This window comes from Carcharodon carcharias, chromosome 8 (genome assembly GCF_017639515.1).
Source record: "Carcharodon carcharias isolate sCarCar2 chromosome 8, sCarCar2.pri, whole genome shotgun sequence".
NCBI lineage: Eukaryota > Metazoa > Chordata > Chondrichthyes > Lamniformes > Lamnidae > Carcharodon > Carcharodon carcharias.
In genome coordinates this window covers 64,393,480-64,681,837 of record NC_054474.1, presented here as the reverse complement: position 1 = coordinate 64,681,837, position 288,358 = coordinate 64,393,480, and the positions used below count along the sequence as shown (strand labels likewise).

General features: G+C 43.7%; 1 protein-coding gene across 1 annotated transcript; it reads right to left on the bottom strand.

Moving 5' to 3' along the window:
* Positions 1-64,662: 64,662 nt before the first annotated feature.
* Positions 64,663-281,185, bottom strand: htr4 (5-hydroxytryptamine receptor 4). The gene is made up of 8 exons (XM_041193770.1): positions 281,030-281,185; positions 246,381-246,486; positions 243,727-243,808; positions 224,513-224,659; positions 210,688-210,888; positions 205,213-205,366; positions 191,904-192,463; positions 64,663-65,674 (listed from the first exon to the last, which is right to left on the bottom strand). The coding sequence occupies exons 3-8, from the start codon at positions 243,750-243,752 to the stop codon at positions 65,602-65,604; spliced, it is 1,161 nt and encodes a 386-aa protein (XP_041049704.1). The 5' UTR covers positions 243,753-243,808; positions 246,381-246,486; positions 281,030-281,185; the 3' UTR covers positions 64,663-65,601.
* Between the last annotated feature and the right edge of the window lie 7,173 nt (positions 281,186-288,358).

Here is a 288,358-nt window from a genome sequence, read left to right as displayed (position 1 = left end):
ACCAATAATATTGTTAAATTGTTGTCCCATTCTACTGATGACCATGTCCTCCAAGACAAAGAAGGAACCCCACATGTCCCTAAGACATCTTCCCTAAGGGCTGAGAATACTATAAGAGACTGAATCCCTCAGGACTGTGATTTGGGAAGTGGGAAGAGCAGGAGTTGGAGTTGGGTAGAATCTGTAGCTGTAAAAAGGGAGTTACAGAAATGCAATGTAAATAGTTAAAGACAGGGGGCTGAACTTTTTGCGGAGAGGGCGGGCATGCGCCTAGCCCACTTGAGCGTAAAATGATGCATGATGATGTCGGGCAAGTGTCTCAATGTCATCGCGCACTTGTGTGATATTTTGGTCGGTGGGCGTGCGTGGGAGTTGGCAGCATGCTGCTGACAATTAACAGGCTGTTAAGGCCATTAAAGTATGAATTGAATCCAATTTTTCACTGCCTGTCCAACCTTACAGTTGGCGGGCAGGCAAATCAGCCAGGTGGCCTTTGGATTTTTTATGAAACCTCATCCACGGGCGGGATGAGGTTTCCAACAGGAACTAAAAATAAAAAAAATGTTGAAATGTCATTTATAACAAGTCCCTGCTCATGTGACAGAGTCATGAGGGAATGTGTTTTCAATATTTGTACATTCTTTATTTTTGATTTTAAAAATCCGAGCTGCCTCAGGGAGCTTTCATTGCGTGCACTAGCGCACATGTGCAAACTTCTGTACTTGCCCTTCTCCCGCCTCCACCCCGGCAGCGCTCAGTGTTGTAGCGTGCATTTCGTTCTGGCCAGCCAGTGTGAAATCGATGTTGGGACCCGACTGCTGGCGGCAGTCAGCTTCACAACCGCTCCCGGGCCCGCCTGCCATGCCCACCCGATAAGGTAAAAATCCTGCCCACAGCTTCATATTGTTTTTAAAAGTAGATAGTATACTTAGGGGAAGTGTAGTATAAAAGGGTTAACAGAAGTGATATGCTAATGTATCACCGACATCAGTTAGTCACTTGCCTCGAGAGAGATGTTGGAACACCATGCTCAGGAGCAATATGCCTACTCTGTAACCTGTTTAGATGTAGTACCAATAAAAAAGTGTTAAGCAAGTGCCAGAGTATGACTACAGTCTGTCCAGTGACTAAGTACCATGTCTAGAACCCACAGATAAGAAGGGCCATCTCAGAACAATGTCTTCTACTTTCATTCAACTGTTTCGAATTTGTTTCCTCTCCTTTTACCTTTTATATTGCTTAGTATTTGATATTGTTTCCTCAGCTTTGCATGCTTTACATCATTCTTTTCGTACTTTACTTTTTAGTGTTGCTTCCTTCTCACTGAGGTGCCCTCTCATCATTTCCCTCTGATAACTGCAGTGTCCTTGCAATTGGTAATCCCTGAGAAGCCTGCATAAAATTGGATTCATTGCTCCCATTAAGAAAGCTGAAAACTTACATTAAGACTGTGATTGTAATATATTCTTTAAGATTTACTCAAGATCCCAGAGTTCCCTGCATTCCATGCATTACTGCCAAAAGTATAGCATGGAGTAAATCTGGTGGCACTGCTATCTTTTGGAGGTTTATTTTTGTTTGTCATCTCTGAAAGTTGTAACCTCTGGATGTGCCTATTAACCGTAAAATCAATTTGCAGAATGCTGGAAGCAAACCAGCCAAATTAGAATTGAATATAGACTCAGTCTATATTCTCAGTAAACAATTGCAGCATAAAACAAGTCAATTATAACTCTGATGGCTTTGAAGATCCTGCAACTTATTACAGATGTTATGAAAATGGTAGGGATCATCATTGGAGGATAAACTGGGTTCTGTGAATTTGACAATAATTGAATATATTTCGTGAGGCTGGGGAAGCAGTACAATGTCAAGGTAAACAATCCTTTCAATGGCTTCAGGTAATGCAGTGTGAATGGTTGTACTGCCACCAGGAATGGGTCTCTCAGGGCAGATGTTCAGGATATGGGCAATGGTCTGACTGGATCGTGACAGTCACAGTTTGAGCAACTCCTCATGTTCCACTTGTGGAGCAAGTGGCCACATCTTCCCCAGCCCGCCCTCAAGCGGTTCAGGGTTGTCCAGATTTTCTGTGAAAGGTTGAAACTTGTGGGGATTCACCACTTGGGTCAGTTGCCAGGCTGTGGTTGGTGATGGCTAGAGGTGCACCATCGAGAAGTGGGGCAGTCATCAGTTTGTAAGGTGTAGAGTGTGTTCCAATCAGGGCCACAAGATTTCAGACAAGTCTGTGGTTTTTCAGTTAAGTCCCTGTGTCAATGGGAGTGTTTCGTTAGCTGTTAGCCGATGGTGTTCTTTGAGGAGGATGTTTTCCCTGTGGTCATCAGGAGGTTCAACATGTCCCCATACGAGCTGTAAAGGGAGACAGCGGCCTTCACGTGATCCTTCTGTTAAAGCAAGTTTTCTAACTTGGAACTAAAGCTGTCACAAGGCAACTAAACGCTGGTCACTGGGCTCCTGGTCCAAGCAGTACAAACCCAATGGAAAATTGACTAAATGAATATTAATGTGACAATTTCTGCTTCACAGTGCAAATACATCCAAGTTCTGCTGGGAATTGGATGTGCTGTTATGCGAGCCTCTTTTTAATAATGGTGGTCTCAGAGCTGAATCCTTTGATTATAAATGCACCAGGACTTTTGAGTTTTGTCCAAAGGAAACTGACCAACTTGTTTACTTTCTTTCTATATTTTTATATGTGAATTCTATCATTCGCCTGCAGAGCCACCAACTATTACCTTCAAATAATGGTATCTGATGAGAAGCTCTGAGAAAACAGAGCCTGTTTAAGTGAATCAAATCTTTCAGGATGTTTTATGTTTAGCTTCCTCCATTGAACAAACGTTGCTAACTCAAGACCTGCTGACAGTTTCAGGTTAGGACAATAAGTGTTGAATCCAGTGTAAGTATTCAGCCTTATGAATTAAAAACATTAATGCTATAATTTAGAAACAGAAGTGTTGTAAGTATCTTGAATTAAAGATTATAAATGATAAGACCTGTCTGTGGTTATAGAACTCTACATGAGTGATGAGCAAAACCTGTCGTAAATTGTTACACAGAGAACAGTGTAGAATAATATGTCATATATTTCAGCTTTATTATTTCTCTATTTGAACAGAAATGCAAGCCGTAAGAAGGAGTTTAGAAAAATGAGTTGGGATCTCATCGAAACATATAAAATTCTGACAGGGTTGGACAGACTAGATGCAGGAATGATGTTTCCCCTGGCTCGGGGGTCTAGAATAAATGGCCACAATCTCAGGATACAGGCTAGCCCATTTAGGACTGAGATGAGGAGAAACTTCTTCATTCAAAGAATGGTGAACCTGTGGAATTCTCTACCACGGAAGGCTATGGAGGCCAAGTCACTGAATATATTTGAAAAGGAAATAGGTTTCCAGACTCTAAAGGCATCAAAGGGTGTGGGGAGAGAATGGATCAGCCATGATCATATTGAATGGTGGAGCAGCCTCGAAGGGCCAAATGACCTACTCCTGCTCCAATTTTCAATGAGATAATTGCTGAACTGAATTCAAAACCTTAAGTGACTCAATAGACATTTCACTTAACTTTAGCAAATCTTTTTCTTAAAGTAGGTTTCTTTAGTAACTCTTTTGAGTACAAACACGTTTCCATCTGTTCCTATTCAGATGAAGTTCCATTGTTTCATAGTTTGCTATTGTGAGGTTTGAACTCTTGATCTTGGGGCTACAAGCCCAGTACCATAACCACTTGGCTATTTAGGCCAAGCAGGTTGCTCTTGTACATGCACGATCCTAATATTGTTGGGTTTTTTTTAAGTAATCATCTATAATTATTAACATTTAGCAAATGGAATTCAATTATTGATATATCCCTTCTCCCTACACTTGCTAATTTATTTTTAAATTGCCTGGACTAGTTACTGGCTTTAACAGATAGATACAAATGTTCACAGATTCTAAAGGTAATCTAGTGATGCAGCCTGCAGATTTTCTAGTTCGCCTGGATTTCATGCACAATGCACATGTTTAGTCTTGTTGAGTTAAACTCACTTTCTATTAAGGCAATCACTGCGATATTCATGCATGGCTTTCATTATGTTAGCACCATCATCTATGACAATCATATGAACTATCAAATCACTGAAATAAATTATATCCATGCACGAATCCTCCAAAAACTCTGGAGAATTTATATCCTGATGGATCTGATCTGAGCCCACCAGGTAATGACATCCAAAAGTGCCAATTTATGATAATTTACCATTATTTCAAACTGGTCTGGTTAACCTGCAGAACAGATGCTAGGACTTAAAAACTGTTTGTAAGATGGTTAAGAAAAAAAACACATAGAATGAGACACAAATAAAGGAAAAAGCCACCATCCAAACTAATGGCAAAAAATGACTGATGTCCCAGACATCAATGAATGCTCCTCATTGGATGAGGAAGGGCAAGGAAGCAACAGAGAAGGTGGCAAGCTCGAAGGTGAGAAAGGAGATGAAGATAACTCCAGCTCTAAAACACTGAAAGTAGCAAAGTGCCCATTGCAACCTAACACCCAAACATCAGGAGCAGCGAGCTGCACAATGCAATCAAGCCTTACACTGTTGGGAACAGCAAAACAACCAGTGCTCTCGAATCCGGGGATGCCAGGAAAGTGAAGTGACAAACGCTCCCCAGCTTCAGGAGGTTGGAAGCAGTGAAGTGCCCAGTTCACCCAAGCTCCAGGTCTGGAGCAGTGAAGTGACCAATGCCTCCCAGTTCCAGGAGGCTGGGAGCAGCAGAGGACCTAGTGCACACCAACACTGGGTGGCTGGAGACAGCAAAATATCCTGTGCACACCAAGGTTGGGAGGTTGGGAGACTGGGAGCACAAAAGTCCTTAATGAGGATTAGAGGGGAAAGGCAGCACAATTTGGGATAGGCCAAACCTTCCCGGTTACACAACCTGCTTTCAATCTCAGCCAGGTGAAGAAATACACCCATGGGAGACCAGGACTGGTATCCTAGCCCTGCGACAGTGCAGCCGTTTGGGAACATTTCAGGTATACAGGAAGAGACCCTAAAGCTGGGACTAGCATAGACAACTGGACTGGTAAATTATGCATCATAATGGGTTTAAATATTGTGTCTATTAAACTGCATAGCATTAAAGCTATGTGTTTCAACTTTGGGGTACCATGCCCCTGCAGTCTCAGCTTTCATGTCTGGTTCACAGAGATGACCACTGTGCTGGCTTCACTAGTCTCCCAGCCTTGTTCTCAGCTCTCTTGGAGGATATATAAGATTTTAGTTCTCCATGTTCTCCCTCGAAATCGATAGATTAGTATGCAAATCATCAGAAACTATCAGCTTGCTGCTCAGGTTGGCTTCCTGATCTTTTGGGTAACTGGCCCATTCCATTGGAGGTCTTCTTCTTGTAAGTATCAGTGTGCTTCTGTTTCTTCTTACTATTCCATTTTCAGTCTTCACAAGGTAAGATTGCGTATATAGTGTGTTTTCCAAAACCTGGTCTATGCGGTTTTAATCACAAATCCATACTGACTCCCCTGTCTGGTAAGCTATGCACTCTATGGCATTGATTATAGTTTCTGGTTTGATCTGCTTGATATTCATCCTCCTTCCTTACTCTGTCTATATCTGTTGCTTTGATGCATGGCATAAGTATGTGTGGAAGAGCGAGAAATTGATTCTGCCGTAATCTTCCCATTAGAAGTTCAGATGGAGCCAGATGATTCTAGAGCAGTGTGGAATGATAGCTCAACAGTGCTAAGTTGATGTCCTTCAACAAAGCCTTCACTGTCCTTACTCTTCATTCGGTCATGCCATTAGCTTGCGGGTATCTGGGTGAGCTAGTATGTGGACAAACCCATATGCGTCTGTGAACTGCTTAAAATATTTATTGGCAATCTGTGGACCATTGTCTGACATGATTAGATCTGGAATGCCGTGTGTGGCAAAAATTTCTTTTAGTAACATAATGACATCTTCTGAGATGGTATCATGAAGACGTTTAACCTCAATCCATCCGCAGTACCATTCAACAAATGTGAGGAATTTCTTCCCTCTGAGTTCAAAATGATCCATTCCGTGACATTCCCATGGTCTGGAGGGAAATGAGGATACCTTCAGTGGTTCTCTTTGTTCCTGGTGCTGGATTGCACAGAATTTTTTTTTTTTATTCATTCATGGGATGTGGGCTTCACTGGTTGGGCCTGCATTTATTGCACATCCCTAGTTGACCTTGAGAAAGTGGCAGTGAGCTCCCTTTTTGAACCGTTGCTGTCCATGTGGTGTAGGTACACCCATAACGCTGTTAGGGAGGGAGTTCCAGGGTTTTGACCCAGCGACAATGAAAGAACAGCAATTTAATTCCAAGTCAGGGTGGTGAGTGGCTTGGAGAGGAACTTCCAGGTGGTGGTGTTCCCTTGTGTCTGCTATCCTTGTCCTTCTAGATGGTAGTGGTCGTGGGTTTGGAAGATGCTGTCTAAAGATGCTTGGTAAGTTCCTGCAGTCCACCTTGTAGATGACACACACTGCTGCTACTGTTCATCAGTGTTGGAGGGATTGAATGTTTGTGGAAGGGATGTCAGTCAAGCAGGCTGCATTGTTCTGGATGGTGTTAAGCTACTTGAGTGTTGTTGGAGCTGCACTCATCCAGGCAAGTGAAGGGTATTCCATCACACTCCTGACTTGTGCCTTGTAGATGGTGGACAGGTTTTGGGGAGGCAAGAGGTGAGTTACTTGTCGCAGAATTCCTAGTCTCTGACCTGCTCTTGCAGCCAGTCCAGTTCAACTTCTGGTCAATGGTAAGCTCCAGGATGTTGATAGTGGGGGATTCAGTGATGGTAATGCCATTGAACATCAAGGATGGATGATTAGGTTCTGTCCTGTTGGTGATGGTCATTGCCTGGCACTTGTGTGGCATGAATGTTACTTGCCACTTGTCAGCCCAAGCCTGCATATTGTCCAGATCTTGTTGCATTTGGATATGGACTGCTTCAATACCTGAGGAGTCATGAATGGTGCTGAACATTGTGCAATCATCTGTGAACATCCCCACTTCTGACTTTATGATGCAAGGAAGGTCATTGATGTAGCAACTGAAGATGGTTGGTCCTGGGACACTACCCTCAGGAACTCCTGCAGTGATGTCCAGGAGCAGGATGACTGGCCTCCAATAACCACAACCAAAATCCTTTGTGCTAGATATGACTCCAAGAAAATGCTGAATACGGAGCCCTGAAAGATGAATTAGTTTGGGATTGCATTGTTGTAGGAGTCTTAAAGGAGACTTTATCAGATTTGCTGCAGACCATAACACTAGCAAAGACTGTACAGTTAACAAGGCAGGCAGAAGTGGGGCTTCAAAATTGTGTATTCATTCGAGGCAACAGAGACATTTCATGGAGAAAGACAACTGACACAGTGTAGTTTTTAGGACACAGAAGTAACAGTGCACCTACTCAAGAACAGAGAAGAGCAAAGAGGACTGCCATTACTCAGCCTTCATTCTGTGGCAGGACAAGGCTGCATTGGAACAAAGAGCATCCCACCAAAAATGCAGAGTGCCACTCCTGCAAGAGGAGAGGACACTTTAACAGTTTATGCCACAGCAAAAGTCTCCTAACTCAGAAATGTAAAGAGAAAACAAATTAAAGCATGAAGCATTCAAAAATTTGAAGTTATAAAAGTCAATGAAGTGCCTTTCTTGGGCAATAAATTACAGAATCAAATGGGAACTATTGGGGCTCAGATATTATGGTCAATGGATATAAAAGTGGCAAGTAATATTTGTGCCACACAAGTGCCAATCAATGGCCATCTCCAAACAAGAGAGTATCCACCCATCTGCCCTTGACATTCAATGGCATTATCATCGCTGAATTCCCCACTAACAACATTCTGGGGGCGACCATTGACAAGAAACTGAGCTGGACTAGCCATATAAATACTGTGGCTACAAGAGTAGGTCAGAGGCTGGGAATCCTGCAATGAGTAACTCACCTCCTGACTCCCCAAAGCCAGTCCAACATCTACAAGGCACAAGTCGAGTCTAATGGAACATTCTCCACTTATCTGAATGAGTACAACTCCAATAACACTCAAGAAGTTTAACACAACCCAGAACAAGACAGCCCACTTGATTGGCATCCCATGCACCACCTTCAACATCCATTACCTCCACCACTGACACACAGTGGCAGCAGTGTATACCATCTACAAGATGCACTGAAGCAATTCATCAAGGTTCATTTGACAGCATTTTCCAAACCCACGACCTCTACCACCGAGAAGGATAAGGGCAGCAGATACATGGGAACACCACCACCTGCAAGCTCCCTCCAAGCCACTCACCATCCTGACTTGGAAATAAATTGCAGTTCCTCCTCTGTCACTGGGTCAAAATCCTCGAACACTTTCCCTAATAGCACTATGGGTGTATCTACACCACATGGACTGCAGCAGTTCAAGAAGGCAGCTCACCACCACCTTCTCAAGGGCAATTAGGGATGAGCAATAAATGCTGGCCTAGCCAGAAAAATGCACGTCCCATGAAGGAATTAAAAAAAAATCTCAGCTAATTGATATAAATCGTTAATGAAGGAAACTACACTCTGCCCCATTCTTTGGGCACATCGATTGAACTTTGCTCTTTCTATGATTGTGTTCCTTCTAAGGTTTAAACATGTATCAAAAGCCCTTATAACATCTTGGTATGTTGCTGTTTCTTCATTTATTTCCAGTTTGACCATTAGGAACGTGATGTATGGTGCAGAAAAGGCTACTGACCTGTTCCTTGTTGGGCTTCTCTGCTAGCCCTGAAGCAGTTCTCTACCTGGTAAACCTACAATGCCAGTTCTGCCTCTTCTCATCTTGATCAGGCCCTTCCATGTGACCATAGCCCTCTGGTAAAGGTAAGATTTTTTTTTCCATGGTTTTTCTTCACTCTAGCCTTCCTTTGAGTTCTGTTGGTGTTTGTGGCCACATGCAGCCATTTTGCTTGCTGCTATTTCAGTCACTGGGCTGTTTAATCAATGCTTCTTCCATTAATTGTTACCATCTGTTATCATCATTGTGGGTTTTAGCTTAGGTTGTCTAAGGTTAGGATCAATAGCAACTGCTGGAGGTAAGGCTGTTGGTAAACATTAACCTTTATTAAACTTTTTTAAAACCATGTACAGGATAAGGCTTAGCATGAGGTTTCATATAGAACTATCTCTCAGTGTACTCTGTTGTCATGTGATCTTACATCACTGATGGTGTAGACTGTCTATTTACATTGACCCTTTACACTGCACTGGCAATACCCACTACTGAGCTCTGACACTGCTGGGACTGCTGGAATTGCCAGACAATTCAATGTGGGACAAAGGTCCCACACTCAACCAATTTAGCCTGATCCAGTGTGTTATGGCTGCAAGGTGGGCTTGTTCTGGCTGTGTCAGCTTCCAACAAATTTTCCTTCTGGGTTGGGGTGTGGGGATCAGCCCCCTGCAAAATGCAGCCCCAAGTGTCACTACCTTCTATAGTTCTACCTGTCTCCAGAGTTGTGAAGGATGGGTCTGTCCACATTGCTATGGAATGTTCTATTCAGTTGGGCTCCGCTGTATCATCTCATGGAAAAATTTGTCCAGAAAATAACTTTTGATCACAAGTTCATCAGGTGGTTCTTCGGATGCAACCTCCTCAAGGCCCTGAGATGGTGCACTGTGTCAGCTGCATTCCTGAGCAGACTGTTGAAGTAACTTGTTGAAATTCCTCATCACCAGAATTTCCAAACAAGCACCAAGACATAGTTTGACTGGAGGTGAGAAGGGGTTTTACTGTCAGACTTTTCATACACACTTGGAGACTGCATTCATGCAAAGAGTGTCCCACCAAAAATGCAGAGTGCCACTCCAGCAAGAGAAGAGAACATTTTAAAGCTCTATGCCACAGCAAAAGGCTCCTAACTCAGAAATGTAGAGAGAAACCAATTAAAGCATGTAGCATTCAAGAATTTGAAGTTGTAAAAGTCAATGAATTGCCTTTTTTGGGAGAAAAATTGCAGAATCTAACGGGAACTATTGGGGCGCAGACATTATGGTCAATGGATATAAAAGTGGCAAGTAACATTTGTGCCACACTTGGAGACTCTCTGCCTCTGCGCACTGCCCCTGATGTGGCTGAGGAAGGGAAGAGATGATTGCTCATCTCCTTATGGAGTGTTTATTTGCTAAGAAGGTCTGGAAAGACATGCAATAGTTTTTGTCAAGGTTCATTCTGAACAGCTCCATTACACTGGCACAAAAATAAAAATAAAAATACCTGTAAAAACTCAGCAGGTCTGGCAGCATCTGCGAAGAGGAACACAGTTAACGTTTCGAGTCTGTATGGCTCTTCAGCAGAATTAAGTAAAAATAGGAGAGAGGTGAAATATAAGCTGGTTTAAGGCAGGGGGTGGGGGCTGGTGGGGGGCGCTGGCAGGATCATCAGAGTGGAGCCTGATGTTATCCTGCCCTGACGTCCACATATGTGCATTTCCAGCAGGGGCTGCTGGACAATGATCAAGAGCAAGCATTCGGATTAATTGTTCTTGTCCTACTACAGTGGGACTGATGTCAATTGTAGTATTTCTACCACCACCTTAGCTGAGATCAACTAACTCATCAGAGATTAGGAATCAGGTGTAGGTTCTTCTTTTGTTGTACAATCACTTGCTAACTAGATAAAAACATTGAGCTATTAGGGTAAACATCCTTTCTGTTTTTATGAAAAAATATTTTTCAATAAAACCACTCTAACTTGCCACTACATTTTACATTTTCAGAGTCAGCACTATTTAGGCAAATTAGCTGAATACATCAGGTGGCACACTGCAGCTTCAGAGCTTGTTGCATGAAACAGTTGGATGTGGATTTGTACCAGTAATTTGCTACATGGTGAGCTCCTTATGTCAGTTGTGCCATGGGGAGATGCTGACCAGGAGCCAGGAGCATCTCCACAAGAAGAGAGGAATTTTTAGAGGGCTAGTTATGTGAAGTGTTTTGGTGCACCTGAGAGGAGTTGGTTACCGAGCAGGATGGGAATAAGCTACCTGTCTTCCACGTAAAATCTGAAAAGTGTGGAAAAAATGGAAAAAAAATTAGGTGCCCCTTAATTCATGAATAAAGGAGCATAATGAATTCCAATATTTAATTTCAAGTTTTTATATAATGTGGAGCTTTCTTTAGTTCAATTATATGAAGATTTTGAGCTTCAGTGAAATGATTGTTGAGAGAATTATGTTGTTACCTGAGCAATAGTAATGAAGTAAAAACATGTCTTTTTCAATTTAACTTCAGAAATGACTTCTTCTCCAACACCGAATAAATTATGCAAAACATTTGGTGCATATCATCCTTATGTTCAAATATGCACTGGTAACTTTGTTGTTCAATAATGTTGAGTACCCTCAGGCTGGCATTTTCATGATTTCTTTTTATCCTTTCAAATGTAGAAAATTTGAAAAGCATGTTTTATATGTGCACAAGCACTAATTGTCACTTTGGAAACTCATTATTATCTTCCATTAAGCTATGAGCTGTGGCTATAAATCTAAAAACAAATAGGGACTTTTTTCAAAGGGCACCAGCACTTGAAATTTGAAGGTATTTATTTAAAATTCCTATATTGTACTATAACATTAATACTTTCTGACAGAGATAGAATTCAGCTCAGGCTTAGAAAGAACCTTTGACATTCTCCCTATAAATCAGAAAATGTGAAAAACAACCAGGGCCTAGCACTAACTGAATTAGTGCAATTTGTTTGGTCACATTCTCGCAAAAATTTTCATCTGTATTATTTTTAGTTCAAATTTCGAACAAAAAAATAATATATACCAGTAGATCTCCTATAGCTTTGCACGTGATTAATCCAATATACTAACTGGAATTTGGAACAACAGGGAGGTGGCTCATTGGATGCTGCTAGTGCAGAATGTCAGCCATATCTGCTTAAGTGAAAAGATCACTCTAAGGGAATATAGCTGTTGTGAAGGGAGCAAAATGCCAGGTCAGGAGTGAAGTGCTTTGACAAAGAACAAGTGAAATAAGGCACAAGACTTGAGTTGAAATAGATATGAAATGAGTTTGATTTCACCAGAAAGTGGGAATTAGAAGCTGTGAAATTTGGGGCGAGAAGTGTTTGGAAGTATTTCTGGGAATTGAGCTGAGAAAGGAAGCATTCTAGAGCTGATAGGCAGATTAAAGAACTTCCTATGGCTGAGGCTAGAAGCAAAAAATATTCTATGTGAAACATAGAAACATAGAAAATAGGAGCAGGAATTGGCCATTTGGCCCTTCGAGCCTGCTCCGCCATTCATTATGATCATGGCTGATCATCCAACTCAATAGCCTGCTCCCGCTTTCTCCCTATACAGTTTGATCCCTTTCAGGAAGAAACTAGGGGTAGAGATGTTCTCTGGGGCTGGATAAAAAAAGGAGTAACAGTATTCCTAGGGCTGAGGCTGATGACAAGAAGAAAGGTACTGCTGGGGTTAAGGCTGTAAGGTAAACATACTCTTGGGATGGGTGCAGAGCTGTTCTTAGAGCTGAACATGGGATGGAGGTTGGTGACCGTGGAAGAAATGATGATTCTGCATAAAATATAGATATTCAGGAATCCAGCCATGATACAGACCTGAATCGCTAGATATGGCCTACATCCGCTGATTGACAGTCATCTATCACTTAGTATATTGGTTGACACAATTGACTGAACAGGCCAGAAATATGGAAATACCTCATTCCTCAACTTCAAATTCTGGTGTCTTTCTTTTGGTGGATGTCGGTGTTTTGAGCCTTTACTTTTAGTGCCATGATCTTGGATTGCTGATGAATTAAGATGGTAGCAGAAAGAATGGTCAAAAATATTTTGAGTCATTTCATTGGTTTCTTTTCACCTCTTTGGAATATGTAACTGCCAGCTGTGCTACTTTGACACTTCTTGTAGTTTCTGTGCTGTCTTGTTCATTAGCAGGTTACTTACTTGTGATTTGTTGCTGTTGAATGAATAAAACATTTGAGGTGTTTGTGGGACATACACTTTACCTATGTGACACAGTGTGGTGCTTTCCAGTGTGACATTTTGAAATATGACAGAAATCAGATGCTCCAGGATATTCAAATAAATACTAGTGATTCTGTTGAGGTGCTGCTCACAATAAGCTGATTGATGCAGCATTTTAAAAGGATAGGAACATCGTACAATATAATGCACAAGAATGTTCTTTCACCAAAGAACATGTATGTGTACCTTTAACCCCTGAAAATCTAATTGCTGTTACTGAACCATTGTTTCATTAAGAGGTCACTTAAAGAGCTACTATGTTAAAGGCTGAGATAATTAAAAGAAAGATATCATTTAGAGTTAAAATTGCAGTGTCAAGCTGGTCTTTTTCATAGTGATAAACTGACCTGGGAGCACCCAACATCTCGCTGGGAGAATCTGTGCATGCACAACTGTTCCTGACATCTTTCTATTCCATATAATTTTCTTTGAATTGTGAAGTGGATAAAAATGCTCTGCGTATGAGCATTATTAGGGTATTATAGACCAACCCAGGCAGGTGGCAGATTTCTTTCCTGAAGGGGAGTAGGTAACCAGTTGGAATTTTAAAATAATCCGCATCTTTCATGCTCATTTTTTCTGGTGCGAACCCACAAACAATCAAATTCAATCACATAACTTGCCATTCTAAGCTTTGAACTCGTGACTTCTCCATTGTTAATTTAGATTCATAACCACTAAGTACTGACACTACATTTTCAAGTCAGGATGATGTTTGATATGGAGGTGATGGTGCTCCCACAGCATCTGTGCTCTTGTCTTTCTTAGTGGTAGATGTTGCAGGGTACTGTCAAAGTAACCATGGCTACTGCAGTGATCCTTTCAATAAGAAACCCTGCAGATACAGCACATCAGTGATGGAGGGGGTGGATTTTGAGGCCATTGGCAGGGGCAACAATTAAAATGAACTGCATCCTAGATGGTGTTGAGCTTTTTATGTGTTAGAACTGAAGTCAGTGAACTCTAGCAGCACAGTCCTGGGGATGTAATAATGGGCCTCTAACAACCAGAACCATCTTCAGTTGTGTCAGGTACGATATAAATCAAATTTCCCCACTGATCCCCACTGACCTCATTTTTTGCTAAGGTTCCTTGGTACTCAGTCAATGTCAAGGACTGTTAGTTTCATCTTGCTTTTCCCTCTGTGACAGAGAAGTATGACAGATGGGAAACTTCTATTTTTATAATATCCCAGTTGATCGCCCATGATGTTGCAGGCTGGCAGTCAAGGCCAAGTGCAGTTTTTAAATCAAGAAATCACAAAAAAATGATTTGTGGGGTGGTGTTGGGGGTTACACAGTGGTGGGGTGGGTTTATCAAGGTCTGCTTTGCTGCACTTTGGAGTGGAGGATCAGTGAGTCAGGATTGGGAACAATTCCTTGCAACTTGAGGAGAAGATGTTTATGCGGATCTGCATTGATGTACCACCCTGCTCAAAGGGGGCGCAGCAGTAAAGATGTTGCTCAGTAAGTTAGAGTGGTGGAAGTGGCCAAAAAGCTGATCAGTGAGCGTTTGAACCACAGCTCAAGAGTCACTCAGTTGAGCGGTGGAAAGGTGGATGATTTGTGGGACTCAAAATGATTCAGTGGAAGTATTTCGGGGAAGAAAGCTGCTATCAAAGCCAGGGGTTGGAATGCTCTGTCCTGAGGGGAGGGAATTGGGTAAGTGTTGCTCAGCTAGGGGAAGCTGAACTACTGCTTAAAATGGGGAGTGAATGCAAGGCTCCTCAGTGTCAGGTGTGGGTGACTGGAGTTTCTCCAAATGCTGCTCATAGTTCCCACGAGCTCCTAGGATTAGCTGATTGAGCAAGTCACATCCTTAACAGGTCCATCTGATAGAGGACTATTCGACAAGTGGTGGGTGAGTTGGGGAGGGCTCCTGGTGTAAAATTGAAGTTCAGGAGAGTTGAAAGCACTTAAATTAATTGTGTATGATTTTACATTTAATTCAAAACTCCCTTATTTTACTTATACCATATGGCTGCTGCCTCAAAAATTTAATGTTCATTGGCCTCACCTTTAATTGCTTGCAGGCTCAACCAATTACTTGGTGTAAACTCTCACCAGTAAAATACAGAGGTAGCCTTTGACAGTCATATTACATTAGGTGGCACCTCACTGTTTTCAATCAGCCATATTTATAGAACTGTGCAATGCTGGTGTACCTTTAGTAATTATAACAGTGAAATTATTAGTTTATTGCATTACATTCCCAGACTTTTTCCTGCTAAAGCATTTGCTACAGTATTAATTATACAAGTTGAAGAAACATCTTGTGTATAATAAAACATGGAGTGAAGTTTTTAGCCATACATTAAGAAAAGCTACTCCTTTGTTACACTATAGTTTTCATGCAAGATTTGTACCAATAGCAATGTAAGGTCATAACAAACATGTTTATCAGCAAATTTGGAATAGAGATGTGTCAACTCCCATAAGGGAAAATTTTCTCCCCTTTGGGGCTGGGGGGATGGTGGTGGCGGTAGTTGGGCGGAAGTGGGCGCCGGCAGCCATTTTACATGTGCACCTTACAGAGCTGCCTCAGGGAGATTAGTTTAAGAGCAAAAAAATTTAATAAAGGAAAAAAAAAATTTAAGACATGTCCCCTCATGTGAAACTCTCACATGATCTGGGACATGTCTATGAATTTTATTAACAATTTTTACAAGACTTTAAAAACCTTCATGAAACCTCATCCTGCCCGTGTATGAGATTTCATGATAGATGCAAAGGCTGCCTGGGCTTTTTGCCTGCCCAGGCAAACCTTAAGGTTGGATGGGCAGCTCAGTTTATTGATTTAATTGATAATTAACTGGCCTTAATAGGCCTCTGACAGTTCGGCGGGCACAGCCGACACTGGTGCGCACCCGACAAACTGAAAATCTGAATGACGGGCGGTGACGTCAATACGCATGCCCAATATCACCCTGCGTCATTTTATGCCTCAGCGAGCTGGCCCCTCCCCTGTTCACCGAGCCGAAGATTCTGCCCATAATCTGACAGCTTCAGATATTCGGCCAAGCCTAACCCTTGTACCAATAGACGTGTCTCTGGAAAGTACATTTAGTTTGTGGGTGACATGTGTGTCATTGTGCATATTTATGTAAATTCATGATTCATGAATTAGGTGTCTGTCTAAGTAACAATGGATTGAATCTTCTAAGGAATGGCAATTACCTTCCCTCCTAGTTTTTTGCACAGCGCTGCAACTCTACATTTCTGGACTGGACTCCCACACCGGGCCTCTTCAGAAACACAGAACATACCTGTTCTTGGAGTCCTTTCTTGCTGGGCAGGATTGTCAGGGGAAGCTAAGCCCCACCCACTTTTTACAGCACTATCTGCCATGTTTTATTAAGTCTTCATTCACTAACACAGTGAAAAATTTTGGGACATTTAAATAGCTTTTCACTGTGTTAGTAAATGAGTGTGAGTGAAGTAAGTGGGTAGGGTGGCAGGGTGGGTAGTGTGGTAAGGTGGCAGGGCGGTTGGTGGCAGAGTGGTATGGTGGCAGGGAGGGTAGGGTGGCAGGGCAGTGGATGGCAGGGTGGTAGGTGACAGGTTGGGTATGTTGGCAGGGTGATAGGGTGGGTGGGGTATCTACTGGGTAGGGTGATAAGGTGGGTAGGATTGTGTGGTTGAGTTGGAGGGGCAGTCAGAGTGCTGGGGAAGGGAGTCATAGGGTTGGGAGGAGTCAGAGGATCGAGGGGAGTCGGAGAGTTGGGGTGGGGAGTCAGAGGGTCAGGGGCGCTGGAAGCTTGGGGGGAAGTTGGGTGGTCAGGGGGATTGGAGGCTGGAGGGGATTTGAGAGTCAGTGGGTGGGCTCGGTGGGAGAGGTGGGAGGTGGTCAGTGGGGAGTTAGGGGTTGTATTGTTACCCAGGAGTTAGATATATTTTTTTCCAGCCTAACATTTCCTGGGTAGCTAGTCAAAGCCCTCCAAAGTCTCCGACTCTAACTCAGAGTTGGAGACATCTCGGCGGTTTTGGGATGAAGCAAAATTGCCCATCAGAAGTTGAAACTTCCCGGGCAATACCCGGGGTGTCCTTGCATTGGGACTTCCAAAGCGTCCCCCAGTGCATCTTCTGAGGTACATTTGGGGTATGATCATCTGGAGACCAGAAGATCTAGGCCAAATTTGCATTACAGAAAGATCTTGATCTAATTCCAGGGGATCCGCCTCCATATTGATGTTAAACAAAGTTTTGTAATAACCAAGGATGCTCAGTTGTCACATCAATGCTTCTCTATGTAACCTGATATGGCTACAAACTCTGTTAAAACCAACAGATACAAATGTCAAATGAAAACACAGTAAAGCAGTAAATGTTTGCAAAAGGTCTTTATTCAATATGTTCATAGCCTACAATGATCTGACCTTGCAAAAGGCTGGGACTTTGCATTAAAAAAGGCCTGGAGTTTGCTCCAAAAAAGTTCTGCAATCTTTTTCTGCTTAGTGTGTTATTTTCAGACGTGCGCAAGACAGTCCACCATGTCGTCAATGCAGTCAAATATGTTTTCAGTGTTTTCAATGATGTTGAGCCTTATCTTGAATTGGTCCTGCCATCCATCGCTGCAGGTGAATTCCAGGTGGCCCAGCTTCTTTACCAGGATGACTCCCCTTTGCTGCAGGATTGGACCAGAGATTGGAGGTTCTCTGCTCGGGCTGCCTTGATCCATGTTAGCAGAGCTTCTCCAGTGCCTGGTTAGGCAGACATTCTCATCCTCTTCCTTTGCTGGAGAAAATGTCTGTTTGTCAAACCATTCCAAGATGTTTGCCTTGCGTTTCATAATGGTGGACAAACTTGATGGTGGAATCTCCCACTCTTTTGAGATGTCTGCTTCATGCCACAGCTTTCCACATTGCTGCCATCAACTTCACCTTCTTTCTGATCAATAACACTTTTAACCTTCTCACAGGTTTAGCCGTACTTTTGCACAGGGAGATCCTGATGTGAGTGCCCAGCACTCCATGATTTTGTGCTCTTGTGTGGTCTAATTGCACCCTGATTGGTCAGCATGGTCATATGACAAGTTCAGCAAATTTCCAGAATTTCGGCTTTCCACGGGCATCATTCTATGGGATTTGTTATTTTGCCAGCAAGAAAGGTTGACAACTTTGACATAACTGGAATTTCATGTCATCCGGAATTTGACTCATCACGATTTCACTGCAGTTTGCATGCTGGTGTAACTTTTTTTATTTTACTAAGTAATGTGGAATTTAAACACATGACTATATGAAGGTTAAAAATAACAAGTGGCAGAATTTTGCCCTCATATGGCGGGCATGGTGGGCGGTCCCGGGAGCGCTCGTGAAGCTGATCGCACCCATGATCAGCGCTGCCGGGGTGGGAGCGGGAAGAGTGCAGGCACTGAAGACGCGAGCGCTGACGTTTGCGCACGTGCATGGGTGCGTGCAATGACAGCTCCCTGAGGCAGCTCTGAGGATTTTGCATTGTAAAAATAAAGATATTAAAAATAATGAAAACATGTTCCCTCATGTGACTTTGCCACATGAGCAGGGACATGTTAAATATGAATTCTAAATTTTTTTTTTAGTTACTGGTTAAAACCTCATCCTGCCCGTGGATGAGGTTTTGCCAAAAATGCAAAGGCTGCTTGGCCACCAACCAAACAGTTGGACAGGTGGCGAAAAATTTGAATCAATTAATTGATTAAGGGCTTAATTGTCGGCGGGCATGCTGCTGCCTCTCGCACGTGCCTGCTGAGTGAAATACCACGAGAGTGCGCCATGATGTTGGGACTCTCATTCAGGCCAGGCGCGCGCCCACCCAGCGAGAGAAAAATTCAGCCCAAGGTTTCATTATTCCACTGGCATCAAAACTGTATAAACTCTCAAAGGAAAGAGTAACTTCAAGAAACAAATTATATAGAGGTGGTATTCACTGCTGATGATCCAGATCTCTGTCCTATTTGGGGCCTCAGCTTCTCAATGCAGTGACTCATCAGGCTTGTTCTGCCGCTCTGGCTCCTGGCTGCAGACCTGCTCTCTCTCTCTCTCTCCCCGAGACTTCTGGTGCCTCCTTCTCCTCCAGCCCATGCTCCCAGCTCAGGACCCGCCTCCAGCTTTCTTCAGCTCGTGCTTTGGGCTTAGACTCTGCCTCCAGCTATCTTCACAACTTTGGCTTTTGTTCTGAGGGAATCCTCTAGGCCAACTGAATCCCCCTGCCTACCGTCATTCCAGGCCAATGATCCCTCTACTGGCAACCTAGTGCCCGGCAATGAATGCCCCTCAGGGGGAAATCAGGAGCTGGAAGTTGGGACATCGAGGACCTGCTCGCCTCTCCCGCTAAATTAAGTTATATTTACAGGTGTTTATATTGATGCAGTGAATCTGTTGGTATGCTTGAATATAAGTTTGATAGTGCAACATGCTTCCAAAACAAACATTCTGAAAATCTTTGAGTGCTGTTCTGAAGTTAATTCTGAGAGAGTAGATAGAGCATAGTCCACTCTGAATTCTGTAATACGTGACCTAGGAGTACTTCATGTTGACATTAGTGACTAGAAAAATTACCTGTTCATCTGAACTAATATCCAATACCTTGAAAAGCACATAATTTCCAATAAGGTTTTTTCAAAAATTTTGAATAAAATTTATCATCAATGGATCTAATGCACACTTTGGTTTGCTTGCTCCATTCAATAAAAATGATTTTCCCACTTTAGCATAAGCTTGAGGAACAGCACCTTATCTTTCGACTAGGCACTTAATAGCCTTCCAGAATCAACACTGAGCACAATAATTTCATATTATGACCCCTTCCTTCATATTTTTTTCTTTTTTTGGACGGCAATAGTTGGTGGTGATTCTGCCATCCTCTTTACACCTGCTCTAGATGCACCTTGGCCCAAATCTTCCAGTCTCTAGATTGTTGGAGATAGGACGTACAGAAAGAGATGCACGTCAGAACCCTGCAGAAATCCTGATGTGCAGGCACACATAGGCATTACCCGGGAAGTTTAAACTTCCGATGGGCTGATACCCTGTGGCCCAGGACCCTCCGTGAATATCTCTGACCCAGAGCTCAGTGGGCAGACTTGGACTAGATACATCAGACTTACCTGTATACTTACCCTGGAAATGTTAGACAGTTTAAATCCTGATCTAACAGTTGGGTAACTTGACACTTGACTCCCCACCCAATTACTCCTCATGACCACTTGACTACCCCCCAGCCACCTGACTGCCTACCCGACCAGATGCAATTACCCCCTCTGCCAACCACCCAGCTAACTGTCCCGACTACCCGACTATCCCCACGGCCACCTGACTACCCACTGACCCACTGACCCAACTACCATCCCGGCCACCTGACTACCCGACTGACTCAACTATCTCCACCCCATCAGCTGACTACCCCCAACCATCCTACTACACCCCATCCACACCTGACTACCCCCTGACCATCTGACTAGCCTCCCAACTACCCCTGACCCACCTACCCAACTATCCACATCACTGACCTACCCGCCCTTCCACCTCATTCACCTATCCACTCAGCAATTTCACCCATATACCGACCTACCCATCTCACCTAACTAGTCATTCACTCACTCAATCATTCACCCCATTTATCCACGATCCCATTCACTCACCCATTCACTAACCCACATTCATTCATTAAAAGACTGGACCTTTAAAAACTTACCCAAATATGGCAGCTAGTGCTCCAGCTAGTTCCACTGACTCTCCTCCCGTTGCTGGACTTAGAGGAGAGGCATTGTTGTGCCCATTTCTGTTTCAGCCAGGATCAGAAGATCCCAGGAGAAATGGGCAGTAGCCTTGGGTTTGTAAAATCTTTGCAGGTAACGGCAATGTCCCCAGCATTGCCACAGACCAGAATATCTAGGCCCTTTTGTTTCTTTACTTTCCCAATTAATAGCTGTTGCTCAGTTGGTAGCACTCTTGGCCCTGAGTCACAACATTCCGATTTCAAGTCCATTTTTAAGGGCTTGAGTGCAAAATCAAAGTTGCCACTCCAGTGCTGTACTGAGGGACTGCTGCACTGTCAGAGGAGTAGCTTTCAGATGAGACATTAAGCCAAATGGCCCCACCGTTTACTTGGGTGAATGTAAAAGATCCCATGGGACTATTTCAACAAAGAGCAGGGGAGTTATGCCTGGTGTTCTGGCCAATATTTAATCCATTCATGAATATCACAAAAACAGATTATCTGGTCATTATCAGGTTGCTGTTTGTGGAAGTTTGCTGCACACACATTAACTGCCTTGTTTCCTATATTACAACAGTCACCACACTTCAAAAGGTACTTTATTGGCTGTAAAGTGTATTGAGACACCTGATGGTCATGAAAGGCACTATGTAAATAATAGTTTTTTTTTCCCTTTTACTATCATCTCTTGTGTCATTAATCTCTCCTGTTTTCCAAAACAAAAACAGAATTACCTGGAAAAACTCAGCAGGTCTGGCAGCTGACAGAACTGTCGAAGGGTCATGAGGACTCGAAACGTCAACTCTTTTCTTCTCTGCCGATGCTGCCAGACCTGCTGAGTTTTTCCAGGTAATTCTGTTTTTGTTTTGGATTTACAGCATCCGCAGTTTTTTGTTTTTATCTCCTGTTTTCCAATCTATCACAGATCTTCCCTTTTGTTACTTCCCCCTCTCCCTGCCTGGCTTAAAATTTTTCACAGCTCTAAGCACACCCAGTACTGATAAAATGTTAACCTGAAACATTGGCCCATACTTTCCAATCACCAGCGAGGCCAAGACACTCTCCAGTGCCCGTGATTTAAACCTTACTTTTTTTTACGCTGAAACTTTAGGGTCCTCCTATCCCAACTGCAAGATTCAGTCAGCATCACAGGCAACAATGAGAGGTAGTAGTAGCCAAGGCCATGTCAACTTTGAGGTTCATCAGTAGAAGGATCCCATTGAGGTCAAACAATTTTTCAGCCTTCTGGTGAATGTTTTTTTCAAGTACTTAATCACATTTTTAAACAATCTTTATTCTTTTAACGAGTTTTAATTGCTTTTATGAGTTTGAACCACCTTCAAATTAATGTAAGTAAATGTGGAGAAGTTTTGAATTGAATCAAAAAAATACTTACAATTAAATAAATGGTAAAGTGCATGTTACAATATTTTATACGTAGCCAAGTGAAAAGGAAGCATTTAATTAGTTGCTGAAGATGGCAGCACCGAATGATAATGAGAAGTAAAGGTGTCAGAATTTCACAGGATGAAGACCTTAACATTTTAATTGCTGAGGTAGAATCAAGATGTCACTGCATTATCAGTAATGCAAATCCAAAGCACCCAGGAATGTCAGCACCTTATCCCGGGAGGAAGTGGTACAGGCAATGTCTGCAAATTGCAGCATGCTACATATGGATCAACAACTTTGGGTGTTCTGCCAGGGTATGTATATGAATCCATGGTGTTTTTTAGAAAATTTTAATTTTAGTTTAAGAGTTGGGATTTTATAAGGCTATGAGATGTGGGTGGTTCCTCATTTAATAAGGTGTAAAATTCAGTTGCCTTGAACTTTGTCATTAACTGGTATCACTAATTCTCACCCTGACAGAGCAGACCTTTCAGTTTGCAATTGGTATCATTTAAAGCTGCCTCCAGAGGTCGTAAAAAATTGTGTCACAAGACAAGGCAGCAAGGAACCAACATCCGGATTTTTACTTTGCATTTGTCTCTTTAGGGAAAGCTGACCCATATACCCAGGAATGTTCTTTGACCAGAGATGGTGTCACATTCCAAAAGAAGCTCACTAAATGGGAAGAGTTGGCCAGTTAGCTGTTGGGGATCACTAGCCCCGCAGTATTCAGTCATCATTTTGATGGTTGGATGCACAAAGGTGATGTTTTTAGCTGAACCTTTAAACCATTTAGTCGGACATTTTATTTAATGTGACAAATACTTGCAAATATTTTCCTCTGACAGGTATCCTTTGTCACATCAGCTAGTGATGGCAGTGTGTTGGATGCAGCAGCTGAGAATCTCAAGAGAAAAACTGCTGAGGGAACAGAGCTGTGGATTTCAGAGGAAAGTGAAATGTAAACACTGCCGGAGGCGGAAGGGGAGTGCCATCTAATGGGAAAGAGGGTGTTCAATCTGATTGTGAGGGCAGGAGTAGTGGTGCTGTGACTCCTGTCTTCACCTTAAACCTTCAGGCTGCTGAAGAATGGGGAAGTCTGTGATGATCAGATCATGACATCTCCATCTCTGGGTCCCTTTGCTCTGAGTGAGGCTGACGTGAAGCTAATACCATGGGTTCAGTGGGATAAAGTGTGTCACAACAGTCCAAAATGCTGGATGGTGAGGGACCTGTGATTTTGCAAGTACAAGGTCTTCACTCTGTTATGAATGCGAGACTTTACAAGGCTATTATGTTTTCAAATGTCTCCTTTAACTTAAGCTGAAACAATATTTTGGATAGAGAGGATAGTATTTATACTAAACTTCTGCCTGGAGACAGGCTCATGTGATCTGCTTGTCATGGAAGAAATAAACCCAAACTGAAACCTATTGAAAATCAAGTGACAGTTTTTATACCTTGACACAGTAAAGGAACAGCTGCTTTTGTGAGACATAGACAGAAAGAGAATAGGCAGATACTGCAGTGTGGAAGCAAGATGTTGATAAGAAGCCATTTTTTTGTTTGAAGAAAAGGAACAGAATGTGCAGGACTTTTGGAGATTTAAGGAACAAGGATTCAGTGAGGTGAGCCTTGCTGGTGGAAGTCAGATCTTGGAGGCTCAAGCTGAGTGGACCAACTTTCGAAGGACATTAGGAGTTGTAACCTGGTGTGGCAAGGAGAAGTGAGCGCCCTGAAAAGTTGGGAATAGTCTGGAACTCATTTTCATAATGCTATATACCTGCCAGAGGTACAGAGCACAGCAAAACCAGTTGTAATACATATGATTGTGTTAGTTAGTTATGGTGAAATACTTTTTCTTTAATGTATTAGTTGCCTTTAAGTAATGTTTGATTTCTATTGATTTTAGTTCCTTACAGTAAATGTTTTAAAACATGAAATCTTGTCCTTTGGTTACTTCCGTTGGTTTGGTTGTTTGGGAAATTCATCTCTAATTCAACCCTTTTTAAAAAGTTATTGGTCTCTATGGGAATCATAACAACTAACACATGGGCCACATATGGAGAATTTAGAGGAACTTTTAACTTACTTATGTTTATCTAATTAACATCTCAAAACAGCTATACATCAAAGCACCCAGACTAGCTGGTTTTAATCCAATTAAGCCACACACGGACACACACAGGGATTTTTTGACCCTGTCGTGGGCGAGGCAGTGCCCCAGTCAAAAGTCCATTGCCTTCGTGGCAGCGGGCTGGTGCGGAAAATCCCGCCCATAGACACAGATCCTACTGCAAGTCCAATTTAAAAATAATTTTCAAAAACATTATAGACATTAGTATCTCTTCATGACACAGACATTCTTCAAACAAATGAATGATTCCTTGCACGTGGGACAGGCATTTTTAATTTGAACCAACAGGAGTTATATATTTTGAAGCAGAACATGAGGGATCGTATCTTGGATCTTTGTCAACAGCTGGCCCTATTGACTCAAATCCTTCATGAGGATTTCACTGCTATAATGCAAATCCTCTTGAATCAGAATGTTGCAAATCACCCTAAATAGACACCAGTGCCCGTGCCTGATGTGGCATTAATGGATACAAGAGAAGAAACATTGCAGGTCCATTCTTGAAATCTTGGGCAGAATCATCTGCCTGTCTGCTGGGCTGTTTGGGAGTGGGAGCGGATGGGCACAGAGCGGTTCGCCGCCCGTGGTCAGATGCGTGCCACCATTTTACGTAGGTGAGCCAATTAAGGCCCGCCCAGTGTGACGCACGGCTGGTAGCGCTCAGTGCTCCCTGTGCGGGCAGGGGGAGGAAGGAGAGTTGGGGCCTGCCTCAGGGAGATGATGTTCAGTTTCAAAGTTCAAAATAAAGGAAGTGAAAAATCATTTACATATGTGACAGCATCACATGAGCTGGGATATGTTTATCAAATCTTTTATTAATATTTATTAATTTAATAAACCCTTCATGAAGCTTCATCCTGCCCGTGGATGAGGTTTCATGAAAAATGCGAAGGCAACTTTGCCTGCCCACCAACATTAAGGTTGGACGGGCAGCATTCAGAATTAGTTTAATTCATTTATTAATGGCCTTAAGAGGCCTTTGACAGTTCGGCAGGCGTGCAGCTGCCTCTGATGCGTGGTGATGTTGGATGCACCGGAGGCGGCTGCGCGCCTGCCGAACTGTCAAAGGCACGTTAAGGTCATTAAGAAACCAATTACAGTAATCATTAATGCTGCCCATCCAAGCTCAAGCGGCCTTCGTGAAACCTCATCCACGGGCAGGATGAAGCTTCGTGAAGGGTTTATTAAATTAATAAATATTAATAAAAGATTTGATAAACATGTCCCAGCTCATTTGATGCTGTCGCATATGTAAATGATTTTTCACATTCTTTATTTTGAACTTTGAAACTGAAAGTCACCTCCCTGAGGCAGGCCCCAACTCTCCTTCCTCCCCCTGCCCGCACAGGGAGCACTGAGCGCTACCGGCCGTGAGTCACACTGGGCGGGCCTTAATTGGCCCACCCACGTAAAATGGCGGCATGCATCTGACCAGGGGCAGGATGAGGTTTCCTGGAGGTTTTATTAAATCAATAAATATTTTTTCCACAATTCATAAACATGTCCCAGCTCATGTGACACTGTCACATGAGGGGACATGTCTAAATAATTTCAATCTTTCTTTATTTGAAACCTTCAATTTGAATTTAACCTTCCTGAGTCCTCAGGGAGATTTCTGCGCTCTTATGTGTGTATGCGCAAAAGAGCGCAGGCCCTGGCTCTCCCTCCGCCCCCTGCCTGTTCAGGTAGTGCTAAGCACTACCAGCCATGCGTCATGCTGGGTGGGCCTTAATTGGCCCGCCCACATGGAATGGCAGCACGCAGCCGATCGCGGGCAGCGATTGACACCATGCCCGTCCACGCCCGCTCCCGACCAGCCCTCCCAACAGGCAGAAAATTCTGCCCCTTTATCTGAAGCACAGATATATGTTGTTAGAAATTAGAAATATGCTGAGAATAGACAGAAATTAGTCGTCAGCCTGAAATAGATAAAGGAATAGGTTAGAATAGTTCCCTAGAAACAAGCTAGTGGAATTAATCCTTGGTGATGACAGCTGTAGTAAGCCCAGAAATGAGTCACATTCTGATGAGGCCTCCGCAATCGTGGAAGAGCAACTGGGTAGATACTTCAAAAACACAACCGTACATAGGACGGAATTTTCTGTGTCCGCTGGCATCGGGCATGTTCACCGGCTTGAGTGAATAATATGGCGAGAAGGCCAAAAATCAGTTTCATGAAGTTGTGAAGCCAGTTTGCAATCATCCACTCTGCCTGTCAATGGCAAGTCACCTTTCCCATCATTCGACATCGGGAATTTTGTTGTAATACATCTGCATGACATTATAAGGCCAGCCCACCAGAATCATTCCCCCATGCTGGATAATCCACCCATGTCAATGGGAAAACACGCCAGTGCAGAACACATCTTTGCAAGTGTGATGTGCAGAATTTGGGACTTACCGCCAGGGCCTTGCTCACATCGCAGACATCCGAGGAACAGAAGATGCTGGAGCCTGACAGCAACAGGATCCTGAAGGAATATCCATGGCTTGCTGGGTGGATTCTCATGAATATGGATCCACCGCGAAGCAGCTCATGGAAGGTGGAAAGTCACTGTTTAGGATCTGCTCAAAATGGATGATGGTCGAGGAGGTGGAGGGGAAGGTCAAGCTATGTTTTGGAGAGGAAGATGTACCAGAAGTTGGGAGAGGAAGGGGTGAGGTAGGGAGGGGAGACAAAGTTGTCGGGTGGGAGGTTGGAGGGGGGGAGACTACAGTGGGAGGAGAGGTTAACGGGGGAGAAAATGACAACTAGGGATGTAGGTATAAGGGGGATGTGGAAGGTGTAAGGGAAGGAGTTCAGAGGTGGGGGAGAGGAGTCCAGAGAAGGGAAGGAATCTGGGAGAAGGAATGGACCCAGAGGGGGTAAGGAGTCCAGGGGGAGGAAGAGGTCTGGGGGGAGGAAGGACAAATGAGCGGAGGAAGATGTAAAGGTGGAGGAAGAAGCAAGGGTGTCTGGAGGAGTCAGGAAGGGGGAAGGACTACAGGGTGTATTCCGGGGGTGGGGGGTGCATGGTTGGGGGAAGGACTAAAAGGGAAGGAATCCGGAAGAGGGAAGGAGTTCGAAGTGGGGAAGGAGCCCAGAGGGCGGGATGTCCAGGTGAACGTGTGAGGGTGGCTCTGATGAGTCCATGACTGCCTCCTGGAGAGTGAACTGAGGGTGGGCGTGGTGTGAGGGAATGATGAGAATGGCTGAGGGTGTAGTTAGGGGGTATGGTGGGAGGGCAAGGGTTCGAGAGTATCGGTAGAAGATGATGGCGAAGGTAGTTGATGGGGACTTAGAGGCAGACATGGACCCAGGGGGCAGGAAGGAGGAGGTCAGGGGAGTTAATGTGGATGAGGGTGGGATTTTTGGGAAGGAAGGGAACATGCATGTTCACCTGGACATCCCCGAAAGAAAAGGGTTGTGACTGGTAGGTCACAAAGGGGAGGTGGAAAGTGATGACAGGGGCGTTGGTAGTGCTGGAGGGAAGGAAATGGGTGACTGGGGGAGGGTAAAGAATGGGAGAGCACAAGACAATCTGTAGCAAGCATGATACCCCAGCAGGCAGCATTGAAAATGCTCAGAATATTGAGATGGATGTGAAGCGGGAAGGCTCCATGTGTGTGAGAGAGTGCTTCCACGAGGCTCCAAAAGGCCCTGGCACACACACACTCTCTCTCCAGACCCACTCATGGGCCGTCTGTGTACAGCTTGACTACAAGTGGGGGGTATGCAGTGGGAGGACTCACGAAGCCTGTAAATGAAGCCGAAAGACAACATTAGACGTTATTCAGTGAAAGTGAATATATTTCCAGATTGTAAAATGACAAAGGACTAAGGGGGAAGGAATCCAGAGGGGGGAAGGAGTTCGAAGTGGGGAAGGAGCCCAGAGGGTGGGATGTCCAGGTGAAGTGTGATGGTGGCTCTGATGAGTCCATGACTGCCTCCTGGAGAGCGAACTGAGGGTGGGCGTGGTGTGAGGGAATGATGAGAATGGCTGACGGTGTAGTAGAGCCCAGGCAACCAACTGTGATCAGGATTTCATAACTTTTGAACGCCTTCGACTTCTAGTTGCTGCCCTGACATCCACAGGAGGGGTGGAGACAGCCTGTGCAACGGTTGGCCCTGTTGCCTCTGATGCATTCGACATGTGTCTTTTGGACAGCCAAGGCCTTGGGGGCTCTGGCTTGTTTTGGCTGTCCTTCTGTGGGCCAGCTGCTCCTCTGCAGTGACAGAGGATGAGGTTGAGGGAGTCACAGGCAAAAGGCGATTCAAAGAGGAGAGGATAGCCTCTGAGATTCCCGAGTGGATGACCCAAGAGTAACCAGCTGCTGCTCCTCCGCCCTTCGGGTGCCCGAGGGCTTCAGCCTGACTCTTTGAGGGAAGAAGTACCTGGGGGAACGTTGAGGTGCCCCATTTCCCTCTTGTGTTGCCAGTGCAGGAACTCACCCATAGTTACCACGATGCAGTGCAGGTCTGCATGCATTTCTGCATTCTGCTGGACCAGGGTCTCCATGAAGTCCACCATCCTCCCCATGGAGACCTCCATGCATGCACATGTGGACACCACTTCATCAGAGAGCAGGTGGACACACTCCTCCAACTCATGTACCACTCTCTTGAGGGCTTCCAACAGCTCTGCATGATGTTCCCCCGCCTTTTGCTGACTCCCCACAATCAGTTGGAAGACTGAATCCAGAGGCTTGTCAGCTGACTCGGATCTCACAAATGCCTCTCTGCCCGTAGTCCTCTGAGTGCTGAGGGGCTCAGCTGAATCTGTTCCTCCTGCTGTGGATACGTGTCCATGCAGTGACCACCAGACTGTGAACCCAAGCCTGCTCTAGATCTAGGTCCCACTGAGGTGTGTGTTTCTGCGCTGGTGGAGGGTGTGGGTAAGCGCTGTGACAGGTCTTCTAGACTGCTTATTTCCAGCTGTTCACTGGAGGAGGTGTCCCCTTGGCTGGACGTGAGGATGTGGATGAAGCTGAGGAACTGGCTGGCTGAGGGTGTCGGTCGCTTGGCAGAGATCCCTGTGAACCAAAGTAGAGATAATTAGTGCATGGCAGCAGAGTCAAAAGCAGGAGAGAGAGCACTCACAGTTACATTGAGAGAGGGTTGATGTAGTGCAGGATCCTCAGGTAGGTGTTCGCCGCTGATCTCATCGTTGTCACAGGCAGGGTCCACTTTCTCACCAGTCAGCAAGATGGCACACTCCTCAAACTGAGTGAGGGGCTAAATGTGGGCCACTTCACCCGGTCTGGAACCTCTCCCTGCTGTTGTGAGCCAGCTTCTCCTGCATGAAAATGGATGGAGAGAGTATGAGCAGGATGCATGGCACTGCGTGGAAAGCCTGTGTGGTAAGCTAAGACAGAGACAGGATGAGGATGCGAGCTCGAGAGGCTATGAGTCTGATGGAGATGTAAGGGTGTGTGTGAGAGTTAGTGGTGTTGTCCCTTAGGTGTGAGATCCCTGTGGGTGCGTGATGGGTTTGTGAGTGTGTGAGTTGAGAGTGATGAGAAGAGTGAGTTACCCTGGTGGAAAGGATGACACCATTCACCCTGTAGCGGCACTGGGTGGCTGTCCTCTTTTGCAGGGCATTGGCGCTGACCACCGCTGCCACTGCCTCCCATGCTGGACTGGTGATGTTGCTGCCCCTCATGCGGCCAGAGCACGGGTAGAGGACATCATGGTGGGCCTCCACTGCATCCGAAAGGTGCTCAAGGGATACGTCATTAAACTGGGGGTGGAGGAGGGTGGGGGGCTGCAATCTTCTTGCCTTTGGGTGCCATGTCTTCTGTGCAGCAGCCTTGAGCTGGAAGCACTGAGAGGGATGCGTAAGGCTGCACTTTAAGTATGACACCCGGCGGTGATGAAGCAGTGAGGTGATGGTGTGGTGGGTGAATGAGAGCCCGCCCACCATCGAAACGGCGGGTTTCCTGGGAATGCATGATTAATGAGGTGAGATTGGGATGATACAGTGTGAAAAGCAGCCATTGCGGCCAATGGGTAAAACGTCCTTTTTCCCACCCAGTACTACACTTAGTGAAAAACTGGGATGATTCCACCCATAGGAGCAGGAGTAGGCCATTTAGCCCCTTGAGCCAGTGCTCCACCATTCAACTAAATCATGGCTGATTATCTACCTCAACACCATTTTCCCGTGCTATCCCCATATCCCTTGTTTTTGTTGGTACCTAGAAATCTATCGATCCCTGTCTTCAACATACTCACTGACTGAGCATTCAAAGCCCTCTGGGGTAGAGAATTCCAAAGATTCATCACGCTCTGAGTGAAGAAATTCTTCCACATCTCTGTCCTAAATGGCTTGTCCCTTATCCTGAGACTGTGTCCCCTGGTTCTAGACCCCCAGGCCAGGGAAAACACCCTTTCTGCATCTACCCTGTCTAAACCCTTAAGAATTTTGTAAGTTTCAGTGAGATCACCTCTCATTCTCTGAAACTCTAGAGAATACAGGCCCAGTCTCCTCAGTCTCTCCTCACAGGACCATCCCACTATCCCAGGAATTAGTCTGGTGAACTTTTGCGTCATTCCCCCTATGGCAAGTATATCATTCCTCAGGTTATGGACTAAAACTGTACACAATATTCCAGGTGTGGTCTCACTAAGGTTATATACAATTGAAGCAAGGCACCTTCACTCATATACTCAAATCCTCTTGTGATGAGGGCCAAAATACCATTTGCCTTCCTAATTGCTTATTGCATCTGCATGATAGTTTTCAGTGACTAATGAATAAGGGCACCCTTTGGACATCAACACTTCCCAATATCTCACTATTTAAGAAATACTCTGCACCTCCATACCTACTACCAAAGTGGATAACCTTACACTTATCTACATTATATTCCATCTGCAATGTTCTTTCCCACTCACTAAGCCTGTCCAAAACCCTTGAAGCCTCTTAGTATTATCCTCACAACACACATTCCCACCTAGTTTTGTGTCATCGTAAACTTGGAAATATTACATTTGGTCCCCACATCCAAATCATTGATATAGATTGTGAATAGCTGGGGCCCACGCACTGATCCTTGCTGTATCCCACTAGTCACAACTTGCCAACATGAGAATGACCCATTTAATCCCACCCTCTGTTTTCTGTCTTTTAACCAATCCTCAATCCACACCAGCATACTATCCTCTATCCCATGCTTTAATTTTGCTAACCAACCTCCTGTGTGGGACCTCATCAAGAGCCTTCTGAAAATCCAAAAGCATCATATCCACTGGATCCCCCCCTATCTATTCTGCTAGTAACATCCTCAAAAACTCCAACAGCTTTGTCAAGCATGATTTCCCCTTCATAAATCCAAGCTGACTCTGCCCACTCAGATCATTATTTTACAAATGTCTAGGTATCGCATCCTTTAGGATAGATTCTGGTATTTTCCCTATTACTGATGTCAGGCTAACAGGTCTGTAGTTCCCTGTTTTCTCTCTCCCTCCTTTCTTAAATGGTGATGTTACATTTGCAATCTTCCAATCTGCAAGCACCGTTCCAGAATCTATAGCATTTTGCAGGATGACCACCAACGCATCCACTATCTCTATAGCCAACTGCTTCAACACCCTGAAATGTAGATCATCAGGCACTGGGAGCATAACAACTTTCATTCCCATTAATTTCTGCAGTACTACTTTTCTTACTACTTGCTATGAACCTGCTAATGGTGTTTCCTTTAAATGACCTGTGAGCTAAGGCTTTGTAATCCACTTGGAATCTTCTGGAAGCTTGACAATATTGTAGTCAAAAGAAAGTTCAGGTGACTTTTGGCAGCCATCTCTAAGGCTCCTTGTGTCTATTTAAAAAGAAAGATTGGCTTTTTTTTTACAAAATCTATAATATCACAACTACATGTGCATGACACATAATAATTTCTTTCAGTTCCTCGTTTCACTAGCCTTTTGGTTCTCTAGTAGTTCTGGGAGGTTTTTTGTATTTTCCTCCATGAAGACAAACACAAAGCAATTGTTCTTCTCTGCCATTTCCTTATTCCCCATTATAAATTCTCCTGTCTCTATGTGTAATGGACCCACATTTGTCTTGGCTAACCTTTTCCTTTTTACATACCTATAGAAGCTTTTACAGTTCATTTTTTGTTTTTTGGTAGTTTACATTCATATTTTACTCTCCCTTTCTTTATCAGTTCCTTGGCCCTCCTTTGCTGAGTTCTAAATGCTCAGGCTTACTGCTTTTTTTTTGGCAACTTTATAGGCCTCTTCCTTTGATCTAATACAATCTTTAACTTTCTTTGTTAGCCACAGTTGACTTACTTTGCCTGTTGAGTTTTTGTGACTTAAAGGAATGTTGTAAATCATGAATTGATTCCTTAAATACAAGCCATTGCCTGTCAACCATCATACCTTTAAATGTATTTTCCCAATCGACCACAGCCAACTTGCCCCTCATATCTTCATAGTTTCCTTCGTTTAGATTCAAGATCCTAGTTTCGGATTGAACTATATCATTTTCAAACTTGCTGGAAAATTAATTATCATATTATGGTTACCCTTCATTAAAACTCCTTTTACAACAAGATTATTAATTAGTCCTTTCTCATTGCATAAAACTAGATCTAAAATAACCTGTTCCACAGTTCCTTCTTCCACATGCTCTAGAAAACCATCTTGTACATATTCCAGGAATTTGTCCTCTACAACATTAGCACTCATTAGATTTCTATATGTAGATTGAAGTCACTTGTGGTTACTGTATTACTTTGTTACATGTGCCTTTAATTTCCTGATTTGTACCATTCCTTACATCACCACTACTGTTTGGTGGTTTGTAAACAACTCCTATTAAGCTGCCCCTTGCAGTTTCTTAGCTCCACCTAAGCAGATTCTACATCTTGTTCTTATAATTTTGGGAGGAAGTGGTGGCAAAGCAGCATTGTTACTTGCCTAGTATTCCAGAGACCCAGAGTAGTGCTCTGGGTACCCAGGATAAAATCCTGTCATGGCAGATGGTGAAATTTAAACTCAGTACAAATCTGTAATTAAAAGCCTGGTGGCAGCCATTGCCAATTGTTGTAAAAACCCATCTGGTTTACTAATGTCATTTAGAGAAGGAAATCTGCTGTCCTTATGTGGTCTGACCTACATGTGACTCCAGACCCATAGCAATGTGATTGACTCTTAAGTGCCCTCTGAACAAGGGCAATTAGTGATGGGCAATAAATGCTGGCCTAGCCAGTGATGCCCACATCCCATGAGCAAAAGTTTTTTAAAAATCCTCTCTCACTAATATATTGATCTCATCCCTTATTATCAGCCCTACCCCACCTCTTTTTCCTTTTTGCCTGTCCTTACTAAATGTCAAATATCCTTGAATATTCAGTTCCCAGTCTTGGTCAGCCTGCAGCCACCTTTCCTTAATAGCAATTAGATTATATCCGTTTACTTTTATTCTTGCTATCAATTCACCAAGCTTGTTGTGAATGCTGCATGCATTCAGATAGAGTGCCTTTAATTTGCTTTTTTAACATTATTCTGTATTAGTCTATTTAATGCTGCCATTTGTTTCTACTTCCTTCCACTTTCATTTACTACTTTTCTACTTCCCATTACCAGCTTTGTTTTTCTCCTATTTGAATTGCCTCTCAGGTCTCCATCTCCCTGACAACCTAGTTTAAACCCTCCCCAACAGCACTAGCAAATCTCCCCAAGAGGATATTTGCCCTGGTCCTGCTTAGGTGTGCCCATCCTCCCTCTATAGGTCCCACCTCCCTCAGAACCCATCCCAATGACCCAGAAATCTAAAGCCCTCCCTCCTGCACCATTTCCCTAGCCACATGTTCATTCATTTCAATTCTTCTATTTCTATACTCACTAGTGTGTGGTACAGGGAGTAATCCTGTGATCACTGCCTTAGAGGGTCTACTTTTCAATCTGTTTCCTAGCTCCCTAAAATCTGCTTTCAAGAATTCACTCCTATTTTTACCTCTGCCATTGGTACCAATATGGACCACAACCCCTGGCCATTCATCCTCCCCCAGAGAATGTCCTGCAGTCGCTCAGTGACGTCCTTGACCCTGGAATCAGGGAGGCAACATACCCATCCCGGTGTCACATCTATGACCACCAAAATGCCTGTCTGTTCCCCTAACTAATGAATTCCCTACCGCTTTTACCCTTCCACTCTTTCCTCCCCACCTGTACAGCTGAACCACCTGTGATGCCATTGACTTGGCTCTGGATGCACTCCTCTGAGGAACAATCACCCTCACCAGTTTCTAAAATGGAAAACCAGCTAGTGAGTGAAACAGACTCAGGGGACTCCTGCACTACCTGTCTGGTACTCCTAGACTGTCTGGAGGTCACCCATTCTGTCTCTGCCTGCATTGTCCTAACCTGTGCTGTGACCACCTCCTTAAACCTGCTATCCATGTAGTTCTCAACTTCACAGATGCACTACAGCGACTCCACCTGTTGTTCAAGTTCCAGAGCTCAAGTTTCTGCAGCTGGTGAAATTTCCAGTACATGCGCTTGTCGAGGCCACGTGAAGTGCCACAGGATGTGCATTCCACAGGATGCACATTCCACGCAGCTGAGCTGCCCTGTCATAGCTTAAGCTTATTCTTAGACTATTTACTATAAACTCGAGACTAGAAAGTATAAAGTAGAATTATTCACCCTTAGTCACCAATCAGTTCCTTCTCCTGTGCCTATAAGGTAGGTATTTAAAACTTTTACAGTTTTCTGTAATCCAGCTACTTATATAGCTTTCCTAAAAATAGTGAATTAATCTAGCTATTTGCACACAGACCTTTACTCAGTAGATACTCACTGACCAATCAACTTACGACTTTCCTGTGGTGTTACTTTGTTTTTTTTTACTTTTCTTTCTAACTCAGCACTGCTGATCCAAGCAGCTGACTGGTGTGTCTCTCCGACTCCCAGGCAAGCGTAGGCCTCACGCCTCAGCCCTGAGTTATATCTTCCTTCTCCAGACTGGTTCCATGTATATCCACCGCCTCTCTGACTTCTAGGTAAATCCCTGCTTTCATCCATATAGGCTGCAAGAATCTCAAACCATTCAACAACCTGTTTTCCTGTGATGTCACTCTAGGTTTTTCTCAGAATGTGGTTGGTCTGTTCTGAAGCCAAAGACTAGAATGAACTGACTGCAATGTCCTGAGGTTTCCTTCCTGCTTGCTCCTCCTGTATGGTAGTAGAATAGAGACTAGGAATCCTCCAAAGAGTAACTCATGTCCTGATTCCCTAAAGCCTGTCCACCATCAACAAGGCACAAGTCAGGAGTGTGATGGAATACTCTACTTTTCTGGATGAGTGCAGCTCCCACAAGAATGGTACCGTCCAGGACAAAGCTGCCTGCATTATTGGCACCACATCCACAAACATTCACTCCCTTCACCACCGACACACAGTAGCAGTAGTGTGTACCATCTACAAGATGCACTACAGGAACTCACCAAGGCCCCTTAGACAGCACATTTCAAACCCATGACCACTACCATCTAGAAGGACAAGGGCAGCAGAGACATGGGAACACCACCAACTGAAAGTTGGGAATGTGATATTAGTTGAGAGTAGTTTGGTGGTGGGGGTTCGTGAGTTAAGGGGAGATGGGTAGTCAGTGGGTAGACGAGGAGGTGGAACAGTGGGATGGGTGAGGGTTTGGGGGTGCTTGAGAGGATGGGGGTCAGGTGGTCAGGGACTGGGGTAGTGGCGATGGTTGTGGGATAGCAGGTTTAGGTGTTAAGGGGTGGGTAGTCAGGGTGTAGTCAGTGGTTTGGATGGTCAGGGGTAATGGGGGTGTTGGGTGTCAGTCAAGGGGGCAAGGGGGACATCAGGGGAGTCATGAAGGAAGTTCAGGGATCGGGAGTAAGTCAGGAGGGGTGGTGGGTTTGGGAGGTGTCAGGCGATTGCGGGTAGAGTGTGGTTGGAGGAGGTGGGGTGGTGGTGGGTGGGTGGAAGTTGGGGTGTCCAGTGGGGGTTGGTGGGGAGGGGGTAGTCAGTGCCATCGTTACCTAGAGTTAGAAGTGGTTTTAATCATTCTAATTTTTCCAGAGTACCTATTCTGCTAAGAGGGTCAGAACAATTCAAAGCCTCTGATTTAAATCAGAGTATCGGATGGTTCCCAGCACGTGGTAATTGCCGATCAGAAATTTAAGCTTCCCAGGCAATTCCCAGGGGGTTCTCGAGTGCATCTTCTGCTACCTTCTGCAGGGCTATCTGGGTACGACCCACAGAGAATGGACACTCTGGGCCAGTTTCTTCTTCAGATGTGGTTGCAGGTGATGCTAACAAAATGATGACTCACATTTCACACAGGGTTTAATGGCAGCTAATGCATTTGCTGCACAGTAATCAGAGTATTTGGGGTGAGTTGCTTGTTATTTTACAAGCCTTGAGCTGCTCCACTATCCTCCTGAGCTTGGAATTGTTCTGCAACAATGATTTCTCTCTGTTCCCAGTGAAACATTCAATACAGGTACATGAGCCTTTATCCATTTTGCATTCCCATTTCTCTGGATGCAATATGTACATTGTCAACGCATGGCAGTGTGGTTGGTTGGTCAAAGAACAATAGAGCAATGGAGCCATTATAATCTTCCACAAACACTTTTCTTGTTTGAGCTAAAGCCCTTCAGTATATTTTTTTTTTGCCCGCATGTTTCAGCAGTTGTAGAAGAACAACAAAGCAAATAGCAAGTCACAGTGTTCTCGAACTAGAAATACTGGAAAGATCAGTATCCTTTTGTAAATAGGTTTTACCTCTTACCTGATAGTGTCAGTTGTGTGTCCATTTATCTCAGATTCCTGGCATACAATTTAATTTAGCCAGAAAGAGCGATGAACTTCTAACCATTTTTTTTAGTGTGAAGGATCTCCCTCCTCACTTTTTTCCTTTTAATTATTCCCTACAATTCTCAAAGAACATTTCTTCTGCTGCTTCTTCATGCCCATTCAGAAAAATATACTCCTCTTCTCACTTTCTCCCCGTCACTGCACCCCATAATCACAAACACACTTTCCCCTCCAACTTTCCGACAGTTCACAGAAGCACTCCTTTTCCTATGCACACTTGTGTTGCATGCATGGGATCCCTTGTATTATACTAAACATATTTAGCCCACCAGCGCAATTTTGCAATTATCTAAGAGCACTGATGATCATAGTGGTACTAAATCAGCCAACTCAACCTCTGCATTGATTTTAATAGGGGTGGATCAGTGTTAATTAGCTGTTCAACTATTTTAATGATGGAAACTGCAGAGAGGTGCAAATATCTCATGAAATTATAACATGGCTAAGTAATGGCTGAAGTTTGGGATTTTTGTGACTAAATGTGGATGCAATTATGTTGAATGGTGCAAACTTGTAAGAGATTTGGGGGTTATAGGCTGAGGGATTGTCTTAACTTCATAGTTCTTACACCATCCCCTGAGCCATAGCATAAAATGTGATTAAATTGCTCTGTTACCTAAAGAATGTTGGATCCCAATAGCTTTACTATTAATTTTCTTCTATATTGTTTCTTCAGCTTCATGAATAGTGAATGTAAAGGTTCTCAATCATGTCCTCATGAACACAATGACCTAGATTTTACAGTTAGCAGTGAAGGAAATACATCAGGTATTCATGACGCTTACAGCTGTCCACAAACTTTCATGGTTTTTTGAGAAAAATAGCAACTTATATTTAAATAGCCCTTTTAACATAAGAAAACAGCACAAGGTGCTTCACAAGAACATTATAAGAGCATTATAAAATAATATCACACCAAGCCACACAGGAGATTGTTATGATCCATATAGAGATCAGTGACTTTAAAAAATAGAATTCCCAGTGACCAACTTTAAGGAATTGCATGACTAGATTTCAATTTTTAAGACTTTTACTGTAACAAAAAAACTAAGATCAATGTCAACTACATAAAGCTATAGAACCATAGAAAAGTTAGGACACAGAAAGAGGCTATTCACCCCATTGTGTCTGCACAAGCCAAAGAGAGAAAAAAAGAAACTGGCCGCTCATTATTAATCCCACTTTGCAGCACATGGTCTGTAGCCTTGCAGGTTACAATACTTCAGATGAAGATCCAGGTGCCTTTTAAATGAGTTGAGCATTTCAGCCTCAACCACCAATTCAGGCAGTGAATTCCAAGTGCCCACCACCCTCTGGGTGAAAAGGTTTTTCCTCATTTTCCCTTGAACCATTCTACCAATAACCTTAAATCTATGCCCCCTGGTAACTGACCCCTCAGTAAAGAAAACAGATCTTTCCTTTATAACCTATCTAGGCCCCTCATAATTTTGTATACCTCAATTAGGTCACCCCTCATCTTCCTCTGTGCTAAGGAAAACAACCCAAACCTATCCAATATTTCCTCACAGCTGCAATTTTCAAGCCCTGGCACATTCTTGCAAATCTCCTTTGTATTCTCTCCAGGTCAATTATATCCTTCCTGTAACGTGGTGACCAGTACACAAAATTCCAGCTGTGGACTAACCAGCATTTTATACAGTTCTAGCATCACGTCCCTCCTTTTGTATTCAATACCTTGTCAAATAAAGGAAAGCATTCCATATGCATTCTTTACCTCCTTATCCACCTGTCCTGCCACCTTCAGGGAACTGTGGGCATGCACTTCAAGGTTTCTCACTTCCCCAACCGCTCTCAATTTCCTCCCATTTATTGAGTATTCCCTTGCTTATTTGTCTCTCCAAATGCATTACCTCACACTTTTCCGGATTTCTTTCCATTTGCCACTTTTCCACTCACTTAGCTAAACCATTGATATCTTTCTGGAGAGAGCAGCTATGATCTTCACTGTCTACTACACGGCCAATTTTTGTGCCATCTGCAAACTTCCCAATCATGCCTCCTGCATTTAAGTCTAAATCATTAATATATACAACAAACAGCAAAGGCCCCAACACTGAGTCCTGTGGAACACCATTGGAAACTGCTTTCCATTCCCAAAAACATCCATCAACAATTACCCTTTGTTTCCTGTTGTTGAGCCAATTTTGCATCCGACTCACCACCTTCCCCTGTGTCCCAAGGGATCTCTTTTTTCTGACCAGTCTGCCATGCAGAACCATGTCAAATGCCTTACTAAAATCCATGTAGACAACACTCACTGCATTGCCTTCATCAATCCTCCTTATTACTTCCTCAAAAAATTCTAGTAAGTTAATAAGATACAATCTTCCTCTAACAAAACCATGCTGACTATCCCTGATCAGTCCATACCTTCCTAAGTGACAGTTTATCCTGTCTCTCAGAATTGATTCCAATAATTTACCCACGACTGTGGTCAGACTGACCGGTCTATAATTTTCTGGCCTATCCCTCGTACCCTTTTTGAGTATTGGTATAACATTCACAGACATCCAATCCTCTGGTGCCTTGCTTGTACCTAGTGAGGATTGGAAAATGATTCTCAGATCATTCATTATTTCCTTCCTGGTTTCCTTTACAATCCATCTGGCCTTGGTGATTTATTCATCTTCAAGGATGCCAATCCCTCCAGTACTTCCTCTTTCATTACAGTTACTGAATCTAATATTTCACAATCATCCTCCTTAACTAGAATGTCTGCATTATCCCTCTCTTTAATGAAGACAGAGACAAAGTACTCATTGAGAACCCTGCCCATATCTTCAGCGTCAACGCACAAGTTACCATATACATCTCTGATAGGCCCTACCCCTTCCTTAGTTATTCTCCTGCTCTTAATGTACTGGTAAAATATCTTTGGGCTTTCTTTGATTTTACCAGCCAATATTTTATCATATCCTCTCTGTGCTTTCCTAATTTCCTTTTTTACTTCACTCCTGTACTTTCTATACTCCTCTAGGCTTTCTATAGTATTAATCTTTTTGTGACTGTCATAAGCTTTCTTTTCATGCTTTATCTTATCTTGCATGCTTCTGGATAACTAAGAGTCTCTAAATTTGGCAGAACCACCCTTTTTCTTACTGGGGACATGTCTACACTGTGCCTGTAGAATTTCACTTTTGAATACCTCTCACTGATTTGACACTGTTTCTCCTTCTAGTAGCTGTATCCAGTCCACTTTTGCTGGCTCACCTCTCAGCTTTGTAAAATTTGTCTTCCCTCAATTTAGAACTTTCACTCCTGTTCTATCTTAGAGCAGAGAAGGCTGAGGGGGGACCTGATAGAGGTATACAAAATTATGAGGGGCATAGGTAGGGTAGATAGGAAGAAACTTTTCCCCTTAGCGGAGTTGTCAATAACTAGATTTAAGGTAACGGGCAGGAGGTTTGGACAGGATTTGAGGAAAACTTTTTTTCACCCAGAGGGTGGTTGGAATCTGGAACACACTGCCTGAAGGGATGGTAGAGGCAGGAACCCTCACAACATTTAAGAAGTATTTAGATGAGCACTTGAAACACCATAGCATACAGGGCTACGGGCCAAATGCTGGAAAATGGGATTAGAATAAATAGGTGCTTGATGGCCAGCACAGACATGATGGGCCGAAGGGCTTGTTTCTGTGCTGTATAACTCTAAGACTCAATCTTTGTCCTTTTCCATAATGATGCTAAATCTAACTGTATTATGGTCACTACTTCCAAAATGTTCACCCATTGCTACTTCATCCACTTGCCCAGGTTCATTTCCTAAAAGTATGTCTAGAATTGCATGCCCCTCATTGGGCTTGTTACATGTTGGCTGAAAAGTTCTCTTGAATGCAGTTCAAGAATTTTGTGCCCTCTGTGCTCTTCACAAGGTCCGCACCCCAAATGATATTAGGATAGTTGAAGTCTCCAACGATTACTGCCCTATTGATTTTGCACTTCAAAATTTGCCTACATATTTGCTCTTCTAACTCCCTTCCACTGTTTGGGGGTCTATAGTACACTCCTAGAAATGTGGTTGCCCTTTTTTTTATTTCTGAGCTTAACCTATATGTCGTCATTTGATTCTTCATTTAGCATGTCATCCCTCCTCACAGCTGTAATTGTTTCTTTAACCAATAATGCTCCACCCCCACCATTTTTATCCCTCTCTCTATCCTGCCTGAAAACTCTACATCCAGGGATGTTGAACTACCATTTTTGCCCCTCTTTAAGCCGTTTCCATTATAGCAATGATGTCATGCTGCTATGTATATATCTGTGCCCTCAGCTCATTGGCTTTATTTGCTATACTCCTTGCATTTACATATACACCTTTTAACACCGTCAAATTTTTGTGCTATACATTTTTTTAACCTGTGCTTCTTCTGTCTTTAGAGCTACTCATTAATTCTCCATCTCCCGTTCCCTGCTCTGAATTTGCACTCAATTTCCAAGCCCCTGTGCAAATTTAATTTAAATCCCCCCCAACAGCACTAGCAAATCCTCCTGCGAGGATAGTTGTCCCAATCCCGTTTGGGTGTAGACCATCGGTTTTTACAGGTTCTACCTTCCACAGAACCAGTCTCAGTGCCTTAGAAATCTGATGCCCTCCCTCCTACACCAGCTTCCCAGCCACGTGTTCAATCGGTCATTCTCCTATTTCGATACTAATAGCACGTGAGACTGGGAGTAACCCTGAGATTACTGCTTTAGAGGTCCGGTTTTTCAGTCTCCTCCTTAACTCCCTGAAATCTGCTTTCAGGACCTCCATCCCCTTCCAACCTAAGTCATTGCTGCCAACGTGGACCATGACCTCTGACTGATCACCCCTCCAGAAGAATGTCCTGTTCTGTGAAATTCTTGACCCCAGCACCAGGGATGCAACGTACTATCCTGGAGTCACGTCTTCAGCCACAGAAATGCTTGTCTGTTCCACTAACTAATGAATCCCCTATCACTATTGCTCTTCACCCCTTCTTCCTCCCCTCCTGCACAGCAGAGCTGGCTGTGGTGCCACAAACCTGGCTCTAACTGCACTCCTCCAAGGAACCAACCAGTATCCAAAACGGAAAACCAATTGGTGAGCGGGACCCCAGGGACTCTTACACTACCTGCCTACTTCTCTTGGACTACCTGGTAGTCACCCATTCTCTTTCTGCCTCCAGGTTCCTAAACTGTGGTGTGACCATCTCTCTGAATGTGCTATCTACTTAGCTCTCTGCCTCGCGGATGCGCCACAGTGGTTTCAGCTGCCATTCAAGCTCTGAAACCCAGAGCCCAAGATTCTGAAGCTGGTGGCACTTCCTGAACATGTGGTCATCTAGGACATAGGTAGCATCCAGGACTTCCCACATATTACAGGACATGCATTTCACATGACCGAGCTATCCTGCCATAGCTTTAATTTATTTCCTTTATGTTAAGTTTATTTTACTTTGGTTTACTTATACTACTTTACTTTACCTGATCTTGACTTAACATTACTTCCCTATTGCTTGTGTTTCTTTACTGAAATCTAAGCAGCTCCTTCTTTTAAAAAGAATGTCTTTCTCTAATTTTCAGCTACTTGAAGACCCTCCCTAAATAACAGTTTCTCACCAATCGATGAACTTATGTTTCTCCTGTGGTGTAACTCTTGGAAGTTTACAAAAACTCAGCTCTCTCATTCTGCTTCTTAACTCCTGGTTTCCTGCAGGCTGAAAAAGATAAAGAAAAAGAAAAAAGCACCTCCCTTTCCTCCTCCCAAACTCCCTTCTCACCAAACTCACAGTAATTCCACTCTGTACCTGTGCACTCCATGCACATTAAATACACAAAGGAAGCATTTCTTAGTAAGCAACTAATACTCTAAACTACAGAAAATACATCCCTTGTTAGCCTTTTAATATGCTCAAAAACCCCATGGGGAGAATTTTCTCCCTGTCGGTTGGGGTTGTGTGGGTGTGGGTAGGTGCGGAGCCGATCGGCGCCCCTGATCGGCTGGGTGCCGCCATTTTATGTGGGCAAGCCAATTAAGACCCGCTCAGCATGATGTGCGCCCGGAAGCACTGTGCACTCCCTGTGTGGACGGGGGAGGGAAAGTTTGCCTGAGTTGCGAGTGTGCTCTTTCACGCATGCGCGCAAAAGAACGCAGAAATCTCCCTGAGGCACCTCAGTGCCTCAGGGAGATTAGTTTTAAGTTTAAACAGTCCAATAAAGTGTTGTAAGAAATTTTATGACATTTCCCTCATGTGAAGCTGTCACATGAGCTGGGACATGTGCGTTAATTTTAATTAAAATTTTCCTGAAAATTTTGAATCATTCATGAAATCTCATCCCAACCGTGGATGAGGCTCCATGAAAAATGTGAAGGCCACCTGGGCTGTTCACCTGCCCGCCAACCTTAAGGTTGGGCAGGCGGCTTTCTCAATAGGCTTAATTAGTTCATTAATGACCTTAACACGCCTTTGACAGTTTGGTGAGCGCGCAACCGACTCGGCTGCATGCCTGCCGAACTAAAAATCTAAATGACGTGACATTGGACGCACGCCTGACATCACCCAGCGTCATTTTACGCCTCGGCGAGTGGGCCCCGTCCCTGCTTGCCAAGTCGAAGATCCAGTCCCATGTTGCATTTATGCTTTACAGCATGCTCTCTGCAGAATTGCAGTCTCTACAGAAAACAACCCAAAGTTACTCCCAATGGGCTCACTTCTCCCTGTTTTGCAGAGTCGTAATATCCTGTGACTATCAAAGATTCCTTCTCTCAGACTTCTTAGAATTCATAAACTGACTTCCAGCAGCACGGTTCACTCCAGCAGTTCCTTCCTTTGGCCACACCAAGATGAGTCTTTCAGTGTCCTTAAATTTCCCCGGATTCTATCTCTTTGATGAGAGGACATCTTCCCACCCGCAATCAGTCTAGAAGCTAACATACAAAACAGCTTTGTTCCCTCTGCTGACTGTAGCATCTGCTGTTCTTATCTATCTCCCTCTGGGACTTTCTCTCTCTCTCTCTCTCTCTCTTTCTTTCCTCCTCTCTCTCACTCTCTCTCTGTGTTTCCAGAGTTCTTTAAATCAGACTGCCTGGGAGTCTATAAGTCTGCACAAAGCAATATCTGCTGCCTCTCTCTTTGTGTTCAGGTGTGAAATATGGCACTTGGGTTTCAGTAAGTCTCGACCTAGGCCCCCTATCCCGATGGTAACCATCACCTGGCCTGTTGCCTGGTAGGGTCTAATACAACTTCACACAATTCCTCCTTTTCCATGACATCCTGTTTGACCTTAAAATAAAAGAAACAGTTCAAAACATACCATTCATGGGATGTGGGCATTGCTAGCCAGCATTTAGTGCCCATAATTCATTGCCATTGAGAAGCTGGAGGTGAGCTGCCTTCTTGAACTGCTGCAGTCCAAAAGCTTGGTCAAGGAAATAGATTTTAAGGAGTGTCTCAAAGGAAAGTGAGGTGGAGAGATGAAATGATGTTGAGCGGGAATTCCAGAGCTTAGGGTCTAGTAAACTGAAGGCATGATGGAGGGATTAAAATTGGGAATGCTCAAAAGCCAGCATTAGATGAGCACAGGTATCTCAGAGGGTTGTGGGGTTGAGGGAGATGACAGAGGTAATGAGGCATGAGGTCATGGAGGGATTTGAAATCAAGGATAAGAATTTTAAAATCAAAACATAATGAAAAAGTCAATGTAGCAGAAAATCCAAGCAAATGTCATGTGGAAGCACATTGATGATGTATTTCAATATGCCATGAAGCTGTACTAACACCAAAGAATAAGGCATGAAGCTTTTTCCAGATTGGCACATGAAAATGCATTTTGCTTTGATACGGAAACAAATAATATTTTCTCAATATTATGCAATAAGCACATTCCCATTGATCTGAATGATAGTGGCTAAGTTGTTGCCTTTCTACCCTTCTCTACCTTTTTGTTGCATAACAGAATGTTCTTGGCAATTACACAAGGGAAGAATAACGAATAATATTATATCAAGTAAATTACCCTTCTTAATCTAATTTGTATACAAGCTCCACACTAATAGTTCCATCAAATGCTGTAGGACACATTTCTGCTTCAATGTGACAGACAAGAAACTGTAGTTTTCATACAGGAATGGTTAATTCTATTTTAATATTCAACATGAGGATGGCTTAGTCACAACGCTGCATACAGTTGCTCTCAGTGTGCAAACTATAGAATTGAGAGCAGGAATGGAAATATCTTTGAGTGGAGCTGTAATTGCCTTTTTGAGTCACAAACTAATCCACACCTCATTTATAATTGCAGCTTGTGGCAAAAGGAAAACTAGGAATTTAGTTTCCAAAGCACGACAATATTGCTGAAACAATATTAACATTGAAAGGCACCATAATTATGAAAAATATATTTTTTACCTATTTGGTATGGGGGGACAGCTAATTCATGTCTATTGCCTGTTTGAAAATAAATGAACAATTTTATTTCCTTGAACAGTTTGCTCATGAAGAGGTCAATTCTTTAAATTACTTCTAATGTCATCTTTATTATTTCATGAGAAGGGATGTGGCAGATGTCATAGGCTAGAAAGCAGAAAATATATTGTTTTAATTTAGACACGTGTTGACAGTAACTTTCCACTACATATTGAGCTAGGTATTTGTTATTATAGTGTTAAATTCTGATGTAGCATTTTTCACTAAAATAAAAGTCAACATTTATCATAACATATTAAATTATAATCTGCAGTCATCTTTTAGGTATTCCTGCTCACACCACAGTGAAGAAAGAGTGTCAATAGACAAAAATGTAGATGAGGTAGCAGGCAATAATTTTAGCAAATGCACAGTAATGACATAAAATGAATCAGTTATCATCAGCAGATACTTTTAACCTAAAGCATTGTAAAGCTGCATTTCAATGATGTGTTGTTTTTTGGTGAGAAACAATTTGATTTAAAACCTTTTTTTCTGCCTGCAGAATTCCCCCAATCTTTGCCTGCTGGGGACTGAAAGGTGGTTTGATAAATTTACCAGAATATAACAACATTATAAATATTAGAACATTTTTCTTGTATTAATTGAATCTTTGTATTCAGTGATTTTAGTTGTCTAATGAATGGCACCTTCTTGGATGAGATTATGTAAACAGAACAATAGCAGGTCTCCACAATCAACAGCTCACTAATGAAGTTATAGGGCTATGCAGCTTTTAAGTGCATGGCTCTGAGAATGCAAATTCATTAAGCAGATCATTAATTACAAAGAAAAATAGCCACCTGGTAAGTGTTAAAGAGTGGAATCATTCGTGCCAACTGGCACGGGCATGATCAGTGGCGTGAGTGGACAATATGGCAAGAAGGCCAAAAATTGGATCCATGGCATTGCAAAACCAGTTTGCAATTTGCTCAGCTCATCGAAGGTGGGCCACATTCCCTACCATCAGACATCGGGAACCTCATTGTAATACATCAGCATATCATTGTAAGGCCAGCCCAATGGACTCATCCCCCCCGCCCACTGGATCATCTGCCCAGGTCAGCAGGAAAACACACCGGTGCAGAACATGTTTTGACAACTATGAGGCGCAGAAGTTGGGACTTACTGCCAGGACCTTACTCATATCGTGGACATTCGAGGAGCTGAAGATGCTGGAGCCCGACAGCAACGGGATCCTGGAAGAACATCCATGGCATGTGGGGTGGATTCTCATGGACATGGCTCTGCTGCGAAGCAGCTCATGGAAGTTGGAAAGTCACCATTGATGCTCACAACAGATGATGGCCGAAGAGGTGGGAGAAGAAGGTCGAGGATCGACTGGAAGAGGTGTTGGGGGGTGAGGATGAGGTGGAATGAAGGTGTTAGGGGCATGAGGTTGGGGGGGTGGGAATGAAGGCATCGGGGGGATGAGATTGGGAGGGTGGGAAGGAAGGTGTCCGGGGGTTGAGGGTGGGAATAAAGATGTCAGGGGAGTGAGGTTGTGGTGGGGGGAGGAATGAAGTTGTCGGGGGGTGAGATTGGGAGGGGGGGCTGAAGGTGTCAGGGGGAGGGAATACGGAGAAGCAGGGGGTAACGGAGAGGATAGCAACTGGGAGGATAGCAACTGGGAGGGTAGGTGTAAGGAGGGGTTGGAAGGTGTAAGGGAAAGAGTTTGGAGGGTGGAAGGACAGGGGAGGGTGTCCAGGGGGAGGAAGGAGTGTGGAGAGGGGAGGGTGTCCGAGGGGAGGAAGGAGTGCAGAGAGGGGAGGGAGTAGGTGTGGAGGAAGAAGTGACGCTGGAGGAAGAGATAGGCTGGAGGAAGGATTCGGGAAGGGGGGAGGACTAAGGGTGGTGGAAGAAATAAGAGTGTCGGAAGGGTCAGTAAGGGGGAGGGACTAAGCAGGGGGGACGTCTGGGGGTGGGTGGGAGGACTGGGGGGTGGCGATAGGGGTTCCGGGTAGGAAGGGGTTCCATGGGGGAAAGGGGTCCAGAGGGGGGAAGGGACCCCAGGGGTGAAGGGGTCTGGAGGGATGTAGAGGTTCCAGATGAGAAAGGGGTCTGGCCTGGGTGGGATGTCCAGATGAATGTGCAAGGGAGGGGTCTGATGGGTCCATGGCTGCCTCATGGGGAGCAAACTGAGGATGGGTGTGGTATGAGAGACTGGTGAGAATAACAGAGGGCAGAGCACGGTGATAGGGTAACAGGGCAAAGGTCCGATGGTAGTGGTAGAAGGGACAGTGAGGGTGGTTGGTGGGGAGACAGACAGGGATCCTGAGGATGGGAAAGAGGAGGTCAGGGAGGTGAATGCAGATGGGGGTGGGATTTTCAGGAAGGAAGGGAACATGCACATTCACCCAGACATCCCTGAAGGATAAGTGTGGTGGCTGGTAGGTCACAGAGGGGAGGTGGAAAGTGATGCCAGGGGGTCAACTGTGATGGGGGAAAGGAAATGTGTGACTGGGGGAGGGGAAAAGATGGGGGAGTTGACAAAAAAATGAATCAAGACCATGCTATCCAAATCAACAGCGAAATGACAGTCGTGGTGGGTGAGATCAGGTGCTGCATGGGAGTGTGATCATTGGGTGGGTGAAGGTGCAGGTCAGCTCAGATGGACAACTGAAAGTTCATCCTAGCAGGCAGCATTCAAAATGCGCAGGCCATTGAGGTGGGTATGATATGTGAAGGATCCGCGCGCGTGGGAGAGTGTTTGCACGAGGCTCCAAAAGGCTCTGCCACACACACACTTCCCCATCCAGAATCACTCATAGGCTGGCTGCTTCTTCTGCGGTGACAGAGGATGAGGTTGATGGGGGTCACAGGCAAAGGGGGTTCGGAGGGAGCGGACAACATCTGAGATTCCTGAGTGGATGACCCAGGGGTGTCAAGCTGCTGCTCCTCATCCCTTCAGGTGCCCAGGGGTCCCAGTCTGACTCCTAGAGGAGAAGGAGCACCTATAGAGATGTCGAGGTGCCCCATTTCCCTCTTAATTTGCCACTCAGGAACTCGCCCTTGGCTCCCATGATGGAGTGCAGGTCTGCGCACATCTCGGCGTTCTGCGGGATCAGGGTTTCCATGGCAACCACAATCTTCACCATGGAGACCTTCAAACAGACATGTGGGCACCAGTTCATCAGAGAGCAGGTAGGCGCGCTCCTCCGACTCACATAGCTCTCTGCTAAAGCCTTCCAACAGCTCTGCGTGATGCTCCCCCACCTTCTGCTGACTCTCCAGGGTGAGCTGGAAGGCCAAATACAGAGATTCATCATCTGACTTGGACCTCACAGATGCCTGATCTCCAGGACCTCACAGATGCCTGATCCCCAGGAGCCTTCCGAGTGCCGGGGGGCTCACCTGCCTCCTGCTGTTGCGGACAAGTGTCCACGCGATGACCACCAGATTGTGAACCTGAGCCTGTTCTAGATCTAGGTCCCACCAAGGTGTGTGTCTCTGTGCTGGTTGAGGGTGTGGGTAAGTGCTGTGATGGTCTTTCAGGCTGCTTATTTCCAGCTCTTCAATAGAGGAGGTGTGCTCTTGGCTGGAGGTGAGGACATGGATGGAGCTGAGGAACTGGCTGGCTGAGGCTGTCGGTCGCTTGGCAGATCTCCCTGTGAACCAAAGTAGAGATGATTAGTGCATGGCAGCAGAGTCAAAAGCAGGAGAGAGAGAATACTCACATTTGCGATGAAAGAGAAATGATGTGGTGCAGGATCCTCACGAGGGTGTTCATCGCCGACCTCACCATCACCACAGGCATGGTCCATATCCTCCCCAGTCAGTGCAATGGCATGCTCTTCAAAGTGAGTGAGGGTCTAAATGTGGGTCACCCCAACCCCGGTCTGGGACCTCTCCCTACTGATGTGAGCAGGCTTCTCCTGCATGAAAAGAGATGGAGAGAGTCTGAGTAGGACACATGGCACTGCATAGAATGTTTGTGTGGTGAGCTTAAACATGGACAGTATGAGGACTCGAGCTCAAGAGGATAATGAGCCTGATAGAGATGTGAAGGTGTGTGTGAGAGTTAGTGGTGTTGTTCCTTGAGGTGTGAGATTCTTGTGAGTGTGTGATGGGTTTGTGAGTGTGTAAATTGAGAGTGATGAGAAGAGTGACTGATCCTGGCAGAATGGATGAGACCATTCACCCTATAGTGGCACTGGGTGGCTGTCATCTTTTGCAGGGCATTGGCACTGACCACCCCTGCCACCATCTCCCATGCTGAATTGCTGCCCCTCCTGCGGCCAGAGCGAGGATAAAGGACATCATTCTGGGCCTCCTTGGTGTCCAAAGGTGCTTGAGGAACATGTCACTAAACCAGGGGGCTGCAGTCGTTTTGCCTTTTTTCTGTGTAGCAGTTGTGGGCTGGAAACACTGAGAGGTGTGCGTACGGCTGGACTTTAAATATGGTGCCTGGTGTGATGAAGCAACGAGGTGGTGGCGTGGCAGGTGAACGAGAACCCGCTCACCATGGAGCCAATGCATATCACAGGATTGCATAATTTATGTAGCGTGTTTGGGACGATATGGCGTGAAAATGTCGCCATTGTGGCCAACAGGCCAAACACCATTTGACTCACCCCGCTTCCCCCACCCCCACCACACCCCCCCTCCCACCCCCGACCTGCCCCACTACTGCAGTTAGTGCAATTCTGGGACAATTCCACCCAAAGACTACACCAGCCAATTGGGCCAACACACATAAAAGTTTGCTAATGCTGGGACCTAAAGGTTAAACTCATGCAGAAAGGCCTAAACTGGTATATTAGACCTTTATGTGTTTCTGGCACTTTAAAAAAAAAGTTGTCATCTCTAACCAAAAATGAGCTAGGAAAAACCAAGTTCTTCTCGTTAGGCACATGCAGTGTACCAGCCTCCAGGAACAAGCTCCAATTTCACAGAGCCAAAGAACCATAGAATGGCCACAGCAGAGAAGAAGGTCATTTGGCCTGTTATGCCCATGCCAGCTCTCACAAGAGCAACTCACTTACCCGCCTTTTCCTCATAGCCCCATATTTTCTCACTTCAGGTAATTATCCAATTCCCATTTGAAAGCCACGATTGAATCTACCTCACTCTCAAGCAGTGCATTCCAGATCTTAACCACTTGCTTAATAAAATTTTTTTTTCTTCATATTACCTTTGTTTCTTTTGCCATTCGCCTTAAATCAGCATCCTCTAGTTCTTGACCTTTTAATGAATGCGAACAGTTTTTCCCTATCCACTCTGTCCAGATCCCCCCTAATTTTGAAAACCTCTTTCAAATCTTCTCTCAATCTTCTCTACTTTGCAAAGACAGCTCCAGCTTCTCCAATCTACGCATGTAACGGAACAAGTTTCATAAATATTTTCTCCACTTTCTCCAATACCTTCACATTCGTCATAAATTCTGGTGCCAAGAATTGTGTACAATACTCCTGTTGAAGCCAAAGCAGTTTTATAAAGGTTCGCCATAACTTCCTTGCTTTTGTACTCAATGCCTATTATTGTAGCCTTATTAACTGCTTTCTCAACCTGTCCTGCCATCTTCAATGAATTGTGCACATATACCCCCAGATCCCTCTGCTCCTGCATCCCATTTAGAATTGTATCCTTTATTTTATATTGTCTCACACCGTACTCCCTACCACTTCACACTTCTCAGCATTAAATTTCACCTGCTGCTTCTCAGCCCATTCCATCAGCCTGTCTATGTGCTCTTGGGGCAGAAGTTTTGCTGAGCACGTGGGGTGCACGCCCAACCCACTTGAGCGTGAAATGGCGCGAGATGACGGCGGGCGACACCACCATACACTCGCGCAATATTTTGGTTGGCAGGCCCGTGCTAAACTCGGAAGCTCGCTCGCCAACAATTTAGACGGCAATTAAGCATATTGATGGAGCAATTACCAAAGGTTTTTTGTTGCCTGTCCAATGTTACAGTTGGTGGGCGGGTGAATCAGCCAGGCAGCCTTTGCATTTTTCAGGAAACCTCATCCACGGGAGGGATGAGATTCCTGTGATAAATTAAAATAAAAATGATTTTTTGTGCACAGCATTTTCATTACCTACATTACCAGGTTACTGATTCTGAAGCTTGGACACTTTTTTCCAGTTTCTGTGACCTTTATTTTAGGTTGTTCAGGTCTTCAGCTCCCTGAGGCAGCTCTCTGCCTTCCGGGAGCTTTCTGTGTGCGCTCGCCCCCGCCCGCACTGATTTCAGTGCTCGCCCTCCTCCTGGCTGATCCCAGACCCAACCGATCACGCCCGCCCACTGAACTGAAAACACAATGCTTCCAGGTTTTGTGTCATCTTCCAATTTTGAAATTGTGCCTTACACATCCAAGTCTGGGTCATTAATATAGATCAAGGAAAGCAGTGGACACCTGGAGAAAAATCATTTTATACCAACTGCAGGAGAATCCCAATGTACTCCTTCCTTCAGTCCAAAAAACAATCGTTTGCCACTCTGTTTCTTGTCATTCAAGTCAGCTTTGTATCCCTGCGGCCACAGGCTCCATGGGCTTTTTGCAAGTTCATTTACACCTCGTCAACTGCATTATCCTCTCTGCAACCTCATCAACAACTGAATTAGAGTAGTTTAACACAGTTTGCCTTTAACAAATCCTTGCTGGCTTTCCTTAATTACTCCACATGTGCCTTAAGTGACTGTTAATTTTGCCTCAGATTATTATTTCTAAAAGCTTTCCCACCATTGAGGTTAAATTGACTGGCTTGTAGTTACTGGGCTTACCCTTACATCATTTTTGAACAAGGGTGTAACATTCAAATTCTTCAGTCCTGTGGTGCATCCCTTGTATCTGAGGAAGTTTGTAAGATTATGGTTATTGCCTCCAGAATTTCCATCCTTATATCCTTCAGTATCCTTGGGTGTACTGATGTGATTATGGTGACTGGTTCACAAGAATGATCCCAGGAATGAAAGGCTTAACATTTGAGGAACGTTTGAGGACTCTGGGTCTCTACTTGCTGGAGTTTAGAAGGATGAGTCGGGATCTGATTGAAACTTACATAATACCGAAAGGCCTGGATAGAGTGGACGTGGGGAAGATGTAGGAGAGACTAGGACCCGAGGGCACAGCCTCAGAGTAAAGGGAAGGCCTTTTAGAACAGAGATGAGGAGAAACTTCTTTAGCCAGAGAGTGGTGAATCTATGGAATTCATTGCCACAGAAGGCTGTGGAGGCCAGGTTATTGAGTGTATTTAAGACCGATATAGATAGGTTCTTGATTGGTAAGGGGAGAAGGCGGGAGAATGGGGTTGAGAAACTTATCAGCCATGATTGAATGGTGGAGCAGATTCGATGGGCCGAATGGCCTAATTTCTGCTCCTATGTCTTATGGACTTATCAACTTTTAAGTACAGCCAACCTATCTAATAACCCCTCTTTATCAATTGCTAGCTGATCTAGTGTCTCAACTTACTCCTCTATCACTATGATACAGGTAACATCTTCCTCTGCGGTAAAGGCAGATGCAAAGCACTCACTTAGTCACTTCAGTCACACCCTCTGCCTTTTTATGACCAGGTTAGGAGGAGTGAGATGACACCTCTCTTTGTCCAACTCCTGGGTTGATTGATCATAATGGAGATTAAATTTTTAAAAATATGTAATATTGCCAATTCAATATGTACTAAATTGTGTATAGCTTGGTGTAAGAATTAGACCAGCCAGATTCCCTGTCCATCACCCACTATATACCCTAGGTAGTTTATTTGGGCTTTTGCAAACTCGCTTTTTACAAGATTTACCATTAAATCAGGTAACTGTAACCTACCAGAAAGGGCTTCCAGCTGTTCCAAGTGGTCCTTCCAGGTGTCACTGTATACTAGCAGGTCATCAAGGTACATGAAGGAGCCCAGTCACTACCAAAACAAAAACAAAAATACCTAGAAAAACTCAGCAGGTCTGGCAGCATCAATGGAGAGGAACATAGTTAACATTTCGAGTCCGAATGACCCTTCAACATGTTCATTAACCTCTAGAAGGTAGCCGGAGCATTTCTTATAATCCGAATGGCATAACTCGGCATCGGAAAAGGTCGCCTGAGATGACAAAGGCCGAAATTCTTTTATTCTGGGTTGTTAAGGGGACCTGTCAGTGTCCCTTTTAGCAGATCTATTTTTGTTATAAACGGGGCAGTTCCTACCCTGTCAATGCAGTCCTCCAGGCAGGGAGTTAGGTAGGAGAGTGCCCTGGTCACTGCATTAACCTTTCTGTAGTCAATGCAGAGCTTGATTGAGCCACTGGACTTAGGCATTACCACGACTGGGGAGCTCCAATTATTTTGACTGGGTTCAGTCAGATTGTTTTCCAACATGTACTGGATTTCTGCTTTCACGAAGGCTATTTTCTTGGGACCTAGGCAATAAGGATGCTGTTTTATGGGAAGGGTCTCTCCTATTTCTATATCGTATATGAGGAGGGTTGTGCATACTGGCTTTCCCCAACAGACTGCTTTAAAAGCTGTAAGCAGCCATGTCAGCTGTCTGCCTGTGTTTAGATAGGACAGCACGGTGCCTAATCTTCTAATTGTTTGATGGTAGCTAACCGGACTGTAGGGGGTTCAATTTGGAAGTTGTACAGGCCTCCCCCTGCCTCATTCTCACTATCCCTTTTGTTCTCCACTGTCCTGAATGCCTGACAGAGCTGTGTTTGTTTATCCTCCTCCCAGCTGTGGTACTGTTTCAGCATGTTGATGTGACACAGCCTGCTCCTTTTTCTGTGGCGTGGGATATCAATTAAATAATTCACCTCATCAGTCCTCTTTACTACATTATATGGGCTGCTGAAGTGGACTTTAAGCTCTCTGAACCTTCTATATTCAACTTGGTTTTCACTTGTATTACCAGTCCGGTACTTTCCAAATGCGCCTTTTTAGTACACAATCTTTTTTTTTTGTCATCTAGGGAGTGCTGGCTTTGTTTGTCTTACCTTTTCCCCTTTTGAGAATGGACCTCGACTGTACCCGAACCATTAAACTCTTTAATCACACACCCTTTATTCTATAACAGTTTTTGCTTGCCAAGCTTTGATACCAATTTACATGGACTGGATCTGTTCTCACCCCATTGAAATTGTCCCACCCTCAATTCATTATTTTTACTCTAGGTTGCTCCAGTTTAAGTGAGATCCAATTTATACTCAACTTTCTTTATATTCCTCACCTCTGCAGCCATATGTTTAGTGAAGGTGTTTCAGTACAGCTACACACTGGCATCGACCTCACAAGGTGGACAATTGCCCAGTTATATCTTGTCCACAAAAAGCAGGGCCAATCAAATCCAGTCAATTTTTTTTATTCATTTGTGGGATGTGGGATGTGGGCTGTTGCTGGCTAAGCCAGCATTTATTGCCCATCGCTAATTGCCCTCGAGAAGGTGGTGGTGACCTGTATTCTTGAAACGCTGCTGTCCATGTGGTGTACGTACACCCTCAGTGCTGTTCAGGAGGGAGTTCCAGGATTTTGATCCAGCGACAGTGAATGAACGGTAATATATTTCCAAGTCAGGATGGTGAGTGGCTTGGAGGGGGACTTCCAGGTGGGGGTGTTGCCATGCATCTGCTGCCCTTGTCCTTCTGGATGGTAGTGGTCGTGGGTTTGGTAGGTGCTGTCTAAGAAGCCTTGGTGAGTTCCTGCTGTGCATCTTGTAGATGGTACACACTGCTGCTCCTGTGCAACGGTGGTGGAGAGAGTGAATATTTGGGGATGGGGTCCCAATCAAGTAGGCTGCTTTGTCCTGGACAGTGTCAAGCTTCTTGAGTATTGTTGGAGCTGCACTCATCCAGGCAAGTGGAGAGTATTCCATCACACTCCTGACTTGTGCCTTGTAGATGGTGGACAGATTTTGGGGAGTCAGAAGCTGAGTTACTCACCACAGGATTCCTAGACTCTGACCTGTTCTTGCAGCCACAGTTTTTATATGGCTAGTCTAGTTCTGTTCCTGGTCAATGGTGCCCCCAGGATGTTGATAGTGGGGGATTCAGTGATGGTAATGCTATTGAATGTCAAGGGGTGACGGTTAGATTCTCTCTTGTTGGAGATGGTCATTGCCTGGCACTTGTGTGGCGTGAATGTTACTTGCCACTTGGCAGCCTAAGCCTGGATATTGCCCAAGTCTTGCTGCATTTGGACATGCATTGCTTCACTATCTGAGGAGTTGCGAATGGTGCTGAACATTGTGCAATCATCAGCGAACATCCCCACTCCTGACCTTATGATGGAAGGAAGGTCATTGATGTAGCAGCTGAAGGTGGTTGGGCCTAGGACACTACCCTGAGGAACTCATGCAATGATGTCCTGGAACTGAGATGATTGACGTCCAACAACCACAACCATCGTCCTTTGAGCTAGGTATGACTCCAACCAGCGGAGAGTTTTCCCCTGATTCCCATTGACTCCAATTTTGCTAGGGCTCCTTGATACCACACTCTGTCAAATGCTGCCTTGATGTCAAGGGCAGTCACTCTCACCTCACCTATGGAGTTCAGCTCTTTTATCCATGTTTGAACCAAGGCTGTAATGAGGTCAGGAACTGAGTGGCCCTGGTGGAGCCCAAACTGAGCATCAGTGAGCAGGTTATTGCTTAGCAATTGCCACTTGATAGCACTGTTGATGACCCGTTCCATTACTTTACTGATGAAGGAGAGTAGACTGATGGGGCAGTAACTGGCCGTGTTGGATTTGTCCTGCTTTTTGTGTACAGGACATACCTGCACAATTTTCTACATAGCCGGTTAGATGCCAGTATTGTAGCTGTACTGGAACAGCTTGGCTAGGGACATGGCAGGTTCTGGAGCACAAGCTTTTAGTACTATTTTCGGAATATTGTCAGAGTCCATAGTCTTTGCAGTATCCAGCATCCTCAGTCATTTCTTGATATCATGTGGAGTGAATCAAAATGGTTGAAGATTGGCACATGTGATGCTGGAGACCCCTGGAGGAGGCAGGGTTGGATCATCCACTCAGCACTTCTGGCTGAAGATTGTTGGAAATGCTTCAGCCTTATCTTTTGCACTGATGTGCTGGGCTCCCCATCATTGAGGCTGGGGATATTTGTGGAGCATCCTCCCCCAGCGAGTTGGTTAATTGTCCACCACCATTTATGACTGGATGTGGCAGGACTGCAGAGCTTAAATCAGATCCATTGGTTGTGGAAATGCTTAGCCCTGTCTTTCACTTGATGCTTTTGATCTTTCACATGCAAGTAGTCCTGTGTTGTAGCTTTGCCAGGTTGGAACCTCATTTTTAGGTGTGCCTGGTGTCTCTCCTGGCATGCCCTCTTATACTCTTCATTGAACCAGGGCTGATCCCTTAGCTTGGTGGTAATGGCAGAGTGGGGGATTGCTGGACCTTGATGTTACAGATTGTGGCTGAGTACAATTCTGCTGCTGCTGATGGCCCACAGCGCCTCATGTTATCCAGTCTTGAGTTGCTAGATTTATTTAAGATCTATCAAAATTAGCACGATGGTACCGTCACACATGATGGAGGGTATCCTCAATGTGAAGGCGGGACTTTGTCTCCACAAGGACTCTCTGTGGATCTTATTGATACTGTCATGGACAGATGCATCTGTCGCAGGCAGGTTGGTGAGGATGAGGTCAAGTATGTTTTTCCCTCTTTTTGTTTCCCTCACCATGTGCCACAGACCCAGTCTAGCAGCTATGTCCTTTAGGACTCGACTAGCTCAGTGTGTATTGGTGCTACTGAGCCACTCTAGGTGATGGACATTGAAGGCCCCCCACCCAGGGTACATTCTGCACCCTTGCCACTCTCAGTGCTTCCTTCAATTGGTGTTCAGCTGATGGGGGTGGGAGGTAGTAATAAGCAGCAGGTTTCCTTGCCCATGTTTGACCTGATGCCATGAGACTTAATGGGGTCCAGGTCGATGTTGAGGACTCCCAGGGCAACTCCCTCCTGACTGTATACCACTGTGCCGCCACCTCTGCTGGGTCTGTCCTGCCGGTGGGACAGGATATACCCAGGGATGGTGATGGTGGTGTCTGGGACATTATCTGTAAGGTATGATTCCATGAGTATGACTATGTCAGGCTGTTGCTTGACTAGCCTGTGGGACAGCTTTCTCAGTTTTGGCACTAACCCCCAGATGTTAGTAAGGAGGACTTTGCAGGATCGACAGCATTGAGTTTGCCCTTGTTTCCAGTGCCTAGGTTAATGCCAGGTGGTCCGTTCAGTTTCAGTCCATTTAGACTTTTTAGTGCTTTGATACAACTGAGTCCCTTGCTAGGCCATTTCAAAGGGCATTTAAAAGTCAACCACATTGCTGTGGTTCTGGAGTCACATGTAGGCTGGACCAGCTAAGGATGGCAGATTTCCTTCCCTTAGGGATATTAATGAACCATATAGATTTTTAAGACAATCAACAATAGTTTCATGGTCATCATTAAACTTTTAATTCCAGATTTTAACTGAATTTAAATTTCACCATCTGCTATGGTAGGATTCAAACCCAGGTCCCCAGAGCATTATGCTGGGCCTCTGGATTACTAGTCCAGTACCCCATTAGCCTACTTTTAATCATCAGCAAAGAAATGGAAAGCAATGGCAACTGTGCAATTAAGCAGTACTTACTCAGCAGTAACCTGCTCACTGAATCTCAGTGTAGGTTCTACCAGGACCATTCAGCTCCAGATCTCATTACAGCCTTGGTCCAAAGATACATAAAAGAGCTAAATTTCAGAGGTGAGGTGAAATTGACTATCCTTGACATCAAGGCAGCTTTTGACTGAGTGAGGCATCAATGAGCCCTGATAAAATTGAAGTCAATAGGAATCAGGGGAAAACCCTCCCTTTGCACAAAGGAACATAGTTGTGGTGATTTGAAGTCAACTATCACAGCCCCAGGACATCACTGCAGGAATTTCTTAGGGTAAGTTATTTAGGCTAAACCATCTTTCAGTTGTTTCATCAATGACTTTCCATCTGTCATAAGGTCAAAAGTGGAAATGTTAGCTGATGCCAGTCTTCATTTCCATTCACACTACAAGTCCAATAACAGAGTTTAACCATCTCCCTTTGACAATCAATAGGATTACCATTGTTGAATCTCCCACCATCAAAATCTGAGGGTCACCATTGGCCAGAAAATTAATTGCACCAGCCATGTAAATACTATGGCTATAAAAGCAGCTCAGAGGCTGGGAATTCTAGGGTGGTGAGTAACTTATCTCCTTAATCCATGAAGACTTTCCACCATCTACAAGTCAGGCTTCAGATGCAAATCTCTGCAGCAACACTCAAGAAGCTCGATACCATCCAGAACAAAACAGCTGCTTGATTGGCACTCCATTCGCCACCTTAAACATTCATTCTTTCCATTACTGGCACACCATAGATGCAGTTTGTACCACCTGCAAGGTGTTCTGTAGCAACTTGCCCAATCTTCAAAGCCTGCAAATTTTCCCACTTAGAAGGAGAAGGGCACGACCACCAGTAAGTTCCCCTCCAAGTCACACATCATCTTGACTTGGAAATATATCACCATTCCTTCATCATTACTGTGTTAAAATCCTGGAACTCCCTCCAACAGCTTTGTGAGTATAGCTTCATCACACAGACTGCAGCAGTTCAAGAAGGCAGCTCTCCACCACCTGCTCAAGCATAATTAGGAATGGACAATAAATGCTGCCTTTGCCAGTGATGGTCACATCCTATTAAAGAATAAATGAAGAATAAATGCATTGTACATATAGCTTGTATTACATGAAGAATTTGGACATTACTAGACATGTATCATAAATTACTGGATGCCATGTTAAAAACTGAGAATGTTATTTTGTAAGCCAATCAAATATATTTTCCACTATGTATGCTAATCACATTCAGGCAGTTATGAATATCAAGCTAACTAATTACAGAACATCACTAGATATTACTTTAATTAAGGATGTCGAAAATAATTTGATATTTTCAAGTTATTCACTTATTCTCTCAATTATTATAGTTAAAGGTTTGAATTATTAAAATACCTAGTCTCTTGACCTTTTTTTGTATTATTGAAATTCTTCATTGCAAGTTGAGGAATATCATACACATGGAAATGAAACTTGGCTTGGTCATGGGCAATGCCTTGACAAATCAGAGTCAACCTGCTTGGTTTGAATTTCAACAAAGCTTGGCAGTTAACTGTCAGTTGTCAGTTACTGGTGCATTCTCCATGGCAACACCTCTACCAATCAGAGCACAATTGCCAACCAATCAGCACTCTCTTCTCAACCAATATACATTCCCTCTACAATTTGGATTCTTGTGAATTGTCCTGATGAGTGCAAGACAAAAAGCTTCTACAACCTGTCTTTTTTTTCAGCACTACTCAAAATTGACTACAGTGATTGCAAAGGCAATGTTTGTATAGTACCACTGAAAATGATTTAAATCTTTGAATATTTGATATAATAGTTTCATGATGTCAAAGGAAACATTGATATATTACCAAATTATTTTGTTCTAGACTTGTAGATTAATGTTTCTTGAAAATGCATTAATACTGCTATGATAACTTCTTTGTAATTAACCAGAGTGCCATCCGTCAATGTGATTAACGCAGCCTGAAACTGAAGATTAAAATCAATTAAACTAATATCTGAAAAGCTTTTCAACAAATGGCTACAAATGCATAATTACACTAGTTTTATTAGACCGCATGAGAAAACCATGGCTGGACCTTTACTTCTTCTCACAATTGACACAAATTTGTTATATTCCAATATGATAAATCTGCTGCTTGTTGCTTTTCAGAATGTATTCTGCCTTGCAAATAAGGATCTCAACATTTATAAACTCAGCATTGATACCCAGTGATAGACTGCATCTCAACAGAACTTGCATGCAGATTCCTTTCCCCTTACTGAGGTCACCAGTGTCAACTGTAATTTCACCACGGCTCCTACTGAAGAATGTAGAATTGTCAGGTACCATCGTATCCTCTTTTCTTATACTTTGGCGCTTACCCCTCCTTTAAGAACTCCACTCTCCAACATCCCTCCCATCTCTGCTTCAGAGATCTTCAATTGCTCAGGTTTTGCATTTGTAAAGAGAGTGGAATGGCTAGCATTCACAGTCATTACTCTGTGAAACTAACAGCACCTGCAGGGATTGGGACATTTTATTTTTATTCATTCACGGGATGTGGGAGTCGCTGGCTAGGCTAGAATTTATTGTCCATCCCTAATTGCCCTTGAGAGGTGGTGGTAAGCTGCCTTCTTGAACAGCTGCAGGCAATGTGATGTAGGTATACCCACAGTGCTGTTAGGGAGGGAGTTCCAGGATTTTGACCCAGTGACTGTGAAGAATGGCAATATATTCCCAAGTCAGGATGGTGTGTGACTTAAAGGGGAACTTGCAGGTGATGGAGAGTTCCCATGCATCTACTATCCTTGTCCTTCTAGATGGTAGAAGTCATGGGTTTGGAAGGTACTGTCAAAGGAACCTTGGTGAGTCGCTCCAGTGCATCTTGCAGATGGTACACACTGCTGCCACTTTGCATCGGTGGTGGAGGGAATGGATGTTGAAGATAAGGGATGGGGTGCCAATCAAGTTGGTTGCTTTGTCCTGTGGAGTTGGCGAATGGGGCCAAGCATTGTGTAATCATCAGCGAACATCCCCACTTCTGACCTTATGGTGGAGGGAGGGTCATTGATGGATCAGCTGAAGATTGTCAAGGATACTACCCTGAGGAACTCCTACAATAATGCCCAGGACTGAGAATATTGACTTCCAACAACCACAACCATCTTCCTTTGTGCTAGATATGACTCCAAACAATAGAGACTTTTCCCCCTGATTGTCATTGACTCCAGTTTTGCTCGGGCTGCTTAATGCCACACTCTGTCAAATGCTGCCTTGAAGTCAAGGGCAGTCACTCTCACTTCACCTTTTGAGTTCAGTTGTTTTGTCCATTTTCTGGGCCAAGGCTGTAATGAGATCAGGAACTGAGTGGCCCTGGCGGAACCCAAACTGAGCATCAGTAAGCAGATTATTTCTGAGCAAGTGCTGCCTGATAGCACTGTCAACAATCCCTTCCATGGCTTTGCTGATGACCAGTAGTAGACTGATGGGGCGGTAATTGGCCAGGTTGGTTTTGTCCTACCTTTTTTGTGCATGACATACCTGGGCAATTTTCCACAATGCCAGGTAGATGCCAGTGTTGTAGTTGTACTGGAACAGCTTGGCTCGGGGCGCAGCAAGTTCTGGAGCACAAGCCTTCAGTACTATTGCTGGAATATTGTCAGGGCCCATAGCCTTTGCAGTATCCAGTGCCCTCAGCTATTTTTTGATATCAAGTAGGGTGAACCAAATTGACTGAAGACTGTGACGCTTGGGTCCTCAGTAGGAGATGTCAGGGGTCAAGGCGACAAGGGGTATGGGGAGAATGTGGAAGTACAATGTTAAGATAGAGGATGAGCCATGATCATATTGAATGGCGGAGCAGGCTCGAAGAGCTGAATGACCTACTCCTGCTCTTATTTTCTATGTTGCTATGTTTCTGAGATGGATCATACACTTGACACTTCCAGTTGAATGCTTCAGCTCGTCTTTTGCACTAAATTGCTGGGCTCCCCCATGAAGGATGAGGATATTTGTGGAGTGTCCTCCTCCAGTTAGTTGTTTAATTGTCTTCCAGCATTCATGACTGGATGTGGCAAGGCTGCAGAGCTTAGATCTGGTCCATTGGTTGAGGGATTGCTTAGCTCTATCTACCGCATGCTACTTCTGCTGTTTGGCACGCAAGTAATGCTGTATTGTAGCTATACCAGGATAACACCTCATTTTTAGGTATGCCTGGTTCTGCTTCTGGCCTGCCCTCCTGAATTCCTCATTTTACCAGAGTTGATCCCCTGGTTTGGTGGTACTGGTAGAATGGGGGATATGCCAGGCCATGAGGTTACAGATTGCGTTTGTGTACAATTCTGCTGTTGCTGATGGCCCATAGAACATCATGGATACCCAGTCTTGAGTTGCTAGATCTGTTTGAAATCTATCCCATTTAACATGGTGTTAATGCCACACAACATGATGGAAAGTATCCTCAATGTGAAGACGGGACTTCATCTCCACAAGGACTGTGTGGTGATCACTCCTACCAATATTGACATGGACAGATGCATCTACGACAGGTAGATTGGTAAGAACAAGGTCAAGTATGTTTTTCCCTCTCTTTGGTTCCCTCACTACCTGCTACAGACCCAGTCTAGCAGCTATGCCCTTTAGGACTCAGCCAACTTGGTCAGTAGTAGTGCTATGAGCCACTCTTGGTGATAGACATTGAAGTCCTCCACCCAGAGAACATTCTGTGCCCCAGCCACCCTCAACATGGTTCATCAGCCGACTGTGAGTGGTACGTGGTAATCAGCAGGAAGTTTCATTGCCTGTTTTTGACCTGATGCCATGAGACTTAATGGGGTCCAGAGTTATTGTTGGGAACACCCAGCACAACTCCCTCCTGACTGTATGCTCCCCTACCAGTGGACTTGAAGGCCTAGGGAGGGGACTCTAAAATCCAGAGGGTGGCCTGCCCACCACCCACCTGCCTGCCCCAACTTGTATGAAATTTTACAGGGCAAGGGAAGGTGGCTTGCCTGCTCTTGGGCCAATTGAGGCCCTTAAGGGCCAATTAATGTCACTTACCGGCCTCATCCCCCCTGCCGTTTGTATTTTACTCCTGGCAGAAAGAGGCCCACGCCATGCAGAAAGCCTGCAGTTTTAGCTGTGTGGGCTGGTGTCAGGCAAGATGTGGGGCACCTCCTTTGTGGGCTCCCTGGGCCCATCAGAAGCACACCCCCTTAGGTCATTCCTACGTTTTAACCCTCCTCTAGCCACTTGAACCCAGCCATGCTCACCACCCCCCTCACCCCCTCTTACCCCCTTACTGAGGCCCCTGACCCTGGACTGACCTGGCCCCTTCAACGTGTTGGGACTGCTGGGGATTGGCAGACTGTTCTCTAAGGTAGGACTTGCTCCTGAGATAGGGGTGGAAGGCTTGTTTTAAACACTGCTCCCAGAGGGCCACTCCCCCTCTGACATTTTAGCTGGGTTGGGGGGTGCAGGCGGGGGTCATAGCCTCATGTACTTACACCATGGCAACAATGATGATCTCTACTCTGGCCTGGCCCTGTGCATTACTACTAAAATTCTTCCCTGCCTTTATTACCTCCAGACTTGATTGCTTTATAATGCTCTCGCTGTCAGCCTCATGAGGCGCCTCATGAAAAAGTACTTTTAATCATAATTTCCAAACACTTGTTAAATGCCAATATAATTAGTTAAGATTTGAAGTGTAGTGAAATGCTGGGTGGTGTACAAACTTGGTTATTTAGTTCAGTATTTTAACAATAAGTGAATCAAGACTAAAGTTGGACAAAAAGGTCAGGATTTTTCCACCCTTTGGAGTTGGCCTGGCAATGGGAGGGTTAGTGAAATATTGGAAAAAAGCAACGAGAAGAAAGCCGGTTTCTTCCCACTGTCATGGGATAATTCAAAAGGCAAGGAACAGCAGCTCCACAGCACCATCGGTGGTGAGTGGCCACTGCTCAGACTGCAAGAAGAAGCAACAGGCGCCTTCAGATTGATGCACTTTAGAGAGCCAGGGAGAAATTTTATTAATCTGCCGGGGTCAGGCAGGCAGACCCTGGAAATTGGAGAGTAGAACCCTCCAACAGCAGCATCTGAGCTGTGGAGCCGGACATTGCCACCGGAGGCGGGGCGGGGCGTGGGGGAGTGGGGGGTGAGGGCATGTGGGCCATTCAGCATCCAGAAACGAAAGATCACCTCTCCTGGGATCCACTGGTTTATTGTCGTCATGGTCTCCCCACATGGGGAGGGCGGAGGGCTGTTGTGACTCAGGTAAACTGGAGGCGGTGCCCACTTAATCCTATTAATTAGTCTATTAACAGCCATTTTATACTGATATTTTGTGTAATTCTGGAAAATTCTGGCTAAAATCTTGTATCCAAAGTTCAAAATACTATAAGGTGTTGTCAAAGCAATAAGAGTTTGAATACTTAAAAAAATTACATGGAAAAGTGTATTTTATCATTTTAAATATTTATTTTCCTCTCAAAACATCTGACAGCAGCATTTGAAAAGATAGCATAAGTTGTTAAAGCTGTTTCAAATGGTAACAATAAACAATTCAATACCTTGTGACGGAATAAAATCTAACATAAGCATTTGTTTTGTTTCTCTCAAACTATTCCTGCTTCATTACAACATTTGATCATTAACCAACTGATCCTGTTGAACACAATTCTACAAAACTATGAATCTATTCACACAGTCTTGCTTTAGATAATATCCAGTAATAAATGACAACTTAGGTATATATTAAACACTGCTCCATTTTCCAATATCTGACAAGGTATGAGAATTATAGTAAAAGCTTATGACTCAGTTGCTGGAGTCAGTAAACTCTCATCTCCCACTTTCAATAGAAGCAATATGGGTTACAATTTTCTAGGAGGCTATCTCCAAAGTTCCTTTCACAACGTAAAATAGTTTCAATGCAGTGGACAGCCTTCATGTTTTGAAGAGACAGATTTACACAACTTGACTTTAAAGCTTACAAATAGTACTTCTCATTTATCAAGCAGAAACTCAACAGCAAAAGATTGCGTGCATTTGATCTATATGTAAAAAGCAGTTTTATTTTGTTTTATTTAAAATTACATTCTGCACATTTGGTTTAAAACAGCTGTCATATAGTAACAGGAAAGTACAACATAAGCTCGTAATTTTAGATGCCATTCATAAAAATTCCCATTAGGAGTATATTTTATTTACCATAATAAATATTTACAAAACTCCTGCTCCAACCATGCAAAGTAATATTTTATTTTGGGTTTAATGGTACCGTAAACATGTATTCAGAATTTAGTAATAGGACCAAGGTTTCAAACCAAGAGAGAAAAAATAATTCCAGTGATGGGATAAGGCCATATGTTCTGTGTCTCAGTCCTGTTCAGACACTCTATTTTTATGACTGAGTATCAGTTTGGAGAGACAGGTTCTCATGCTCCTGAAGATGACCATTGTGTAAAACTGTGTACCTATAAAACAGAAAAATAAAGAGGGTTCAGCGGATAATAAGATACAATAACCTGGATATGGATTTGCTTATGCTATATAATCCAAAACCTTCTTCAATTTGTGAAATATTTATTCAAATTATTTCTCTAGTTTCTCTCCCATCTTCCCTCTGTTGTAATATGCCTTTAAAGGAACTAGAAAGGAAATATGTCACTTGACCCAGTTTCAGTTTCACTTTTGCTTTGAGCAGAGCAGACATGCACAGCTCTGACATCTTCATGCTTTATACCTATGTATAAATGTTCTCGTGTGCCTAGTCTTATTAAATGAACCCACAACGTGTTTACCAAATCCCTTATGAGCGATTGGTGCCTTGTGTCTTGTCTTGGCACTGTAGATAAGCCCAAAGTATTATATCATTATAGTAACACGACAATCTCATGCCCTCTCCAAGTGCATCTTATACATGAGATCCACTTTTTCTCTTGATGCTTTTTCTAAACTGCTGACCACACAATTTCACTTCCTGGCTGCCATGTTAGCTGATATTCTTAATAGGTTTCTCTCCTCAGGTTATGTCCCTCTCTCCTTCAAATCTGCTGCAATCACTACTTCCTCAAAAGGGGTAATCTCATCAAAGCCCTATAGAAGTGCAGTGAGATTTCTTCATTCTATTTTCCAAACGATTGATGTCAGTCTAACTGGTCAGTAGTCCCCTGTTTTCTCTCTCCATCCTTTCTTGGCAAGCACCATTGCATTTGCTATCTTCCAATCAATGGGGACATTTCTAGAATCCAGGGAATGCCCATCACTCCTGTGCTCACTCACCTGGAATCAGCTCCTGGATAAGTAATGCTTCAATTTAAAATTCTCATCCTTAATTTCAAATTTCTCCATGGCCTTTTCCTATCTATGTAACCTCGTCCAGCCCTACAACCCTTTGAGATACCTGCACTTGTCCAATTCTGACCTCTTGTATTCCCATTTTTAATTACTGCATGGTCATGCCTTCAGTTACTATGGCCCTAAACTCTGGAATTCCCTCCCAAAAGCGCTCCACCTCTCTACCTCTCAGATGCCCTTAAAACATAGCTCTTTGACCAAATTTTTGGTCATCCGCTCCAATATCTCCTGCTGTGTCTCAGGGCAGGATTTTTCAACTTGAGCCAAGATCACAAAATCAGGGTCAAATTTGGTTGCAAGACCACAAGGGCAGGTGGCGAGACATCTTTGGAGATTTTCCTATCTGCAACCAATTAATGTCCAGCAGGCGAGGGACGAGGCCAATAATGGGTGGCGAGTGGGAGGAAGTTCCAGTAGGTCAGAGGAAGGGACCATAGTTAAAGGGCTATCAGCAGCCTTCATACAGGCTGCATACCTAGAGGGTATTGGAAGGAGTGCTGAATAAGGGAGTGTGCGGGAAAGATTGGAGTCAGAGGAAGGTGGCTCCACAGTTCAGTGATGCCTCCCTGGAGGCGACAAGGGAATGGAGAGAGGTGTTCTGACCAATGCACAGGAAGAAGAGACTAGTAAGCCTCATGAAGAAGGCATGGCTGGAGCTGGTTGAGGCAGACAGTCATCGCAGTGTGATTGCACAAACATGCGTGCAGGGCTGGAAGCGTTGCAATGATAACAAAAACACAGGAAATAGGAATAGGAGGAGACCACATGGCCCGTCGAGCCTGCACCACCATTCAATATGATCATGGCTGATCTCAGGCTTCAATTCCACTTTCCTGCTTGCTCCTTAGATCCCTTGATTCCCTGAGAGACCAAAAATCAGCCTATCCCAGCCTTAAATGTATTCAACGATGGAGCATCCACAACCCTCTGGGGTAGAGAATTCCAAAGATTCACAACCTTTTGAGTGAAGAAATTTCTCCTCATCTCAGTCCTAAATAATCAGCCTCTTATCCTCAGACTTTCCCCTTGTGTTTTAGAATCCCCAGCCAGTGGAAATAACCTCTCGGCGTCCACCCTATCAAGCCCCTTCAGTATCTTGTATGTTTCAATGAGATTGCCTCTTATTCTTCTAAACTTGAGAGAGTAAAGGCCCAATTTATTCAGCCTTTCATCATAGGACAAACCTCTCATCCCAGTGAACCTTTCATTGTACTGCTTCCAATACAATTATATATTTTGTTAAATGCAGAGACTAGAGTAACAAGACTTTTTTTATTCGTCCATTCCAATCCCCTTGCAATAGAGGCCAACATGCCATTTGCCTTTCTAATTCCTTGCTGTACTTGCATGCTAACTTTCTGTGTTCCTTGTATGAGCACATCCAAGTCTCTTTGAACATCAATACTTACAAATTTCTCATCTTTTAAAAAACATTCTGTTTTTCTATTCTTACAACCAAGCTGATTCACTTCATACTATCCTACATTATTCTCCATCTGCTATCTTGCTGCCCACTCACTTAACCTGCCTATATCACTTTGCAGTTTTTTTGTGACCTGCCCACAGCTTACCTTTCCACCTAGCTTTGTATCATCAGCAAAGTAAGGACACTACTCTCTGTCTCTTCATCTAAGTCATTAACATAGATTATAAATAGCTGAGTCCCGTGCACTGATCCTTGCAACGCTACACTATTCACTGCCTGCCCACTTGAAAATGTTCTGTTTATAACCACTTTCTGCTTCTTGTCTGTTAACCAATCTTCTATCCATGGAGGAGGCATGCTTAATGTGGCCATCATTTTCCAATGCTCCTCCCCTCTGGAGCATCAGGTTGTGACAAACATACCACCATGCTACTTGAGACCCTTGATAGGGTTTATAACAAGGTTTCCCCAGCTCTATCCAGGCATCTGAATCTTATGCCTGGAACCTTATTTTCCAGAACGCCTGTGGCCTTTTCAATATTAGCCCTTGTAGCTGTTGTGGCTGTCCGCTGACTCTGTATTGCATTTCTGCATAGGTGTGAGCAGCCATGTCTTCAGTGGATATCCCTTGTCACTCAATTTTCATTCACAAAGGTGTTCAGGTGGCCTGAAGAGCCGAGGTACCTGGGACTGTCTAAAGATGTACGAGTCGTGGCAACTTCCTGGGAACCATCCACATCTGCAGGATCCTTTTGCAGTGGTTGCAGACTAATGAACATTCAGCCAGAGGAACTCCTTCCTACTCACGAAGGCTGTTGGCTGCTCTGTTGAAACCTTGATGGCCACAAGCGCGCAGAAAATTACCCCCGAACCTAAGGAAATCCAGTGATGCCCCAAATCCTATGGCTCTCTCAGCTTGACTGGCATAATCGGTGTGATACCTGATGTATTACCCTGCCCTTTGATACATGGAATTTGTCACCTACTTGATGCTGACTGGGAGGTCCCACATCAGCCTTCAGATGATCCATGGAATGACCCTTGAACTGTAGAACTTGAGACCCATGGTAGCCTCATTGCCACAGGCAATGGGTGGCCACCATATCACATCAGCACCAACTCCTCCTCCAGTATTCCGCACAGATCCACTATCACCTACCTGGATAGATGCAGGGGCACCGACATCTCCATGAAGCTAAGGCTCTGTCTGTAAGCCCTTTCAGCTGGGTGGTGCCTTCTGTGAACATTATCTTGCATTACTGGCCCAATACCGCACCCCCCCACCACCCACCAACCCATGTCTCCTTGCATCCTCATGGGGCTGATGGTCCTCTCACTGTTGCAGCTCAAAACTTTTTGGTTGAATCTGTCTCTCTGCCATACTCCTCTGGAGGAGTCAAATTCAGAATGCATTCCATCCAATGAGAGTTACAGCTCCCAAGATTCAGATCCTCTCAATTCCCCAGTGCTGTCTGATACAACTCAAGTGAACCTGGGAAACACCCTTCCAATGAATGCCCTCCAATATAGGCTCACATTGTACAATACCTCCAACTTTTCAATCCTTCGTTTAACTGAAGGTCAGCCTGTCTATTTGACAACCCAACTGTACTCAATGGCTGACATTCCAACTGTCACTCACCTGCCGCTGAGCTCTTGCCTCCTGGGGTAGATCTTCAATCTGCTGGCCAGGTGTAAAACCAGGGTTGCAGATTGATTGCCTGTTAACCGAACCAACCTTTTCTTTGCATTGATATGAATCCCAGTTTAAAAACAAGCTAACAAGTTTAAAATTTACATCCAAGAATGCTCCACTTAGTAAGTAGTGTTTAAAAGAGTTGACATTTCGAGTCCTCATGACCCTTCAACAGAACTGGGTGAATCCAAGGAGAGGGGTGAAATATAAGCTGGTTTAAGGTGGGGGGGCTTGGGTGGGGGGAGAGAGGTGGAGGGGGGGTGGTGTGGTAGAATGCAGTAGACTAAGTTGGGGGAAATGCAACCGTGGTCTCCTCTACATTGGAGACACCAAACGTAAACTGGACGACCACTTTGCAGAACACCTGCGGTCTGTCCGCAAGAATGACCCAAACCTCCCTGTCGCTTGCCATTTTAACACTCCACCCTGCTCTCTTGCCCACATGTCTGTCCTTGGCTTGCTGCATTGTTCCAGTGAAGCCCAACGCAAACTGGAGGAACAGCACCTCATCTTCTGACTAGGCACTTTACAGCCTTCCGGACTGAATATTGAACTCAACAACTTTAGATCTTGAACTCCCTCCTCCATCCCCACCCCCTTTCTGTTTCTTCCCCCTTCCTTTTGTTTTTTCCAATAATTTATATAGATTTTTCTTTTCCCACCTATTTCCATTATTTTTAAATCTTTTATGCCCCCCATCCCCATTAGAGCTGTACCTTGAGTGCCGTACAATCCACTCTTAATTAGCACATTCGTTTAGATAATATCACCAACTTCAACACCTGTGTTCTTTTGTTCTTTTGTCTGTGACATCTTTTGATTATCTGCTCCTATCACTGCTTGCTTGTCCCTACAACCACACCCCCCCCTCCACTTCTCTCCCCCAACCCAACCCAACACCCCCCCGCTACCTTAAACCAGCTTATATTTCACCCCTCTCCTTGGATTCACCCAGTTCTGTTGAAGGGTCATGAGGACTCGAAACGTCAACTCTTTTCTTCTCCGCCGATGCTGCCAGACCTGCTGAGTTTTTCCAGGTAATTCTGTTTTTGTTTTGGATTTCCAGCATCCACAGTTTTTTGTTTTTATCTAAGTAGTGTTTAATTTTGGTTGAGTAGCTTTCGACCTTTTAAACTGTGTGCATTTCAAACAGTCATAAGCTACAAATATAATGAAAAGAAATGATACACAGTGTGACTAGAATATTGTTTCTACGCTATGCTCCAATGGAGTGCACAGTACACTCCTCTTAATTTGAACTCTCTTCATTCAAATTCTTTGCTAATTTGAATTGAAACTGCAAAAAATGCCTCTAGTTCCATTTAATTAAAATTGGTTAATTCAAGCTAATTTGATTTTTTCAAGAGAAAAAGTACCTTTGAAGTAATGAATACTAGACTGTACACATTCAAACCAGGTTAAGTTTATATGCATTGAGAAAATATTTTCTGTTATGTAACAAAAAATAATTGCACAAATGGAACATCAATTCATTATCAATATTGCACAAAACAACCAATCACTTAGTTCTTTCTTGAAGTGCACTGCTTTCTAATCTAGTAGAATGCAATAGGTTTTATCATGTTATTGGGGTGGGACAGAAACTTCTGCTACGGGCAGTTGAATTGAAAATTCCAGAGTTTCTCTTCATATTTCATTGGCAAAAATCAGAGTGAAAAAACTTCAGTGTCAAAATTCTTTGAGAAGAACAGTTCAGCACACATAAGTGGCTCTAATAGGCTGCATTGATTATACGCAGACAAGTGTTAACTGTCTTTCATACTAAAAGTGGCAAAATCGATGGAAAGCCAATGGCCCTGATATTTACATGGCTACATGTTCGGAGGGGCTGTGGGTAGTTTTGGGCAATATGATTACCCACAATTCTTCAGCCTATCCAGAAGCAAATGTGCCGAAGCAAAGTGTGTAAACAAAAACAGTGGTTTAAGTTAACTAACAAATAAAAAAGAAAGATTTGCAATTATATTGCCAAGATGTCCTTAAAGTGCTTTACAACCAATAGTATACTTTTTAAAGCGTAGTCATTATTGTAACGTAGCAATACATTTTGAGTTTTTGTGATTCAGTTTAATTCTTCAAACTAGAGGTTTCAGTCCCATCACAATAAAAATGAAGTCAAAGCTAATTTCAGTTTGCTAGAATAAAAGACAGCGTATGTTAAGAATTAACTTAAATTTTGATTGTATTATGCAATCTGTTATGTATCTCAGGTATACATAGCAATGAATTATGGGTTAATGTGATCTGACTTTAATGTATTATATTTTGAAAGGGCTGTACATAAGTGAGATAAGAATAGTATTGAATGCTTAACCTTTAAGTATTTTGCTTATCATATATGATGGCAAAAGATATATTATACATAATCAAAATATTTTCCTATCTTCTCAGCTGCATCATAAAAAGTGTATATGATGCTTTAGTGTCCTCTAGTCAGGGAAGTCACTTTTACCTCTAGTCTGGTGAGTTTTGATTATTAATGTTCTCTAGACAAGCAAATAGGTTAAGCAAGTTAGGCTGCAGGATCTCTGTGATATTAAATTGGTCATCATAGAACTCCTGTAAATAGCTGTTTGATGGAAAACAACTTTAGAAATAAAAAATATTCATATAATGGGTATGGTAAGTACTGTATATTAATAATACAACCAATTTAGATGTTTATCTCATTCATGAAATATGTTTACTATAAATATTGATGTACACCAATCAATACTTAAATCACATTCAAAGAATATTTCTACATTTAAATCATATTCAAAGAGTTGTTATGCATCTTTAAGTATTGCTCAGTTAAGGAGTTAAATGTTCTCAGAAACTTTATACCTAGTTATAAACTAATATCTGTACCTCAAAAAATAAACTATTTATTTTAAATTTCCATTTAAGGAGCTTTCAATATGGTGGCTCAAGATCTGTTCAGTGTGAGGCGCTATTTGATCCAGTAAAGATGCTAATCTGTTATCTATTGAAACAGGAAATTGTCAACAATGAAAATGCTTCCTCCTACAAAGATGGAAATGTAAAAATATTTAGATGTCATTGTTACTTCTTCACATAAGTTTCCAATCAATCATTCAAACAATCCTAATCAAGCACGATGAGAAATCTTGAATAATTTCAATAATTTATTTGGACCTCATATAAATCACAGTCAAGTTACAGTCAAATCACAATCATTTTAGGTTTTATAGTTGTGTTCTACTTGCCTCACCAATCATCCCATATACAGACATCGGCATCACCAACTACTCCAATATGCAGACTTCATATGTCTTAAGATCTAAACTGTGCCTTCTCTGCTCAAAATTTAGCAAAACTCAATAACTGTACTGAACCCTTGGTACGTTATGTTGACTGACTGCAAAGGATCATATCTCATTTCTTATCTTTAACAAAAACATCTTGCATTTATATTGTGCCTTTGATGTTGTAAAACATCTCAAGGCATTTCACAGGGGAAAAGCAAGGATTTTTCTGCAATAAAACGGGTGAGGCTATCAGCGTGCATTGTTTTTATGAAATAAATTGGACAGAAGTTCTGATGTCCGTACAGGCTCAGTGTAATGCAGAAATCCAGATGTTGCTGTCAGAGATACCTTGCTCTTCCATAGGGCGCATTGTTGCAGTCCTCACAAATAGACTTTGCATTAAAAAACTGCAATGGTGTAAACTTGTTGTCCTTGCCCATGAAAGATTAAAGAAAATTAACAAACTTAGATGCAAGCAAAATACTGCAGATGCTGGAAATCTGAAATACAAACAGAAAATGCTTGAAAAACTTAGCAGGACTTACAGCATCTGTGGAGAGAGAAACAGAGTTAATGTTTCAACTGCCTGAAGAAGAGTCATACGGACTTGAAATGTTAACTATGTTTCTCTCTCCACAGATGCTGTCCAACCTGCTGAGTTTTTCCAGCATTTTCTGTTTTATTTTATATTATATATTGTTTTGACAAATTTAGGGCTGGCGCATTCAAATGTAGGTGAGTTTTTAGTAGCATGATAAGGGATAATTACTGCCTGGTCCTGGTCCAAAAATAATAATTTTATAAACGTGGAGTCTCATTCCCTCAAAAAAAATTAGTGTTGGATTTTTAAAAACTTTTTCTCTTTTATCTCTCTTCCTTAATATCATAAGCATATCCCAATTTTGATTTCACTTTCAGTACAACATTTAAGTTTGATTATTTTTCCTGCTTTATATTTCTTGACTTGGACTCTGTGTAGCTTAGTGAGGATTCTTCAGTCTGATTGTTTGAAGGATCCTGCCATTTCTTGCCCAACTCACACTCGCCATGATTTCCTGTGGAGGGTGTCGCACTGAAACAGATGTCCGAAGACAGGTAGTGTCTGCTCAAAACGCTGCCAGTGAGATGAACAACGAATACCATTCACAACACAAAAACAAAAACAGAATTACCTGGAAAAACTCAGCAGGTCTGGCAGCATCGGCGGAGAAGAAAAGAGTTGACGTTTCGAGTCCTCATGACCCTTCGACAGAACTTGAGTTCGAGTCCAAGAAAGAGTTGAAATATAAGCTGGTTTAAGGTGTGTGTGTGGGGGGCGGAGAGAGAGAGAGAGAGAGGTGGGGTGGGGGTGTGGTTGTAGGGACAAACAAGCAGTGATAGAAGCAGATCATCAAAAGACGTCAACAACAATAATACAAAAGAACACATAGGTGTTAAAGTTAAAGTTGGTGATATTATCTAAACAAATGCGCTAATTAAGAATGGATGGTAGGGCACTCAAGGTATAGCTCTAGTGGGGGTGGGGAGAGCATAAAAGATGTAAAAAAATAAATAAATAAAGAAATGAATAATTATATTTATTTTTCTTTTTTTTTCCTTTTTCTCTTTTTATAATGGAAATCGGTGGGAAAAGGAAAATCTATATAATTTATTGGAAAAAAAAAAGAAAAGGAAGGGGGAAACAGAAAGGGGGTGGGGATGGGGGAGGGAGCTCACGACCTAAAGTTGTTGAATTCAATATTCAGTCTGGATGGCTGTAAATTGCCTAGTCGGAAGATGAGGTGTTGTTCCTCCAGTTTGCGTTGGGCTTCACTGGAACAATGCAGCAAGCCAAGGACAGACATGTGGGCAAGAGAGCAGGATGGAGTGTTAAAATGGCAAGCGACAGGGAGGTTCGGGTCATTCTTGCGGACAGACCGCAGGTGTTCTGCAAAGCGGTCGCCCAGTTTACGTTTGGTCTCTCCAATGTAGAGGAGACCACATTGGGAGCAACGAATGCAGTAGACTAAATTGGGGGAAATGCAAGTGAAATGCTGCTTCACTTGAAAGGAGTGTTTGGGTCCTTGGACGGTGAGGAGAGAGGAAGTGAAGGGGCAGGTATTGCATCTTTTGCATGGGCATGGGGTGGTGCCATAGGAGGGGGTTGAGGAATAGGGGGTGATGGAGGAGTGGACCAGGGTGTCCCGGAGGGAGCGATCCCTACGGAATGCCGATAGGGGGGTGAAGGGAAGATGTGTTTGGTGGTGGCATTGTGCTGGAGTTGGCGGAAATGGCGGAGGATGATCCTTTGAATGTGGAGGCTGGTGGGGTGATAAGTGAGGACAAGGGGGACCCTATCATGTTTCTGGGAGGGAGGAGAAGGCGTGAGGGCGGATGCGCGGGAGATGGGCTGGACACGGTTGAGGGCCCTGTCAATGACCGTGGGTGGAAAACCTCGGTTAAGGAAGAAGGAGGACATGTCAGAGGAACTGTTTTTGAAGGTAGCATCATCGGAACAGATGCGACGGAGGCGAAGGAACTGAGAGAATGGGATGGAGTCCTTACAGGAAGCGGGGTGTGAGGAGCTGTAGTCGAGATAGCTATGGGAGTTGGTGGGTTTGTAATGGATATTGGTGGACAGTCTATCACCAGAGATTGAGACAGAGAGGTCAAGGAAGGGTAGGGAAGTGTCAGAGATGGACCACGTGAAAATGATGGAGGGGTGGAGATTGGAAGCTAAATTAATAAATTTTTCCAAGTCCCGATGAGAGCATGAAGCGGCACCAAAGTAATGATCGATGTACTGGAGAAAGAGTTGTGGAAGTGGGCCAGAGTAGGACTGGAACAAGGAATGTTCCACATACCCCATAAAGAGACAGGCATAGCTGGGGCCCATGCGGGTACCCATAGCCACACCTTTTATTTGGAGGAAGTGAGAGGAGTTGAAGGAGAAATTGTTCAGCGTGAGAACAAGTTCAGCCAGACGGAGGAGAGTAGTGGTGGATGGGGATTGTTCGGGCCTCTGTTCGAGGAAGAAGCTAAGGGCCCTCAGACCATCCTGGTGGGGGATGGAGGTGTAGAGGGATTGGACGTCCATGGTGAAGAGGAAGCGGTTGGGGCCAGGGAACTGGAAATTGTTGATGTGACGTAAGATTGTTGATGTGATGTTTTTATCTTTGTTTTTATCTCTGTTTTTAACGAATACCATTCCTTTGTTGCTGCTAGGGACAGGCATAATATAAATGAATTTTAACAGCTTCTTGGAGAGAATTAGTCCAATTAGTTGGCCTGTTGACAGCCATTTTGCCATTTACCAGCCTTTACCTGCTGAGCCATCCGGTGGCAATCTCCACCCCTTCAATCACTGGGACCTAATTGCCTGGCCCCAGTGCATCCATTGTCCGCCACCGGTAAAATTTCCCCCACTGTCCTGCCAGCCATCTACACCTACACAGATGTTAAAATCACTTCTTCCATGAAGATAATATGACTCATTCATTTCAAAGTCATTTGAAGATATATTGGAACAAAGAATATGAACAGATTGCAGCACTTTTAAACTTGCAGACTGGCTACCATTTTTCATGAACACAAACAATAAACAATGCCTCTGAATCAGCCAGGAATCCCTGTCATTCAAAAGCTTCTCAATGAAAAGCACGATGAGTATTTAAACCAACAATATATTAATCTCAACCATTTACCAGGAATTAAAACTTGGCTGGATATTAATTGCTTCTGACCTGCTAAAGAATACGTAGCTTGCAGAAACAGTAAAGAAAAAGAAAAATCACCCTGTGTGGCTTATCCCCAGGAATAATGACAAAAATATTTGGAATCCTGTGTGCAATCTTGGATATCATACAACCAAATTGATGTCAATGTGTTGGGGAAAGGCCAAAGAAAATAAGTAATGATTTTGAGACTGGAGCTCTAAATTGTGAGGAGAAACTTGTTGCTTCGATAAAAAAGAAGATTAAGGGGCAACATGACTCAGGTCTTCAAAATGTTGGCACATGTGAATAATACCTGTAACTTCTTATGAGCCTTTGCACTATATTCAGAATCTATTTCATCTCCAGAAATTGTTTTCATTATCCATTCATATGGTTCACTTTAATAACCTTCTGTGGCATTTTATTGAACATCTTGGGTGAAAATTGCACATCACGTCCAGTCTTCTTTCTTAATCTTGTCAACTTCAATTTATTCATTTTGAAGGATCCTCTTTTGCAAAGAAAATGTAATTGTTGATAGCTGAAATCCTGCTTGTTCACTCTGTGACTCCTCAAGGACAATAATATTTTTCATGTGTTAAGCGACTAGAAGTGCAGAATATTCCAGATGGGGAAAACACAATAAAGCAACAAAACAACCTCTACATTTACACTCATTTGCTCTCACAATACAAATTTGTATTTTCTTTCGTTTTTGCATCACCTCTTTATGTGTATTGTATGTACGTTGTGTCATTGTTCTATTTCATGCATGCTCTTGCTTTTTCTTCTTTGCTTCCCATTCTGTTCTACGATTTTTATGAACCTCTATCCTAAATTAGTTAGTTTCAATGGTCAGAAATTTCTCGTTGGCATGTGGGGGCGGACCCCACACGACAACGCATAAAATGACGCACGGTGACGTCGGGCGAGTGTCCCGATGTCACTGTGCGCCATCGCGATACTTGGGAAGACAGGCGCACTATAAGTTCAGATATGCGCCTGCCATCAATTAACAGGCCAGTTGAGGCCCTTGAGGCATCAATTGATCTCAATTTTTCACAGCCCGTGTGATCTTCAGGATGTTGAATTGGCGCAATGGCAGGCGGGTATAAACCTTATCCACTGGCGGGATAAGAGGGGTGAGTGGGGTTGCAATTGTGATGTTTGAGGGATTTAAGTGTGAAAGTTACTTTTACTTGCCTGAGTAAGCAGAAAGAATTCAAAACTCATACCAGCTGCTAGGACAGGAGTGAAAGCCTTAGTCAGCACTCTGCAGTGAAGAATTGTATTTGGGCCTGCAGCTTTCATGAAGCCTTCCCTTAGCCTAGGAATGGGAGTTGTGTTCTCCACGGGAGGCAACTCCTCTGAGGAGGAAGAGAGGTCTAGAAGGGGGAGGAGGCCAGGAGTGCACATTCAGCCTCCAGGAGAGCTACTTTTGGGAGGACAGGCGCAGGCACTAGGGGAACAGGGCCAAGAGGCAGTCCAAGGCAGAAGGGGCTGCAAAAGTCGCCAATATCCTGCTGCCAGGGTTTACAGGTGGTGAAGCAGCTAACTCAATATGTCTGAGGTCCAGTGCCAAAGGAGGTTATGTCTTTCAAGGGAGACAGTCAACTATAACTGTCAGATGATTGGGCCTGAGATCTCCACTACCTGTGTGTGTGGACACCCCATGCCAGTGGCTCTAAAGGTCATAGCTGCCCTCAACCTCTATGCCTCTGGCTCCTTCCAGGGGTTGGGGGGTGATCTCTGTGGAGTCTCCCAGTCGGCTGTCCACGCTTGTGTCAAGCAGGTGACAGACGCTCCGTTTCATCCACTACCGCTGGGACGATGCCAGTCAGACACAGTGAGCCAGAGGCTTTGCAGTGATAGCTGGCTTCCCTCATGTCCAGAGTGCAATAGACTGTACACACATGGCCATCAAAGCGCCAGCAGGAATGTGCAGATAGTGTGTGATCAAAAGCTGCTGATTCTACGAGTCTGTGCGAGGTACCCAGGCAACTCCGACAACACCTTCATCCTCAGACACTCGCAGATGCCGGGGCTCTTCAGTGCTTCAGCCCAGCTGGATGGGTGGCTGCTGGGTGACAAGGGCTATCCCCTCAGAAGGCGGCTTATGACGTTTCTCCGCCATTCAAGAACAGAAGTTGAGCAGCGGTACAATAGGAGCCACGCCTCCACAAGGGCTGTGGTGGAGAGAGCCATCGGTCTTCTCAAGATGTGCTTCCGATACCTGGACCATTCAGGGGGTGCACTCCAATACCCCCAGATCATGTGTCGGTGACAGTGGTTGCATGCTGCACTCTCCACAATCTGGTGCTGGAAAGGGGGGACGCAGTGGATGAGGAAGACATGAACGCAGCTGCTCCGGATGCACACAATGAGTCCAGCAGTGAGTCCGAGGATGAGCACACACAGGAGAAAGCTGATGGGGCAGAGGCTGACCCAGGCATAATCCAGGAAGACAGGGACATCCAGAAGGCTTTAATCCAAAGAACCTTCAGCTATCACACCACAGATGGACCTTCAACATATGCCGGGGCTGCAGGCTCTACACTCAATACCTGAGTTCTAGATCAGCCCTCGTCAATAAAGCTCAATGCCAAACAACTCACTCATTACATCATGGCTTCCCGTCCACTTGCAGAAGTAAGGAATCACCCTGAGGCTTGGCAACATGTCAAAATTTATTGAGATTACAAAAGTAAATTCATAAAGCAAAACAAAAACGGTATTGGACATCACACCAAGTCTTCGACTAAGTACTATGGGCCAACTGTGAGAAACCCGTGGTGTACTTAAGGTGCCTTAAATTTACACTTACAGGTGCTATGTTTAGGTGTTGTCCCCTCGCTGGCACTGGCGTCTGAGATAGCCTGCTCACTGTGCTGTCCTGCTGGCCTGTGGAGTCTTTGATGGCCCCACCTGGGAGGGAGCGGCCAGTTCCACAGCTGGCATCTCCCCAGTCACCGCAGCCTAATCAGATCCCATGGTCACTGGGAGAGGGGCGGGGGAGCTGCTGCCCTCATCCAGAGCGCCATGAGAGCAGCCCGCAGAGATGACAGGCAGCTGCTGCTCCAACAAGATGTTGCTTTGGACCTCCCTGCTCACCATAGATGGATGGGCACTGAGCTGGGATACTTGATGCCCAGACCATCTCCCACACTGGAACTGACCAACTATGGCCACTGCTGCTGTGAAGGCTTGCAGGTCCCAGCACAACCCCAGGAGGACCTGATTGTTCTCCTGGAGGTGTCTATCCACGACAGTCGCCACTCTCTCCATGGAGGAAGCATGGCACTTAGCCATGAGGCTCATTGCATCGGTGATGCTCTGCATGGACTCCTCCAGCATGGGCACCCTGCCACGCATAGCCTCATGTATCTCCGCTAGATCATCCCACATACCCTGCAGCACTTCCAGAGCGTGCTGCCTCACGGACGACTTCAGAGGCACATAACTGGCCACCGATCAAGCAAGTACCTGGATCCCAGCAGTCCTCCGACTGCCAGCACCCTGGGCACTCTCTGTCTCTGCCCGCACCTCAAGTGCCCTCGCTGCCATACCCCAGGACACTAGCAAAAGATCTAATTCCCACTACCGCTGTAATATGGCTACAACTTTTACTGATCAGGTAAGTTAAGTTCTTCCACCCCTACCCCCCCATCCCCTCATCCCCCCACTCATTGCTCCCTCAGCCCAATCCCTAAGCAAGCTCCCTTTTACATCTGACTGTCACCATGTGGTGGCTTAAGGAAACTATGTCAGATGATTAACATCTAATATCCTCGTAGCAGGTACCTTCACCTCCCTCATAGAAAGTGTATTTTGTTCCACACATTCCCTGGTTATTTTCTGCAGACTCTTTAACACCATTTCATAGATACCAAGAGGGCCGTGAACACCTGGTTGAGAATCCCTGTCCTAGACCACGCTCATGGGTGAGTCACAAGTCCCTTATCCTTGCTCTATCATTACCTTGAGAGCTCGCTAAGCTTTTAGTGCTGCAACAGGGAAATAAACAACAAATTTGACCTAATTGCTTTTAGCTACTGAACCTACACCTGTATAAGCTTTCACTCTGGTGTTAAATAGTTACATAACATCATGCCAGATGTCACTTTAAGTTTAAAATAGTAAGCTAATTTATTTTACAAAAGATGAACAAGCAGGTAAGAAACAGTCCTATAATCAAGTTATATATTTATAGCAAACAGTCATCCACCTAACTCTTTCAGAAAACAAAATAAGAAGATTGCAAAGCTAGGAACTAAGCTGAGCCAATGAAAATAACTTAAACACAGCTTCTCTTCTTTTTTCTGGGAACTTCAAGCGACCTGTCTTTTTTACCTGGGATCACAAACAATGTGGTTGCTTCTCTGAGATTTCAATCTGATTCTGTTGTGGGGTTTTCTTGATTCAACAGAATGGAGACAATTTTAACTTTGAACTGGGATATGTTGAATGATACACTCCATTTGATTTGCACTTCCATTCTTTTCAATGGAGTGGAAATCAAATGTGGTGTATAGCGGGCTGCTAATTCTAAATTACCCACTTTACACCAACGTCCAATTTTAAAATTCCCTCAATCTGTTTTATATCCTGCAAACGCATGAATGGGACTTCTTGGATTTTGAATATATCACCATTCAGAAGTAAAAAGTGTCAACCATATGTCGGTCAATTCAGTAATTTCTCTCTCAAGGCTGTGACCATACCAGAATAGGCTTAGGAGATAATTTTCTCCCAATCAGGCGGATGGTTTGGGAGCGGGTGCGGGCGTGGAGCACCCCCCACGATTGGCTGTGCGTCACCATTTTGTGTGGGCGAGCCCAGTGTGATGCACACCCGGAAGCGCTCAGTGCTCCCCGTGCAGGCGGGGGGAGGAGGGAGAGTCGGGGCCTGCGCTCTTTCGCGCATGCACTCAAAAGAGTGCAGAAATCTCCCTGAGGCACAGAGCCACCTTGGGGAGATTAGTTTAAGTATCAAACATTTCAAAAAAGAAAAAAAAATTACTCAGACATGTCCCCTCATGTGACAGTGTCACATGAGCTGGGACATGTTTATGTATATAAATAAAAATTTTCATTTAATTTATAAATCCTTCACAAAACCTCATCCCCCCCGTGGATGAGGTTTCATGAGAAATGCGAAGGCCACCTGGGCTCTTCACCTGCCCACCAACCGTAAGGTTGGATGGCCAGCCCAGACAATCAGTTTAATTACAGAATTACCTGGAAAAACTCAGCAGGTCTGGCAGCATCGGCGGAGAAGAAAAGAGTTGACGTTTCGAGTCCTCATGACCCTTCGACAGAACTTGAGTTCGAGTCCAACAAAGAGTTGAAATATAAGCTGGTTTAAGGTGTGTGTGTGGGGGGCGGAGAGATAGAGAGAGAGAGAGAGGTGGGGGGGGCGGGTGTGGTTGTAGGGACAAACAAGCAGTGATAGAAGCAGATCATCAAAAGATGTCAACGACAATAGTACAATAGAACACATAGGTGTTAAAGTTAAAGTTGGTGATATTATCTGAACGAATGTGCTAATTAAGAATGGATGGTAGGGCACTCAAGGTATAGCTCTAGTGGGATTTTTTTTTAATAATGGAAATAGGTGGGAAAAGGAAAATCTTTATAATTTATTGGAAAAAAAAGGAAGGGGGAAACAGAAAGGGGGTGGGGATGGGGGAGGGAGATCACGACCTAAAGTTGTTGAATTCAATATTCAGTCCGGAAGGCTGTGAAGTCCCTAGTCGGAAGATGAGGTGTTGTTCCTTCTTCTCCGCCGATGCTGCCAGACCTGCTGAGTTTTTCCAGGTAATTCTGTTTTTGTTTTGGATTTCCAGCATCCGCAGTTTTTTTGTTTTTAAATCAGTTTAATTAGATTATTAATGACCTCAACAGGCCTTTGACAGTTTGGTGGGCGCACAGGCCACTCCGGTGCGTGCCTGCAGAACTGAAGATCGGAGTGACACGTGGTGACACGCACACCTGATGTCACCGCACATGATTTTACACTTCGGCGTGTGGGGTCCAGCCCTGCACACCGAACGGAAGATTCTGGCCTTAGTTTAGGAGAGTGTGGTTGTGCTTGTGGTTTTGGCTGACCTTAACTTCCTAGGCACAGTGACTGGGCAACACTTGTTACAAATCCAAGGTTTTATAAGAGTGTTATATTTTGGGACTGTGTCTTTAATTTAGGGGAAGATGAAGGAATGAAGGGGGTCATGTGACTTGTTCTGCATTCTGCTGACAAGAAGCCTGGGTAGCCTAGTTGTAAAAGGGGGGCCCAGGGTGCTTACATTTGAGAAGGTGCAAGATATTCACAATGACCCAATAGCTGTGCTGATGGCAGATAGACTTAGTCTCATAGTCCCAGTTAAGTGGTAGGAATGTCAGGTTTTGTAAATGGATGTACTTTAAGATATCACTTGCCCAATCCACGACCCGCAGGCCGCAGGCCGGATTGTGCCCTGTGAAGCCATTCTATGTGGCTGCCGGAGCCACTGTTCAAAATACCAGGAGGACAGGTAAATGAAGTCGAAGATTCTGCAAGGGGCTGCTCCTCCAATCACAGCCTGCGTTGCCTGCTGATAGACTGACTAATGAGCCCATCAGCAGCAAATGTGGCAGAGAAACAGGCTGTGATTGGAGGTGCAGCAAACATCAGCAGCGGTGAGTATGCTGGGGAAAAAAATAGAGGTTTTCAGTGGGGGGCCTGGGGGGAAAGAGAAACTGCCGGGGACCCAGGGGGAGGCAAGACTGCTGGGGCCACTGTTACGACCGGGATGGGAGGAGTGCACTGTTGATCTAGCCCCATTCACACAGATTCCACAGATCATTTAATTTACTCACCAAGGTGGCCAATTGTTTACCTTCACTACTGATACCCAGAATAAAAAAGACTTTAACCAGGCTCCTTTCAATAAACAATACTTTTATTAGTTTATGAGAAACCAGTCTTGTCAAATAGAAAGGCAAGCTTATCAACATTCAGTATGAGCAGAATTTTTTGCTCGGCATGCGGGCACGTGCCCGACACGCTTGAGCGCATAATGACGTTGGGCGAGCATCCCAATGTCATTGCACACTCGGGCAAATCGGCCAGGCGGCCTTTGCAATTTTTAGGAAACCTCATCAAAGGGTGCGATAAGGTTTCCATCATTAAATTAAAAATCTATAAAAATGTTTGGACAGAATTTTCACGGTTGTATATGTTCAGGTGACTTTTTCCGATGCGTGGGCATTTTTCCCCGGTTTTTAAAATCTTTATTTTGCGTATTTAAATTCTTCAGCTACCTGAGGCAGCTCACTGGCTTCAGTGCATGCTCTCCTCCCACCCCCGACCCAGGCAGCGCCGATCATATCAGCGCACGCTTCATGCTGGCTGGTCGTTAATTGGCCAGCCAGTGTGAAAGTGTGGTTGGGGGCTGATTGTGGTCAGCGGTCCATTTCCCGACAGCTCCGGGGCCCATTGATTGCACCCACCCACGAAGCTGACAATTCAGGTCTATGGAATATGAAGTTATACTAATTACTCTTTTGAGATACCCTAAGAAATGGAGGAATTCAGCCAAAGGTTAAGTGTCAATGGTTCAAAGACAAAGGATAGACTTAGGAGTTCTTGAAAAAGCATCCGGGTTATATGGTCTCTCAGCACTGATCTGGGAAACACTCAATGACTCTGGCACTGCTTTCTAGATGGACTCAAGGAATACACGAGGGTACTCTATTGCAACTTGTACAGTATCTCAGGGGCAGCTTATATTCACTTCTGACTCTGGATTGGCTCTGGACTGCAAGAGTCTGCTGTCTTCCTTCTCAAGCTGTTGGTCTTTCTCTTCTCAAAGCAAAACTGAAACCCACTTTTTAAACATAGTCTTCGGGGCATGGTTTCTTTTTCAGAGCTGTAAAACCCATGTGACCCTCTTTGTACACAGTTCACCCGGATCAAGATGTTGACAGTTTTTTTTTACAACTGCTTAATTACCCTTTCTTGTAAAAGGATGCTTTTTCCAGGAATAACAATCAGAGACCTGCATTAACCCTTGTGTCTTTTAAAACACAAATTCTTCCAGAATGTCCTAAGTCCTTGAAGATGAACAATTTTCTGTCATTAAAGCACTCATGACACCATGGAGAAAGGAGAGACCGCAGGAGCCATGGGGAGGAGAGACTGTGGGAGCCTGATTGTGAGACACTTCAGAGCCCAGGGTAGGGGAGTGGGAGGATGCTGTCTGGTGTGTGAGAGATAGAGTCAGTGTGCATGAGACAGAGTGAGTGAGGGCGGGATTTTCTGGCCCAGACACTGGTGGGCATCTTCGTGGGGATGGATCTTCAAATTTTCCTGCCCCACCCACGATGATGTCTGCTGGTGTTGGAGCCGGAAAATCTTGCCCACAGCATGAGAGAGATAGAGTGAATGTGTATGTGGGAGAGAGAGAGAGTGAGTGAGTGTGTGTGTGTGTGTGTGTGAGAGAGAGAGATAAAGAGAGAGTGAGAGTGTGAGAGAATGAATGCATGTGAGAGAGAAAGTAACTGTGTGTGAGTGAGGTGAGACCACACCTGGCGTACTGTATATAGTATTGGCCTCCTTATTTAAGGGAGGATATAAATGCATTTAAAGCAGTTCAGAGAAGGTTTACTGGACTAATACCTGGAATAGGTGTGTTGTCTTATGAGGTTTGGCTTGTTTCTGCTGAATTTTAGAAGAGTAATTGGAGACTTGCTTGAAATATATATGATCCTGGGGGGTCTTGAAAGGGTGGATGTGGAAAGGATGGTGAATCTAGAACCAGGGGTCACTGTTTAAAAATAAGGGGTCGCTCATTTAAGACAGAGATGGGGACAATTTTTTTCTCTCAGAGGGTAGTAGAACTCTCTTCCTCAAAAGGCAGTGTAAGTAGACTCTTTGGATATTTTTAAGGCAGAGATAGGCAGATTCTTGATAAGCAAGGGGGTGAAAGATTATTGGGGGTAAGTGGGAATGTGGACTTGAGGTTACAGTTAGATCAGCCACGATCTTATAGAGTAGTGGAGCAGGCTTGAGGGGTTGATTGTCCTAACTGGCTGACCAACTCCTAATCAACATATTTGTATGTTCATATGAGAGAAAGAGTGTGTGAGATTGTGTGTCTGGTTCAGTTCCAGTCTCAGAATTCTCACTCACCCTCATCCCCACACACCGACAGGTATTCACATCAACTCACACAGTGGGTGAGGATGATTGAGTGAGCAGCCTGGAACTGGGAATAAGCTGGACACACACACTCTGACCCTCTCACACTCTGATGGTCACCTTTATTAATTGCTCTTCTTAAATTACAAATTTATTGCTTTCACATTGTTTACTTTTGCTCAGCTAATTGTTTCTTTTCTTCACACTCAGCTTTTTTTTGAAATTCGTGTATATTTCCAAAATTTTCTCATTCCCCTTTTGAGTTTGAAAAAAAAAATGTTAATGTGGGCCCGCACGTAAAAAGATTGGACAAGCCTGTCTATTTAATTACAGCACTGAATGATGTTCAGGATCTAAAGGATAGCTGATTCGCATTTCTACCTAGATAAAAGACCCATGCATTGCCATAGGAAGCTATTGTAGGATCAGGCTGCAAGTTTTCCTGAAAAATACCACTGAACCTCAGTCCACAAGAATCTGAGAGTAAGTGAGCGGAGAGATAGAGGTACCAAGTCCCTGTTGTTTATCACACAGAATGCAGGAAGGAGCTCATGCTCAGATTGAAGAGGCCAATGTCATGAGTCCTTAAATGAAGCTGGAAGATTTGCCTAGCTTTGAGGTGGGAAGGATCTCCAGGATGACACACACTGTAAAAGTCAGTTTGGAGATTAAAAGTTACCCAGCTGGAAAAGGTAAAAGGAGTTAAGAATCACATTGGACTGATTCCTGGGGAATTAAGTGTCCACTTAAAGGACAGGATAAAGTATAAACATGGAAGAAGATTTTCCATCATTTTAAATGTTAAATGGGGCATCTTTTCTGCAGTTCAGAGTACAAGTTGACAACTGAAATAGTGTTTAGTCAATGTTGCTTTTAGATGGTTACAGTAAAAGTCTTAAAACTTAAATCTAGTCACTTGATCCATTCAGTCATTCGCTGGAAGTTCGAATTTCTTTTTAAACGTTATCAGTCTTTACAGGTTAGTAACATACCAAACAAAAGAAACAATGGTTTTTTTACCCCAGGAAACAGTGGATTTGGATTAGATGGGAAGTTAAAATGTTAAAAATTTCAATCCCAGCCTGTCTCACTTTTGACTTTAGTGGAGGCAAAATTGGGAGTGACCAATCTGCTCTCAGGAACTGGGATAGACATTTGAACCATTTAAGGAGTCTGTATGCCTCCATTTTAAAATGGTTTCTATTTTCAGCTGCTGTTTGTTTGGTGTCCTGTGCCTTGAGAAGCCTGGCAGGTAAAAAGAGACTAGAAGGGCTGGATCCAATAGTTAAATGCCTTTACAACATTGCTTGTGGGCCAGGAGAAGCAGGAATGATTGTTCCAAACCCAACAAGCTGCTTTGTAAACCAACCAATAGCAACACCTCCCCCTAACCTGGGATCGGGGTGACAACGCACCACTTGGACCTTCCCCCAATCTCTCCCAGCCTGAAAAGTAATTTTTGAACGTGTCTTGGGGCAGAATTTTCAGCTCATTGAGCCGGTGTGTGCCCGACCCGAACAGTGGTAAAATGACCTGTGATGACGTTGGACGAGCATCTCAACGCCATCGCGCGATATTTTGATTGTCGGGTGCACGTGGGAGTTGGCAGCATGCCTGCCAATAATTAAAAGGCTTATTAAGGCCATTAATAATCTAATTGAATTAAATTTTTTGCTGTGCGTCCAATCTTACGGTTGGTGGGTAGGCGGAAAGGCCAGTGCTGAATGCTGCAGCACGTGTTTCATGCTGGGTGGACCTTAATTGGCCCACCAGTGTGAAATTGTAGTCCAGCCCTGATTATGGGCAGTGGTCAGCTTCCCACCCACCCCCACCTGCCCCCACCGAGCCTGCCCGACAATGGCAAAATTCTGGCCACTGTGTGCGAAATTGTCATTCAATGTAATTTTCCCAATCAATGGCCAGAGGGTTCTCTGTCCAATGAAGGACAGTGGATAGGCACTCAAAGCTGGAGGGCCAAAAGAGACCTTCCAGCTTGAAAGGAGCAGCAAGCTACAACAGAGGGTAGGTAAGGAAGAAGTTGCTTCAACAGGGAGATTCCTGCTCGACAACTCTTTTAAGATTGAAATAAAAAAAGTCTTTTGCAGCTGGGTCACCTCCATAAGAACATAAAAAATAGGAGCAGGAATAGGCCGTTCGGCCCCTCAAGCCTGCCCTGCCATTCGATAAGATGATGGCTGATCTGCCCCAGGCCTCAACTCCTCTTTTGTGCCAGTACCTCATAGCCCCCAGCTCCCTGATATTTTATAAATCTATCTACTTCCTCTTTAAATACTTTCAGTGATCTAGCCTCCACAACTCTCTGGGGCAGAGAATTTCAGACATTCACTACTGTCTGAGAGAAGAAATTCCTTTGCATCTCAGTTTTAAATGAGTGTTCCCTAATTCTGTAATTATGTCCATTAGTTCGAGATACCCCACTAGTGGAAATATCTTCTCAACATCTACCCTATCAAGCCCCCTCAGAAACTTGTACATTTCAGTAAGATCACCCCTCATTCTCTTAAACTCTAATTAATAAAGGCTTAACCTGTTTAGCCGTTCTTGATAAGTCAACCCCTACATCTCAGTAATCAGCCTACTAAATCTCTTTTGAACTGCCTCCAATGGCAGTATATCCTTTCTTAAATACAAACCCAAACTGCACACAGTACTCCAGGTGCGGCCTCATCAACAACCTATACGGTTTTAATAAAACTTCCCTATTTTTAAACTCCAACGCCCTAGCAATATAGGCCAAAATTCCATTTGCCTTCTTAATTACTAGCTGCACCGGCATGCTAACATTTTGTGTTTTATGCACAAGAACACCTGGATCCCTCTGTGCTGCACTTTTTTGGAGTCTCTCTCCATTTAAATAATAGTCTGCCTTTTGATTCTTCCTACCAAAGTGCATGACCTCACACTTTCCTACATTAAACTCCATTCGCTAAGTGTTTGCTGACTCACTCAACCTGTCTATATCTCCTTGTAGGTTCCTTATGTCCTCATCACAACATGCCTTCCCACCTATTTTTGTATCATTAGCAAATTTGGGTACATTACACTCTGCCCCCTCCTCCAAGTCATTAACATAGATAGTAAGTAATTGAGGCCCTAGGGCTGATCCTTGTGGCACTCCACTAGTTACATCTTTCCAACCTGAGAAAGACCTATTAATCCAGAATCTCTGGTTTCTGTGTGTTAATTAATCCTCAATCCATTCTAATACATTACCCCCAATATTGTGAGCTCCTATCTTGTGCAATAACCTTTTATGTGGAACCTTATCGAATGCCTTCTGGAAAACCAAATACATTACATTTACCGGTTCCTCTTTATCAACTCTGCTTGTTATATCCTCAAAGAAATCTAACAAATTTGTCAAACATGACTTCGCTTTCACAAAACCATGTTGACTCTGTTTGATTGCGTTAAGCTTTTCTAAATGCCCTACTATTTCTTCCTTAATAATGGACTCTAGCATTTTCCCAATGACAGATGCTAGGCTGACTGGCCTATAGTTCCCTACTTTTTGTCTCCCTCCATTCTTGAACAGGGGCATTACAGTGGTGATTTTCCAATCCACTGGGACCCTCCCCTAATCCAGTGAGTTCTGGAATATTTTGACCAATGTCTCCACTATCTCTGCAGCCACTTCCTTTAAAACCATGGTGGAGGTGGGTGGGTCAAATGACTCTACAGTGCTGCCTGCAGCCATTGTTGCACCCAGGTGGGTAGGGAGGATCTCTAAGCCTGCCTGGATTGCTTCCAGCCTCTCTGTCTGCCACCTGCAGGAAGCTAAACTGATCTCTGCTGCCACTGAGAACCTGGAGGTCAATTGGAAAATTCAAGTTGGTCTCCTTCAATTGGCCTTAAGTGACCCTTAATGAGATCGATTGGCTAGCTGCTGCTTCTTGCCTCTGCGAAAATGGCCAGGGGGTGGGATGGAGCTAGAGAACTGGCACACAGGCCAGCGGGCAATTTTTAGTGCCTGCCCACCTCTGACCCCAGCTCCGGTGGGGTATGAAAATTCAGCCTCTTAACTCTGCTCTTAATCATGATATGGAACCTTGTTACAAGCTTGTTTTGTATCAACTTCACTGTATGCTTCTGTTTCTGCTTTAGTTATGTCAGCATCACAGACTAATATCCATATTCCACCAACGTGTATATAAGTAGCACCAGCTAAACCAGGAATGACCTGCTGTAATGGTATTCCTGATAATGAAAACTTATAAATGAAACAATCTAAAGTGGGTCTTAAAGATTTCCATCTACCATGTCAGCAATGTCCTCCAAATATCCTTAAAACCAGGTATGGTACTAATCTCGAAATTTTAAACTCAAGAGCTAATAATTCCACATGATATTTCATGATTCATCATCTATGATGGATGAAGTCACAAGTCTGATACTCTTCAAAAGTGAAATAAAACTGTTCTACATAATTACCACTTGTTGGTTCAGATTTTCCTGGCAACACAACAGTGGACAAATGGGATGTACCATTATTTATGAGCAAATGGTACATCAACCTTGGAAGAAGGGCAGATACACAGTTAAGCTTAAATATTCAAAGGTTGCTGTCCAAGGTGTAGCACTCCGCTGTTAGCTTTGCGAAAACTGCAACTCGCTGTCTACCTCACCATTGAAATGCATTGAATGGTGTGAACATCCTTTACTTGTGCAGTAAATACAAATTAAGCTCACCACAGAAAGTCTTGTCTAAGTCTACTGGGATCATGGTAGAACATGTCTAGCCTCTCAGCCAAGTGTACATAATGAGGCTTGGCTGAGAGCCCAGACATCCACTAGAATAACAGAAGACCTGCTCCCCAGAGGAAGCATTGTTTGATTGGCAGATCAAGCTCTCTGATCTCTGTGGTCAATTTCACTATGCATTTTTACATAAGTCAAGTGCTTTCAAGTGTTTGTGGTTTGTGGTTTTTGAAACTTCAAAGGGCCTGGATGGTAAACACTTTTATTAGTTTGCCCAGATTTTCTTTGCAAGCACAGGGGAAAGTCATTAAAGGATACAATTTTTGCAAAGCTTTTGTTTTATACACCCCACCTTACACTGTGGTATTCATTGGTTCTAGAAAGTGTCAATGGGCATGGAAGTGCCAGAGCTAGGCAAAGGAACATGAGGGGCCTGACAGGGTGGATGGAAGAGCAAAGCCTGGCAATGGGGGCATGACAGGCCTGAGGGGGTGGGTGAAAGGGCAGAACTTGGCATGGGGGAATAAGGAGACATCGGGGTGGGCGGAAGGGCAGAGCCTGGCGCAGGGGGCGTGAGGGGGTCATTTTGAACTTACCTTTTAAAAAGCCCCCTCATGCGCACTAGGGTTCATGACTCCTCTAAGGGCCAACGAATCACGACTCTTTAAAACCTTGGCCCAGCTCGATGAACATTGTAGGACAGTAGGACAGGAAGCAGTCCACACCCTTTGAAGGTACTCCCAAAAAATGCACAGCCTGGGAATGAGCTTGGGAATCCCAGAATCTGGGCCTGCCTGCCAATTTTAAAGGGCTCCTGAGTCAACCCAATTCGGTGAGAATCCAAGCCATGGTCTCCTAACTCAGCCTGATCTGGTAACAGTGAAACTTTGCTGAGATCTGAAATTGTCAATTATATGCAGAGGGGGCAACTATCTGCATATTTGTCATGAGTGATTTTCATTTTCTCTTGCCTTTCTAGCAATTTGTCTTGGACTGACGATGATCATTTCAGATGATAACTCGGAAGAGTCCTGGCTTGCCTTCGAACATGGTCTCTGCTGGGGATGGCAATCCTGTATCTAGTGGTCTTCTCATAGGTGCATTATTGCTATTTGAATGCCTTGATTGATCTCTTTACATTTCAAAATCAGTGACTTTACCATCCATGCCATCCTTTCTGCTATTCCATTTGACCTTGTGGGGGTGACGTAATGTGATTCATAGACCCACTTTGTGCCAATGTCTTGGAATGACTTATTGGTGTACTGTGGACCATTATCCAACACTATCGCCTCCAGGGAGCCAAAAAGAGTGAAAATTGCACTCAACATGTTCGCTACCAATGTGCTTGATGTATCCCTAAGTTGGCAAATAATAGTAAATTTGGAGTAGTTGGTAATAAGTAAAAAGTCATCTCCTCTAACAGTAAATAAGTCATTGCTATTTTTGACAATGGATGTAATGGAACATCATGAGGCTGGAATGGCTCCTTGTGTTGACTTGGCTGATGCTCCTGACATGCACTGCACATCCTCACTGTTCAATCTATGTTGTTATTGATCCCTGGCCAGTAAACTGTCTCATTTGCAAGCCGTCTTGATCTTTCAATGCCCAACTAACCGAAATGGAATTGGGTAAGGATATCTTGATGAAACGTTTTAGGTATAAATACCTGTCTGCCCTTGAAACTGACTCTGCTTGAAATGCCTAACTCGTCACAGTATGACCAAATGATTCTGAGATCTATGGCTCCCTCTTGTATTGTATTGTATCTGGCCATCCACTTATGCTGAGCTGTCATAATGCCTTGATGATAGGATCTCTTGAAGTCTTTCTCTGGAGCTCTTTGCATTTTTTCTGTCCAAATCATATTAGGTCAATGTTGTACACATTTCCTAGTTCTACATCAACTTTGTCCACTTGGACATCCAATAGTATGCTTTTGTCTTCTTGGCTTTGGGTAACCTGCTCAATGTGTCAGAAGTTAACATAAGGTTCCCAAGTTTGTACCTAAATTCGCAATTATACCCCTGCACTTTGATTAACAATCTTTGGAGTCAAGGTGGTATGCGGGGAGTGCCTGTTGCCAAATCATTTCTAGTGGCATGCAATCAGTCTTGACAACAAAGTGTTCACCAAATAGGTACATATGGAATCTGGTGATACCGAACACTAATGCCAATATTTCTTCTTTGATGTTTGAATAGTTTGCCTGACCAGGTGTCAAATTTCTAGAATCAAACCCAACTGGTCTGCCTTCTTGCAACAGGCATGCTCTGAGATCTTTTTGTGAAGCATGTAAAACAGGTGTAGTGTAGTTTATTTCCTTGGATCATTGCATCATAGGTATTCTTCAGCAGAAAGTGACTACTTCAGTAAATCAAATGCATACTGATAGTCATCATGCCACAAGAATGGCATATCTTTCTTGAAAGGTTCACACAGTGATGATGCTTTCTCAGACAAATTCAAGATATATGGTGTTAAGAAATTAAACAGGCCAAAACACCTCTGTAAATCTTTGTATTGAGGAGTAGGCTTTGATTGCACATCCTCAATTTTACAGTGATTGGTCGTAGTTCAGTGCCAGAGTAGGTTGAACTGAAGAAATTGATATGGCTCACACTGATATCACATTTTTTGCAATTGAATACGAGACATTGTCTTCTAGCTGTCTTCATTAGAATGTGAGGATTCTTGTTATGCTCTTCCGTGGTACTTCCCATGACCGCTAAATCATCTGCAATGCAAACACCACCAAAGACACTCTCAGTAATGCAGCCCATATGTTGTTGGATCAGGTCCTGACTCACTAACAAACCAATTGGCAACTCTAGAAAACAATACCTGCCAAATGGCATTGTGAATGGTATTAATTCCTGTGAATTTTCGGAAAGGTACACTGACCAATACGTATCGAACTTTGAAAAGAATTTAGCTTTAACAAACCTTACGTTGAGATCCTTTAGAGTAGGCATCTTGCAAGGACATCTTTTGAATGCTCAATTTAATCTTCTGGAATCTAAGCATACCCTAATGTTACCACATTTCTTAATTATAGTGGTTATAGAGCTGCATTAATCTCTGTTGCTGAACATAGTGAATAATCCTCTGTCTTCCATCATGTTTAGTTTGACCTTTAACTTGTCCTTTATAAGGACACTGCACTTCCATGGTGGACCTATGGAAGGAACTGCTGCATCTTTCATGTGAAGAATAGGGTCTCCTATAAATTTTGATAATCTCATGAACTGCCACTATCCGAATTCGCTGCATTGTGGTAGTCCTGCTACTGCTGGTCGACTGGTGTCAACAGCATAGAAGACTTGTGGTGACCATGCAGAACTTCCATATCTCCACTTCAAAGTCAGTACACCCATGCAATAGATTTGTGAACTATTATATGAGGTGAGTTTAGCTCTTATGGGCTGTAATGAAGACTCTCACTTCACCAGGTACATGTCTTTAAGTATTTGCACTAGTACGTGCCTTCAATCCTAGCTTTGCTTGCCACTTTTGTTAGGACATATGATTTTGACTGTGATGTACATCCATATGCAGTGTGGAAAGCTTGTTTATTTTCTAGCTTGAGTTTGCCTCTTTCAGAGCTTCCTTTGCTGCCCAGCTCTCTGCCTACCTGTGCTTGAAATAGTACTTGGTGAACTCTTGCCACTACATGGTGTCTGTTTTTTATTGAGTTGTGGCTTCTGACTGACTTTCGACACAATTTTGCCCACTGTCCCCTTACAGCACAGTTTTGCAGGTGTCTCTGAATGCAGGGCAGTTACTTGACTGATGCATGAGACCATACTTGCTGCAAGTCTTGCCCTCTCTGGGTATCCTGGCTACCTCAACTATGGTTGTTGCTTTTCCAAGTGCTTGTACATATTGCCTGTCCGCAGCTATGGCCTTGTATTCCTTGCTATCTTTGAGTAGACCGTTGATTGTTTTTCTTATTGAGCAGATCCTTTTGGAATGTCTTTGGAGTCGAGCGATTACCAACTCCGTTATTTTCTCAGAGATTTCTGTGTCTGAGAAATTGTAATCTTTGCCTTTCTCTTGAAATCTACTGACAAATTGGTCAATAGTTTCTTTAGGCTGTTGTCTAAAGGCCATTCGAGTCAACAGGCTCTAAAGTTGACCTTGACTCTTAGCTGATCTCCCAGCGTTGTCCAGAGTTCAGGTGGGTCTTTCTGGTCTGTTTAGGACAGTTCCGAAATGTTGATGCGATGGAGACCTTCATCGCCAATTTATTTTTATTGCTTGCTTGTAGGGGTCTGCAACTGCATGGTCTAAAAAACATGACTCCATATGCTGTTGAAATAGTTGGGATTTATTAAGGGCGTCCTTAACCTTCCAGTTTGTAGCTAGATATTTTGTTTTCATGGTGTCAATATTTCTTGCTTTCAAAATTTTGCTTTCCCAGGCTTTTCCCCTTTCAACTATTTTTACTTTAACAACTTTTCTTTGAGGAAAAGTAATGCAGGTCTGCTGCATCTGCAGTCCTGGACTTATGTGACACCCCGAGCTCTGTGGCTGAAGCATGGGCTTCCAGCCTCCACACTGGGAGACTCCACCTACAGAGCTCTTTTCGGCAGGAAAACTCACGACCCTTAATAGTGTTGCAATCTTGCAGCTCTGATTCTGGTTGATGTTTTAGAGCCTGATTCTGCCAGAACACTGCTTTTCTGTCAACAACCATTCTGAGAGAATTCTCCTTTAGATTACTCATTCTCTCGGAGTTCTTTTTTATTCATTCACGGGATGTGGGCTTCACCAGCTAGGCCAGCATTTATTGCCCACCCTAGTTGCCCTTAAGAAGGTGATGGTGAGCTGCCTTCTTGAACCACTGCAGTCCATGTGGTGTGGGTACATCCGCAGTGCTGTTAGGGAGGGAGTTCCAGGATTTTGACCCAGCGACAGTGAAGGAACAGTGATATATTTCCAAGTCAGGATGGTGAGTGACTTGGAGGGGAACCTCCAGATGGTGGTGTTCCCATCTATCTGCTGTCCTTGTCCTCTTAGATGGTAGTGGATGTGGGTTTGGAAGGTGCTGTGGAAGGAGTCTTGGTGAATTCCTTCGGTGCATCTTGTAGATGGTACACACTGCTGCTACTGTGCATCAGTGATGGAGGGAGTGAATGTTTATGAATGTAGTGCCAATCAAGTGGGCTGCTTTGTCCTGGATAGTATCAAACTTCTTGAGTGTTTTGGGAGCTCTGTGGCTGCAGCATGGGCTTTCTACAAGTTGTGAGGATGGTTTTCGAATCTGGTCTTAAATCTCACTGCTGCTGCTTCTTCAGCTGTTTACAATGTTGTCCAAGCTGCTTTGGCTACTCACGTTGTCCATGATGTTGCACTTGCTGTCAATGTATTGAACACCGCTACTAACATGTTGTGTATATCTGCATTGCTGCCACCATGTAATCCACTGCTGCCATCATGTTGTTTTATTGGCTCTTACACAAACATACCAAATGGTATTGATGATTGATAAACTAAATTAAGGGTTCTTTATTGGAGAATAACAAGACTCAGGAGAGCTCCTGTAAGTATGTACTGCTCCGACTGTTGAGCTCCATGTTAGCTTACATCACCTCCTAAGATGATGTATACTAAACTATTTACATATTCAGTAGTATGTTAATCAGTATTAATGCAATATCACAACACTTAGCTCCAGAATCCACCAAGTCCTCACCTCAATGACGGTGCCAGGTTTCTGAAGTCCGGCAGCTGTTAAAGTCAAAAAGAGAATGTCAATGAGGTTGCAGTCTCATTATCATATTTGGAATTCCAATCTGCCTCTTTGGGCCAGGTTGGCTGCCAGCCAACTTCTAGCCTCAGTTAAAGCTGGAAATGGGCAGATTGGGGTGGGTTTGGATGGAAAACAGAAGTTATTCCCACACCCGATCAAAACCTGCCCACTGTTTTAGGTTAAAATTCCTGTTTCTGCACCTGATTTAACTTCATATTCACCCACTGTAGTTATCACTTTATTCATTTGACAGCATAACAATTAAGTTGTTACATAATAAATAAACCTCAATTGTACCACTTTGCTGGCACCTCAGTTAGCTGCACATTACAGTTTGCATATGGCTTGGCCTAAATAGCCAAGTGGTTATGGTACTGGGTTTGTAACCCTAAGATCAAGAGTTCAAATCTCACAATGGCAAACTATGAAACAATGTAACTTCAGCTGAAACAGATGGAACCAGGTTTGTACTCAAAAGAGTTACAGTCTGCACACACAGGCAGCAGAGAAGAGCCATCACTGATTGTACTTGTGAAGGTGGCTGTGAGCCAGCAAAGTGAAGGCTCAAGGCAATGGACTCTGCAGAGGTTTTAACAACTGATTTTGAACTCTTTCTGCAAGGCCTGTTTGCAGGGGATCTTACAAATGGGTGATAGCGGTGGTAAGCTTCAGAACAATTTTCTCTTACCTGTAGGTCCCTTATTGCCAGCACTTTAAAATGAACAGGATGATTCAGGCACAGCATTGGCGGCCTTCCCTCCCACCGGAATCAGCCCACTTGCTTCCTATTTGCATGGGAGAACCATCTCTCCCGCAATTAAGGCCCTAACTAGCTCAAAATCCAATACTGCTCCTGATTTTGGCAGCTTATAAATCCGGAATCGGGCCTGCCCCCTGTTTCCAATCTCTGGTAGGAAAATCCGGCCCTTTGTGCACATTTATAAAACTTTGGGTGTGGGATTCTGTGAAATTGGGCATAAGTGCAAAAAAAAATTCAGAACATTACAAGCCAACTTTTAAAAAAGTACCTCCAGTTACACAAATGCTGATTTTGTAAGGCTTGCACTGACAGGACTAAAGAAATGTTGTCAGTGTGAGATATGAATGATTGGCAGGCCAAAATCCAATCTGCAACAAATCTTTCAGAATGATTTAACTCAAGCTGACAAAGAAAGTTTACTACATATTTCTGGTAAGACTAGTAACTTTGCAATATGGACAGGCAAGGTGTGAACTGTAACACAGGGTGTTCAATATCACAGCTTGAATCCACCTATAAAACAGTCAGAAGAACCACATGCAGCTTCCAGTGTACATTGCAATAAAAAAAAACATTAAAATCACATTAAAAACGTAGGTGGTAGAGAAATTGATAGGATAAAAATAGATAACGAGCAGGTACCAAAAAGGCTGGCAGCACTCAAAGTGGAAAAGTCACCCAGTCTGGAAAAGATGCATCCTAAATTGTTAAGGAAGAATGGGGGAAAATTGTAGAGACTCTGTCCACAATCTTCCAATCCTTCTTATGTGTGGGAGTGGTGCCAGAGGGCTGGAGGATTTCAAATGTTCCTTCCCTGTTCAAAAAAGTGGAGAGATAAAGCAGGCAACCACACACTAGTCATCAGTGGTAGAGATATTAGTTTAGAAATATTAATCCAGGATAACATTAATTGACACTTGGAGAAATATGGGTTAATAAATGATAGCTAACACTGATTTGTTAAAGGCAAATTGTATTGATTTAGCTGTTTGATGTAATTATGGTGAGGACTGATGAGGGACACGTAGTTGATGTTATATACATGGAATTTCAAAAGATGTTTGATAAAATACTAGATAAAAGGTTTGTTAACCACGAGGCTGAAAGGGCAGTGGCTGCATGGAAATGAAAGTGGCTAAGGGACAGAAAGCAGAAAGAAGTGGTACTGGAGAGAAGTATGCAGTGGTGTCTCTCAGGGGTTGGTGTTGGGATACTAGTCTTTTTAATACATATCAAATATCTGAAATTGGGTATGCGATGACACAAAGCTCAGAAATGTGGTAAACAGTGAGGAAGAAAGCAACAGTCTTCAGCAGACATAAGACAGAATGTCGAAATGGGCAGACACATGGCAGATGAAATTTAACACACAGATATGTAAAATGATTCATTTTGGTTGTAAGAATGAAAAGACATAATATGATCTAATTGATATAATTTTTAAGGGAGTGCAGGAACACAGAACCAGGAGGTATAAGTAGGTATATAAGACAAGTTGCAAAGGGTAATAAAAAGGCAGATGTAATCCTTGGCTTTGCAGATGGAGGCTTAAGAGTATAAAGATAACAAGTCATTATAAATTTCACAGAGCGCTGGTTAGGCTCCAGCTGGAGCAATGTGTCTTGTTGTAGGGTGGCTGAATTGTACTATTAAGTGATAGAGTTGATCTGCAGACACTTCTTGGGTGGAAACATTAAATTTATTTACAAATTTACAATACACTCAGCAGCAACAACACATGCGCTTTCAACTCCAACTCTATCTCTAAACCGACTGCAGAGGTAGCCCACGCTACGCTCCTATTGGTTACTACAGATCACGCGATCTTCCCTGACAAATATTACTCTTAAAGGTACATTACACACTAAATAAAACTATAATTGCTACATTCCTCTCCCTTTAACTCGGCTATACATATATTTACAAGTATATATTTTTCAAGCCAACATAATATTTACACTGGGTAAGGAATTTACAAGTTCAGTCTTTCAGGTGTTGTCCTGGTACGTGTGAAATGTCGCAGCTCCACCTCAGATTCTTTCTCAGGTACCTCTTTTTCTGGAGTTGCCTAAACATTAGGTGCACTGGCAGTTCTGTATCCTCAACTCTTCGAGGAACATCAGACATGTCAGTCCTGGCTTGAGCATCCTCAACAGGAAATGCGGACCCAGGCATGGTCACTAGTGGAACCATATTTTGGTAATTTGTCTCTCTTCCTTGAATGGTACACATGTTTATGGATGATCCAGCCTTCCACCTCCACGTGATAATATAGAGGCCCAGACACTGCACTTATTTCACCCGGTAACCACAATGGTCCTTCCCCGAAGATTATCATGTAGACCGGCTCTCCCATGGTAAATTTCCTCTCTTGATTATGCCAGTTGTGTCTATATTTTCGGCTTCTCTGACTCCTTTCCACCTTTGCTCTAAATTCGGCATTATTAAGCTCAATCTTCTCTTGAGACGTCATTTCAACAATAGCTTCGCAGGTGTGGCACGTGTTGTGTGATGGGTAGTCCAATAATGAAAAAGAAAGCGTGCTAGCTTGGTTGCCAAGGAATCACCAGTTAGATTTTTCTTGCCTGACTTGAACGTTTGAACTGCCCTTTCGGCCAGTCCATTTGAGGAAGCGTGGGATAAGTGATACCATTGAGGCTGATAAACCAATGAAACTCAGGACTTGTAAATGCTGTGCCATTATTGGAAATGACTACTTCTGGTGGTCCATGAATGGCAAAACTCTGACATAGTTTCTCAATTGTAGCGGCCGACATTAATGACTTCACCTCATGTACGTCCAGCCATTTTGAATGGGCATTGACAATGAGCAGAAACATTGTTCTCAGTAAAGGTCCAACATAGTCAATGTGTAACGGCACCCAGGGTCTACCTGGCCACTCCCATGGGTATAATGGAGCTGTTGCTGGCAACTTTTGCAATTGCTGACATTGCACATAGTGTTTTACTAAACTCTCTATTTCGCCATCCATCCCTGGTCATGATAGATAGCTGCGTGCTATGGTCTTCATTCGGGAAGTTCCTGGATATGTGCTGTGTAGTTCAATTAAAAGTGGCTCCCTTCCCTTTGGAGGAACAATCACTCTTGCTCCCCACAATAAGATGCCATCCTAGTTGGTTATTTCATATCTTCTGTTGAAGTACAGCTTCACTTAATCAGATACAGGCTCCTGTATCTGCAACCATGTAGCACTTGTTCTCGTACTTGAGATAGGACTGGCTCCCGACTTGTCCAGTCTCTGATCTGTCAAGCACATATTGGCAAGGCATATAAGAAATTTAACAGTAAAACAAGTTCCTGTGGAACTGGGATGTGCTCATCATTTTCTTGTAAAGGCAAACGACCAAGGGCGTCGGCGTTTGCAATTTGATTGCCAGGCCTATGTACGAAAGTGTATTCGTATGCTGCCAGAGTTAAGGCCCTATTAGTGTTTCTGTATCTTCTTCCTGCAGGCCTTCTTCCTTCTAGCAGAAACTTCTTTTTGACTTCACTATTGGCCAGACTTCTGTCAGATTCAAGCTCAACTTGTCTGAGCTCAGTGGCTGAGTCTCCCAAAATGTCATTATCTGTCTGCTTCTTAGAAATTTCAATGACTTTTGCTTCCAAAGCCTCGTTGGCTTTATTTAGCTGATTCTTCAGCTCTTCTGTCTCTTTTTTGTATTTGTTTGCTACCCCCTGGAAAATTGAGCATTGTTGTGTCTTCTCTGCCAACTCATTCTTCAGTTTGTTCAGAGAGGTGCTGAATTCTTTCTGTTTCTCTCCATACTTTTTCAGAGGTACAAACTTTGACTTAAGGGAATCTTGTAGTGTGTGAAGGTCTTTCCAAAAGTTTTATTTTTCCCTGTTAAGGTTGCTCACCTTGTCTCGACCTCTGACATCAAGTAGGGTATCTTTGAGTTCCTTCTGCTGTTCTTCAAGGTTTTAGCTTAAGACAGCCTGCATTTCTTCAGGTTGTTGAGTCCTTTCACACTCCCTTTTCAGAACAGGAATGCTTCCAGCTTCCTTTTGGAGTCTCAGTGGCCACTCAAGGTCAATTTCTCTTGGCCAATTTTTGCCCTAGAAGGCTTGCTCCTCTACCTCTCAATACTAATACTGGTAGCTTTGCCGATTGGCTTCCATAATGGACAGTTACTCTGCTTAAACCTTTTATTTGAATGTCTTCACCTGTGTAAGTTTTTAACTTGGCTGCAGTTCATTCCAAGCTTAATTGATATTCACCATTTTTCAAGTATCTGAAAGTGTGTTCCCCAGTTACTGCAGTGGAAGATCTCGGGTCTACTTCCATTTTAACATTGCCATTTACTTTCACTGTGACAAATATTGGTTCTGTCTTTCCAACTTTCATATTAAACAATGAGTAAATGTCAGAATTTGTTGTTTCAGGCTCTTTTACATTGTAGATTTCATTGGGCTTCTTCTTTTGTTTATAAGCCTGCCTGAATCTTTCCTTGCACTGCCTCATCATATGTCCATTTCTGTGACAATAGTAGAATTGTATTTTTATAAACTGCCAATTGTTAAAAGACTGATTGTTTGCACCTCTATTAAAATTATCCTTCGATTTCACTGCTAAGTTATTTTTCTTTATTCTTCGGCTAGCTGTTTCCCACTTCTCAGCAGAGTCTCGCCTTTTGGCTTCACTTTCAGCTGAGGTTTCCCACCTAATGTGGAGGACGGCGCCATTTTGCATACCCTTTATTGCTTGTGAATCTCTTACAGTGCTTTCCATGGCCAGCACTATTTCTCAGCGCCTTCTTGAAATCCAGATTCACTTCAGACAATAATCTTTTCTGAATAGCTCCCTCTTTCACACCACACATTAAATAATCTCTGAGCATGTCATTCAGAGTTGTATCAAACTCACAATGTTCCATTAGCTGCTTCACCTTTGCCATGCAGCATGCAATTGTCTCACCCGGGGCTCTATTTCATGAATTAAACTTGAACCTCTTGGGTTGAAAATGATCCTTTATGTTTACCACCAATTCATTGAAATTCTTTGAATCTGGGGCACTGGGTGCCAGCAAACTTCAAGTCAGACTGTAGGTTTTGCTCCCACAAGTACGCAAGAGGATTGCTCGCCTCTTCTCTTCCCCTATAAACTCATTCACTTGAAAAAAGAATGTGAAGCATTCTATGTATTGAGATTAATTTTCTGTGGCTGGTTCAAAAGGATCAATTCAGCCAAATTGTGACCTTTTGTGAGAGGATAACTCCTTCAATCTAACGGAGTTGTTACTTACAATCTCTGGGTGGGGTACAGTGCCGATTTCTTTCTAACTTGATTTCTTCTGTTCAATTTGGTTTTATCCTCATCGCTAGTTTGTTGTAGGGTGGAAGAGTTGTACTATTAGTGATAGAGTTGATCTGCAGGCACTTCTTGGGTAGAAAAATTAAGTTTATTTACAATATACTCAGCAGTAACTACACCATGTGCTTTCAACCCTATGTCTACACTGACTGCAGAGGTAGCCCATGCTACTCTCCTATTGGTTATTATGGATCATGTGATCTCCCCCAACAAGTATTATGCTTAAAGGTACATTACACACTAAATAAAACCATAATTACTACATGTCCAATTCTGTGCACAACACTAAGTAGGTTTCAAGGCCTTGGCGGAGCCACACAGGAGATTTATTAGAATGATATGCAGGATGAAAGACTACAGTGGAGAGACTGAAAAAACTGGGGTTGTTCTTCTTAGAGCAGAGAGATTAAAGTGAAATTTAATAGAGGATGATCAAAATCTTGAAGGGTGTTGGTAGAGTGCATTAGAAGAAAGTGTTTCAAAAGACCCTACAACCCGATTACATAGATTTAAGTGTAATTGGCAAAAGAGCCAGAGGTAACATGAGGAAAAAGAAAATTGTGCAGCAAAATTTTATGACCTGGAATGAACTGCCTGAAATGGTGGTGGAAGCAGATTCAATACTAACTTTCAAAAGGGAATTGGATAAATACTTGAAGTGAAATCTTTGCAGGATTATGAGGAAAGAGCAGGAGGGTAGATCTAATTAGATAGCTCTTTCAAAGAGCCAGCACAAGCACAATAGACTGAATAGCCTCCTTCTGTTGTGAATCATTCTATAATTCTATCTATTGGTCATATTTATAGTGTGGAACTGATGGTTATTTTTCCTGTTATGTTTTTCCTAACAACTACTAAGGGTTAATTCAAGCCCAGTGAAAGAATGACAGGTGATAACATTTATTCCAAGTGACTTGATTTGTTTAATTAATGATTGATTGTGATGCTTAAGTTCATGTGACTTTCAATTACGTGCAGTACTGCAGTATATGTGGTATGACAGTTCACTGGTTTTCTGAGATATTTTAAACGTTGATTGAGATTAATGAGCTTTAATGTATTGTTTCCTCATGTACCCTGCCCCCCCGCCTAACCAAGAGAGTAAAAATAGGTGTTGAATGGTCAGGGTTTCAGAGGGACCATTATTTTAATATGAAGCTTACTGGGATTCAGATGAACTGTTATTTGAACGTGAGGTTTACTGTGATGTATCTGCCACAGTCTGTGCGTGCTTATCCATTTGGCTTTTATTTATTTTTTTCTGCAAACGACCTATGAAACACTAGTACACCAGCAAATTATATGAGAGGGTAATGTAACATCTGGTACACAGCTTAGAACACATGCTTAATATGACACATACCATGTGGGTCATTTTCTCTGATAATTTAGGGTTTCTGAAGTGACCAATATAAGGCCTTGAGCTGTAATGCCAGTTTAGCCCTTCCACAGCACAAAACACCATTTTGGTGAAGGAATTGAAGCACATGCTCGGAACGGCTGCCGCAAAATCATTAAGGCTCTGATTGTTAATTAAATTGTCTGGTAGTGCTTATTAAAGAAGCTGCAAGCCAGTTAACCCCCTCTCCTACAAATTATCACTGATTAGAAGTAAAGAAGTCATTACTGAGGATTGGAACGCTACTTAAAGGCATGCTCAGGTTTCACTGTTCACGTGCTGCTGGCAATTGACTGCATTTGAAGAAGGCTTTTGAGACACATTGTCAAGACTTCACCAACACCCTAATGATATTTGGCTTGAAAATTCTCTGATGACTTCACCTAAAGAGAATGGGTGCTGTTCTACTGTACCTTATTGGAGATCTTATTGGAGTTATCAGAAGAAAGAGAGTAGATTTCATGGGGATCTTGCAATTGGTCAGCCTTGGCCAGGAGGTGGAATGTGAGGAGAAGACAGGCAGAGCAGCATCAGCTGCTAAAGGCGCGAGGAATGAGAAGTAAGTTATTTCTCCTCCCCTTCCTATGCACACCACCCTCAACATATACAGGACATCCCTTGTCTCTGGATCTGGTCCACCATAAAGGGCATCTGAGTACCTATGGGCCCTCTCCCTCGTTCCCTGAGCTATCTTGAAATATTTTGCTGTCGGTCTGCCAATGCATGCCACAATGTCAGTGGAAATGGGTGCCTGGAGATTACTCCAGGAAAATTGCTTCTAACCAGCACTTAAATGCTAAACCTGCAGGTGATTTTAGCACCTGCAGGTATGTTTAAATCATGTTAATGATCATTTAGCTCCAAAATTGTAGGTTAAAAGCAGACTTTCAAACTTGTCTTATTAGCACGGGGAGCCACCCAGAACCTTTTACCCTTTCACCAAGTGTTTTATTAGCATCCACAGATTTCTGAGGACCAGAAATGGTCATATGAAATGCACCTTTCTATGTTTACGTACAGTCAACATCTTCTGTGATACAGCCCTTCACTTATTATTTCCTTGCCCTGTTTATGTGCATGTCTTAGACCTAAAACGTAAGAGCTGTGCCAGTTAATAAGACAGACAGATTTTCCACAAAGCACACCTATTATTCGTTTGCATGCATTAGTATTTAATACAAACTAAAAGCATTTTAAAAATATGTCCTATGTGCCTTTAGTGGCAGTGTCTCCTCAGTCAGTTTCACATTGATGTATTTGACACTTGCTATGTTTTCTGTAATTGAGTAAATTATATAATCTCCAATTTAACTATTCTTTTCCTGAGTTGTGTGCATTGCAACCAGATGAATTAATAGTTTGCCATTTATGTAATGGAATAGCAATTTTAAGTACCATATAAGTACTGAACAAATCTTTACTACAGGTACATTCCGTTTAGCTGGATCACTTCCTCTCAAGTTATTTTAAAATTGTTCCATTAAATTTTGTAAGGTATGAGCTATTAGCTTGCAATCTGCTAAAAGAGGAAAATAAAACCTCTTTATGGCACTGATGTCTATATGGTTAAAAGTGTTAATCAAAAGCAAACGATTGTATAAAGTGCCAGGTAGTATTAAATTAACATTATGTAACATTCATGAAACTCTAATTACATTGTATGCTGCTTTGTCTTTCCATAATTAGCAACTTTAACAATATAGCAGAAATGGAAATTTAAACATTTAGACATTCTACAAAAATCATTATTATTTATGCATCATAGGAAAGGTAAGACAATTTTAATAATGATATGTGTATTATAAATTTTAATTGTAAATCTTAGAGGGGTCTAATCTAAATAATTTATTATTTATTACCACTTAAAGGCTAAATGTTACATACTCTTGGGAAAATAAATACTAGCCCAGCTGCATTATGGTAGTAACAGTATGAAATCATTAAGAATAATTATGTTAACAAGCTTTCTAATAGAAATTCCGCAGATGAAATTGTGCTTATAGTGTAGTTTACTCTATGACGTTATAGTGGTAAATAAATTGTTTTAAAATTTTATGCTGCGTAACCCATCTAAATTGTTTCCTTATTGCCGACTTTGAAAAAAGAGACCAGCCACTCAGTATTTCTTACAAAGTTTGGGCTTTGTACCTTAAAACTTTCAATGGACCAAAATTAAGCTAGGCTAGATTGTGTTGGATCTATGTATTGAATTTAACAAAATGATCAAATTTTCATTTCTATTGAATCCTGAAGAACCAGTCACCAATCCTCTGAAGTGGAAAAATTTGAAAACATTCTTCGCTTGCCAGGAGGAGAACAGCAACACTCAATAACTTGACCCCATCCAGAGCAAAGTGGCCTATTTGTCGGCACCCCCATCCACCACTTTAAACATTCACTCTCTCCACCACCGGCACACAGTGGCAGCAAGGTGTACCATATCCGAGGTGCACTGCAGTAACCTGTCAAAGAGAAGGGAAAGTCCTGATTTTAAAGGCAGAAAGTTTCATTGCAGCATCTGAAGGAGAACTCCTGCTCCTCCTCCCTCACAAGGAATCCTCAAAAAACAGATAATTAAAAACTTACCTTCAGGGCACACTGCTGCTTCCCGATGGGTTTTGCTCATGGTTTTGGTGCTGGGCCAGATTCCCAATTTCCTAGTTAAAATTATGTCTTACTACAGATTACTGTTAATGTTAAATAGGCTTTTATATATTTTAAAAATTAACTTGAAATCAAAATTTAAAAAAAAACAATCATTTTTAACAACTGATTTTCCTTCCACTATCTCTGCAAAGACTCCCATTCCTCAATTACCTCTGCTGCCTATTGGTCGTACATCTACCTGTTTCTCCTACATCTGCTCTTTCATGAGACATCTTTGATATCAATTTCATCCTAGTTTTACTTCTTCCAAACCTCTCATCTGTCCCTTCCAGATCTCCTTCTAGTCAGCTTCTGCTCCTGTCCAACACTATACTTCCTGCATATCATTAGATGGCCAGATGTGGCTCATTTGGTAGCATTCTCTTGTCTGAGCCAGAAGTTTGTATTCAAGTTCCACCCTAGTGCAGCCCTGAGGGAGTGCCACACTGAAGGTACTGTATTTTGAATGAGATGTTCTCCCTCAGGTGGATGTGAAAGACTCCATGACACTATTTCAAGGAAGAGCAGGGGAGTTATCCTCGGTGTCCTGGCTAATATTTATTCCTCAATTAACACTGCACAAGGAGATTATCTGTTCATTATGGAGTTGCTGTTTGTGGGAATTTGCTGTGCGCAAATTTGCTGCAGTGTTCCCAACATTACAACAGTAACTACAGGCAGTTTCATTCCAGCTGACCCACATGCAGCGCAGAGATCCCTAGTGGGTCAGGAACCTGTCTATCAAAGAACCAGCTTTGCCATGGTTTGTTAATTGAGCCATGGTATTTACATTCCATTTCCAAATTTCCTGACCAATCAGAGGAGGCAGGTGGGATGTTGTGCCGATTCTGTCAAAGGAAAGGTTTGTAATTAATGGGACCATGTCATGGGTCAGAATGGCTGAACTGGACTAGGATTGCTGAGGCTTCAGCAATCATAGGAATTGTGAAGAGACCTGGGAAGGCTGTCCATAGATCTCAGCCTCCTACCTGGAGATCCTGCTGCGAGTTGTGAAGGACTGCAGTTAGGTAAGAGGAAGAGACCAGCCTCTCTAAACAAGCAGTCGTGCATAGAAGTGGCTGAGGAAGGCAGCAGTTCCTTCAATCTGGGTGGGGGGGAGGGTGGTGGGCAGTGGGGGGATGCCCAAAGAGGATCCATGACCTCACAAGGGTAGGGAAGATTAGAAAAACATTTTCAGGTGCCAAGCCTCACACTCTGACTTTCCCAGCGCTGTCCTCAGATCCTCAGATCAACACAACTTGCAGCTCCAGTCATTGCTCGCTCTCTCTTTCTTGGCACCTCTGCACATCCCCATTTGAACAGCCAATATTCACTTCAGCCAATACTCATCCTCATCTTTGTGCCTTCTCACACCATTTCCTCACAGCCACCCTCCACAAATGTTGTCTTTCCCTCCTCTCCACACAATTCATTTCCAACACACATAACTTTCTGCTTTCTCTCCTTGCAGAAGAGAGACGCAGTTAAATGCGGAGGGTAAGGGCGGGGTTAATGGAGTGATTGACCTCCAGAGTCAGGAACCTTGACAGCCATTGGCAATGTGTGCCCACCTGGCCCACTGGGGAGGTGGTCTTGTTCCAGGAAGCTGCAGATGTCAGGAATGATCAACTGTGAAAGCCTGAGCTTCCTTAGGTGCTGGTGCTCAGATATGTCAACAGACCTGATCCATTGCTTGCAGATGCTGTGCTGGGGCTCTCACCTCCTTGAAGCTGGACCCATGTAGCTGAGGAGAAGTTAGTTGGTGCTGCCACTCGTGTTATTTTTGGTGCTGTTGGTGAAGTGTGGCTGCTCCTCTTGTTCTTTGTCAGAGCTCCAAGGTAGACTGCATAAGCTGCTTCCATGCTGAAGTGAAAGCTGACAGCTGGGAAGTGCAACTGCAATTGAGTGAAGCCCAAAGCAAGTAAACTCATTTTGGGGGTGTTAGAAATCACCTGTCAAGCGGTGAGAGCACACTCTCAGACAGAATGCTGTGAGAGTAACCTCTGACTTGGGCATTGCCAGAGCTCTACAATTTCACTGTAAAAATGTTTCCCAGCCTGTCAGTTTCACTGAAGAAACTGTCCCCAGAGTTCACCCAATTGGCTGACCCTGGCATGTTGTGTCAGAAAATGGGTGTGCTGGCTGTCAAAGCCAGAATGCTTGGTTAAAACAGGAGTTAACTACCTATTTGCATAATATAATTACTTACCTAACATCTCCGAGGGGGTTCTGCGCTCACCTGCAGAACCACTGAGAAAAAGCCCTGGAGGGGGTTGGGATGATTTTTGGACCCTGTGCCAATGTCACTTTTAAGGGATTTAACACCACACACAAACTCAAACACACCACCCATTGGCAGTTAAAATTTGGGCCAAGTCTTCAAAATACTTCATTCTAATTCCCCTCTTTAGTGAAGTTTCTGTTGTGATCTCCAGAGGAATGTTCTTCTACCTATTAGACATGCAGTGAATCATGCAAAATTGAGCTGGAAAATGTCAAAGATAACAAAAGAAAGACTTACGTATACATAGCACCTGTCATGACATCAGAGCATTCCAAAGTGTTTCACAGCCATTGTTCTCCTACTTACTGCTACATTTTACTCCCAAGCTTATGAACAATTGGGGCTGCAATAAACTTTAGTGTAACTATTTCAATCCACATTTGAAATGTAACACCTGAGACATAGAGATAAAAACAAAAAACCGCGGATGCTGGAAATCCAAAACAAAAACAGAATTACCTGGAAAAACTCAGCAGGTCTGGCAGCATCGGCGGAGAAGAAAAGAGTTGACGTTTCGAGTCCTCATGACCCTTAAATATAAGCTGGTTTAAGGTGGGCCAGCTTATATTTCACCCCTTTCCTAAGATTCACTCAGTTCTGTTGAAGGGTCATGAGTACTTGAAACGTCAACTCTTGTCTTCTCTGCCAATGCTGCCAGACCTGCTGAGTTTTTCCAGGTAATTCTGTTTTTGTACCTGAGACATAGATTATTCAACACCACACCTGGAAGTTCCCCTCCAAGCCACTCATTATATCACCATTCCTTCACTGTCACTGCATCAAAATCCTGGAACTCCCTCCTTGACAGCACTGTGGATGTACCTACACCACATGGACTGCAGCAGTTCAAGAAGGCAGCTCACCACCACTTCCTCAAGGGCAATTAGGGATGGGCAATAAACATTGGCGTAGCCAGCAGTGCCCACATCCCATGGATGAATGAATAGAAGAAAATCTAAGTTTTATTTATTTTTGAAAGTGTATAATGTATTTGTAAATGTATTCATTCGTGGTTCAAATCCAAGAAGATAAATTGCTGTTCATTATAATTTCCATTATATGAAAAAAGTCCATATAATCCATTTTTAAACAGCCTCTCTCCTTCTTGCCCTCTGCGTTATCCCTCCCAACAGTTCCAGCCCAGAGTCTATTTCTTATTATTTCCTATAGTTGCAAACTACAGTAAAAAGTCTTTTTCAGGTTGTCCTTCTTCTCCGACACCCGTGGTCCACTAACACTGCTCTTACTTCTCACCAGCTTTCTCTACTTATCTCACCAGCTTCCACAACTCTTTCCAAACTAAAATACAGTGTCTCAAATCTGGCTGTCCAAAAACCAGAGCTGTCCGAAAACCAGACATTTTTAAAATGTGCCATGCAAATATTTTAATTGAGTAAAATGAAAAAAAAATTACCTAGGCACTGCATTGGCATGGTGTGGCACCTGGCTAGTTATCCTCTTCGCCACTTGTGTTCCAGTCTATTCCTACATGCCAAGCGACTCTTGACCCCACCCAACCCGGCTTGACCCAAACTGCCCATGGCTCGAACTGCCTGACCCGAAACTTGACAAGCTCTGAAATCCAGTACAGCCTCAGTCTCCAGAATGCCAGTTTTGAGACACTGTACATGTATTAACCATTCACAACTGCTCACTTATCCTAAGCTGCTTTTACCCTATGTCCTCAACCGTTATATACCTCCTAAACATCCTTATTAATTCCAGGAGTACCTTCTGCCTGTTTTTGACCTCCCCTGCACTCACTCCACCTCCCATCAAATAAATCTTTGGTGGAAGATTTGGCAGGTTTGTAGACCCAATAACAGTCTGACCCAAACCCTTTCAATTTTTCTCCTATTAGAAGTCAACATAATAGCTTTAATTCCCCAAGCTCCTGACACATCTCCATGCTTGATCAGTGAATTTTGCCTTTCTTGTATTGTACTCCCAGCCGCCATTTGAGAATAGGCTGGCTGAGAAAACACCCGGTCTGCTTTCCACTACATGATAAAAAAGAAAGCTTTAAATGCCTGATTAAGTCGATAACTTGCTGCTCTGCATGGTAATGTTCCTCAGTGCTACATCGGGTAACCTGCTGTGTGTGTGTGAAATTGTTCCATTTATACTTACAACTAAAAGCCATGGGGCTAAATCTTCCAGTCGGCGAGCTGTGGGACAGGGCCCACTTGCTGACATGTGAAATGACATGGGGTGATGTTGGGCCTGCGTCCATATAACCACGCGTTATTTAGGTTTTCAGTTTGGTGGGTGCACAGCCCTGCCAAACTGTCAACGGCCACTTAAGGCCCTTAGAAAAGTAATTATGCCAATTTATGGACCTGCCCATCCAACCTTAAGGTTGGTGGGCAGGCAAAGAGCCCAGGCGACCTTCAGAAAAAACATGAAAACTCGACCACGGACAGGATGAGGTTTGATGAGGGATTTAAAATGTTTATAAAATGTTGAAGTAAAAGAAATTGACATGTCCCAGCTCATGTGACAGCGTCACATGAGAGGACATGTCAGAAATTTTTTTCACACTTCCAAAAATTTTTACAACTTCCACCGATCTCCCTGAGGCAGCACTTTGCCTCAGGGAGATCTGTGCGCTCTTTCATGCGCATGTGTGAAAGAGCACACTCCCGGCTCAGGGTATTCCCCTCCCCCATCGCCCGCACAGGGAGCGCATAGCACTTCCTGGTGCACATCACACTGGGCAGGCCTTAATTGGCCCGCCCATGTAAAATGGCGGCGTGCCCCCAACTGGGGTCACCGATCGGGAACCTGCCTGTCCGCGCCTGCTCTCGCACATCCCCCCCCCCCCACAATGGGGAGGAAAAAATGTTTCCCATGGTATCTGGGGTTAACGTGTAAGTGGGAATTCACTTAAAAATCCAAGTTAACGCCCAAATTAACAGCAATTTCTATTCTCATAGAAAATGCTGGAAAAATAAGTTGTTATTTACAGCCGGGAAGCATCTGATTTATATGTTCTGTTGCTACAGCTGCGATCCAAAGCTCACAATATGGGTATCTGTGGATTTAAGCTAGCTATAACACAGTGCGGTATGCTCCAATACACTGTGTAACTCTCCTACCCTGTAGCTCAATTGTCATATTTCAACGTAATCACTTTCGTGTGAAATTTTATCACTTCCAATCTGCAGTGACAAGAGATTTAAGGCATTTTCAAATGAAAAATTGGTTTTCTTTTTATTCATACTTGGGGAAGGATTACAATCTACTCCAAAATATTATGGAAAATTTTCTTGGCAACTCAACTTTATTCCACATTCAATGTCTCTTCTGCATTGGTCTTTATCTAATTTAGTGCAGACCTCTTTTTTGATTGAAATACAGTAAATTATCTGAATCCTAAACTCATAAGTGTTGTTACTTCTAGAACAGCTGCTAATCCTTCTGCATTTACATTAGATGAAACCATTTAATACTGTCCTGTAGTTTCATATCTATTCAACCACGCAGCATGAACGCTAGAGGCAGCTTTTCAATGTTTCACTGCCAAATAACATCTTTATTTTCTTATCAATAGCTCTTCACAAAAAAGTAATGATTACTTTGTACAAGGAGTACAATGTGATTAATTATTTATTCATTTGTTAAGATGAAGCTAATGTAAGTATTCTGCTACCTCTCTGCCTTGTGACATTGCACCACTTTCTGGCTGATTTTGTAAACAAGTTAGTTAGTATTTTTGCCAGTAATGTCTATGACTCAGAGTTCACAATGACCTTCTTCCCCCATCCTCATTATTCGCTGTCACTCTCTCTCCCTTAGTTAATACTGGAGCTCCCACCACATCCTAAAGCAAAACTTCTTCAATTTCCTATCTTCCTCCCCAAATGCCACTCATAGCTTCTCCCTCTTGGTGCCCGAAAAGTGTCACTCTCAGTTTCAGTCCTCTTCCCTCCCTCTCTCCTTCAGTGCCAAAAATGTGATTTTCCCCTGTCATCAATAGTCCCTTTCGCTACCATACTCTCTGTCTCCCTTCACCATCATCCGCTCTGTCTCCCTTCACCACCATCCTCTCTGTCTCCCTTCACCACCATCCTCTCTGTCTCCCTTTCACCACCATCCTCTCTGTCTCCCTTTCACCACCATCCTCTCTGTCTCCCTTTCACCACCATCCTCTCTGTCTCCCTTTCACCACCATCCTCTCTGTCTCCCTTTCACCACCATCCTCTCTGTCTCCCTTTCACCACCATCCGCTCTGTCTCCCTTTCACCACCATCCGCTCTGTCTCCCTTTCACCCACCATCCGCTCTGTCTCCCTTCACCCACCATCCGCTCTGTCTCCCTTCACCACCATCCGCTCTGTCTCCCTTCACCACTATCCGCTCTGTCTCCCTTCACCACCATCCATTCTGATGTCTGTTGGGCATAATGGTGTGTCTACTGTGTGGGTGAAGAAAGTTAGCATGCTCTCTGCTTTTGTGTGCTAGTTTGCTTCTCATTTTTAGCCCACGTGGCTGGCTAGCAGCAATGCGAGAAAGAAAGCTAAATGTGTAAGTCTCTCCCTGGTAGTACACAGCCTCTTCCTTGGCAAGTCTTCAGCTGGGTCCCCTCATGGCGACACACAGGAACTGGGTCCTTCACAGTGCCAGACTAAAGCTTCAGAGGAACTCACAAGAACACAAGGATTAGGAGCAGGAGAAGGTCATTCAGCCCCTTGAGCACGCTCTGCCATTTGATAAAATCATGGATGATCTGACTGTGGCCTCAACTCTACTTTCCAGTTTACCACCTATACCCTTTGACTCCCTTGTCTATCTGAATCTTAAGAATTTTCAATAGCCCTGCCTCAATTGCTCTCTTGGCCTCCAGACACACAGTGTGCAGGCCAACTGGCATGTGGACACACCCTGGCACTAATGAACCAAGTTTCGAGCTATGGGTGAATAACTCCACTGTCTTGTGGATGCTTCGGGTGAGTTGAAGGCTAAGGGAGTCAACACTGACAAAAAAATCTGGGATGAAGCCAAAGGAGGCTTGATGTCTAAAAATGTCATCTTTCCTGAAACCAAAATGGTGCCAAATGTAGTGCTTTACATTCTTTTGGACTCAACCAAAAAAGAGGACCTTGATGTTGGCCGGCCCAGGGTCCATAAATTTTGGTCAAGCTTGTGCCCTGGAGAGGACACTCCAGTGTCACCTCAGAGTGTTAGCACAACATGAAAGACAGCAGTTACAAGTGATAAGTCCAACTTGATTGGAGTAGAAAACGGGTGTTATGGGCTGCTCCCAATGGCGGGAGGAACCATCATGTCCCACTCGTCAGTCATTGCCCGCCTTAAGTTGGCAGCCCCTGACTAGTAAGGTGCTGACCCGCCTCGGTCCATCTGTTTCAATGGGTGCTTGGAGCTTAAAGTTTCTGCTCAGCAGGTGGACAGGATCCATGGCACGAGGCACACAAACGAAAAGAAAGATGATGCCACTAGCAAGCTGGAAAATCAGGACCATGTCCATGAGAGCGACAGATGACTTGCAGTTGGTCTATAACACATGCAGGATTGCTGTGATCAACATGAAACTTGATAGGCTGAACATGGATATAGCATGAGACTAGGATCGCTGAGAGTGGATCACTTACAGAAAAGCATTAAAGTTCATCTGACAGGGGAAGAATTCAGAGGAAACATGTGAGCAAGATGTTGGCTTCACTGTAAGAAACTCACTGTTCTAGATGATAGAGCCCCACCCAACCTCAATCACCACAAATAGTGCAGACTGTGTTCTCTCTATCCACCTCTCAGCTCAAACAGTGCCAGTTAACCTCGAGCATCTATGCTCCAATGCTGTGCTCTACTACAGAGGTGAAAGACCAATTCTATGAAGAGCTTGGCACTGCTATCAGCAGAATCCCTAAGTCAAACCTCTTTGCCAATGGGGGCTTTCAATATAAGATTGAACGTGGACCACGAGACATGGCCTGCCACCTCTGATATCATGGCCTGGGAAAGATAAATGAGGACAGACAGAGATGACCGGAGCTTTTCTGCTACCACAAGATTAATGTAATTAATATATTCTCTCAGAACAACAATGCCACAAGTTGTCTTGGACACATCTAAGATCACCAGCAGAATCTGGTCAACAAATGCGACTCTCTAAACAGCATTCTCAACACATATAGCTACCACATCACTGACTGTGATACAGACCACTCCCTAGTGTGCTTAGGGTGAGGACGCAACCCTTGAAGCTTTGTCATTCAAAGTAAAATTCCACCTGCATATCAATGTCAGCCATACTGTCTACGTAGGTAAAAACCGACAGTTCCATGACTCGATTGAACAGGCTATCTCTAGCAATACCATATACATTCCAGAAGTGAAATGGAACAAACTTCAGGACACCATCTATAATATTGCACATCAACATATGGGAAGAAAGAATGGAAAAACCCTAACTGGTTTGAGGCTAACATCACTGTGATGGAACCTGCCATTGAAGCCACATGGCCCTCTTTCATTAATTACAAGAGAGATCCAAATGAGAAAACTCTGAATGCACCAAGAATCACATGAAGTGAAGTCTGACAGATGGCTACACAGAGCACAATTGACGACTGTCAGAATATCCAGAAGTCCTTCATCACAGGGGACATCAGAGGCATGTATGAAAGGATCAAAAAGGCAACAGGTCCATCAGAAAAGAAAATGGCTCCAATGAAAACAAAGGCAGGGGAGGTCATCACTGACTGCAATAAAAAGTTGGAGAGGAACAGTTGGGTGGAACACTCCCATGAGTTGTATTCCAAGGAGAATACTGTCACTGAGGGAGCTCTAGACACCATAGAAAACCTGTTTTTCATGGCAGAGCTGGACATTGAACCCACAGTGGAGAAGCTTAGCAAAGGTATTGAGTTGCTTGCCATGATGCTGATGCTTTACCGCCTGAACTCAACAAGTGAGGGAAGATGGTACTCCTGCAGCATGTGCACAAACTTCTCTATCTCTTGCTGGAGGGAGGGGCCAACACCCCAAGATACGCGTGATCAAAGATAAGGGTGGCCACAGTGATTGCAACAACTATCAAGGCATCTTCCTGCTGAGCATCATGGGAAAGTGCTTGCCCGTGTTGTTAGGTTACAGTTCCTGGCTGAATACATCCACTCCGAATCCCAATGTGCTTACAGAACTGGAAGATCTACAATTGATATGATCTTCTCAGATCAGCAGCTGCAAGAGAGATGCTGTGAACAAGGGAGACTATATATTGTCTTTACCAATCTCACCACATTTGTCTATGTGAGCAGAGGTGATCTATTTAAGCTGCTAGAAAAAGTTGGTTGCTTGCCGAAGCTGCTCAATGTGATCTCCTCTTTCCATGACAATATGATGGGTAAGGTCAGCTATGACAGGGAAACATTGAAACCCCTTGAAAGCTGCTCTGGGGTCAAACAGGGTTGTGTTTTGACACCAATACTCTTTGGAATATTCTTCTCTTTGCTGCTATCATATGCCTTCAGGTCATCTACACCTGAAGGGTGCTACTTAAATACCCGAACTGATGGGAAGATGTTTAGCCTTGCTTACCTAAAATCCAAGACAAGGGTGTGCCAAACCTTTATCAGAGAGTTGTTCTACACTAACGATGCCACACTAGCATTGCAGGCTGAGGAACACCTGCAGCAGCAAATGGATAGACTCACTCACACCTGTAAAAAGTTTGGTTTCACCATCAGCATCAGGAAGACAAATATCATGGTCCAGGATGTTGCCGTACCACCATCGGTATTGACAATGTGATGCTCAATATTGTCGATAGCTTCAAATATCTAGCCTCCACAATCAACAGCTATCTATCACTTGATGCTGAATTCGACACACACATTACATAAGCTGTAGCTGTTATGTCCAAGCTGTACAACATCATGGAAGATAAATTATCTTATTAAAGATCATGAACTATGCTCCTCTGTCCCTTTTGGTCACACAAAAGCAGATTTTACCCCTATCTTTGAAAGCATCCACTTTTTGTCCAACACCTTCTACTGAACAGAGTGCTACTATTTTGTCCAGTATGTCATTAAACTAGCTTCAGGGTCCTAACTACATAAAATAAAACATTGATTTAAGTGCATTCATAAGGTTTCTGCCTGAGTAAGATAGATGCCTCAGCTGCCCATTAACCCAGCGCTAAGAGATCACAATGGGCAGAAAACCAACAGCGCGTCTACTTCTTTGATTTGATCTCCTGTATTGCATGGCTTTTTTGCCAGGTTGAGGGAGTTAAAACTCCCCCTTTTCATTTCATGTAAGATGGCTCAGTACTGGTTATTAAAGGTTCTATACTATTATGTTTCATTGACATAAGCACCTAAATATACTGCATATTAAAGCAATGAATAAGAAGCAAATTGCCACAATTTATCTGAAATGAATTTTTAAAACAACCATTTTTCATGCACTGCTTTCTTGGCAAAGGCTTCCCAATGGTCTTAGGGTAGTTTTAAAGGGTGTTTACATTACTGGTTAACTCTGCAACTAAAGAAATCATTTGGTCTTTAATCTTACCGCACTGTATGAGATTATTTTCCTGCTGATATCCAGGTGCAGTTCTGGCATACCAAACCAAATAAGTGATTGGAAAATAACATTGTAAATTATTGTTCTAAAATGTTCAATTCTGTACACTGAAAAAATTGACCTAGAACTTGCCTGCTTTCTTTTTAACTAAGATTAAATCCTGCGCTTAGAGCATTTCAATTGGTATTTGAATATTGTATAGTCAGTGATAAAGCACACAGAGGAATAAAGCCCACAGAGGAATAAATCAGTTGCCATCACAAAAGGGAATACAAGAATTTGTAAAAAAAAAGGGTAGGAGTTGGTGAGAGCCATTTGGAAATTAGATCACCGCTAAAGAGCATTTTAGGAGATAACTGAACGTTGAACATTGTGAAAGAGAACAACTTATTTAATGAAAATTAACTAAAAATCAAGACAAGAAACATAGGGAAAATTAGATTAATCTCTATAAAAAAGGCATAAAAATAACATAAGTAAATGAAATTAAGATTGCAAACTAAGCCTGATTCTGACAGTAAATCCAACTACATGTGAAGTTACTGACAATATGTATCAACAAAGAAAAAATATAAGATGCTGCATGGCTAGCAGTCATTCATTTTTCCAAGTCATCTATCAGACACATTGAATAATAAGTGTCAAACTGATTGTCGCATAGTATTCTGACGGTTTTTATTTTGTTGATGGTTCTTATGCATATTTAATTACTTAGTTGAAAATGAGTGAAAAATGCTTTTTAATTTTTTTTTACAACATTTTACATGGAAGAAGATTTTTGTTTTCACTGGGTGGTTGCAGAACTTAAATCATTAAGTGATTACACAGAGAAAATGATAGGTCCAGTACTTAAAACCAGCAGCCTTGGGACTGAGTACATGCCGGATTTTGGATCTTGCTGGTTTTCAGAAAAAAAAGATCGGAACCTTAAATCGATTAATAGGAGACACATGAAGTCAAGTGACTAAGTTTCTTTTTATTAAAGTTCGAAGAAAAGAAGACGTAGTAGTGAGGAAATAACTTCTTAAAAATTAAATACTAAGGTAAGGGCAGATCGGGCCAAGCCATGTTGGGTGAAGTCAAGGGTTGCTTGGATCGGCCGGAGCATGGGAAAAGACTGCTGCATGGAGCAATAACTAGTCCGACGCACCACTGCGCCAATTCAGCACTAACTGAATTGTCCTGATAAGTTATTTTACTCATTAACAACAATTAAAATTGATGCATGGCAGCTTATAAAAATGTCCAGTTTTTGGACAACTCCTGTTTTCGGATAGCTGGATTTGAGACACTGTACCTGGATTTTGCTATGGAAATCATGGAAAGAAAATGAGAATTGTATGCACATACAATTGATTCCTAATCATTATTATATATATATATATATATATAAAACAAGCTTCACACATAAGGTTTTAAAAAAAGCAGCAAATGTATTTTTGTCTTCTCTACATCAGATGTGAAGTCCTTATTATTCGAAAAGAAAGCATAAGGAGGAAGATGGTTCACATGAATATGTGACAAGCAGGATCCAAGCCATTTCATCGAACTGATTGGTGCTCACAGGGATACATCTGCTGTGAAAGATATGTTAAAGTCACATCAGCTTTCGAAGCATTGACCAGAACTGTCTGCCAATGAATTAAATTATGTTAAATAGTTAGGCTATTACTCCTAATGAAAGCATTGAGATTCATGGAAATCAGTTATGATTATTCTTTTTTAGCTAAGAATTTGTTTACTTCTGAAAATGGGTGTGCTGGGATTGTGATGTGCAATTTCCCCATGCCCGATGGAAGTTACACATGAAACATGTAAACTTTGTGCTACCTGCTAATCTCCATGATTGTGGTGTGCAGCCCAGTTGCTGACTGGCTGCTTGCTCAGCATGGGGCCAAGTTTATCTAAGGCTAGCACCAGTTCTTAAAGTCAGCTTGTACCTCTTACAGGAGAGATGCACAGTCTGGCTGCAGCAAAAAGTGGATATGTACATGCAAATTAGAAGCAGGAGTAGGCCATGCGGTCCCTCGAGCCTATTTGACAAGATCTTGGCTCATCTGATTGTGGCTTGAACTCTACTTTCCTGTCTACCCCCTATACCCTTTAACTTGCTTGGCAATCAAGAATCTGTCTAACTCAGCCTTAAAAATATTCAATAACCCTGTCTCCACTGCTCTCTGGGTAAGAGAATTCTGCAGTAAGGGTCTTGCTGGCCTCCCTGATGCAGCGATGCATGGTGAACTGAGAAATACTGCTTGCTCCATCATTGAAGAATCTACTGGTGTAGTAATTGAGGGCCATTGTGACTCTGACAGCCACTGACAGCACCATCCTTGCCCTGCTATGAGGCTGCATATCTGGTTTGAGGAGATGGCACAGTTCTGTGACAACCTCCTCAGTGAAGCAGACACTGCTCCTGGCTGAGATGGAGGCAGAAGAAGTGGTCTCTGAAAACCCACAATGAACATGGCTCCTTCTGAGAGCCCTACTCCTCCTTTTCCTTCTGTTATAGCTTCTTCTCTCTGCTGCCTCCACAAGCTTGTCAAGCTGCAGCCCAAGAGAAACTGCAACTATAGTAATTGGGTGCAAAGTGCTGCACTCAGAGGTCTTTCAGGACTACACCATCCCTTGCAATGATCCAGCACCACTTCCTTCTGATTGAAGGAACTTCAGTCAACGCCTCCAAAAACTAAGTATACTGTACTTCCACTAAGTCTGCAGCAGCAAAAGGAAGTCAAAAGCACCTCACCTTTAAGTTGAATGGTGATACCTAGAAATAGCGCTAGTCCCTTGTGCTTATGGACACATGATCAGTTGTGCATGTTTAAGCAAGGACAGTAACAGAACCAGTGAGGTCTAAAATGGCAAGATGAGCATCAGGTCAAATCAGTGTTACATGCTGACTGTCATCACGTTCTGATTAGTCTGTATATACACTAACAGGATGCCTGGGCTATTGCCCTTCCAAACATGGCAATTGGCACAAGCTGCACCATAAGCTGTTGACAGCTGATCCCCATTCCTGCCCCCTGCCACTTCATGTAGTGCCAACATCAGTCGTGCCAGATTTAGCTGTCCTCATGTTTAATGATGACACTATAGGGTGTTGGTGAATGACTCTTATGGAATCTTATGGAAAACCTGCAATCCATTTCTTCTTGCTGCACTGGTTCAAACTGCTTAAAGCAATTTTAGGGAGACGTGCAGATATGTAACCTTTCACAGCCTGATTCTGATGGCTATGTTAGAAAGCTTTCCAGTGACCTCAAATGCACTTCCTTATTATTCAAGGTGACCTATTTTCATAGAAGCAGATGTTTGATTTATTACCAGCTGAAACACTTAACTGATCATTTTATAAGAATCTATCAGATGTCTGGGTGTGGGGTGTGCTTGGTGATTAGATGAGGTGGTTATTGGAGGCAAAATATATTGAGAACTTTTGCAACTTTTGAACAACTGCTTTACTAAACACATAAAGAAATGATATTTGTATAAAGCTGGAGCAATATTCTAGTAGTTTTTATAAAGCTATGTTTAGCAAGTGACAAGTGGGAGTATGACGCAATATTCCACAGCGATTTTACAAATAACAGAGTGCAAATAATTGATCCTGTTTGAAAAGGACAATTTCCAAAAGCTTACTATGACTGCGTCAATTGAATATTTTGCCTCAGAGGGGGATCAAGAGAAAGTTAAAGACAGGAATGTCCCTGAAATTGAACAGATGACTGCAGTTATATACTGAACTGAATTTTTTTAAAAATCCTACTAATCTTAATGGCATGGTACAAATTTAAACACTTGTAGACATACGGATGATCTGATGCAGCTGAGTATACATGGGTGATTACTCACTGACTAAAATGTGGCTGTTTATAGTGGCGTTTCCTGGGGAAGAAACAGAGGGAAATGACAGGGTTCTTTAAAACATACCCACTCACCAGTTACATGTGGTGCATGGTCAAAGTCATTGGTGTGTTTATGGGAGCAAAATACTGAGGGGAAGCTTTTGGAGTGCTATTGGAGCAGCACAGCTTATGGCCTGATTTCCTTTAATTCACCACTTCTGAATGACCTACACAGTATTGAGCTCACCAAGGAAAATAATAGGCCATCATATTTTTTACTCTAAATATTTTTGCTTGGTTTTAATATTTTGATCCATTCTCGTAGGCAAACTGTCACTCTCTATAACCAGGAGCGTGACATTACCAAACCAATTTAAGCAGTAAGGGGGATGGTCAACAGGTTTTTTTTGTGATTTGAATGCTGTTCTTCGCAGGGTTACGCAGGGCTTAGTATTGACCCCTTGCTTTTAATGGTATATCTCAACAGTATAGACTTAAATGTTGGAGCATAATTAAGAAATTTACAGATTATACAAAATTTGGTCATTTAGTTGATAGTGAGGAAGAAAGCTGTAAAATGCAGAAATATATCAATGGGCTGGCCAGATGGGGAAAAAGTGGCAATTGGAATTCAATCCAGAGAAGTGTGAGGTAATGTATTTGGGGAGGGCAATAAGGCAAAGGAATACATGATAAATGGTAGGATTCTGAGAAGTCTAGAGGAACAGAGCAAACTCCAAGGGCATGTCCACAGACCCCTGAAGGTAGTAGGATAGATAGATAAGGTGATTAAGAAGGCATACAGTATATTTCCTTTATTAGCCAAAGCATAGAATATCAGAGCAGGGACTTATGGTAGAACCATAAAAAACACTCGTTAGGCCACAGCCACAGTATTGCAATTAGTTCTGGTCACCGTATTTCCCTTAACAGAGAGGTCAATGACCAGGCACATGGGTTTAAAGTAATTGGGAGAAGGTACAGATTGAAGTTGGGGTGAATTTCTTTTCAGCCAGAGGATGGTAGGGCTCTGGAACTCACTGCCCAAAAGAATGGGTAGAGACAGAAATCCTCATTGTATTTAAAAAACACTTGGATATGCGATTGAAGTACTGTAATGTACAAGGCTACAGAACAAGAACTGGGAAGTAGAATTTGACTGTCTTTTTCAGCTGGTACATGATGGAACAAATGGCCTCCTGTGCCATAAATTTCTATGTTTCTAAGTTTTTTAAAACCATTTTTGATGTGTGTCATTTATTGCTTGAATCAAATGCATTCTCTGAATTCAAAAAGCAAAAATGCTTCACTTTTTGTCTTCCATATCTATCTCCACTGATATGCCTCAATGGGACTGTCCAGGCCTGTAATTATAGGTCCTGCAGGAAAGATGAGAAGAGTCTTAGTCGAACTTAGTCGATAGCACTCATGACTCTAAGTCAGAAAGTTGTAAGCTCAAGGGACTTGAGCACAAAAATGTAGGCTGACATTCCAATGCAGTACTGAGCAAATGCAGCTTATCTTTCAGATAAGCTATTAAACTCTGCCTTCTCAGGTGGATGTAAAAAATCTCATGGCACTATTTTGAGGAAGAGCGAGGAAGCTATTCCAGTGTCGATAGAAAGGACAATCTAGGACAAAATTAGCAATCACTTGGATAACTGCAGTTTAATTAAAAAAAATGGATTTGTTAAAGGCAAGTCAGATTTAACTAACTTGACTGAGTTTTTGATGAGGTAACAGAGGGTATTGATGGGGGTAATGTGGTTGATGTAGTATATATGGACTTCCAAAAAGCATTTGAGAAAGCGCCATATAATAGGCTCTTCAACAAAATTGAAGGACAGTGGCAGCATGGAAATGAAATTCACTAAATGATAGGAAACAAGAGTGGCAAACAGTTGTTTTTCAGAGTGGAAGAAGGTATACAGTGGGGTTCCCCAGGTGTCAGTACCAGGACCGCTGCTTTTCTTGATTTATATGAATGACCTTACCTTGGGTGTACAGGGGACAATTTCAAAATTTGCAGATCATACAAAACTTGGAAGTATATGGAATTGTGAGGAAGATGGTGAAAAACTTCAACAGGACATGGACAGGTTGGTGGGATGGGCAGACATGTGACAGAGTAAATTTAATGCAGAGAAGTGTGAAGTGGTGCATTTTGGCAGGAAGCATGAGGACAGGCAATACAAACTGCTGCTGCTTGTAGCTACTTCTACCAGGAGATATGCTGTCATGATATGTCATGCTCGTCTGTCTTGTGCCATCCTCATGCATCCACTCTGTGACCTCCATCATCCAACTATGCCAAGATCGACCCAAGGTCTTTCTGCTGCCTTCTCAAAGAGATCTCTGCATTTTTTCAGCTCTGATCAATGGCTGAAATACTGATATTTTATTTTCTTTACTATTCTTTTTGTTTGTACAATTTCAAGCACCTCTTCTTTGGCCTTACGTTCTGCATATGGAATTTTTAGCATACGCCTTAGCATCCACGTTTCAAAGGCCTCTATTTTATTCCACAGATTTTTATTTATTTTCCAGGTTTCTGAGGCACACAGCAAAGTGGGTAGAATGTAGCATCTTGAGTTTTTTCCTTGTTACAATCTTGAGTTTTCTTATTGTTAATCCCACAATTACTTCTGGCTATCTCTATTATTCTTATAATTTCAGCACTGCATCTACCATCTTCTGTTATCATTTGTCCTCAACAGAGAAACTTATGAACTTCTTGTAGTGTGACACCATCCACTTCAATCTTCACTCTAGTTTGTTCTCATGTATTCCTTCTGACTTCCATTGTTTTTGTCTTTTTGGAGTTCATGCTCAATTCACATCCTAAACTTCTAGATCTACGATATTTTATAGGACCTCTTCTGATTCTGCAAGCGGCACTGTGTCATCAGTGTATCACAAGTTTGTTATGTTCTTGCCTCCCATTTTATGTCTGGATGCACATCTAATTCTCTGAATATTTGTCCTGTGCATAGATTGAATAATTTTGGTGACAGTACTCAGCCTTGTGCTTGTTTCTTCACTTGAAACATATCTGATTGTCCATTTTCTAGCCTGATGCTCACTATTTGGTCCTAATATAAACTCGGGATAAATCTCATATCGTCACTGTCAATGTCACATTTCAAAAACACATCTATTAGCTTTTGGTGATAAATGCAATCAAAGGCTTATTCAAAGTCTATGACGCACATATATATACTCCAGGCCTAAATCCACTATGTGTTTCACCAATTTCTACTTCAAATGTGTTATGATTTCTTTCTATTACGATTTTCAAGATCTGTTTCATGAGATGACCTGTTAAGTTTATAGTTCTAAATTGATTGCACTCCATTGCTTTGGTTTTCTTAGGTAATTTAACAAATAATGAATGTCTCAAGCCACTTGGAATGCATCACTTGGTATATATTTGTTCACAAATTCCTGTTATCATTTCTAATTCTGTTTCTCCAAGGGCTTTTAGATGTTTTGTTGTTACTGCATCTATGCCTGGAGCTTTTCTTGTACCCATCAATTTCAAAGTATTGTTTACCTGTGACATCATAGGGCAGAATCTTGCCCTTGTCAGGCAGGCTTGGCAGGGGCGGGCGGGGCGGTCAGGAAGATGACTGCTGCCCGCAATCGAGGCCTGAAGGCGATTTCATGCTGGCAGGGCAATTAAGGTCCAGCCAGCATGAAATGCGAGTGGCAGCGTTAAGTGCTGCCTTTGCGGGCCAAGGGGAAGGGAGAGTGCGAGCGGGACGAGTGCAAACTTCACACTTGTGTGCTTCATAATCTCCCTGAGGCTCAGAGTTGCCTCAGGGAGATGAAGCATTTTCAAAGAAAAAAATAAAAATATAAAACATGTCTCATTATGTGACTCTGAGCCCGAGTAGGACTATGTTATTAATTAAACTTTAAATTTTTTATTTTATTTTTATTTGCTTTAGGAAACCTCATCCCACCCTTAGATGATGTTTCCTAAAAAATGCAAAGGCCACTTGGCCTTTTCTCCCACCCGCCAACTGTAAGGTTGGACAGACAGCGAAAAATTTAACTTTATTGATAATTTAATGGCCTTGACAGGCTTCTTAATTGTTGGCAGGTGTGCTGCTGACTCTGGCGCACACCCGCTAAATGAAATATCACGTGACTGCATGTTGATGTTGCTGCGCTTGCCCGATGTCAACGTGCGTCATTTTACACTTGAGCAGGTCGGGTATGCGCCCACCCACCGAGCTAAAAATTTTGCCCATAATGTTTGGTCCATCATTTGCCTGTAGATCTTGAAGACTTTCTTGATTGGACCATTGTACAATTCACTTATGTATTCTGTACATCTTTTTGCTACTGCATCCCTTTCAAACAATATTTTACCATTGTCTTTTATGCATTCACTATCTGGTGTTATCCTCTTCTTCCTATCTATCAAAGATTTCACTTTCTGGTGCATATTTCTCATTTTGTGATTTCTTTCCATCTCTAATATTTCATTACACTTCTCATTATGCCATTTCTCTTTAGCCTAGCTACATGCATTCTTTAGCTTCTTTTCAATTTCATCGTACATGGGTGTGTTTCTTATACTTCCCCTTTGCTAGTATTTCATCTGTCTTCTACTCCTTGCCTCGTTTTCTTTTCTGTTTTGGTGATATTTCCTTTGCAGCATGTTGTGTACTCACATGTTTTTCCATTTGATTTCTATTTCTGCTTCTGAGGCCTCAGTCCTGAGGAACTTGTTTTTTTTAAATTTAAGAGCAAATGCCTCTCTGATGTTTTCATCCTTCAACATTACAAGGTCTAAATAATCACACAATTTTTTTCTTTTTTGATATTTTCAGTTTCATCTTAATTTTTGCCACAAGGAGACAATGATTTGAATTTATATCCACAATGGGATACTGAATGCTGTTTTCAATCTCTGGTGATAGACTGTCCACCAATATCCATTACAAACCCACCGACTCCCACAGCTATCTCGACTACAGCTCCTCACACCTCGCTTCCTGTAAGGACTGCATCCCATTCACTCAGTTCCTTCACCTCCGTCGCAGCTGTTCTGATGACGCTACTTTCAAAAACAGTTCCTCTGACATGTCCTACTTCTTCCTTAACCGAGGTTTCCCACCCACGGTAGTTGACAAGGCCCACAACCGTGTCTGGCCCATCTCCCGCGCATCCGCCCTCACACCTTCTCCTCCCTCCCAGAAACATGATAGGGTCCCCCTTGTCCTCACTTATCACCCCACCAGCCTCCGCATTCAAAGGATCATCCTCCGCCATTTCCGCCAACTCCAGCATGATGCCACCACCAAACACATCTTTCCTTCACCCCCCGGCGGCATTCCGTAGGGATTATTCTCTCCGTGACACCCTGGTCCACTCCTCCATCACCCTCTACTCCTCCTCCCATGGCACCTCCCCATGCAAACGCAGAAGATACAACACCTGCCCCTTCACTTCCTCTCTCCTCACCGTCCAAGGGCCTAAACACTCCTTTCAAGTGAAGCAGCATTTCACTTGCATTTCCCTCAACTTAGTCTACTGCATTCGTTGCTCCCAATGTGGTTTCCTCTACATTGGAGAGACCAAATGCAGATTGGGTGACCGCTTTGCAAAACACCTTCGGTCTGTCTACAAGCATGACCCAGACCTCCCTGTCGCTTGCCATTTCAACACTCCACCCTGGTCTCTTGCCCACATGTCTGTCCTTGGCCTGCTGCATTGTTCCAGTGAAGCTCAACACACACTGGAGGAACAGCACCTCATCTTCCTACTAGGCACTTTACAGCCTTCCAGACTGAATATTGAGTTCAACAATTTTCGATCTGGAACTCTCTCCTCCATCCCCAACCCCTTCCCTTTTCCTCCCCCTCCTTTTTGTTTTTTCCAATAATTTATATAGATTTTTTCTTTTCCCACCTATTTCCGTTATTTTTAAATGTATTTCCACCATTGTTTACTTCTACCTTTTACTATTCCCCCACCCCCACTAGAGCTTTCTGTACCTTATTTGTCCTGTCTTATACTATTAATTAGCACATTCTTTTAAATAATATCACCATCTTCAACATCTCTTTGTTCTTTTGTCTGTGACAGCTTTTGGTTATCTCCACCTATCACTGGCTGCTTGTCCCAACAAAACCCCTCCCCCCACCCCCCTTAAACCAGCTTATATTTCACCCCTTTCCTAATTTTATTTAGTTCTGTTGAAGGGTCATGAAGACTCGAAACGTCAACTGTACTCTTCTCCGCCGATGTTGCCAGACCTGCTGAGTTTTTCCAGGTATTTCTGTTTCTGTTTTTGTTTTGGATTTCCAGCATCCGCAGTTTTTTGTTTTTATAAGGATGACTTCCCACCTGTACAGCTATCACAGCATTCACCTGCACCCTCCACAAGCCCAGAGACACAACTTGGTGGGTCATATATTTAGTTTAGGCTCAGGCTCACACTCTGCAGGTTACCTCACAGACACGTGTCCACAGCAGGAGGAGGCAGTGACTACCAAGTTCTCTGGCGCTCAGAGGATTGTTGGAGAAGAGGCCTCAGCTAAGAGAGAGCCAGATGACGAGCCTCTGGAAGCGGCCATAGAAAAGATGCTGCAGTATCAAAGGGATGCAGGGGAACATCAGGCGGAGGGCCAGAGGCCCTCAACAGAGTAGAACGGGAGACAGAGTGCATCTGCGTCATCTCTGATGTCGTGGCTCTGGCATGTGAGCATATGGAATCCCCCATGGGAGGATAGCAGAAGCCATGGAGATGCTGGTCCAGCAGAATGCACAGTTTCTGCGGATATGCACTCGGACCTGCACTCCATCGCTCTTGCCGTGGCTGAGCTTCTGCAGTGGCTATGCATGGGGGGAGAGGCACCTTGACCTCCCTCCAGGCACCCCTCCTCCTCAAAGAGCCAGGAAGGGGACTGCCAGCACCCAAAGTGATGAAGAGCATCAGGCAGACACTCAGAGCGCATCCACTCCAAGGGCATCCAGGTATTCCCAATCTCCTCTGCCTGTGACCCAATCAGCTCCAGCTCCTGAGGTTTTGGAGGGTGGACCTGCCACTGAACAGGATATTCAAAGAAGGCTGGAGTCCTCCAGGTCTTGGCCCGCTAGAGTCCGCCTGCAATGTCATCACAGACAAGAGGGCATAGCAGTCAGCAGGCTGCCTCCACTTCTGCTGCGGATGTCGGGAACATACTCAGACGAAGTGGTAGAGTGAGGAAAATTACTAAGTTTTTCATTAGCATGGATGTACAATCGTTGTTTATAGTTTTGGCACTTATAAATGTATGTTAGCTAGCACTGTTTAGAAGTTTCTTGGATTCATTCTTGCTGCTAGTTGTTTTAATGGTCGCACGCACTCCACCCCTTCCAAGAGGGACCAAGGATGGGTTTCCCCCCCAATACATGGCTGCGCCTGGAGACATCTCTCTTTGACAAGGGTGCCGACTGCCATGAGTGAGAGGCCTCCCACTCACAGTATGCTGCTTGCCCCCACTGCCCTTGAGACTCTATAGTGTGACCTTGTCATAAAAGAAAGACTAACCACATGAACCCTTGTCAGGTAGATCCATTCCTCCGGGAGGATGGACGCTCACAGTTGCAATTTGGCTGCCATTCACCTATTTGCCCCTTGTAGGCATCCTCCTCCCTCCCTTCCTTCTTTCCTAACTCTGACTGGAGCCAATGGCAAATGGATCAGAGTGAATAGCAGCTCTACACCTTGCTGTGATCTCATTGTTGTGTGAACCCTCTGGGCCAAACCTGCAGCCTTGTGGCCTTTACCAGGTAGTGAGAATTTGCAAAGCAAAAAGCTCTCATACAGTCTCCACATGAAAATTAGGGTTTGTCTTTAGTTGTCCAGTTGTGCTGACCTTCAGCTCCACCCACCTGAGAAGACCCTCCCCCCACCTCGATGTTTTGCAGTTGGACTTTGAGGGCATTGCCTTGCTATTGGGCTGCCTCTGTCTCACAATGGTGCGTGCCACGTATCAGACTGTCTCCACAATGTTCTACCCTCCTCTAGTCACCCACCAACTTCTCCCCCTCACCATCAAGGGCCCTAATGTCAGCTTCACTCTCCCTTCAATAATTCTGAAGTCCATCACCCTGGACCCTATCACTGTCAACTTGAACATGTCTTCCCTCCCCGCTGAAGCCCACAGGTCAGTCACCGTGTCTATGCCCACGCTGACCCTCCTCGCCCCTTCATGTCTTCCGCACACACCCCACTTCTCCTCCAGACCCCCCACCCCTTCATGTCTTCCACACACATTCCACTTTGTCACCCTGGACCCCCCTCCTACTTGGTGTCAGCCATGCACACAGTTCCTGCGGTCATCTCCAGAGATGCAGGCAGCATCGACTGTAAGTTAAGTGCTCTAAAATTCCCCTTGCTGGGTGCACACCACGTCTGTGAATTCAGGTAACTGAATGGCATCAATTCTCACTGGCGGGGCGGAAGATTTGACAGGAATGCACAATTCCAGTTTGTTGGGGTTTTAATGAGCATACATGAGATGCAAACTGTGTTCCCGTTGAGCTTCCGTGGGAAGGCCATCAACTGCCCATAAAGCCAGGAAAGGAAGATTCCAACCTAATTTCCTGATGTTGGGAGACCGATTTTTTACATTCCACTATATCTTCCGCCCCTGCCCGCCACGATTCCCACTGATGACAGGAAGGGAAAATCCTGCCCACAATAACCAACAAATGTATGACCAAGTTGACCTAAATTCACAAGAGTGACCAGCTTCTGAGCCCATTATACTCAATGGATGAGGTAGCATCTTGAGAATAGGAACAGAGAATATAAGGACTTTATATCAGGCTTGATAATTACTTACAGGTAATGGGAAGACACTGTATTGACTTCCTAAGACTTGCCGAAGTAAGATGGTCAGATGGAAAGGAAGAATCATGTGCTTTACTTCTCAGGAAGTAAATAGAAGCTTAGGAATGGAGTAGGAATCTTAGTAAACAAAAGATACAAGAGATCAGCTCAAAGTTACTGGCCAATCTCAAACAGTGATCATGATAAAGAATGAAGGAAAGCCTTTTGATATGGTTGCCATACAAGTTTATGCCCTGACACAAGCAGGAAATAGAGCATTTTATGGTGACATCCTGAAGTGCCATGATCAAGTTAAATCAACTGATGTGATAATTGTAATGTAAACATAAACTAGAGGGTGCAACTCTAAAGGGGGTGCAGGAACAGGGAGACCTGGAGATATATGTGCAAACATCATTTAAGGTGGCAGGGCATATTGAGAAAGCACTTAAAAGGGCATGCAGGATCCTGAGCTTTCTAAAAAGAGGAATAGAGCACAAAAGCAATTATGATGAATATTTATAAAACTCTGATTTGGCCTCAACTGGAGTTTTGTGCCCATTTCTGGACACTGCACTTTAGGAAGGTTGTGAAGGCTTTAGAGAAGGTGCAGAAAAGATTTATGAGAATAGTTCCAGCGATGAGGGACTATAGTTACGTGGATAGACTGGAGAAGCTGGGAGTGTTCTTTTCAGAAAAGAGATTGTTCAGTGGAGCTTTGATAGAAATGTTCAAAATCATCAGCATTCTCGACAAAGTAGATAGAGAGAAACTTTCCTATTGGTGGAAAATTTGATAGCCAGAGGACACCAGTTTAAGGTGATTGGCAAAAAACCACCAGCAACATGAGGAAAACTTTTTTATGCAGCGAGTCATTAAAACCTGGAATACCTGACCCTGTGGTGGAGGCAGATTCAATCTTTCAAAAGGGAATTAGATAAGCACCTGAAGAGAAAAGAATTGCGGGGAAGGGTCAGGGGATTTGAACTAGCTGAGTTAGCCTTGCAGAGAGCCTGCATAGACATGGACACAATAAACCTCCCTCTGTGGTGTAACCTTTCTATAATTCTATGTGTCCTGACTAACATTTATCCCTTGATCAACATCAATAGATTATCAGGTCATTATCACAAATTGCCTGCTGCGTTTCCTACATTATAATAGTGAAAAGGCGTCAAAAGTACTTAACTGACTGGAAAGCAATTTGGGATATGCTGAGATTATATAAGGCATTATTAAAGTGCAAGTCTTTGGGCAGAATTTTCGGGTTGGCGAGCGGAGGTGGGGCCAGCTCGCCGACACGTAAAATGACACAGGATGACATTGGGCGGGCGTCCCAACATCACTCCGCATCATTTAGATTTTCAGTTTGGCGGGTGCGCAGCCAGCTCGGCTGCACACCCGCCAAACTGTCAAAGGCCTATTGAAGGCCATTTAAAAATAAATTAAAGCAATAAATTGAGCTGCCCGTCCAACCTTAAGGTTGGCGGACAGGCGAAGAGCCCAGGTGGCCCTCGCATTTTTCATGGAGCCTCATCCACGGGTGAGATGAGGTTTCATGAAGTGTTTTAAAATTCAATAAAAATTATTTTAAAAATTCATTGACATGTCCCAGCTTATGTGATACTGTCACATGAGGGGACATGTTTTAAAGTGTTTTTTTTCCATTATTTAAATTTTAAAACCTTAAACTGATCTTCCTGAGGCACAGAGGCCCTGATTGGGGGTGACAATCGGGTTCGCGCCCGCCCTCCGCCTGTCCCTGTAAAACATCCCCAAATGGGGGAATATTTTTTCCCTTTCTTTCTATATGCACATTATAGTTCCAGTGTAGTCTTGGTTACTATTCATATCCATCAATAAACTCATCTTCATCTTCAAAATCAGGAAGTGTAAATAAAAATCATTCAGCAATATTGTTAACATTTCATAGATATTGCAATATGCTGTAACAAATACAATTGTAAAAAGCTATTGCATATATTGCAAGAAAAAAGGTAGCCTATCCCTGCTTAAAAACACCTCTCACATACAGATTCCCTTGTGTCCTTTCTAAATGAGTTTTGAAAACAAAAGCACAATCACAGAACAAAAAGTTGGGAAATTGTATCCAGTATTTATTTAAATAAATTTTCATCCTGAATGAGCTCCTGGTATGAAATCTGCACACCAGATTCAGCTGAACAGAACAGAAAAAGAACTCAAAGCATATCTAAGCCCCTTTTGGTCTCTTCTGCAGCCATTCTGGTCTTGTGCAATTGGCACAGCTAGGTGCAGAATCAGCCCCATCATTTGTTGATGATAACAGTCGCCTGCTGCATTAGAGATACTTGCGAACAATAGGTCAAAAAATCCTGCTTCCCATCAACACCATATATGTGAAATGGCCACCCAGTGAGATAGCAAAGCATAACTCAACCTGGAAAGAATCATTTGCCTGATTTGAATTTGTTTTATGATTTCTCTCCATTTTCCTACAATTGCACACAATTCCCTGACCAAGCAAGTGAAGAGCCTATTTTTCTTTCTGGGAAATTACTTCAGCGCTTTGTTTTCCTCATGGAACTAGCTCGGGTCAAAGTAATCAGATTTGCATGTGCAGACCTGGCTATGCAGATGCAAAATATAATACTTCATCCATAGCCACTCTATGCATCACGCATTTTTGGTGGGGTGACGAGTGAAAGCTGATGTTGCAAGCACTCATCTCAATTTTTTCTCAACACCTGGGTGTAAATTGCACTCATTATAGACATCGAGGCCAGAATTTTCCCATCAGCGATTTGGGGGCAGGTCCCGCTCACCAATGGGAAAATTACGCGGGATGATGTTGGGAGGAACCCCTAACGTCATCCCGCTCCATTTAAATATTCAGGAAGGCGGGCGGACAACGAAATCAGCTGTCCGCCTGACGACCTGTCAATGGCCAATTGAGGCGATTGACAGAATAATTAAGTTAATTAAAGACCCTGCCCATCTGACCTTAAGGCTGGCGGGCAGGCCAGGAGCCCCAGTGGGAAGGAGAAAAAACATGAAACCTCAGGCAGAATTTAGCCCTCGATGGATGGGCAGGCCCTACTGGCTCGGCGATGGGCAGACAGCCGAACTCCGTTGCCAAATCGGGCTCTGCCGCCATTTTGAGTGGGTGGGCAATTAAGGCCCACCCAACGGGCTGCCCGATGGGAAGCGCTATGCACTTCCTGTGCTGGGGTGGGGGAGGGATTCCCCAACTGTCAAAGTGCACTCCCTGAGACTAAATGCTGTCTCAGGGAGATGGGTGAAAGTTTAAAAAACATCAAAAATAGCAAAATAAAAAAATTATTAACATATCCCCCTCATCTCACACGAGATGGGACATGTTAATAAATATTACATAAACTTTATTAAAGATTTTTTAAACAGACATGAAACCTCATCCCGCCAGTGGATGAGGTTTCACGTTTTTTCAGAAGCCCGCTGGGGCTCCTGGCCTGCCTGCCAACGTTAAGGTTCGATGGGCAGGGCCTTTAATTACCTTAATTATCGAGTCAATGGCCTCAATTGGCCATTGACAGGTCGGCGGGCAGACAGCTGATTTCGCTGTCCACCCACCTTTCTGATTATAACAGTCGCCTGCTGCATTAGAGATACTTGCTAACAATAGGTCAAAAAATCCTGCTTCCCATCAATACCATATATGTGATATGGCCACCCAGTGAGATAGCAAAGCATAACTCAACCTGGAAAGAATCATTTGCCTGATTTGAATTTGTTTTATGATTGACGCCGGAGGTTCCTCCCAACGTCATCCCGTGTCATTTTCCTGTCGGCGAGCGGGCCCCGCCCCCAAATCGCCGACAGAAAAATTCTGGCCCTCATCCACTGGTGGGATGAGGTTTCATGTCTGTTTAAAATATCTTTAATAAAGTTTATGTAATATTTATTAACATGTCCCATCTCGTGATATTGTCACATGAGGAGGACATGTTAATTATTTTTTTATTTTGCAATTGAGGGCTAAATGCTGCCCTTGGTCTCAGTTCATAATATGAGAAATGTCACCAATTTCTGTGCTAAGCTTGGTAGATTGTTTCTTTTGGGTTGCAAAATCAGCCTTGTACGTTCCAAGTGTTTTTGCCTTTTGGCATTATACTGTCAGTTCTGCAAGTTTAGCAATAGTTTGGCAGTCCTGGAAATCAAATACAGACATTGCTAACATATTTCAACATTACTATTTCTCTGAAATATAAAATGTTAACATTTATCAGCTAGTTGCAGGATTTTTTGAACAGATTTATGGTGACAATATTACGGTAAGCATGTTAATGGTAACAAATGGTAACCATGTTTAGTCCCGCTTGTGCATAGAACAGCCTTTTCTTTTAATTCCACATGGCCAAGTTATGTGCAAGGTGTTAGAAAATCATATCATTAAAAATCAGGAACTTTGTGATCTTTACATTTGATCTCTGACTGGCTACAGGTATTGCTTGGCAGGGACCAATTAGATTTAAACACAGATGGTAACCATTAAAGTTCTACACAAAAGCTGAAAATTTAAGTTGGAAACTTAAAAAAAAAACACTTGCCTCTTCAAGCCCTGGTTTTTGTTCCTAACAGATTGGCCTGGGAAGGGTGGAGAGAGGAGATGGGGGTAGTGAGGGGTGGTGGTGCAAAACCACCACTACTTGCTCAGGCTAATCATTATCAGAGCACAAACTGCACATTCAAAGCATCCCTTCCCCAATCTCCAGCTCAATTTAAAACTGCAGTCGGCCAGAATAGGGCGGGAAGGGAGGGAGTTAGCACATGGCTTCAGTCGAACTGATCCAGCTTGGAAAATACAGAAGCAGTAGTGAGTTCTTCTTCAACTGACTGACAGAGGAAAAAAAATACGCAAATAACAGGTGACTATTTTCAGAAAATAATGTGCAGCAGGTAAATCTGCACGAGATTGCTTCCTCAAAAAAATAAGCCCAAAGGTAGCCTAGCCACACTTGCTAATCATTAGAGTATTGCTAATGTTCATTTATAACTGAGTATGCATTTAGAACTTTATTTACTTTACCTGTAAAATGCAATCAGAGATAATCATATGAAAGTTTAACATAACTATGTGACATAGGCTGGGATTAAATGCAGAGAAGGTGGCACAGTCCCTGCTTAGCTGGATCACTCTGCAGCGACTCATCAAATGGCCAGCAGCTGTGTGATCACAGCAGTGCCACCAGGAGCAATGACCATAGCTAGGACTACACGCAGTTCCACTGAAGAGCAGTCTTGTTACCAGACATGCAGGTAAATATGGAGTTTTACTGGGGCCAGGCTGACAGGCACGGGTGAAGGGTGCGGGGCCAACTTCGGCAATGCAGGAGTGGGAACATGCAGTGGGCACTACCTCCAATGGGCAAAGGGTACCCAAACAGAGAGGACCCCCCCCCACCCCCCCCAACCCCGATCAGCCCCACAAAAAGGCCACTGGGTTTCACTATGTGGCGTGGTATATTACCAGTGGCAAAGGGAAGAGGCACTTCAGTGGCCAATAACTAGCCACCTAAGGGCCTGAATTGGTCCAAGTGCAGGCAGGCCATCTGATAGTCTCCAACCACTGGGTAGATGAGGGGCATGGTGCTGCTATCATGCCACCCAATTTTATGCTCCCCCTACCTGCAAGCCCACTCCCAGGGTGGGTGGGGAGGATAGGTCCATAAAATTCCATCCATAATCTCCAGTGTTACAGCAAGATGTATAGCATTACTAATATAACCATAGAATAATAATGGCCTATTAGGCCATTGTCTCACCTCATAGTCCTATTTCTTCCTCTGTACAAAGCATTATATCCACTAGAAATTCTCTACATGAAGAAATTTCTCATGACTGCTCTCCACACTTGCTGAACAATCCTGAATGTGCTAATAACTACACTAACAACCAACTTAAGATAATCAGTCGAACTAGTAATGTGGCTTATTTACACTTTCTAGAAATTACATACATTGTTATGCAGAGACTCATTCTCTGCAAACAAAAGGAATGTGATCAAGCCTTGTACCTTTTTTGAATTACCCAGGACATTGGGAGCCTGTAGTTCCCCATTGCTTTCTCTATGGCAATCCCGCGACCAATCAGAGTCAACTTGCCAACCAATCTGCACCCTTTTCTCCTGAAGTATAAATTATGATTGTTTGAACTTTGGCATTCTTGTGTTTGCCCTAATGAGTGTAAGACAAAAAGCCTCAGCAACATGTCTCTCTTTTCAGCAATATTCAAGAGCTGCATTACCCAAATACTTGTCCTTTGTTTGTCTTTCAAAGGAGCTGGTATATGCAAATTTGCATCAATGAGTAGATGGGGTAGACTTTTTGGGTCTGCTTGTCTTTCCTTACCCTTGTTTATATATACACCATACAATATTTACAGTGCAGAAACAGGCCATTTGGTGCAACAGGTCCATGCCAGTGTTTATAGTCCACATGAGCCTCCTCCCTTCTTCATAAAATCCTATCAGCCTATCTTCTAATTCTTCTACCCCCAAGTGTTTATCTTGTTTCTCTTTAAGTGCACCTATGCTAGCTTATAAGTTTCCTTTAAATTTTGTCTTTGGTTTTGCAGTTCCCTAATTTAGAGTCTGTGTTTATTTTGTCCCTCATTTTGTTAATTTAGTTTAATTGGTTAACTCCAAAAGAGTTATGCTAGTTGCCTCAATACTTCTTGTAGTCATGGGTTCCACATTCTAACCATTCCCTGGGTTACCCACCTCTTGCTGCCTTCACACATCCCCAGATATTCAGCCATGGCAGGCATGTCCCACAAAGGCAGTGCTACACAATCACATTTTGCCCTCTTTTTTGCAGGGCAAGGTAGTACACAATAGAAGTGACCAGAGCAGATCTGTTGGGGGACAAGGTCACCTGGATCTTCTAAGCTCTATATGGAGGAGATGGCTCTCAGCACCATAGGGCCAGCTGTAACAGAATCCATGGCATTCAATGTCTCTGAGAACATTAAGAACGATGGCACATTCCTGTCGAGAGCCCTTCTTAACTCACATCTTGTCCTAACCCTGCTATTTGTCATGATGAGCATCATGCTGATGGTGTGACCATGGACCTCGAGCTCCCCATCTCATTCTAACCTTCCCTTTATGATTTCCTGCTTTTAGACACCCAAGAATTTCTGCCTGCCCAGCTACGGCAGCCCCAGGAGGAATAGAGAAAGCAACAGCATAGCACTAATGAAAAGGCCTTGATACTTGATCAGACACTTGTAGCCACCAGCTCAGATACTGGCACTGCACATAGTTTGGAGGCTGCTATAGAACTGGGATCAGCATGTAGTGAGGCATCTATGCGTGAGTGCATTGTAACCCAATCACGTTAAAGGGTGGTTTGTTTGCCAGCTCACCCAGAGGGCAAGGTTGCAGACTGGTTCTGTTGCAGAGGATTCAGATTAGTATTTCATGGCATACAGGAGGGAACTGTTGTGCATGCACACTGTGTCGCATTGGCTGGCCTGTGTCATTGGAAGTGTCTGGTGGCACAGCAGCAACAGCAAAAGGGTGCTAGGCTTCAACAGTGCTGGAGAGGTGAAATCTGTGCCCATTCTGATAGCTTATTAGCACAAACATTCCATACACAATTTATTTTTGATCAAATGGCTTAAAAGATGAAAACAAATAGATAATGTTCCTTTCAGCTGTTATATTTTTGCTCCAATGCTAAAATAAACTTCAATGCAAGAAAGAACACACTTTTAACAATTTCAAGGGAATGTTGTTCTTCAAAGTTTCTAAACTGGATGAAACTGTAGACAAGAGATATAAAAGTCAGCATCACTTACGTTCTTTTTTTTAGAGCTACACAGGTTCAGGGTTATTACAGAACTGCAGCAGAAGCTTGGAGACAGCAGAGCAGCCACTTTAAAGTTCAAGCAGAAAAGGTTGTAGAAGGTTGAACATAGGCAAAGAGAGAAAGAGGGAAAAGATAAGCAGAGAATAATATCAAGTTTAAAACAAGTAACTGCAATGAATGAAATTAAGCAATACAGTACAGAAACAGTATTCTTATTGGTTTGATTTAGCACTAAGTTTTAAATGCAAAGTACACAAACTAATAAGTTTACCTCTATAAAACTGAGCTTTAGCTTTGGTTTCAGAATTGCAAGATTCAATTTTATCTTTTCTCCTGTATATTACTGAAGGCTGCTTCCAGGACACTGATAATTCTAAGTACACAGGGTGGTCTCCTGGTACCTCATTCATGTGAACCTTGACAATGAGTGCCAGCAAGCTATTCTATTGCTGTGTGCATCATGACCCAGCCGAGCCCTGTCCTCACATTATGCCCACTTTCCAATGGAGATCAGCTAACTCAGAGCAGACTGTGACTGACCTAGGATTTTCTCTGATGGTATGGTTTGCTGAATGAACTCTCTGAGTCACGGTGGAGTACAAACTGTTGTTTTGCACACAAAAGAAGAACCGCGAGATTTCAGTAAGAATTTTGCTGGCTGTTGTTCTTCCCTCTATTGGACAGTTTCAGCAAGAAAGTACAGCAGTTAAAAGTGTTGTGCTGCAGAGAGTGTGAATGAACTAATGCAAAATAGACCTACAATTATTTAACATAATGAATGAACTGTTTCACTTGTAGATATCCACTACTTGTTCAATGCTGTTACCTCCATTTATATCCAAGCTTTTCCTTTAAACATAATAGCAGTGTGGATATAAACAGGATAATTTAGCCCATAAAATTATTCAATGAAATACATTTTCTCTCTCATTGCCACTGGGGTAATGTAATTTGCATAACCTTGCAATTACAATTTAATTTTTATTTTCATTCCCTGCTAATATTATTCTGCATCAGGACAGCATTTTTACCATGTCCTTAACAACTACTTTCCTTCATATCCATATATACACCAGAGGGCCATTTCACAGTAATTGTGTCTCAAATGCAGGACATACAAAGGAACTGGAGAAAGTCAGTCATAACCTGGAGCCTGTTCTATTCAATGAGATAATGGCTGATCCGTGTCCAAACTCCATTTATCAGCCTTGGCTCTATCATCTCTTAATACCCTTGGCTAGCACAAAGATGTCAACCTGATATTTGAAATTATTAACTCAGCTAGCATCTACTGTTTTTTCTGAGAGTGCTACACTTTTACAGTCTTCATATGAAAGTTGTTTCCTAATTTCTCTCCTGGGTGGACTGCCCAAGGTTAGTCGCCACCAGCAGCAAAAAAGTTTTTCTCTTTTTACCTACTCGTTCCTAATGTTCTAAACCCTAAATAAAATTAACCTTTAACCTTTTATATCCTGGGCATACAAACCTGGTTTATGCAATCTCTCCTCATAATTCAACCCTTGGAGCCCCGGTAACATTCTGGCGAATCTGCACTGCATTCTTTCCAAGGTCAGTCTATTCTTTCCGTGCCCGCTGGTGTTGGGTATGTTCAGTGACGTGCTCAGATAATATGGTGAGAAGGCCAAAAATTGGTTTCACAACGTTGTGAAGTCAGTTTTCGATCGTCCGCTCAGCAGATCGATGGCAGGTTGCATTGGACGTTGGGAACCTCATTGTAATACATCATCATATCATTATAAGGCCAGCCTGCCAGACTCATCCACACACACACACACACACACACCCCCACCCCCACCGCAGCTGGATTGTCCACCCACGTTGGCGGGAACACACACCGATGTGTTTCACAACAGCATATATATGGTGTGCTCCTGGAAAGCTGCACTTTGCTCGACACTTCAAGGTTTGTTTGCCTAAATTGCTTTGATCAGCACTCGTAGTCATCAGTGTCAGGCTTCACAGACAGCATCACATCACTTATAAGGGGGCTCACAGGTAGGTCTCTGCCTTTCAGATCAGCCATATGTGGCTTTTCAATGGCTGCAAGGCAAGGTCTTGCTTAGGGAAGTGGGAGAAGTGGCCTTAGGGAAGGGAATAGGCAGCAGGGCAAGGGCTGTACTGGGGAAGTGGGGGTAACTCAGGGTGTGTGTGGCGGCATATGTTGATCTGTGCAAGTGGCCTCAAGATGCTGAGGGATGAGGAGGCAGTCTCCATATGAGATGAAGCATGGACATTTGAGGGTATGTGTGTAAGAATGAGTGGTGAGTCTCTTGAGCTGGCAGTGAGTTAGATGACAGTGAATGTGTGGTGGGCTTGAGTGTGTGAATTTAGAGTGATGAGATGGTTACCATGGTTGCAGGGATGAGATCATCCATCCTCTATCTGCATTGGATGGCGAGCACTTCTGTGCAACATTGGCACTGATCAACAATGACATAGCCTACCAAGCCGGAGTGGTAATGTTGCTGCCCCTCCTGCAGCCAGAGCAGGGGTAGAGGACCTCACAGCAGCCTCCACAGCATCCAAAAGGCACTCAAGGTTCTGCAGTCTTCTTGCCTTTCGGGGCCATGTCTTCTTTGCTGCAGCCCTGAGCTGGAAGCGCTGAGCATGGCTGTACTTTAAATGTGGTGCCTGGCGTGATGAAGCAGTGAGGTGATGGTGTCACAGGCCAATGGGAGCCCACTCACCATCACAAAATCACAATTATTATGGTGTAGAAGGAGGCCATTCAGCTCATCATGTCTGCCCCAGCTCTCTGAGCATTTTAACTTAGTGCCAATCTTCTGCCTTTTCCCTGTAACCCTGCAAATTGTTTCTATTTAAATAACCATCTAATGCCCTCTTGAATGCCTCAGTTGAACTTGCCTCCACCACACTTCCAGGCAGTGCATTGCAAACCCTAACTACTCGCTGTGTGAAAAAGTTTTTTCTCGCCTCGCATTTGCTCCTTTTGTAAGCACTTTAAAACTGGGCCCTCTGGTTCTCAACTGTTTACGAGCAGGAACAGTTTCTCCCTAGATACTCTGTCCAGGCCCCTCATGATTTTGCAAACTTCTATCAAGTCTCCTCTTAGCCTTCTCCTCTCCAAGGAAAACAGTCCCAACTTCTCCAATCTTTCCTCATAACTGCATTGTCTCATCCTTGGAACCATTCTTGTAAACTTCCTCTGCACTTTCTCCAATGTTTTCACATCCTTCCTATAGTGTGGCACCCAGAACTGTACTCAATGCTTCAGTTGAGGTCTAACCAGTGTCTTATATAAGTTCATCATAACCTCCCTGCTCTTACATTCTATGCCCCTATTAATAAAGTCTAGAATACTGTACGCTTTAGAAACAGCTCGCTCTACCTGTCCTGTCACCTTTAATGACTTATGTGCATATACACCCAGGTCTCTCTGCTCCTGCACATCTTTTAGAATAGTACCATTTTTTTAATACTGTCTTTCCATGTTTTTTGTACCAAAGTGCATCACCTCACACTTCTCCGCATTGAACTTCATCTGCCACCTATCTGCCCAATCCACCACTATACTGATGTCCTTTTGAAGTTCTGCACTGTCCACCTCACAGTTTACAATTCTCCCAAGTTTTGTGTCTCTGCAAACTTTGAAATTGTACCCTGCACACCAAGATCTGGATCGTTTATATATACCGGGGAAAGCAAGGGTCCCAATACCGACCCCTGGGCCAGAAATTTCCCTCCATTGGTGGGGGGGTGGGCGGGTGTTGAGCGGGGGTAGGTGCAAACCCGATCGGTGCCCTCAATTGGCTCCGCGCTGCCATTTTACGTGGGTGGGCCAGTTAAGGCACGCCCATCGTGATGCTCGCCCAGAAGCGCTGAGCACTCCCTATGCGGGTGAGGGGGAATTCCCTGAGTGGTTCCCTATGCTCTTTCACGCATACATGCAAAAGAGTGCAGAGATCTCCCTGAGGTACAGAGGTGCTTCAGGAAGATTTACTTTAAGTTATAGAAATTTGAATAAAAGTGGGAAAGAAATTTAAGGACACGTCCCCTCATGTGAAACTGGGATATGAGCTGGTACATATCCATTATTTATTCCAAACATTTTCATTTAAATAATGAACTCTTGATGAAACCTCATCCAGTCCCTGGATGAGGTTTAATGAAAAATACGAAGGCCGCCCAAGCTCTTCGCCTGCCCACCAACCTTAAGGTTGGACGGACAGCTCAGTTAATTACTTTTTTAACAGGCCTTAATAGGCCTTTGACAGTTCGGCGGGCGTGTAGCCAACTTGGCTGTGCGCCTGCCAAACTGAATGTCTGAATGACGTGCAGTGACGTCGGGACACCTGCCCGACATCACAGCACGTCATTTTATGTGTTGGCGAATGGGCCCCACCCCCCACTTGCCGACGGGAAAATTCTGCCCCAGAGTAGCAACACTACAAACCTGAAAAATACCCATTAACCATTACTCTAAGTTTCCTATCCCTCAGCCAATTTTGTATGCAAGTTGCTCCTGCCTCTTTTATTCCATGACCTATAACTTTCTTCAAAAGTCTGTTGTGTGGCACCATATTGAATGCCTTCTGGAAGTCCATATATGCCACATAATTGCCCTCATCAACCATCTCTGTTACCTCTTCAAAAAACTCCAGCAAGTTAATTAGACATGATTTTCCTTTAACAAATTCATGCTGACTCTTCCAAATCAATCCACATTTTTCCATGTGACTATTAATTCTATCCCAAATAATTGTTTCTAGAAGTTTCCCCACCACTGAAGTTAAAATGACTGGTCTGTAATTGCAGGCCAGATATTTACAACCTTTTTTGAACAAGGGCGTAATGTTTGCAATTCTCCAGTCCTCTGGCACCTCCCTCGAATCCAGGGAAAATTGAAAGATTATTGCCAATGCCTTTGCAATTTCCACTCTCGTTTCCTTCGATATTTTTGGATGCATCTCATCTGGTCCTGGTGTCTTATCAACTTTAAGTACCAACAGCTTATCCAATACCTCCTCCTTATCAATTTTAAACCCTTCTGGTAACTGAGTTTCCTCCTCTGTCACCATGACCTGGGCAGCATCTGTCTCATAGGTAAAGACAGATGCAAAGTATTCATTTAACACCTCAGCCATGCCTCTTGCCTCGATGTGCAAATCTCCTTTTTGGTCCCAAATCGGCCCTCCTCCTCCTTTTACCACCCTTTTACTATTGATGTGTTTATAGAATACTTTGGCTTTTCCATTTATGTTAGCTGCTAATCTTTTTTCAGAATCCCTCTTTGCTTCTCGTATTTGCTTTTTCACATCCCTTCTGAACTTTCCGCATTCAGCTTGGTTCTCAGTTGTATTTGCTACCTGACACCTGTTGTAAGCGTACTTTTTCTTCTTTAACTTAATTGCTATCTCCATTGTCATCCAGGGAGCTCTGGATTTGTTTGCCCTACCACTCCCTTTTGAGAGAACAAAACTTGACTGTGCCCAAACCATCTACTCTTTGAAGGTAGCCTATTGTTCAGCTACTGTTTTTCCTGCCAACCTTTGGTTCCAGTCTACCCAGCCCAACTCCGTTCTTACCCCATTGAAGTCCGCTTTCCGCCAGTTGATTATTCTTACTCTGGATTGAACAATGTCATTTTCCACTGTCATCCTAAACCTTATGATACAGTGGCCACTGTTTCCTAAATGTTCCCCCATGGTCACTTGATCTACTTGACCCACCTCATTCCCAAGAACCAGGTCTAGCAGTGCCTCCTTTCTTGTTGGGCTAAACACATACTGCTGTAGGAAATTCTCCTGAACACAATCTAGGAACACTTGTCCCTCACTGTGCCTTACACTAACACTAACCCAGTCTATATATGGGTAATTAAAATCCCCCATTATAACTAGTCTATGATGTTTACACCTCTCTGTAATTTCCTTGCAGATTTGTTCCTCTATATCCTTCCCGCTAGCTTGTGGTCTATATATTACACCGAGCAATGTAATTGCACCCTTCTTATTCCTTAGCTCTAGCCAAATCGATTCTGTCCTTGAATCTTCTAACACATCCTCTTTCTCTAGTACTGCAACACTCTCCTTAACCAAAAACGCCACCCGCCTCCTTTTTTCCCTTTCCTATCTTTTCTGAACACTATGTAACCAGGAATATTTAATACCCGGATCCGCCCTTCCTTAGGCCAGGTCTCCATTATCGCCACAACATCATAATCCCGCAAGGCAATCTGTGCCTCTAACTCCCCAATTTTATTAACTATACTCTGTGCATTCACATACATGCAATGTAACCCTGATTTAGAATTCATGACTTGTTGCCTTACTCCATCCATTAATTCACTATTCTCTATTTTAGTGTTATCTTCCTCTCCCAGCATTCCGTGCACCCTGGTATTACTTTCCAATATTCTCTCCTGATTCCCATATCCCTGCTGTATCACAGGAATGGGCGAATCCCAAGACGTATCCCAAGCCATGTATCCCTGGAATGCATAATTAATGTGGCGGGTTTGGGATGATACAGCGTGAAAAGCCGCTATTGCAGCTAGCGAGAAAACCGTCATTTTACCCACCCGCTACCACACTTCGTGCAAATCTGGGATGATTCTGCCCTTTGTCATCGGAAAACTTGGATATATGGTTTTCTAATGTGTTGTTTAAGCCATTAGTTAATATAACGAATAGTTGAGGTCCCAAACATAGATCCAGCAGTCACTTCCTTCAATTTAGACATACCCATTGTCCCTATGCCCTCTTCTCCTGCCTAACTGATCTCCTAACCAAGCCAATAACTTTCCTCCAATTCTATGAGCTTTAACTTAGTTAACAGTGTTTTATGAATATGTCAAAACAGTTTTATTATATAGAATTGCATAGAATTTATGCCGCAGAAATAGACCTGTGTTGATGCTTATACTCCACTCGAGTCTACTCCCATATCCCATTGACCTCATTTCAATTTTTCAGTATATCTTCCTATTCCATTTTTTCTCCTGTTCTAGCCTAGTTTATTTTCGAATACATATATGTTATTTGTCTCAACCACTTTCTGTGGTAGAGTTCTACTTTTTAACCACATCTTGAATAAAGAAATTTCTCATTATTTTTCTTTTGGGTTTATTACTAACTATCTGTTATTTATGGTTCCTAATTTTGGATTTTCCCACAGGTGGAAAGATTCTCTCCTGGTCTATCCTGCCCAACCCATTCATAATTTTAAAGACTTTATCAGGTCTTTGCTAAGCCTTCACTTTTCTGAAGTAAAAAGACCCAACCTCTTCAGTCTTTGTCAATTACAGTAATTTCTCAGTTTGAAAAATGATGCAGCACCCTTTGAAAGCAAGCATGGATCAGAGGCAGAGAGAAAATGCAAGAAGAGGAAACCCCGAGTCAGCCATTCATTCAAAACTCAGTTGCCTACTAGGGTATCCTGTTCCATTTGCAGTAGAACCTTCCGGACTCAGGTCAGCCTTCCCAGAAGGAAAAAACAATTCAGACCAGTACTCTTCTTTCCCAGTTTTTCTGGTGCTCTATTTTAAGGTATAGAAGGCCAGTCGGACCAGTATTCTCATTTCCCAGTTTTTAATATTTTTTTCCTTCTGGGTTAGCAGACGCCTATGTACCCACTGGAACCCTACCAAAAATCCCAGGTGATGAACATGGTCATCTTCTCCTCAAAGGCAAACAAAACAAGAATTCTTCAGTTCTAGATAATGCAAGAGGTAAACGATATATCCAAGTTTTCTGATGACATCAAGATGTAGTATAGATGGGAGCATAAAGTTAGAGAGAGATTGATAGATTATGTAAGTGGGCAAACTATGGCAAATAGATTTCAGTGCACATAGGTGTGGTGTCTAGTTTTGATGCAAGTGTGCATTTCACTTCTGGGTAGTGAAGGGCTTCTGGGCCACAGCCTGGGTATATTGAGAGATAGTGTTGTGGGGTATAGGAGAATTGGGGGTGCAAAAGTGTGGAAGAACCATGAGGGATGTGGAATGTGGGACTGTCAGTTGTAGTTCAGATAGCATTGGAAAGGGGTTACTATTCTCTGGGAGGTGTTGGAGAGGATGGCATCTATGGCATCATTGGGAAGTGGTAGGCTGTGGGAGAAATAGGAGTTGGGTCTAGGGACATGAGGGCATTGGGAGGAGAGTGCTAGATATTTCAGGGCTGGATGTGTAGGCTTGAGGTGGTACATCACTGGGATAGTGGTTGCAAGGTGTGAGAAAATAAATGAAGGACTACTGGGCTGAAGGAGTACAGTGGATGGAAACGGTGCTGGAGTGGGTGCAGTAGCCTCAGGTGTGTTATGCCTGACAAAGTGTGAAAAGTGGTTTCCTTGGGGATGGCTTGGCAGTGGGAGAACAAGGGATGGGTGCTTGGTATGTTTGGGGGGGGGGGGTAAAAGGCGCTGTAGAATGGCAAAAGGTGCTCAGGTAGAGTTACATGCCAGGGAGAGAGATGAAGGAATTCCTTCCACTTCCCAAACTTCTGGCAAAGCACTTCTCCAACAGTGACCTGGGAAAATCTATATTATTTAAAATTGTTACTTTGCTTCTAATTAAATTTTAGAGAGAATGAAAAAAGTTGCAAACTTTTCTAAGGTTTTTACAGCTAGACTAATTGCATAAAAGGGACATCAGTTCAGTGATTTCTATCTGATTTCTGTCTGGGGTATCTTCAACAATGTCTCTGTGGAGAACTGCAGAATCATGTACAGCAGCTTCTGTATTTCTGTGTTTCACAGCAAATATGTGGACTCCAGAAGTTTCTGTCAGTTTTGAAGGAGTAATAGTGGCGAATGCTAGCAGTTTTGCTGCTGTTATTGTAACAAAATCCTTAGCAATGGCACCATCTCTGGATGAAGTAAGACAGCAGTTGCTCCTATGACCATAAAACCCACTAAATTCAAAGTGCCAGTGCTGTGGTTGTAAAGATTTTAATATATTATAGATTGGAAAATATTTAGGTTTGATGTCATTATAGCTGGAGTTTTTCACAAGAGAAATGAGAGAATTGCATATTAAAAAAAACTAGGGCAGTTTCTTGCCATGTGCTTGTTAATAATAATGGATGTTTGGTCAGTTAATATTTTTATTATTCTCAATAAGAGAAGACAAGGATGGCAAAAAGAAGTCTTAAATAACCACAACATGGACATAAAGTTGGAGAAATAAATCTATGATTTGCTTTGATGTTACAAAGCAAATGTTCCATTTCAACTTCAAGAAAATAATTCCCTTGGAATGATGATAATGCTTTTACTATTATTTTAGAAAGCAGTAAATCAGGGTCTGCTCCAAATCCTGACTTTTCTCCTTGTTGGCCGAATAGTAGATGACAACTATGTAAGCTCCTGAAATAAATTTATGTATCCTCTTAAAGTTTTCTTCAATCGCCGCTGGGTGAAAGCATTGGCAAAGCACCAGGGGATAGCACGTATTGCTTCTTACTTTTTTAATGTTAAACGGTTTCAAAAAGAAAGCTCAAGGTCACGACCCATTGCAGATATGCTGTACAATTTTCTGTCCAATCATTATTATGGTTGGAAGACTGGATATTGGCGAGCACAGTAGAAAATAATGGCCACCATGTGCAGTATGCAGTTCTTCTTCATAGCTGAAAAGATGTTCCACCTCTTGTCCTGAGATGCATTCCACCTATGAAAACTGATAAATAAAAATTGTTCCTCTCAGCCAGTCACCATAACTGGCAATGGTCTTGGAAAGATTGATCAGGAGCAGTGAAAACTGAACATTTTACACTGAAGAGTACTGTCAGCAACATTATCATATAAACCAATACATCCATATCACATTCCACTCTCCACTATTTAAACAATTTAACACTGCCAGGCTAGTGAAGTTAGTGGAAGATGGAGGAGTGCCAAGGGTTTCCTATGCATATAAAAATCTTTGTATCTCTGTGGGATCTGCAGCAGGTGGTAATGCTGATTCAGTTGCCCCACCACCGTTAACCCCCACTCCCTGCCCAATTGCAAAAAAATATATAAATACCTGTCTAACCTCTTCAGCTTTATGTTTAGATTTGGAACAAACTACAAATCTTTGGGGATTTACGCTTTCCATTATTTGCACCATGTATAGGGTAGTATAGTCAGGATCTGCATGTGGTGAGTCAATAGGAACATGTGGGCAACAACCAGACTAAGGGGTAGGTCATGTACTGCCCACCAAAGGACAAGGTTGCAGCCAAGTTCTGTTGCAGAGGACTCAAATGTGGTGTTCGATGAGGCAGCATCGAGGAGAATATCAGTGGACATGCACACAGAAATGCTTGGTACATTGGCAGAACTGCCGCAGAGCCTCTTGTAAAGGAGCATGGAGGAGTATTGCTGCAATTTGGCACAAGGCTCTGCATAGGTGTGGTGTGGCCATCTCTCTGGCAACAGTTGTGGATCCAACCATGATGTCTCAGTGTTCAATGCAGCACAGGCAGAAGCCACCAAACATCTGAGTGCTCCAGTGGAAGCTAAATCTGAGGTAATGAGATCCATGTGTGTTGCCATGCCAGCCCAGCATGGTTTCATGCAGGTTCAGGCTGTTGATACCAGTTTTCAAAAAGCCATGCAGGTTACTACGATTGCTGAGGTGCCACCCTGATGGACAGCAAACTGTGAAATGTTGCTAATGTCATGTGCTCCCACCTGGAAGGATCCAGTGGCATAGAAGTTTAGAGCAACAGTGATTTTCACAGCCACTGGCAGCAACACCCTTGCTCTGCTGTGCAGTTGCAGGCTGGGTTGCAGGAGGTGGCACAGTTCAGTCAACACATTCTTGGTGATATTTAGATGCCTTAGACACTGCTCCTGGCTAAGGTGAGGGCTGGAAGAGTTGTTAGGGTCTTCTATTGAGAGCCCTCCTCCTCCTCCCTCTGCACAAAACTTCCCCCTCCCTGCTGCCTCCTGCTCTATTTCCATGTCATGCTGCAGTCCATGAAGAACTGCAACAATAAGTACCATTATGGAAAACAGGCTTTCTCCTAACAGGCCATCCAACTCCTCTGACACCCTCCCTAAAGTCTATCACAACTTACTTGGCACTACAGAGCAAAATCTTGCAGTCAATATGTTCTCCAAGCTTTGCATAATATCTAAAAGAATTTTACAATGAAGTCAATTTTCTACCACTGATAGTATCCTCATCCAAAAAAATAAGCTTTTTATCTTTTATTTTTATTTTTATCGCTTTGTTCCTGAATATCATCTCCAGAATAAACACAGCTTGCATTTACGGGGAGTTTTAAGCAGGGTGTAGAAGAAGGTATTAGAACACATGAGGTGGATTTTAAGAAGCATCCCAAAGAAAGAGAGAGAAGTGGAGAGGCAGCAATGTGTGTGGAGAGAATTCCAGAGTTCAGAGCCTAGACAGTGGAAGATATAGCCACCAAAAGTGGAGCAATATAAATTGAGGATGAGCAAGAGGCCAAAATTAGTGGAGTGCAGAGATCTGTGAGGGTTAAAGGGATGGAGAATATTACAGAGGGAACAGTGAGGACACTGAGGGACTTTAAAACAATGATAAGAATCTTAAAATGTAGTGACCCGGGGACAATGGCTGTTAAACTTGAGTTCTTCTGGGAACAAAATTTTGATTTTTTTCCAAGTTCCTTAGTCTCTGTATATCTCACAGTTCCATCAAATAAGGAATTAGGACTGTTATTTTAGACTTAATGAAGCTATAGGCCTTGGCCCTAAATTTTTCTCATGCTTTCTTCTAAAATTAGATGATTAATGCAATAGATGACAAACTTATTAATCTTACATTTTACTTAGAATGTCATTAACTGAAAATCATTAAAATATTCGTTATCTTTATATTTTACTTTCCAAAATCATGGGTTTCAAGTTGGTTCTGCATGGCATCCAGTTTCAGGACACAGAGTCGACATTAGGGGATCCAATCTCATACAGCAGTGTTGTGTAACCAATGCCACTTTGCTGCCCCATCCCAACTGGGAAGTACCCAGAATGCTGCCTAAAACAGTTGTTAGGCCTCTTGCCTCTGCTAACTGCTATTTTAGGATTCCAGTGAGTATGTTCCATTCATGTTCAACTCAATTTTTTTAGGTCTACGGCAGTTTAATAAGTGGTACTTTGTGACCCACTGGAGATCATTGAAGAATGCCTTCTGGTTCCACAGTTCTATACAGACTGCTGTCTTCCCACTCTTCCCCTCTCACTACATAGTGCCCCCCCACCTCCAACCCCTTCAGTTCCCACTCAACCCCCCGCCCCCCCATACCAGCCCTTCCAGGACATAATTGGGGTGCTGTTGGTGTGACCTCCAAACAGGTGAGCTGCATTGGGATGTCTGATCCGTGTCTGCAGAGCTGGTTAAATACAGTCAAGGCCCAGGGTCAAATCTCTCAATGCCTTGCACTGACACACACTGGCATGCAGAGTGACCCCTTTGCTAATGGTTGCTTGTATCAGGTATAAGTCTAACTTTGGCTGCAGAACTTTACATTATTTGTCAGCATTAGTGGTATAAAGTCAATTATTTTGGACAGTAGTCAAGAACAAGGTATATTTAAGGCCCTGAAGCTCAGTTGATGTTTGTGATAACAAAATACCATGACCTGCATAAAAATTGACACTCACCAATGAACTGGCTATTTCTTGAATGGAAATCAATTTCTATCACGTCCCTAGCCATATGATTTATAATGGCATTAAAATACAAATGGCCTTGCAGACATCCATACCTTACCCCGGTATTGTTCTGAATTGCCTGACAAATTGCATTTCTGTTAATCTCAGCATTATTGTTCCATTCCAGAAGGACTTTTTAAATAGTTCCACTACATATCTAAACTTATTTATGATAGATAACTCATTGTTTCAATTTTTAACTTTGTATTATATATCCTAGCTCGAACTTGGTAGTTTAGATATACGTAACTGTGGGGTGATCTGATAAAAGGGTTTAGAATAATGAAAGAACTAGACTGTGTTCATACTGAAAGATTGACCTTGGGTAGGACTTTCTGCACCTGCCCACCGCTGGGATCTTCCAGTCCCACCGCAAGTCAGTGGACTTCTGGCTGGGGCACTGCCTCGACCACAATGGGTCCCGCCCACAATGGGGCTGGAAAATCCCATTGAGCTCCATCCTTCCCCCGAATCCTAGTGTAAACCATGTAGGGGGGCAGCCGAGCGATAGCAGAAAGATTAAAATAACACAAGACAGTCACTCCGTCCAATCTCCTTTTCCTTTTTTGTGCTCCAATATTAATCTGATATCATCATATCCAAACCTGCAATTTCAGGTTGAGGCCTGAGCGGGAGATGGAGAGCTACTGTCTCATAAAATGTGCCAGCAGCGAGGTCCTGGGTCAGAAAAGGCCCAGGTGGTAAATGTTAAGTTTATATTCAGGTTTCCTTGTGGACCCAACCTCTGGGCCTCACAATTTAGAAGCCTAGAACCTCCTTTGCACCTCTTTCGCCCCAAACACAGTCAGACCCACCCTCCCCACAATCTCACCAAGACCCAAGCTCCCCCTGATTGCTGCATGAATTGCTGGTCATGTCAAGAATGCCTGATCACAGCCAGTGCCCCCACTAACTTCAAGGGACCGCTCCTACAGGGCACCAGCTGAGGCCTCCTGCCAAAAATCTGGACTCCCTCCTGTCAGTGAGGCTGTCAATTTGGCTGTCTTGCAATATGGCTGGCTGTTGAACAGGAGAGTGCAGCAGGCTACTTAAGGTCAGCTGGGCCTCAGCCCCCTCAGCCTTGCCATATTCTTCCCTCACTATTTCAGTCAGATAGATTAGGGAGCACCAGTGGTTATACATATAAATTATGCAAGGGCAGTACGAGATTAGATGTTAGGTGGTTCATCTTTTCCTAGAGGATGGTTGACCTTTGGAAAAAGTTGCCAGCTTGAGCGATGAAATGCTAATTCACTGCAAAGGTTCAAAAGGGAGCTGCTGCAGAGATCAGACTATACTAAATGTTAGTGGAACACTAAATAGATTAAAAAAAAAACTCAAAGTGGTCTTCCAAACTAAATTTTATCACCCAGAGGGTTCAGGGAGGAATTTTTCATATTATTTTCCCCCGAAAATTGACCTTCAGATTTTTAAAATGCAATTCTTCATCTCTCCCTGGAAATAACCTCGCTGCTGGTGGCTGTAGGGTGCTGTGAATCATTATCCTTAAAGCATCACCTCTTTGTGGGTCAGGTTCAATGATCCAATGGGTCTTTTTCTATCCATCATTTTAATTTGTTCAGTATGGAATAATTTAAATAAAATTTCTCCTTTGGAAATGATAATGTCCTTTAGGGATATCATCATATCCAAATCTGCAATTTCAGGCTGAGGCCTGAGCGGGAGATGGGGAGCTACTGTCTCATAAAATGTGCCAGCAGCCAGGTCCTGGGTCAGAAAAGGCCCAGGTGGCAAATGTTAAGTTTATATTCAGGTTTCCTTGTGGATCTGGTCTGGCCTACATGTGACGCCAGACCCACGGTAATGTAGTTGACTCTTAAAATGCCCTCTGAAATGGCCTAGCACACCACTCAGTTGTAACAAACCGCTACAAAGTCACAAAAAAGGAATGAAACCAGACAGACTACCCAGCATCGACCTAGGCACCGGAAACAACAATGGCAATCTCAGCCCTGTCAACCCAGCAAAGTCCACCTTACTAATATCTGGGGGCTAGTGCTGAAATTGGGAGAGCTGTCCCACAGGCCAATCAAGCAACAGCCTGGCATAGTCATCCTCACGGAATCATACCTTACAGATAGTGTCCCCGACTCCACCATCACCATCCCTGGGTATGTCCTAATCCACCAGCAGGACAGACACAGCAGGGGTGGTGGCACAGTGGTATACAGTCGGGAGGGAGTTGCCCTGCGAGTCCTCAAAATCGACTCTGGACCCCAGGAAGTCTCATGGCATCAGGTCAAACATGGGCAAGGAAACCTCCTGCTGATTACCCTCACCTCCTTTAGCTGCCAAATCAGTGCTCCTCCATGTTGAATACCACTTGCAGAAAGCACTTAGGATGGCAAGGGCGCAGAATGTACTCTGGGTGAGGGACTTCAATGTCGGCTCGGTGGTACCACTACTGACCAAGCTGGCTGAGTCCTAAATGACATAGCTGCTAGACTGGATCCATGGCAGGTGGTGAGGGAAGCAACAAGAGGGAAAAACATACTTGACCTCAAGCTCACCAACCTGCCAGCCACAGATGCATCTGTCCATACCAGTATCAGTAGGAGTGACCACTGCACAGCAGTTGTGGAGGCGAAGTCCTGCCTTCACATTGAGGATACTCTCCATCATATTGTGTGGCACCACCACCATGTTAAATGGGATAGATTTCAAACAGATCTAGCAATGCAAGACTGGGCATCCATGAGGCGCTGTGAGCCATCAGCAGCAGCAGAATTGTACTCAAACACAATCTGCAACCTCACAATCTGTAACCTCATGGCCCGGCATATCCCCCACTCTACCATTACCATCAAGCCAGGGGGTCAACACTGGTTCAATGAAGAGTGCAGGAGGACGTGCCAGGAGCAGCACCTTGCATACCTAAAAATGAGTTATCAACCTGCTTAAGCAATAACACAGGACTACTTGCGTGCCAAACAGCATAAGCAGCAAGAGACAGAGATAGACAGAGCTAAGTGACCCCACAACCAAAGGATCAGATCTAAGCTCTGCGGTCCCGCCACATCCAGTCGTGAATGGTGGTGGGCAATTAAACAACTCACTGGAGGAGGAGGCTCCACAAATATCCTCACCCTTAATGATGGAGGAGCCCAGCACAGCAGTGCAAAAGATAAGGCTGAAGCATTTGCTACAATCTTCAGCAGAAGTGCCGAGTGAATGGTCCATCTTGGCCTCCTCAGGAGGTCCCCAGCATCATAGATGCCAGTTTTCAGCCAATTCGATTCACTCCACATGATATCAAGAAATGGCTGAAGGCACTGGACTGCAAAGGCTATGGGTCCTGACAATATTCCGACAATAGTACTGAAGCCTTGCGCTCCAGGACTTGTTGCACCCCTAGTCAAGCTGTTCCAGTGCAGCTACAACACTAGCATCTACCCAGCTGGGTGGAAAATTGCCCAGGTATGTCCTGTACACAAAAAACAGCACACCACTTTACAGGAAGAATGTAATAGCTCTGGAGAGAGTGCAGAGGAGGTTTACAAGAATGTTGCCAGGGTTAGAAAAGTGTAGCTACAAGGAGAGGTTGGATAGGTTGGGGTTATTTTCCTTAGAACAAAGAAGGCTGAGAGATGACTTGATTGTGGTGTACAAAATTATGAGGGAAATAGATAAAGTGGACAGGATAAAATTGTTTCCCTTGGTGGAGAATTCTAGAACTAGGGGACATAGATTTAAGATAAGTGACAGAAGGTGCAGGGGGGACATGAGGAAGAACTTTTTTACACAGTGTGTAGTGGGTGTCTGGAATTCGCTGCCCAAGTTGGTGGTAGAGGCAGAAACTCTAAATTCTTTTAAAAGGTACCTGGATCTGCACCTTAAGTGCCGTAAGCTTCAGGGCTATGGGCCGGGTGCAGGAAGGTGGGATTAGAAAGGGCACCTGGGTGTCCTCGGGCTGGCATGGACAAGATGGGCCGAATGGCCTCCTTCTGTGCTGTTACGTTTGTATGGTTCTATGGTTCTAAATCCAAACTGGCCAATTACCGCCCCATCAGTCTACTCTCCATCATCAGTAAAGCAATGGAAGGGGTCATCAACAGTGCTATCAAGCAGCACTTGCTTAGCAATAATCTGCTCACTGACACCCAGTTTGGGTTCTGCCAGGGCCACTCAGCTCCTGACCTCATTACAACCTTGGTTCAAACATAGACAAAAGAGCTAAACTCCCGAAGTGAGGTGAGAGTGACTGCCCTTGACACCAAGGCAGCATTTGACAGAGTGCGGCATCAAGGAGCCCAAGCAAAACTGGAGTCAGTGGGAATCAGGGGGGAAACTCCCTGCTGGTTGGAGTCACGCCTAGCACAAAGGGAAATGACTACGGTTGTCGGATGTCAGTCATCTTAGCTCCAGGACATCACGGCAGGAGTTCCACAGGGGACTGTACTCGGCCCAACCATCTTCAGCTGCTTCATCAACGACCTTCCATCATAAGGTCAGAGATGGGAATGTTTGCTGATGATTGCACGATGTTCAGCACCATTCGTGACTCCTCAGATACTGAAGCAGTCCGTGTCCAAGTGCAGCAAGGCCTGGACAATATCTAAGTTTGAGCTGACAAGTGGCAAGTGACATTTGTGCCACACAAGTGCCAGGCAATGACTATTTCCAACAAGAGAGAATCCAACCATCACCCCTTGATGTTCAATGGCATTACCATCACTGATCTAACCTCTATCAACATCCTGGGGGTTACCATTGACCAGAAACTGAACTGGACTAGCCATATAAAAACTGTGGCTACAAGAGCACGTCAGAGGCTAGGAATCGTGCAATGAGTAACTCACCACCAATGCCTGTCCACCATCTACAAGGCACAAGTCAGGAGTGTGATGGAATACTCCCCACTTACCTAGATGAGCAGCTTCCACAACACTCAAGAAGCTTGACACCATCCAGGACAAAACAACCCACTTGATTGGCACCACATCCACACACATTCACTCCTTCCACTACCGACACACTGTTGCAGCAGTGTGTACCATCTACAAGATGCACCGCAAGAATTCACCAAGGATCCTTAGACAACACCTACCAAACCTATGACCACTACCACCTAGAAGGACAAGGGCAGCAGGTAGATGGGAACACCACCACCTGGAAGTACCCCTCTAAGTTACTCACCATCCTGACTTGGAACTATATCACTGTTCGTTCACCTGGAACCTGAAAATCCTGGAACTCCCTGCCTAACAGCACTGTGGGTGCACCTACACCACATGGACTGCAGCAGTTCAAGAAGGCAGCTCAACCAGCACCTTCTCAAGGCAATTAGGGATGGGCAACAAATGCTGGGCAAGCCAGAAAAGTCCACATCCTGTGAATGAATTTAAAAAAATTAATAGAATTGATAAAACGTGGAGGAAAATTATAATCTTAAAATCTCTGCCCTCTGAAAAAAAAATGGGAAATAGATAGTTGTAAGTAAAACATTTCCAATATATGTATAGTTTTATAGATATATTTCCTGTAAGTGAAGAAATAGCAGTCAGGTGAAGCAGTTTCAGAATAATAGTACTAGAAAAATGCAGCCAATGGGAATAAAAACTAGTTTTATGGAAGTGTTTCTTCACTGTTTGGAACTCTTTGGCCTGGACTTTCACTCCCATGTCAGGTAGTGGCAGTCAGTAAACATCCCAGCTCACTGCACTTGATTTGGGGAAACCTCACCTGAATGGCAAGATCTTCGCTCCTGGGAGACAGGTGCGGGATGGAGTCAGACCCACTGACCTGGAAGCAGAGCAGAGGGTGGCTACAGGGGCTGCCGAGTGCTGAGGCAGGCTGTTGAAAATGCTCACTTTGGCTCTCGAGGACTTTGTCTCAAATTATTTTGTTAAATATTAAATAGGCCCTCTAGTCCTCACCCTCTCACCTGCCAGGCAGCCCCATGGCACTTCCATGCCAACCCATGCCCCCAACCTGACTGCAATTCCCCCAGTGCCCCTCATACCCTCCATGATGACCCGTGCCCTCCACCTATCCCATGGCCCCCTGTAGCTCCCATGCCAGCTTAATGCCAACTCATGCCAATATACCCACCACCCTTTTCCCTGACACTCCACATACCAATTCACCCAATATCCACCATTGGCTGACATCAAGAGTCATATTGAGAGGAAATAAAATAAAGTTCTAAACATCTATTAGAGCCTTTACTGCAGTTTAAAAAACTCCCATTCAAAGCATTTAGAGCTCCTCAAGTACTTAGTTCCTTATAAAAACAAACTGGTTAAGATTCATAACCCCACATCAAAGACAGATAATGCTTTAATAACCTCTTTGAGCTGACGATCAGCACTGAGTTCAAATGGCCCTGCTGAGTTCGAGTTTCCCTCATGTGTGAGTCATGCCCACCACCTTTCCCCTAATGGTGAAAATGGGATCTGTCGGAAATGGGGTGCAATTTCCGAATCTGGGTTCTGCCCACCATTTTTAAAGATCCATGGAGTCTCCGCAATTCTGCAAAAAATCTGGGTCTTTGTGTATTTGACAATGGAACACTTCTTCAACATTTAAGTCTTGGCAGCAAACAATGGTTCTTTCCTGGTTATAGTCGCCAAATATTTTAAGTCCAGTTTTATATGTCATCAATATAAAATTATAAAAAGATGCTTGTTTGTTCAAGGACTTAGTTGTGGAGTATCCTTAACAGCAGCAACATTTCAAGGCCCTGGATATTTCTAGCCTGATAAAATTAAATATAAAGATTAGATTTATTCTGCAGTACATATAATACCAAGAAAGCCAACAGTCACTTTTGATAAGATCTGCAGCTATAGTGACTGCTGACACTTCACTCCAGTAGTAATGTAATTTCTTTCAAGATATCAATTATTAACAGGTAGGTTAAAATTATTGACTAAAGTATAGGGTGGAATCATCCCAAATTTGCACGAAGACCGATAGCGGGCGAGAAAGAAGTTATTTTACCCACACACCCCAATGGTCCCTCATACCCTCCACACCAACTTAATCCTAACTCATGCCCCATTCACTGACCACTCTTTGCCCTTACACCCTCTATATCAACTCACACACTACCCACCATGGGCTTGCCTCAGGAGCTATGCTGAAATAAAATAAAGTTCTAAATTTCTATTACAGCCTTTATGACAATAAAGAAAACATTCCCATTCATGAAAGCTCAGTAAAACATTTAAATCCCCACAAATACTTAATCCCTATTAAAACCAAACTGAATTGTATTTGTAAGCCCACATCAAAGACAGCTAATCCTCTAATAACCTCTAAGCTATCAATCAAATTGTGAACTTACAAGCCATACTGAGCCATAATGATAAGTTGAGGAAAGCAGGCAGGCATTAATAATGACATGATGATAGCCCTTAGGGTAAGGTCAACAAACAGCTATTGTAACTGATAGACCAGATTTATCTCAACTCTCAGTGACACAGGCAGGATTTTTAATTTTTAAAGGGCTGCAGATTAAAATAACTTTACAACTTGATAGCTCTACAGATCTTTTCCACCCTTCAAGAGCTTTTATGACTGTTCTAACAGTTTGTAACTCCCACATTGTGGTTTAAAGCCCTTGCTACAATGAAAATGGCAGTTGTTTTAACACAGCACTGAATTCAAATGGCCATGCTGAATTTAGGTTTCCCACCTATGCGAGTCATACCTCACCCCCTTTCCCCTCACAGCGAAAATGGGGTCTGTTAGAAATGGGGGGGCGGGGGGGGGGGGGGGGGGGGACTTTCAAATCCAAATACTGACTGCCATTTTTAAACATCTGCAGAGTTTCCACAATGGCATGAAAACCCAGGCCTATATAACAGCCTTAAAAAGAGTAACTGTCATGTAAAAATTTATTTTAAAAAGCAATCTAATTTGGCCTGTCAGTAGTTGTTAAAGTGAGCAGAGTTCTTTGAATCAGATTGTGTATTCTTAATTCATTGAAGCTGCCCAAACAAAAAAGTATCATTCCTAAATTCACACTCCAGCTGAGCAGAAATCTGTGGACTGGACTATACATCCAGTGAGGGAATGAGAGGTGAGGGGTGTGGTGGTTGCTGGGGGGGCACAGGGTGTGGCATGTAGTGGCGGTGGTACTGGGAAAATAAAATTAAATCTCTAACCACCCACCAACCCACCCCCCCCCCCCAACTCCATGGACAACAGTCTCACGAATGGATCAGAGCCTCAGCCCCACTTCTGCCTAATACACAGATACTGAGCACAAATGCAAGGTTAGCTCTGCAGATTCGCATTAATCCCCTGATCATTGCATTGAGCATTACCCAGCTGTTTGGAGACAATCCACCTGTTCTCCTTTCCCCATCCTCCTCTTCACTTCCGTCTACCTCCTTATTTTCTCCCCATTATTATTTTCCCCTCCCTCTTCCTGTCTCTCTCTTTACTCAGACTCTCTCATCTGTCCCTTCAAACCCCTTCCCCTACTCTACCACCCTCTTGCCTGTTCTCCCCAGTTTCCTTCTCCCAATTCCACTCTCTGTCCCTCAACCGTCCTACCTGTTTTTTTTCCTTCCCATCCTATCCAAACCATCTCTTTCTCCCCTCAGTTCCTCCTCCTCCCTCTTTTCCACCTCAATTTCTTCTCATCTCCTTCTCCTTTTTCTCAATGCCTCTCTCCAATTCCATATTCCACTTCATTCCCTTTCACTGTTTTTCCATCTGCCTTCTTTTTTATCCGACTTTTTGGTCCAATTCTAATTTCTCCTGCCTTCTAATTCCACTTGACTGAATTCCGCACACTCTGTGTTGTAGCATAGGAGATCAATTTGTTGTAATAAACATTTATATAGAAGGCCCATATATATTTAAATATTTGTTTTAAATGGCACATATTTAAATATTTGTTTTAAATGGCAGAAACATTAAAATTCAGAAACTGTTTAAAGACCTGAGATGTTTATTAAAGCAAGAACAGTAACTAGCAGACCTGTAGAAATGCCACTTTCAGTTTCTGCTTGTCAACTGTCTATAGTTAGTCACGATTAATTAAAAGTGCCAGCCTGTGGACTTCAGTTTATCTGCTGTCCTATCTCTTAATTAAAGAAACCACTTGGAAAAGTTTCCTACCTTTTATTATCTAATAAATACAAGTAAAGAAGTGAGTATAGATTTATACTAAATCAAGACGCTCCTTAATATGTCTAGACACATAAACAATTCTTGAGTATATCCCAGGTCTAAAATAAATGAAACATATAGTAAGAAGAGGCAGGAATTCATGGATACTGAAAAGCAGAACAAGGGACTGAGCTACACTAAAGATGATGGGGCTGGATTTAACATTTAAGGGAGGTGGAAGGGAAAATATATGGTGCAGCCTTTCCCACCTACGTCAACGTACTAGGGCAATTAAGTGCCAGCTCAACATTTAATGGCCACTGTTGGGACTAGCCTGATTAGTGCCTGCACAGCAAGGCCCTTGCCTGCAATAGTGAGGTCAATCTGTGAACCTGAAGCAGATTCAAGCACCCGATTTAAAGGGCCGCTGTCACTGAGGAGGGTATACTCCAGGGCAGCAACTTTTAATTGGCAGACAGTCATCATTGAGGTAAGCCAGCTGTGACAACCTTTGACCTAGAAGCAGTACAGTGAAGAAAATTTAAACTTGTAATTTCTTTTAAATGTCTAGGGGCAGGATTTTTAAATCAGCACGTTGGCGCGATCATTGGGCACGGAAGTGGCTGGGGAATGGACCGCTGCCATCGAGTGGTCCCCCACCACGATTTCATGCTGGCTGGCCAATTAATGGCCGGTCCACGTGAAGCGCATGCTGAAATGCTCAGCGCTGCCGGGATGGAGGCGGGAGGAGGGTGGATGCTGACGTGAGTGCAGGCGCAAGGGAGCACAGAATGAAAGCTCCTCGAAGGCAAAGAGCTGCCCCAGGGAACTGAAGAATTTAAAAACAATAAATACAGATTTTAAAATCTGGAAAAAAATGTCCACACATCAGAATCAGTCACCTGAACATATACATGATGGAAATTCTGTCCATACATTTTCTTTTCTTTTCATTTAATAACAGAAACCTCACTCTGCCCTTGGATGAGGTTTCGTGAAAAATACAAAGTCCACTTGGCAGATTCACCCATCTAAGCTGTGTGGCTGACAGAAAAAGAAGCTACTGCTGTAAAGAGCAATGGAGAGCCGCAGACATAAAGGAGAGCTGCAAGCAAAGGGACTGGATGGTGAAGCACAGAACGCAGATGTGGAGAGAAAGCAGGCAGAGACAGAAAGAGGAACACAGAGAATTCTTGTGAGGAGGAGGAGCAAATAACTCCCAGGAAAAATTTGACAGAAAAGGAGACAGCTCTTGGAGGCACAGTGCCAGCTAGCTAAAAAAGGTCTAAAACCTGGAAAGCTGTGTGAATAGCTCAGAGACACTGAAGAGCTGGGTGCTTTCCTACAGGTGGCCAAACCATGAACCAGGATGTTATTGGTTGGTTGATTGATAAGGAACTCTGGAAAGTCACACCATCAGGACTGTCATGACCCAAGGGTGAGAGAGTTAGTAGAAGTGTGTCTTGTTGACGATAATTGCACCCAGGAAACTCAAAGATGAAACCTGTTGTTCTATAGCACTTCTGGCCCTGCCTGAGTAAAGAACAACATATTGTGGAAGTGTGTATGTACATAGTTCCACATTGTGAGTGGAGTGATGCGAATGCCTGTGGTTGGGTAAGACACATCTTTGTTGTATTGACTATTGAAAGTAAAATGTATCTTTTTGTTTGAAGTATCATTTGCCTATTAATTGATGTGTAATTCGCTTTGGTCCTGATTTGTGTTTAAAAGCTACAGAAATGGAACCTTATTGGCTATTACCTCATTTGGGCATCATTCAGTAAATTTGGTTATTTTGGTTTACGGTTTCCCCATGGGAATTGTGACACAGCACTGAGTGCAGAGAAGGAGTAGAGAAGCTGTAGGGCAGAACATCTGTTGTCATCCTGGTGACCCTTGTGCCAGCTGTGTCTCGGGCCAGGCCTGGATAACAAAGGAATAAGTATCACCTGCTTATCCAGGGCACCTGCACAGGATCAGAATGACCACTCCGATAGCAGCAGGTACTACCAGGAGCAGTAATGAAAGTCAAAGGTGAATCTCCCCATGGTTGTTCAGTGCAGGGAGGAGGGGGCATGTGAGGAGGGGATGGTTTGGGTGTCTAGCAGTGGCGGATGAAGCAATGTTTGTGTCTCTTCTGAAGGATGGGAAGATATCTTCCTGTGTCATGGTTTACATGGCAAGGATGTGTGTCTGAGATGCTATAATTTCTTACGCTATCTCAAATTAAGAGCAAAGTGTTGATAATCTTTGTCTGTTCTCCTACAGGTCAGTCATTAGACTTGAAATGAACATCCCCAAGGGACCTGAGTTGACCCCTTAGGAAGAGGATGGAACCTCCAATCCTTGCTCAACAATGAGCATCAGCTCAGATACTCACAGCTCAGTGGGTTTGTGCACGTCAGCTGAATGGGAACCAAAAAGTAGTCTGAGGACATCATAATCTCTGGACCAGCTGTGATGGTCCAGGCCTCTGACACTTGGAGAAGTAGTGGAGGGCAGCTAGATAGTGAGCCTCAGGCTGATGATGAGCCTCTGGACTTGTCCGCGAGGCAGCAGATCCTGGACATACAGTGGGAGGTGCATGAGGATCTGACAGAGATTCCGGAGGGTATGTGTGCCCTGGCAAGGACAGTGGAAGAGTCCATCCAGGCCATGAGTGCTGTGATCATCCTCCCTTCTGAATTTGTGGCTTCCTCCATTGAGAGATTGATGACGCTCATGGAGAGGCAGACCCAGCAGTTCAGTCAGAGGATTCTAGGTGTGTTATAACCTGCATTCCTGATCTCAAGCAGGCAGTGCTGAGGGGAGAGGGTGACGAGTGCTCTATCTTGTACTAATCTCCCCCGCCAGCATCTAACAAAGGGGCATTACTGTCTCCCAGGGAGTGCAAAAACACTGGTACTCTGATGCATGGAAGTAGTTCATCCTCTGCCTATAAACTCTATACGCAGAGTAAGGTCTTTTCCTTGGAAATACTTGGTGATGTTGGTCTTTGTGTCCTTCTGTCCTTTGAGCAGCACCAGATATCTCACATGCCTGGTCAACAGGACACACCTGTCCCTGGCCATCTGCTCTCCTCACCCTCCTTCACCTGTCCACTCGCTGGAGGAGCCTCCTTCAGGATGCAAAATTCTGGACAGTGATCTCTGAATTCTCAGTTGGACCCTTCCCTTCCAAGCATCCTCCTTGACTCCAAGCCATCTGATCTCTCACTCCTTTTTATATCCTTCTTTTGAACTGATCCACCTCACAAAATGTCCAAAGATCCATAGGTTAATATTCTCACCTCTATCAGCAGACTGAGCTGCAATATCCACACTCCCTGAATTGCTCCATTTCCAAGCCTTTTTTATTGCCTATGGGCTATCCGTGAGTAGCTGCAGGAAACCACCCCCCTACTGTTTGCCCTGTACCCACACCGTAAAATGGAATGTGCAATGTAAAATTTCAGACAATTATTGGTTTAACTATTTGAATCGCCAGTTACTTTCTCGTTTGGTGAAGGTGGATAAGCTTCCAGCTCCATAAAATCCAACCCCATGAGGAAAATTTATGAAGAAAATATGGTTTGAATAAAAAACAAATCACATCAATAGTGAGTTTTTTAGATGAGGTTAAACCAAAATACCTGTCTATGAAGTGCGCATTAAAAGATTCTGTGGTACACTTCAAAGAAGTGCAGTGACTTCTCGCAGAACCCTACCCAACATTCATTCTTCAGCTAAAACCAGTAAAACAGTTACCTGGTCCAGGTTTTTACCTATGGTGGGCGGGAGCGGGCACGGATGGGTGTGGAACCAATCCCACCTGTGATCGGCTCCACGCCATCATTTTACACAGGTCGGCCAATTAAGGCCCACCCTTATAAATCTTGGCTCCCAAGATCAGCAGGAAGGGGCGGGCGGTGGCAGGAGACCAATGACCGCCGGGTCCAATGGCAACAAGGCGGTCTGTTCAAAACCGGTTCTGGCAGCCATGCTAAAGCTGCCACTGATATCAGACAGGGGGATGTCAGATAGCATCCTCGAAGAGCAGACCAGGTGGGAGGGCAGGTCGGTGGGGCAGTCGGCCCTGAGGTTTTCGGATGAGTGCCTCGCTGCCCTCCTCGAGGAGGCCGCAAGATCATTGTGCCAAGGGATGGGAGGAGGAGGGCCCCCCACTTAACAAAACATTACTGGGAGGAGGTGGCAGAACGGGTCAGCTCCCACGATGTGGTGAGATGCACCTGGATGCAGTGCTGCAAGTGGTCCAATGTGCTGTGTTGACATGGGTCACTTAGCACAGCAGTTAGGTTGCCCCCCTCGCCCCCCCCCCCCCCCCCCCCACCCCACTAAACACCACCACCCCCCCCACACCCCCCCCCAACCCCCCCCCCCCCCCCCCCCCCCCCCCCCCCCCCCCCCCCCCCCCCCCCCCCAAAATCAGAATTTTGTTTTTGTGTTCATTCATTCATGGGACGTGGCCTTTGCTGGGTGGGCCAGCATTTATTGCCCATCCCTAGTTGCCCCTGAGAGGGTGGTGCTGAGCTGCCTTCTGTATCCTCTGTATGTGGTGCAGGATCACCCACAGTGCTGTGTGCGGGCAAGTTCCAGGATTTTGATCTAGCAACAGTGGTGGAGAACCAAAACATTTCAAAGTCAGAATGCTGAGTGACTTGGAGGGAACTTCCAGGTGGCGGTGTACCATCTATCTGCTGCCCTTATCCTTCTGGGTGGTGGTGTTCATGGGTTTGGAAGGTCTTAGAGTGTGAGTGGCAAATGTGATGGAGGCAGCATCTGGGCAAGGGGTCAGCCCTGGCTGCTTGGAATGAGTGTACGGCGGCTCCAAGGTCACGAATCAGATGAGCCCTATAATGTTTCACTCAGGTGGGGTTGGCCAGGCTGTAATGGCAATGCAGGTACAGGGTGGGCTAATCAATGCTCCTCTCTCCTTTCAGGAGAAGACAGCACACAGTAATGCTGAGAGGCTGCAGACTGGCGGAGGGTAGACCCAGCTTCTCATACTGACCAGATACGAGCAGGAGGCTCTCGAGCTGGAGAGGCACCATGCACTCAGGTCAACCGGCCGCGGTGAGGTTGGGGTGCCAGTGGGAGGTAAGAGTGCCGTGTACTGAGGTCACCATGTCTGTCAGAGCAAACATTCCACTGTTGACTGTATATTGATTTCAGCCTCCAACATGGTATCCCCATTGATAATGGAAAGAGGACCGCATCCTGATCCGGGTGTCAGGACTGCACATTAACAATGTAATGACTTCAACTGATCAAATGTCCTTGTTCTTCCTTTCAGCCTCACCAGAGCACGCCTGGACTCAGGAGGGAGAAGGACTGCCACTGACCTCTGAGGGCCCAGAAGATATAAACACACCAGCGTCACACCCTCTCAGCCAGACAGGCACCAGCGCAGATACCTGCACCTCGGTGGGGATAAGATTGTCGGCTAATATCTCGGTGCACAGCGGTGAGGGCACCTCACACTCACTTGAGGTGCAGGCGGAGACAGACAGTGCCCAGGGCACTGGCAGTCGGAGGAATGCTGGGGACCAGGAACATACTCAGTGTGTGGCTGATGAGTTGTCCCTGAGGCAGCAGATGCTGGGAGTCCAGCAGGGTATACAGGAGGATCTGGTGGAGATACATGATGGAATGCATGCCATGGTCTCCGTGATGGAGGAGTCCATGTGGAGCATGAGCAATGCAATGACCCTCATGGCTGATCGCACTGCCTCCTCCATGAAGAGAGTGGCGACTCTCCTGGAGATGCTCCTCCAGGAGAACAATCAGGGCTTCCTGGGGATGCACTCAGACCAGCAAGCCCTCACAGCCACATTGACCTCAGTGTGAGTGCAGGAGATGGATTGAGCACCCAGTAACCCAGCTAGGTGCCCATCCATCAGTGGTGACCAAGGAGATCCAAAGCAATCTCATGTTGGCGCATGAGCTGCCTGTTGTCTCTACGGGCCCCTCTCAGGACATTCCGGATGAAGGCAGCAGCTCCTCCGCCCCTCTGCCAGTGACTGTGGCATCTGATGAGGCTGCTGCGACTAGGGGAGATGCCAGCCATGCCACTGGCCGCTCCCTCCCAGTCGGGGCCAGCACAGCTGCCACAGGCCAGAGGACACCCGCCAAGATCATCAAGGCCAACAGGAGTGAGCAGACTGTCTCCAATGCTGGGGCCAGCGAGGGGGGAGCACTGAGACATAGCACCCACAAGCGTAAATCGTCTCAGGCACAACAAGGGTTTATCAGTAGAGGTTTTCTTTTGCCCCCCCATTTCAGTTGTTTTTAAGTAAGTGTTCTGTTGAACAGCTTTTAATGTACTTTGATTTCTGTATGCAAGTTGGCAGTCATTAAATGTTTTGGTTCACAACAAGCTTCTGGGTGCTTCATTGGTTCTGCAGGTGAAGGGGAACCCATGATGTTATGAGTGACTTGTTTGCCTTTGAGCTTTATTGACAAGGCATATAGTTCATGTTGCTGACCAGGCAAATGTTGCTCTCAGGTATCGAGTATGGAGCCTGCAGCCCTGGCGTGTGTTGGTGGTTCACCTTTGATAGGCCAGTTGAAGGAGCATTGGATCAAAGCCTCCCAGGTGTCCCTGCCTCCCTGAAGGGTGCCCAGGTCAGCGCCTACCCCCTCAGCATTCACATCGTCCTCAGCGTGCTCGTCCTCGGACTCACTATGGACTCATTGTCTGCAGCCAGAGCATCTGCATCTATATCCTCTTCATCCACTGCTTCTTCCCTTACCAGCACCAGATTGTGGAGAGTACAGCATGCAACTACTATCAGTGACACACGATCTTGGGGGTATTGTAGTGCGTCCCCGAACGGTCCAGGCATCGGAAGCGCATCTTGAGAAGACCGATGGTCCTCTCCACCGCAGCCCTTGTAGAGGTGTGGCTCCTGTTGTATCGCTGCTTGGCCTCTGTTCTTGGATGGCACCTTTTGAGCCACCCTCTGAGGGGATAGCCTTTGTCACCCAGCAGCCATCCGTCCAGCCGGGCTGGAGCACTGAAGAGCCCCGGCACCTGGGAGTGTCTGAGGATGTAGGTGTCGTGGGAGCTGCCTGGGTACCTTGCACAGACTTGTAGAATCAGCATCCTTTGATCACACACTATGTGCACGTTCATGGAGTGGAAGCTCTTCCTGTTGTTGAAGGCACCCGGCTCACCCACTGGCGCCTTGATGACCACATGTGTGCAGTCGATTGCACCCTGGATGCGGGGGAACCCAGCAATCGCTGCAAAGTCTCTGGCTCATTCTGCCTGGCTGGCCTGGTCCCAGCGCTAGTGAATGAAAGTCAATGCACAGAGCATTTGTCATCAGCTTGACACAACTGTGGATAGCTGATTGGGAGACTCCACAAAGATCACCCTCGCACCCCTGGAAAGAGCCGGAGGCATAGAAGTTGAGGGCAATCATGATCTTCAGCGCCACTGGCATGGGGTGTCCACCCACACAGTTGGAGCTGATCTCAAGGCCAATCATCTGACAGATGGAGATCACTGCCTCCCTTGAGAGATGGAGCCTCCTTCAGCATTGCACCTTAGACATATTGAGCTAGCTGTATCGCCACCTGTAAACCCTGGCAGCAGGATAGTGGTGTCTTCTGCAGCCCCTTCAGCCTTGGGCTTCCTGTTGGCCCTGCACCCCTTGTGCCTGCGCCTGTCCTCCCACAGGTGGCTCCCCTGGAGGCTGAATATAGATTCCTGGCTTCCTCCACCTTCTGACCCTCTCTTTCTCCTCAGAGGAGGTGCCTCCACCAGAGAGCACAATCCCCATTCCCAGGGTAAGGGAAGGCTGTCTGATACCTGCAAGACCCCAAGTGTTATGATTCCTCCAGAGTCCTGAACTGATGCCTGTTCTTTCTGTCAAAACAGCTCTGACGGGAATTGAAGTTGTCCTGTTCACACAAGCAAGTAGCAGTAAGTTAAAAACTAAAGTTATAACTACTCACAATAGCAAGCCCTTTCACCCCTCTTATCCCGCATGTGGATGAGGTTTTTGAAAATGTGGCCTACCTGCCTGCCCGTTGTGCCCATGCGCCACACTAAAAATCGCATGGGCTGTGAAAAATCGTCTTCAGTTGCTGCATGAAGAGCCTTAACTAGCCCATTAATTAATGACGGGTGCGCCTCAGAACTCATAGTGCACTCACCTACCGAAATATCGTGATGGTGCGCGGTGATGTCAGGACGCACGCCCGACATCATCACACGTCATTTTACGCATCGGCATGTTGGGCCCGCCCCCGCGCCAACCTGAAAATTCTGCCCTTGGACATTTATTGCATGTACGATGTATAAACTGGCTGCCAAGTTTGTCTATAAAATAACAGTCACTACACCTAAAAAGTAATTCATTAGCTGTGAATTGCTTTGGGATTTCTGAAGGATGTGAAAAGCTACTCAAACGCAAGTTTTCCCTTCTCAGTTAAGTTAAGCTGGTTAAACTCAAAGGCCTTGATGCTAGTGTCAAAATGTTTAACGTGTGAATTTGACATTCCTTTCTGTCGGTCTCGTGCAGGCATATATTTATTCAATGGAAATGTGTTGGCATTGCAATTAAAATAACTTTTTGTATAAATGGTCTGATGCCAACATCCTATCAGGAACAGATGGCCTGAAAAAGTGAGCTGGAATAGGGTGGTGCAGTGCAATAACACTCTCATCAGTTTACCTCGGAGACCTAGGCCCAAATCCTCCAATCAGCATGGGGACTGCTTTGTCTAACACTAATCAGACAGAAAACTACCCACTTGCATAGATACGACTTTTCAGGTCAAAAGTCCGATCCATGAACTCCCTCAGTGCTGGACTCCACAAAGAGAGCAGCAAAGAGAAACAGCCCAGAAACCAGCCTTTTTTTCTGCACTAGCTGCCATATTCTGGTAAGTTTTAAATGTCCAAAGCTTTTTAGTGTGTTAGTGAATAAGTGTATGAGTGAATGGGTGAGTGAATGGATGAGTGTATAAGTGGGTTGATGGGTGAGGTAAGCGGGTAAGTGTGTAAGCCGGCAGAGTGGCAGGTGAGTAGAATGGCAGGTGAGTCAGGGGTAGTCAGGGTTGGGTCAGAGGGGTGGTCGGGTGGTGGGGGCCAGTTAGGTCAAGTCGGGTCGGGAGGGTTAATCAGGAGGGTAGGGGGATAGTCGGGTGTTGGGAGGGTATTCTGAGGGTTGAGGGGGGAGCCGAGGGGGGTCATTGTGAGTGATTGGGCATCAGTTGTACAGTTACCCAGGAATTGTTAAATAGAAAAATCCAACTCTAAATCCTAGGTAACTATTCAGGGAAGCACGTCAGAACTCTCTGAAGTCTCTAATTCAGAGTCGGAGACTTTTCCAGCGAGTACCGTGGAGCAGGGGAATTGCCCATCGGAAGTTCAAACTTTCTGGGCAATTCCCGGGGAGTCAATGTGTGGTATGTGTCTGCAGGGTCCCAATGTGCATCTTGTGGGTACATCCAGTCTCAGATGATCTGGAGACAGGAAGATCTGGGCCGTAGATTTGGCTTCAGCTGAGAATTGTCGATGTTTATATTGACTATGAGGATTCTGGTTGAAAGTAGTTTGAAAAGTTACAATCACATTTCTAGCTTGCAACGTTGGCACAAAATTGTTCACAATGCAGTACAAATTTACAGTACAGTAAAGGGGAACAAATTCTATTGCTTATCTGTGCACATCAGAAAATCACACTCATTGGACGATATTTAATGGAGGTGATGGTGGTCTCACCTGGTGGCGAGCCAGCAACAGCCCCACTTGCCTCCTTTTGGGAAGGTCAGAGGAATTACCAGGATTTTTAAAAATTGGCTTTTTAAAGATTGTGTTCCACAATGATGTCCATTTATTCTGTGTAAACCATTTTTTCTGTTAATGAGGCAGTGGCAAGCCTTCCCTGGGATCAAGGACTTTGAGGGAAGTCCCACCCATTAAGAGCTTTTTATTACTTGGTAGTGCCACCATGGATGACTATACCCACCTGCCAGTACCATACCCACCCAAGGTCTAGGATCATCGTGGACCCCAAGCATGTGTGAGTGATAGTGGGAGGGGTGTTGTGGTGTGGGAGTTGTGAGGCAAGGGTATCAATAGTAAGCATTGCGTGCGGTTCTCAGCAGCCCACCGCACCCCCACCCCTCACCTTCCCAATGCTGGGTGCCTTGATTAGCCAATTAGTGCGTGAATACAAGGGTGACCTCTACAGAAGCTCACAAGCAAGTGCACCAGGGTTTGCTTTTCAGGCTTCCCTGAATACCTGTGGCAGCGAGATGAGTCCTTTAAATGGGCATTATTTGCCCACTTAAGGGCCTCGAGTGCTAACAGGGTGGGAAGGCCAGTGGATTTAGTCAGGAAAATGGCAGGAAGACAGCAGGCTCCCCATCCTTCCACCAAAATGGCCCCTTCCACCAAACTCGCCATGGAGGAGGGCATTAAATTCCACTCTGATAATGCAGGAGTTACCTTGCCATATGCAAGAACTCAGAAAATCTGCTCTAAAATTGACAAGCACACAATTATGACTGGTTGTTGTGGAAAATTGAAAACATTCACATTGTGTGCAGTAGGAGGCTCTTATCTGAGATTTTATCAAGGCACATTACTGCCAAAAGATATATTTTTGAAATGATGGGTGGTGTGTCTTTCTTTGCTGTTGAAATGAACAAACCACTAATAAATGATAGGAATGGAGGATTTAGAAATGGATTATTGTGGCGATGCAATTTTGATAAAAGGCACCAAAAGGAGAAACCAAAGTACCTGTAAAAGCAATTATTTAATGTCTGCCACATTTTGAGGTTTCTTTGATATTTTTTCTTCTTCATAGGGAAGGTTTTAGAAAGGAGCAATGCATAACTATTATATTTTAAAACAATGTGCATTCATGTCATTTTTTTTTTCCAACTGATAAGATAGACATTGGCAAATGCGTATTAAAACTAGATGACTCAATTTGTTGAATGTGATAGCTGATATCAAGTGGAGTGAATCGAATTGGCTGAAGACTGGCATCTGTGATGCTGGGGACCTCCGGAAGAGGCCGGGATGGAACATCCACTCTTCAATTCTGGCTGAAGATTGTTGTGAATGCTTCAGCCTTATCTTTTGCACTGCTGTGCTGGGCTCCTCCATCATTGAGATTGGGGATATTTGTGGAGACTCCTTCTCCAGTGAGTTGTTTAATTGTCCACCACTATTCATGACTGGATATGGCAGGACTGCAGAGCTTAGATCTGATCCGTTGGTTGTGGGATCACTTAGCTCTGTCTATCACTTGCTGCTTATGCTCTTTGGCATGCAAGTAGCCCTGTGTTAAAGCTTCACCGGGTCAACACCTCATTTTTAGGTATGCCTGGTGCTGCTCCTGGCATGCCCTTCTGCACTCTTCATTGAACCAGGGCTGATCCCCTGGCTTGATGGTAATGGTACAGCGGGGGATATGCTGGGCCATGAGGTTACAGGTTGTGTTCGAATACAATTCTGCTGCTGCTGATGGCCCACAGCACCTCATGGATACTCAGTCTTGAGTTGCTAGATCTGTTCGAAGTCTATCCCATTTAGCACAGTGGTAGTGCCACACAACATGATGGAGGGTGTCCTCAATGTGAAAGTGGGACTTCGTCTCCACAATGGCTGTGCAATGGTCACTCCTACCAATACTATCATGGACAGATACATCTGCGGCAGGCACGTTGGTGAACATGAGGTCAAGTATGTTTTTCCCTCTTGCTGGTTTGCTCACCACCTGCCGCAGACCCAGTCCAGCAGCAATGTCCTTTAAGACTCAGCCAGCTTTGTCAGTAGTAGTGCTACCAAGCCACTTTTTGTGATGGACATTGAAGTCCCCCACCCAGAGTACATTCTGTACCCATGCCACCCTCAGTGCTTCCTCCAAATGGTGTTCAACATGGAGGGGCATTGATTCATCAGCTGAGGGAGGGTGGTACGTAGTAATCAGCAGGAGGTTTCCTTGCCCATGCTTGACCTGATGCCATGAAACTTCATGAGGTCCGGAGTCAATGTTGAGGACTCCCAGGGCAACTCCCTCCCGACTGTATACCACTATGCCGGTGACGTTGGAGCCTGGGACATTATCTGTAGGATATGATTCCCAGAGGATGACTATGTCAGGCTATTGCTTGACTAGTCTGTGAGACAGCTCTCCCAATTTTGGCACAAGCCCCCAGATGTTAATAAAGAGTGCTTTGCAGGGTCAACAGGGCTGAGATTGCCATTGTCATTTCCAGTGTCTAGGTCGATGCCAGGTGGTCCGTACATTCCTTTTTGTGGCTTTGTAGCGGTTTGTTACAACTGAGTGGCTTGCTAGGCCATTTCAGAGGGCATTTAAGAGTCAACCACATTGATGTGGGTCTGGAGTCACGTGTAGGCCAGACCAGGTAAGGATGACAGATTTCCTTTCCCTAAAGGACATAAGTGAACCAAATGGGTTTTTACAACACAATCAACAATTGTTTCATGGCCATCGTTAGACATTTAATTCCAGATTTTTATTGAATTCAATTCAAATTCCACCGTCTACCATGACGGGATTCAAACCTGGGTCCCCAGAGCATTACCCTCGGTCTCTGGATTACTTGTCCAGTGACATTAATACTACAATATAGCCTCCCCCACTATAGCCTCCCCCACTATTAGAAAAGCAGAGTTGAAAAGACATATTGGGACAATGGGATTTACATTGAAAAGGGAGAAATCTGTATAAAGGAGGTGAGGGTGTGTGTCAGTAAGAAGGCATTTTAAGATCTAACACAAGTATGAAAAGCCTCCCGCATCTAAGCCTCAAGCTGTTGTCTACAAGGAACCAAAGTTGAGAAAAACTCACTTTGAATTCAACAGTTCAGGGTATAATGTTTCTTAGCCTGGGTCTTTTAAAATCAATGTGTTTCACTGTTGCCTTAAGGGAGATGTAACTGGGAGTTAGATTAATTAGGGGAGCTAGGAGTTATCATAGTAGTAATTTGTAGACCCATGTATGTGTTTAAAATCTTTATCTCTTATTAATAGATGTTTAATGTAGTTTTGTAAAAAAAACAATAAGACTCAGTGGTCTTATTACTTCTGAATTCAAGGCATGCATCTCAAAATAAACTTTCAAGTCGCAAAATAAGTTGTGGCAGTTGTTTCAAGTTTCCCTTTGGGATTTGAGCAGCTCAGCATTTACCATCAGCTGTGCCATAACAGAATCAATTAGACATTAATAGAATGAAACTCCATACTATTCATAAAACAAAGGTCATATGGAGCTTTGGCATAAACATATGTGCTGTCAATTGCTCCTTGGTGTGTGGGAAGAAGTATGTCAGGACAAACATGCTTTATTCTAATAGCCTTCAAACTAACCTCTTCCATATCCTCATTTCCCTCCTTTTCATAGCTTTCCTCCTTTAAGAGACTTCTTAAGTTTCCCTCTTTGCTCGAGCTTGTTGCCATCTATTCTTATATCTCCTTTGTGGCTGGGTGTCATGTTTTGTTTTATAATGCTCCTGTGAAGCACCTTCGGGTGATTTATTACATTAAAGGCACTAGATAAATATAAGTTGTTTTTTTGTTGTTGTATTCCCACTGGGAAATCCCTGTGCAAAGCAATACTTCTGTTAAAGCTGAGTGGAATTCGCAGCAAAAGCCCTGTCTGAATCTCCAAAGTATTAAAGATGAGCAAAGTAACACTGACCTCCCATTACAAGATGCCCTCCTCAGTATTGTATCCACCTCAGGGGTTCCTTCCTGTGGTTTCTACCAACACTTGTACACTACTGATAATTATTTGGGACAAGTTTGTGTGAATGTTTGAGCTAATTAACAGTAGGGTTAGACATGTTACCTTGATTCCATTTATAGGACAAGGATTGGGACACTATTGGATCTTAAAGGGGACTGGTACTTTGTTTGTATGGATAATTAAGGTACAGATATTTTTGCAGCAGATTTAAGGAGGCTCTTTCTAACATTCTATTTCACTTGTCATCCTGAGCAGGCATGAGGACAATACAATTTTTTAAAAACTTGTATCCTGTTTTAAAATAGGCCACTGTTGGTCTTTTAGATGACTGCCACAGGCCACCTGACTTTTGGAATTGCAAGTTAGCCATGCTTCTGGAAACTTCCAAAAGTTGGATTACAATGAACATGCCTAGACCACATCCTTGTGGAATACCACACCTGTCTTTGTCAGGACTTACCAAAAAACAGCAAGTGCATAAGGCCTCAGACTTTCTGTCCCCAAGACTACCAGGTAACAAAGGAGAACTAACAAAACGGATTATGTACAAGGAAAGTGCTAAGGACACTTATCTGCCTCTATTGTATGTCAATGGTTTTTGACCATTGGAGGTGGAAACTCCTTAATTAACATGAATAGATTATCGATTGTTTTCCATTATGTATCATTGGCCAGCCATCACATGATCGAAATGCTTTGATTTTTTGAAAGCCTTTTATTGTAAGCCCTGCTTGCTTTTTGCAGCAGACAGCAGGCTGTAGAATGCATGAATAACATCAGAAGGAACATCACAAGTGAAATCAGGCTATGACATCTGAGCCTTCTACCAACCCACAAGGCTTAAAGTTTTAAAGCCTTCTTGAAAGTCTGTTTCTGAAAGATTCTGTATTTGCCTGGAAAAGGGAAACTGGTCCTCCGGCTACAAGAACTGCCAAGGCTGCTTACATTACCTTCTGGGCATCTCATATTCTGAAGAAACTCCATGAAATCCTGTCTTCAGCTTTCTGGACTTAGCTGGAGGGAGTGAATGTTTGTGGATGTGGTGCCAATCAGGCTGCTTTGTCCTAGATAGTCACAAGCTCCTTGAGTGTTGTGGGAGCTACACTCATCCAGACAAGTGGGTAGCATTCCATCACATTCCTGACTTGTTCCTTGTAGATGGTGGGCAGGCTTTAGAGAACTAGGAGTTGAGTTACTCACCACAGGATTCCTATCCCTGTTTCCCTGTTGTGCAATGCACCATATTTCACTTGAAAAAGTAAGTCTCTACTTTTGAACCAGCTGTTAGGAGGCTTATCAGAGTTGGCACATGCTGCAATTGCTTCTTAACTATAATAGAAATTTAATGTGTGCATAGATATATATATTATATATATAATAAAATTTACATGTTGAATAAATGAATGTGCACTATTCTCATGGATTTATTTCTAGCATTTACTTTAATGTCATTGTGTAAGCGTAACTATTAACATATTGTAGATCATCATTCATTTACAAATAAGCAAATTCAACTTGTCTTTTTAACTGAACTGAATGTACCAACAAATTGCCAATAACCCAGTCATTTCACCACAAGGTTTGGATGATTCTAAGCTTTGAAGTTTCCCCATTTGTTAGCACACTAAATGAATTCTGTAAACCGATTTTACAATCTGCCATGTTGTTCACTTATTAAATAACTGTTACAAGTAGGAACAAAACATTAGCTTAATTCAAATGACCAATCTATTATCACTTGAATTTTGCTTGATGTCTTGTTTACAGAGCATTTGCTGTAGGTGAGCTTACCTTGTTGGTTGGTCAACCACAAAAAGCTTTACTGAAAAAAATGGATTGATTGAATATTTTGATGAAGGCTATATTAATGGGAAACTTGCAACGGTATTTAAGACTACCATTCTCTAATTAGGAAGATTAGATAGTGCACCTCAGAACGTGTGTGCAGTTGTTAGATACTTAACACATTGGCTAGAAGCTGCAGTATGGAGTTTGGGATTTTTGAAGGTTTAACAGGATTATTTAATTGATATGGCACTCAGTTATATGCATCAGCAAAGTCTCAATCTCCTGTCTTTGCTGAATTAGCTGATCTCTATAGTTGGCATCACAAATTTGGCTTCTCAAATCCTGGACAAGCTAAGGTTCTTACTTGTGATCGTTATCCAATGGTTACTCCTGGAAAAGTCCAAGCATGTGAATAGAAGGTGAGTTAGGATCAAGTTTGGCATAATCAAACAACCTGGAATACTAATTGTTGTGGCTCAAACTTGAAGAGTGACCAGACAGCTGAGATGCTGAATGGTTGGGGGATACTGTTTGTAGAAACACACCCTGGATGTGTAAAGGCCTTCAAAAAGGGAAGTGAAAACATTGGAAGAGAGAGGTAGTGAGAACCTAAGAGCACATGAACAATGGCAGAACTTGTGTATCACAACATATACTCTCTCTTCGCTACTCAAACCTTGTAATCTCCAGGGAGAGAGGGAATAAAGAGATAAAAACTCATGCCAATTTGGAGGGAAAAGAATCTGGAAAATTCCTTTCTGACCCCTCACTGAACAATCAAAGCTGGTCGAGAAGATCCCTTTGGCCCTGAATTCCAGGCCTTTTACAGGTGGTGGTGATCTCTGCCTTAGTCAGAAAGAGGCCTGGGTCTCACTTGAAGAAATTTAATGAAGCAGTGTCCACTGCACGACTGGCAGCCTGTTCCAATGGTCCACTATTTTCTGGGAAACTAACCACTACCTGACATCCAAACTAGATCTAGGGCCGGTATAACTTACAACTGTGACCTTCTCCATAATCTATTAATTGGAACGGTCTGTCAACTGGTGTACAATCTAATCCCTTTATCAAAGTATAAACCTTGATCAGATCAGCCTTATGTCTATAGTAATCTAAAGAATATAGTCACAGCTCTCTTTGCCTAATTTGGTAATAAAATGACTTATACTGGGAATTAGCTGAAGGTACTCCCCTACACCCTTGTCAAAACCTGAACATCACCTACCATGTGGGGAGGCCAAAATTGAACACAATATTCCACCTGAGGCCTTTTTTGTCACTTCATAATCTGAACGAGACAAAATTATCCAATATATATATTAAACTTGGTATGTGTTTCATGGAAAATTCTTTATAAAGAATCTTTAAAAATACATGAAATACTTTCTATTTTTGCAGGCAAAAGTCAGAAGTCTCACTTTTCTGCCACCCAGAAGAACAAGGACAGCAGGCACATGTGATCACTAGCTCCTACAAGTTCCCCTCCAAATCACAAACCATCCTGACTTGGAAATATAAAGCCATTCCTTCAATGTCACTGGGTCAAAATCCTCAAACTTTCCTAACAACACTGTGAGTGTACCCATGGGTACACCCACAGTGTTGTTAGGGAGGAAGTACCTAGGAAAAAACACTTTGGACCAGTACTCTTATTTCCCAGTTTTTACTGATGTTCCATTTTATGGTATACAAGACCAGTATCCTTATTTCCCAATTTTTACTGTTATTTTTGTTCTGGACACCACATAGACCGCGGTATGGTTAAAGAAGATAGCTCATAACCAGTTCTCAAGGATAGTTAGGGTTGGGCAATAAATGCTGGACTTACCAGTAAAGTCTGCATCTCCTGTTAAGGTGACAACTGGTTGGGTCTTTTCAATGTTAAAACTGTCATTCTTCATGACACACATTAACTGTTATTCCACATTGAGCACAATACCATGTGATTGCACAATCTGGCTCCTGGGTTCCCACTAGTGGTTCAAAATTCTTCTGATTTTTCATTCTCTCAGTAAGTGAAATTTCTAATTAAGAAAATAAGGATTTAAACAAAATATATATTTTAAAATTACATCTTTCAGAAGATCAAGATTATATTTATTCATTGAATTGCCTTTTGTGTCTCTTAATGCCTACATTCAAGTTTTCACTTGAAGGCAGAGACCAGAATTTTGAGTTTGGTGAGCAGACACGGTCGGCGGGCCTGGGCATGGGTGGGAATTAAGGCCCATCAAACATGAACAGCGGCTCCCCAATGGTCAGGAAGGGTCCTGCGTGGACGAGGGCCTGTTGACAGCCGGGTCCAATGGTGTTATTAGCAGGAGATTAAGAATTATGGATTCCGATGCAGCTGCCGATGCCAGGCGGAAGACCGGGAAGGGTGGGTACTTGCCCCCCTCGGTTTTTTGATGAGAGGCTCATGGTTCTCCTGGAGGAAGTGGCTGCCAGGAGAGACCCCCTTGTCCCCCGGGATGGAAGGAGGAGGCCACCACACCTGAGAAAAGGAGCTTGGGAGGAGGTGGCAGTGCTGGTCAGCAGCCATGATGTTGTGCAGCACACATGGGTGCAGCACTCAGGAAGGGTGAGTACCATGTTGGCATGGATCAGTGTGGTGAAGTGTTCAGGGCTGTCTGTCCCCTCTTGGAGCTCAGGGGTGTTAGAATCTGAGTGCCAACTGTCAATGACGCCGGAGCTGGTTAAGGGGGTGAGACCTGGCTATTTGGTCTGAGTGCCTTACGACTTGAAGGTCATGACTCGGATGTGACCTGCAAGGTGTTCCTCAGTTGACGTTGGCCAGGCTACAATGACACTGCAGATAGAGAGTGGATCAATCAATGCTCCTTTATCCTTTCAGGAGGAGATGACCCATAACAACATTGAGAGGTCATGGACAGGTGGAGGCCCCCAAAACATCCTAATTCTAACCAGATATGAACAGGACACCTTGAAGATAGAGAGCTGCCATGCACCTCAGTCCACCAGCCGTGGAGAGGCTTGGGTATCAGACGAAGGTAAGAGTGCAGTACACAGAGGTGAGAGTTTTGGATGGTGCAAACATTCTTGTGTAATCTCACCATTGATGGGGGCCTTAAAAATGGATTCCCTACTAATCATTGAAAGACAAGGGTACCATGATGCAGGTCTCCATGGTCTCACCAGGGTGTCTGGCATGCACAATGACAGTGGGATGACGTAAGTTGTTCTCCCTTAGGTTTGCCAACATGCACCCAATCGCAGGACTCCAAAGACCCACCCCTGATGCCAGAGGCCCTTCAGGCTCCAGAAGTGCCTTTGACACACCCGCTCTCTGAACCAGGCACCAGCGCAGATACCAGCATTAGATCTTCAGCTAGAATGTTGGTTCACAGCGGAGATGGCACTTCACACTTGCTTGAGGTGCAGGCGGAGGCAGAGAGTGCCCAGGGCCCCAGCAGTTGGAGGACTGCTGGAGACCAGGATAACACTCAGTCGAAGGCAGATGATGAGCCTCTAGAGTGCCAGCGACTGTTGCATTTGATGAGGCTATAATGACTGGGGAGATGCCAGCCGTGGAACTGGCCGCTCCCCCCGAGGCAGTGCCAGCACAGGCTCCAATGCCAGAGGACGACCGCCAAAGTCATCACGGCCAACAGGACAACAGAGTCAGTGGGCTGTCTCCAATGCCGGTGCCAGCGAGCTTGGAGTACCAAGATGTAGCACTCGCAAGCGTAAGCATGAGCATAAGAACATAAGAAATAGGAGCAGGAGTAGGCTATTCGGCCCCTCAAGCTTGCCCCGCCATTCAACAAGATCATGGCTGACCTGCCCCAGGCCTCAAATCCTCTTTCGTGCCAGATCCTCATAACCCTCAACTCCCCGATATTTCAAAAATCTATCCACCTCCTCTTTAAATACTTTCAGTGATCTAGCCTCCACAACTCTCTGGGGTAGAGAATTCAAGACCTTCACTACCCTCTGAGAGATGAAATTCCTTTGCATCTCAGTTTTAAATGAGTGTCTCCTTATTCTGTAACTATGTTCGCTCATCCGAGATTCCCCCACTAGTGGAAACATCTTCTCAACATCTACCCTGTCAAGCCCCCTCAGAATCTTCTATGTTTCAATAAGATCACCCCTCATTCTTCTAAACTCTAATGAATAAAGGCCTAACCTGTTTAGCTGTTCTTGATAAATCAACCCCTTCACCCCAGGAATCAGCCTACTGAATCTCTTTTGAAATGCCTTCAATGCCAGTGTATCCTTTCTTAAATACAGGGGACCAAAATTGTACACAGTACTCCAGGTGTGTCCTCACCAACACCCTGTACAATTGTAACAAGGCTTAGTTATTTTTAAACTTCAACCCCCGAGCAATACAGGCCAAAATTCCATTTGCCTTCTTAATTATTTGCTGCACCTAACGTTTTGTGTTTCATGCCATGAACACCCAGATCCCTTGGTGCTGCACTTTTTTGGAGTCTCTCTCCATTTAAATAATAGTCTGCCTCAAACTGAATTTGAAATTCCACCATGTTGTGATCGCTATCCCTGGAGGATCCTTAACTACGATATCTTTTATTTATCCCCTCATTCCACATTACTAGATCTAAAATAGCCTGTTCCCGGGTAGGCTCTGCAACATGTTGTTCTAAGAAACAATCTATGATGTACTCTACAAATTCATCTTCCATGTTACCCTTGCCAATCTGATTTGTCCAGTCAATATGCAGATTAAAATCACCCATGTCAATTGTAGCACCTTTCTTACACGCCTCCGTTATTTCCTGATATATACTTTGTCCTACAGTGAGGCAACTCTTCGGGGCCTGTAGACAACTCCCACCCGTGACTTCTTCCCCTTGCTATTTCTTATTTCCACTCAAACTGATTCCACATCACGATCTATTGCACCTATATCACCATTCACCACTGCACTGACACCTTCCTTTATTAACAAAGCCACCCCACCTCCTTTTCCTTTTTGCCTATTTTTCCGGAATGTTGAATACCCTTGAAAATTGAGTTTCCAGTCTTGGTCACCCTGCAACCACATCTCTGTAATAGCTATCAAGTCATATCCATTTAATTCTATTTGTGCCATCAACTCATCTATCTTGTTACAAATGTTGCGTGCGTTCAGATAAAGAGCCTTAAGCTTTGATTTTTTTACCATCATTACTCATTCTGGTTCTAATTTCTGCTGCACTCTTCTGCTTATATTTTCTGCCCCTTCCTGTCACACTTTGATTATCATTCACCTCTTCACTATCCTGCAAATCTGCTCTCTTGTTTATTTTTGATTTGCTAAATTTCCCTTCACTTGAACTCTCCCCCGACCCCACTACTTAGTTTAAAGCCCTGTTTACAACCCTAGTTATACAATTTGCCAAGACACTGGTCCCAGCATGGTTCAGATGAAGCCTGTCCCAATGGAATAGCTCTCTCCTTCCTCAGTTCTGGTGCCAGTGCTCACGAATCAGAACCCATTTCTCCCACACCAATCTTTGAGTCATGTATTTACCTCTCTAATTTTATTTACCCAATGCCAATTTGCAGGAGCCTCAGGGAGTAATCCGGAGATTATTACGTTTGTGGTTCTGCTTCTTAACTTAGCCCTGAACTGCTTGTAGTCCCTCAGCAGAACCTGTTTCCTAGTCAAACCAATGTCATTGGTACCCACAACTGGATCCTTCCCCTCCCACTCCAAGTTCATCTCCAGCCCAGAAGAGAAGTCCTTAACCTTGGCACCAGGTAGGCAGCACAGCCTTCAGGACTCTGCCATTGCTGCAGAGAACAGTATCTATTCCTCTATCTATGCTATCTCCTATTACTAATATATTTCTCTTTACTCCCCCCACCTAAATGGCACTCTGTACCACTGTGCTGTGGTCAATTCACTCATCCTCCCTGCAGCCTTTGCCCTTGTCCACACTGGGAGCAAGAACCTCGTACCTATTGGATAAGAAAACTGGCTAAGGCTCCTCCAGGGCTAAATTTTGGATCCCCATACCTGCCTCACTCACGGTCACACCCTCCTGTTCCTGACCACAGACCAAATTTGTAATTAATCTAAGGGGTGTGACTGCCTGTGGAAACACACAGTCCAGGTAACTTCCCCCCTCCCTGATGTGTCGCAGTGTCCACAGCTCGGACTCGAGCTTATCAAATCTGGGCTGAAATTCCTCGAGCAGCCAACACTTGCTGATGTGGTCACCATGGATGGCACTAGCATCCTTCCACCAGCTTCCACACATCGCCTGCCCAGCCATCTCTATTCTAGTTAATTAATTAATTTTCATGTTAAATATTTTAAAAGTGAACTTCTTAACTGTACTCTTTAGCTGTAATAATATCTCCTGATTTAAACAACTTGGTCAATCAAAAGATACAGAAGAGATACCCATCAATCACTTACCTGACAGGCAGAAACAGGTGGAAAGGGCTCTCTGCCACTGGACATTAGCTACCGCCACCACTGCCCTTCTCACACAGACCTGCTCTCCATGTGCTCCCGGCTCTCCTCTCACTGCTTTAAACTGTGAAAATCCCTGCTCTCCTCTCGCTGTTTCAAACGGTGAAAATCCCAGCTCTCCCCTCGCTGTTTTAAACAGTGAAAATCCCAGCTCTCCCCTCGCTGTTTTAAACAGTGAAAATCCCAGCTCTCCTCTCCCTGTTTTAAACAGTGAAAATCCCGGCTCTCCTCTCGTTGTTTTAAACTGTGAAAATCCTGGCTCTCCTCTCGCTGCTTTAAACAGTGAAAATCCTGGCTCTCCTCTCGCTGTTTTAAACTGTGAAAATCCCGGCTCTCCTCTCACTGTTTTAAACGGTGAAAATCCCGGCTCTCTTCTCGCTGTTTCAAACAGTGAAAATCCCTGCTCTCCTCTCACTGTTTTAAACGGTGAAAATCCCGGCTCTCCTCTTGCTGTTTCAAACAGTGAAAATCCAGGCTCTCCTCTCGCTGTTTCAAACTCTGAAAATCCCAGCTCTCCTCTCACTGCTTTAAACAGTGAAAATCCCGGCTCTCCTCTCGCTGTTTCAAATGGTGAAAATCCCGGCTCTCCCCTCGCTGTTTCAAATGGTGAAAATCCCAGCTCTCCTTTTGCTGTTTTAAACAGTGAAAATCCCAGCTCTCCTTTCGCTGTTTTAAACATTGAAAATCCTGGCTCTCCTCTCGCTGTTTCAAATGGTGAAAATCCCAGCTCTCCTCTCACTGTTTCAAATGGTGAAAATCCCAGCTCTCCTCTCGCTGTTTTACACTGTGAAAATCCAGGCTCTCCTCTCGCCGTTTTAAACTGTGAAACTCCCGGCTCTCCTCTCGTTGTTTTAAACAGTGAAAATCCCGGTTCTCCTCTTGCTGTTTCAAACGGTGAAAATCCCAGCTCTCCTCTCACTGCTTTAAACTGTAAAACTCCCTCAGTCACCAATCTCCAAATGAAGCTCTCTACTGCAGCCAATACTCCAGGACTGGTCACAGGTGATCTTTTTTGCATTGTTTTGTTTATTTTTACTGGTCTGGGGTTGAGGACCAGAGAAGGTTCTGTTAATTTGTTTTGAATATCAGCATGAGATAAATTTTCTTTTGTCGTAATGGCCTGAGTATACTTCTTTTTTATTTAATGTGGTGCAAGTTATGCCTGTATGTAATACTGGATGTGTGTGGCTCCAAACCTTATTGCACAGGCACTGAATGGACTTTGGGGTCAAAGGAAAGGGCCATTTCAAACATCCGGGATGGAGGTGGCAGCCCTGCCATGAGGTGGTAGCGCTTATTTGGCAGCCTAGCTGAAGGGGCGATGATTCAAGGTGTCCCTGGTGTCTCTGCCTCCCTGGAGGTTACAGAGGTCCACCTCCACGCCCTCAGCATTCTCCTTACCATGCTACTCTTCTGACTCACTACTGGATTCATCATCTGTGGCCTGTGCAGCTGCCTCAACATCCTCTTCCTCCAGTGGGTACCTCCTTGCCAGTGCCAGATTGTGGAGAGCACAACATGCAACCACTATCAGCGACACCCGCTCTGGGGGGTATTGTACTGCTCCCCCTGAACGGTCCAGGCGTCAGAAGCAAGTCTTCAGAAAACCTATGGTTCTCTCTATCAGCACCCTTGTGAAGGCATGACTCCTATTATAATGCTGCTCTGCCTCTGTTCTTGGGTGGCGGAGAGGTGTCATAAGCCACTTTTTCTACAGATAGCCCTTGTTACCCAGCAGCCATCTATGCAGTCTGGCTGGAGCACTGAAGAGCCTTGGCATCTGGGAATGTCTCAGGGTGTACGCATCATTGGAGCTGCCTGGGTACCTTGCACAAACTTGTAGATTCTGCATCCTGTGATCACACACTTTTTGCACGTTCATGGAGTGGAAGCTCTTTCTGTTGACGAAGGCACCCGGCTGATCTGCTGGCGCCTTGATGGCCACATTTGTGCAGTTGATTGCACGCTGAACGAGGGGGAACCCAGCAATCGCTGTGAACCCACTGGCTCGCTCAACCTGGCTGGCCTCATCCTTACAGATATGAATGAAAGTCAATACCCACCTGAACAGAGCTTCTGTCACCAGCTTGATGCAATTGTGGACAGGTGATTGGGAGACTCCACACAGGTCCCCCACTGAGCCTTGGAAAAAGCCGGAGGCATAGAAGTTGAGGGCCACTGTGACCTTCAGAGCCACCGGCATGGGGTGTCCACCCACACAGTCGGAGGTGATCTCAGGCCCAATCATCTGAGAGATGGAGGTCACTGTCTCTCTTGAGAGGCAGAGCCTCCTTGGGCATTGCATCTCAGAGATATTGAGGTAGCTGTATCGTCGCCTGTAAACCCTGGCAACAGGGTAGTGGCATCTTCTGCAGCCCTTTCCATCTTGGACTACCTGTTGGCCCTGTGCCTGCACCTGCGCCTCTCCTCCCATAGGTCGCTCCCCTGGAAGCTGCATGGGGACAGCTGGCCTCCTCTCCCTTCTGTCCCTCTCTTCCTCCTCTGAGGAGCTGCCTCCAGTGGAGGTCACAATCCCCATTACCAGGGTAACAGAAGGCTGTCTGATACCTGGAAGGGTCTACATGGTCCTTGGTATCTCTGGAGTCTTTGGAGACACCACAGAGCCCTGAAATGAAGCCTGGAAATGCTAAGAATGAAGCCCCGAACAGAGATGAAGCTGCCATATACCAATAAGTCACCAGCAGCAAACTATCTACCAAACCCCTCACTACTCACACTGGCAATACTGCTGACCCTTTTTATCCCGCCTATGGATGAGGTTTTTGAAATCATCGACTGGCCACCTGTCCGTTTTGCCCGTACGATGAGCGTGAAATCACATGGGCAACGAAAAATCGGCATCAATTGACTTTTTAATGGCCTTAACTGGCCTCTTAATTAATAACGGGTGGGGCTCTGGCACCAGCACGCCTGCCGAGTGAAATATCGTATGAGTGCACAATGATGTCAGGACGCTCACCCGACATCATCGCGCACTATTTTACGTTCGAGCATGTCGGGCGTGCGCCTGCTCACCAAGCGAGAAATTCTGCCATGGCTGATGCTCAAATCATGATATGATACTTGGAATTATTATGGAGGAAACATGACAGCTAACAGAAGAGAACAAAGTCCATGCAGCCCGAAAATAAGCTGGCCTACTCTGTTGGCAGAAATACTGTACAGCAGCCACTGCTTTTCATGACAGTATCAGGTCCTAGCTGGTTTTCTCCACTCCTCCACTGTATAATCATTATTATTCTGGGAGTTTGCTACTTGGCCTATAGGTTTTCTAAGCATTAACGTTTAAATAAAACTTACTTCTGGGGTCACCTAGAAGAATGGACCCGGAAAGTAAACCTTGGCAGAGCAGTAGTGCCATCTAGAGCCAAGAGTACTGAAAGTTAAGTTTAATGGTAAGTATACTTTACAGTTTAAAGATAAGTATTGGACATGATGGAATTGTGTGGAGCATACTACAACTAAATATGATGGAAGTAGAATGATGTTACTTTCCTGTCGCCCCAGAAGATAAGCATATCAAAACTTTTAAAAATATTATAGATTATAAATTGAAAGATATTGGTTGACCTTTGTGTTCTTGCTTATAGTAAGTCAGAAGATGCACTGTAACAACAAAGCTGATCACAATATAGTTTTGTAATCAAACAATATCCTTTAATATATATAATATGTATGATATTCTCCCTAGAGTTCAATTTTCCCCATCAATTTCTTTATTCACAGTGGTCCTTTAATCAGTGGTCCGTTTTAAATTGCCAGTGTTCCTCCTTTCTCAATTCACATTCCATTGACTGATGGCACCATTGGTGCATGTTTCTATAACCAGCAATTTAATCCACACTTTAAATGGTGCCAGTTGATTTCTCACTCACTGCTATTACTGTAACCAACTAGAAATGCCCTTAATTGTCAAAAGGGTAAAGCTAAAACATAGGCATTTCAAATGTGTGGCTATTAAAATTGAAGTCCTGATGAGGAAAGAAAATGACAGGGCTTGTGAGGAAAGATTCTCCCACAATTCTCTCAGATTTGAATCATTTGCCTGTAGTTCCTTGGCAATTTTCCCTGTACCAATCACTTGCCTTAATTATAGTTGATCTCCAGTTGCATAGTTCAAAGACAAAAATAAGAAAAAACATGTCTTTCTGTCACAGCTTTTTTGTCTGCCTTTTTCCTCTACATGAATGTATCTCTGTTTTTCTCATTTTCTGCTCCTGTCTCTCTTCCGTGTAGGTATGTCCATCTCTATTTCTCTCTGTGCCTCACTTTCAGTTTCTTTCTGACTTTCTCCTATTGTCTATCTCTGTGTTTCCCTCTTGCCAGTAAAAAAAACATAGAAAAAAGATTTTCAGCCCAAACTTTCGTCAAAATAAAATTTCTAAGTTCATGTTTCACATTATTTTGCAATCTTTAGTTAAAAACAAAATTGCTATTAAGACTCTATTCTGTTATAGCCCAGTTTCTGAGTTCTGGGAAAACAATTTGCAGAGAATCACACTGGTTCATGAAGGGAGTCTTCTCAGTGCTTGAAGAATGCAGGATACTGGCAATTGTAGGCTTCAGTGCTAGCTGACAATTACATGTACTGAGTCTCTTTGGCTGTCAGTGTTGGCTCTATCATGCCTATGAGCTCAAGCCCAAGGGCTCTCAAAGAAGCACAGATATCTGACGAAAACCATTGTGGAATTATTTTAAACACAGGAAATACAATTTTAATAGTAACATTAGCTATTTTCTTCCAAATATTGTAATTTTATGTAAACACTTCCTTCCTATTTCATTTGTGCATTCCATATATGTTCCATACTCATTTATTGTTTTTTTTATGAATACACAATTTGAACCAACTAACTGCAAAATATTTTCATGTGACAAAGCAGGTGTCATGTTAAAGATGATGTGCACTAGGCACATGGTGGCTGAATTTCCTTGGGAGGCTTTAAGGGATAGAACTGAGCAGGAACAGCCAATTGTCACTAGTTGAACACTTGACCACATCTCATTTTCAGATGTATCTGCATGAATAGGGCTGAGGGTCATACCAATAAAAGCACAACTGGGGCACCTGCCAGAGGAAACTCAAGGTAGGATTGGTCAGAATGTAACAGTGCCTCCCCAGAGAAGTTCAAAGGAAATGGTTGGTTGTTTTGGAAAGCCAGTTTCCATATTGGCCTGTAGGAGCAACAAGGCAAGCCCACAGCATTTTAAAATTTTAATGCCTCCATCACCGTAGCAACATTGGATACCAGAAACACACAGGTATTTTGAAAATCCGCAATTGCCAAAGATGCAGGTGTGAAAACTATGTTGGATAATGCCATGCCCACAGTTGCATATGGCTACTCCAAATGGATCAGAATTTCACCTTGCCTGTCCTGATGACACCCTGAGTATGGTAATGTGGCTGATTTGTACTCTGCTTATTTTCTGCATTCAGTTAAGCAGAGGGGAAAATAGTGGAAAGCCATTGAGACTGGTTTTCCTGTGCCCTTTCTGATTTGAAAAGTCTCTCTGGGGGAGCTGAATGGTTGAGGCCACCACATCTTCCATCTCATTTTTCTGGATCTCAGCTTAGTGAAAGTTCAAATATGGGCTACCTGAGCAAATGGGCCCACTACTTGCACACATCTGTCTCGGGTCAGAGGAAATGAGGGAACAAATCATGAGTGGCAACAGAAAGGAAAGTCCCTTTAATAATAAATGTACTATCAAGCCCCCAGCCCCATAACTTTGAACATGCCAATTAAGAGCAGGAGTAAGCCGTCCATCCCCTCAAACCTGCTTCTCCATTCAATAAAATCATGACTGACCTGATTGTGGCCTCAACTCTACTTTCCTGCCTACTCCCTATTTCATTTGACTCACTTTTCAGTCGAGAATCTATCTACTTCTGCCTTAAAAATATTCAATGACCCTGCCTCTACCGCTCTAAGGGGAAGAAAGTTCCACAGATTCATGGCCCTCAGAAAAAATTCTCCTCATCTCTGTCTTAAATGTGAGACCCCTTCTTGTTAAACTGTCTCCCCTAGTTATGGTCTTTCCGAAAAGGGGAAACATCCTCTCAGCATTCATCCAGTCAAGTGCCCTCAGGAACTTATATGTTTCAACAAGATCACCTCTCAACCTTCTAAGCTCCATTGGATACAGGCCCAGCCTGGCCAACCTTTCCTCATAAGATGACCCCTCATCCCAGCAACAGAAACTGAGGCAAAAGGGAGACAACACTGTTTCCCACTTCTATGCCATGACATTGTTGGGCCTGCTTCTATTGCAGGCCCAGGCCTGGCTTTTCCACACTCCCCATAATGCCCCACCCCCACTGCCAGACCCCAAGAGTCCCAGAAATCACAGATAACAAGCATCACAGGTGTCCATATGCTTTTCCTATCCTTTGCACCTAGATAATAAACTTTCCCTAAGGTTAAAATCAGGAATGTCTGTCCCCAAAGGTACATGATTCATTCTTCAGCTTTTTAATGTTTTAAAATTTGAATTCAGTTACCAATTAGGTTTCCGGTTTTTCCATGACGAACTCGAATTGGTTGAAGTTATATTAAATTACTCCTTGGTAAGATCAAGCTAGTCAACATGTACAATGCCTTATAAACAATTGTATAAATATGAATAAAAAATATTGAAAGTACAACTAAGGTTGAAAAAAACCCCAGTAAGTGTTGAGTATGTTAGTTGGCAACCTGCACTTCAATCAATAAAAAAGGTGAATTTTCCATCTATAGCACAGCTAAATTTCTTTTGATTCAGTTGACATAGACTGTGATACTATCACATAATTTGAAGTTTCAAAACATGAATATATTATTAAAATAAAAAAATGCCTTTGGACCTGGAAGTCTGTACTACAAATTTGTTTAGGTCAAGAGTTTACTATCAATGCTAAGTGCTAACAATTCAAGGGCATCGATAAGAAATTTAGAAGATCTTTGTGCCATCCTGAATTATAATTTCGTGTTCCAAATAATGGTGCCTTGTTGACCATCTGTCATGTTGTTCTTGACTGTTCTGCAGGGATTATACATTTCCTGATAGAGATCCAGCTGGGAAGGTCGAGTTACACATATCTCTGCATGGTGATAAAATGAAATTAGAGTTCAGGTCTGGTCCCTATATTAATACTGCTCTGGACTAGAATAAAATGACTGCAACAGTGAGAAACAAAGTCAATTTATGACTGCCACTCAAAATGATTGATGGTTCGTATGTTTGGCTTATTGCTGCCTTTTGCACTCTTTTAAAATGATAGCCAATTAGCTTATGGTCTTTTGGTGATTAAAGCTATTTAACTGAAAAGTGAAATGGTCACTCCATCTTTAAGAAAGCAGAAGGTTACATTTGCTATTAACTTCTCATGGTCACCTCAATTATCACAATGCCACTCATCTCAATAATCACTCTTACCTCAAATGTCATATTGCGTTAAATAAAAGTATCACAGCAATTAAATATCAACAATGCCACACAAAGTTATATAATTTCAAAACTAATGAATAAAAGGTTAAATTAGCATTCATAAAGAGCATGAGTTGAAGAATTGTTGCTACAGCATGACAGCCCGATCTCCAACCTACACTCTGAATGTGACCGTCCACTGGAAGCTTAATATCACTAAATATGCTCTTTATTAACAGGAATTAATAATCAAGCTCCACAAATTGGCAGGAAAGCAGTTGTTTTATTATTTTATGTATAAAGCCGCTCCTCAAAAGCATTTCCAATTATTATAAAAAGTAAATTTCATTTGAAAATATAGGATTTTATAATTAGCTAGCTATAATGCTAGAAATACCAGTCCAGTATTTTTGTACATCTGATAAGAATGTAGCATTGTTCAGGAACATTTTTCTGGATAAATATCTGGCCAGCAGCTTAGTGTTAAGATTTACTCGTTCATGGGATGTGGGCATCACTGGCAAGGCCAGCATTTGTTGCCCGTCTGTAACTGCCCTTGCGAAGATGCTGGTTAATAGATAGAGATGATCAAAAACTCCATGAAATACAAACATCAGTGAGCTGTTGGGACATGGAAGTTAATCACAGAAGTTTCAACACGGGCAGTTGTTGACCCCACCCTGCCTTTTCCAGTGCTAGTTCCTTCCTGAGATGATTGAGGTAGAAACTGGAGCTTATTGTACCCATTTAATGGGTGGGAAATGGGGGTAAGAAGGACCAATTTGGTGTTGCTATGTCCCACACCCTGATTCAATGACTCAGTATTAAGTCGGAGGTTTTTCTCAGGCATCCCAGGCTGCCACTTAAGAAAGGCATTAGGCTTCCTACATACACTTACCAGGAGTCTAACATCTGTTTTAAGACACCTTCCTGAAAACGGGGTGCTCTGAGGTGTTGGACCTGCTCCACTCATTAGGCCTTTAATGGATGAGGCCTAACAATAAGCAGCCACCAACAAAAGGAAAATATTTTAAAAAATAAAAGCTTTCATGTGGAACCAGGAGGGGCAGGACTTCTCCTTGCCGCTTCACAGCTCAAGGACGGTTGTTAGTCACAGGTCACCAATGCCCTATTCTCCTTCAAGCCCTTTCTTCTTTATCCCAGGTGACACCCTTGTGGTGAGACAGGTGGCCCAAACAGGATGGACTGAAATGGGTGAGCAGCCTTTAGACACATCAGCAGCTTTATCCAGTTATTTCAATGAGGTCCATGTACCAACTTTTGGCAAGCCTTGGACCCCCAGGATCAGGCACATATTGGTTGTGCCCACCCCCCTCCCTGAAGATGGTTCGTAACGAATTTCTAAACCATCTACTCTAGTTCTTCCAGTGAATTATTTTTGTTGGAATTAGAGAATTGAAAATGCTAGCACCTTAGTAGAAAAAGGCATTGACTGTTAATGGCAATGACCCATAGAGACAGACTAGATCCCAAATTCAATCCTTAACCTGTGCTGATTCTGTTGATTTCAGTTGGGCAAATATATTACAGACACTCCAGTGCTGCTGGGCTTATGAAGCAGAAAATTAAAACAGCCAGATTTTACACTGATCAATAATTCAGTACAAAATATAGGTGAGGACAAGAGCGCACTTGGCTGTAGGTCACCATGGTCAGTGCTGCTAACATTCAATATCAAGGCTCACAATTGAAACAGAGCCACTTGGGCAACAGACAGGAAGACTGCCACTAGGCCTCAATTGGCCTAATGCCCGTCACCTACAACGCCACTAGTAAAATCTAGGTGGCGGAGGGAAGTTGATGGGTACAGCACCCTCCACCATCCCATCCAATTTTACGCTTCTCCCACAAGCCTTCCAGCCACTCCTGGGGGTGGAGATGTAAAATCCTGGCCAAATTAAAGGGGACAGAAATTCAGTTATTCAGCGTTCTGCCCCAAAACTTATGCCCTCACTCCCAGTGGGCAGTTTGTCTAAAATGCATCATCCCCCATCCAAGAAAATTCCACACTCATATCCAGAATTAAATTGTTATGAAATAAGAAAAACTGAAGATTGCAGGAATGAAATACATTTAAAGAGACTCATCACAAACTCGCTTTGGAAGCATGAACTTTAAAGAAGATAATTACCAATGTACATCCATCTTGTACAAATCTTTTAAAAATATCTACATTCTAGCACTGTCTGGAGATCAATGCAAACATTCCTATTCCTCTAATCCATTAAAGATTTAGCTATATTATTCCACTTATCAAACTCTCACTGTCCTGGATTTCCTGGTCTAGAGGAATCCCTGATAGTTCAGTGGCTTTGTCTATCTCATTCCCCCCTCACTCTGACAGGTCTCCTGAGGTCAGGTTATTGATAAGAATTGTGGTGATCTTAGTGGTATTTTCAATCTCACTGAGCTATCACCTTGGATGGAGGGAAATCATGTCTGACAAATGCTGGTCCAAAGAAAAAAGTATTAGACAATGAGTCCATTTTTTTCCAATTGCTAATTGTTTTACTGCAATTGACTTGCTGCAGTTTAAGTTTTAAATCCTCATCCACTCCTTCAGTAATCCTGATGCCAAGAAGGGAATGGTCCCCCTGCTACCTAGTATTGCCAAGGTGTAATGATGGAAAATATACCACGTAATGCATTTCCATCATTAATATTTAATTTGAATACACCCAACAAAAAAAGCAGAAAAATTCCCTCACTTGCCTGCTCAGAAGCCAACCAAAACATGCATTAAAAGCTCACAAAATTCATGTTATCATGTCTAAAATGTAGCAGCTTTGAGTATTGAAATAGTACAGACTAAAAGGTTAGAATTACCACGAAGATTATAAAGCTGGGGCTTTCAACTAATATTGAAATTGTTTGATCATGTACGTTAGGACTAATTTAAAAGCAAATTTAATGTGTAATACTTACCTCAACACATGAGCTGATCCATTGATTGTTGTCGTAGAACATGGTATTGTCTGTCCCAGTAAAGAGGATCGCCTGTATCGTTCACCACAACACAGAATTCTCAGGAAGGCGCGCCTGAAGGACTTATTCAAATAAGCGTACAGAAATGGATTCAACCCTGAATTAATGTATCCGAGCCATAGACAAGCTGTCCATAGCTGGTCTGGAACAGAGTAGTTTATAAACGGGTCCACGATATTTGTGATGAAAAATGGTGCCCAACAGAGACAGAAACATCCCATAATAATGCACAAGGTTTTGGCTGCTTTGGTTTCAGTCCTCATTCTGTGGTTGCCTGGATGGTCAGCTTGTTGCCCAGAGTCTGTTGAGGTTCCCGCACGTTTTAACATTTCAATCTGTCGTGCATGCTCTCTGGCTGTCACATATATCCTTTGGTATGCCAGTACCATTAAAATAAGAGGTATGTAAAATGCTACAACTGAACACGTTATGGCATAAGGTTTGTTCACCATAAAAATACATTTTGTATCTGTGTCATTGCTGAATTTTCTTTCTTCTACCTGCAAAGTGAGAAAGAAAACAAGGCCTTTTTTAAAAAATTGAATGTATCAAAATAAATATATTACTTTGGGAAAACTTTGAATTTCTTGCATATCAGTTTTAAAAATAAATAACTACATTTATTTCAACATTCATTTGACAAAATATTATTCAAGGAATTGCAGATTTTCACTGTCGTAAAATCGGCGATTTTAGAACATTATTATAACAACTGTAAAAAATTATATATATCATTTCACCAGAGTTCATGGGCACAGTATAGCTTTGTTGAAAATGCAAAAAGAAAACTGTTCCTCAAAGATAGAATTAAATTATTCTAACGACAAGGTTTGAATTTTGTCCTTATCTTAAGGTCAGTAACATGATAATGTATGCATAAATAATAGGGCAGAATTTCCCATCTCCGCACAGAGCTGTTATAGAGCGCAAGGGTACAGTGAGTACGGGAAAATACAGCAGGCACACTTCCCTGTCTGATTTTCCTCTATATGCTATACTCACACAATTCAATGCAACTAGGAACAGGAACACCTAACCTTACAAGTGAAGGAACACTTTTTATTTTTGCTTAAGCTTTATTTTTGTATATAGTAGTAAGAGGTGAAGAGTAATCACTTGGGTCAATGAAGAGGCCCAGCACCAATGAAAGCATCCCCAGAATTAAGAGAACTCCTTCAGAGCATTATGAAAGAAAATAAATAAATATAAGTTGTTTATGTCAGCCTTAACTTGGAATCTGCACTTAACCAGAGTTCAACTGCTTGTGGTTTGGACCTAATAACTTTGAAGACAGACATTTATCTGGTGTTAATAGGAGAAAAGCATGCCTTATTGCCATTTTTAAGAAAAGTTAATTAAATTGTGGAAGCAACTGGCATTATTACATGTTAATTCTGAGAGGCAGAATTTGTTAGCAGCAATGGCAAAGCAACATCTTATCTTAATAAACCTGCAAATCCTTTCACACTTCTGAAGCACTTGATTTCTGGGAAATGAAATGTTAAAAAAAATCGAAGAATCCGGCATGGGAATGTATAACTAAAGTCATAAATATCTGACTGATGGCAACATACAGCCTGTTCTTGGACCAGACTGCAGATGAGCTGGTAAACTATATTAGGGAAAAACACAAACATAACATTGTAGCAAAGACCTGCTTCCAACCATGCAAAGAAGATGACGAGCAATGGGAATATGTCACTGAGAAAGTGAATATAGTTTCAAAGCTCAGAGGATTTTGGCTTGACATCCAGTTGAATAAACACAATTTTAAAAAGGGTACCAAGGGAAAAACTGAATACCAAGCTAAAAGGGAGACATTCTGAGGGGTGACTAAAAGCTTGATTGAAGAGGTGGATCTTAAGGAGGGTCTTAAAGGAGTAAGAGAAATAGATAGGCAGATGGAGAGCAAGTCCAGGGCGTAAGCAACTGAAAGTGTAACCACGAATTGTGGGACAAGGGGAGGGAGATGCACAGGAGGCTTGAGTAAAAGAAACAAGAGTTTTAGGAGTTGGGGGAGTGCAAAAGTACATGGAGGAGGGCATTATGATGATCTGAATTAGAGGACCCCTCAGTGAGTGCTGAAAAGTGTATCAGAGCACATTATATCACTGAAGGTGTCTCTTCTGTTTAACACTTCTTTGACAACAGTGCCTCACCTCCTTCTTCCCCACTTTCAAATAAAGGACAATCCTTCAATCCAGACCTCATCCTAGAACATGATGACACCTTTTCCCCTAATAACCATGACAATAGTCATTGCCTTATTGCATGAGTCAGCATCAAATAAGTGCACTATTTCCTATATGTCCCTGATCTCTCTGAATAACAAAACATAAATAAGTGCACTTTGTATTTTATTACCACAAAGTCTAACATGTACAGAAGCAAACCTATTCTTAGCTAACTCCCTGCATGAATAAACATCTTTTCTTTCACCTTCTCTAGTGCTTCTAAGTACAACCTGAGGACTAGTATTTTAGGAGGTGATTAGCTGTTTATACGCTACAAAAGATTCATGGGACTCAGGTGGCCTTCCTCTCATGGTAGCTTACCTTTGACAGGGAGCTACTCTGTTTGCATCCCTGGAGCTTGTTCAGAGTCACCTCTGAACTTCCACTGGCATGGCCTCTGAGAGAAAACACCAGAGACCTGGCATGTGCAACTATTTGGAGAGATGGCTGTGTTAGAAGGTTGACTCTGACCAGCTCCTTTCCGCTGGACCCTGGATGTTTTATTTTAAATTTTGTTCATGGGATGTGGGTATTGCTAGCAAGGGCAGCATTTATTACCCAGCTCTAACAGCCCTTGAGAATGTGGTAGTGAGTGGCCTTATTGAACCCAGGGCACTGTTAGGTAGGGAGTTGCATGATTTTGACTCAGCAACAATGAAGGAACAGTGATCTATTTCTAAGTCGAGGTGGTGTGTGACTTGCAGGGGAACTTTAGGTCAGCAGCGCATGGTTGATGTAATGGCATCTATTAGATTGTGAAAGCCACAAGCATTATAGCCACCATGGTCAAGAAAACAGAATGCAGAGTGCTGTCTATCCTCTCTCTACACCGGTAAATCTGCAGTTTGTGTTTCCATGGAGATACCGATTGGTCCATGGCTGCTTCTAGGTAGGGGGTCTGCTAAAAACTCCAGTGCAGTTGCCAAATCATACATTGATGTCTGCATCAAAGTAAAAATCTTCCCTATTTTTGTCACAAATGAGAGATGTAGGGCAGAGCGTTCAACTTCAGCAGAGGCATAAAGCTCCCGTTCTCGGGCTGGTTGCCCAATTAATGGAAAAGAAAATCAGACAGGGTGAAGAGTTTCCATTTTGGGCACAATTGGCAATTTGGGCTTGGAAGGGTACTTTACATAAGTTTCTGCTCATTTCCATTTACTTATCATCGAATCTGCCTTGAACCAGCACAATCAGGCAGTGTTTTAAAATGTAGGCCAAGATTTTGCCCTTGTTGGGCAAGTTCGGCGGGTCAGGCAGGAGCGGTTGAGAAGCTGACCACCGCCTGCGATCAGGGCCAGACCACGATTTCACACTGGCCAGCCAATAAAGGCCCACCCAGCGTAAATCGCGTGCTGCAGTGCTCAGTGCTGCCTGTGTTGGAAGGGTGGGGGGGAGGAGGGCAAGCAGGGAGCTTTGCACATGCGCATGGGCGCACACAGGAAAAGCTCCCTGAGGCACAGAGCTGCCTCAGGGAGATGAAGATTTTAAGAAATAAAAATAAAGATTTTAAAAATGTTACAAAACATGTCCCCTCATGTGACTGTCACATGAGCAGGGACATGTTATTAATGAAAAGTTAACATTTTTATTTTATTTTTAATAGCTGTTGGAAACCTCATCATGCCCGTAGATGAGGTTTCCTAAAAAATGCAAAGGCCACTTGGCCTTTTCGCGTGCCCGCCAACCGTGAGGCTGTACAGGCAGTGAAAAATTACATTTAATTGGGACTTTAATGGCCTTAATAGGCCTGTTAATTGTCAGCGGACGCGCTGCTGACTGCCATGCATGCCACCAACCGAAATATCCCTCGAGTGCCTGACGACGTCAGGACGTTCACCCAGCGTCACCGCGCATCATTTTACACTCGTTTGGTTCAGGTGAGCACCCACCTGACGAGGTAAAAATTCTGGCCATAATTTTAAACAAAATTGCACTTAAAAATATAACATGATTTATTTAAGTGTGCTAAACTGATGCTGCTTTATTAGAAGTGCAAAAGATAGGTTTATCATAAAAATTAACAATTTTTGACCAAAATGTCTAATCTGTCACCGATAAGTAGTCCAATTTTAAATAACTGAAAATGACTTTCCAAAAGCTATACAGAACCATTTATTAGATATATTGGTATACAGTCAGTAACTTGAAATAAAACATGCCTGTTAGTGTCCTTGTGCCTAAAATAAACAGTTTAATTTTAAGAGCCTCCTCGAAGGCCCACAAACTGGTGCAATTAGTGAAAACTAGCCCTGGTGATTAATTCAGTCTGGGACTTGGGAGTTTTGTGGGTGTGGTCACCTTCGATTGCAATGATTTTTTAAACTAGCACAACAGGTTGCAGAAGATTGTTTTTTGCTGGACATAATTTTTCCATTAAGTTCCTCTATCTTTTGTGATAATTTAGCCAATTTTGGGTGAATTGCACTGAAAAAAAGGCAACCTAGCAGAAACTCCAGTTTAAGGTGCATAAAGGACAGCAGATCTAATCCAGCAGTGTTACGCACCCTGCCTAAACTGAAAGTTTCAACTCAAGCCTCCACTGGGAAGGTAACACATCCTCATCCACTCCCCACTCCTCCAGCTCTTTCATCCGCCGTGAATCACCACGTTGTCACAAGCAGTATCTTATTTCCCCCCGTGAAAATAATTGAATTGATGCGCTAGAGTGCCCAGTGCATGGGCTCAAAGGGGTTGAGCCAGAGTAACATGAGAGGGAGATTTCTTCAGGAATTCATCTTCTCCTCAATCATCATTCTCCCCATTTTCCTCACATCATAAAACCTCACAAGAAACTAATTGTGTCTCTTGTTTGTTCTCTTCATCCATATCTTCCTTTGTTTCTTTTACCTTGTGCCCCCTCCCTCCACACACAGCCATGGTAGATTTGCAGGAACATTACCCACTTGTGATTCAGGAAAGGGAGAAGCAGAAGGAAGCTCATGGCTGTGTGGTGCTTCACAAGGTTACCATGGTAACAGTGTAGGTATTCAGTCACTAATCTGGTACCAGCAATATATCCCTGACGTCATCATCTCCCATTAGCTCAATGGATTTCCATCCAGAATGTGAGCTGTTTCATGTTGGTTGTTGATAAAAGTAGGTGAAAGCAGTATGTGCCAAGTGGGATAGGAGAACATAAGTAAAAGAGGTGGTGATATTACCCGTAAAACTTTGAAGATCAGATCCTGAGGAATTGCAACTTCACCTTCTCTGCCTTTATGCCATGCCATTGTCTTTTTGGCTGACTATTAGGTTCTCCTGCATTAAACATTCTTATAAACTGGCACAAAAACATTTATGAGGTAGATGTGTCAATCTCATTGATAGTCAATTCACTGACCCAAGCTGAGCAGGGGGAAACAGAAGGGGATGGTGGAGCTCAGGTCCTGAGTGACAGTCAGTAAGAATCCACAGGGTTCATAGGAATAGGAATTTCTAGAAGAAATAAAACCATGGTCCATTTAGTTCATCTCTACCATCCTGGTAGTTGCTTGATACAAGAATAATGAAGTTGCTGACTGATCATGGCAATCAATTTGGTCTACAACAGACCCAGGCATGAAGCAAGGAACCATGGCAGTGGCAACGGCAGAAGGCAGAATAATAGACAACCAGGTCTTGCATATAGGCAAATTGTCTCTCTTTCTGCTCATCACTAATCTTATGTGGTCTTCTCTTTCTCTCTCTCTCTCTCTCACTCACTCTCTCTCTCACTCACTCTTTCTCCTTTCTTACTTCACTGCAACCTTCAGTTAGGTTGTCTCCCATCTTCAGTAACTTAGTTCCTTATTGTCTTGTAAAGCTGCAATACTGCTTTTGCATTTATTCCTTAACTCTTTGAAGCAGGCCACCTGTCTGATACCTCCTAATTTAGTTGCATTTGTAGTCAGAGGCTAATGCTCATTCAGCATTTGTACATCACTTTGTGGAGTTATGGTCAGCAAGTACAGTCAACAGAAACAAAGGCCTAAATTTACACATAAGAGAGGCTCCCTGTCTTAGTGAAAATAGCTGTGGAGGCACAAATCCGGAAGTCCTGCTTCCAAACCCGGCCACTGGCATTTTCACCGGGGGTGGGGGGAAAGAGGTGGGTTCTAAATCACACATTCATGGTTCATGGAGGCAACTGTACATGTTAAAATGCAGCAGCCTCAGTCAGATCTGATTTTTGTTACTAGGATGTCCAAAATATGACTTCTGCACTTTTAGACCTGTTGGGAATACCGGAGTTCTTGGGAGAGATAGAATATCTTTTTGGAGAGGTAATGTGCCCTTTCGGATATGGTCCCAAGACAGCTTTTGGAGAGGTAAAGTACCTCTTGGAATTGTTAAAATTAGACCAGAATGTGTGTACAAAGTGCATAAATTAATTGAAACTGTCAAACTCATTGGAGCTGTCAAGAGAACTGTCAGGCATTGTCCCAGCTCGAGAGCGAAAATTCAGGCCAAAGTGACTAAGAGCAGTTCAGCAATGTTTTATTCACAGTGATAGGCCAGCACCGGTGAAATGTCACTCTTAGAGCAACATTACTCCAGAGAGACAGTTTGATGTTAAAAGAATCAGATTGTGGTCATAGATGCAGCTTGTGAGGAGTGAGTTACAATCCAGAGTTGTGCCATAACAGGCACTATTTTGAACTCCAACTGCTACAGTGTAACTTGCTGTTGTACAAGTGTTGTAATATTATATGCTGAAGCAAAAAAACAACTTGCATTTAAATGGTGCCTTGAAAGTATTGAAATATCACAATGTTTCACAGGAGCAATGTCAAACAAATTTTTAAGGGAATATTAAGGATGATGACCAAAAGCTTGGTCAAAGAGATAGACATTATGCAACATCCTAAAGGAAGAAACAGATGTAGAGAGACAAAGAGGTTCAAAGAAAGAAATCTAGGGTTTAGCAACCAAACAGCTGAAGGCACAGGTACCAATGACAGAGTAATTAAAATCAGGGACTCAAGATGCCAGAATTGGAGGAGCCCAGAGATACCGGGAGTTGTAAATCTGGAGGAAGTTACAGGAAGGGGTAGCCATTGGGGGGATTTGAAAAGAAAGCCACAATTTTAAAATCAAGACATTGCCAGATCGGGAGCCAATATAGATCAGCAAGCACAGGAGTAATAGATGATCGAAACTTGATGCAGGTTAGAATATAGGCAGCAATGCTTTGGATGAGCTTAAGTTTTTGTTGGTGGGAGCAGGGGGACCTGCTAGAAGAGCACTGAAATAGTCAAATCTAGAAGTAATAGAGGCATTGATGAAGGTTTCAGCAGCAGATGAGCTGAGGGAGGGAAGGAATTGGGCAATGATACTGAGGTGGAAATAGTTGCTCATTTCAGGGTCAGGTATGATACCAAGGCTGTGGACAGTCTGGTTCAGTTGCAGACATTTGCCAGGGAGAGGGGTGGAGTCAGTGACTGCTGAATTAAGTTTGTGATGGGGACCAGAGACAAGGTGCAGAATCTTCCCCTTCCACCAGTGGTGGAACCCATGGTGGGCAGGGGCGCAAGATTTGGCGAGAATCAAAAAAGCAGTTTCCCAACGTCGGGAAAATAGTTTAGAATCTTGTTCTCCCGACTTTCATGGCAGGTTAATGGCGGGTTGACTTTCCCACTGATGTACTTCGGGAATTCCTTTTGCATCTCATGAATCCTCATGAAAATTCCAACATTTTGGAATCTTGTTCCACCTTCAAATTTTCCGCCCCACCAGCGGGAAATTAGAATGTTCTGTTTCACGGGTCTACATGAGTGGCATGCACCCGGTGAGGGAGACTTCCTGGACTTACCAGGCACTCGACCTTGCCTTCACCATTCTCGAAGATTGTTCGTAGGTACTGGGAGATGCCAATGCAGGAGATGGTACACATGGGAAGGGGGGGGTGGTGGAAGTTTGGAAGGGAGACTGGAAGGCACAAAGGGTGGAATAAAGGCATGAGGGGCAGTGGAAGGCTGAAAGGCTCAAAGTGGGTGGAAGGTGCAAAGCGGGTGGAAGGTGCAAAGCGGGTGGAAGGTGCAAAGCGGGTGGAAGGCTCAAAGTGGGGTGGAAGGCTGGAAGGGTTTTGGAGCATAGGGGGAAGGGGGGGGTAAAGAGTCTTTCAGAGGACGGGGTCAGTAGAGTCGACCGTGGGAGTCCTGGGGGGGAGAACTCGGTGGTGGTGGGGTGGGGTGGGGGGGTGGCTGCCGGGGGGAACAGTGACAGTGAGAAGGGAAAGAGGGGATGTGGTAGGAATGTCAGGTTGTGTGTTTGACAGCTGTAGGTGTCATCGGGAGGGCCATGGAGGGGGACAAGAAAGGTGGCATGGGTAATGGGTCTGGGCAGGGTGAGCATGGGCACATCAACAGGTGTGGGCTCCAAGGGGAGGGAAGGCATATGGAAGTGGATTGTGATAGGGTCCAGTGTAACAGGGGGAGGTTCAAGGGTGACAGAGGGGAACGTAAAGATAAGTTTGGATGGGTCAATGTTGATGGGAGAAAGTTGATGGGTGACAGGGGGAAGGTAAAAGGTGGAATGGGTTTGGTAGGAGATGCACATCATTTCTGCAGCAGCAGGGCAAAGTCCTCAAAGTCTAAATGCGATACATCAAGGTAGGAGGAGGGTCTTCTCAGGTGTGTGGAGCTCAAGGTCAGCGCAGTTGGCTGACTAAAGGGAAACTGTATGAGAGCTATGGTCAGTTGAGATCCTCACTCTATGGTGGAGCCCAGATGGCAGCAGGACCGGGTCAGCGGGTTCTCATAACATCCAGATCCCAGCAAGATGTTGAGCTGCTGTTCATTCTGCACCATTTGCCATCAGCTGCAGTCAGAGTAGGGATGAAGGGAGAGAGGAAGGCGGATGCATACAAGGGTCATGGCTGGTGAATGACAGCCAACTTGCAACTTCAAACCTCCATCCTCCTAGGTGAATAGTCATGCCTGATAAGGGCCCATGTGGCTAGTCTTTCTATGATGCCAAGGCAAAGCTCTCCATAGAGAGTCGAGGCAAGTGGGATAGTATGAGGGAGGCTTCTTGTACACCCTTGTCAAAGAGCAATATCTCCACGTGCAGGCAGGTAGGAATGGGAGGAACACCCATTCTTGGTCCTCCAGGGTGTCTTCATCTGGAAGTGGAGTGCATGTGAAATTAAAACAACTAGTAGCAAGATGGAATCCAGGACACTTCCAAACAGTACAAGTAAACAAATACTTACAAGTACCAAAACTATATACAATGATTGTACACTCATGCCACCAGTGTGCATTCCAAACTTTACATTTTCCTTATCCTGCCACTAAGCTTGAGTGCATCCCCAACATCCGCAGGAGTTATGGAGGCAGCCTTCTGACTGCTATGCCTCGTTGTCTCTGATGGCTTTGCCAGGTGCTCTCTGGAGGTCCAAGGCCTGGAGGGTCTCTGCCTGCTCAGGGGCCCCTGCTCTTGGTCTGACCAGCTGGAGTTGATGTGGTCACAGGCAGAGAGGCTTTGGAGTGGCAGGATACCTTCGGAGTGTACGGGGTGGATGGCTCCAGGATGTCTGGCAGACACTCCTCCTCCCTTTGGGTGCCCAAGTTCTCCTCCCTGACTGCTTGAGAGGAACGGACACCTAGAGGAAAGTCAAGATGCCCTGTTCTCTTCTTGCTGATCTACTGCTGAAACACACTCATGGCTAGAGTGGTGGTGTGCATGTCTGAGCACAAATCTGGCAGAAACCCTGTGCTCTGCTGGACCTGGATCTCCAAGGTGGCCACCGCCCTTCCCATGGAGACTGATGCGCTCACCATGACATCAGAGAGAATGCGATGGGTTCCTCCATCTCTCGTTCCCTGAGTTGCCAGCCTCTAATGGCTGAGCCTGATGTTCCCCTGCATCTCTTTGCATTGCAAGCATGTGTCCTAGGGCCGATTGTAGAGGCTCATAATCTGACTTGGACTTTGCAGGGGCTTGTTCTCCAGCAGTCCTTCAAGTGCCAGAGACCTCGGCTGCCACTGCCTCTACCTACTGTGGACACGCGTCTGTGAAGTGACAACCAGTGAGTGGCCCTGAGCCTACTCTAAAGCTATGACCCACCGATGTGTGTGTCTTTGCACTGGTGGAGGGTGCGGATGAATGCTGTGAAGCTCTCCAGGTGTGAAAGCATCTTCTTCCTCCTCCAAGATGGCCTGGGGCCTGGGGCTTTCTTCTGTGGATGTGCTGGCCTCCTCCTCTTCCTGCAGGTACCCAGAATGGAGAAAAGAAAGAATGAGTGACTGCCTGGGTTGGCTCAAACATTACACAAATCACTCATAGTCATTTTCTGAAGTTCTGTGTATAATGGATGCTTCCTCACAGGGTCACTGGGAGAGGCCGACCTTACCATTGACACAGACGTTGGTCTGTACCCTCCCCTGCCAGTTCTGAAGCCTGCTGCTCAAATAGGATGAAGTTCCTCAGCTCCACCTCCCGTCCTCTCTCTCTCCCTCCTGCTGTGGGCTATCTTCTCCTGGATAAAGACAGGTGGATTGAATGTGAACACATTGACTGAAAGAGCAGGTCAGAGGCTGTTCATTCTGTGGCAAGTAACTCACCTCTTGACTCCCCAGTGCCTGTCCACTATCTACAAGGCACAAGTCATGAGTGTGATGGAATACTCTCCACTTGCCTGGATGAGTATAGCTCCAACAACACTCAAGAAGCTCAACACTGTCCAGGGCAAAGCAGCCCACTCGATTGGCACCATGTCCACCATCTCCAACATTCACTCCTTCCACCACCATGCACAGTAGCAGCAGTGTGTACCATCTACAAGGTGCACTGCAGTAACTCACCAAGGCCCCTTCGACAGCACCTCCCAAACCTATGACTACTACCACCTAGAAGGATATGGGCAGCAGATGTATGGGACACCACCACCTACAAGTTCCCCTTCAAGCCTCACCCCATCCTGACTTGGGACTGCATTGCTACCTCTTCACTATCACTGGGTCACAATCCTGGTACCCCTCCCTAACAGCACTGTGGGTGTACTTACATCACATGGACTGCAGCAGTTCAAGAAGGCAGCTCACCACCATCTTCTCAAGGGCAATTAGGGATGGGAAACAAAAATGCTGGCCTAGCCACCAACACCTACGTCCCATGAAGAAATAAAAGAAGATCGGTGCTGAGGTGAATTTGGAGTGAGTAGTTCACTTACCCTAGCAGAGCGGATGAGATCATTCTTCCGTTTCCTGCACTGAAGGACAATCCTCCTTTGGACCCCATGGATGCTGACCACTCTGGTGACCTCCTCGCAGGCCGCTGTAGTCATATGGGAGGGCCTCTTGCTCCCATCCCTTGGAAAGAGGATCTCCCACCTTTCCTTGACTGCCTGGGGAAAAATTCCCAGGAGAGCATTGCTGAGCTCTGGGGCTGGAGATTGCTACCTTCCCCTCGTCATTTTCTTTCCTGGAATCCTGGCACAGTGACTGAATGGCTGTCTGAGTGCCTTTTGAATATGGACCCAGACGTAACAGTGGGGCGGGTGATTTCCTGCCCACCCAGTCACAAGGTTGCACATGTTCAGCCATCCCACTCTCCAGTGGAAGTTATTCTGACTTTCATTTCCACCACTGGATTTAGTCTCCAAAACAGAAAATTCCACTCAATGAGAGAGACATTTAGTTTGCTGCTTTCTTTATGTTGAAATTCACATGGGTTTCCAATTGATTTCATTGATTGACGTTGTATGGACCACATAGGTAGCAGCCTGCATCACAGTCTGCCCCTGGGGAGTCAATTCAAGTCTGCATGATGCCACTTTGAAGCAGCATTACATGAAAAAACATTTCCCTCAATGGTTTTGATCTTCCCGATATTTAGTTGTGGAAAATTTCTGCTTATCTAGGATTGGACTGTGGACAAGTAATCTGACAACTTGGAGATTGTGGATGGGGTCTCGGTAATGAGGCAAAGCTGAGTGTTGTCAACATACATGTGGAACCTGATACTATGGATGAGACCTTATCAGGTGCTGGGCTAGAAGGCAGGGAAGGGGGCCGGTAAAATGGCAGGGGACCACATCTGGATGGGGATTGAAGACCCAATTGAGGGCCACCTTCCCAAGCCACCAGCATTTTGTCGGAGCTCTCCCCTCCCCCCACCCACCACATGGAGAGGCCACCTGCTGCATGGAGGTGCCCCCCCTCCCCACACCTCCACCCCACTTCATAGCCTCCAGGGGGAGCCATCAGAGCTGGAGACTCCAAGGCCCAAGGAGAGAGCTGATGGCAATGGTCACCTCCGCCAGCCCAATGCTGCCACTGGAGGGGTTTGTGCTCTGAACAGGGCCTTCCTGCTTGGCCCTGGCAGGAAAATAAATTGCCTTCCTCCCTTGTGTGGATGGCTCAAGATGTCATCCTTGCTACCAAGACTGCACAGAGTAGAGCGGCTGCCCGTTTGCCTTATTGGACTGCCGGCCTGCAATAAGTTGTCACTGCGGTCCCATATTTGATCCTAACCTCAGGACTTCCGTGCTTCTGAGAAAGTCCCAACCTGTGCTTTTAGATGATGTCACTGAGCGGTAGCACATAGATGAGAAATAGAAGGGGGTCAAGGATCGAACCTTGGGGGACTCCAGAGGTCACAGTGTGGCAGTGGGAAGTGAAGCCAGTGCAGGTGATTTTATGACTATGATTGGATAGGTAAGAATTGAGTCCAGCAAGGGCAGCCCCACCCAACTGAACGAGGGAGGTGAGGCGTTTGAGGAGGATGGTGTGACTAACTGCCAATAGCTGCAGACAGGTCAAGAAGGGTGAGGACTGATAGTTTACCATAGGCACTGTCGTGAAGGGCATCATTTGTTTCTTTGATAAAAACCATGTCAATAGTATTGCAGGGGCAGAAACCTGATTGGAAGAATTCAAAATGGAAAGATGGGTGTAGATTTGGGAGACAACAACATATTTAAGGACTTTGGAACAATTCTACAGCATTATCATAGCATTTATCATTTTTCATGACGCACTGGTATATAACATATATCCCTATTAATTTTATTTGGGTTGAAAAGGACTTACCAATTCCTGTATTCCAATGATGTTCCAGCCTTGCATGATAGGTAGGAATGAAATGAATGATGGGATAATCCAACAGCCCCCAAGCATTAAAGTAACACACAAGGGTGTCATTTTGTTCCTATAAACCAGTGGTTGACAACAGATGGCATAGTACCTGGCAAACAAAACAACAAAAACTGTTTTTTTAATTAATGAATTCCCATTCTTTGAACATTAATCAGTCCTCCCCTCATTCCCATGGTAATTGCTTTAGGTCTCTTCATTTCCTACTTCAGCAATGCCTACTTAGATCATTATAATGTCAAAAACAGGTACAGAAACTAATCAGTAAGGTTGATGGTTGATATCTTGAGGATTAGAATACAAGGGAGTAGAAGTTATGCTTCAACCACATAAGACCCTGGTTAGACCACACCTGGAGCACTGTCAACAGTTCTGGGCATTCAGCTTAGGAAGGATGAGTTGGCTTTGGAGGCAGCGTAGATTTATCAGAATGAGACCTGGCCCGCAAGGGTTAAATTACAAGGGGAGATTACACAAACTAGTGCTGTACTCCCTGGAATTTATAAAGTTAAGGTATAATCTGTTCAAATTTTTCAAGATATTAAGTAGAACAATTGGGTAGATATAAACTATTTCCATTGGTTGGGGAGTCTAGGAGTAGTGGGCATTGTCTAAAAATTAGAGCCAGACACTTCAGGAATAAAATTGGGAAACACTTCAACAAAGAGTGGTGGAAGTGGGAACTCTCCTCAGCAGCCAGCAATTAATGCTCGATAATTATTAATTTTAAAACTGAGATTGATAGATTTTGTTATCCAAAGGTATTAAGAGATGGGCAGAAGTGGGTATATAGAATTATATGTATCTCATTGAATGGTGGAATAGGCTCAGGGTGCTAAATGCCCTCCTCCTGTTCCTAAGTTCAGTAGGAGGATGGGCTGGGTGTAGACTCCACTGTCAGTTTCATTTTCTTCACATAAATTGACAGGAAGCACACTTCTATTGAGCAATGATTAGTTCAGATATAAGTATTGTAGTTATCACAAAATCTGACAGAACCTTTTAATTTTCTTTTCAAGGCTGACAATTGAAATCTAGGTAGTAAGGGCACAATTTGTATGTTCTGTCCTTTCTATATATTCCACTTTGAGTCAATAAAATGGCAAATGTCTACCTTTAGTCCACTAAAACCAGCAGGTTGGCCAAATGTTAATCATCCAGTTTACCATAAAAGTGAATTTGGATAACATTCACACCATCCAGTTGCTTTATTGGTGCCTCTGTCACCAGACACAGAACCCACCTTTTGTATTCATTGGGAGTTTGACTGCTATATGTACTAACTACAACACACATTGCAGCAGCTCACTTAAGCTTATTTTAATCTCACCCCCTAGCCCTGACCAGGCCTGGGAGATGGAGGATGCACACAGCGCTAATTACCATGGCCCGTGCCATTGAGGGGCCTGGGCTCGGGCAGCACTGCCCCATCTCTCAAATGGCACTTACCCATCTCAATGTGTTTGCAGGTAATGTGCAGTGAGTGTTCCACTCTGGGACAAAGTTCTGTAATATAAAAGATTAATGGAGCGAGAACCCAAGTCCGCATGGCCATTTTCTGACAGTCAGGGTGCATTCTGGATGATGTAGTCCGCACTTGACCATGCTCTCACCCTCCTGCACAAGTACTGGCCCACTAAATGACTACAAGCATCATGGTGACTGAGCAGGCTGGAGAAGCCAGGAGGAGCAGTGGTTGTAGCAACAACGAGGCCCGGGGCAGCTGGAGGGTTAGGAAGAGCTAAGGGGAAGCATGTCTTACTACCATCACAGCCATCCCAAACTTAATGAGAAAATTTCCAAACTTAGGCCCAACGGTGAATGAGCATAAGTATCGGTTGTTAAAGATCATAGCAGGATGTGGACTGTGTAGTTTTGAGCACCCTCAAATAGAAAGGACATAAAAGTAATAGAAAAGGGGCATTGTAGGTTCACCAAGGTATTAAGAAGAGCAAGGAGGCAGTGTTGGAAAGAAAATTTTGAGAAGTTTGGGAGAGTGTGTGAAAGTGAGTGAATGTGTGTGAAAGAGACTGAGGGTGTACTTGTGAGATTGTTTGTGAGAGACCGTGTGTGTGAGAGAGAGAGTATGTGTGTAAGAGAGAGTGAGTGAGTGTGTAAGAGAGTAAGTGAGTGCATGCAATGAGAGAGTGTGTGAGATTGGGTGTGTGTGAGAGAGTGAGTGTGTGAGAGAGTGTGTGAGATTGTGTGTGAGAACGTGTGCAAGAGAGAGTGATTGGGTGTGTGTGAGAGAGTGAGTGAGCATATGAAAGAGTAAGTGAGTGTGTGTGAGTGAGTGTGTGAGAAGCTGAGAAAATATGTGAGTATGTGTGAGAGTGACAGTGTGAGATTGTGTGAGAGTCACAGCATGTGATAGTGATTGTGTGTGAGAGAAGTGAGTGGGTATGAGATTGTATGTGAAAGTGAGAGTGCGAGAGAGAGTGAAAGTGTGTGTGAGATTCAGTATGTGTGTGACACTGTATATGAGAGCGAGAGATTGTGTGAGGGAGTGTGCGTGAGAGTGAGTGTATGAAATTGAGGGCAGAATTTTAGGTTTTGCAGGCGGGCATGCTCACGACCTGAATGGGCGTAAAATCACGTGAGATGATGTCGGGCAAGTGTCCCAATGGCAATGTGCACTCGCGCAATATTTTGCTCGGCGGGCACGTGTGGCATTCGGAAGAGCCCACCAACAATTAAGTGGGCAATTAAGCCCATTAATGGCACAATTGTAAACAATTTTTTGTGGCCCATCCAACCTTACAGTTGACGGACAGGCCAATTGGTCAGGTGGCCTTTACATTCTTGGTCCTGAATTTTTCCCTCATCAGGCACACACGATCAGCAGGCCCGGCAGTGCTTGGGAAATGGGCTGCCAACCACGATTGGCCCTTAACCACAATTTCACACTGGTTGGCCAATTAACGCTGAAAAACTCAGCACTGCCAGGGTGGGAGAGGGAAGAAGGTGGGCGACAACGTCACCGCGGGTGCAGGTGAGCACTTCCACTGAGCTCCCTGAAGACAGACAGCTGCAGAGCTCCAAATAATAAAAGAAAGTACAAAAAAGCTGCAAAAAATGTCCACGCAGCACATTCAAGCACCTGAAAGCATACCTCATAAAAAGGTTGTCCCCAGATATTTCTTTTTATTTTATTTCCTAACAGAGATTTCATCCCACCCTTGGATGAGGTTTCATCAAAACTGTAAAGGCTGCCTGAACGATTGGCCCATCAGCCTAGTAAGGTTAGACAGGCCATGAAAAATTGCTTACAATTGCGCCGTGAATGGGCTTAACCATCTGCTTAATTGTCGGTGGATGCTCTTCCTGCTGCCACGCGCGCCCACCAAGCAAAATATCACACGAGGGCTTGATAACATTGGAATGCTCACCCAATATCATCTCGCGCAATTTTACGCCAGTTCGGGTCAGGCACACGTCCGCCTGTGGAACAAAACATTCTGCCCTTGGCACCTTATCATGTCATTCTTGTTAATTATTCATTATTTTTAAATATAAATTTATTGCTTTGATTTTTTTTTTGCTTATGTTTTCTTCATACCTTAGCTTTAGTTTTGAAATTCAAGATTAATGTTGTGCCAAATTAAATCTCAGGCAGCTGCTACAGGCTTTCTTGCTGAAGGGGAATGAAGGGCTCACAAAAAGTCTGATTTCTTTTTGGAGGGCTGGCAAAAGGGATTATTTTTGCACCAATAGAAATGAACAGTGTTGGAAATGTTCAGCATATCTGGCAACATCTGTGTTGAGAGAAACAGATGTCAGTGACTCTTCATCAGAGCTAGTGCAGATTGTGGACCTGAAGCATTGACTCTGTTTCCCTCTCCACTGATGCTGCTTGGCCAGCTGAGTATTTCTAGCATTTTCAGTTTATATTTCAGATTTCCAGCATCTGCAGTACTTTGCTCTCCTATTATATGCTCCATGCTGGGCATTTGTAAGTGTGGTTAGTTTCAATTTAAAATGAGAAAATATTTATCACTCAATGCAAAGTGTAATTTTTCTATTAACAAAGACCACTAGTGTGGATAGAAATAGCACATTTTTCAAGATGAATTGGTTGGTGCTAACTTACTGGAAGGTTTTCCATTTTTAAAATTGGAAGTGAAACAGAGTCATGTGTCATTAGAATGGAACAATGATAGTTCAAGATATTCTCTTTTGTACATAGGATTGTTGTTTGTGCTGCTTGAGGTTTGAGTCTTCTGGATGTTGCTGTCCTGATATTGTCTAGGAGCAGGTTTAAAGAAGCAGTGGTGGTTATATAATATGAATGATCAAGTTGTGTGGAATTGTCTGAAAAAGTCATGGTTGTAAAGTGTATCATACTGAAACCTTAACTTTCAATGAGCTTTGTAAATAGAGGCGTAAAGTACAAAAAAGTTTTGCTAAACCTATACAAAACAATTTGAGCCCACGTTGACTATGGTTCCCAGGTCTGGGCACCTGAAGGGTGTGAGGGAGAGGGTCAAGGTGGGGGGGGGGGTGGTGAAATAAGGCCCCCAGAAACATGATTTCTCTCCCTGGCCCTGCCTGTGACTTCTACCACCAACAAGGGCAAAGGCAACATGAGAAGAGAATGTGGGATGAGTATCAACTCCAGGTTCCCCTTCAAGTCACACGCCACCCTTACTTGAATGTATATTTGCATCCCTCATTGTCATTAGGTAAAAATCCTGGAATTCCCTACTTAAAACTCTCGTGTGGCACAATCTGCAGAATGACAGCAGTTTTTCAAGGGGAAGGCCCACCACCATCTTCTCAGGGCTAAAAGGAATGGGCGATAAGTCTGGCTTTGCCACACTTGTCCACATCAAGAGAACAAAAATAAAAACAAGTGCCTGAAAAAGATATTAATTTATTTACGGCAACTCATGGAATTGTAGAATTGTACACAGAAGAAGGTAATTCAGCTCACTGTGTCTGTCTGTTTTGGTTCTTTGACAGACTATCTCCTGCTTTTTCTCCACAGCCCTGCAATTTTCTCTTATATCAAGTGTCTATCTAATTCCCTTTTGAAAGATATTATTGAACCTGCTTCCACAACTTCTTGAGGTAGTGCATTCCACATCATAATAGCAACTGGACATCTTATTGAATTTTTTAAAAAAGCAAAAGAATGATGGTAAATTGAGGATACTGTAATATTTGATTATTTCTTTGTTTTTTGAGGCATAAAGCTGTTTCTTATCAATACATTCATGAAATTGGTGACAGTCCATAGCAACCAAATATAAGGAACATCATTTTTTTGCTACAAGGCTTCGAAAATGACGAGGTTATCCCCCTAGTAATATTTAGCTCCATCAAAAAGAGTATGCTGTATATATACTTATCATGTCGCCCTATGCTATTTTAAATAGGATACAGCATAGAAAAGCACATCATTTTACCTACCTATCTAAAGAAATGCAGCAGAGATGAAGAATAGATGCGGTAGTAAGCAGGACATCTAACGAAGTTCGGATGAGACAAAATCTATCCCCATATATCCAGTTTTGCTGTATGAGTTCAATAGCTCCGAAAGGCATTACCATGACTGAAACAAGCAGATCAGCAAATGCCAAAGAGACAATAAAGTAATTGGTCTTGATTTTCCTATAATAAATCAGAACATTTTAAAAAACTTATTAAAAAAAGCTCTAGGAGAAAAATGTAAAGCTAGATCCCAAATGAAGAAACTGTATTTTTTTTAATTTTCATATAAACCTAAATGTTATGGTGGCACAGTCATACAATCATTACAATCTCTCAATATATAATAATATTAAATCTACCCCATGATGTATTTATAATGGAATGCCATGGTATCACAGGGCAGAGCTAGACCAAGGGCGGGTATTGCACCAGCAGAACAGGAAGGGAGCGGGACTTCCGCTTGGAGACTGGCTACATGCAAACACAAGGCAGACAATCTATGCACAATCGAGGGGCCGAGCCAATTGCACAGCACAGGCAGGCACTAAGTTGCCAAACCCATTGTTACCTCATGACGGTCGATGGTCCAGGCACTACATGTAAACAGTACCCAGATTGGCATCCATTCCTTGCAAGCCAGCAGCATCATTCTGCCAGAGAGGAGGATCTTGAACTTGAACTGCTATTACTCTCACCCCATCTGCCACACTTGGATCCCTAGAGCTTCAAGCCATCACACTGCACCCTCAGTCATCTCTGACTTTCTCACCATCACCCTAGCTCTGCATTCTGTGACCCTTGAGCCACCCACCATTACCCTTGATAAGCTGATTGCTAACCTAGAGCTAGTCCCTGCCACCATCGAGTTGCACCCCAGCACCCTGGACCCGCCCCTATCACATTCAACTCTCCCAGCCTCATCACTGACCTGCCATCAATAACTCTTGAACTCCCCTCTGTCATGTGTGAGCTGCCTTTGTAGAGATTGATCTTCCCTCTGTCGTCCCGCTCCTTTCTTCTGTCCCCCCACAACCCTTCTTAGGGCTGCCACAACCTGACCTCCCTCCCTCAGCCTGCCATGCCCTGACCTCCCTAGACAGCAGCCACCCCAGCGCAAGGCAACAGCTCAGCTTCCTCTACCCTGGTCCAACAAAGTTTCACATACAAGAAAAGCAGCTCCTACTCACTCCAAATCCACCAGGAAGACGACCTTGCCTGCGACATGCCACCTTTAACCAGCTGTGAATATGAAGGCACATGTTTCTTGTTTGCTGCCAACTTAATCGTGATAGTACAATTCAATCTGGTGACCAAGTGCTTAATGAATATGCATAACATGTTAATGCATTAAAAATAGGTTCCCACTGCTTGCCGTCAAGAACCACAGCCTGCTTTTAATCCGACACCAACTTACTTTCCAACTTTTATCCCACTGTTGGGAAGCTGAAATTTCACCTCCAGTACAATTAAGTGATTCCCTGCTTCGGTGCCTGCTCCCGGGGAACTTCACTAGATTGCGCCCAAAATATCTGTACTCAGGCTGCTCCTACCTAATAGTCTTCCCAATTTTCATTCCTTTAGTCACTCTTCTTCTGGGAGAAATCAGGAGCTAAACCTTTTCAATCCTTAAAATAAATTCTGCATTATTCTATTAATGAACTTGATCATCCTTTTCATTAACCAAAAATGCACCTTCTTATCAGTGTGGCTGACAGTGTTATGGGAAAGAGTGTTTCCAAAAAAGAAAATAATGCGATTTCTCCATCAAGTGACTCATAAAGCTCCTCAGCAGCTTACAGATGATTCACATTTCTTTATAACATAAGGGAAACAGCTGAACACTATCACATCAGATTTATAATGGAGGCTGGAGGAGCACAATACATAAATCAATTTATTTATAAATTATCGCCCAAAGCCATATTAATGATGTGTGAATCTTCAAGTTCAATAGTTGCCTGACAATGCCATTTGTTACTGAATAATAGTTTTATGATCACAAAGACATTTTAAATAAAGTTTAAATATACTTTCAGATTGTTCCACATACTTAATACTAAACTACACATATATATTCCTCTGTTCAATGATACGTATTGAAAAAATAGATGTGAATGAAATGTGCAATGAACGTTAAATTGAATATTCATCTGTGTTTAGCATTACCATGGGCCTCATATTCCTTCACAATTGATTAACATGCAATAATATTTTGTATTTAAATCAATTAAATTGCCCAATTAAATTCTTTTTGCAGCACATTTTCTCTCCCATTGTGCTATAGGCAATGTAATTTGCATAAACCTGCATTCTCACTTGCTGCATTGCTAAATTCTGTCCAGTATTTTTTTTTAATCCCAAAGCTACTGCTTAACATTTCTGTGCTTTTCAGTGACGATTTTTGCACATATTTCCAACACCTACTATTTCCTTTAGGCCCATTTATGCCCTTTGCTTTTAGTCTATGGTTTATATTCAAGCTTTACGTATGTACTTTTCTCCAAATTGTGCAATTTCTTATGCCAGAATCCTGCTCATGCATTCATTTACATAAGGGGGAGTTTTTCATGCCCACTGGCGGTGGGCTTGATAGGTGGCGCGAGCGGACAATATGCCGTGATCGTTTTCACAACGGCAGGAAGGTAGGTCACGATCGTCCGCTCAGCCTGCCAATGGCAGGCCACGTTTCCTGCCATTGGTCGTCGAGAACATTATTATAATACACCAGCATATCATTATCAGGCCATATCGCCAGGCTCTTGCACCCTTGCTGGATCATCAGTCCATGTCAGCGGGAAAGCACGGCAACATGTTTCACAACAGCACAGAAACAACGAGCACTTGGTGGCCTGCACTTTGGGTGAACTTTAGGTCAGTGCACAGCAACGTTCTGCAGAGCTGGCCAGGGTCACCTGTTGCTTTGCAGGCTTCAGGGGTACAGGGGGGGTCGGGGTTAAGCTCCGCCCTGCCCCACTGGTGGCAGGGAGAGGGATCAGGACCCAGGTGCAGCCCTGCCTCCGAGGCGACTTCTGAGGGTGAGGGGAGCAGTGGGCAAGTGCAGACTTGCTATTGAGGTGACTGGTGGCAGAGGGTGGGATGGGCAATGGCGCCTTGTTGTTGAGTATAGAGGATGTGGTATGGGGTATAGAGCATGAGGGAAGTGTCCGCACATTCAGAGAAGCCTGTAGAAAGTGACCCTTCCTCAGCAACTGAGACAGCTCAGGCAATCTCTTTCATCCTGCAGGAGAAGTACATCAGGATCATGGACCCTGGTGACCTAGCTGTATGCCTGGTGGTCTACAGAGTGCGAAAACGACGGTAGAGAGTGCCTGAGGCTCCTGGCTGTGCAGAGGCAGGAACAGCACCCTCAGGAAGAAGGGGCGGCTGGGCTCCCACACACACTGCCCAAGAACAACAGCAAGTCATTGCTGTTCAGTGCCTAGCTAGACCCAGGGTTTATAGACACCGCGTTTCATTCCTGCAGGTGTCCAAGAACCAGTATTGCTGAATACTGCGTGTGTCTAGGGAACTGGTCAGTCACATCTGCCAGTTACTGCAGGATTTGACGTCAAGGGGACAGGGAGGGCATCCACTGCCAGTGGCCGTGAAAGTGACCACAGTGCTCAATTTCTATGCCAGTTGCTCCTTTCAGGGCTCCACAGGTGACCTCTGTGGGATCACTCAAGCCTCCGCCCACAAATGCATCCATGAGGTCACGGATGCCATCTTCATAAGAGCACACAACTTTGCCCAGTACCCCAGGACAGCCAGGCATTTTGCTCAGGACCAGGACATCCAGGATGTAAGAGCGATTGTATTTGCCCAGACCTCAGGTTTCCCACAGGTGCAGAGTGTGATTAACTGCAGTCATGATGCTCAGGTCTCCACACGGTGGATTATATCAACCACAAGGGCTTCCATTCGCTGAATGTGCAGCTGGTGGGTGACCACCAGAAATGGATGCTACAGGTCTGCACACAGGTTTCCAGGGACTGTGCATGATGCCTACATCCTCAGTCAGTCACAGATCCCTGGAGTTTTCCAGGGTCCACAGAGGCTGCAAGGTTGGGTCCTCGGGGACAAGGGCTCCCGCAGAGGCCGTGGCTGATGACACCTGTGCAGTGGCCTCAGACTGCAGCAAAGCGGTCCTATAATGAGGCTCATGCTGCAGGTCACAACTTGGTGGGGCACATCTGAAGGTGTGGTTCCGCTTCCTGGACCAGTCTGGTGGGGCCCTGCAATACAGTCCACAGAAGGTGTCACGCATCATCATCGTCTGCTGCGTCCTTTACAACCTGGCGCTCTGACAGGGTAAGGAGCTGGCTGAGGAGGAGATGGAGGAGCTGCGTGTCTCCTCCAATGAGGAAGACACTTATGGGGATGAGGGTGAGGAGGTCCTCGGAGGCGACGATGATGGGGATGAGGCTCTCACACTGGCCAGACAAGGCAGGCACTCTCGGGAGGATCTCATAGCTGCTAGATTTGTGGAAGATGATGACGACATGCAATGAAGTGACCCCATAGTTTCTCACATTGCATTTGTGAATGTTTGATTCCAGTCTGGCTTATGGCAATGGAATACCCTCTGTGAGAATGGTCCTGTCATGGAGACACGGTGGAGGCCCTAATAGTCACTCAATTGCAGGAGGATGATGACGCAGTGAGGACACCCCATAAATCTTCACATAGCCTCTGAGAATATCGGACTCTTGACTGTCCGAGGAGAGCTTGCTTGAGCTCTGTGATCAGGGTCATATCATAGAGACACTGCCATGAAACTTTAGAAGCAGCTGATGCTTTGTCCACCTTCATCACCTGAGCCCTTCAGGAGCTGGAGCACAGCATCAGTGGTCACAGATGCTGAAGAGATGGGGGCCTCCATAAAGGTGCTGAGAGCACAGTGAGAGAATGAGAGAACTCTGTGGCGCCTGGCCACTACATTCTGGCAGCAATGACCAACACTGTCAAGGTGCAGGTATCAGTAATGTCTTCAGGGAGTGTGAACCTGGACCATCACTTTGGTCTGAAGGCTGCACAGAGCACAGGGAAGAGGCCCTGGACTGAGACGCCTGCCTTTTATCCAGTGCAGAAAGGTTTCACATCTGAGTGACAAGAATATTTTAATCATCAGAACAAGGAGGCATAGGCAGGGAGACATTCTTGGGAGTTCATTGACAATAGTAAACAGTATGTACAAGTGATTGACACACGTGTCCAGGCTATGCAACTAATGCTCCTTAATTGCCCTAACCCTGCCGCTAAGTCTTGGTGCTCCCCTGGAGGTGGAGGCAGCCTGCTGACAGTGATGCCCTGTCTGTGATGACTTTGACGGGCATCGCCTGGAGGGCCAAGACTTGGAGGACCCCGGCCTGCTTTCAGGGTCTTGCTGTGTGGCAGTGGCACCCTCCTCAGCCTGTGGAGGTAGAGCTGTCGAGGTCACAGGAAAAGGGAGTCGGATGGGCTGGACACACTCAGAATCTCCTGGATGGATGGGCCTGGAGTGTGCACTTGTGGATCCTCCTCCCTATGGGTGCCCGGGAGCCCCAGACTGACTCCTTGAGGAGCAGGAGTAGCTGGAGTGAAATCGAGCTGCCCGGCACCTCTCTCGCATACCCACTGTTGGAGGCCAACTTTGGCATCAGCGATGGAGTTGAGCTCACGCAGCAGTGCAGGAGCGAAGTCCTGGACCAAGGTCTTCATGGCGGCTGCCATCCTTCCAGTATTGACTTCGGTGCATTGCAATGCCGGCACTATCACTCTAGACTGAAGGCAGATGGACTGCTCCATTGTGCCTTGCAATCTGAGGAGTGCAGCGGACATCCCTTCCTGTTGTCTCCGAGCTTGCCTTTGCAGCTCCAGTAACCGTGATATGACTGAGTCCAGAGGCCATCATCTGACTCAGACTCAGCAACATTCTGGCCTCCAGCGGCTCTCCGAGTGCCGGGGACCTTGGAATTCCCTACTGCCACCTGCTGCGGATCAGGCAGTGCAATCTGCTCACCAGATTGTGATCCTGGGGCTACTCTAAAGCTAAGTCCCACCGAGGGGTGTGTCTCTGTGCTGGTGGAGGGTGTGGGTGAGCGCTTTGACAGAACTTCAGGGAAGTTGCCTCCAGATTCCTCTTCAGAGCTTTCTTCAGGGCTTGATCAGAGGCCCTTGGTCATGGACTCTGTTGGCTGTTTGGCAGATGTGCCTGCGAAAGCAAGGGGAGATAATTAGTGCATGGCAATGGCCTGTGAAAGAGGACACATCACTCACGGCATGTTTGTCTGATGGATGTTGCACTGCTGGATCCTCACTTCGTAGAGCAGTGCTAACCTCATCATTAGCACAGGACCAGTCCAGATCGTGGCCAGCCAGCTGGATGGCTCTGTTTTCAAAGCCCATGAGGACCTTGATTTCAGGGATTCCACCACCAGTCTGTGACCTTTCTCTCTTGCTGTATGCAAGCTTGCCCTGCATGGATAGAGATGGAGAAAGTGTAAGCAGGATGCCTGCCAGATCGGGCGATAAGTATACCTGGCCTGTGTGGGTGTTGAGTGGTCTCATGAATGAGATGAGGATAATGACTGTGAGTATGTGAGCGTGAATAGTGATGCCCCTTGAACCGGCAGTGAGTGAGGGCCCTGTGGATGTGTGAAGGGTTTGTGAGTGTGTGAGTTGAGTGATCAGATGAGTGACTTACCTTGGCGGAACAGAGGAGATCATTCATCCTCTTGCGGCACTAGGTGGCTGTCCTCCTTTGCAGGGCATTGGCACTGACCACTGCTGCCCCTGCCTCCCAAGCAGGTTAGTGCAGTTGCTGCCCATCCTGCAGCCAGAGCGGTGGTAGAGGGCATCCCGGTGGGCCTCCATGGCATCCAAAAGTCACTCAAGGGACACATCACTGAACCTGGGGGCTGCAGTCTTCTTCAGCTTCAGGGCCACGTCTTCCGTGCAGCAGCAGTGAGCTGGAAGCGCTGAGATGTGTGCTTGCAGCTGGACTTTAAGACTTTAAACATGGCCCCCGGCACGATGCAGCGATGGATACGTGAACCCGCCCACCATGGAAACGGCGTGTTTCCCGGGAGTGCATAAATAATGAGGTGGGTTCTGGATGATGTGACATGAAAACCTGTCTTCACGGCCTGCAGGTAAAACATCGCCCGCTACCGCACTTAGTGCAAATTTGGGAAAATTCCACCCATATTGTCATACCATTGTTTCTTTTGCATACTTGGGACCCATTTTCCCTCATCAGGAACATATCTGTCTCTTTGTTATGGGGGTTAGATACACATTCATTAGACTTTCTCGCCTTTTATTTTGCTGCTCTACACAAATTCTGCATGTTGCAACATTTATTTTAATTAAATGGCTCATTAGCTACTTGAGATATGTTGAAGAATTTCAAATGTATTAATTGGCTGATTTCCTAATCATTGCTTGCAACATTTATTCTCTGAAACATTACTTTTCAAAATTAAGAAGTCTTTCTTTGTTAACAGATTATTAATTATAAAGAAAAAACTGATAAACTGATACTGCCTCATCTTTGTTTTTCAAACAGAGCCCTATGTTACATATGGTAAACCTCTGGATTTCAAACCTCCAAGACCAGACTAAAAATAAATGCAAGGATTTGAGTAATTATGAATAAACCACTAAAGTGTAAAGGGTTCCAAGTGCAATAGTTCAGATGTGGACTGATGCTAATATGCTATGCAATGAAAAATCACTTGGGTGTCATACTGCATATTTGGAACATTAATATGGTATTAGAAACTCTTTCTCTTATTGATCAGTCCCATAGTTTTAATGAAATATGTACACTTTTTTTTTGCAAAATTGGAACATAAAGAGTTTACAAGAGAATATATTAGATAAAAAGCAGTACTATGATACTGCTATCCAGTAAGAAACTCAGAACATTGCCTTGCAGCGAGACTCAGCATTGAAATACCCACAATGGTGCGAAGTTGCAGAACTTACGTGATAAATACCTGCTAAACTCACCACTAAAAGTCAGGGATTGTTCATTTTAGTATAAGTTAATTTACAACAGGATGGTAAATCTTAATTGCTGACAAACCTCTCTGGCATTGAAAATTAATTTTTCATGTGTGAAATCTCATTGTTTCAGATTTTAATTATTGCTAAGTTTAAGTTTTACTTGCTCATTCTGTCTCTCTCTCTCTCTATTAACCCCATTTTCCCCTTTCTTTGTTTAGCAGTCTGTATGTGATTTGGCATTAAATGATCTACTCTAACTCCCACTTGCTGGCTCAGCTTTTTGCAGCTCAGTGATGATTTCTCAATCTGATTGGTTATGGAGGCACGTAGAGCAGAATTTTATGACCCTTTCCACCATTGGATTTTCCAGCTCCGCCAAAGTCAATTGACTTTTGAACAGCTTACTGCATTTTACGGCCCCATCCCCACTCCAACGAGGCCGTAAAATTCCACCCATAATGGCTTGTCCTTATCATACATGTCTTCGAACCTCTGCACCAAGATGGTTTTCGAATCACTGCATGTTCCAATGGAAATCTCCATAGATAGGCTTATGGGAAAGCACGAGTGTAATGAATGACCTGTGTTATTCATTTACTGCAGAAAGTTCCATTTTTAACCACTTAATATTCATTCTGTGCTCAGTCTGTAGGCAGGGAAAGTGCATAGTGCACCATCAACTTTAAATGTGACCGGATGGGAGTGATTGCCTGCAGCAGAAACCTGGGAGTTTCCAAGGAGCAGTGAGGAGTCTGACAGATATTTGGGTTACATATGCATGAATGTTTGGAAAATATTAGAACTTAAAGACCTTATAAAGGATAGAAACTCTCAATGGGAAGGAGTGGTAAACCTGAGACCCTTGAAAGTGTGAGTCGCATAAAGTTGAGACTTTAAAGCTGGCAGGTTTTTGAGTTTTGGGCAGCTTTGCAGAATGAAAACAGTTATAAAAAGATATTGGGTGGAATTTTCCATACTCCTGCCATGGTGGGTTTAATGGCGGGTGGGCTGATAATGTGGTGGGAGCCGAAAAGGCGCTTTCCCGATGGCATAAAATGACGCACCCAACATAGCAGGTCGCCATTTGTCATGAAGGTATAATAATTTTTATAATATTTTTCTGGTTTATTGTAAAGTAAGTTTATAGGGTAAATAGTTAGGTCAGTCTGTGTGTGAGTTAATTACATTTTGTAGCCAAGCAGACTGCAAGTTGAAGTTATCAAAAGAAGTAAGGTGTAGAAGTGTCTTTAATATGCTAGTGAGTAAACATGATTGGGGTCTTAACATGTAAGGTGCAAAGGGAATTAACATTTTTAGATAAATGAAGGGAGGTTTGAATTTCAAAGAGGTTAATGAGAATAGGAGCAACATGAAAAGATTTATATTATAGGAAAGGTAAAAGTTCCAAAGACATATGGAAACAATGGAATTTATATATTATAAAGGGAGAAACATGTATACAGGAGAATGACGATATGTGTCGGGGAAGGTATTGTAAGATCTAACAGAAGTGTTCGAGGCCTCCAGCATTTGAGCATAAGCCTGCTGTCTACAGAAACCAAAGCTGGAGAAGGCCATTTTGAATCCCACTGTCCAAGTTATTGTGTTAATTTGATGGATCTGTTTAAAATCTAGAAATCTATTCTTGGACCGTTGCCTTAAAGGGGGTGTAACTGGGAGCCTGGTTAATTAGGAATTTTAGGAGTTGTTATAGTAATAATTTAAAGCACTATGTATGTATTTGAAATCTTCTCTTTTGTTAATAAATATTTTAATTTTAGTTTCGTTTAAAAAATCTCCAAAGTCTTGGTGGACTTATTAATACTGAATTCAGGGCACGCATCTCAAAATAAATACAAATTATGTAGCGCGATCGAGTTTTCCTCGTGGATTTGATCTGCCTGGCACATATCATCTGCCATGTCATAACACCATTCCTGTCAGAGGCTAAAACCATTCTGTATCCATTCATGGCTTGCAGATGAAGGCCCAGCCAGAATCTTCCCCCCATCATCCATGCTGCCAATGGGTTTTCACGCTGGTCCATAACAGGTCTGGCCCAACATGGCATGCAAATGTTGGAAAGAAGGCCTGGGGCAAATCATAGAGATCAGAAGGGAAGATGAAGACCGCCAGCAACTGGACCCTGGAACACCACATGCAGCAGTGGGTGGTTAGAACATCTACGATATGGATCTTATAACTTCAGGACCTGCCAGAGGGTGGATCTTCTAACTTCAGATCCATTCAGCAAGTGGATCTTCTCCCTCAATGGTAGGTAAGTTGATGTTTGGGCACCTTTTAAATATGGCGCCCGGATATGATGGCCATCCAGCTGTCCCACCGCACAAAATGTCAGGAAACCCCCGACTGCATATTTAATTAGGCCAGCATCGCATAAATTCTCACCGGCCTCCTTGGCAGGAAACTCTCCCCATTCCCACCCCTGCCACGGGACTTAGTCCTGGAATGGAAAATTCCACCCATTGTGATTTTGTTTATTTTCATTTATTTCATATCATACTTGATGAATAATAATGAATTTTTTCATGAAGTAACAGAGAAGTTTGATCAAGGAAATGCAATGGGTGTTGACTTAATGGGCTTTTAAGAAAGCCTTTGACAAACTACCACATAAAAGTCTGGTTAACAAATGTGAGTCTCATAGAACAGGAGGGTCAGTGTCAGCTTTGATTAAAAAAAGTTGGCATAAAGACAGTCATGGCAAATGATGCTTTTCAGACTAGAGGAAGGTAGTCAGTGACAATCTCCAAGGGCTGGTGCTGGAACCTCTGCTTTTTAGACACATATAAATGAATTGGATTTTTCAAATTTCAAATTTTGCTTCTGATACTAAACTTGGAGGTGTAGCAAACAGTGAGGATGATACCAATCAACTGCAACAGGACATAGTCAGGCTAACAGAATGGGCAGACAAGTAGCAGGTGGAATTTAATACAGAGAAGTGCGAGATGATGCATTTTGGCAGAAGGAGTAGGGACAGGTGATATAGACATAATGGCACAGTCCTAAACAGTATCCAGAGACAGAGGGACCTAAGGGTTCATGTGCAGAGATCTTCAAAGGTGGAAGGGCATATTGAGGGATCTTGGGCTTCATAATTAAAAGTATTGTATACAGAATCAAGGAAGTTATACTAAACCTTTATAAGCTCTGGTTAGGCCCCAACTAAAGTACTGCATCCAGTTCTGGTCACGACGCTTTAGAAAGAATGTGACCGTCTTTGAGAGGTGCAAAGGAGATTTACCAAAACAGTTCCAGGGATAAGGGACTTTAGCTACAAGGTTAGTTTGGAGAAGCTGGGATTGTTCTCCTTGAAGCAAATGAAACTGAGGGGAGATTGTTAGAGGTATATTAAATAATGACAGGTTTAAACAAGATAGACATGAAAAGCTGTTCCCATTAGCTGATGGTACTTAAACAGAGAATGGTTACAGAATTCTAAGATGCAGAGGGATCTAATTGTTCTAGTGCATGAGTCACAAAAAGTTAGTATACAAGCACTGCAAGTAATTAATGGAGTTAATTAGTTAATGGAGGAATTGAATGTAAAAGTAAGGGTATTATGCTTCAGTTATACAGGGCATTAGAGAGACCACATCTCAAATATTGTGTGCAGTTTTGGTCTCCTTATTTAAGGAAGGGTGTAAATGTGTTGGGAGGAGGTTTACTAGATTGATATCTGGAATGAGTGGTTGTCTTATGAGGAAAGGTTAGACAGACTGGGCTTGTTTCCACTGGAGTTTAGAAGAGTGAAGGGTAACTTGATTGAAGTATATAAGATCCTGAACGGTATTGACGAGGTGGACGTGGAAAGAATGTTTCCTGTTGTGGGTGAGTCTAGAATTACGGGGCACTGTTTTAAAATTAGGGGTTGCCCTTTTAGTACAGAGATGAGATTTTTTTTCTCTCAGAGTGTTGTACAACTTTGGGACTCCCTGCCTCAGAAGGCAGTGGAGACGGGATCATTGAATATTTTTAAGGCAGAGGTAGATAGATTCTTGTTAGGCAAGGGAATCGAAGGTTATCGGTGTTAGATGGGAATGTGGAATTCAAAACACAAACAGATCAGCCATGATCTTAATGAATAACAAAGCAGGCTTGAGGGCCCAAATGGTCTACTTCTACTCCTATTTCATATGTTTGTATGTTTGAATAGGGAACAAGGATTTAAGGCTTTGGGCAAGAAATGACTGGGGGATGTGAGGAAGAACTTTTATTGCACAGTAAATGGTAATTACCTGGAAATCGTAGTCTACTGGGGTGATGAAACAGAGATGATCAATGATTCCAAAACAGGATTGGATGAGCACTTGGGTGGAATAAAGTTGCAGGGTTAATTTAGGGATAGAATGGGCGAGTGGGACTGACTGGATTGCTTTACAGAGAGCCAGCATGGAATTAATGGGCTGAAAGGCTGCCTCAGGTGATGTTATGAATCTATTGGTGAAACTTAATGCCCTCTCCTGTGGTAAGTTTGGTGGTGGTGTGCATTTAGGTAGGCAGGAGGGTGGTAGGTAGACAGCCTTTCAGCCCTGCCATCAATTGAGGCCCCTTCCCCTGTGATCCCCACCCTCGATACCCATCTCACTGTCACCCACCTGTGGTCTTGGTCCCACAGCAATCCTGGACATCAGGTGGGTGCATTACTGGCAATAGCCACTGCCTCCTCAGTGGCACTCGTGAGCAATGAAGAGCTGCCAGCAGCTGATTGGCCAGCAACTGTCAGGGGTTGGGACTGAAACTCCCAGGGTCCTTGATCCTGGGGAAGGACACTGCTGCCCAGTTAAGTGCCTGATTTGCACTTAATTTAGCGGGCTTTCCGAAAAGAGGCTCTTGGGCTGGCAGGCAGGTGAGAGCCCCCACTGCCTACATTATATTTTGTGCTTTGACTCTATAATAAACCTGAAATTTCTAGGCTGAAGAGGATGCAAGAGACTGAGGGTTGACAGGGATGGGGTGGGGGTGGGGGTTTGGGGGATGTGGCAATTGGATCTTGATTCCACCATATTTCAACAGGAAATTCCAGTCAGGGGATCAGGAGTGCTTCCACCTGTAGCTCCGTGTCAAAGGACCCATTGCGGGAATTCCCAATCTTTCTTGGAAAATTCCATATTTTATGCCATTAAAAAGTATCAGCCAAACTAATGCCAGTTGAGATCCAGCCTAAGTACTCTTGAGGGCTTGCAAAGGCCTGAAGCTTTTTCTAACTTGAGTGGCTACAACATAAGAGTTCTAAAAAATGCTCTTTGGCCCTTTTGTTCCTCCAGAGGACTCCACTTCCCCTTAGAAGGGCGAATTGACTTGGGGCAGATTGGCTGCCACAGATGAACTCTTGTGAGCTTCAGTTGTACAAAAGTTTCCGTTTCCTGAATTTGGTGTCCCCAGCTTTCAGAAGGGGAGGCGGGCAGAGGTTCCACTTTGCAACACTTTCACCTGCAGCAGGGTCCCAGCAATTCCCAGTCAAATTTCTTGCAGAAACTATCTTTTCAATGGCTGAAATTGCCTATTGGGAAAAAATAGCTAATTCAAGGGTTTTTCCATATGGATATTTTCCATGGTCTACAGAGATTCCTTGCCCCTCTGATGCATAGCAGATGCACGTAGTTTTTACGTACAGCTTGATGATTCTTCAACACACGTTGGCATTACAATATTTACAGAAGTTTTTTAACAATCAATATGTCATATGGTCATTCAGTTACCCCAGAAAAGTGCAACAACCACCAAAATGGCCTCTATTGTGAGATTTCAGCTTAGATTCACATTATTATACTTTATAACCACTCACCGTAGCTGTCTGTCCTTGCATACAGCTACCATAACCAGTAAATTCCCAAAAATAGTCATTATCATAATAGCTGAGAGAAATGTGATGAGAACTGTCTTCTGAACCATAGAGAAACCAGGAGCTTCGTGTGCCTCACCGTCACTTGTACTAAAAGCAAAACAGAAAGCAGATGTAATTGCCTTCAATTTATAAAGCTTTGATCAGAATATATCATGAAACATACAAAGAAATACACATTACAATATTTTTCAGAATACTACAGTTAGGTACCAAGTGATAGCAGAATGGAAGGGAAATTGACTGGCAACAGGTTTATTATTAAATGAATAGTGTTAACAATTACCTGAAACACAATTACCAATTGTATAAAATGGGCCAGTAACCTGACTCATAAAATATTTGAGTAGCTATTTCTGTCTAAGCGCAAAATTGGCTTGAAGCATGCACTAGGAGCACAGTTTCCAAAGGCTGGCTTCGCAGGATGTAGCGAGATCAGCTCTTTTCCATGTTCCCAGTGCAGAGCAGTCCAGATGTGAAGAGCCGAGTGCTTCTGTGGGTAGGATATCCAGTCGGGGGCTGCTCTTAAAGAGCTATTTCTGAAATTTAACAGCAAGCTACTTATGCTGGAAGAAACTGTCAGTTTCAGAAACCAATTAAGAAGGACAGAAAATACGCAACTGCAGCTGTTCATTTTGAAGACATTAGAAATGCTGCCTAATGACCTGCAGCAAAGGAGTGTTGCTATTCTTTGAACAGGGAAATGCACCTCATTGTACAGCAGTCCATGCTGTATTTAAAAGCTCCTCCTTTGCTGGAATTTATGTGTGCTACAGGTCAACTTCTCTGTTTGAGGTTTTCATGTGCCAGAGAGAGCTATTCAAGTTAGGAGATTTCCATCACAAACTTCAACATGGCTGCCACCTGTTATACCAATGTGCATGCACCCCACTCACCGTGGTGCATATAGCCACAGTTTGAGCCATGTTTGGAGGAGATACTCTTTGCCACCGAGTAGCCAACCTGTCATCTGACTGCCTGGTTTGAATAAAAGTAATATAGAGTAATTGGTACAGGATGAATGAATTATGGATGCTGTCAGGAGACTGTGCACTGACCAACATGATGCACACTATCTGTGGTTGTAAAACAAGCTGCACATTCAAGAATTGGAATGCCCTTTCTATTCAGAAAGATGTCAGGATGGTGGTGGAGAGCACACAAGGAGATGTGATGAAGGCCATGGCAGTTGAATCCTGGGGGAGACTGCACTGCTTGCAGGGCTTAGTGCTCTCTTGTTCCGCTTTGCTCAGATAGGTGATGTAGATGTTTTTCTTGGAGTAGGGAACCTCTGTGATGTCTTGGATTCAACACCCTCCTCTTTCCGCTACACCCAGCTGCTCCTTCTCTCTTCTATCTTCTTGACTGCTTTTCCCCATCCTCCAGCCTTATAGGCAGACCAACCTGACCACTCATGAGTGCAACGAAACAGTTTTGAAGACCCCTAAAAGCCATTCAGCACCAGCAAGTACTAATCAGAAACCAAAATTCAATTGCAGAAGGTAGAAAATTAGCCAGAAAACACACATGAGTTAACCAGCAGCCCAAAAGGACAAAGCAACGACAAATCTGTTTGGAATGGATGAGCAACTTATGTACTTCTGCTGCAGCATCCTTCTGTCTATGAATGCCACAATTTGCTAATTGAACTATCAATTGGCGAATCAAGTGCTAGGAAGCTCAATTTCCCAATTGAAATATTATATTGAGTATTTTCATACTTTCCAAGACAGCACAGAGCCTTGGATGCCTATGGTAAAGCTCAATTCAGTACGGTGGGTAACATACTTTGGTGTGAAATCAACATGTGCTTGCTGCTCATCATATCAGACCCTTAGGCTCCTGTTTTACACCTTCAGTAGAATTTCTAGGATCAAATGCTTTTAACAAAATGTTATCATATACTTTATTCATTACTTTTACCTGTTATGCAGTCTTCAAAAGTAATTGCCTCTGAATTCAGCTTGTTCTTAGCAACTAATGGAAATGCATTTCCAATTTTGGCTCCACTACTCTTAAAATAAATAGATGTGTCTAAACTTTCACCTTTTCAAAACAGGCACATTTTTGTTATTTTCTGTGATAAAGCATGCCTGTTGACAATATATTGCACGATGTCAATTTCACTGATGTCAATTTCACTGATGTTTCTCTTTCTGTCCATCCACACAACTATTCACATTACCTTCAAAACAGTAAGGATATACTAAAAACAAAGAAAACATAAAACTCCTGAAAAGGGTTTTTTTTATCATTCTGCATTGAGACCTCCATTAAATGTTCCATTGTTGAGACCTATCTCAGGTGAGATGCTAGAGAATGCGCTTGACATCAAGGCAGTATTTGGCAGAGTGTGGCATCGAGGAGCCCTAGCAAAACTGGAGTCAATAATAATAAGGGGGACAGCTCACCACTGGTTGGAGTCATACCTAGCACAAAGGAAGATGGTTCTGGTTGTTGGAGGTCAAACACCTCAGTCCCAGGGCATCACTGCAGGAGTTCCTCAGGGTAGTGTCCTAAGCCCAATCACCTTCAGTTGCTTCATCAATGACCTTCCTTCCATCTTAAGGTCAGAAGTGGGGATGTTTGCTGATGATTGCACAATGTTCAGCACCATTCCCGACTCCTGAGATACTGAAGCAGTCCATGTCCAAATGCAGCAAGACCTGGACAACATTCAGGCTTGGGCTGATAAGTGGCAAGTAAATTCAATCAATGGCCATCTCCAACAAGAGAGAATTCAACCATCTCCCCCTGACATTCAATGACATTACCATCGTTCAATTCCTCACTATCAGTATCCTGGGGGTTACCATTGACCAGAAACTGAATTTGACAAGCTATATAAATACTGTGGCTACAAGAGCAGGTAATTGGCTAGGTACTCTGCAGATAGCAAGTCACCTCCTGACTCCCCAAAGCCTGTCCATCATCTACAAGGCACAAGTCAGGAGTGTGATGGAATACTCCCCACTTGCCTGGGTGAGTGCAGCTTCAACAACACTCAGGAAGCTTGACACCATCCAGGACAAAGCAGCCCACTTGAATGGCACCCCATCCACAAACATTCACTCCCTCCACCACCAATGAAAAGTGGCAATGGTGTGTACCATCTACAAAATGCACTGCAGAAACTCACCAAGCCTTTCAACAACACCTTCCAAACCCACGACCACTGCCATCTAGAGGGACAAGGGCAGCAGATACAAGGGAACACCTCCACCTGGAAGTTCCCCTCCAAGTTACTAACCATCCTGACTTGGAAATATGTCACTGTTCCTTCGCTGTCGCTGGGACAAAATCCTGGAACTCCCTCCCTAACTGCACTGTCAGTGTACTTACACCACAGGGATTGCAGCGGTTCAAGAAGGCAACTCACCACAACCTTCTCAAGGGCAATTAGGGATTGGCAATAAATACTGACATGGACAGGGACACCCACATTTCTTGAAAGGATTTTTTAAAATCCCCTACACCATCTAATTATATCCTGTTATCTTATCATATTCCTTATAACTAACCTTCTTTTGAATGGACTAACTTATTGCAGGAAAGTTTAACTTGGAGGTTAATGTGGATTTGCATATGGTTGAAGTGGGTTTAAAACCAACAAGAATGTGAGCACATAGGGGAGCTGGCTCCAGCCTGTCAACTTCCACATTTAACTCGGGTATGTTAGACTGGTTGTGCACAAACCCCTCGTGCAAAGCGACCTGCCTATTGACATGTAGTAATTACTCAATTGGAGCAATACTCCAAGACAGTTTGAAGTCGAACATCACATCCATGGGTATCCTGGGCTTCCTGAAGTTCACCACTAAAAGCAAATAGAGAAGGTATTGGAAATTGAGGCGTCTGAATAAGTCTCACGAAAACACTGCAACAAATACTTAGTACTCACAGGTGCATTCTTACTTAGTGGTGGGAAAGGATTTGTTCATAGTACTTTTCTGAGTGTCTATTTTCTACACTTTGGAAGTTTTCTGAATCCATCAGAATGGATGACATCTCAACTGCCTTAAATTCAATCTTGGGTGAGAAACAATATGATAAGCACTGGCAGCAGGAGCAGGAGCTTGCTGTTAAGATCCCTGTAGATGGTCCACAGAGAGAAGAGCAGTAGAGAAGGGAGAAGCAGAGAGAGGAGAAGCAATGAGAGGAGAATCAGAGAGGAGAGCACTGGAGAGGAGAGCAGCAGAGAGGGGAGAAGCAGAGAGAGAAGAATCAGAGAGGGGAGCATCAGAGAAAGGAGCAGCAGAGGGGAGCAGTGGAAAGAGGAGCTGCAGAGAAAGGAGCAGTGGAGAGGGGAGCAGCAGAGAGGGGAGCAGCAGAGAGGGGAGCAACAGGCAGAGGAGCAGTAGAGAAGGGAGAAGCAGAGAGAGGAGAAGCAATGAGAGGAGAATCAGAGAGGAGAGCACTGGAGAGGGGAGCAGCAGAGAGGGGAGAAGCAGAGAGAGAAGAATCAGAGAGGGGAGCATCAGAGAAAGGAGCAGCAGAGGGGAGCAGCGGAAAGAGGAGCTGCAGAGAAAGGAGCAGTGGAGAGGGGAGCAGCAGAGAGGGGAGCAGCGGAGAGGGGAGCAACAGGCAGAGGAGCAGTAGAGAAGGGAGAAGCAGAGAGAGGAGAAGCAATGAGAGGAGAATCAGAGAGGAGAGCACTGGAGAGGGGAGCAGCAGAGAGGTGAGCAGCAGAGAGGGGAGAAGCAGAGAGAGAAGAATCAGAGAGGGGAGCATCAGAGAGAGGAGCAGCAGAGGGGAGCAGCAGAAAGAGGAGATGCAGAGAAAGGAGCTGCAGAGAGGGGAGCAGCAGAGAGGGGAGCAGCAGAGAGGAGCGAAGCAGAGGGGAGCAGCAGAGGGAAGCAGCAGAGAGGGGCAAAGCAGAGAGGGGAGCAGCAGAGGGGAGCAGCAGAGGGGAGCAGCAAAGAGGGGAGCAGCAGAGGGAAGCAGCAGAGTGGGGCGAAGCAGAGAGGGGAGAAGCAGAGGGGAGCAGCATAAGGGAGCAGCAGAGAGGGGAGCAGCAGAGGGGAGCAGCAGAGTGGGGCTGCTCACAGGAGACATTAACCCCAGTGTCTACAGGCAGGGGCTGAGTTTCCTTGACATTTCTGAACCCCAGTGTTTCATGGGCTCAGGTTGTTATATTAGGTGCTGTTCTCTCCCAGCTGGACCTGGTAGTCATGCTTTACTAGTGTCTTTGAGAATAACTACCACCCTCAACTTCTGTGCCACTGGATTTTTCCAGGACTCAGCTGAAGATAAAACTCAGGCCTCCCAGCCTGTATCCAATAATGCACAGGACTGGTGACTGATGGTCGCTTGCCAGGACCAGAAATTGTGTGTGCACTTTGCCTGCAATAATGCCAGTTAGAATGAGTTTGCATCTTTGACTGGCTTCAAACTGATGCAGGCGTAATTGACTGCACGCACATAGCAATACACCACCCCAACACCAAATCATCCAGGAATATTTGTGAACTGCAAAGGCTTGCACTCCATCAACGTGCAGCTGGTGTGCAACCACAGAGAGATATTTCTGCAAGTGCACCAGATTCCTGGGCAGCTACTAAGATGTTTTTGTCTTGTGGCACCCAACCTCCTTGACATCTTTAGACTCTCAAATGCACTTAAAGGGTGGCTACTTGGAGACAATGAATACCTGCTTCAAAAATGGCTTTTGACATCTGTCAATAGCCCAACTACTAAAGCCCAATAGCACAACAATGAATGCTGTACAAGTATAAGATGTGTGTGTGAACAAGCCATCAGCATGCTGATGATATGCTTTAGGTGCCCAGGTAGATCTGAAGGCATCTTTCAGTAAGCAAAAGCTAGAGTGTTCAGAATAATCACTATGTGCTGCACTCTGCACAACATTGCACAGTATTGAAGTTTGGACCCACAGGAGAAATGAGGCACAGAGTGTAGGTTGTCTGCAGACAATTCTGAGGACCGGAGAAGAAGAGGAGAAAAGAGGTGAGCACATTGCAGCAGCAGCTCTTCACAATGAACAGAATCTTTCCAGTCCCACACAGGCAGGTTTGAGTCTGGGACCAGGAGCAGGATAAGAGATAAGGGCATCATGTCAGCAATCGGCAGTAGCTACCCACCCGACGAGTAGGTAATAATGAGCAATTAAGAGACTAACGAAGAGAATGGGGAAGACTCCACCAGAATCTTCCTGGTGTCAGAGTGGCCTCCTGCTTTGTGTGGAACCTGCCAACTCCATGAAGGCAACCTCCCAGTGGCAGACTGGGGGACCATCAGAGCCAGAGGCTCCATGTCCCAGTGACATGGCTGCATGGAGGAAAGGCTGCAGCAACAGCCAAAATGAATCCTCCAGAAGGATTTCCCTTCCACGTTGATGGCCCTACCAGCTTCAGGCCTCTATATTTTTGGAGTTGTATTGATGCTTCTGAGGATGCCTCCATGTTGAGGTCCTGCGCTCTCCCTTTTCTGCCTGAGCAGTGCCCACCTCTCCTGGTGGGGTTGCCACCTGTCCACAGTTGTTTGGGTCAATGGCATCAGGCAACCACCCGCCATTCAACTTAGCTGGCCACCTCTTGGAAGATTGTGCCGGAGGGCATGCTGCAGACTCATGCAGGGTTGGGATCTGGAAATGGTCCGGACTCCTGAAAAAGAAACTACCATAAGATTCCATCCAATGTTGCCCAGGGATGCCAGGGATGCCAGGGATGCCACTATTAGTGCAAGCTTCACTTAATCTGCACCACAGGGCTGATGTCAGAACCACATGCAATGGCCACACTTCCTACCCCCACCTCCCCCCTGCCTGCCACCCCCCTACCACCCCCCACACCGCCCCACACCTGCAATGCTACTGATAGAAAGCAGAACTGCTAACCCTAACCATAACCCTAACCCTAACCCACTCACCCCTAGCACATTCCCCCATTGGCCTCTATCAATTTATATCTTCTCATTGATCATCAGCAAGTTAAAAGGTGACTTGTCAGCCAGTAACCCAGAATGGTTCAAACAGAAATGTAACGCAAATAAAATTTTTGTGATTCTACAAAGGAACAGAAACTTCACAACTTAGCATTTTCTAAACGACCCTCTTCCTTTTCCTACCAGTCCTGGATAGTACAACCTCTGTAACTTCAGCAGAGGTACAGGTAGGCCGCTCAGATCCCTGACTCCTGAGAATCTCTAGGTTTTGGAGCCCATCAAAAACTGTTTCATCTGCACATGTGCAGGTGCATACTTGGCCACTACAAGATGAGACAACAAATCAACTGCTGATTTGATGGGTTGTGTGTGTTTGGGGGGGGGGTGGGTGGGGGGGTGTGGGGGCGGGGTGCTGGCATAGCAATGGACAAAGTGAAAGTGCTTTGAGTAGACGCTCCAATTCTACGCTCCCTTTCACCATCATTCCAGACCAGCCACACTCAATGCTAGCGCTCTACTGGAGAGCACTTTGGTGCAGATCAGTATGGAGCTTTAAGGACAAGTATAAGACATCTGTCATCATGTTTAAGGTAGTAGCCATGTTGCCATTCTGAGTGTGCATAGCCATGTCCAAGGAATACGTGGCTCATTTGATTGCCACATGTGATGTACAATGGAGTTAATCACTCTATCCATGGAAGAACACATCAACGCAATGCCCTGTGTCATCAACTCACTCATGCCTGAGGTGAACTCCTGCATTCTATGTCGTCAGTGTGCTTGGAAGCAGGGTTCAAGATACATGGGGGCAGTAAGCAAATTTGCCTTCAAAATTCCCAAAATGCCCTGGAATATTCAATCACAGGGGCGACCAATCAGAGAAAAGTCACCCCCATAAGTAAGTCACAGAACTGTTACAGCCTAGAAGGAAGCCATTCGGTCCATCATGTCTGCATTTGCTCTTCGAATGAACAATTCTCTTAGTGCCTTTCTCCCAACCTCTTCCCATAACACTGCACATTCTTCCATTTCAGATAACATTCTAGTTCCCTTTTGAAAGTTTTGACTGAACTTGCCCCGCAACAGTCTCAGGCAATACATTTCAGGCCTTAACCACTTGCTGTATTAAAAAGCTTTTCCTCAGGTCACTTTGCTTCTTTTGCCAATTACTTTAAATCTGTGCCTTCATGTTCTCAAATCCTTTTATGAGTGGGAGCAGTTTCTCCTTATCTACTTTGTCCAGGTCCCTCATGATTTTGAATACCTCTATCAAATCTCCTCTCAACTTTCTTTTCTCCAAGGAAAACAGTCCCAACTTCTCCAATCCATCTTCATAACTGAAGTTCCTCATCCCTGGAACCATTCTCATGAATCTTTTCTGTACAAGTGACAGAATCTTGTAGGAGCTGCTCCTCCAATCACAGGCTGGTTCCCTGCTTTGCTAGCTGCTGATAGGCTCACTAATGAGCCATCAGCAGCAAACATGGGAAAGAAGCAGCCTGTGATTGGAGGAGCAGAAAGCACTGGGAAGGTGAGTGGTGGTAGTGAGTGAGGCTGCTAGGGGGGTGGTGGGGTAAGAAAGGTTGCAGTGGCAGGGGGATGTGAGGCTGTTGGAGGGGGAATGGCTCCCTGGGGTGGAAGAGGGGAGCTATCGGGGCTCTTGAAATGAAAATGCTGAACTTGATAAAAGCTCATTGGAGCAGGGTGGAGATAATCGAGATCAATTTTGATTTACAACATGGCCTGTAAATCCTGTAAAAGAAATTATCTGTGCAGTGAGGTAACTTGTGTCTCCAAATATCGATGAATGTGCAATGTCCACATTGGTCTGTTAATAAATCTGCAACAATATAATTAGAGGCTATACATGCAATTGCCAACCAGGCTACAATATCAAACTTCAGCAAGGTTGTAAAGTAAGCAACAGTGGGTCAGTCACTTGTTATATACCTGCCTGATTTTCCACTCAATCAAAGTTAATATAAAGGAAAATGAGACTGGATGAGCAAAATATCCTCCGGGGTAGAAGAGACTGCGAGAGGTCTAGGGGTGGGATAGACTCAGTGGGTTGGGGGGTGGTGGTACAGGAGGGAGGTGGCTGTGGGGCAGGGGAGAGGCTGCAGGGTGTAGGTTGAGGGGAAAGAGAAGCTGCGGGGGAGAGGCTGTGGAGGAAGAGAGGCTACATGGGCAGAGTCTGTGGGGGTGTGGGAGCCTGGGGGGTTTGAGAGAGGCTGCAAAGCAGAGTGGCTGTGAAGTGGAGAGAGGCTGCAAAGGTAAGAGAACAGCTTTAAACCTGTCAAGAAAGGAATACTCAGCCATCTGAGAGCCAGGAAAAGTTGAAGTCACTAAAGTAATGAATTCCTTGCAAATGAATGTGGAGTCTCTGGCTTAAGTTTGCATAAGTTCAGGAGCTATTGTATGGAGGAAAAGGTAGTGGATGCTAACACTGTGTTAATTGGATATATTAATACTGAGCAGTTTTATTTCATAAGAAAGATTTGCGTTTGTGTTATCACTTCTCAAAGCATTTTAACATACTGTGAATTATTTGAAGTGTAGTGACTGTGTTAGAGACAAACATGCAACCATTGTGTGTACATTAAGATCTCAAACAGTAATGAATTTGTATTTTTATACTGCTTTTTATGAGCTTGACTTCCCAAATTCATTCAATAAAATAATTTGAAAGTGTAATCACAGTTGTAATGAAGGAAATGTAATGAGGTAAATGGTTAATTAATTTAGGGGGAGTCTAGGACTAGGGAACATAAATTAAAAATTAGAACCAGATATTTTAGGGGTGTAATTAGGAAACATCTCCACACTCAAAGGGCGGTAGAGGTTTGGAACTATCTTTCACAAACAGCAATTGATACTAGATCAATATCAATACTAAATTAATTGTTAAATTTAAAGCTAAGATTGAGATCCAAGATGCAGTAGGAAGGTTGATAACTGCCTGTTTAAAATCTTCCAGCTGTGTGCATATGTGGTGAAAATGCACTAGCTCTGACCTCACCAACCTGTGGAAGGGTGATGTCTTTTTGTGTATATAAGTGTGTGTCAGTTATTTTGAAAAAACCTTCCATTACTAACTTATATCTGTTGCCAATTTAAATACTGTAGTGTCTTGGAAATTAACGCTTTCCTTGTGTGTTGTAGCTCTAAGTTTAATGGACCGATGATGATTTTCAAGATTGTTAAGTTCTTCTAAATCTGCTTCTTTGTGAGTTGAAATATCTTATATGTCAACACAAGTACAGAAGGTACTTGTGACTACATTACCTAATAAAGGAATTAGTGTCAATGAAAAAGGAGCCCCTGAAAACCAAAATGTAGCACCCAAAAATCAATAAGTAACCCTTGAGAAAATCTCAAGAAGAGCCCTAAAAAAAAAATTATTTTGACCCTTCTTGGAAGGTATGCTCAACATTCTCCGTTGTTCCTCATTGAATCTCCTTTTCATCGCCATCCCCAAGGTACAACATCTGTGTCCAACTGAGCACAACTTGGAAGGGCTACACTCCCCCATGTTTCTTTCCACCCCCATCTACTCTTGCGTAATTCTGAATTGTGAGTCACCAGGTGAAAACCCCAGTATTTGTCTAACTGGCCCCATCGAAGTACAAGTATCTGAGTTGATGAATGGTAAGTAAGAGTCTTGTGATGGTGCAGTCTCAGAAAAAAATCGGTTCCTCTGAGAATTTGTTGTCTGTGAGATCATGGGTGATTATCATGAAGATAAATAAAATTGCCTCCAGATGAGGTTGGTTGCTGGATAGATGGGGATGTGAGGAAGTACATAGAAAGAGAAGGATGAATGTCCTAGCAAGGTAAGTGGTGTGAGGAGTGATATAATGTAATAGGCACAAGGCAAAGTGTGTGGATGGGGTGATAGCACAACAGAATGTAGGTGAATTTGCATCTGTACTCACCTTGCCTGGCTTGGTTAGGTCATTAAAGCACTTTGTGTAGTGAATGCAGGAGTGTGCCAGAATGTTCTCGCTGCTGGGTCACCTCCAGTCATGTCTTCTTTGTAGCAGCAGCAGGTTTCTTCCTGCCATTGCTGGGGCAGAGTATTTCTTTCCTACATTAAAACAGTGGGTACACTGCAAAAGTGTAAAATGGCTGTAAATCATCTTGAGATGTCCTGAGATTATGAAAGGGGTTATAGAAATGCAAGTGTTGCATTTTTTTCTTTCTTCTCCAGCTCCTCATAGACCACAGCAGTATCTCAAGGGGGGCATTAGCGAAGTACGGTGTAGACAATGAACATCCTAAATCTATGTCTCAACATGCTCCTCACTTAATATTGAGTTTATGTCTGTAAAATTACCAGTATGGAGGGGAAAGAAAAGGGAGATAGCGAAAGTTTGTTATTAATGTAAGTTTCTGATTGAGTGACCATCGTTTCCGTGGAGACATCCAATCAGAGCAACAGGTAACGATGGAAACCGCAGCTAAGCCATCAAAATATCTGTAATCAGTATTATTAGTGCATAGTTGAGGCTGCTTATCAATTCATTATTTTAGTAAGTAACCATCCCTATAATGACTGATGTGCTCAATCAACTATTTGAGTACATAAACCATCAAAAAGTGATGCCGGTTTCTTGTCAGCTGTGTATTTGCACAATGTTAGTTGTTGACAATAATATATGATGGAGTGTGATTTTATTCAATAAAGAGCTGTCCAAAACAATCGGACATAAATTCACTGGATTGCCTTTAAATTTTCAAAGTTAATGTATTTCAACAAAGAGCTGCCAGACGGTATAATTACTCATGTGCAGTATTTTAACTGTGCAAAATCAGTCCGAAGTCAATTACAGTGTTAAACTTGTACTGAATGCAACATTCTCCACATTTTTGGCAAATGTTAACAATGTACAGATATTGCTTGTTAGGTTATGGGTGGAATCATCCCTAATTTGTACTAAACACGGTAGCGGCAGGAAAAATTATGTTTTACCCACCAGCCGCAATGGCGGGTTTTCACATCGTATCGTCCCACCTCCTGCATCATAAATTATGCCGTCACAGGAAACACACTGGATCGCTGGCAAGCAGCCTCCAATTTGCCTGCCACACAGCTACCTCACCGCTTCCTCACTCTGGGGACCATATTTAAACTGCAGCCATGTGCACACTTCTCAATACCTGAAGCCCAGGACTGCTCCAGTGAAGACATGGACCCAAAAGCCAAGAACAGTGTGGCCTCACGATTCAGTCAGTCATCCCTGGGATGCCTTCTGGACGCCGCGGAGGCCCGCCATGATGTCCTCTGCCCCTGCTCTAACCGCAGAAGGCCCATCAGTCTCACCACTCTGACATGGGAGGTGTTGGCAGAGGTGGTCAGTGCCAAGAGGTTGGCCATCCAGTGCAGAAAATGGATGAATGATCTCATTTGTGCTGCCAGGGTAAGTCAACCATCTCATCAATCTCAACTCACCCACTCATAAGCCCTTAACACATTCACTGGCATCTCACTCACTGCCATGTCAAGGGACATCACCACTCACTCTCTCACACACACCCTCACATCACCATCTGGCCTCATCTGCCATGGAGATCACCTCCTCAGCCTGTCCACGGCTCCGCTTAGCACACACGCATGCCTGGCATCCTTCTGATTTGGCCTGGTATGCACCTTGCTCATAGTCTCTCCATCTGTCTTTATGCAAGATCGAGCACAATCACCAGGAGAGGTCCCAGACCAGGTTGGAGTGCTGGGCATCAAGGTCCTCACTCCATTCAAGAGTCACATGTTAGAGCTGGCCAGAAAGGATGTTGACCATTCCTGCGGCAATGCTGAGGTCAGCAGCGACCACCCACATGAGGATTCTGCACCAGGTCATTCCTATCTCAATGCTACTCTGAGTCCACTATGCTGTGCCCAACGTGGCTGCCAAGCACTAATAATCTCCACTTTCGCCCTAAGGCACACGTACCACATTGCCCTCAGGCAACCTTGACCCAGAACACAGTGCCGGGAGCACCTTGGATGAGGACCCTTAGGGCAGCACCATTGAAAATCTGTCACGGTGCTTATCCACACCCTCCACCAGCGCAGCAACACACATCTCAGTGGGACCTAGATGGTGAGCACAGTATGCAATCTGTTCTACAGCAGGCAGAGGCAGGGACATACTTGATCACCGGCACTCAGAGAACTAACTGCTGGAGGCAAGGAATCTGCTGAGTCCGAGTCAGATGATGAGCCTCTGGACTCAGTCCTCAATCAGTTGCTGGAGCTGCAAAGATAATAACGGGAACATCAGGAAGGGATGGCTGGTGCACTCCTCAGGTTGCAAAGTGTGATGAAGGAATCCATCCACCTTCACTCTGAAGTGATAGTGCCGACTTGCCAATGCATTGAGGTCAACACTGGCAGGATGGCAGCAGCCCAGGACATTAGTCCTGGAATGCTGCGCAGGCTGCACTCCAACGCTGACTCCATAGTTGGCCTTCAACAGTGTCAATGTGAGAGGGGTCCGGGCCAGCTCAATCTCACACCAGCTTCCCCTTCTCCTCAACCAGGGGGCACCCAAAGGAAGGAGAACCTGCAGCTCAATATCCCAGTGCAATCCACCCAGGAGACTCTGGGAATGTCCGGCTGATCCAAATCCCCTCTTCCTCTGGCCCCTGCAATTCCAGCTCCACGGGCTGCAGGGGTGCCACTACCACACAGCAGGATACACAAAGCAAGCCAGGGGCCACCAGGTCTCAGCCCTCCAGAGAACACATGCCGAAGTAATCACAAGCAGGGCGTAGCAGTCCGTAGGCTGCCCCCACCTCCACTGTGGATATTGGGGGAGCACCAAGATGTAGCAGCAGGGTTAGGAAAGTTAAGAAGATGTAGTTACACAGCCTGGGCACAGGTGTTAATGAGTTTTACATAATGTTTCCTATCGTAAATAAACTCCCAAGAATGTCCCCTTGCCAATACTCCTTGCTCAGATGTGCAGTGTTCGTGTCACTCAGATGTGAAACTTTGATTCCTGCACAAAATAAAGGCAGATGTGTCAGTCAAGGGCCTATTCCCTGTGCAGTGTGTAGCCTTCAGAGGAAAATGTTGGTCCAGCTTCACACTCACTGGACACAGTGATGCCTGCACCTCGATGGTGCTTGTCATTGCTACCAGAATGTTGTGGGCAGGTGTCAGAGAGTTCCATCACTCTTTCTGTGTGCTCTCAGCACCTTTGAGGTGGGGCTGGCCCCCATCTCTTCAGCATCTGTGACCAGTGATGCTCCTGAAGGGGACAGGTGCTGAAGGCTGACAAAAGATCAGGTCCATTTAAAGTTTCCCAACTGGGTCTCTATGATATGACCCTGATCACAAAAGGTAAACGAGCTGCCCTCAGCCAGACAGGAGTCAGGCTATGTGAAGATCTATGGAGTGTCCTCACTACATGCCATCATCATCCTCCCGGAATCAAGTGACTATTTTGGCCTCCGTTGTGTCTCCATGACATGAGCCTGAGCACTGAGGGTATGTGCGGTGCCAGAAAGGAGTCAAATGCTTACAGATGCAAGGTGAGGATGTCAGGACTGTCCTCACTGCATCTTGTCATCATCCTCTACAGATCTTGCAGCTATGAGGGCCTCCAGATCACGCCTCCTCACCTGGCCAGTGCGATGGCATCCTCGCCTTCGAGGACCTCATCATCATCATCATCCCCTTCGACATCCTCCTCATTGGAGGAGATATGCAGCTCTTCCATCTCCTCCTCAGCCAGGTCCTCCCACCATTGCAGTGCCAGGTTGTGTAGCGCACAGCAAGCTACAGTGATGCGTGACACCCTGTGGGAACTGTGGTCCACCAGACTTGGAACCTTATTTTCAAGATCTGTATCGTTTGCTTCACCAAAGCCTGGGCCGTGGCATGAGCCTCATTGTACCATCATTCTGCTGCAGTCTGAGGCCAGCGCACAGGCGTCATCATCCACATCCTCCATGGGTAGCCCTTATCCCCAAGAAGCCAACCCTGCTGCCCCTGTGGACCCTGGAAGATGTCAGGGATCTGAGACTTGTTAAGTATGTAGGGGTCATGCATATTCCCTGGGAATCATACGCAGACCTATAGGATCATTTGCAGTGGTCACAAACCAGTTAAACATTCAGTGAGTGGAAGCCCTTGTGGTTGGTGTAGTTGCCTGCCTGTTGCCAGAGATCTAAACGTGAGTGCAGTTGATGGCCCCTACACCTGTGGAAAACCTGAGATCTGCGCAAATGCCAATATTCTTGCTTCCTGGGTTGCCTGATCCCGGGCGAAATGCATTACATCCTGTGCCTTCGCGAAGATGGCATCCGTGACCACCTGGATACATTTGTGCATGAAGGCTTGTGGGAACCTGCACAGGTCATCTGTGGATCCCTGGAAGGAGCCACTGGCAGAAAAACTGAGTGTTGCTGTCACTCTCATGACCAGTGGGCAGTGGATGCCCTCCATGCCCTCATGGCACCAAATCCTGCAGTAGGTGGAATATGTGACTGACCAGTTCCCTAGATATGTGTGGTTTTCAGCGACAGTGGTTCTCAGTCATCTGCAGGAATAACAGATGCCTCCTATAGACCCTGGTTCTAGTGAGATGCCTAACAGCAATGGTCTCTGTGGATTTTCAGATATGTGCGCAGCAGGCCCTGCCGCTCCTTCAATTTGAGGGAGGCGCTCCTCCCTTTGGCGAGCCAAGCACCTCCACTGCTCTCTTCTTCTTCGTCTTCTTCTCTGCTCCCTGTAAGCCATGAAGCATCCCATTAAATCACCAGGCTCCATGATCCTGATGTTCTCCTCCTGCAGAACCAAACGGAGAGATGCGTGGGTTAGCATGGGTGTAGCAAGAACTTCTCTTGGTTAAGCCTGAAGGCCCCTTCACACATGCAGGAGAGTGCTGGCCATCACTTGGATGGCCAGAGCGTAGCGGCTGCTCAAAACCCCACCCACCTCTGCCCCACTCCACTTGACCGATTGGCAGCAGCTGCGGCCACTGGACTGCATGTTGTGCTCTCAACTCAGGCACAGGCATTCTCCTAACCTGCACTGTAAGGCTGATCTGACCTTGAACTATGGGGGAGACTGGTCCAAACCTTAATAAAGACATTGCAAGGGCTGTGAGTGCCTCTACTAGTGACTGCGCCATAACCACCTTTCGCAAGGGGATTGTACAACTTGCTCAGTCGGCCAGTTGCTCTGCTGCCCCCTAAAACACACATTAATTTGCAGTCTGCACCCAAGGGGCGTAAAGTTCTGGAGCATTTGGTGGCACTTTCATGCTTTTGCAGTGCCTGAGTGGGCAGAAAAGCTTCAGGGGTCTGACTCCAACCATGTCAATGGAGCTGCTGCCGAACGGTTTCAGCTATGGAAGGATGCTCACTCTTGACAAGCTTTTTCTAAGTGCATAGCCGTTTCCCTCACCCTCCATCCCCTCTCCCCAACCATTCCCAGCCCGGGCATGTGCTGGTATGCTTTCTTCAGTCAGCGCTGCCTTGCTCCCCACCACTCCCACCCCCGGCCTCACCGGTGCTGGAGCCCTTGCCCTGGCACTGCATTGAAAGTCAGCCAGGAAAAAGTGACTTGCTTGTGCAACACCACACCCACACACCCCCCCCACTGCCACCCCACCCCCACCTCCACCCATTGAATGCACAATGCCTCTTCCTTGAGACTTTACTGAGCACTGCGCAAGGTTGTGTGCTCTTACCTCGAAGTTCAGCTCGCCAGGTGCATGCCTATTAAAGGCAGTCATGAAGCATGCCGTTCTGAAGTAACGCCAACGTGGGCAGTAAATTTGACATGGGGGGGATGATTCTGGTGTGAGGGCACAATAATGAGATGCAAATGCATTAAAATGAACTTCCCAACATTGGACAGTGGGAAATGCAGCCCGCCACTGAAAGGCAGAGCAAACGATCGCAAATTGGTTTCACAGCGGCGTAAAACCAATTTTTGGCCTTCTCACCATATTATCTGCTCACGCCCACCGTAGGACCGGATGACTCTACCCTATATCTTGAACTTGTATAGGGACATAAATATGATGGCTATAAAAATTGGTTTATTATGCAAATGTGTCTTTATCAGCCATTTCCATTAAAAGTTGCAACTACTTGAGTTTTTTCTGCTATTGTATCAAGTTTCCATTTATATAATTTTTAATGAAATAACTATCACTGGGGATCTGAAAGATAGCTCTCCAGCACTTTAGTGGGTTGGAGGAGGATTGAAAGAGCCTTCCAGTTCAGGGAGGTGGGGAACCCAGGTCACAGATTCTTAAACTTTCCTTGTAGGACTGAGCAAAGTAACTCTGCTCATCCTGGCCCCACAAGGAGTTTAAAAAAGAAAATCCACTTACCTTGTTGGACCTCTTGTGGTTCTTGCTCCTCTCCCAGTTAAGTTAGCCTTGCTGAGAAGCTACAATGGCTTTTCATTCAGGCTTTCAGTAAAATTGCATTCTGGTGTCTCTCTCACCTGCTCAAGAGAACAGGTTAAGATCAGGAGTGTTGGATAGACAGTAGGATGGATTGGGGTAAGCCTCACAACGCCACTCAAACTGTACGCTTGTCCTCTTGCTGCACTCTCTCCGTTTTATATATAATCTCTTTTCACATTAGAATGCAGAGCATGTAGGTTAAGCAACTATATCCGTTACGTTCCTGCTGTTGGGTCACTTTGCTCAGCGAACGCAGTTGTACATCCACCTGCTGCTGTCTCAGAGAACAATGTAGGATGAAGCACATGCTGTTTATTAACACAAGTAACAGAGCACCAACATATGTGTGCTTCTCAAACCAGACCAGAGAGTCAGGATTCATGGGTCTTTTTCAGATTGGATAGACGTAACTAGTGGAGTGCCACAAGGATCAGTCCTTGGGCCTCAATTATTTACTATCTTTTTAATGACCTGGAGGAAGGGGCAAAGTGTAAGGTATCCAAATTTGCTGATGATACAAAAATGGGTGGGAAGGTATTGTGATGAGGACATAAGGAACCTGCAAGGGGACATAGATAGGTTGAGTGAGTGGGCAAAAACTTGTCGATGAAGTTTAATGTAGGAAAGTGTGAGGTCATGCACTTTGGTAGGAAAAATCAAAAGGCAGACTTATTTAAACAGAGAGAGACTCCAAAAAAGTACAGCACAGAGGGATCTAGGTGCTCTTGAGCATGAAACACAAAAAGTTAGCATGCAGCAAGTAATTAAGAAGGAAAATGGAATTTTGGCCTGTATTGCAAGGAGGTTGGAGTTTTAAAAATAGAGAAGTCTTGTTACAACCGTACAGGGTGTTGGTGAGGCCGCACTTGGAGTACTGTGTACAGTTTTGGTCCCTGTGTTTAAAAAAGGATATACTGGCAATGGAGGCAGTTCAAAAGAGATTCACTAGGCTGATTCCTGGGATGAAGGGGTTGACTCATCAAGAACGGCTAAACAGGTCAGGCCTTTATTCAATTGGGTTTAGAAGAATAAAGGGTGACCTTATTGAAATGTACAAGATTCCGAGGGGCTTGACAGGGTAGATGTTGAGAAGATGTTTCCACTAGTGGGGGAATCTCGAACTAAGGGACATAGTTACAGAATAAGGGGGCACTCATTTAAAACTGAGATGCAAAGGAATTTCTTCTCTGAGGTTAGCGAATGTCTGGAATTCTCTACCCCAAAGAGATGTGGAGGCTAGATCACTGAAAGTATTTAAAGAGGAGGTAGATTGATTTTTGAAATATTGGGGAGTTGAGGGCTATTAGGAGCTGGCACGAAAGAGGAGTTGAGGCCTGGGGCAGACCAGCCATGATCTTATTGAATGGCAGGGCAGGCTTGAGGGTCCAAATGGGCTACTCCTATTTCTTATGTTCTTAGACCCTATCCTAAACTGCACATTAACATTGTAGCCCGCAGTACACAGCAATTGGGTAATACAGTCTCGTAGTCAATCTGCTCACATTCTCTTAAAGGTGTATTGCATCTCAGATTACCACAATATCAGAGTTTTGTTTACCAGTTTAAGCATTTCAGTAAACAAAAAATTATTAAATTATATCATTCATGTAAATGAATAGATGTGATGATGAAAACATAACAGAAAATCACTGGCTATCAATGTAGTACATAGCTCTATACTAACATTGATTTTTGCTACAATTAATTTGATATCAAGGAACTGCATAGATATATTTGCAATCATTACACTGGTTTAATGGTTAATGACAATAAATTTCAGAAGGCTTAAAGAATCGTTGAAATTTCTCCATGGCATTACTATACCTCTCATTTAAAACAACTTCATCCATCACAGGGAGTCAACATGGAAATATCTGATCTTAGCGCCCATACAGAATAACTTGCCCTACAAACGATAAAAAGACAGAAAATTAATTGACCGACTTTAAATCCATTATTTGCTATTATTCTTTCTGCCTGTATTAAAATGAAGTTTTAATACAGTTAAATCATGCCTCATCATGTCTTAGAGATATCGCAAAGTGCTTCACATACAGGTTGAAATGTAATGACCTGTTATGTAGGTAGTTTACATTAATGCCTATTTTTTCCAGGGAATTTTTATCTATAAGGTAAGTTACATTAAAGGATCTGGGTTATGACGGAACCGATTTAAGATTATATAAAACATCAACATTTCCCACCTATGGACTGCTTAGTAGTTCTAAGGCAGTGAGGGTGTGGCACTTAGACCTTGAAAGCTGAAGGAACAATTGATGTAGGTTTCATCGGCCTGAGTATTTCATCCTGCGGGCAGGCGTGCGCCCAACCCAATTGGGAGTAAAATAGTGCGCAATGATGTTGGTTGAACGTCCCGATGACATTGCACACTAGCGTGATATTTTGGTCGTCAGGCATGCGTGAGAGTTGGCAGCGCGTCCGCTGACAATTAAGAAGCCTTCAAAGCGCTTAAGCAGGCAATTGAGTAGAATTTTTTGCTGCCTGTTTAACCTTACAGTTGGTGGGCAGGTAATTAGGCCAGGCGGCCTTTGCATTTTTTGTGAACCCTCATCCATGGGCGGGATGAGGTTTCCAATAGTAAATTACAAAAACAATAAATGTTTATATTATTTGTAGAAACTTTATTTTTCATTTAAAAAATCTTCAGCTCCCTGAGGCAGCTCTGTGCCTTCAGGGAGATTTCAGTCAGTGCACCCTGGCCCATGTGAAAACTTTTGTGGTCATGCTCCTCCCACCCCCCCACCCTGGCAGTGCTGAGGCTTTCAGCGCATGTTTCCCATTAATTGGCCAGCCAGCATGAAATCGCGGTCGGAGTCCGTTCGCAGGCAGTGGTCCGTTTCACAGCTGTTTCTGGGCCTGCCTGCCGCACCTGCCCGACAAAGGGAAAATCCTGCCCGTTGGGTACCCAGCACACCTGCCTGAAACAGTTTGGAGATGACTGCTTACATAGGCAAATAGGGGTCTTGTGCCACTTTTGATGTAGTATTCAAGATTGTGGGGGGCTGGCGTTGATGGTTAATTTTTCTGCCTGCACTATGGGTAGAGGTTTGGAAAGTTGGGCTGTAATGTAAATCAAGGGTAAAATTTCTTATGGCACTTCAATTGCTGGGTCTTTGGATCCGATCATTTGTGGGGTAACTTTTCCAGACATATCTCTTGCCCCTTGAAGTGAGGTCAACGCACTAAATGTCCTGAATGTTTTGAGGTGTAGGTGCATAGGGAACTGGACGTGAAGCACAAGTGAAGTAGTCACTGGAAAACTCAGATTATCTGTGGCACCAGACCGCAGTTGCAGAACAGGTGCCAATCTCAGAATGACAAAGACAGGCATAGGGCTGAATAATATTGTTGGGGGGAGGTACCTCCCTCGCACCCTGGAAACAATGTTGGCATTGAGCTCGCAGACATAAAGGACTTAACAAGACTGAGTGGGACTTCCGCCCCACATTGCAGGGTAGTTCCCACTCTCTGGAGTTGCTAGCCATCAGTCCTGACAGCGCCAGGAAGGCATCAGTGGCTGCAGCCGGGACTGTAGAAGAAGAAGACAAAGGCTCATGGACCCTTAGAGCAGGTAAGTCTGGGGTCTTAAGTCAGAAAAGTGGGGATATGTTAGGGAGAGGGGCGGGTGTGGTGGGTTTAAGGAGAAGGGCAGGTAGGAAGTAAGGGGCGGTTCGACTTTAGGGGGAGCTGCCCCATCATTGGAAAAGGGCAGCCCTCGAAGAGCGACCCCAACCCCCCCAACCTTCCTTCATAATCTTTAAGCATCTCAGTGAGAAAAATCAGGCTTCTCACACCCACCCAGCTGCCCACGCCATGAAACATTTGGCGTATTATCAGGGTCAATTGGTTTGATAACAAGCCTAATTGACCCTTGATTATTCATTTAAATATGGTGGGCGGACTGCCAATTTCGACAGCCACACCACCCACCACCCCCCCCCCCCCCCCCCCCTCCACTCCCCCCCGTATTATGGGGGTGAGCTGGGGGGTTGGGGAGGGGGGTTGGGCGGAAAGGTGGTGGGGTGGGCGCCTGCCCTATTTTACATGTCATCCCCAAGGGAAGCATGTCTGCTGGGGGCACACAGAATTCAGCCCATAGGGACTAAGTCTCAAGAGATTGAAATGAAAACTGCTTCATGATAATTTGATGTGTAAAATGGGAGAACATTAAACTATCCGGGTGGTTTTCATTTTGAACATTTTTCAGGTGGGCAGTGACCAGGAAGTACATAGTGGCTACCTAGAGGAGTCAGCATGGGGACCAATCAGTGTTGTTTCTGGATGCTACGAAGGATTGTCTGCAGCAGCACTTTAAGAGGATAGGACGGTAGCACTGGGACTGAAAAGCAGCATCATTTTAGATTGGTAGGCAACAGTAGCAAGTACATTCAATTTAGAAGCATGTAAGGTTCAAAACTTATAAATACCTGTCAGGAAACTTCAAAACTTATAAGTACCTGTCAGGAAACTGTCTCCCAAGCCTCCATTCATCTTTCTCTGACTGAAGATGTCTTTAATTTTCACTGGAAATGGCTGCCTCCACATTTGCATTGCCCATGGTTGCTGGGTGGGAGTAGGAAAGAACAGTGGTCAGGGGGAGCCAAGATGTAAATGAAGTCTTAACGTTGTCATCTAATCCCAACTTGCATTTGTTTATGGCACTCTAGGATGGAACACAAGAACAAGGGTAAGACATTCAGCCCCCCAAGCTGGCTCTGCAACTCAATTCGATAAGTCATAGAGTCATAGTCATAGAGTCATAGTGGTCTACAGCACAGAAAAAGGCCCTTCAGCTCATTGAGTCTACGCCGGTCAAACAAGTACCTAACTATTCTAATCCCATGTTCCAGCACTAGGCCCATAGCCTTGTATGCCATGGCATCGTAAGTGCACATCCAAATACTTCTTAAATGTTATGAGGGTTTCTGCCTCTACCACCTTTTCAGCAGTGAGTTCCAGATTCCCACCACCCTCTGGGTGAAAAAATTCTTCCTCACATTCCCTCTAAACCTCCTGCCCCTTATCTTAAATCTATGCCCCCTGGTTATTGATCCCTCCACCAAGGGGAAAACTTCCTTTCTGTCTGCCCTATCTATGCCCCTCATAATTTTATACGCCTCAATCATGTTCCCCTTCAATCTCCTCTGCTCTAGGGAAAATAACCCCAGTTTATCCAATCTCTCCTCATAACTAAAACTCTCCAGCCCAGGCAACATCTTGGTAAATCTCCTCTGCACTCTCTCTGCTGCAATCACATCCTTCCTATAATGTGGATTCCAGAACTGCACGCAATACTCTAGCTGTGGCCTAACCAGCATTTTATACAGTTCCAGCATAACATCCCTGCTCCTATATTCTATGCCTCGGCTAATACAGGTTAGTATCCCATATGCCTTCTTAACCACCTTATCTACCTGTCCCACTACCTTAAGGGACCGGTAGACATGTACACCAAGGTCCCCCTGATCCTTGGTACTTCCCAGGTCCTGCTATTCATCGTGTATTCCCGTACCTTGTTTGTCCCATCCAAGTGCATCATGTCGCACTTGTCCAAATTAAATTCCATTTGCCACTGATCAGCCCATCTGACCAGCCCATCTATATCCTCCTGTAACCTAAAGCTATCCTCCTCATATTTACCACCCCACCAATTTTTTTGTCATCCCTCAACTTATTGATCAACCTTCCTACATTCAAGTCTAAATCGTTTGTATATATCACAAACAGCAAGGGACCCAACACCGATCCCTGTGGAACCCCACTGGACATGGGCATCCAGTCACAAAAACACCCCTCGACCATCATCCTCTGCTTCCTGCCACTCAGCCAATTCTGGATCCAATTTGTCAAATTGCTTTGGATCTCCTGGGCTCTTACCTTCGCTATCAGTCTCCCATGCAGGACCTTATCAAAAGCCTTGAAGTCCAAGTAGACTAGGCTAAATGCATTGCCCTCATCTACACACCTGGTCACCTCTTCGAAAAATTCAATCAAATTGGTCAGACAAAACCATGCTGACTGTCCTTGATTAATCCCTGCCTCTCCAAGTGTAGATTAATTCTGTCCCTCAGAATTGCTTCCAATAGTTTCCACACCACTGAGGTTAGACTGACTGGCCTGTAGTTCCCTGGTTTATCCCTTCCTCCCTTCCTGAATAACGGTACCACACTGACTGTCCTCCAGTCCTCTGGCACCTCTCCTGTGCCAGAGAGGTATCAAAAATTATTGCCAGCACCCCTGTTATCTCCTCCCTTGCCTCACTCAACAGCCTGGGATACATTTCATCCGGGCCTGGAGATTTATCTACTTTTAAGCCTGCCAGACCATTTAGAACCTCCTCCCTTTCTATGCTAATTTCTTTAATTATATCACAGTCCTTCTGCCTGATTTCCATATCCACGTTGTCCCTCTCACTTGTGAACACCGAAACAAAGTATTCATTTAGAACCCTACCTACGTGTTCCGGCTCCAAACACAAATTACCACTATGGTCCTTAATGGGCCTTACTCTTTTCCTAGTTATCCTCTTACTCTTAATGTACTTGTAAAATAACTTTGGATTTTCCTTTATTTTACCTGCCAATGTTTTTCATGCCCTCTTTTTGCTCTCCTAATTTCCTTTTAAGTTCCCCCCCCACACATTCTACACTCCTCTAGGGCTTCTGTTTTGAGCCCTTGGTATCTGCCATAAGCCTCTCTTTTTCTCTTTATCCAATCCTGTATATCCCTCGACATCCAGGGTTCCCTGGATTTGTTGGTCCCACCCTTCATCTTTACTGGAATATGTTGGCCCTGTACTCTCCCTCTTTCCTTCTTGAATGAGTCCCACTGCTCTAACACAGATTTGCCTAAATCCAGCTGTTCTTAGTTCACCCTAGTCAAAACATGTCTGATTTTATTAAAATCAGCCCTCCCCCAATTTAGAACTCTGATTTCTGGCCCATCCTTGTCCTTTTCCATAACAACCTTAAATCTAACAGAGTTATGATCACTGTCTACAAAATGCTCCCCCACTGATACCTCTACCACTTGCCCAGCTTCTTTCCTTAAAATTAAGTCCAGGACCACCCCCTCTCTTGTTGGACCTTCCATATACTGGCTTAAAAAGCTCTCCTGGATGCATTTTAAGAACTCCGCTCCCTCTCAACCTATCACACTATGACTAACCCAATTAATGTTGGGCAAGTTGAAATCCTCACTATTACTCCCCTATTATAATGGCCATTTTGTATCTTAACTTCATCTGTCCACCTTGGTTCCATAACCCCGCATAGCCTTGCATAATAAAACTGTACTAATTTCAGTTTTGAAACTTTTAATTGGCCTTGTTTGAACAGTATCTTGGAGGGAGAGATGTGCAGATTCCTACCATCTTCTCACATAAACTGTGACCTTAAAAATGGAGATCTGTCCATAGCCAAAGACAACACAGCATTAAAGGCAGGATTTTTAGGTCATCGTGTGGACACGATCGGCTTGGCCAAGGACCGGACCGCCACCCATGATCAGCCTTCAACCGTTAATTGGCCAGCCCACGTGAAGCACGCACTGATATAATCAGCGTTGCCTGGGGGTTGGGGGCAGGAGGAGGGTGAGCACTGAAGTCAGTGTGGGTACAGGGGAGCGCTTACCGAAAGCTCCCTGAATGCAGAGAGCTGTCTCAGGGAGATGAAGACTTCAAAAATATCAAATAAAGAATTTTAAATCCGTAACAAAAATGTCCACGCAACACAAGCAGTCACCTGAGCATAGACATTATAAAGATTCTGCGCATAGATTTTTTAAAAATTTAATAACGGAAACCTCACCCCTCTTTTGGATGAGGGTTCCTGAAAAACACAAAGGCTGCCTGGCCAATTCATCCGCCTGCCAACTGTAACGTTGGACGAGCAGTGAAAAATCCCAGTTAACTGCGCCATTAATGGGCTTAATAACCCTCTTAATTGTCGGTGGACACACTTCCAAGTTTAGCGCACACCCGCCGACCGAAATATCGCATGAGTGCGTGATGACGTCTGGACGCTCACCCGACGTCATCAAGCGCTATTTTACGCTCGAGTATGTAGGGTGCGCGCCCGCCCAGTGAAAAATTCTGGCCTAAATCACACTTCTACCACTCAGAATCCTGAATGCTGGAAATCTGAAATCCAGTGTCCATTAACCAAACTAGAACTCAGATCCTCCTACCACCTCGTTTTAAGTGCAAGCAAAACAGTAGCGGCACAAAAATGGGTCCACCCTCTCTCCCATTTAGTAGATACAGTGGTGTATATGGAACAGCCATGATGTAACAAATAGAAACAGAAAATGCTGGAAATATTCATCAGGTAAAATATTCAACATCTGTGGAGAGAGAATCAATCTGTTCAGTTCTGATGAAAAGTCATTGACTAAAATGTGCTTCTCTCTCCACAGATTCTATCAGGCCTAAGCATTTCCAGTATTTTCTGCTTATATTACAGGTTTCCAGCATCTACAGTATATTGTTTATGATTTAACATGGCATAATACTAATAGTAGAGATGACATGAATTATTCCACTAAGTCATTCTATCTTTCTCATATTCTCTTACAATCACATATGGCATAAGTAGCAAACATGACTCTATCTCGGAACTTGCAATTGTTTTGCCATCCATTAACCTCATATAACCTGGTACAAAGTATTGCTGATCTTTTCTTGTTGTGCAGTAAAGCCCATTCATGGACCTTTGCTACAACCCACAATGTACCAAATGCCTTTATTAACAAAAGTTCGAAATATGCAACATTTTTCAGACCACTCTCATAAACCTTCTGGGCCATGAAGAATACTGCAATGTTTTTGGTTTTATTTATTACTAAAAGCCATTAGGTAACTATTAGTAAAAGGCTATCCTCTCAGTTAATGAGCAGACGCAATAATTGAGCAGGTTGTTTCACTTAATTTCTTACCTTACCACGGTGCAAATTGAAGACTATACTACTTGATCTGATTATTTTATTATTTAAATTTCCATTATAAAGCTAGCACTATCTCCATTGGAGGTGGATTTAAACTATTCTATGTGTAATGAAATTAGAAACCTCTCCTTTGCAAATGTGCTTATGATTTTGTGGAATATAACTCAGATTTTATCTTAAACAAATCTACCGAAAAACGTGCCCTGCATAAGGTACAAATTTGCAATGCTGGAGACAGGAACCTATAAATAGCTGGAGCTATTCAGTCGGTCTTATCCAATACTCTTCAACCTTCCAGCCATCAGTTGTAAGAACTACCAGGCACTATTCATTTAAGCTCAACAGAATTTTAACTAGGTTGGTGAATAATTTCCACTATTTGGAGGGTTATGGTAAAGCCCTTCAAATATTTAGTTATTCAAGAAGCTAGATATTCAGATTGAGTTTTGATCAAGTAAAGAAGTATTCCTCAAATGGTGAGGAGTGAGGCTAAAATTCTAGATATTTACCTAAGTCTTGAAAGCTGAGAAGCTAATTCGGAGAGCAACATAAGTAAAAACATTCAAAAATGCTCTTAGGAAATTAGACTAAACCTTTAATACTTCCCTTTAACGGAATCAGTTTATATGAAAGTTTAAGGTAGAATTCAGAGAATACAGGGTACTGTAGTAATCCATAATGTCAAACAGAAAAATTAAAGTATAAGTCAATTCATCCAACATATTTCTATAATACGCACAATTTTACTGTGGAAAATAGTTATCGATTGTAGGTTAACTCTGGGTGTTTTAGGATGTTGGTTTGCGCAATTGAAGCTTGCAGTTTGTCAAACTGTGATATTTTGGATAGCAAAATATAGAAGAATTGACCTTCCTTCATTAGCAAGAGCACTGTAAAAGAAATTTGTAAGTCTTTCCCATAAATTTAGAGTCCAGAAATTCAGGCATGCCCATTTCAGGGAGTGTGATAGCACAAGCAAATACCCTGTTTCTTAAGGATGATGCCCAATATTCCCCAGATATTAGAGCTCAGGCCTCATTATATTGGAATTGGTGTGTCAGCATGATCTGCCGCTGAAGAATTGTGCAATTTTGGGGCAATGCTAGCATTGCCTTGATGCCCACCAGAAATGACATTGAAAGGAGACCCCTGCATTCATTTCAGAACCCTTTTTGCTAAATTTGTTTAAACTAATCAGTGCTTGCATTGCACAGTTTTTCAAGCTCCACAGAGGCCTAATCATTGCTTCTTTAAAGAATAGCTGGAGATCTCTAAAGAAATAGGCAGTTTGTGTTTTTTTTTAAATTACTTGCTTTAATGTGGAAGTAAAAAGTGCAGGAGTGCTCCTCCAGGTTTCACATTAATACGATTAATACTGCAGGCCACAACAGCCGTGTGTTCACCCCTTGCCTCCCATTTGTCCTCTCCGAGCTTACCTTCAAGCTGGCTCTGTGTCAGTACAGCTGAAACTTGAAGGAGACAGACCATTGAGCTGCACTGGGATGCCCATAGCTCTCCACATTGATTTGAATAAGGCCGTAGGAAGGTTCTTGCGGCTTTCATTCTGGCACACAAAATTCAGTGTGACGACCATTTCGTTACTGGCTGCTATTTTTGCTTACCCTGTTGCTTTATTTCATAATTTTAAACACCTCTATCAAATTTCCATCCTTTATAATCAAAACAGCCCAAATTTTCTATGCCTTTTTGTATATTCCTATTTCCTCATATCAGGTAACATCCTGTGCTGAACTTTTTCCATTGCCTCATGATCCTTCCTATAGTGTGGAGCCCAAAACTGCACACAATACCGATTTTTCACTAAGGCTTTTTGCAGATTTATCATTACATTCTGGGGTATAAAATTTATTCTGGGCTAAGACACAAAATGGAGTTATCATATCAGCCACCCATTGTACATACTCTGAAATTTAATTCCATTGACTGCAATGAAGCTGAATATCAGGCACTGCATAAAATGGGTGGTCCATCTGATAACATCCGTTTAATGCCACTACCTAAGATGAAGTTCTACTTTCTCAACATTTACTTTCTATACTTACCATCAACTCTATTCCATTAAATTTCTCTAAGCCAGATCTACTTGAGATGCAGCCTAACCTGGGGCTCAGTTGGCTAGATGGCTAGAGTGTGGTGCAGAATGATATCAATGGTGGGGTTTTCAGTCCCCAGACTGGCTGTGGTATTTCATAGAGGGCTGTCTCCTTACTTTCCCTCGTGTTTGATGCACAGTGCTCACTTCAAGCTAAATAACCACTTGCCCATAAAAGAGGGAGATGTCCATGCTTCTTTGTGGACTATGGTTAATTACTTTGCTTAACCTGTTTACCTAATCCCTTCGCTCTTCCAATAAACCTATACCACTTAATCTGCTGTGTTGTACCTTATTGAAGATTTTCTTTAATCCAAATCCATCACCTCTACTGCATATTTCCCATACATCATGCCTGTCATTACCTTAATAAACATTATCAAGTGTGTTAAGCATCTTTCTGAAAACTGTAATGGTTGCTTCTAATTATTTTTTCTTTATCATGACATATTCTATTAAAGCTACATTTGGTACAGCAATAGAACTTAATTTCACAGTAATTATTCATAACTACCAGAATAAAAAGATGATTTTTCAGTGTAATTGGAATATTAAACACTTTTACACAATTCTTGAGTGCTATGAATGTGGCTTTTCAAGCATTTGAGGAAGAAGTATAGCTTTAATGTAGCTGTTAGTATGACTGACTCTCATTGCACTGTGCCTGAAGAACAGAGAGGAGATTAGTCATCATTCTGGCAACTGATGTGACATATCTGGGCAGCAATATAAATGTTAATGTTTAGTAAAATTCAGCAATTCAAGCTCTGATTTATCCTCAACATGCATGAGTCAATATTTTATCAATATTGCCCGATTCGTTGCTAATGCCACTTTCTTAAAGTTTAAATGTTTTCTCTACTTTTGCATTATGTCAATATAATTGCAGGTTTTCACCTATCAATCTGTTGAAGCAATTCTCTTGCCTACATGATATAGATAAAATGGAACAAGACATTCTATAAATAGGGCCAGATACGCTCCCAGTTATTCAGTGGGTGAATATACCACCTGGCCTGGCAACAAACAATGCCGAACAAAAAAGTCTCAGTCATACTGAGTGAGCTGACTTTAACCACAGTATCAGTAGGGCTATTACAACTGGCCCTAGGATCTCCAGGCTATAGAGAGGGAAATAAAACAACCAATCTTGAGCCCTGCTGGCAGCCCACATTTGTGAGCACTAGTTGAGGACATTGTAAAACCTGGATGTGTTAGGCGGCATAGCCAAAAACAGAACTGTTTGTATAGTGCAGCCTAAGGTTTGACAATTAGCCCCTTGGCCTTTGAAGCTTTTTCACACGGGGGGCAGAATTTTTAGGTCGGCAGGTGGATGCGATCGGCTGGTCTGGGATTGGCCAGGAAACAGACCATTGACCGCAATCAGCCCCCACCCACGACTTCACGTGGGCTGGCCAATTAACGCGCATGCTGAAATGCTCAGCGCTGCCGGGGTGGGGGTGGGAGGAGAGCAGGCGCTGATGTAAGCGCAGGCGCAGGCGAGAGTGGAATGAAAGCTCCCTGAAGGCAGAGACCTGCCTCAAGGAGCTGAAGACTTGAAAACAATTAAAGTTTTTAAAGTCAGGGAAAAAAAATGTTCATGCATCGCAATCGGTCACCTTAACATATAGGTGATTAAAATGCTGTCCATAGATTTTAATGTTTTTAAATTAATAATGGAAACCTCATCCTGCCCTTGGATGAGGTTTCATGAAAAATGCAAAGTCCACCTGGCCGATTCGCCCATCCGCCAACCATAAGGTTGTATGAACCCCAAAAAATCAGAGACAATTGCAACTTTAATTACACTTATTGGCCTCTTAATTGTTGGTGGGCAAGCTTCCGACTTTTGCGCGCACCCACTGACCGAAATATTGTGTGAACACGGGATGATGTCGGGATGCTTGCCTGACGTCATCTTGCACTATTTTGCGTCCGATCGGGTGGGGCACGTGCCTGCACGATGACCTAAAAATTCTGCCCAGGACCTTGGTTTCAAACTCTGAAAATGATATTTGAGAACAGTTGTAAAATTTTAATGCTAACTTTGTTTTCTCAGCATTATTTTGTAAAGTACTTGAACTTTTCCCATTTTCTCCAGTTTTCTAAACTTTTCTGATACAGAGACACTCTTGTATAAATAGGTCCTCCCTATTTCATCTTAAAAACGTAAGAAATAGGAGCAGGCGTAGGTTGAGCCTGCTTTTGGGCCTGCTCCACCATTAGGTTTGATCATGGCTGAACTCTTATGTCAACACCACTTTCAATCTCTATTTAACACCTTAGTACCCAAAAATCTATCGATCTCAGTATTGAAGATACTCAACAACTGCGCATCCACAGCCCTCCAAGGAAGTGAACGCCAAAGATTCGCAGCTTTCTCATTAAAGAAATTTCTCCTTATTTCACTCTGACCCCTTAATCTGAGACTATCCTCCCCAGTTCTATACTCTCTATCCAGGGGAAACAATCTCTCAGCAGCTCCCTATCAAGTCCCCTGAGAGTTCCATACATTTTAATAAGCTTTCCTAGTGTTTTTATAAACTTCAGAAATATAGGGCAAAATTTTCCCCCCCGTTAGGGGGGGTTGCGCGGGGGTGGGCGTGAACCTGATCAGCGTCCCCAATCGGGGCCGCGCTGCCATTTTACATGGGTGGGCCAATTAAAGCCCACCCAACGTGACGCTTGCCCGGAAGTGCAAAGCACTCCCTGTGCAGGCTCGGGGGGGGTGGTGGGGGGAACCCATTAGTCGGGGCTTGCACGCATGTGCGCAAAAGAGCCCAGAAATCTCCCTGAGGCACAGAGGTGCTTCAGGGAGATTTGTTTAAGTTTTAAACAACGGAATAAAGAAATTAAAAACTTTTAAAACATGTCCTCTCATGTGACAGTGTCACTTGAGCTGGGACATGTCAATGAATTTTTTTTTAAATTTTATTGAATTTTTAAACACTTCATGAAACCTCATCCCGCCCGTGGATGAGGTTCCATGAAAAATGCAAAGGCTGCCTGGGCTCTTCACCTGCCCGCCAACCTTAAGGTTGGCCGGACAAATCATTTAATTATTTCAATTAATTTTTAAAAGGCCTTTTAAAAGGTCCATCTGCCGAACTGAAAATCTAAATGATAAGCGGTGATGTCAGGATGCCCGCCCGACGTCATTGCGCGTCATTTTACACTTCGGTGAGCAGGCCCTGCCCCCGCTCACCAACCAGAAAATTCTCCCCACAGGGTGGAATTTAATCCCACCCCCCACCCCCAGGTGATTTTGAAGTCAGGGGGGTGTGGTAAGAGTGGGTCCATTTGATTGTGTGTGAGGGTGTGGAGTAGAGATCCCACTGCTTGCCTGCTCCTTCCAATAAAGCCTGGGATGGGAAGGCTTGTGAGTGTCCTTTTTCCATGTGGGGTGATCACCCAGCAAATCCTGTCAGATTTACTTGCTGCTAGTGGGGGGAGTCCCTCATTCAAAGGCACTCAGTGCCTGATCAAGGGACCTGACACTGGGAAAGGTGGGGCCAATGAGGGTTACCTGTTGCCCTTGCTTCTGACTGCCCAACAACCCCACTCCGCCACCATGCCAACATCACCAGCAGTCATGTTCCCATGACCCCATCATGTGGCCTCACTTACCTTTCTCCGGGAATCCCTGTGAAGGCCCAAGTGAATTATGGGCAGCAGTCACGCTCCCAGTGGCGCTGCTGGCAATGGAGTGCTGGCAGCCAGATTCCATCGGGCTTGGTGGACACAATGCTCTCCTTTGTCCTTGCAGAAGAACTGGGAAGACCTGGGAAAGGGCCCTGACTGGAGGTGGGATTCCATACTACCAAAGGGAAACTGCAATGGAGGGAAAAGCAAGGGAGAGAGTCAGGATTCTAGATGAGGTGGAAGTAGGGGTTGGTGACATGGGAACCCATGATGCAAATGGTGATTCCAAAAAGTGAAGCATCAGTTGTGGGGTACAGTGAAGGCCATCCTATCTGGCGGTGTGGCAAGCACTGAGTTGCATTGGAAGCCGCAGCACTGCACTGGTTTCTGCTCTGCTAGGTTAGTTCTCATGATTTCTTCTTGTGCCTCCCACAGGTGCATGCGTATACCCAAGAACACCCTCTCCCTCTCCCTCTGCAGCCCCAAAGGAACCTTGTGAAAATCAGGAAGTACCATCACACCTGACAGGTGCACCATTCAACAGCACGGACACTCTCACCTCAGTGGGTCAAGGCACGTGTTTAGTTACTGAGGTAATAGGTGAGGAGCATCGCACACGCAGCAGAGATGACTATGAATAGTTTCACGTTGGAGGAGGGAGGAGAGATACAGCCATGCTCAGCTGGGCAGAAAGATGCAGGGCCTCTGGAGTCACAAGAAAGGGGGCTCTAATTAGATCAATAGCAACAGCTGTACTCCCACATGTCAGAGTTTGGACAGAGCATACAAACATAAGGGTGTACCAGCAAATAAGGTCAGAGTAGGAAAAAATGGTACAAAGAATTAAAAGTGCTTTATCTGAATGCACACACCATTCATAATAAGATGAATGAATTGTCAGCACACATAAAAGTAAATGAGTATGATATGATAGCCATTACAGAGACATGGTTGCAAAGTGACCACAAATATGCAAAGATACTTGGCATTTTAGAGGACAGGAAGAAAGGAAAATGAAGTGGGGTAGCTCTGTTAATAAAATATGAGATCAGTACAGTCATAAAAAAGGATATTGGTTCAGAGGATCAAAATGTAGAATCAGTCTGGGTGGAGATAAGAAATAGCAGAGGAAAGACCTCTCTGTTGGGAGTGGTTTAACTGACACCTGAGAGTAGCTATACTGTAGAACAAAGTATAAATCAAGAAATCATGTGGGCTTGTAAGAAAGCTACTGCAATAATTGTGATTTTAGTTTTCATTTGCATTGGATGAATCTTCCAAAATTCCTTAGAATCCGCAAGGGTCCCAGCAGACTTAAAAGCCATAAATGTAACACCACTATTCAAGAAAGGAGGGAGACAGCAAAAAGCAGGAAACTATAGACCAGTTAGTTTAACATTTGTCATTGGGAAAATGCAAGAATCCAATTTTAGGGAGGTAGTAGCAGGACATTTAGGAAATCACAATACAATCAGGCAAAGTCAGCATAGTTTTGTGAAGGGAAATCCAATTTTTTGACAAATTCATTAGAGTTCTTTCAGGATGTAACAAGCAGTGTGGATAAAGGGGAAAAGTAGATGTAGTGTATTTGGATTTCCAAAAGGCTTTTGATAAGGTGCCACATAAAAGTTTACTGTACAAGGTAATAGCTCATGGTGTTGGGGGTGATATGTTAGTATGGATAGAGGATTGGCTATCTAACAGAAAACAGAGTTGGGATATATGAATCCTTTTCATGTTGGTAAACTGTAACTAGTGGAGTATCACTGGAATCAGTACTGGGATCTCAACTGTTTACGATCAATATTAATGACTTATATGAAGGGACAGTCTGTAATTTAGCCAAATTTGCTGATGATACAAAGATGGTTAGGCAAGCAAGCTGTGAGGAGGATACAAAATGTCTGCAAAGGGATATCTAGATTAAGTGAATGGGTAAAAAATTTGGAATATGGAGCATAATGTGAGAAGATGTGAGCTGTGCACTTTGGCAGGAAGAATAGAAAAGCAGAATATTATTTAAATAATGAGAGACTGCAGAATGCTGCAGTACAGAGGGATCTGGGTGTACTTGTACCTGAATCACAAAAAAGTTAGCATACAGGTTCAACAAGTAATTAGGAAGCCTTTATTGCAAGGGGGTGGAACATAAAAGTAGGGAAGTCTTGCTACAGCTGTAGAGGTCATTGGTGAGATAGTACCTGGAGTATTGTGGACACTTTTAGTCATCTTACTTTAAGGAGGGATATGCTTGCATTGGAAGCAGTTCAGAGAATGTTCACTAGGCTGATTCCTGGGTTGAAGGAGTTGTCTTATGAAGAAAGATTGAGCAGGTTTGGCCCATACTGATCAGAGTTTAGAAGAATGAGAGTGATCTTATTGAAACATACAAGATTCTGAGGAGACTTGACAGGGTAAATGCTGGGAGGATGTTTCCTTTCTGGAGGAATCTAGAATTCAGGTGGGTTGTGGGGTTCTCCCATTTAAGACAGAGATGAGGAACTTCTCTTGGAGGGTTGTCAGTCTTTGGAATTCTCTTCCACAGAAAGGACTGGAGGCTGAGTCATTTGAATATATTCAGGACTGAATTAGACAGGTTCTTGATTGGCAAGGGAGTTAAGGGTTATGGGGCACAGGCAAGAAAATGGAAATAAGGCCCCAATCAGATCTGCCATGATCTTGTTCAAATGGCAGTACAGGCTTGATGGGCCAAATTATCTACTCCTGCTCCTATTTCTTATGATCTTCTGCCTTTCATCCTGAGTCAGAGGGATTCAGTTGTGCTCCTGAAACAAATGATCCCTGACATTCTGAGCGTCCTGAAGAAATTTTCATGTTTCACACTGTGCCTGGCTACCTCTTTGAGCAGTTGGGGCACTTTGGTGTTCTGCATCCTCCTGCTCCACCACCATTTTCTCCTTCTTTCTCAACTCCAACTCCTCTTCATCCTAGATCAACAGTCTCATTTCAGATCCTCAAGGTCTACATCCCTCTGGAGGGCCAGGTTATGGAGGGCCCAGCAGGCCCTTGCTGCAGGGTATTGGCGGGTGTCAAGCCGACCGGCACAAGCACTGAGAAGAACAATGGCCTGCTTGATGATTTTCTTAGTGACCATATGGCATTTATTGTATCAGCCCTTTGCCTCTGTCTGGGGGTTCCGGAGAGGGGTGAGTAACTATTTCATCAAGGGATATCCCTTGTCCCCAAGAATTCATCCGGACTTTGAGAGGTGGAATGAAAGTCTGGAATTCTGGAGGAATAGAGTCATGGCAGCAGCCAGGAAAGTGAGCACATTCACGGAGGAAGCTTTTGTTGTGGTTGCAGACCAGTTGAACTTTAAGGGAGTGGAAGCTCCTGCTGGTAATGAATCTCACTGGATATTTTCATTGCCACATGGATGTAACTGATGATGCTTTATGCCTGGGAATCTAGTGATGGCAGCAAAACTCATGCCCTGTGAGGCCACATCTGTTGTGAAATGAATAATTAGTGTATTGTCCAGCACGGTCATATAGGGCATCAGTAACCAGCGAGATGTATGATATGTAGCCATTTGCAAGATGCCACCAAAGTCCACAGCTCATCTTTAGAGGGAACCAGAAATGAAAAAGTTCAAGGTCACTGTGACTTTGACAGCTACTAGCAGGGCACAATGACCAATGCTGTGAGGTGTGAGATCTTCAGTGATGAGAGCACAGATTTCTATAAATATCTGCCTGGAGTATCACAGTCTCCTGTGGCACTAAGACTCTGTCATCTCCAGATAGCTGCTCCTTTAGCAGTTCATCCTATGCAGAGGATTGGCCTCCATATCCTTCCTGCCCCTTAGTCCTCTCTCTTACCCTCTTAATGCCAGGGCTTTACCATCCCTGTAAAGGGTGATGTTCCTCATTGCCACTAGGTCCAAAACCTGAGAGTGGTGCTGCTGACACCCTGCACACCCCACCTCCTCCACTGCTGCCCCCCACACCACCACCAATCCCCCACCTCCACCACCATCCGCCCCTGCCAGCTGCTATCTTCCCTTTGCTCAGCTGGTTGCACAGTTGTTCTTGGCTGCTGTGTCCTCTGCTCTTCTGCCCCTGCGATGCCAGGAGGGTGATGACTCCCTACAATGTCCATTCTCCCTGTCACCTGTGCAGCATTAAGGACACCTGCCTACCATTGGCTAAGCCTCCTGCTTTGCCATTGAAACTTTTGTGGCTCTGGGGTAATTTCTTGGGGTGGCCATGATTGGCTTTCCACTTGGTACCCATCCCCTTTCATCTGGTCCACTTCAGACAACAAGTGTAGCCTGTGTGCCCCCATGAAACCCTCAACTCACCATTAATGAGCCTTTAATGAACTGTCCAAGTACCATAATTGGCCATAATCAGGGATTGGGCAGAATCACAATCCCACACTGGCAAACATGGCTGGCGCTAAGAATGACTTTACCAACCAACACGGATGTTTTTAAATCCCTTCCACCCCTGTTTCTGCCCTGGGCGGGGCTCAAAAACCCTTATTCCATGTTATTATTTCTTTATTTTTACATATTTGTGCTTGTAAATTGAAGAAAATTGATTCTAGTTGCGAAAATAATTTCTAGACTAGGAACATAGTTTTAAAATACTCTGGATGAAGTGTCACAGTTTCAAATATGGAAGGAATGATTTTTAATTTTTTCAGGTTGTTCCCACAAGAAAACCATTTAAGGAGGAACCATGATGATTTTCCTAAGTTATGATTTTGTTTCTTCTTTTTGGCTTGAATTAAAGCTAGAATAAAATTTGTCATGTAAATTTGTTCCAAATTCCAAATGTATCAAAGAAAAGGAAAAGCATGGACAATATTGGATAGCTTCCATTTCCAAATAATTCTCTTGGCAATCAGATAGGAAGTGATTAAAAATGCAATCATTCTCAAAATGAATATGCTGGACCACTTTTTTTGGCACATTCTAATTCCTGGTTCCAGCATTGCTTATTGTATATCATTTTATTACACAAAGTATAGGGAAGGTTTTTATCATTAGTACATTAACTTGCCTCTTTCTTCATGAAGAGCTGTTCTCTATTACTGCCACCATTACCTGTCAAGCTGCATATGAGGGGGGAATGAAGAAGCAACTCTTCCACATGCTCTTCCGATGAAACAACTTTTAAACTGTATTTGAATAATTTAATTGAGAAAGAAGGAAGTGTATTAGAAAGGGGGGAGTAAGTCATTTTGAGAAATGCGTACTCTTCCAGGCGAATGGGCATTCATGTTACCCGTGCTTTAAGTTGAGTCCAAGTTACTCAACTCTATATAATATACTAAGGTTTTGCTCACTACCCATTTGATGCTTGTTGTCTCATTTCTCAAGAACACAAAGTTATGACATAATATCAAGTAGATAAAAACAAAAATGCTTAAAACCCAGTAACCACATTCAGATTGTGAACAATAACATTGTCTGGTCTTGTCTTATACTTTTTATTTTCTATAAAGATTCAGAAGTTAATAAAAAGGATTTTGTAAAGGAAATGGTTCCATTTTTGCATCAGTGGGACATAAAATAGGTGCAGCAATATTGTTTTTACATGTGTAAGTCAGGCACAGCTATAACCAAATTAGCAAAGCAGAGCCCCCCACATAATGTACGTGGGTATACAGGCTACCTGAAAACTAGACAATAGGTCTTTTGTTAAGCATCCACCTCAAATGAGCCCAAGATAAATTTCAAAATTGAAAGAAAGCTTCCACAGCCATTTCAGCTGCAAAATCCTGGCCTGAATTTTTCAGTCGGCGGGCAGGTGGGCTCGGTGGGAGCGGGCGGGGGCAGTCACAGAGCTGACTGCCGCCCGCAATCGGCTCCGCGCCACCATTTTACACAGGTGGGCCAATTAAGGTTGGCCCAGCATAAGACGTGAGCGGTAGTGCTCAGCACTACCTATGCAGGCAGGGGGCGGAGGGAAAGTCAGGGCCAGCGCTCTTTTGCGCATGCACCCGAAAGAGTGCTTCAATATCCCTGAGGCATGGAGCTGCCCCAGGGAGATTGAAGCACTTCTGAAATAAGTAAATAAATGGATCGAAAATTGAAATAAACATGTCCCCTCATGTGACTGTGCCACATGAGATGGGGCATGTTTTTATATTTCAGAAAAAAATGTATTTAATTCATAAAAGCTTTAGGAAACCTTATCCCGCTCGTGGATGAGGTTTCCTAAAAAACGTGAAGGCTGTTTGGCCTTTTTGCCTGCCCACCAACATTAAGGTTGGACAGGCAGCATAAACACTGAGCTTAATTACTTCCTTAATGGCCTTAATAGGCCATTTAATTGTCGGCCGGCAGGCAGCCAACTCTGGCATGTGCCCGCCGAACAAAACATCACAAGACAGCGCGATGACATCGGGACGCACGCCCAACATCATTGCGCATCATTTTACACACTGGCATGTCGGGCCCACCCCCACATGCCAACTGAAAAATCCAAGCCCCTAAATTTGGTTAGGTCAGTCAGAGCTTGGGAGATGTAGAAGCATTAAAGAGGTTTCTGGAGACTAATCAAAAAAGATCCCAAAACTTCAATTTTTTTTTCTATAGGTATGAAACAATAAAAGGAAAGTTCAGGACCATTTTCAAGAAGCACCTCTTAACATAAAGAACGATAATTATCTGTGTAGCTTTCCAGATAAGGGATGCAAAACATTCATGCTACAAAGTTTGGCCCTGTAGCACAACTAGCCTCAGCACTATGAGAGTGGGTGATAACAGAAATGGTGGAGGAGGGGTGGCAGGTTCACCTCTGACAACTTCCTGCATTGCGTGCATGTTCATCCTGCACCAGTCAGCCATTCCAGCTGTTTTTGAGCCACCAAGTTGCCCAACAAGGTCCTTTGTCACATGGCTGATGACCCCCCCCCCCCCCGCTACCTGACCACATGTGGACAGTGCTTCCATAATGACAGCCATACTTAAAGTTTGAACATCATGGAGCTGACTATCAACATCCTGAAACAATGCTCCTGCTGCCGAGGCAACTTGGGGAGAGCTGGAATGTGTCTCATGATTCATGGTGGTGTGCTGCAACTTCCACAGCCTAGTCATGATGCGAGCCCATTCTTGCCACCAGGGTTTCGCCAACCACCGCAGGAGGAGGAGGAGAGAGGGTGAAGGCAGGGAGGAAGCATCCAGCTCATCATTTTTCCAACCAGGCTGTCCATTAGCAACTCATCAGACTCCGGTTCTCCTGAAAGCATCCCAAATTGCAGTTGCTCTACACTTCCCCAGCTTTCAATCACTTTGTAACAGACCATCACATCTCTTAGACAAAATCCTGAAATAAAAGACAGCACAGAGCAAACATTCCATATTAACTTTATCCAACAACACTTCCATATACACACAATACTTAACTATTCACCTTTCTACATTCTCTTAATGCCTGTTTTGCAGGATGACTTCAAGCAGCTCTACCTAGAAGGCTTGACTTCAGATTGCAGCACCTCAACGTGGATAGCAGCAGTTTGGTCTAGCAGGCTGACAGGCGACAGTGAGGGTACAGGTGAAGGGGTAATGGTAGCAGCTTGAATGTTGTGTTGCAGAGACTGAGGGTAGCATGCTTGTGTGCCTCAGAAACACTGCGACTCCCCTAGGGCGGTGACTCAGAAATTGTAGTGATCTGCTGGAGGACAAATTGTTGGGCTGTTGTGACACTGTTCAAGTCCCTTTTGAGTAATGAGCTATGATGGCAGCACTCTGAGCCAGCAAGGTGGAAGTCTGAGATCGCATCATCTCAGACTGAGCTCCCACTGCAGTACACAGAAATTTTGCTCATGCTGCAATGGAAATTGGGACATTGGCCATCAGATGCTGCAGGATGGTAGGGTCCACAAATTTTACCATGGAGTTGGCCACCACTTCCATGCTGAAAAGGATGGAATCCAAGCTCTGTGCCAAGTTGAAGCCAGACTCTTCCATGCTCATTGGCAATGACAGCAGGCTCACTGACAGGCCTGCCAATTTACCAAACATTTCAGTGTGCATGCCCATCCTGTATGCACCCCATATAATTAAATCCTCATCTAAGTACTCTGTGACAAAACCACCTACCTGCAGTGAGCTGACACATATGCTGTTCTTTCTTCCTGGCCTGGTTGCAGCCCACTCATGCACAGTGACTCACCACATGCAAATCTTGTCTCTATACTAGCCTCTAAGTTATGCACATTTCCAGTAGCTAAACTGGTGGCTGTAAGTGTCAGTGGCAGCGCTTCTTCCTCAGATATGCCACTCTTCTTCTGGGCCTTCATCCTCAATCACCACTGGCTAGCCAGGCGGTGGGTCTTGGGCATCTGAAAACATAATGTGGAAGGGGAGGTTTGTTCTGAGAGAAAGGGAGGATTAGTGGAAAGCAAGTGGTGTAGCACACCTCTGGTACATCATACTAGATTGTTGGATGAGGGTGAAGTGGGATTTGAAAAGGTGCAAAAGAACATACCATGGATGGCTTCAACAACTCCTGTTGCTACAGTTTCAGTATGGCTGCCTCAGTAATCCTGAGCACTGTCTCATCCAAGGGAGTGGGGACAGTCATTCATGCCTGCCCCATTAGTCCTTTGCTGTTCCCTCACATATGAGTTTTGAAGCAGTGGTGAGTGTGTGCGGGTGAGATGCAGCACACAAATGGCATGAGTCCTGATTGCTAGAGATTGCTGGTAAGTGATTGTTGGTGCTATGGCGCATCAAGCAGTGTGTGAGTTTGCTGATGGGGTTGGTGGAAGGTGGCATTTAAAGATACATCTACTGACCTTGACTACTCAAGTGAGGCCATTGAACTTCTTCCAGAACTCAGCGCCAGAATCCTGGCATTAACTTCCATGGTTATCCACTGCTTCCACTGTCTTCGCAGTGTCTGTCTGGAAGACCTACTAGCTCCCTATGGGCAAGTGACACCTCTCCTCCTCTTCACCTCCTTCGTTAAGGTCTCCAGCGCCGCTTTTGAGAACCTAGGAGCCATCTCCCTGGCCTGGTGCTCCATTGCTCTGATTTCTTCTCAGCCACTTCCAACATCTGCTGCAGTCAGAATGTACCTCCCCTTTAAGAGGTTGACTAGCTTTAGTCAATGCTAGCCTTGGACAAACTTTTGGATAAGATTGTAAATCAGGGCCCCATCTGTCCTTTTAGGTGGATGTAAAGGATTCTATGGCACCATTTCAAAGTAGAGCAGGGAAGCTATCCCTGGTGTCCTGGCAAATATTTATTTCTCAATCAATATTACAAGAACAGATTATTCAGTCATTATCACAATGCTGTTGTGGGAGCTTGCTGAGTGAAAATTGGCTGCTGTGTTTCCTACATTAATGCAATGGGTACACTTAAAAAGTAATTAATTGGCTGTAAAGCACTTTAGGATGTCCTGAGATCATGAAAGATGAGACATAAGTGTAAGTCTTTCTTTTATTTTCTAAAGTTAAGGATGAACTTTGGGCAAGTTTGGCCGCCTTCTTCCAGAATCACAGAATCACACAGTGCAGAAGAGGCCCATCGGCCCAACAAGTTTGCACTGACATGTGAGAAATACCTGACCTACCTACCTAATCCCATTTACCAGCACTTGGCCCATAGCCTTAAATGTTATGACATGCTAAGTGCTCATCCAGGTACTTTATAAAAGATGTGAGGCAACCTGCCTCCACCACCTTCCCAGGCGATGCATTCCAGATCATCCCCACCCTCTGGGTAAAAAAGTTTTTCCTCACATCCCCCCTAAACTTCCTACCCCTCACCTTGAACTTGTGTCCCTTCAACTAACGGGAACAACTGCTCCCTATCCCCCTGTCCATGCCCCTCATAATCTTGTACACCTTGATCAGTCTCCTCTGCTCCAAGGAAAACAACCCAAGTCTATCTAACCTCTCTTCATAATTTAAATGTTTCATCCCAGGCAACATCCTGATGAATCTCCTCTGCACCCCCTCCAGTGCAATCACCTCCTTCCTATAATGTGGCATCCAGAACTGCACACAGTACTCTAGCTGTGGCCTCACCAAGGTTCTATACAACTCTAACATGATCTACTTTTGTAATCTATGCCTCGATTGATAAAGGCAAGTGTCCTATGCCTTTTTCACCACCCCGCTAACATGCCCCTCTGCCTTCAGAGATCTATGGACACACATGCCAAGGTCCCTTTGTTCCTCAGAACTTCCTAGTGTCATGCCGTTCATTGAATACTTGCTTGTCAAATTACTCCTTGCAAAGTGTATCACCTCACTTTTTTCGGGGTTAAATTCCATCTGCCACTTATCTGCCCATTTGACCATCCCGTCTATATCTTCCTGTAGCCCAAGACACTTAACCTCACTGTTAACCACCCGGCCAATCTTTGTGTCATCTGCAAACTTACTAATCCCACCCCTCACATAGTCATCTATGTCATTTATATAAATGATGAATAATAGGGGGCCCTGCACAGATCCCTGTGGTATGCCACTGGACACTGGCTTCCAGTCACTAAAGCTTTCCAGTACAACTGCTCCTGAATGTACAGCATGATCCAGAAGATGCCATTTCTGAGTTGTTGTTCATCCAGTTCAAACATAACCATTTCATGCAAAGAGGCAAGGAGTTTACAAATTTTATCTGTCCACAAATGGTCCCTTCTCTCCTGACTCTCTGGCTGTTTGTTCTACCCGCCAAAGAAATTTGAAGGATTTTGCTTTAAGTGGGGTAACATTCGCAGAATTTGCTATCTTCAGGTCTTATTTGTATTTAATACAAAACAAGAAATGTAATTAAGCAGTGACCTACAACACAAACTTAAGCCTGAGCCCTTCTTACAAAACTCTCCCAACAATATGACTTACCATCATCTCCCTTTGTGATAGGTTAAGGGTTATTTGGTATGCATGGTGGGGCCTTAGCAAGATCACGACCACCAAAAGTGAATCCATCATTGCTGAAGAAGAAAATTCTACCAATGCAGCTGTGGCATTGCTGCTGTAGTACCAGATGAGACAGAAGTGGGGCAAAAAAACAGACGTGCCCTGGAAATTGGAAGAAATGTCCAACTGTTGGCCTTGGCTGGGACTAAGGCTTTCAGCTGCTAAGCTCTTGAGGAAGAACTGAGTGAAAGTAGGCTAGCATAAAACCATCTCCTTTCACCATTACAACTACCTTCCAAGTGATGGATCCAGGAAATGGCATCAATAGGATTGATGCCAAGAAATTCTGCTGGGGAGATATGCACTGTCCCCACTGTAATCTGTATGCAGCAAGTGGACAAAGTGTAGTCATGGTAGTCCTGGTGGGACAGGTGGAAGGAAATAATGATTTTCCATCATTCTCCAGTCCTACATCAGGAAGCACAGAACAGAAATTGGCCTTAATTTCATAGAACAACCTCATGAAATAGAATTATTTTACATACAAACTTGGGCTTATTCACAATAAATAATGAATTGATATAGCCAAGATATGGGTTCAACTGGGGAGAATGTCCTTGTATATTATTAGTTGAAATAATCTTTTTATGCCAAAAATAGGACAATTTGCCAAGAATCTAATCTATATCCACATTGAATTCACTTCTTAACAACTACTGCATCTGACCAAACCTGGACAAGATGGTGTTACCCTCACCAGAAATCCTCCTTTGTTGGCATTGAGATAATAGATCTTCTCTTTTTTTTCATTCATGAGATGCCCATCCCTATTGCCCTTGTTCCAAGGAAATTTTTTTAAAAAAAAAGAGTCAACCATGTTGCTGTGGGTCTGGAGTCACATATACACCAGATCTGGTAAGGAAAGCCTTATAGGGCATTAGTGAACCAAATGGGTGTTTATAACAATCAACATTGGTTGTCATCATTTTTATTAAATTTAAATTTTACCATCTACCATGGTAGGGTTTGAACCCAGGTTCCCCAGAACATTATCCTGGGTCTCTGAGAATACTAAGCAGTGACAATACCACTATTCCACCATGGCTTCCCTTTCATGGCTTGCTGTGTCAATAAAGGTACTTTTCTTGTGATGCATTCTGAATCCTTGCCTCTAAATTTAATAAGGAAAATCTTTCTGGATAGAATGGCAGTTGGACCACATCCAGCCAATCTCTATTTTATTCAGTTTCACAGATCTCAATAGTAAACTTCTTGCAAGAGTCATCTATCACATTGAGTCACTTAAGTAGCAATTATCTATGACTCAGTCAGACTACTTGCATCACATATGTTCCAACATATGATTTACAAATTTTTAGTTGGAATCCTGTCATGGTTTTCCAATGTTTTAAAGAATCTGATCTTCAGTTCTGCAAACTTTAATTAAGTATTGTTGCAAATTTGTATGTTTTCTGTATCACTTCCATGCATTGCACAGGTTCTCTCCACTCCCGCAATACTCCATTCCCCCTAGTCTCTTAATCTTACCATCTCTGCTCCTTATTGAAGAAAAGGAGTTCCTTCCCCTGTTAATTATTAAGTGACTTCAAAGGGCAAGAGGAATGAAGGGGTTACTTTCCTCACATATCATCAGTTGGTAACCACCAACCTTTTCCCAGGCATTTCATCAAAAGAAAAGAAAAATAGAATTTAATAAAGAAAACATAGATCTTTCTATCCCATAAAGTTTTACCTTTTCTGCAATGTGTCAAACTTCTCTTTCTGTTAGAGCTGTGTAATTAACCTTGCATCAGATTCAAGTTTCCTCCCCAGCGAATTTCCGCTGAATCAGACAGTGACCTTCAAACAATTACATTATTTCAGGACAAGCAGAGAACATCCAATTTTCCATGACATAAGAAAAACCATTAATAGTTTATACACAGCAGAAAAAAAATCTTAACATCGTTTGCACACTGGTATAATTTTTTTGCACCTTTCAGGGTGAGAGGTGTTAATACTGGGATTGGAATATTTTTATCTTTTGACTTTCAGTGTAGCATAAGCATTTAGTAATTAGCTACTGCATGACCAAGTGCACAGTAAAGCTCTACTTCATGTCAAGAATAAGCAAGATTTTCTCAACTTGTTATGCGTAACAAAATTGCAAAACAATTTATACATTTTGTTGTGCTAGTGCATTGAGGAAATCTTCTCCAACCATATCTTAACACCAACTTCAGATCATAATCATTCTCCCACAGTCTTTTCCAATTTGACTTCCCATTGCTATTTTCCCATAAATAGACGTTTGAGGTAGAAAATTCACATGAGGTTGAAAAATGCAAACCCACATCCTAATATGCAATATTACTGTGTCAATCCTTGATTGTTAACTTTGAAAGAATTAAATGTACTTTGATATGTGTCAGTTTTAAAATTGTAATGTTACCATCACAATTCACTGAATTCAATGTCCACATGGTTTATTTTTATGAATTTCCACTGGCTTCTTTTGTAGAATCCATTTGGAAAATAAATGGATTATTTTTTTCCTAACATTTTCCTCTCCATGCTCAAAATATTTTGTTCACAGCTATGTAAGTCACAATTGTCATGGAAAAGATTAGAATTCATGATGAAAAGTTCTCTGAATTAATAAATTTCCTTGTAACTGTGTAGCTCTATGACCATTTTGACTATAATTTTATTAACCTAAAGATAAACTCATCTTTCATATTAAATCCTGATATTTCCCGCTGAGATGTTAAAGAACGCATGAGCCAGAGCCAGGATAAACTGTGCAGATTTTACACATGCATTCATTTGACTTGATACTTCACAGTTTGCCGTCTGGTTTCTGTAAATTTTATTGCTTCATGTTTAACAGAAGAGCTCTGTCTAAAAGCAATACCAGACTATTTAAAGCCTGTCCATTTCATATCCTCCATTAAACTCTCAAAAATGCAAAGTGGCCACAGATGAAATATGCAATTCTATTGTTTACTGTACAAATGCCATCCAACATAATGATACTGGAGAATGACATTTACTTATAAACATCTCCATAGCCACATAGGGATACTTCTAAAGTACAGATTTTCCTAGACTTGATTTGATTGGGTGATCCTTGTGTCATGTTCATGGTCTGAATTTTACCCTTGGCAGACACGTGTGATTGGCAAGTGCAGGAGTGGATGGGAAACAGATCCCGTCTGCAATCGGCCCCCGACCGCAATTTCACGCTGGCTGGCGGTTAACTGGCCAGTTGACAGCCAGACAGTGTGAAACGCCTGCTGAAAAGCTCAGAGCTGCCGGGGTGGGGGAGACGAGGGCGGGCGATGGCATCACTGCTGGTGTGGGTGGGCACTGTGAGAGAGCTCCCTGAAGGTAGACACCTGCCTCAGGGAACTGCAGACCTGCACATGATGAAATAAAGGTTTAAAAAGCTGCAAAAAAATGTCCATGCATCACAATCAACCACCTGAAAGCATACCTCTTAAAAATGCTATGCACAGGTATTTATTTTTGTTTTATTTCATAACGGAGATTTCATTCCGCCCTTGGATGAGGTTTGATGAAAAAACGTAGAGGCATGATTCTTCCGTCTGCCAACCATAAGGTTGGACGGTTCATGAGAAATTGGAGACAATTACGATGTTAATGGGCATAATTGCGCGCAAAAGTCAGAAGCGCGCCCGCTGTGCGAAATGACGTAGGGACACATGCCCGACTTTACCGTGCAATTTTACACCCAATCGGTTTGGGCGCGTCCTTGCCCACGGGACATAAAATTCTGCCCCATGATTTCAACCTGTGCTGCATAAAACGTGAAACAAATGACATTTGTGTAAAATGGGTTCACTGGCCTTTGAACGGAATGTCTTTACTACAACAAAAGAATTTCTTGTCTGTGTCAACTGTGATTAGATTATTTTATATACATTACCTGATTCATCTTATTCTCACAGTGAAGTTCTTAACAGGAAACTTGCCCTCTATCTCCATGTTAATCCAAAACTTCAAAATTAGTCCACTTTTTGGGAAAATGCTTGCTCTAATCAGCTCAGTGCAAATGCACTGTCTATGTGGCCATATATTCCAATGAAATATTGAAGTAATGAATCAATTCATGTCATAAACACAGACTTAGTAGTAACTGGGATCAATTAGCTGCTCAACAGTGCACATTCCTGTGAAAGAGGATGATAATTTACTTTTTATTTGGTTCTTTGATGATTTTGTGTACAACTGCTCCGGTCTTAGCTGTAAAGAACCAGGTCAAGTTATTTGTTGGTTAGCATATCAAATGGGAAAGGCAGCTTTCTCCCTTTAAATAGTTATTTAGCTGATTTTAGCGGAATCAGAGAGTAATTGTTCTATCTCTCGGGTCAAAGAATTCCTATGTTAGTGACTATCTAATTGCCAGTGTTATATGAAGTAATATCTATATATATAAACTTATACACCTCATAAAAAATGTGTATTTGTGCACTGGTCAAATATGGCTGAAGGGCAAGCTTTTGATGTGACTGAGGCTGAGGGAAAGTCCAGGAGGAATCCAATCATAAGCCCTTGCCTTAAGGGAATTATAGTTAAGTCTATTGCAAAGAGGGAAAGACTGATAGGTTGGTATTACCTCAAACTTAATTGTAAACATATAATATAAGGATCTGGCACATAGAGGGGTATTCACAGGTACTGTAGGTGATGGTTTCAACTAGATTGGCAGGGGGATGGGAGCAGGGAGACACAAAAGTGGGAAACAAAGATAGGAATGAAAGACAGAAAAGTAGAAAGCAAAAGTAGAAGGCAGACGAAAGAAGGGCTAGCAGCAAATAGGACCATAGTACAAAAATAGATGTGTCATTTTTTTTTAACAGGCACTGTATCTGAATTCATGGAGCATTTGCAATAATGTAGATGAATTAACAGTGCAAAAGGATGTAAACCGGTATGATATGATTGTGATTACGGAGGCATGGCGGCAGGGTGACCAAGGCTGGGAACGGAATATCCAAGGGTACTTGATATTCAGGAAGGACAGGCAAAAAGGAAAAGGAGGTGGGGTGGCGTTGTTAGTTAAGGATGAAGTCAGTGCAATAGTGAGAAAGGACTTTGGTTCAGAAAATCTAGATGTCTAATCAGTCTGGGTGGAGCTAAGGTGCAACAAAGGGCAGAAAACATTAGTGGGAGTTGTATATAGGCCTCTAAACAATGGTGATAAGGTAGGGGATGGCATTAAACATGAAATTAGAGATGCATGTAACAAGGGTGCTACGGTAATCATGCGTGACTTTAATCTACATATTGACTAGGCAAACCAAATTAGCAATAATACTGTGGTGGGTGAATTCTTGGAATGTGTACGAGATTTTTTTTACACAAGTTTGTCGAGGAATTGACTAGCAAACAGGCTATCCTAGATTTGGTATTGTGTGAAGAGAAGGGTTTAATTAATAATCTAGTTGTGTGGGGCCCTTTATGGAACAGTGTCCATAACATAATAGAATTCTTCATTAGCATGGAAAGTGAAGTAGTCCAATCTGAAACTAGGGTCCTAAATCTTAACAAAGGAAACTATGAAGGTAGGAGGCGTGAGTTGCCTAAGATAGATTGAGGAACTTCATTAAAAGGCATGACAGTGGATAGACAATGGCTAATATTTAAGGAGTGAACGTATGCATTACAACAGTTATACATTCCTTTCTGGTGTAAAAATGCAACAGGTAAAGTGGCCCAAACATGGCTAACAAAAGAAGTTAAGAATATTATTAGATCCAAAGAGGAGTCATATAAAGTTAGAGAAAAAGTAGCAAGCCTGAGGATTGGGAGCAGTTTAGAATTCAGCAAAGGAGGACCAAGAGATTGATTTAAAGGGGAAAAATTGAGTATGGGAATAAACTTGCAAGGAATGTAAAAGCAGACTGTAAAATCTTCTTTAAGTACACAGAAAAAGATTAGTGAAGACAAGTGTAAGTCCCTTATAGTCTGAAACAGGAGAATTTATAATAGAAAACAAGGAAATGGCATAGCAATTAAACTTTAATTCTGTCTTCACAGAGGAAGACACAAATAATTTCCCAGAAAGTGAGCAGGAGGAATTGAAGGAAGTTATTATTACTAAAACAATATTGCTGGAGAAATTAATGACACTGAAAGCCAATAAATCCCTAGGGTCTGATAATCTACATCCCAGGATACTAAAGGAAGTGGCCATGGAAATAGTGGATGCATTGTTTGCCATCTTCCAAAATTCTGTAGATTCTGGAACAGTCCCAGCAGATTGGAGGAGGGGGGGCAAATGTAATCCCATTATTTAAAAAAGGTGGGAGGTAGAAAATAGCAAATTACAGGTCGGTTAGCCTAACACCAATTGTAGGGAAACATGAGAGTCTATTACAAAGGATGTGATAACAGGACACTTAGAAAATATCAATGGGATTAGACAAAGCCAACATGGATTTATGAGAGGGAAATCATGTTTGACAAACCTACTGGAGTTCTTTGAGAACATAACTAGCAGAGTAGATAAGGGGGGACCAGTAAATGTGGTGTATTTGGATTTTCAGAAAGCTTTTGATAAAGTCCCACATAAAAGGTTAGTGTGTAAAATTAAAGCACATGGGATCAGGGGTAATATATTGGCATGGATTGAGAATTGGTTAGCAGACAGGAAACAGAGAGTAGGAATAAATGGGTCTTTGTTGGAGTGTCAGGCAGTGGCTAGTGGGGTACTTGCTATAGAGGGAGTGCAGTAAACGTCCACCAGACTGATTCCTGGGATGGCAAGATTGTCATATGAGGAGAGATTGGCCGACTAGGCCTGTATTCACTGGAGTTTGGAAGAATGAGAGGAGATGTCATTGAAACATATAGGGCAGAATTTCCCTGTCGGGAAGAGCCCCCAACGTCATCCTGGTCCATTTAAATATTGAGGAAGGTGGGCAGACAGCAAAATCAGCTGTCCACCCGCTGACCTGTCAATGGCCAATTAAGGCCATTGACAGGATCATTAAGCTTGTTAAATGCCCTGCCCATCCAACTTTAAGGCCCAATGGGCTTCTGATAATACATGAAACATCATCCACTGGTGGAATGAGATTTCATGTCCGTTTTTAAAAACTTCAATAAAATTTATGTCACATGAGGGGGAACATGTTAATAATTTTAATATTTGTCTAGTTTTAAAGATTTTTACACTGTCACTAATCTCCCTGAGACAGCACTTAGTCTCAGGGAGCAGTGCGCTCTTTCACGTGCATGCACGAAAGAGCACACTTTGACAGATGGGGAATCCCTCCCCCCATCCCCAGCACAAGAAGTGCATGGCGGGCAGGCCGTGGGGCAGGCCTTAATTGGCACACCCACTCAACATGGCGGTGGGCCCTGTTTTGGCGGCGGAGTTCGGCTGCCCGCCCGCCGCTGAGCCAATGGGGTCTGCCCGCCCATCAAGGTAAAAATTCTGGCCATAAAGTTCTGACAGCGATGATCAGCCTGGATGCAAGGATGACTTTTTCCTCTGGGGGGGTTTCGAACAAGGGGGTCACAGTCTCAGGAAACAGGGTAGAACATTGAGGACTGAGATGAGTTGAAATCTCTTCACTCAGAGGGTGGGGAACATATCAAGTTCTCTACCACAGAAGACTGTGGAGGCCAAGTCACTATATTTAATATATTTAAGAAGGAAATAGATAGATTTCTGGACTCTAAAGGTGCCAAGGGGTATGGTGAGAGGACAAAATGTATGGCATTGAGATAAAGGATCAACCATGACTATATTGAATGGCGGAGCAGGTTCAAAGGGCCAAATGACCTACTCCTGCTCCTATTTTCTATGTTTCTATGAGTACAGTTATATGAAGAAGGCATCTGACCCAAGCCCAGGGGTCAGTATTGTGCTGAAGAGAAACCGGAAAAGCATGGAGATAACTCCGAGCCTGCACCCTTTACAGTACATGTGTAACTAGTTCTACTTGTTAACAAAAACTTACAGTTAACATACTGAAGACTACAAAGATTCTTTAAGAGCCACTATTCTGTAACTAACACCTTCCCAAAATGGTGGCAGCTGGGGATCAAAAAACCTCAACCACACTGAAATGCAGAAACAAGCCAAGATGCTGGAAGACTAGAACAGAACTTCAATGAAATTCTGACCTGAGAGAAGCTCCCAACAGAAGCTGAAGATGCAGAGAAACTTTGGCAGAAAACATTCCAGAGTAAAGGTCTGGATGCTGACAGCAGAGATTTTTACTGCAGCAGAATATTCCATTGAACCTCCCTTAGAAATTCAGCTTCAGAGCGCAGAGTCCACAGAGCCTACAAGGGTGAACTAAATCTTTTAAAGTATCAGGCTGAAACCAGCCCTGAGAACCCTTTCTCTAATTCAGTGTCAGAGGCACCATTGAAGGAAAGGCCATTGCTAAAACCCAATTCCCCAGTCGGAGCCCCAACAAGTTGCCTCTGGACACATAAGATCAGAAAAAGTGTTAACTATTTAAAGCTCCCACAAATTTTGCGACTGTCCAGCTCAGGGAACAGCAAGCATAACTTTAAATTCAAACACCTCATTGCTTGTCATAGTGAACCATGGAATGATAGAAGTCAACACACAGCCTATTCAGGCAGCCATTGTTAAGAATCTTCTTCAAGAAGCATACCATTGCCATTTTGCAGAGCCTGCAAAAATCAGCAAGCGTGGGAAATTCCTTTGTATCGGGCTCAACAGCAATGCCATCTTGAAATCCTGTAAGCTCTTAAAGCTGCACAAAAAATTCAGATGTTTTAACATGGATCACAGTTCAACATTTCCAACTCAACTTGGGCTAATCCAAGGCCCAGACCAGACACAAAAATGGAGGGAAAGTTTTTTTTAAGATACAGCATTGCTTCTGGTTAAAATGAGAAGGCATAAAAAAGGTCAACATGCTGCTTTACTCTATAGGCATAATTGCAGATTACATCATTGTAAGACAGAGTATTAATGAATCATCTGTCAAATTTGAGGAGGCTTTAAAATCTTTTGCCTTTTGTTTTAACTTGCAAAGCAATAGAATGCTGGAGAGAGCTAAATTCAATAAAAGAGTCCATCTGCTCAGGGAAAACATTGATTTCTTCATAAATGATCTCTACAGGATGGCAGAGTGGTGTGAACATGGATATTTATACTCTGAGCTCATCAGAGACAGAATAATGGTGGGTCTAACAGACAATATACTCTCTGATCTCCTACAAGCTAAAAGAGATCTAACCCTGGACAAGACAATCCAGATAGTTGGACTGTCTGAACTCTGTGACCAGTACAGGACAATCTTAAGGGGAGAGAACAAAGCATGGGGCAGAAGCCAACCCTCAGTCCAGCCTATCAGGCCACAAAGACACAGGGACAATCCAAGTCAGGGAAAGCAATTCCTGAGCCAGCCAGTAGAGTGACTTTGCTAGACCTGTGATATGAGGCACCCTCACAGGAGAGATCAGTATCCTGCAATTAAAGCCCAATGCTTCCATTGTAATGGGATGGGCACAATGGCAAACTGTGCAAGTCAAAACCCCAGAAATGCACAGAAGGCCCAAAAGTAATCCACAAGTTTGAGACTGAAACTAGAAGACACACAGCCATGCTCCTTGAGTAAGAACAATGTTTGTGGATTCTCATTCTGGAATGCAGACATCTTTGTCAATCTAACAAATTTTAAATTAGATTCAGGTGCTGGAATAACAATCCTGTCAGACAAAGAGCCATGGTTGGCAACCCAACTGCTGATGCCACCCATGACACCCTTGTACTTGGGCATACAATGCTCTGCTTGTTGATAAAGACTTACAGTTAACCTACTGAAGACTACGAAGACTTCTTTAAGAGACACCATTCTGTAACCAGTAACCTCCCAACAGAACATTAGAGGAGTACTCACTACCAAGCTTTTGGTGGTATCAGCTGTGTCAGTGAAAGTGCTTGCTCCAGTTCTCAGATGCTGCATGTAAGTCAGCATGTTTGTAAAAGTAGGCAGGCTAAGTCTGAACTCCATCCTAAAATCTTGGCCGGAGGTATATTCACACTGACACAACCAATCAGAATGTATATACGTGTGTTCACAACCGTGTGTCACTTCTAAGTGCAATTTTTGAGTTTGAGGACAATAATATCTCAAAAATTCAGACTTAAGATTTAGAGAAATTGGATTTCCTTTAACTGTTCTCAAAACAAAGAATTTCCTAGCGATTAAATTATTGTTCCAGCTGTTTTATAAATGAAGGCTTCAATAAATGCTTCTCGTGTTGTATTAATCTATATTGGAGTTCTTTAAACGGAAATCATTAAACGTTTAATGTGGTTAGGATTCAAAAAGAGATCAAACATCAGAATTAAGTAGAAGCAAAGTATGGTTATAAGTTATCATGGCAGTGCATTTTCTTTTAAGAAGGGCCAGGTAATCATTTAATTTACACTGTGACATCATTTCAAACAGGTAAGGATGTATTAAACTACTTTCTAAATACATAGCATAGGTCACAAGGAGAATAGAATTGTATCTATGACAGCAATCAAAATTGAAATTGGGCCCTTTACAGACACCATGAAAATACAAAAAACAATAATCATCTAATTTATAAGAATGATAACGTATTTTGGTTTGTAAAATTTGGGGGGGGGGGGGATTTTGGTGGTTGAAGCCGTGGAACGGCAAACCTGAAAATATTTTTCTGCATTACTACAATCCCAACTGAAATCATAAAACTTATTTCAATGGTCTCTGTACATTTTGGCAGATTAAATTCCCAGTTAAATGCACCAAACTTTGCAGAAATTAAAACAAGTTCTGTATAATTTTGATTTTCCATTCGTTGTAGGTGTATACTGAAATTAAACCATTCGTAATTCATACTTTTTGACCTGTTCGGTCATTCCAGACTCTAAAATGATCAGAGTACACCAATCGTCTGTTACACTTGACAACTCATCCCCAACCTGTCGGTGTAGCATGTCAGAATTTACATAATAATCAATAGGGTCTGGGCTTCTTTAAATGAGACACATATTTGCATTTCCATTTTCTAAGTTACACATCTTAACAATTTAAATAAAGTCACACATATACACACACATGTATCTAGGGAGAAAGGCAGAGAGAGAAAGACATTCGTGTGCTTTCCGTCATCCAGTTCACCAGTTATCGCGCTATTCCTCTCGCAGCCAAGTCTACCCAAATGCCATCTCCTGGACGTCTTTAATTTTACAGATTGCAGCAAGCACAAATCTTCACCTACATCTTCAATCATCTCAAGTATCATACTCAACCAGTGCAATCCTCAGAATTATAATGCTGAGGCAATTGGAGAGGTCAGAAAACCCACTCATTCTGTGATTAATTGGACAATGATTATTTTAACGTTCTGCTGCATATATTGCTTTCAAGCCTCAATAGTGGGGCTAGGTAGATGCTTTCTACATTCTGTCTCTCGCCATGTTGAATAGTTCGCACTCTCGATATTTTTTTAAACAATTAGCTGTCGGTACCACGATTTTGAAAAGGCCACACTTGCTGCCTCCTGCTCAAGGATCAATGTTATTATAGTGGCGACACGTTCGGGCTGCATTGATTCGGCAAGTACAAGTTAAGTCCGTTAGCATCTCTGAGTTAATCAGAAAGGGAGGGGGAAAGAGCGCAAGAATGAATGAATGAATCACTTTGGAAGTTTAGTCACGGTTGTAACTATGGGGAAATAGCTGCACAACCTGCTCTAACCGCCCTGCGTTAAGGTTGAAACTGTGTATGCAGTATACGTCAATTTTTTAGTGTAGGGGCCCAGATTTGTAAAGCAAGTATCTTCCATTTGTGCATTCTGGTGCATTTTAAGGAGGTATCCACTGCGCTCACGCGGCACTTTATTGTGGCTGTCCCCTTACTACAATAAACGAAATGAGGAACGGAGGCATGATTTGCAGTTGTTTTTCTGTGAATTTACTTTCTTTGTTTTTCTCCTTTAAAAATGTACTTTGCAGTTTAAATTGCTGCCTAAGGGACTTCGTTTATTGTTGTAGCATTTAGTGGCTGCTTTAAGCGTAACTCTTCTGAACATGTTACTATTCGAAACACACGTTTCACGATAAGATTCTGCCCAGATATATCCCTCAAGATGTGGTCTGCTATCTTGGAATGGGCCTTTTCCACACACTGCAGAAAATAGCCCCACCCAACCCCCATCCTTTCAAATGCCAACTCGATGTTAACTCCTAAGGAGTTAATGAGACGTGTGCAGGTTGTTGGAATATCATATATTTGTACTGGACTTTCTGTAAGGCTATTTAGGTCATACAAAAGTGACCTGTCTGCTTTTACGTTTTAGTTGTTTAGCCACTTTCTGTAGGCAGTTTACAATGAAGTAAGATAAAGACTTGAAGGAAATACATTCTTAACAGTGCTTTGATATAAACTAAGACAGTGAAGAGGATTCAGGTTCAGGGCTGGAAGAACAAGTCATACGCAGTGGATAGTCTCGGTGGGAGTAAGTTACCAGAAAGAGTGGTTGAGGACACGATTTTAAGACTGCTGTAATGGGAGAACCGTACTTTCACATTCTGGAAGGATAAGATCAGGGCTCTTCTTCAGGTTGAGCAATTCTGTAATCTTACCTCGCTAATCTTCTGGTTGGAGATCAACTTTAACCTATGGTGATTACTAATTGATTGGTTTTGAAAGTCTGAAATTAATGAATGAAGAATTGGAAAGTTACAATGGGAGGAGTAACCCATAAAGGGCGCTTTGCATCCCCGTACATGCTTTAATAAAAAAAAATCGTCTCAGAATCATATAACAAATCGCTTCATCGGTTATTCCCATTTGAAAGACCATTTTCTGGCTGTTAGTTTAATTCTATATAATTCAATAATGAGTGAAATATACGGCATTGGACTGGAGCAGAAAGATCAGACAGCAAATTGTGTGCACACACTTCGCTCCTCATTTTCCACAAGATTTGATAATATTGCAGTGTATGTTTGCTGGAAACTACAGCTGATGGTTACTAACGTCTGAGTGTCCGAGTGTTCTTCAGCGATGTAAAAACATGAAATCTGGGCGTCTTAAAGATTGCACAAAAACAGACCGAATTTGGGTTAGGTAACTGACCAAACTATTGTTTTTTTGCGGTCTGTAATGCTGCAACAATTATGTTCAATTATTCATCCCCACCCTGCACCCTCTTCCCTGCACACACTTTCTTAAGCAAAGTACTTAGAAAGTCTCAAACAGAATCAAATGACACTCAATTTGTGGAATCTATTTTGATTATAAATGCCGGCTTAAATACACAAGCAAGTCAAGAAAATAAGCTATAACGTAAATACCAGCTAGTAGCTACTTAAAGTACCATTCCTTTGGGCTCTCTGTCATACTGTAATACATCGGCTCCATTAGTTCAAAGTGAGAGCCCACTGAATTACATTCTCCCGTCCTCTTGATCGACTACCCATGTAAAGAGGCATAACATTACCCTAGCGTAGTCAGTACAACTTAGCCACAATAATATTCTCTAGGAAGTAAGTCTTACCATCTCAATCTGAGGAAAGTGCGTCCAAGTGACATGTTGCGTATGGTTGAAAAATGCTTGTTGAACAACTCAGCGGCTGTGCTCGGAAGGATTGGCGGAATCAGTATGAAGCTTTCTGTTTACAATCGCAAACCCTTCACTTAGCCAGGTCTTCTGCTTTCTAAAGTATCGGATTTTAAAACAGCAGAGCAGTGACGTGCGTGTCAGTCATATCTCTCTCTCTGCTGGGCATACCAAGGGGACTTACTTCCGAGAAACTGCGGCCACTTTTAAATTAACAAGTGTGAATTTGAAGATTATAAGTATATAGGTAGAACCGGGGCTGTTGTTGGAATGGCAGCATCTCCCGGAACATATCACTGCAAAAGGCAAATCCTTATAATGAGTAGAACCCTCCTGCCGACTTCAGCTGCGTCTGGCAGGCTGGTTGGAACTGAGTGGGTCGGAGGGAATAATGAACGTTTCTTTGGGTTCAATGAACAACGTGAGATGCGCCACGAAATGGAAGAGTGGAGTTTTATTTCTTAGAAGAAAGCGGCAGCATTGCGTTGCACCGGTCCCAACCGATCACTCATCCCAACCGAAACCCCCTGACAGCTGACTCAAGTACGAAAATCATTCACAGACCTAACTCCCAACGTGAAAGGATTCCGCAGTTACCCTATGATTGCCACAGTTCTCTTTCAGAAATGTTCTGGATATAGAGAAAATGGTTTGAACATCGGGCTCCTTTAGTAACTGCCATTAGTTCCATTCGGGTGAATCGTGCCATTGAGAGAGGGGTAGTCTTTTGCTATGACATTAAGGACAAATGTGGTCGTGATGAAAATCGAGCGCCACGATTTTAGAGGGGCTCAGACAGTCTAAGTCGTGTTTTATACCAGGCTTCCCATCAATAAACAAGACCAGTGAACATACAACTAAACAAAAAGCCTAACACTACACAACCTAACAATCACCTGTCATTAGAACTTATTATAAAATCACTGCTTTCATGCAATGTTGCAAGACATAAACGGGTTATTTGAGTCTTCAAGGCTGTGAAGGTTTGTTTCTCTGTCTAATGCACCCACTCCCCTCGCTGCTCGCTCTCCAATTCAATGAAAAATATTCCTTTTCGGTTATTGGGCGTAGCACTCCATTATTGATAAGGTTCCGCTCGGTTTACGAACCCAGCGATTTTTCAGTGTTCACAAGTGTTGGAATTCATTCGATATTAATCCTTGCATTGGTTTTTGTTGTTAACCTAACACATAACCGACGGAATAAGCACCATCATGCTGAACATACTAGAATAGAAATAAAACTGAACCCCATCTATGCGTTAAGGCATCTGATTTATGATAGCTTTTCAGTCTGAGACAAGTTGGAGTTAAATCACTGTTCGCTTTAGACCTCCACTTAAACTCTGTTAAAAAATTTACAGTCCAGAAGAAGGCCATTTTGAATCTGAAATCCATTGAGTCACATTCCCTGGTCCTTTGGATGTTTCTTCTTGAAACCTATTGTGGGTTCTGCTTCCTACATCAATTCTGGCAGTGCATTTGATGTCCAGAAAAACCTTTGCATGAAAAAGAATATTATTTTCTTTTGATGGTGATCTGAAATTTATGTCCCAAATCAGTGACCAATGAAAAAAGCTTTCTTCCCCAATGTACCATATTAAAAACCCCTCAAAATTTCTGAATAACTGTCAGATCTTATTGTAACCTTCTCTGTTCTAATCAAGTGTCCCAGATCATTTCATCTCTCCTCTTTCTTTCCCGATAGCATCTTATACATTTTGGTGTGGACACACCCACAGTGCAGTTAGAAAGTGAGTTCCAGGATTTGGCCTAGCAACGATGAAGAAATTGTGATATACTTCCACACTCTGATGGAGGGGCACTTGGAGGTGGTGCTGTTCCCATGTGCCTATTTGCCCTTGCTCTTCTAGGTGGTAGACGTCACAGGTTTGGAGGATTTTTTATAGGAATCTTGGTGAGTTGCAGCAGTCCACCTTATAGATGGTAAACACTGCAGCCAATGTGTGCCAGTGGCAGAGGGAGCGAATGTTTAAGGTGGTGGATTAAATTGCCAATGAAGTAGGCTGATTTGTCCTTGATGCTGCTGAGACACTTTTGTGCTGTTGTAGTTGCACTTCTCCTGGAAAGTGGAGAGTGTACCACCTGACTTCTGCTTTTCGATGATGGGCAGGTTTTGGGGAGTCAGGAGGTGAGTTAGTCGCTGCAGAATTCCCAGTCTCTGACCTGCTTTTGTAGCTATAGTATTTATATGGCTGGTCTGGTTCTAGTCAATGAGAATTCCAAAGATGTTGATGGTGGGGCATTCAGCAATGTTAAAGGGAGATGGTTAGATAAAAGCAAAAAACTGAGGATGCTGGAAATCCAAAAAAAAATACCTGGAAAAACTCAGCAGGTCTGGCAGCATCTGCCAAGAGGAACACAGTTAATGTTTTGTGTCCGTGTGACTCTTCAATAGAACTAAGTAAAAGTAGAAAAGAGGTGAAATATAAGCTGCTTTAAGGGGGGGGGGCAGTGGTGGGACAGGTAGAGCTGGATAGAGTGCCAGTGATAGGTGGAAATAGCCAAAAGATGTCATAGACAAAAGGGCAAAGAGGTGTTGAAGGTGGTGATATTATCTAAGGAATGTGCTAATTAAGGGTAGAAAGCAGGACAAGCAAGGTACAGATAGCCCTAGTGGGGGGAAGGGAAGGGATCAAAATAGGCTAAAAGGTAGAGATAAGACAATGGATGGAAATGCATTAAAAATAATAAATAGGTGGGAAAAGAAAAATCTATATAAATTATTAGGAAAAAAGGGGGGTATCGGAAATGGGGTGGGGATGGAGAAGAGAGTTCATGATCTAAAATTGTTGAACTCAATATTCAGTCCCGAAGGCTGTAAAGTGCCTAGTTGGAAGATGAGGTGCTGTTCCTCCAGTTTGTGTTGAGCTTCCCTGGAACAATGCAGCAAGCCAAGGACGGACATGTGGGCATGAAAGCAGGGTGGAGTGTTGAAATGGCAAGTGACAGGGTGGTCTGGGTCATGCTTGCAGACAGACCGAAGGTGTTTTGCAAAGCGGTCACCCAGTCTGCGTTTGGTCTCTCCTATGTAGAGGAAAATGTATTGGGAGAAACGAATGCAGTGGACTAAGTTGAAGAAAGTGCAAGTGAAATGCTGCATCACTTGAAAAGAGTGTTTGGGCCCTTGGACGGTGAGGAGAGGGGAAGTAAAGAGGCAGGTGTTGCACCTTCTGTGGTTGCATGGGAAGGTGCCGTGTGAGGGGGGGTTGAGTTGTAGGGGGTAATGGAGAAGTGGACCAGGGTGTCCCGGAGTGAATGATCCCTGTGGAATGCCACCGGGGGGGGGTGAAGGGAAGATGTGTTTGGTGGTGGCATCATGCTGGAGTTGGCGGAAATGGCGGAGGATGATTCTTTGAATGTGGAGGCTGGTGGGGTGATAAGTGAGGACAAGGGGGACCCCATCATGGTTCTGGGAGGGAGAGGAAGGTGTGAGGGCGAATGCGCGGGAGATGGGCCGGTCACGGTTGAGGGCCCTGTCAACCATCATGGGTGGAAAACCTTGGTTAAGGAAGACATGTCAGAGAAACTGTTTTTGAAAGTGGCATCATCAGAACAGATGTGACGGAGGTGAAGGAACTGAGAGAATGGGATGGAGTCCTTACAGGAAGCAGAGTGTGAGGAGCTGTCGTCAAGGTAGCTATGGGAGTCGGTAGGCTTGTAATGAATTTTGGTGGACAGTCTATCACCAGAAATTGAGACAGAGAGATCAAGGAAGGGAAGAGAAGTGTCAGAGATGGACCATGTGAAAATGATGGAGGGGTGGAAATTGGAAGCAAAATTAATAAATTTTTCCAGGTCCAGACGAGAGCATGAAGCAGCACCAAAGCAATCATCGATGTACTGGAGAAAGAGTTGTGGGAGGGGGCCAGAGTGGGACTGGAACAATGAATATTCCACATACCCCATAAAGAGACAGGCATAACTGGGACCCATGTGGGTACCCATAGCCACATGTTTTATCTGGAGGAAGTGAGAGGAGTTTAAAGAGAAATTATTCAGTGTGAGAACAAGTTCAGCCAGATGGAGGAGAGTAGTGATGGATGGGGATTGTTTGGGCTTCTGTTTGAGGAAGAAGCAGAGAGCCATCAGACCATCCCGGTGGGGGATGGAGGTGTAGAGAGATTGGACATCCATGATGAAGAGTAGGCGGTTGGGGCCAGGGAACTGGAAATTGTTGATATGATGTAGGGTGTCAGAGGAATCACGGATGTAGGCGGGAAGGGACTGTTCAAGGGGAGAGAGAATGGAGTCAACATAGCAAGAAATTAGTTCCGTGGAGCAGGAACAGGCTGACATGATCGGTCTGCCAGGACGGTCCTGTTTGTGGATTTTGGGTAGGTGGTAGAAGCGGGCCATCTGAGGTTGGAAGACTATAAGGTTGGAAGCTGTGGAAGGAAGATCGCCAGAGGAGATGAGGTCAGTAACAGTTCTGGAAACAATGGCTTGATGTTCAGTGGTGGGGTCATGGTCCAGGGGGAGGTAGGAGAAAGTGTCTGCGAGTTGACGCTCAGCCTCTGCGATGTAGAGGTCAGGAGGTGGTTAGACTCTCTCTTGTTGGAGATGGTCATTGCCTGGCAATTCTGTAAGGAAGAGAAGCCCTTTGTGGCATAATTTTCAAGCTGGACATTCAACCAGCATGCTTTAAAAATGTTTCTTGTTTTACAGCTAGAGCCTACTAAGCAAAAGCAGACGGTGTTATCAAGAAGGAATAATGTGTAGCTAAAGGAGGTCTGTGTAAAGAATGAAGATAATGCCTTGATGAGATTACACAGAACACAATGGCCTCTTCAATAAATAATCATTATCAGAAAGTTTGCCAGCTGGATGAGCTATCCAAGCAATCAACTTACTGTGTTCTACAAATTATGGAATTTACTGAAAGGAGGTCTAAGTAAGATGTACAGCGTCATGCAAGATTTAAAGTTTAAACAAAGATGTAATATACTGTTTGTTATAATTATCTAAGGCTATCATCAATGGGTCACTGAACCATTGTGTTATGGCACAGCTGATGGTAAATGCTGAGTTGTTCAAATCCCAAAGGGAAACTTGAAACAACTGCCTCAGCTTGTTTTGCAATTTGTATAAATTTTGGGATGCGTGCCTTGAATTCAGTAGTAATAAGACCACCAAGTCTTATAGGTTTTTTACAAAACTGGATTAAACATTTATTAATAGAAGACATTACTTTAAATACATGCATAGATCTACAAATTACTACTATGATAATTTATAAATCCCCTAAGACAGTAGCTTGAGGCATAGATGCTGAAGACTTTGTCTAACACTTGTAAGATCTTAAAAATGCCTTCCCTTACACAGAGCCCTTGTTCCTTCTTTATACACATCTTCCTCTTTGAATGCGAATACCCATTGTTTCATTATGTCTTTGGACTTTGTCCCCCTGATAATAAAACCCTCTCATAGCACTAAGTTTTACCAGTAATCTTTGGGAAAAATAAACATATTTTTCCTAAACTTCACCTGGCTAGGTGGCACATTTCATTCCTCCTTTGAAAACAATCTAGTCTGGTTTATTTCAAAATGTAAATTTCCCTTGACACCTTTGTTTCTAAACTTCTCCTTATTTACCTAATTAACATTTCAAACCTAACTGCTCTTCTTAGATCAAAGCACCCAGACTAGCTACCTCTAATGCAATTAAATCTCTCTCTCACACACACACACAGCCACATCCCACTATTACTCTATTTTACAAAAAATTCCAATAACATTATGAGAATTATTATATCTTCTTGACACTTGGCATGTAACCTGTCCACCATTAAAAGGAAAAGATAGAAAAAAGAAATTGTTAAGGTAATCTCTTTACTTCAGTCAAGGAGGTGGAAGAAGTAATGCAGACAAGATGGGAATCTGGCCAACCAGCAGAAGGAGAGAGCTGCAACAATGGGCAGTGATTATACAGTGACTTATTGTAGAGTTTATAATATTATAATACTTGGAACATATATTTGAGCATTGTATTGCTAGAGCATCTCTATTGCCAAGAGTAGAGTAAGAAAGGCACTACATTGTCACTTAATTCTAGAAATGTTTTTCTTCTTTTCTCTCCTTTTTGTATAATAAATGACTTCATTTAACTTAAGAGCTTTGGGTTATTCCTTAATTATTTCCCTTGTAATTTGTGGGTCAAGATGAACTATAGGCCTGACAACAGGATGGTTAGGCTTATAATGGTGACCACAGCAAGATCTGCATAAAGGGAAAGTAGGAGGATACACCCAACACCAAAGAAGAAAACAATAGATGAGCTAGTAAGTAGGTATATAGCAATGAAGCTACCTTAGAAGCAATGCTGTATTCGGGTGCTCATAGATGAGATGATCCAGCCTGTGAAGCTGAATAGTGGAAGTAGAGTCCTACCTATCACTTTGGTTTGCTAAAAGGTGTCTGGCTCATGGCATACCAGAGATGATGTAAAAATTATAAATGTGAAAAGATCAGGTTAAAAGAAAAGAGAAAAGAAGAACAATGCTTCTAGAATTAAATTGCATTTCAGTGCCTTTCTTTGTCTACTCTTAGCAATAGATATGCTCTAGCAATACAATGCCCAAATATGTTCCAAGTAAATAACCTTCCAATCACTGCGGTGGCCGTCTCCCATTGGTTGCAGCTCTCTCCTTCCTCCTGTTCAGCTGGGTTCCCATCTTCTTATCTGCAGCTCTCCTTCCACCTCCTTGGCAGCAGTAACGAGGTTACCTTTAACAATTTCTTTTATATCCGTTCCTTTCAATGATGGACAGGATGTTACATCGCCAAACCTCATCTACCTATCAATGATAGTCTTAGATCATGATAACAAACAATATATCACATTTTTGTATAAGACTTAAATCTTGCATGACATCTTACTTAGACCTCCTTTCATAAATTCCATCATTTGTAGAACACAGTAAGTTGATTGCTTGGACAGCTCATGCCAATTTCAACCATCTAGCTGGCAAACTCCCTAATAATGATTATTTATTGAAGAGGCTGTTATGTTCTGTGTAATCTCATCAAGGCATTATTCCTCCTTGTTTACACAGAAGTCTCCTTTAGCTACATGTTGGACAATAACTTGCGAGCTCCGGGGCATCGTAACTGGGGGTGGGGGGGTATCCCAAAGATGCACTGGGGAAGCCTCCGGATGTCCTCATGTAAGGATTGCATGGCAATTGCCTGGGAAGTTCAATCTTATATTGTACTTTCGGGTGGTTCCCACTGCAGGGTAATTGCC

What these genes read in the sequence shown, in the direction of transcription:
- htr4 (XM_041193770.1), bottom strand. Translation starts at nt 243,752, where the DNA reads ATGGATGAAGTTGTTTTAAATGAGAG. An exon ending in TGCTGCATTTCTTTAGATAG is followed by an intron (nt 205,367 to 210,687) that starts GTAGGTAAAATG and finishes TTTGTTTGCCAG; the next exon opens with GTACTATGCCATCTGTTGTC. An exon ending in TCATTGGAATACAGGAATTG is followed by an intron (nt 192,464 to 205,212) that starts GTAAGTCCTTTT and finishes CTCACTTTGCAG; the next exon opens with GTAGAAGAAAGAAAATTCAG.